Below are 288,358 nucleotides of genomic sequence, written 5' to 3' on the forward strand. Positions count from 1 at the left end.
CTGACTCTGGTTTTCCTTCAGGGTGTGAGGTTTTTCGAGTTGGCTGGGGGCAGCTGTGGGAGATGGGGTCTCTGGGTCTCTCCAGAAGCCTGGGTGTTTTGCAGGGGCAATGTGGGAGACTGGGGGAGGGCATTGCGGGACACTGTTGGGGGCACAATGCGGGTCTAGGAGCTCTGCAGAAGACAATGGTTGCCCTGTAGGGGATAAGGTTTTTGGAATTGGCTGAGGGCAGATGTGGGAGACGGGGGATGGGGGTCTCTCCAGAAGCCTTGGGGTTTTGCAGGGGCAATATGGGAGATTGGTGGGCACTGCGGGACACTGTTGGGGGCACTATGCGGGTCTAGGAGCTCTGCAGAAGACACTCGTTGCCCTGTAGGTGTTAAAGTTTTTGGAATTTGCTGAGGGCAGCTGTGGAAGACGGGGATGGGGGTCTCTCCAGATGCCTGGGGGTTTTGCAGGGGCAATATGGGAGATTGGAGGGCACTGCGGGACACTGTAGGGGCACTAAGCGGTTCTAGGGGCTCTGCAGAAGACTGGTTGCCCTGTAGGGGGATAAGGTTTTTGGAGTTGGCTGAGGACAGCTGTGTGAGATAGGGTGTCTGGTGGGGGTCTCTCCAGAAGCCTGTGGGTTTTGCAGGGGCAATATGGAAAACTGGAGGGCACTGTGGGACACTGCTGGGGGAACTATGCAGGACTAAGGGCTCTGCAAAAGACTTTGGCTGCCCTGTAGGGGATAAGGTTTTTGGAGCTGGCTGAGGGCAGCTATAGAAGACATGGTCTCTGGTGGGGGCTGGGGGTCTCTCCAGAAGCCTGGGGGTTTTGCAGGGGCAATGTTGGAGACTGGAGGGCACTGCGGAACACTGTTGGGGGCACTATGTAGGGCTACTGTCTCTGGAGAAAACTCTGGTTGTCCTTTAGGGGATAAGGTTTTTGCAGCTAAGGGCAGCTGTGGGAGAAAGGGTATCTGTTGGGGGCTGGGGGTCTCTCCAGAAGCCTGGGGATTTTGCAGGGGCAATGTTAGAGACTGGAGGGCACTGCGAGACACTGTTGGGGACACTATGCATGGCTAGAGGCTCTGCAGAAGACTCTGGTCTGGCCGGTAGGGGATAAAGTTGTTGGAGCTGGCTGAGGACACCTGTGGGAGATAGGGTGTCTGGTGGGGGTTTCTCCAGAAGCCTGGGAGTTTCGCAGGGGTAATATTGGAGACTGGAGGGCACTGTGGGACACTGTTGAGGACACTATGCGGGAGCTAGAGGCTGTGCAGCAAGCCATGGGGGTTCTTAAGGAATCTAAGGGCACTGCGATATGCTGAGGGGCACTACGGGCCCCTCTGGTAAGTTGTCTGACAGTATGGGAGCTGGGAAGCACTGTGAGGATCTGCAGCTAGCTAGAAGCCCAGGAGGAAGGGAGCCACGGTACGGTAGTAGGCCACATCCCAGTGATTGTGAACCACTGCCCTAAACTATCTATTAAGTAGGTATCCCTTGAGAATGGTACTGTAGAATATTTTATTTGAAATTCAGAGCAGATTTTGGAAGAGCAGAATAAAAAAAATCTTTATTTATTATTTCCATGAACACATTATAAATATAAGGAGGCCAGTCAGGAGAGGAACCTTTTCCAGCCACTGACAACACTTGCACTCCTACTGCCACTGTCCTCCTCCTCCTCCTCTTCCTCCTCCTCCTCCTCCTCCACTGCAGGTGTAGCTCCCAGTAACACCGTGTCCTGTACACGTCATCACTGAGCACAGCACCGACCCTGACTGGGAGGAGGCAGTCGCTGTACGTCAGTGACGGATGATGTCACGGATGCGGAAGCAGGAAAGAGGCCGGAAACTGGGCAGAGAGAACCGGCCGGGCACCGAGCGCTAAGTCTTCGGGTGCTTTCCGGAAGTGTGGGTGAGGCGGCCGGTGTACCGGGACATGTCTCTCCTGCAGTCCGCTCTGGACTTCCTGTCCGGGCCTGGCTCCCTGGGGGCCGCCGGGCGAGACCAGAATGATTTCGTAGGGCAGACCGTGGAGCTGGGAGAGCTGAAGCTTCGAGTGAAGAGGGTGATCGCTGAGGGTAAGGAGCCGATCCCAGGGTGGGTGGGGGTGTTATCCGTGGGCAGGTGTCTTTGTACACCTGCTCCTATTCTACGTGCTGTGCCGGAGGTGAGGTCATCACTGTCATCTGACCCCTGTCATTGCACACTGACCCACCTGAATTCTCTCCTTCCTGATGACAGGTGTACACAGCTCAATGGGGGGATCAATAAAGCACTCACCACTTTTCTGTCCCTGCATCAGCATTTACATCAGTTTTGGGAACATTAGTGCTTGTTCACACAGGGCTTTGTTTGCAGCTAAGTGTCACATTATGTGCTAGTATGCGATGCATACTGGCACATTATGCCTTTACTTTGCAGGTAAGAGAAAAAAGTCTTTAGGTAACTAGTGACCCCCCACCCCCTGCATAAACACAGATCAGTGCTAAGGCACATGGAAAACAATACATTTTTTTTTTTTTTTTTTTATGTGCCCAATTCACCTCTCCTGTGTGATGTGCGGTGAACTACCGTCAGATGCACTTGATGGCAACCTATGTCACCGCAGTGAAATGCACCTATGTTAACCACTTAAGCCCCGGAAGATTTTACCCCCTTCCTGACCAGGGGGTATTTTGCGATTTGGCACTGCGTGACTTTAACAGACAATTGCGCGGTCGTGCGACGCTGTACCTAAACTAATTTACGTCCTTTTTTTCCCACAAACAGAGCTTTCTTTTGGTGGTATTTGATCACCTGTGCGATTTTTTTTTTTTTTTGATCATGCGCTATAAACAAAAAAAGAGCGACAATTTTGCAAAAATAACAATATTTTTCTAATTTTTTATATGAAATTCCCCCCCCCCCAAAAATTCTAAAAATCAAAATTTTTTAACATTTTAGATTTTAGGCAATTTGTTTTCTGCTACATATGTTTGGTAAAAAAAATCCCAATAAGCGTATTTTGATTGGTTTGCGCAAACGTTATTGCGTTTAACTAAGGGAAAAATTTTTGTCTTTTTTATTGTTTTTTTTTTTTTTTTCAACGAGTAATGGTGGCGATCTGCGTGTTTTTTTTTTTTTTTTTTTTTTTTGCGAGACTGCGGCGGACAGATCGGACCCTTGACTGACATTTTTGACACTTTTGGGGTTACCAGTGACATTACTACAGTAATCAGTGCTATAAATATGCACTGTTACTGTAAAAATGACACTGGCAGAGAAGGGGTTAACTTTTTTGGAGAAGGAGGGGTTAAGTGTGTCCCTAGGGGCGTGCTTCTTACTGTTGTGGGATGTGGCTTTTCATGTAACGGCAGAGATCTACGATCCTACATAGCAGAACCGTATGATCTCTGCTGTTACACCAGGGAGAATGCCAGGCGGCTTTGTTTACATTAGCCGCCTTCCTTTCTCCCTCTGTACCGGACGATCGCGAGTGACCGACGGACATCCGGTCCGCCGGTCACATGCGCGGGGATCCCAGTGAGCAAGCGGGACCCTATTGGCTCGCAGGCGAGTGACGTACGGGTACGTCACTTTGCCTGCACGGGGCTGACCGCATATACTGCGGCGGTCGGCAAGCGGTTAACGAATGCAGTGTTACTATGTGACATTTAAAAAAAAAAAAAAATTGTTTTAAATTTTTTTTTGTGCTCATAGTTGGGGCATGGTATTCCCACTAACTACTTGCCAATCACATACTGTGGCTGTACTGCTACAGTGCGGGCCGGCTGCACAGAATTGTGTATATGTACGTGATTTTTCATTCCTGGGTAGGGGCGCACGTGCCCACCGACTGGCTCCAGCACCTACCAATCAGTGGTTCCCAGCCAATGATTAATGGCCTGGATCCGCGGATTGTCGGAGTGAGTGACAGGAGAGAGCTCTGTGTATATAAACAACACACAGCTCTCTTCTGATAGCGGTGATGTGCTGGTTTTTGTTTCCCTGCACAACAGGCAATAAAAACTGGCACACCTTTTAGGCCTGGTTCACTATGAATGTGGCTTTGAAATCATGCAACTTCACTAGAAATCCCACAATTCCAAAGCTGCTGGTCAGCGCGACTTGGCTGACATCTGTGCAACTTCATGCACAAATGTCTATGCAAGTTGCACCTAAAATCACCAAAAGTAATAAAGAAACTACTCTTTCAAATTGGTGCGGCACCGCAAAGTCGGCATTGCACTGATTTAAACAGATTAATTGCTGACAAATCGCATGACAGGTCGCACAGGTGTAAAAGCACTGCACAGTAAACACGTTACACATAGGCACTCATTTAATCCTTTGATTGCTCTAGATGTTAACCCATTTCAGCCAGTGTCAGTATAGTGACAGAGTATACTATTAGCACTAATTAGTATTATTGTTGTTTCTTAATTGGATATGTTTTATAACAAAGTTACAAATATTTTTTTTCTTTTTTTTTTTTTCCAAAATGAATGCTTTTTTCATTTATAGCACAATAAAATAGAAAACCCAGTGATGATCAAATACCACTAAATGAAAGCTCTATATGTGGAAGAAAATGATTGCGCAATTACCAGTTAAAGCGGAGTTCCACCCTGGGAATACATTTTTTAATAAAAATACCCCCGGGACAGTCAGGGCTAGTACATTCCACAATGGCTAGCCTCTGATCTGTCCCGGGTTGCACTTACCTTTTAGGAGAAATACTTACCTTGAAAATGTATTGTCCAGCGCTGCCATCTCAGATGTGGGCAGCTTGAAGCCAGCGCAGTCCTCTTCTGTGTCCTCTTCCGTCTTCTTCGGTCCCACGATGCACTGCTCCGGCCTCGCCGTCACTTCCGGTGCCGCAGCGTCATCCCTGCACAGATTCTGGGCATGCCCAGAAGCTGTTTAGCAAGGTATGACGGTGCCTGCACCGGAACTGACGTCGGGGCCGGTGCAGGCGCATTGATTCCTGGGAGCGATGACGTTCAGCTCCCAGGAATCATTGCAAGCCAGGAAGTGACGAATCGCCGTGGCCACCGAGGGGAGGAAGAGGAAGTAAGGTGAGTATATATTCTTCTATACGAGGTAAGTAAAAAAAAAAAAAAAAAAAAAAATTGTGATTATCCATTCAGGTGACCCCAGGCATGAAGATGGAGGTAAGTTTTATTTTAGGGTGGAACTCCGCTTTAAATAGCAGAGTGCTGAATAGTAAAAATTGGCCTTGTCATGAAGGAGGTAGAATCTTTCCGAGCTGAAGTGATTAAAAAACAAAACAGACATTCAAGAGGTGACGGTATCGCCTCCTGAATGCTTGACAACCACGCCCACTCTCTCTAAAAAGCAATTCACCCTTAATTGCCCTTTGGAGAGCAATGCTTTACACCCCCCCCCCCCCCAACATTTTTATATTCCTGAAATGTGCCTGCTGTACCATGTACTTGTATGAAGAAGTCTCCTGTTCTCTTTGCATTGCTTTCTTTGTGTGAAATCCTTTGTGTTCCTGCCAGTCATTCTGCTTTCCAATTACAAACTGACCACACTAAGCAGGAGAACACACTGTGGTCAGTTTCTCTAGCAATTCTAGGAACTTGGCCTGCTCTCCTCCAATGATCAGACTTGTCCTACCACTCCCCCCGCTGCACAGCCTTTCACTGGGAAGCTCAGTGTGCTGTTTCTTCCCCTCCCCCAGCTGTTATGAGAACAGAGGTAATGTGAAAACAAAAGGTAGAGAAGGTATATAAAGCATACCTCTAACACATAGGGGACTTTAAAGGAAGTGGCATTGTCACTGAGGTGAGCACAAACACATGTTTTTAAAAAGGAAGAATTTGATTTATATAAACATGGTGAAAAATAGTCAACAATTTAGACATAAAAGCACGTGTGCAGCTAGAAAGCAGCACATCTCAAACATTAGCAGTGACATCTGTAGCTACATAACGGTCCAACGCGTTTCGCAGAACACTTTCTCTGCTTCTTCAGGGAACTTTATTATGCGTCTACGTTAATATAAAGGTAGAAAGCCAAAACAACATATTATACATCACAACCACTTAGTTCACTTGAAATGTACACTTTACTGTTTGTATATACACAACAAAAAGTATCTGTGCTCACCACAACTTTCCATGGTATACTGTTAGTACCTTCAGGCGTACATGATGTAACCCCGGCTATATGATTACCAACTGACTCCTGGTGATATACCAGGGCCAAGTCTGAAGGACAATGGACTATATATGGAAGGTTTAGATGGGCCACAATTATTACCAGACCACTAGAATAGAAATGACTTCACATAGTAAGGATGGAGCAATGCCATTGTCTCTATAGTCAATTTCCATGCCTGGATGGCACTTTATATGTCCTATGACTAAACACACATCTACTACAGCCATACTAATACAACCAAACAACTCAAGCATGCCTCCACATATACACCAACACCCACCATGCAAACCAACCAAACACAAAGTCAGGTACCCAGATTCACCCCACCATCCATGCAAACACCACATTGAGTAACCACAACACCCACCATGAAAACAATCCAAACATACCGTTGGAAACCCACATACACCCCAACCATATGGGAAACTCGCATACACCACTGTCATTCCCACCAAAACCACCATCACTACAAATCTACATAAAAACCCCTTGGAAACAGAAAGCCCCCTTTTGGTTGGTTTGCATGGTGGGTGTCTGTGTATATGTGGAGGCATGCTTGGGTTGTTTGGTTGTACGGTATGTTCAGAGTGGGGCATGTCTGTGCTTGAAAGCTGTCAGTAATGTGACAGCTTACCACACAGTGCTGTATCCCCAGCCCCATTCACACATTCCCTGGCTGAAGCTGAATTGTATATAAAGTAAGGATACAGGAGATGTAATTTTCCATATAGGGAATTGTGCATATTTGGGGAATGACTTGAGTTATGGGAGAGGTGGACCTGATGGGAAACTATTCCTCATGGTTGCAGCACCTGCTGGGTGGGCAGAGCCCGATGGGCAACTATTCCTTATGGCTGCAGCACCTGCTGGGTGGGTGGAGCCTGATGGGCAACTATTCTCATGGCTGAAGCACTTGGTCGGTGGAGCCTGATGGGCAACTATTCCCCATGGCTGAAGCACCTGCTGGGCGGGTGGAGCCTAATGGGCAACTATTCCCCATGGCTGAAGCACCTGCTGGGTGGAGCCTGATGGGCAACTATTCCCCATGGCTGAAGCACCTGCTGGGCGGGTGGAGCCTGATGGGGAACTATTCCTTATGGCTGCAGCACCTGCTGGGTGGGTGGAGCCTGATGGGGAACTATTCCCCATAGCTGAAGCACCTGCTGGGCGGGTGGAGCCTGATGGGGAACTATTCCCATGGCTGAAGCACCTGCTGGGCGGGTGGAGCCTGATCGGGCAACTATTCCCCATGGCTGAAGCACCTGCTGGGCGGATGGAGCCTGATGGACAACTATTCCCCCATGGCTGAAGCACCTGCTGGGTGGGTGGAGCCTGATGGGGAACTATTCCCCATGGCTGAAGCACCTGCTGGGCGGGTGGAGCCTGATGGGGAACTATTCCCATGGCTGAAGCACCTGCTGGGCGGGTGGAGCCTGATCGGGCAACTATTCCCCATGGCTGAAGCACCTGCTGGGCGGGTGGAGCCTGATGGGCAACTATTCCCCCATGGCTGAAGCACCTGCTGGGTGGGTGGAGCCTGATGGGGAACTATTCCCCATGGCTGAAGCACCTGCTGGACGGGTGTAGCCTGATGGGGAACTATTCTCCCATGGCTGAAGCACCTGCTGGGTGGGTGGAGCCTGATGGGGAACTATTCCCCATGGCTGAAGCACCTGCTGGACGGGTGTAGCCTGATGGGGAACTATTCTCCCATGGCTGAAGCACCTGCTGGGTGGGTGGAGCCTGATGGGGAACTATTCCCCATGGCTGAAGCACCTGCTGGGTGGGTGGAGCCTGATGGGCAACTATTCCCCATGGCTGAAGCACCTGCTGGGCGGGTGGAGCCTGATGGGCAACTATTCCCCATGGCTGAAGCACCTGCTGGGTGGGTGGAGCCTGATGGGGAACTATTCCCCATGGCTGAAGCACCTGCTGGGTGGGCGGAGCCTAAAAGGGAAGTGAAAGATTAGTTCCCCATCCAGCCTGCCTTACTATTGATTGACAGTGCATGGCAGTGGGCGTAATTGAAAGCTGTTAGACTGAAGCAAGGCAACCTGGGGGGGGGGCATCCTAAAGCAAATGATTCCAGACAGCTGCACTTCCAATAATCCCAGGTATCGACTAAGCGCTAACATTGGTGTGACACACATCTACCTCTTTGTCCCCAGCTCCATCTGTTAACCGCCTGTCACATGAAGCTTGAATAAAAAAAGATTATTGGAAGTGCAGCCGTCAGCAATCCTTTGCTTTATGATACACAGCAAGCGTGCTGGGCTAGCTCCTGACTAGTGTGTGTGTGTGGGGATTAACTAGAGACTCCCTCACCTGGAGTGGCTTTCTTTGTTTCATTGACTGATGGGGAACTAGTCTTTCAGGCCTCACCCACCCCACTACAAAATTCCTCAGCCATGAGACATGCCCAGTAGCTGGGAAGGGAGTGCGCTGAGAAAGTAGTATGGACATAACCCTACCTCAGTGCTGGCCTCTGAGTAATTCATGTACTTGTCTCTGACGGGGATATTGGATCTGGCACAAGCACTGTGCTTGCTTTCCCCATTGTGTATGTGCAGGCCAGATGTGACAGATATGGTTGGTTCAGTCACTTTCTAACTGCACATATTGTTAATGGGACATTGGAAACGCAGAAAGTGCACACACAATCCACTGCAGGCTTGTATTGAAATGATAACTATTGGGTGACTTATACACACTACTGTAGAGCTCCTGATAACGTGTTCCCTAAGGCCTAGTATAGCACATTGATAATGGTTTGCATGCCTTTTTGTGCATGTTTCAGTGCGATTTTATGTGTACGTTGCCATGTGTTGATGTGCATTGTTGGGTCTGTTTTTTTTTTTTTTGTTTCCTGTTTCCTGTGTCATCACATGACTATACCTTTTTGATTTGTGTTGCATTTACATTGCAGTGCAGAATATTGCAGACCTAGTTACATAGTTAATAGTTAATCTGGTTAAAAAAAGACACAAGTTCATCCAGTCCAACCGATTAAAAGAAAAAAAAAAAATACACAATAGAAATCCTCCATATACACTATCCAATACCCACAGTTGATCCAGAGGAAGGGAAAAAACCCCAATGAAACATGATCCGTTTCACTCCAGTGAGTGGAACAATCCCCCCCCCCCCCAAGAGGCAATCAGATACTCCATGGATCAACTTTACCTATAAGTATTGGTATAAAGTTATATATTATGTACATTTAGGAAAGAATCCAGGCCTTTCTTAAAGAGGTTGTAATCCCCACATTTTTTTTTTTTCAACCTGCAAGAGAAACACATAATGAGCTAGTATCCATCGCATACTAGCTCATTATGAAATACTTACCTCAGAACGAGCTCCCGCCGTGCCGCCCGCTCACCACTGATGGGCGACATGTCCAGTCGCCCATCTTCCGATATCCCGGCATCCGGCCATCTGATTGGCCAGAGCCACGGCACGGGGCTCTGAAGGAACGGCACCAGCGGCCGTTTCTTCAGAGCGCATGCGCCAGTGACGTCACTGGCTGCATGTAAGGTAAATATCTCCTAAACGGTACATGTTTAGGAGATATTTACAGTACCTATAGGCTTACCTATAGGTACAAGTGTCAGAGGAGGGTTTACTTCTTCTTTAAGGCTCCATTCACACCTGAGCATATCGTTTACAGGCATATTTTTTTTGCTTTTATTTTTTCGAGCGTTTTTTGCAGGTGTTTGGAGGCAGGCATTGACGTCTAACAAAAACGCTGGTATTCAGCCAAAAAAGAAGCTCATGTATTATTTTGAGCTTCAGGCTTTTTGCTTCAGGAGACAAAATGCTCAGATGTGAACAGGGGCCATTGGAATCAATGGGATTTTGCTTGTTGGGTGTTTTGAGACTTTAGAGATGAGCGTTTTACGAGCTGAAATACGCTCAGATGTGATCAGGGCCTTAAACAGTCAACTGAGCTGGACAGAACCATCACTTGAGAGAATCTATTCCACATTTTCACAGCTCTTAGGCCCCTTTCACACATGCGGACCATTCAGATCCGCCTGTCAGTTTTTTAGGCAGATCTGAACGGATGCCCCATGCATCTCTATGGGGCATCGGATGTCAGCGGAGACATGTCCACTGACATCCGATCTGATCCTGTCCGTCAAATGGGTTTCCATCCGTCTGGCGGATCGAATCGGATGAGAGCGGACAGGCTGTCCGTTCTCCTCCGATTCCCCCATAGAGGAGAGCGGAGATCTGACACCTCTGTCTTTGCACACAGAGCGGACTCAGTGGGGGACCCCAGAAGAGAGGATCGGGGCTGCTCTGTATATAGAGCAGGTAAGTATAACATGTTTATTAGTTTAACAAAAAAAATAAAGCCCTAAGACTTTACAATCACTCTAATGTGCTACGTGAACACGCACAATTTTGCATACTTTCCCAAGGTGCAAAGATGTAAATGCATACTACAACGCTACTCGTTTCATACCATGTCGCTGTACAATGTGTGTTGGAAACAGCTTCTTAATTCTGTTTTTTCAGATAATTAAACTTTTAGTAAGTCGTTTCTTTTGCATCCTATAATCTGATTACTGTAATGCATTGATGGGCATGAACAATCTAATGCTGGAAAGAATAGCAGGTGATCGCTTATGACCATACATGTTTTTAGCAGCTTGCCAGAAAAATAATCTGCGTGCTTTGTCAGTATTGAATGATTGCCTTTTGCTCTGAAGTCACATCCGTTTACGCTCTAGATATACTTGTTTGTCCGGTAACACTAATGTAGAGTGATTGTTTACAATCTGAATATTTCCCTAAAGATCTTAATGGCATATTGTCAGGATGTGAACTCCAAGTTACATTAAAGTTCTCTGAGGTCTGTCAAAGTTACAAAGGCTGTGTACACTTCTGCATGTTTTCACACTGCAATGGTGAGGTCTGGTGATTGGCCAGAGAGCACTGCATTGTGGGCTGTTGGAAAGGTTAGTATCGCACCCTAAAGTAGCAGGAATTTCTTCAAGCTTTGACAGCAGGGGACAGTGGGGTGTAATGCAAAACAATAAGGCGCTCTGTGCAGTCAATTTAGGACACCAAAAGTGAAATCGCTGAATAAAATAATCAGAAACGCACACACACACAAAACTGCAGACCTGAATGAATGAACCTGGTGAGTTGGGAGGGAGGGATCCTGCTAGTCCCAGTATAGACCTAGGATAGTCTTGTGTATGGCAACATTTTTTACTGTATTGGCTGGATCTAAAGACATATACAAACTTTTTTTTTTGTGAAATAATAAAAATGATGTTCACTCATATCCATGGTGGACAGGGCTCATGAGACAGGAGTACACAGCAGCTAGACTAACAGCCATGACAGACATGGATACCAGAAAAAAATGTGCATATATGGAAGGAGTGCCAGACCAAAAGATGAGTCTAATTTAATTTTTTTGGTATTGTGCTAAAACAGGGCTTGACAAATTTGCTTAGAATTTAGGAGCCAGTGATAGGCGGCAGTAAAGGAAAGGATGGCCGATCAAACCCACAACCTCAACTCCAGCTGTCAAACTGGATAGGAGATATCTGAGGTTGGCAGGCAGTGACAGCAAGCTGCACTCATCACAGCACCACCATAGTAGGGCACCAGCTCGCACTAAGGAGCGTGTATCCCACTCCAGCAGGCTGCCTCAATTATTGGCCATCCTGACCTTAGTCTTCACTCCCGCTGCAGTAATCCAGACCGCTGCTGCGATGTTGCCCAGGCACCAGGAAACAATTTCCAGTTGCCATTGCAACCTGTCGCCCGGGTTTTGTCAAGCCCTATGCTAAAAGACAGCCAACACATTTTGAGGGTTAAAGGAACTCCCTCTTCATCAGGGCTACAACAAAATATAATAGAATGTAAATTTAATTGTGACTGATAAAAATCATTGGAGTGATGGCAGGCATGGATGACTCTCGTCCTGGGTGAGACTCAGGTTGAAGATACTGTGCAGACACACAGCCGATGACTGATCATAATACAGTCAAATCACAGCAGGTCACATGACAGTTGTACACAATGGATGGCTTCCTTTCATGCCATCCATTGTGTACAATTGTGTTGCTAGCTGTGATTAGTCAATTGGATCACATGGTACAGACGGCCAATCACAGCCCATCTGTACCATGTGATCAAATTAACCAATCGCAGCTCATCACATCAAAACAGACTGAATGATTCAGTTTCATTCTGTAAAGTGCTTACATATAGCAATGTAATTCACTGCTATAAGCAAACCATAATGTGTTTTTAAAAAAAAAAAAAATCCTGATCACTTTTACCAGAGTAGTACAATGTTACTATAACACTATATTGCTTTAGTCAGTGTATGTATGTATGTATGTATGTATGTATGTGTATATATACGTGTGTGTGTGTGTGTGTGTGTGTGTGTGTATATGTATGTGTGTGTGTGTATATATATATATATATATATATATATATATATATATAAATGTAACTTTTTTTTTTTTTTTCCTACTGTCACCAGTCAGTGTCCCTAATCGCTGCCACACCAGTTATATGATGCTGTACTGTGTACTGCACTGGTGACAGTATGTTAAAAAAAAGTGTGTGTGTGTATATATAGATAGATGGGGCTCAGATAAGTATTAGGGGGGGGCTTCTGCACACAGAATGTTTTTCTTTTTACCTTAATGCATTAAAGCGGAGTTCCGGGCACAAAAACAATATTTTTTTTTTTGTGCCCGTCCGCTAGTTCAGCCTAACCTGAAAAGGAATTGGATAGTTAGATTTTTTTTTTTTTTAAAAACTCACCTTGTAATTGACGATCGTAAATACTCACCTCAGGGTACTTCCTCCCTCGGAGCCGCGGCTCACCCCGTCACTTCCTGCGCTGCGATGATTCCTGGGAGCTAAACGTCATCGCTCCCAGGAATCAATGCGCCGGCACCGGCCCCGCTCGTCACTTCCGGGCGATGCCGCATTCCCCTGCTAAACAGCTTCTGGGCATGCCCAGAAGCTGTTTAGGAATGCGGCGCCGCGCCGGAAGTGACGAGAGGGGCCGGTGCGGCGCATTCTGGGAGAAGAAGACACGGAAGAAGACGCAGAAGAGGACCGCGCCGGCTTCAGCTGCCCACAAGAGAGATGGAAACGCTGTGGAAGAAATTTTATAAGTAAGTATTTCTTCTAAAAGGTAAGTGCGAACCGGGACAGATCAGAGGCTAGCCATTGTGGAATGTGCTAGCCCTGACTGTCCCGGGGGTATGTTCATTAAAAAATGACATCTGTGCCCGGAACTCCACTTTAAGATAAAAAAAACCTTCTCCCTTTAGAGCCACTTTAACTCCTGACCTCTGAATTCTGTGTTCTATACTCATGTCCTACTCCTGTGTTATATACTCGTGCCCCAGGATGACGTCATTTTGTGATGAAACGCATAGGACAGACGACGTGCTGATGTCATCGCTGACCTTGAGTCGAGTCTCAGGAGGGGGGGGGGTCTTTATGTGCCGGCTGGCGAGAGATGCAATTTGCTTTTAATCTTGAATGTGAGTGCAATTTCGTTCCTTTTAATGTTGCTTGGATTTTACGCTGTGTGGAGCATCCTTTTTGTCTTTGAGCTTTTAAACACGCCTACTCTATGAATACCTGCCCGTACAGTCTAGCGAAAATTCTTCAGGAATATCATCTCAAGGCCCTGGCAGGGTAATCAGCCAAAAAAGTGCCACTGGCCTACTTTAAAAAGAGGTCCAGTACTGCTGGTAAGCAGGCTTTTTTTTTTTTTTTTTTTTACACCTAAGGTGGCGGTGTTTCTGGTGGTTTGCTGCGTGAAACTCTGACTGGGAGCCATATATGATCTAGCACCTTCAAGCTCAAAAAATATATTTATTTGGAACTTTTATATTGCAACCTTTTGTAGTATATATGTATACTTTGTTTGCTTCCATTTTCAAATATTGAGCACTTTTAATCACCATCTTTAGCACGACTCTGTTCCCTTTTAATATACTCCTGACTCCCAAACTCTTCCTTACGGTTTAATAGGGTTTTGCTAGGTTCTCTGTCCATTATGGAAAAAAAAAAAAAAGTCGCATCTATAATAATACATTTGATATTGTTGGAAAATCCATAGCAGCTAAAATATCACACTGTAAAGCACCAACACATGTGGCCAATGCATATCCTTCTTTTATTTATATATATATATATATATATATATATATATATATATATATATATATAAAATAAACTGTAGCGGTTGGCAGGAGGAACTACTGAAGGTAGTTGGGGTACTTGGTGATCCACACTCCCCTCCCATAATGGTCATTTTTTGAAGACCCTAATCTGCATTTTTTTACAGCAGCTCACTGTGGCACAAACAGTTGGAGATGTAAAGATTTACTGTTTACCTTTAGGCTGCATTCACACTTGAGCGTAGCGTTTTACCGAATTTTTTTTCAGGTGTTTTTGGAGGAAGGCATTGACATCTATCAAAAACGCTGGTAATCAGCCCAAAAAGAATCTCATGTACTTTTTTCAGCTACAGGCGTTTTGAAAAACGCTCAGATGTGAATGGGGGCCATTTTTAAATGAATGGGGTTTTACTTGCTGGGCGTTTTGGAACGTTTTTTTAGCGTTTTTGGAGCTGAAAAACACTCAAAAACGCCCAGGTGTGAATGGAGCCTAACAAGATCATCTTTAATCCCTTCCCCTCCAGAAGATTTTACCCCCTTCATGACCAGGCCATTTTTTTCCGCATTGGGCTTCTCTGACAGTTGCACAGCCATGCAATGTTGTACCCAAACAAAATGTATATGATTTATTTTTTTCACACAAATAGAGCTTTCTTTTGGTGGTATTCGATCACATCTGAGTTTCATTTTTATTATATAAACAATAGAATACAGAAAATTATGTTTGGAAAAAAAAAAAAAAAAAATATATATATATATATATATATATATATATATATATATATATATATATATATATATATATATATATATATACAGGGCTTGACACATTTGTTTGGAATCTAGGAGCCAGCTAAAAAACTTAAGAGCCAGTTTTTTTTTTTTTTGTTTTTAACAACAAAGCTTTATTTTCAATGACGAAAATAACCGATCTTAAATTTAAACAGTGCAGCAAGGTTGTAACATATCCCACTTTAGGCCCCTTTCACACGGGTGCCTACGCTAAGCAGAATCTCTCTGCTGATCCCCGCTGAGCAGGCGGATGACAGGTCCTGTCCGCTCTGCTATGCAGACACAGCCCATTCTCCTCTATGGGGCAATCAGATGGAAACGGACCGTCTGTTCCCATCCAATGCCATCCAATCCGATTCACTGGACGGATGGTAAATAGAACCACCATCCGTCTGTTTTTGGTGGAAAGGATCGGATGGCGGCAGCTTGCCACTCCATAGAGACTGAAGGGTCCGATCAGGTCCGCCTGAAAAACTGAAAGGTGGACCTGATCAGAAAGCCAATGTGAAAGGGGCCATCAGCTGTGTGGCATGGCAGGGCAGGGAGATGATGAAAAATAATAATTTATTTTATTTTTTTCCATAAAAGATTCTTATTGTGAATAAGGGATTTTAATGCAAAACAAAAGATCAACACATTGCAAGGAGATTACAAAATGCAATTTTTTAAAGTAAGGCCCCTTTCACACAGTCCACATTCCGTTGCGGACTGTGCTCTGCTCAGCGGGGATCGATCCGCCAATCCCCGCTGAGCCGGCAGATGACAGCTCCGTCTCCGCACTGTGTGCGGAGAGGGAGGTGTCAGAGCCCCGCTGCTCTTTATGGGGAATCGGATGAAAGCGGACCGCCTGTCCGTTCTCATCTGATCCCCAGGACGAATGGAAAATAGGGTTTCCATCCGTCCGGATTTCACGGACAGGATCGGATGCGGATGGCAGCGGGTGTCAGGGCTGAATGGGGCATCCGATCAGATCCGCCTAAAAAACTGACAGGTGGATCTGATCGGAACGCCCGTGTGAAAGAGCCCTAACGCTCTTTTGCAGAAGTGCATAAATATGTAAAACACATTATCCTTGAACTTCCAGGAGAGAGCGGTGTAAAATGGGATTTAAAAATCAAATCAAATACCCACACTCCCTGCACACTTACCTTTAACAAAAGGGCACCAGATGAAGACTGCAAAAACATCCGTCTCTCCACCGCTTGGGAAGGAGAAAGGCGGGCATTGAAAACAAACAGTAGAAATTTCTTGCATTGCTAGCTAGTTACTGCGTGTTGTAATACTCCCGGCCACCACAAGAGGCCGCCAGTTCCCCATTGGCAGCATCTCCGTGAAGAAGGCCCAAAAGCCGGGGCCTCAATTTTTGGATGATGCCGTAGTTCGAGCGCTCGGGGGAGGGGCGCAAAGCGACAGGACATCTCCTGCAGTGCACCCCAGGCGCCAGGTCGCTAATTCTAGTCTCAAATACGACCTGGCGCCCGGGGATTGTCGAACCCTGTGTATGTATGTATGTATGTGTATGTGTGTGTATATATATATATATATATATATATATATATATATATATATATATATATATATATATATATATATATATATATATATATTATACAGGGCTTGACAAATTTGCCTGAAATCTAGGAGCCAGCTAAAAAAGTTAGGAGCCAGTTTTTTTTTTTAAACTAACAACCAAGCTTTATTTAATAAAACGGATACTAAATTTACACATAAATACGACTAGAACCCCACTCTCCTCTATAGCGCAATTGGATGGAAACAGACTGTCTGTCTTTTTCCATCCGATGCCATCTGATCCGATCCTCCGATTACCGCTCCATAGAGGAGAATGAGGGGTCCGATCAGGTCTGTCTGAAAAACTGACAGGCGGACCCGATCAGACAGCCCGTGTGAAAGGGGCCTTCGGCTGTATATATAATATAAACATTCTTTTTTTTTTTTTCAATTCTTATTAAAAAAAAAAATGATATATAATATATATATATATATTTTTTTTTTTTTTTAATAAGAATTGAAAAAAAAAATGTTTTATTTTTTTTTTTTAATAATTAAAAAAAAGAAAAAATGTATTATTATTTATTTATTTTTTTTAATTTAAAAAATAAATTAATGATAATAACCACACTCCCTGTCCACTTACCTTTAAGCAAAGGTAACTGGACAGAGAGATGAAGCCTGCAAAAACTTCCCATCTCCTTCCAAAGAGCAGATGAGAAGGAAGGCATTGAGAACATGCATTACTCCCGGCCACCACAAGAGGGCGCCAGTTCCCCTAGCCTCTCATCTAACAGAAGAAGGCCGAAAAGCCGGGGCCTCAATTTATGGACGGCGTGGAAGTCCGTGCACTCGGGAAAGAAGGTGGGGGTGCAAAAGGGACAGGACAGCTCCTGCAGGGCCCCCCAGGCGCCAGGTCGCTAATTCTAGTCGCAAATGCGACCTGGCGCCCGGGGTTTGTCGAGGCCTGTATATATATATATATATATATATATATATATATATACACACATGCAGTCCCCGACTTAAGAACATCCGAGTTGCGAACGACTCCTACTTACGAACGGGGGCCGCGTGACGTCACTGCCGGCTTCTTCCGGCTTCTTCCTCTCGCCCCTGTGCCAGAGACACAACGCACACTGCAGTACTACATGTACTGTATGCCCCACATACAGGACTGCCCAGAAGCATCTCACTCACATCCCACTACTGTTCTGTCTGGAACCTGTGGAACTGGTGAGATTACAGTACTACTCTGTGCCCACTACCTGTACCACTGTATTGGGAGCATGCCCTGTACTTGTACTTCTATGATACTGTAGCTGGACTGTGCTTTGAAACCTTTTTTTATTGTTATACTGAAGTTGGTCAGTACTGTATGAGGTTTGTACTGCTGTCTGTATTCTCATGAATTTTTTTGGCTGGAGTTACACTTAAAAATGTACATGTTCCGACTTGCAAACAAATTCAACTTAAGAACAAACCTACAGTCCCTATTGTGTTCGTAACCCAGGGAACGCCTATGTGTATGTACAGTGGGTACGGAAAGTATTCAGACCCCCTTAAATTTTTCACTATTGTTATATTGCAGCCATTTGCTAAAATCATTTAAGTTCATTCTTCTTCCTCATGAATGTACACATAGCACCCCATACTGACAGAAAAACACAGAATTGTTGACATTGTAGCAGATTTATTAAAAAAGAAAAACTGAAATATCACATGGTCCTAAGTATTCAGACCCTTTGCTCAGTATTTAGTAGAAGCCCCCTTTTGATCTAATACAGCCAGGAGTCTTTTTGGGAAAGATGCAACAAGTCTTTCACATCTGGATTTGGGGATCCTCTGCCATTCCTCCTTGCAGATCCTCTCCAGTTCTGTCAGGTTGGATGGTAAATGTTGGTGGACAGCCATTTTTAGGTCTCTCCAGAGATGCTCAATTGGGTTTAAGTCAGGGCTCTGGCTGGGCCATTCAAGAACAGTCACGGAGTTGTTGTGAAGCCACTCCTTCGTTATTTTAGCTGTGTGCTTAGGGTCATTGTCTTGTTGGAAGGTAAACCTTCGGCCCAGTCTGAGGTCCAGAGCACTCTGGAGAAGGTTTTTGTCCAGGATATCCCTGTACTTGGCCGCATTCATCTTTCCCTCGATTGCAACCAGTCGTCCTGTCCCTGCAGCTGAAAAACACCCCCACAGCATGATGCTGCCACCACCATGCTTCACTGTTGGGACTGTATTCGACAGGTGATGAGCAGTGCCTGGTTTTCTCCACTCATACCGCTTAGAATTAAGGCCAAAAAGTTCTATTTTGGTCTCATCACACCAGAGAATCTTATTTCTCACCATCTTGGAGTCCTTCAGGTGTTTTTTTAGCAAACTCCATGCGGGCTTTCATGTGTCTTACACTGAGGAGAGGCTTCCGTCGGGCCACTCTGCCATAAAGCCCCAACTGGTGGAGGGCTGCAGTGATGGTTGACTTTCTACAACTTTCTCCCATCTCCTGACTGCATCTCTGGAGCTCAGCCACAGTGATCTTTGGGTTCTTCTTTACCTCTCTCACCAAGGCTCTTCTCCCCCGATAGCTCGGTTTGGCCGGACGGCCAGCTCTAGGAAGGGTTCTGGTCGTCCCAAACGTCTTCCATTTGAGGATTATGGAGGCCACTGTGCTCTTAGGAACCTTAAGTGCAGCAGAAATCTTTTTGTAACCTTGGCCAGATCTGTGCCTTGCCAAAATTCTGTCTCTGAGCTCTTCAGGCAGTTCCTTTGACCTCATGATTCTCATTTGCTCTGACATGCATTGTGATCTGGAAGGTCTTACATAGACAGGTGTGTGGCTTTCCTAATCAAGTCCAATCAGTATAATCAAACACAGCTGGACTCAAATGAAGGTGTAGAACCATCTCAAGGATGATCAGAACAAATGGAAAGCAACTGAGTTAAATATATGAGTGTCACAGCAAAGGGTCTGAATACTTAGGACCATGTGATATTTCATTTTTTTCTTTTTTAATAAATCTGCAACAATGTCAACAATTCTGTGTTTTTCTGTCAGTATGGGGTGCTATGTGTACATTCATGAGGAAGAAGAATGAACTTAAATGATTTTAGCAAATGGCTGCAATATAACAAAGAGTGAAAAATTTAAGGGGGTCTGAATACTTTCCGTACCCACTGTATACACTGTATATGTGTGTGTATATGTATGTGTATATATAATATATAATGTTTAGAAAAAACCTGGAAAGTACCACCGAAAGGGGGGATCTTCCAGAAAAAACAGGGGAGAGGGGATGTTTTGATGCTTTAGTGAAAGAGAATGTAAAGCAAAAGGTATATATAAAAAAAAATACCAAACTTTATTCATACAATTGATACATAAAAGAATTCTATAATGAAAATGACACAAGGAATACAAAAAACAGATCACTGGTTGTACCAATTGGTAAAAAACCATTGAGTATTAATATATAGGTTAAAAGACCTTCAATACATCAATAATCATGAATGTATAAGTGATGGATACCACACACTGTGCGATGCAGGTGGAAATACCGAAGTGTTTGATCCCCAATAAACTCCAACGCGTTTCAACTTGAAATAAGCCTTTTTCAGGGGGTATATATTGGTCCACATTTCTTTTAACAAACATATGTGTGTGTAGTCCACCCTGACGTATAGCAAGCAGTGGTGTGCTGTAAATTTTTGTATGTATAATCCACAGGGAGAGGCCCGGGAACAGATCAGGGCGGAGACCCTCTTCTGAGGACCACAAGGACAGGGGCTGAAAAAGACAGAGGCAGACCCAAGTCCTATTTTATTGCGGTATATTTCCCAGTTAAGACTTGATAAGAAAAGTCAAGTCAAGCAGTCCCTTAGTGTGAATACAGCTCTTTTTCACCTGTCCATTGCATACCTCCCCACATTAAATGTTTACTTTCTGCATAAAACATATTCCATAAAAAATCAAATCTCTTAATAAAGTTTGCCCAGAACAGGTCCCTGAAGTCTGCAGGACCATTCACAATGCGCAGTGAGCACCCAGATGTGAAGCCGCAAGCTGTCACAGCTGGGTGCCCACAGTTGAGATGCTGGCACCAGGCAGAGCAGCGAGGGAAGGAATGGCTCAGGTGATCCCATTGCTGGATCCTGGGAGTAGCTATTTATTCAAAGACATCAGCTACAGTTTTTGTAGCTGCTGACTGTTAACACAAAATTGACTGGAGCTCCTTTTTAACCTTTAGGCTGCATTCACATGTCAGCGTTTGGATCGCGGGTAGAACCGCCGCGGTTCCGCCCGCGATCCGGAGATTATTGCAAATCGCGGGATGCCTAGCGTTGCCCGTTGATTTGCAATAGCCCCCCAAACGCCGAGCGATGTTGCCGCGATTTCCGCCTGCCGAATCGCTGCAAAATCGCGCAAACAAAATCGCGGGACGCAATACGCTCCAAAGAAGTACAAGAGCTTCTTTGGAGCGTATTGCGTCCCGCGATTTTGTTTGCGCGATGTTGCCGCGATTCGGCAGGCGGAAATCGCGGCAACATCGCTCGGCGTTTGGGGGGCTATTGCAAATCAACGGGCAACGCTAGGCGTCCCGCGATTTGCAATAATCTCCGGATCGCGGGCGGAACCGTGGCGGTTCTGCCCGCGATCCAAACGCTGACATGTGAATGCAGCCTTAGGGTGGAAAGGGGAGGTTATTGTAGGTCCATCCTAGGGTGGCAATGCTGCTTCTCCATGATACAATACTATTGGCACTTTTCCACTGCAAGTACCGACTCGGCTCTACTCGGCCCTGCTTGGCTCGGTTTTGCTTTTCCACTGCTGGTACCGCATGGTACGGTGTTGGAACGGTTCGGTACGGTACGGTATGGTTTGCTTTTCCACTAAAGTAGTACTAAAGTTAAGTGGGTGGGATAACAACTGGGTGGGTGAGATTCTCTGACCAATCAGTGGCTAGTAGTGACTGCATGCAAAGGATTGTGGGATATGGTACCTCTTGGAACCACAATCGAGGTGGTACTGTTTTTGGGAGCCGTACCATTCGGTTCCATGCATTGGAAAAGCGCCGCCGTACCATACCGAACCGTTCCTACACCATACCATGCGGTGGAAAAGCACAAAAGCGAGCCGAACCGTTCGGTTCCATGCAGTGGAAAAGCGCCATATGAGAGCCGGTTCATATTAGCGCGACTTGTCAGGCGACTTGTCAGCCTGACAAGTCGCGCTCCCTCGCGGTCCATTGACCGCTACAGGACCCGTTCTAATAGGAGAGTGACACAAGTCGCTCCGACTTAGAAAAGGGTCCTGTACTATTTCGGGGGGCGACCTCGGAGCGACTTGCATAGACTTCCATTATGTGAAGTCCCTGCAAGTCGCTCCGAAGTCGTGGTGCAATGTAATGCAGAAGTCGCCCCCGAAGTAGTAAGGAGTCGTGTCGCGCTAATGTGAACCGGCTCTTAATAAGCTTCTTGGAGTTCATAGTTTTTGTATAAAGCACATCTGTGCCTTGCACTTCAGCACCTTCTCAGATCTGTTCAGGAGTAGAACAGAGCAGTGGAGGGCTCTCCCACTGCACATCATTATTTTGTTATAGGATTACATGAACAAACGGTGCAGATAATGCACAAAACCTAGTAATGGCAGAGGGTGGGACATCTTTTCAGAACAAAGTGTGTTACTTTTAGTAACGTGGTAGTGAATGGGCCCTGCAATTTCCAATTTTCCCTGCATGTTGTCTAATGCATTGGTTTAGCATCTTTAATATTTTTTTTCTTTGTGTAAATTCTTTATTTAAGGGCAGGACTTTTATAAATCCATTAACATACGCATGACACATTGCCACAATTGTGCTTGCTGAAAAACCATCTGTATAAATGGTAAAAGCAGGCAGTATTGTGCAAGTAACCATTATTAAACCTAGCAAATAGATCTTAATCTGTTTACTGTGTTATGGACATTCCATTCATTTTTCATATTAAGCCACAAAGAAATTTTAACCTTAAAAGCACTGTGAGAAGAAACTAAAGAATAAACGGTAGAAATAAGCGATGGGTATGAAGGAGGGGACAGGGGATTGGAGGAGGGGGGAGCAATAAGGTGTATGAAAGCAGGGCTGCACGCAAAAAGTAAACACCCAGTCAGTGAAAAAGTGTAGTTCATGATACTAAGGCATTAATCACTTCATGGTCTATGTACCCGAGACAAGATGTTTATAGTCCCTGGAGTATGTTAACTCCGGCCAACAGAACCTTTAATGGCTCAATGACTTAGGTAAGCCAGAGCTACAGTGGGGAAAATAATCATTTGATCCCCTGTAGATTTTTTAAGTTTGCCCACTTACAAAGAAATAAAGGGTCTATATTTGTTATCATTGGTGTATTTTAAATGGTGGAGACAGAATATCAACCAAAAATTCCGAAAAAACACATGATACAAATGTTATAAATTGGGTTGCAGTTCAGTGAGTAAAATAAGCAAAACATGACCTAGTACTTGGTGGAGAAACCCTTGATGGCAAGCACAGAGGTAAGACTTTTCTTGTAGTTCGTGACCAGGTTTGCACACATCTCAGGAAGGATTTTGGTCCACTCTTCTTTACAGATCTTCTCTAAATCCTTAAGGTTTCTTGACTGTCACTTAGCAACCTAAAGTTTCATCTCCCTCCATACATTTTCTATAGGATTAAGGTCTAGAGACAGACTAGGCCACTCCATGACCTTAAAGAGGTTGTGAACTCGTTTGATTTTTTTTTTTTTTTTTTTTTTTAAACCCTGCAAAAGAAAGACATAATGAGCTAGTATGCATCGCATATTAGCTCATTATGCAATACTTACCTCAGAACGAGCCCCCGCCGTGCCGCTCACTCACCTCTATGACGGGCGACATGTCTAGTCGCCCGTCTTCCGGGATCGCGGCATCCGGCCATCTGATTGGCCGGAGCCGCGGTGACGTCACTCCCGCGCACGCGCGCGGGAGCTGACAGTCACGGCACGGGGCTCTGAAGGAACGGCACGATCGGCCGTTCCTTCAGAGCGCATGCGCCAGTGACGTCACTGGCGACATGTAAGGTAAATATCTCCTAAACGGTACATGTTTAGGAGATATTTACAGTACCTATAGGTAAGCCTTATCATAGGCTTGCCTATAGGTACAAGTTGTAGAGGAGGGTTTACTTCCTCTTTAATGAGCTTCTTCTTGAGCCACTCCTTTGTTGCCTCGGCGGTATGTTTTGGGTCATTGTCCTGCTGAAAGACCCATCCATGACCCATCTTTCCTCCTTGGCTGAAAGTTACAAAATCTGCAAGGGATCAAATCATTAATTTTCCCACTGTATGTAGATAGCAGTAAGTCCTGGATTTGTTCACGCTTTACCTAAGCCTATTCGCTCATTGGCAGAGTTGAATCCTATCGAAGAGATCATGGCAAGGCTGCATATCTGACTTCTATAAAGCATTAATAAAAATTGAGAAGACATCGGGTAGCCCATTTTTATTGAAATGGGAACAGGACCTAGACCGCCCTTTAACTGATCAACAACGTAAACAGATATTACAGCTAGTACATACTTCTTCTATTTCTACACAATCTTCAGAACTAAACTATAAACTGTTGTCTAGATGGCATTACTCTCCTAGAAAGTTGCGGTCAATGTTCCCAGGCTACTCGGCTCTATGTTGGAGAGGATGCTGAGAAGAAGCCTCTCATGCCCATATGTGGTGATCATGCCCAGTTCTGCGCCTCTGTGTTGCATTGGATCAACATCATCCAGGGGCATCCAGTGTTGGATGAACCCTGGGAGGTCCTGTTACATTGCTCAGGGGAACCAGTGGGCAGGTATAAGCGATCTATTACCCTTTTCTATCTATTAGATGTGGCCAAATCCCTAAACTGTGGAAAAAACCTACTATCCCTACTGTCCAAATGTGGTTGGAAGAGTCGCACATGCAGCTCGGATGGAGGATCTCTCTCTAACTTTTAAAAGATCAAAATCATATATATCTTAAAAGATGGGCTGGTTGGCTTTCCTTTACATGTTCATCGGAATATATCGAAATTCTGTCATCTAATACAAATACTTTGACTTAAGAAGTTCACGGAGGTCTCCGGATGATGCCTTCCCTCTTCTTCCCTTCCTTATCCTTTCCCTACCCTCTTTCCCTAATTTTATTTATTTTTTTCTCGTTATGATCATATAGAAGTTTAGTGTGATAGTTTGATGCAAATATGTCACATATCTTAGAAATGGCTATTTGATTTGTAATTTGAATATGTTGTAATACGTTATGCCAATACGGCAAAATGACCGAATATTTGAATAATGATATGTACTTGCACACTATACCATGTTATGCTAATATGGTCATATTTTGTATTTGTTTTGGAATCTTTTGAATTTTTCGAATTTTTTTTTTTTTTCTTCATCTTTCTTCTATTTCCACGTTTTTCTTGCTGGAAAATACTTTTTTCTTTTCAATAACAAAAAATATTAAATAGCAGTAAGAGCCTATTCAGACTAGCGCGACACGACTTTGGGGGGCGACCTGTGAAGTCGCGTGCACCACTGTACACCGCGACTTCGGCGCAACTTGCAGAGACTTCACATAATGGAAGTCTATGCAAGTCGCTCCGAGGTCGCCCCAAAGTAGTACAGGACCCTTTTTGTAAGTCGGAGAAGGGGTCCTGTGCTAATCAATGGACCGCAACATACCGCGACTTGTCAGGCTGACAAGTCGCCTGACAAGCCGCGCTAATGTGAATGGACTCTTAGTCCTATCTCCACATTATTAGGAATACAAGCATTCAGTAAATGAATGAGCACCATGAACTTTTAATATTTAGGGTGAATGCATAGTACCTTATCCCAACTGCTTTACATGTTTAATTATCTTGCATATGTTTAAACAAGATATAGTTGAAAAGTAAGACTAAATCTGGCATTTCCATTCATTTTTATGTTTTTAGGTGGATTTGCATTCGTCTACGAAGCTCAGGATGTTGTCACCTCAAAAGAGTATGCATTAAAGGTAACGCATCTGTTTTTAATCCTGCATAAGCAAAATTTTGTGGTTTGCGTAAATTAAATTTATTTTTGAAAGGGGCTCAGTACCCTTATGTAGTGGGATTACTGTGGAAAATTTCTGGCAAGTTTTAAAGTGGTTGTAAAGGTAGAAGGTGGTGTGTTGTGTGTGTTTTTTTTTTTTTTATATAATTTAAAGTGTTACTAAACCTACAACAGTAAAATCAGTCTGTAAATGCAGTATAGCATACTTGTTATACTCACTGTGGAACCTAAGGGTTCAATCCTGCTCATGTGTAAATCCAAAGGCTAATTGATCCTGTCTTCTCGGGTCCTCCCCTTCTTCCACAGTCCCTAATCCATCTCCTAATAGTACAACGCCTTGAGGGCACTCTGCACGTGCTCAGTTTGGTGTGTATTGCTAGAAAGTGGATTTTTTTTTTTATTTTTTTTTTTGGGAGAGTACATGTAATCAGCGCAGGGCCAGACAGATGGTCAGGAGTCATGCAGCCTCAAAAGACAGTCAGAGGAGAATGAAAACTCCTCCAACATGCTTTAACCATGGCTCGGCCAGACACTGATAGAAGTCACAAGACTGCTATATACTGCTGATGAGAAAAGGTATTTAGCATTTATATTTACTAAAAATAATTGCTTTTCCATGTTCTGTGGGAGACCAGATATAGTGAATGGAGGGTCCTGGGTTTCGTAATCCTTTTAATACATTCTCTGCTTTAGGGTAAAAAAAACCTTCTTTGTGCAGCTCCCTCCAGCCCTCCCTCCCCTTATACTTAACTGAGCCTGATCTCGATCCAGCAATGTGCGCAAGAGGCTCTCTCTCATCACTGGAATGGGGGCAGCAGAGGGAGCCATTGGCTTCTGCTACTGTCAGTCACAGCCAGTGTGCAGTGGGCAGGGCTGAGCTTCACTGTGTGTTTGTGTGTGTGTGTGTGTCTGGGGACACACACAGCGTGATTTGGATTAAGCTTGCACAAGTGCCCCATAGCAAGTAGCTTGCTATGGGGGCACCGGAGCTAGGAGCACCGGCGGGGGTCCCCGGAAGAGGATGATCAGGGCAGGCAAGTATGACATGTTTGGTATTTTTTAAGAATATTATGTTTCTCTTACGTCCTCCGACAGTCGCCGCCACCTCTAAGTCATCACTATTGGGTATTGACTTCCGCTCCGCAGGAGTAGCTAGGCATAAGACTTAGTCAAAAGAACAAAACATTTGCATAGACACACCCATGGGGGCTGTCCCACTGGTCAATACCCCCCCTGCAGTGATCACTCCCAACTCAGTTTGTTTCTGCCTAGCGTCAGGAGTAGTTAGGCTTTCCCTGTGCTGGGGCTACAGTCTCAGCCTTTTTAATCTTTTTTTATTTGATTTTCTTTGAAAATGTCAGTTTTTTTCTTGTTATACTAGCTGTTTATTTTGTCAGCTTTAGTTTTTAGTCGACTCTTCGGATGAAGATGGATTCTTGCAGAGCTGGGAATCGGACTGACCGCTCTGGTTCTCCGGGGCAGAGGGTCAGAGGGATCCCCAGCCCACCATCGAGTGTTCAGCCATGTGTTCGTCCTGGCATTATGAACGACCCATCCCTGCTCGCAGCAGGGATGCAGCCTGTGAGGTGGCTACCTCACTGGACACATCTGCGGTGCTGCAGTGTCCTGTCCTTGGCTAACGGCATTCCCTGTCAGATGAGGACAGCGGCTTTCCGTTCATATAGACACCCCACGCCATCTGGTACAGGTAAGTACTTCTGTGTGGGGCCTCTGTCTGGGGTGGCAGTCCTGTGTTGCTGTGTGTCCCCCATGTCTGTGCCTGTGTGGGGCTCCCTGTGGCGATCCCTGCAGGGGTCTTTTTGTACATGCACTGCGGTGCTGTGTATTGTTGGGGGCCCCTTCCCCTGTGTCACTTCGGTGTTTTTCTGGGGGTGCAGACGATGTGTGTGGCGGCCGCAGCGGGGAAAAACCACGCGGTCCGCCATTTTTAATATGGGCAAGCATGTCTGGCTTCACTGTGGGCTACATTTACATGCTGTTTTGGTGCCATCTTGCGTGTGGCTGACCGATCGTTCCGAGCACATGTTCGGCGGCCATTTTCCCGAAGCCTCCCATTCAGTTCTATAGGCAGCCATTTTCCCTGGGTTATTGCAGCTTATAGTTCAGCCTCTTATGACCTCACTTCCTTTTCCTCTGAAGCAGCGATCAATGTGGTAACACTCTGTGGGGCTCTGCAGACTGTCTCTTCCATAACTTTCTGTTTTGTCATTCCTGGCTCAGTTTCTTCTCCTTTTGGGGGTCTTTAGTCAATGTACATATAGCGGTGGGCTGCGCACTCCGCAGCTGTATTAAAGGGCCAGTACCTTTTTATTGCACTGTTGTTTTCTAACTTGGGCAATGGAATCTCAGGACAGCAAATTTCCTCCAGCTCTGGTGGGGGACCCCAGTCCTGCTGGGGCCCCTGTTATACCTGATTTGGCCACCGTAGTGGCGTCTTTAGTGTCCAAAATGGAGTACTGATGGCTGAATGTGCTGCTAGGAAAAGACCCAGATTATCTATCTCTTCTGATTCAGATGGTGATGTGGCTGCTGCGGCGGGCGTGCCCTTTTCAGGGTCTCGCTCATCCTTGGACCCTCTGGGGTCTAAAGGGGGAGGTGGAGGGGGTTGATGTTTCTCCCCCGGGTCGCCTGAAGAACGCGCCACCATGGATAAGTTGATTGTTTCTGTAAAAGAAACGCTACACTTGGAGGATGAGCCCAGTCCTCCAGGCATTGTGTCCTCTTTTGGTACACATAGGACCCGCAAGTCGGCGCAGGTTTTTCCCTGCCCCGCTGAGTTTCATTGCACTGTGAATGAACTGTGGCGCACTTTAAAACGGCCATTCATGGTTCCTAGTCGGTTTAAACTACTTTATCCCTTTGCGCCGGCTACGGAATCGCGATGGTGTGTGCCTCCACAGGTGGATCACACTGTGGCCGTGTTAAACAAGGCTACCTTGATTCCTACTGAGGAGACCCCAGTTTTTCGGGGTCCCACGGACAAAGGGTTGCAGTCTCTAGCCCGCCATTCCTACACGGTGGCGGGTTCCTTGCTCAAACCTGTTTTCGCGTCCGTTCTGGTGGCTCAGGCGGTAACTGATTGGACTAAGGTGCTTAGATGCAACCTCGCGTCTGATTCTGCCCCCCCTGCCACGCTGGCTATGGTGGATCAAATTCACCAAGGAGTCCTGTATTTGTGCGATGCGGCCTTAAATGAGGCCCCTTTGGTAGCACGCCTATCTAGTGTTGCGGTGCTTAACCGTCAACTGATCCGGCTGAAGAGCTGGTCGGCTGACCAGACATCACGGAAAACAGTTGCTGATTTTCCCTATGCTGGTTCTCGCCTTTTTGGCGAGGCGTTGGATACCTTGGTAAAAGGCATCACGGGGGGGGGGTAAGAGCACCATGCTGCCCCAGAACCCGAAGAACAAGTCCTTTCGTGGCAAGCAGGGTTCCGCCTCTCGACCCAATCAAGGGTCCTTTCGTGCCTTTCGGAATCAAACCAAGGGCAAGCCCTTCAAGGGCCAAGGTAGCCAGAAGAAGCCCTGGACGGGAAAGCAGAAGTCCGGCAATGCCGGTGCGGCGGGTCAATCCGCCTCTGCCTGAAGGGGCGCCCTCACCCATTTCTGGGGTGGGGGGACGTTTGCGCGTTTTCCTCCAACCTTGGCTGCTCCGAATTCCGGACAGGTGGGTTCAGGAAATCATTCGATCAGGGTACAAGATCGAATTCCTTTCCCGGCCGGCGGACAGATTTTTTTCCTCAAATCTTCATTTGACCCAAGGGCGCCTGCAGGAACTCCTTGCCCAGGGGGTGATTGTCCCGGTGCCTCATCGGGACAGGTTTCGGGGGTTTTATTCCAATCTGTTCACTGTGCCCAGAAAGGAGGGCAAGGTGCGTCCTATTCTGGACCTGAAAGCACTGAACCGCTTTGTGCGCGTTCGAAAGTTCCGTATGAAAACTCTCCACTCGGTGGTGGCCTCCCTGAGTCCAGGGGAATTCCTGGCCTCTATAGACCTCAAGGATGCGTACCTACACATCCCCATTTTCGAGGGTCACCAGAGGTACCTTCGGTTCGCAATAGCGGAGGACCACTATCAGTTTGTGGCGTTACCTTTCGGTCTCGCTTTGGCTCCAAGGGTCTTTACCAAAGTGTTGGCGCCTGTTCTAGGCCTGCTAAGGGCTCAGGGCATTGCAGTCTTGGGATATCTGGGCGATCTCCTGTTAAGATCGAGTGTCCGCCAGGACCTACTGCGCGATCTGTCCACCACGGTACAGACGCTCCAGGAGTTCGGATGGACCATCAAGGTACAGAAGTCGACCTTGTCTCCTTCGGTTCGTCTTCCCTATCTGGGAATGGTTCTGGACTCTGCTCAAGCAAAGGTGTTCTTGCCGGAGGACAAGCTCCGGACCTTGAAGGACGAGATCAGGTCCCTCAGGGACAAGCCATCCTCGTCACTCAGGACCTGCATGCGGTCCCTAGGGTTGATGGTATCGGCCTTCGAGGCGATACCCTTTGCTCAGTTTCACACACAGTCTCTTCAAGCGGAGATCCTGGCCAGGTGGGACAGACTACCTCAGTCCTTGGATCTGAGTGTCTCATTGAGTCGCCGGACCAGAATGGATCTTCTGTGGTGGCTTCAGTCCCCGGCTGTGTCAGAAGGAAAATCCTTCCGTCCGTTGCTGTGGACGGTGATTACCACGGATGCCAGCCTGTCAGGCTGGGGTGGAGTCCTGGGCAACCTTTCTGCCGAGGGCACTTGGTCGGGGGAGGAATCCTCCCTTCCGATCAACATATTGGGATTGAGAGCGATCAAGCTCTGTCTCTTCCAGTGGTCGGATCGACTTTGGGGCCGTCCGGTTTGGGTACAGACGGACAATGCTACCGCCTTGGCTTACATCAACCACCAAGGGGGCACCAGGAGTGCCTGGGCGGCCGGGGAGGTGACCGACATTCTGTCTTGGGCCGAGACTCCTGTCCCGGCAATCTAAGCAGTTCACATTCCGGGTGTGGAGAATTGTCAGGCCGACTATCTGAGCCGCCAGACCCTGGACCAGGGGGAATGGTCCCTGCACCCGGAGGTCTTCCAAATGCTGTGTGCGAAGTGGGGATCCCCGGACGTGGATCTGTTCGCGTCTCGGCTAAACCACAAGGTGGAAAGATTCGTGGCAAGAACGTGCGATCCGTGGCCGGACGCCTTGGATGCGTTGGTGGCCCCTTGGCATCAGTATCGCCTGATGTATGCCTTTCCTCCGATTCAGTTGTTGTCCAGGCTCCTTCGCAGGTTAGCCTCGGAACCGCACTTGGTGATTCTGGTGGCGCCGGACTGGCTGCGCCGGTCCTGGTACGCCGATTTTGTTCACCTGGCAGTGGCGCCTCCTTAGCGGCGGCCAATGCGGGAAGATCTACTGTCTCAGGGACCGATCTTCCATCCTGCTTTACAGTCGCTGACTTTAACGGCCTGGCTGTTGAGACCCAGGTCCTAAGAGACAGGGGTCTCTCCCCAGAGGTCATTCCTACTCTAATCAAGGCTAGGAAAACCTCATTTGGAAAAATCTATTACCCTAACTGGAAAGCCTATTTCACCTGGTGTGAGTCCAGGGGGTTCTCCTCTCGCTCGTACTCTGTGTCGAGAGTGTTGGCTTTTCTCCAGACTTGTGTGGACCAGCGCCTGGTGCTGGCCACGATTAAGGGCCAGGTTTCTGCACTGCCTATTCTTTTCCAACGCCCTGTGGCGTCTCATTCCTTGATTCGCACCTTTATTCAAGGTGTGCGACATTTGGCTCCTCCCCGGAGGGAGCCTTTGCCTCCATGGGACTTGAACTTAGTTCTGTCCGCGTTGCAGCGTTCTCCCTTTGAAAACATCCGGGCGATATCGTTGCCTCTACTGTCTAAGAAGGTTGCTTTTTTAGTGGCGATCACTTCGGCTCGCAGAGTGTCGGAGTTGGCGGCGTTGTCTTGCCGCTCTCCTTACCTGGTGATTCACAAGGATAAGGTGGTCTTGCGACCTCATTCGTCTTTTCTTCCTAAGGTGGTCTCTGAGTTTCACCTTAATGAGGACATTGTCCTGCCTTCGCTCTGTGCGAAGCCTAAGCATCCTAGGGAGGTTGCATTGCATTCCTTGGATGTTGTCAGGGCAATCAGGGTTTACCTGTCGTCCACTGAATCCTTTCGGAAAACGGATTCCCTCTTTGTCCTTCCTGAGGGACTTTGGAAGGGCATGGCTGCGTCTGCAGCGACTATTGCCAAATGGATCAGACAGAACATTGAACAAGCCTATGCTTTGAAGGAACGGGTTCCTCCCTTCCCTGTTAAGGCACACTCTACCAGATCTTTGAGTGCATCCTGGGCCTACTGGCATCGAGCCTCGGTGGCCCAGGTGTGCAAGGCTGCGACTTGGTCGTCGGTGCACACCTTTTCCAAATTCTATAAGGTGGATGTTCTGGCATCAGCTGATGCCTCCTTCGGCCGCAAAGTTCTCAGTGCGGCAGTGCCATAAGGGACCCTTATATTTTTGTGGGTTCCTGACTGTTGGGGTTGTTTATCCCCTGGGTTATTTGCTTTCCTGGGCTGTTGCTCCTGTTGAGCTTTTTCTGTTGCCCAGAAGGTTCTCTTACTGTGCGTGTAAGGTTCCTTTCTCTGATGTGGGTACTGCGTTGCCTTTTCTACGGTTGCGTCTCCCACCCCTCATGTCTACACTGCTTTGGGACATCCCAATAGTAATGACTTAGAGGTGGCGACGACTGTCGGAGGACGTAAGAGAAAACGGAATTTTTGTAAAATCTTACCTGTAAAATTCCTTTCTCTGAGTCCTCCGACAGTCGCCGCCCCCGCCCCTCTTTTGTGTTTTTTTTCTTGTACACTTACTGCTATGCTACCAAACTGAGTTGGGAGTGATCACTGCAGGGGGGGGGGTATTGACCAGTGGGACAGCCCCCATGGGTGTGTCTATGCAAATGATTTGTTCTTTTGACTAAGTCTTATGCCTAGCTACTCCTGCGGAAGTCAATACCCAATAGTGATAACTTGGAGGTGGCGGCGACTGTCAGAGGACTCAGAGAGAGAAATTTTACAGGTAAGATTTTACAAAAATTCAGTTTTACAGTCACTTTTAAGTATTGTAATTTGGACGGTAGAAATACCACACATTTACGATATTAAGTTTTTTATTTTCTTTATTTTAACAGGTAATGTGGTATTTCCCGGGTTACCAACAGATTTTTACAAGGGGACATTGTATGCTTGAGCCAGAATTACAAATGAAGCTGTGAAATGCACCCAGGGAACAATGATCAGGGCTTCAGTTCTTAATCTAAACATAGTTGTAGTGCATCAGACCATCAGTTATTATTCATTGATTTATATTTAGCCTGGGTGCATTATACTATTAAATTCATATGGTTCAGATTGGGCTCAAAGGTAACAAGGTTACTAGTCTTTGTGTCTGTAATAGAGTTGCAATATTTCCTGGATAGAATAATCAGTTCACTGATTGGCTTCACTCATTTCTTGAAATTGTTCTTTGTTAAAATTATACATACTGTACTAAATATTACCTGCTCTTTGTTTTACAGAATATTTTGGGAGAAACATAAAAATGCATTTAATACACTACTGTGGTTTTAAATATATTTTTGTACTACAACTTTTAGGCCTTGTTCACACATGCAATAAGAGAGGGCCTTCTGAGGCTTCCTGCGGCAAGAATATGTGCATTTCTGAGGCAGGAATCACCTGTGTGTGCGCGTGCATGTGCAGCAACGATAATGAACATGATGGCCCCTAAATGAAATTGACTGCTAGACAATACTAAAATGCTTTAGCGCTCCTTCAAAGTGGCAGAGATTGCAAAACAGGCATTCTGCAAAGGTATCAACTTTCTCTGTATAAGGGCATACACGATTGCTATATTATAGATGCTTTTTGTACCTACAGTTTTTTCTTTTCTAGGTCTTCATCTGCATTTCTGCTTCAGAAAGGGAAGCAGAGGCAGCTTACAAAGCTACTGCAATACGTTTTTTTTTTTTTGTTTTTTTTTACGTCCTGCAAATAAGTTAGGTTTGGCTTTCCACTCTGTCTAAAACCAGCAGTCCACAAAGTGCATTGAATGAGCTAGTTTCCAGTGTAGAGTGAAAATAGTTCTGCTTGGCAGGTCTAGAACGCACAATTGAAAATTGTAAATAATATGCAACCTTTAGTTTCATTGGTTGTTACATTCTAGGTTAATCACCACGTGTTCATCGTGTATTTTCCTACATTTTAAATTGCTGCTGTGTATGTAAATACTATATAAAGAATTGCAAAAATAATTGTTCTATCATTTTGCAGCGATTGCTCTCCAATGAAGAAGAAAAGAATAAGGCGATTATTCAAGAAATCTGTTTTATGGTATCCTTTTTCATTATGGGAATGAGTGTATAGTATATACAGTCATGGGCAGAAACATTGGCACCCCTACATTTCTCAGATAATGCACCCCTTTGCCCAGAAAATTGTTGCAATTACAAATGTTTAGGCATTCTCATGTTTATTTTGTTTGTATTGGTATGACACAAAAAAGTGGAGAAACAAAAGGCCATATCTGACACATTCCACACAACTCCAAAAATGGCTATTGGCATCTTCTCAAAATTGTAAGAAATATTTGCTTCCAAAAGCATGGAAAATATCAAGGTTACAAGTCCTTCTCATGAGGTCTTAGTGTTCCTGTGTCTACTGTGCGCAACATTGTCACAACGTTTACAGCCCATGGCACTGTAGCTAATCTCCCTGGATGTGGACGAAAGCGAAAAATTGACCAAAGACTGCAGTGAAGGATTTGTCGAATGGTGGATAAAGCACCTCCATCAACTTCCAGATGAATTCACTGACCTTCAGTCACAGGATAGAACTGTGTTAGCTCGCATTATACGTCGCCATCTGAATAAAAAAGGACACTATGGTAGGAGACCCAGGAGGATCCCACTGTTGACACAGAAACATGAAAAAGCCAGATTGGAGTTTGCCAAAACTTACCTGTAGAAGCTAAAATCCTTTTGGGAGAATGTGCTGTGGACAGACGAAACAAAATTACAGCTTTTTGGTAAAGCCCATCATTCTACTGTTTTCAGAAAAAGAAATGAGGCCTTTAAAGTGCTTGTAAAGCCACTGTATTATATTCGTACCATCCCATCTGTTAAATAATGATATGTGTCCCAGTGTCTGTGCAATGTAAAAAATATGCAGATTTCTGCCTTATTTCAGAGCGTCTCCTGGCACACATGACTGCTCGCCGCTGTCCTCTCCCAGGCTGACCACTATAGCGGGAGGGGCCGAGAACTCCTGCTGACGTCCGCCAGGATGAGGAGAGGAGAAGACAGACACGCAGTGATGTAAACGCCAGGAGATACTCTGATATAAGGTAGAAATCGGCATCGTTTTTATATAGCATAGACACATATCGTTCTTTAACAGATGGGATACTATGAATATAACATTGTTTGTTTTTAGAGCAACCGGAGGGGAGGGGCAAGCACCGTCACGCGCTGACAGGAAAAGGGTGGGGGGTGTGGGGAGGAGGGCAGAGGAGAGCTTGCGAAAGGACAGAGGCATTTAAACTGACCACGGCCAGGTATTTTAGGTTATACAGGAAGCCAAATTATACAGCACAAGCACTAATGTTTTGGGGTTGCTTTACTGCTTTAGGCACTGGAATGCCTGTGTGCATGGCTTTATGAAATCTGAAGACTACCAAAGAATTCTGGGGGTGCAATGTAGGTCCCAGTGTCAGAATGTTGAGTCTTTTGTCAGAGGTCATGGGTCTTTCAGCAGGACAATGACCCAAAGCACACATCAAAAAGCACCCAGAAATGGTTTAAGACAAAGCGCTGGAGAGTACTGAACTGGCCAGCAATGAGTACAAATCTAAATTGCATAGAGCACCTGTGGAGAGATCTCAAAACAGAGGTTGGGAAAAGGAACCCTTCCAATCTGAGGGACCTGGAGCAGTTGGGAAAAGAAGAGTGGTCTTTAAACCCATTGATGGCTATAGGAAGCGATTTGTGTTGTTGTGTTTTTTTTTTTCCTTTTTTTTTTTTTTTTTTTTAAATGTTCTACCAACCTGCCCTGTGCAGTGGATTTGCACAGAGCAGCCTGGATCCTCCTCTTCTTGGGTCCCTCTTAAGCTCTCCTGGCCCCTCCCTCCTGTTGAGTGCCCCCACAATAAGCAGCTTGCTATGGGGGCACTCGAGTTGAGCCACAGCTTCCTGTGTCCATTCAGACATGGAGCTGCGGCACGGCCCTGCCCCTTCTCTCCTCTTTGGCTGAATGATTTTGATTGAAAGGAGCAGCAGGAGCCAATCTTGCCGCACTGCTTTCTCAGCCAATGAGAAGGGGAGTCCCAGGCAGCTTAGACACACCTGCTACATCGCTGCATAAAGACGGGCTCAGGTAAGTATTAGGGAGGCAGAGGGAAGCTGCTGCACACAGGAGGTGTTGTTTTTTTTTTTTTTTTTTTTTTATCTTGATGCATAGAATGAAAAAACCCTGCCTTTTCAATCCTTTTAAGTGTCATTTTATATTTCAATATTTTTACTGATTTTTAAGAAAAGATCACAATGGTACAAAGGTATAATCAGGCCATGGCCATGAAACCAAGAAATAAAATTAAACTTTTCAAACAGTTGACATTGAAGTGAAAATAGTTGAACAGTAGCACAAACTTCAACAAAAGCATAGCCCCCCATGCCCACCAAGTCAACATTGGCTGGCCCCGGCCCTGCCAACCCCCCCCCCCCTCCAGCGCCCCTATGGGAACTTATGGGCGACCCCCAACCCATTACATCACAATTAACTGGGGAGGCGTCCGCCATCTGCGATTCCGCAGAAAAAGCCACCTGAGTACTTAGCACAGGCCATGGTAAACAAAAACCGTAGACCAACCGTGGTCCGTTGACACCCGAAGGAGTGTGTCTAACAGTTCAAACGTATGGAAAGAAAGAGAGAAGGAGATAGAAAGATAAGGGCGAGAAAAGGGAGGATGAAAGATGGGAGAAGACCAGTAGGAAGTAGATAGTAGAAATGAAGTAGTAGCGGTGAGAGAGGGTCGGTGCCCAGGCTCATGTCCCCGGAATCGGAGGTTCACTCACAAGTTATGCGGTCTCGTTAGGGAACGGTTCCTCCTCAATTTAAGGAGGGCCAGCTAGGTATCGCACCCAAAGGTCCCAAGTTTTCTCAGAGGTGCATTTTGTCATGAAATATCGCCACCATCCTCTCATTTATCATGATCCAGGTCAGCTTGGCATTTAGCAGTTCAATCTGCACCACCGAAGTCCGCCAAGTGCGGGCTATCGCAATTTTGGCGGCCGTAAATATAATGGCTATAGGGTGTTTAGCATGTTTTGGTACCCTCTCAAAGGGTTTGCCCAGAAGTGCATGTTGGGGAGATTTCACCAGGTTCATATGGGTTAGAGAATATAAAAAATTGTACGTGCGAATCCAGAACCGTCTGACTTTTGCCAGTCCACCATGTGTGGAAAGCAGTGCCCACTTGGCCACATCCCCTAAAGCAGTGGGGAGAGGTGTCCCGAACCACCACCGCCAATCTGATCGGGACCATGTACCACTGCAAAAATACTTTGTACTTAGCTTCTATTAAAGACATATTAAGTAGGGATTTTGAGTTAAGCTGAGCTAGAGAGTTCCATTCCGTTCTATCTAGTTCCTCACCCAAATCCGCTTCCCATCGCTACATATAAGGAAGTTTAGTCTTCTCTTCGTGTAATATGTTTTAGATCGTGGATATATAGCCCTTCTGCTTATCAATCGTGCAGCATAGGTACTCCAAAGGGGTTGAGGTGGTAATATCACTGATGCACTTGAAGGAGCCTACATAGTGGGAAATCTGGGAGTATTGCTTGTATTCTCTCACAGGAAGAGAGTGTTTCTCCCGCAACTGAGCTCTAGTAAGCAATCCCTTGTGATCACACAGATCTGCCAACCGAAACAATCCCTTATTCGTCCACCACTCAAACGCGGAGGGACAGAGGCTGGGAGGGAACAATAGGTTGCCCAAAAGGGGCGCCAATGGAGCGTGGGGGGACTTAGTTATATCTTTTTTACAATCTATCCCATGTTCCTAAGGATAGGGACAAGATGGGGCAGAGGATCCCCGGTCTATCCCTGGCCCGCAGCCACAATACGTGATGGATTGGAACATTTGGTAGGTGCACTGATTCCAGTTGCATCCAAATTGGGTGAAGGTCTTGTGAGTGATACCGGACTAGATGGGTGAGTTGAGCAGCATGGCCTCTTATCCCCCATATGAATTGTATAACCTTCCGTTGAAACATTCGAAGATCAGTCATATTAATCATTATGGGTAGGGTGCGAAACAGATATAGCCGTCTAGGATATATATTAATTTTGACTGAATTCAACCTACCGAACCATGATGAAGCATTAGCGGCCCATTTCGTGAGGTCCTCCTGTAACTTTTTGTAAAGGGGTGGATAATTGCGCGTGTAGAGGGTGTCGATGGAGGCTGTGAGGTGGATACCGAGATACGGTATCGACTGTTCCTGCCATGTGAAGAGAAAGCTGTCCTTGAGAGCGGTTACCGTTGCCCTGTCCAAGCTCAAGTTTAAAGCCTGGGATTTGGAATGGTTCACTCGCAAGCCAGAAAACGCAGTGAGCGCCTCCAGCTCCCTGAGTAGATTGGGGATGGATATCAGTGGGGTCGAGATATACATCAAGATATCGGCAAAAAGAGCGCATGTATGCACTCTATCGCCGCCGGGGATGCCCTGAATGTTTGGGTTTTGGCATATCTTAATGGCCGTTGGCTCTAAAGCCTGGATGAATAAGAGCGGGGACAGGGGGCACCCCTGGCGCATATCCCTTTCGTATTGCAAGGTAGTCAGATCCATAAACTTTTATAGACAATCTCGCTATAGGGTCGCTATATAAAGTTTTAATAATAGTGAGAAAGTTGTATCCATAGCCGTATTTCCCCAAGGTCTGTAGTAGGTATTCCCAGGAGAGGGAGTCAAACACCTTGTGTAGGTCGAGAGACAGTAACATGCCTTTCCTCTTTCCCATCTCAATTAGACTTAAGGGCAGAAATAATATTATTAGCACGTGTGGTTTGGTCAGGTGCCTGTCTACGCGGGACAAAGCCCGTTTGATCAGGGTGGATATATCCCGCTAGGAATGAGTTCATTCTGAATGCCAATATTTTAGTCATAATTTTCAAATCGACATTTATAAGGGAGATCAGGCGATAGTTGAGGCACTCGCCTTGGTCTTTTCCCCGTTTGGGTAGAACGTGTATAAAAGCGTTGTTTTTGTATTTAGCGATAGGGACACCTTCTCTGATTGAGTTGAAGTATGAGCAGAGGTGAGTAGTGAGGGTCTTTCTGAATTTTTTTATAATAGTGGCCAGAAAATCCGCCAGGAGACCCGGCACTTTAGCCGAGTTGAGGCTTTTGATGGCAGACAGTACTTGGACTCTCTGTCCATAATGTCCGCATGCGAAGATGAGTCGAGGGAGGGGGACGTAAGTGTCATTTTAGAAGTAATTTTTGTCTGTTTTATCATTTTTTTTTTTTAAAAATGTACTTTGCGTACTGCAAAAATTTGTCTGCCATATTTTATTATATATATATATATATATATATATATATATATATATATATATATATATATATATATATAAAAATAAAAAAAGGTATAGTACCACTTTAACTGAATACTTTGTTAGATTTGTGTTAATCCCACTGCACCACTGAAGGGTTAAATGCTTCTTACAGCGGAGTTCCAGCCACTTGTGGTAAATAAAGTCAGCAGCTACAAAAAGTGTAGCTGCTGACTTTTAAAAAAACAGCCACTCCTCTGTCCCACGATCCAGCCGTGAGCTTACCCCAAGCGGTCTCACCCGCTATTTTCGGTCCCTAGCGCTGGTATCTTCATTACGGGCACTCGGCTGTGACCGCTTGCAGCTTCACAGCTGGCTGCCCACTGCGCATGCTTGAATGGCGCTGCGCATTACGAGTGGTGGATGCAGTCTTCTAGGACCTGTCATTGTCCCAGAAGACTGCAGGGGGAAGCTGGTACCTGTCAAAATCGGTTACCCGCTCCTCAAGTGGCAGTTATTCAAGAGGAGCGGGGAACAAGTCCTTAAAGTGGAACGTCTCCTTTTGGGTGGCTTCTTTTTTCTTTCTTTCTTCTTCTTTTTTTTCTTCTTGTTTTTTCTTTGTGACCAGTCCCCAAAACCGCTTTCTATTAGATGCACTTTGCATTGTTTATGGGGACAATGAGTGCTGGAGCAAGGAGTTTGCGAACTGTAACAACTTATTCCTTTATCCAGAGTTAATGAGAGGGCCGCTGCAAGAATATATATTTTTTTTTTTTTAATTTCTCTAAGTTTTAAATCCCTGAGTTCTCTGCATTCTTTGTTTACTGTTAATGTTCCTTAAGCTGTTGATAACAGAAAAAACTATCTGGACATCCAAACATAGTCCAGTTTAGTTCAGCAGCTTCAATAGGGAAAGAAGAATCGGATACTGGCCAAGGCGAATTCTTGCTTCTAACAGAACTATGTAAAGGTGAGAAAACAAGTGTTTCTATTACTGCATGGTCTGGGATGGCGTTGAATGTATAATTAAAAAAACTTTGTCAAGTCTTAGAGCCTATAAAGACTTTTCGATGGAAGACAGCCAATAGTGTTAAAGAGCACATTTGTTAATGTTTATTCTCTGTCAGGCCCATTAAATATTAATATTATTTATTTACCAAGTCTTCTTAGCCCCCGTTCACACTAAGGCGACCTGGTCGCCTCACAGGTCGCCGTAGGTCGCCTCCCATAGGGAAGCTGCGGACCCGTTCTAATAGGAGTGACACAAGTCGCTCCGACTTAGAAAAAGGGTCCGGAGCTTCTTTGGGGCGACCAGGAGGCGACCGCCATAGACTTCAATGCTATGAAGTCCGTGGCGGCCGCTCCGAGGTCGCGGCGCGCTACTCGCACCGCGACCTCGGAGGTCGCGGTGCGAGGTAGCGTCGCCTGCATGTGAACGGGGGCTAACTGTAAGTCGATTATTATTATTTATCCTAACTGACATACCCCTTTTTGAGGGTGACTATAGCTGAATCAATGTCTTGGTGGGAACTGCCAATTAGACCTCTACCCATCCTGAGATCCATTGCCTTCTGGAGCGTTTTTCTATGCACTTTTTATTGACAATAAGTAACATTCACTAAAAAAATGAGGATTTGCTATGGTAAAGTGAGCATATAGCATTAATTGTGCCCAAGCAATACCCTGAAAAACACAGCTATTTTATGTACACTATAATTATAACCTAAAAATAGTTTTGCAAATGCACTATTGTCCTGTTCATGATTGTCCTTGCTGGAGGCTCTGACATGAGTAAGGTAAGCCCTGCTTCAACCAACATGGCTATCTCCACACAGAGACACAGTGCAGACTCCAACACATGGGGAAAGATCAGCTGCAGGGAGAACACATGCATTATGGGTGACTGGGCAGTTGCCCTTTGCTTTTTTTTTTTTATTTATTTTTTTTACCACAGTTTGAATTTGAAAGATCTTTGTACAATGACAAGCACTTCTGATAATGACTGGAATAATTTACGATGGCAAGAAAATATATGAGAACCCCTTGGAACCATTGGAATTAACTGGTTCCTCAGTAATTTACCATAAAATGTCTGAACCTCACCTTACAACAATAGACAAACACAGTGGGATTAAGCTAATAACCAACAATTCTAATTTCTTTTGTCTTTATCGAACAAACCCATTAAACGTTCACAGTGCTGGAGGAAAGTAAGTAAACCCCCTGAAGTTAATAGCTGGTTGATCCTCCTTTGGCAGCAGTGACTTCAAGCAAGTGCTTTTGGTAGCTCTGGATCAGACCTGCGCAACATTCAGGAGGAATACGTGTCCTCTTGTGGGTGGTAAAAACTAGCCTTAAATAAAAAGGGTCTTCCAAATATAAATATATATAAATACAAACAATGAATCTTCACTAAAAAAACAAATTAGTGCAAATACGCAATTGACTATAATAAAAGAATTGTGTGGTGAGCTTCCAGGTGTTGTAATATATTGAAATGCTGATGTGTAGTATCTGATTCGGAATAGAAAATAAAGTGCAATGTGTTGCTATTCCAGTATTATAAAACCATATAAAATCATATAAAATCTATCTGTATTTCTTATGCATATGGTTAATAAAGTGCTTATGTGAATATTTCTTAAAAAGCAAAAGTGGAAACAGTGCTTCAAAAAAGTGCTCTGTGCATAAATTGCTACTATACATATAAAGGTGTATATGTAAAATGCCCAACAAAATTGTAAATCAATCAACAGTTTTTTTTTTTTTTTTTGAAAATCTTTTTATTGGTATAAAACAGAGAAAACCAACAACACAATACAATAAAACAAAATCAACATAGGTGCATTCAGTCAATTACATGGCACAGAAAAGGTAAACGCAACACTGCCATTCACAATACTATTGCGCAGGTATACAGCGTTCACAACCAGCATATCCAAAGAAAAAGAGGGAAAAAACACACCCCCATGCGGAGGCAGCAAACCATTGAAGAGCGGGGTGGCAGGCCCGAGAGTTCAAGCTCACTCCGGGCATGCCAGCAGGGCGGCCGAGGAGCCCTCCAGCCACCGCAGCCAGACGCGGTCATGTTTTTTGGGGCAGCCCCTATGAGCATAGGTGTCCCGGTATAGAGGGATAACCCCATCCACAAGATCTCTCCAGTGCTGGAGCGTGGGGGGAGCCTGCCTACGCCAATGCAAAGCAATGTTTTTCCGGGCATAGAAAAGTAGGAGGCCCAAGAGGGTGCGGTCCGCTACCCTGGGCACCAGGTCATCCCAACAGCCCCAGGAGGCCAAGCCGGGGGGAGGGCTCCAGGTCCATCTGCAGAAGTGCAGAAGACACGGAAAAAATACGAGACCAATAGGCTGAAAGTCTCGGACAGGTCCAAAAAACGTGAAAAAAATCTCCCGGAACACCCCCACAGCGCCAACACTCCGGGGACTGTGTAGGATAGATTCGGTGCATGCGATGCGGGGTGAGGTAGGCCCTGTGCACAATTTTAAACTGTAAATCAATCAACAGTTTAACTGCAATAAAATATTCAGTCCAATCAGTGCCTTTTTAACAGTTCTCAGAAGAATCGGATTGCACCTGATCTTTTGATCTAAACCAGTATATATAAAACAACCAATCTGATGGGTAACAGTGATATAACTTCTTCCTTCACCTCGTGCTGTGATAACACTTCTAGGTGTGCTAAATTCTCACCTCAATACAGTGTATAATAAGCCTGTATTATATATTTTGTGGCTTGTGGTTCCTTCTCCTTTTAAGTTCCAGCGCAGTGTCTGATATCCACAGTGTTTTCAAAAGGGATCCTGTATTCCTCCCCGATTTGGTCCTGTCTCTGGGGGATCTTTGATAAGCCTCCTATTTGGTGTGGTCTCCTTAACGGTCTCTTTAGCTAAATATCTCCTCCTTGGGGCTCATAGGAATGAAGGGGCCATCATGGTGTAGTATTTCAAACTTTTATTTTAAACAATATAGCCAACTTGCATGTGTAAAAAAAGCTGTATCCAGTGTGTAAACCTCTCCGTGGAGCGCTGCGTCCTATTTTGCACGTCACTTCTGGGTATTGGGTTCCTCCTACGCGTTGCGTCACAAGGTCACGTGACTTCCTCAGCCTAAAGGGCATCCCTGAGGAAGTCACGTGACCTCGAGATGACGGCACCGCCGAGAGGAGAGGGAAAAGATCAAGGCTTTGTACGGCCACATCGCTGGATCGTGGGACAGGTGAGTGTGTGTTTTATTAAGTCAGCAGCTACTCTTTTTTTGAAGCTGCTGACTTTTAATAAACAACACAAAAATGAGTGGAACCCCGCTTTAAGATCTATGAATGCCAGGGTTTGTGTTTGTCTGTTGTTACTAAGATGAGGATCATATCACATTTTATGGCAAATTACTGCAGAAAAGCAGTTACAGCAATATTTTAGAATTTCTATTCAATCGGATTATTGCAGATCGAATTAAAAATTGCAGGGGTTTATCTACGTATTGCTCCCAATTCTTGTGTAAATATCTATGTGCTCTGATAATCTGAGTTATTTGACTAACTCTCCTAGTGTTTTTGCTAGTTCTATTCTTAAAACATAAGTGTAGGCAGTCTTTCTTATGGAATCCTCTCATAAACCCCAAAACATCCACGTTGGTGGAAGTTTGATAGGCAATCAACCTTTACTACATTGCACAGTGCTATCATTCTAACAAAAGAAGCTTGTGGATTAGAAGAGAGGGCATAGAAGTGAAAGATCTAATTGGTGATCTGCTGATCCTTTACTAAATAATGAAAGCTTTAGGTCAGCCATAGATGGTTCAAATCTCGGCCAGTTCAGCAGGAACCTGACAAGATTCGAACCATATATAGGCAGGCTGAATGTACCAAGTTGATCGATCAACTTGGGTACAACCCGCCTGCCAGGTTATACATACAATTATCGCCAGCTGCAATAACCACTGTCTTCCCCCACCCTTGTGTGTTCCAAGATCACCAGCTGAAAGTAGAGGGGATAAAAAATATAAACTAATGCAGCCTAAGAACTGGTGAACTACAGTATATTACATTCTTGCTCTTGGGTTTAGATAAACTACTCGGGTGTGATTCACCTGTTCTCATGGCCAGAAGTACTGAGGCCCTGCCTGGGCAAAGCATAGGTCTACTTTTTGTTTCCTGATTTTTAAAACCTATTTTTTTTTTTTTTATACTTTTCTATTATACTTTAGGTCAACTTGTGGAATTCTTGAACAGAGCTGAAAGTAAGGGACCACTGTCCTGTGATACCATATTGAAGATTTTTTATCAGACGTGTCGAGCAGTTCAGCATATGCACAAGCAGAAACCACCACTAATTCATAGGGATCTCAAGGTAAAATGTTAAATGGACCTACTGTTCAACGTATTGTTGTAAGGAAACCTTTTTAAACTTTAAAACTGATGAGCAAATTAGCTGGTTGAACGATTAAAAAAATGAACCAAATCCTCCATTCACACAAACGAGGTGGATGGAGGAATTTCCTCTCCTAGGACATTTCATCACTCTCATCATACACTGATTGGCTACAGCTGCTGATCGACAAAAGTTTTCCAGCTTGTCCATTCAACAGAAGTCTAACAATTGACTTCCATTGAAGAGGGATAGTCACACACTGATTGAAATTCAGATGGTCCCTGCTAAACTGTTAAAATTTTAATATCCAATTATGGTCACCTTTAAAGGCCCGTACACACGATAAAATCTGTAGGGAAAATTCGTCCGACGACCGATCTGCCGATTTTCGGATTGTTAGTATGGTGTTTTCGACAGCCAACTCCGACTTTTCGGCTGACAAAATCCTGATGTGCAGGCTATAAAATTTTTGTCGTCCGTAATACAACGTCCGATTTTGGTCTCATTAGTACAGATTTCGATGGAAAAAAATCTTAAGAGCAAGACTAGGCATGCTCAGAGACGAAAGAACACATACAAAACAATCCAACACATGACATCACTTCTAAAGTAGAATTCTGTTGTACGGGAAAATTTGTATGAAAATAATCTCTTCACTTTCCACATCAGACTAGCATGCCACAAAAAGCGGACGACAGATCGTTCGATAATCTGATCGTGTGTAAGGGCCTTTAGAAATGTCCTGGGTTTTTACATGATTAGGAATTTTGCTCTTTATTCAAGTCACTAGTTAATTTTAAATCTTCTTTTAATCATCTTCTGGGGGCTACTGTGCAACAGGGAGGAGGCAGAAATGGACTCTGAAGGTAAGATGCAGCTGGGAGGTTGCTTTTCTTTTTTTTTTTTTTTCTCCCTGGAAGTGTCGGAGCTTTGCCTTTTGGGATGGACTGCCATTTATCCGTGACAGGACACTCTGGATTGCTGCTGCATTGGGAATCTACCGTTTAGTCTAAATACTTGTCTTGTTCACAAGCTGTAAACTAGGCAGTAGTGCTGAATATGATTCCTATAAACCCACTTGCGCCAATGAACAGAATTAGTGAAACAAAATTATATGTAGCAAAAAAATATGTAAAACAAATATTCCTTTTAGTATATAAATCAGTTGAGCGGCTGCTGTGACAAAACCAATGGTAAATCTGTAATTAAAAAAACGCAAGAGTGGTATACTCTATGTAATACACTGCGCTAGCTCCCAAAAAAGTGAAACCAATATCACAAACCCGCACAAATCAACACTAATAATAACCAATGTGTAAAAAAACTGATCTATGTAAAATGTTAATTATTCTCATGAAGTGTTAATAATAAAGCATAAAGTGCTAGTTCAAGAAAAGAAAAAGGATAAAAGAGTGACAATTATAAACCCAGTGCACTCGGAAAGTAAAATTACAGTCCAGTGAAACCAGTCCAAAGGTTAATATATACTGAATCCTTCCTGGATTTCCATCAAAAGTGGCACAGTCTTCCTGCCCCTATGGCCAGATATATTGTGAGAATATATCCTGGGAGTAGGGATGGTGACACCCTCTGTGAGAGAGATGGAAAAAATTCCCACTCACCAGACGGCGTTGATCCTTCTAACCATATGGCAAAGGGATCAAACAGAACTTTGAAGCCTGCATCTCGATCATGGAGACCATTAAACGGTCCTCCTCAGTCAGTTTCCTTCAAAGCATGAAAAGCTCCCAGTCTAATCCTGGGGAGAGGAAACAAAAGACTGCCTCCTCATAGTGTAAAAAAGTATAAATTATCTTTATTTACCATAAACCCATTTGCAGGGCCAATAGTGAAGTAAAATAGGTTAAAAAGTATATGCAATTATACTATACAAATGCATTGTATAGTGTGGGAAACCTTATGAGAGTGTGTTTAACCCTTTTTTTCTCACTATTGGCCCTACAAACGGGTTTATAATATATAAAGATCATTTATACTTTTTACGCTATGAGGAGGCCGTTTTTTGTTTCCTCTCCCCGGGATTGCACTGGGAGCTTTTCTTTCTTCATTCATTCTCACAACGCATCTGGCCATAGGGGCAGGAAGATTACACCACTTTTGAGTGAACTGGGTTTATAGGGTTTTTTTTTTTTCCTTTTCTTTTCTCTTTTTGCACTAGCACTTTATGCTTTATTATTGGCACTTCATGATGGTAATTAACATTTTACACACATCAATTTTTTTACACATTGGTTATTATTTGTTAGTGTTGATATGTGATATTTGTTTCACTTTTTTGGAGCTAGCGCTGTGTATCGTATAGAGGTATACCACCCTTGCTTTTTTTACCCACAGTAGTGCTGCATAGTTGCTTTACTGCCCTCATGCTAATATGTAATGGTTCTAGCAGAAGCAATGTCTCCTCTTTCTTCAAACAGTTATTTTAGCCTAATTCCCTTTTAATGCTCTACTAGAGTCAATTAATGCTGAAGTATAGGCAACCATGTTTTTCACAAACGTAGATGTATGTATACCTTTACACGGTTTTTCCCCTTATGTTGTCCCAGGATCCCATGAAAAAGCTGAATAGGTTCTCATATGACAGAAAACATTTTGTCTAGGGGACCTCACAGCCTATTTCATATGTGCTGGCTCTCCTTACCCTCAAGAGTTCAGGCAGCACTTGCATCACCATATTGATGCTGTTAGAAGGGCTTACACTGTCTTTTCCTGCCTAGCACTTCGCTTTTCATATTTAAGCCCATCTCTTTGGCCTGCTGGAATGTTGAGTGTCTTTATTTGCTTGTTTCCTAGCAGAGCAGAATGTTTACATCTCTGAGCAAGGAGCAGTGGTCTTGCTTCTCACTTTCCTTACCTCTTTCTACCCATCTTTAACCTGGTATGCCTGTGATGTGGGAGTACAAAGAGAGATGGGGAGAGAGATGCATAGTAAAATAAAGAGCTGAATAAAAATGTAAATAGTAAATGAAAGAAGTCCATGTGGAGGCATACATCTTGTTGGATGTAACCCCTCATAAACAGCACATTGTTAATTTTAAGTGCTGTAAATCCTTAAGTTCTGCTTTAAGACTGAGAATGTTTGAAAGATGCAAAGAAACCACAACAGCGAGAATGGAAGGTTAAGAATATGGCCAAAAGAACCTCTGCAAAAGTGAGTATATTTGCTTTGCTGTTTTTTTTAGGCTACTCACCCATCATTTCCTTGCCACTGCCAACACTAGCAATGGTAACCCAAGCTGAGGGTTCTTGGTTGCTCTCTTGAAGACTTAAGCTGGCAAAACATGATGATACAATTTGTTCTTATTCTATTTCCTTTAGATCAGTGGTTCTTAACCTTGTTGGAGGTACTGAACCCCACCAGTTTCATATGCGCATTCACCGAATCCTTCTTAATTGGAAAAATAAAATATGATTTTTTCAAATTCAAAACATAGGTATATATTTAGGTATATATTTATACATAGGTGCACAAAATGAACAAAACCATTAAAGAACAAAACCATTAAGAACAAAGCACAAAACCATTAAAACATGGGGTGTCAGGAGGGCACACACTGGGGTGGGGGGGGCATACCATGGGGTGTCAGGAGGGCACACACTGGGGGGGAGGTGTTGGGAGGCAATACCATGGGGTATCAGCATGGCACACACTGGGGGGGTTGGGAGGACATACCATGGGGTGTCAGGAGGGAACACACTGGGGGGAGGTGTTTGGAGGGCATACCATGGGGTGTCAGGAGGGCACACACTGGGGGGGGGGTTGGGAGGGCATACCATGGGGTGTCAGGAGGGCAAACACTGGGGGGGGGGGGTGTTGGGAGGGCATACCATGGGGTATCAGGAGGGCACACACTGGGGGGGCTGGGAGGACATACCATGGGGTATCAGGAGGGCACACACTGGGGGGGGGAGGTGTTGGGAGGGCATACCATGGGGTATCAGGAGGGCACACACTGGGGGGAGGTGTTTGGAGGGCATGCCATGGGGTATCAGGAGGGCACACACTGGGGGGGTTGGGAGGACATACCATGGGGTGTCAGGAGGGCAAACACTGGGGGGGGTGTTTGGAGGGCATGCCATGGGGTATCAGGAGGGCACACACTGGGGGGGAGGTGTTGGGAGGGCATACCATGGGGTATCAGGAGGGCACACACCAGGGGGCATTCACAATGCTTTATTGAGCTAAATGAAAAGGACATGCATTTCCATTTGTCAGCTAACAGCACCTCTATGATAAGCTGCAGTAACTCAGCAGACTTAGCATAGAGGTCCTTGTAAACTAATCCACCATGTACAGCTAGCTGAGCCTACCTCTAGGAACATTCACTCGGCTCCCTCTGCTCAGCTGCTCACACTTCCCTCTTCCAGGCGGTCGCGATCTCCGTGGTCAGGTACATCCCCATCCCGCCCACTCACGCAGCAAGCAGCCTGCAGGAGATAGGCTGGAAACCTGCTGGGGGGGCGGTGTGTCAAGTGTCTATGTGTAATGGCTGTGAGTTGTCCCAACCGCAGCTCTGATTTCGCGGGGTGCGCTCGGCCTCACAATCAGTAATATTTTCTCGGGGGGAGCAATTGCCCCGTTGCCCTACCCACCGAACCCCCGAGGGGTTCGATCGAACCCAGGTTAAGAACCACTGCTTTAGATCTACCTTCAGTTATGTATGCAGGGGCCTACTTGATTGCGTACAAATTGAAAGTGTTTAGGTTTGACCCCATATTATATGGTTTTCATAAATCTAAAGGAAAATTGTACGAAAAAAAATTATATAATGTACAGTGCCTTGCGAAAGTATTCGGCCCCCTTGAACTTTTCCACCTTTTGCCACATTTCAGGCTTCAAACATAAAGATATAAAACTGTATTTTTTTGTGAAGAATCAACAACAAGTGGGACACAGTCATGAAGTGGAACGAAATTTATTGGATGTTTCAAACTTTTTTAACAAATACAAAACTGAAAAATTGGGCGTGCAAAATTATTCAGCCCCCCTTAAGTTAATACTTTGTAGCGCCACCTTTTGCTGCGATTACAGCTGTAAGTCGCTTGGGATATGTCTCTATCAGTTTTGCACATCGAGAGTCTGAATTTTTTGCCCATTCCTCCTTGCAAAACAGCTCGAGCTCAGTGAGGTTGGATGGAGAGCGTTTGTGAACAGCAGTTTTCAGTTCTTTCCACAAATTCTCGATTGGATTCAGGTCTGGACTTTGACTTGGCCATTCTAACACCTGGATATGTTTATTTGTGAACCATTCCATTGTAGATTTTTCTTTATGTTTTGGATCTTTGTCTTGTTGGAATACAAATCTCTGTCCCAGTCTCAGGTCTTTTGCAGACTCCATCAGGTTTTCTTCCAGAATGGTCCTGTATTTGGCTCCATCCATCTTCCCATCAATTTTAACCATCTTCCCTGTCCCTGCTGAAGAAAAGCAGGCCCAAACCATGATGCTGCCACCACCATGTTTGACAGTGGGGATGGTGTGTTCAGGGTGATGAGCTGTGTTGCTTTTACACCAAACATAAAGTTTTGCATTGTTGCTAAAAAGTTTGATTTTGGTTTCATCTGACCAGAGCACCTTCTTCCACATGTTTGGTGTGTCTCCCAAGTGGCTTGTGGCAAACTTTAAAACGGCACTTTTTTGGATATCTTTAAGAAATGGCTTTCTTCTTGCCACTCTTCCATAAAGGCCAGATTTGTGCAGTATACGACTGATTGTTGTCCTATGGACAGAGTCTCCCACCTCAGCTGTAGATCTCTGCAGTTCATCCAGAGTGATCATGGGCCTCTTGGCTGCATCTCTGATCAGTCTTCTCCTTGTATGAGCTGAAAGTTTAGAGGGACGGCCAGGTCTTCGTAGTTTTGCAGTGGTCTGATACTCCTTCCATTTCAATATTATCGCTTGCACAGTGCTCCTTGGGATGTTTAAAGCTTGGGAAATCTTTTTGTATCCAAATCCGGCTTTAAACTTCAACAGTATCTCGGACCTGCCTGGTGTATTCCTTGTTCTTCATGATGCTCTCTGCGCTTTAAACGGACCTCTGAGGCTATCACAGCACAGGTGCATTTATACAGAGACTTGATTACACACAGGTGGATTCTATTTATCATCATTAGTAATTTAGGTCAACATTGGATCATTCAGAGATCCTCACTGAACTTCTGGAGAGAGTTTGCTGCACTGAATGTAAAGGGGCTGAATAATTTTGCACGCCCAATTTTTCAGTTTTTTACTTGTTGAAAATAAGTTTGAAATATCCAATAAATTTCGTTCCACTTCATGATTGTGTCCCACTTGTTGTTGATTCTTCACAAAAAATTAGTTTTATATCTTTGTTTGAAGCCTGAAATGTGGCAAAAGGTCAAAGTTCAAGGGGGCCGAATACTTTTGCAAGGCACTGTATGTCCAGCCTTAACGTACAAGAAGACTTGCCGTTGCTGTTTAAGCAGAAAATGTTTGCTTGATTACATAAGGTTGGATGGGGGAGTTATATTTTATTATTTTTATATATTTCTGATGCCCAGAGTCCAGCTTTTAAGCAGGGCTAAACTGCAAAAACAAAATTTCTCTTACGTCCTCCGATAGTCGCCGCCCACTCGTACAGTCTTCACCAATGGGGTATTGACTTCATCTCCACAGGAGTAACTAGGCATAAGACTTGTTAAAAAACAAAGCATTTACATAGACACACCCATGGGGGCTGTCCCACTGGTCCAATACCCCCCTGCAATCAGCCATCCCAACTCAGTTTGTCTTCTGCCTAGTTAAGGAGTAAGATAGGCTTCCCTGTGCTGGGGCTTCATTCTCAGCCTTCTTCTATTTTATGATTTTATTTACTGCAAATATGTTTTTTTCTTTGCACTACCAGCTGTTTATTTTGTCAGCGTTAGTTAATCGGATCTTCGGATGAAGATGGCGTTTGCGGAGCTGGAAGTCAGACTGGTCGTCCTGGTTTTCCAGGACAGAGGGCCTGATGGAATCCCAGCCCACCATCGAGCGTTTAGCAGGCTATGTGTTCGCCCTGGCCTCGCAAACGACCCATCCCTGTCCTCAGGGATGCAGCCTACGAGGTGGCTACCTCGCCTGGACATCTCATCCACGGTTCTCCATGCACTGTTAGCGCCCTGCGTTTGGCTGACGGCACCCGTGCCATCTGAGGGTGGGCGGTTTCCCGTCGATGAGAGGCACCCCACGCCATCGGGTACAGGTAAGTACATTCTGTGTGGGGCCTCTATCTGGGGCTGGCAGTCCTGTGTGTCTGTGCTTTTTTGGGCTCCCTGATCCCGGACCCTGCGGGGGTTTTCTCTCACAGCCTGTGCGCTGTGTGGGTTTGTGGGGGTCCCTCTCCTGTGTCACCTTAGGGTGCTTTTGGGAGGTACAGACACGTGTGGCGACCGCTGCGGGGTTAAAAACCGCGGGTCCGCCATTTTAGGTGTAGGCAGCATGTCTGGCTTCACTATGGGCGCTTATACAGCATTGTATGTGATGTTTTTTGGCGCCCTGCGGCGCCATCTTGTGTGTGGCAAAACGTTCGTTCTGAGCACATGTCGGTGGCCATTTTACTGAAGCCTCCCATTACTTTCTATTGGCAACCATTTTTCCTTAGCCTGCAGCCTTAGTTAAGCCTCATGCGGTGACATCACTTCCTCCTTTTGCTCTGGAGAGTTCGGCTGTGGTGGTAACACTTGTGGGGGTCTGTCTGCTGTCTTTTTATTTGTGCAATCCTTCTAGCTATCAGTTATCCTGATTGAGGGTCTGTGTGTTCACAGTCTTTGTAGCGGTGTGCTGCGGGGGTCCGCGGCGCGCTTAAAGGGCCAGTACCTTATATAAAAAAAAAAAAGAGGATTTTGTTTTTAACATGGATTCTCAGGACAGCAAATTTCCCACAGCCCTGGTGGGGGGATTCAGATTCCTCTGAATCCTCTGCTCTGTCTACTTTGTCAGCTGCAGTGGCGACTTTGGTGTCCGAAGTTGAGATTCTGATGTCTGATCGTGCTGCCAGGAAAAGGCCTCGTTTGTCCTTGTCTTCTGAATCTGTTATGGTTACCATAGGTGCCATACCCCTTGAGGGGTCTCGCTCTTCTCAGTCTGAGGGGGAGGCGGAGGTTGCAGAGGTGGATGATTCCCCCCCTGGGACGGCCGAGGACCGCCTGGCTATGGATGCGCTGATTCTTGCCATTAAAGAAACACTACATTTAGAGGATGAGCCCAATCCTCCTTGCATTGTGTCCTCTTTTGGCACACACAGGACCCGCAAGGCGGCGCAGGTGTTCCCTTGCCCCGCTGAGTTTCAGGCTACTGTGAATGATCAATGGCATTATTTAAAACGCACCTTTGTGGTGCCAAAAAGGTTTCAACTCCTTTATCCCTTTGCGTCTCCTACGGATTCGTGCTGGTGTGTGGCCCCTCAGGTGGATCACATTGTGGCCAGATTGAACAAGGTCACTCTAGTACCCACCGAGGATTCTCCGGTGTTTAGGGATCCTACAGATAGGAGAATGGAATCCCTTGCCCACCATGCCTACATGGTGGCAGGTTCCCTGCTAAAGCCCATTTTCGCCTCTGTCATGGCGGCTCAGGCTGTGGCGGACTGGACCAAGGGGCTAAAACGCACCCTCGTGGCTGATTCCGCTCCTCATACCGTGGCGATGGTGGACCAGATCCATCAAGGAGTCATGTATTTGTGTGATGCGGCCTTGAATGAGGCCCCATTAGCTGCGTGCCTGTCCAGTGTCGCGGTGATTAGCCGTCGCCTGATGTGGTTAAAGAGCTGGTCGGCTGACCAGACTTCGAGAAAAACGGTGGCTGACATCCCCTACGCGGGGTCTCGCCTGTTTGGGGAATCCCTGTATTAATTGGTTAAAGGGGTCACTGGGGGCAAGAGCACTCTGCTGCCCCAGAATCCTAAAGGCAAGTTTTTCCGCAATAAGCGGGGCCCCTCCTTTAAACTAAATCAGGGGTCCGAGTGCCAGCCAGAGCCTGCTGCGCGATCTGTCCACTACGGTGCAGACGCTTCAGGAGTTCGGATGGACCATCAACGTACAGAAGTCGACTTTGTCTCCTTCGGTTCGTGTCCCATATTTGGGAATGGTTCTGGACTCTGCTCAAGCGAAGGTGTTTCTGCCAGAGGACAAGCTCCGGACCCTACAGAACGAGGTCAGAGCCCTCCAAAACAACAAATCCTCATCACTCAGGACCTGTATGCGGGCCCTGGGGTTGATCGTGTCAGCCTTCGAGGCGATACCGTTCGCACAGTTTCACACAAGGTCTCTCCAATCGAAGATCCTGAACAGATGGGACAGACTCCCGCAATCCTTGGATCTGAGAGTGTCTCTGTGTCACCAAACCAGAGTGGATCTTCTGTGGTGGCTTCAGTCCCCAGCGGTGGCGGACGAAAAATCATTCCGGCCGTTGCTGTGGACAGTACTTACCACGGATGCCAGCCTGTCGGGCTGGGGTGGAGTCCTGGGCAACCTGTCTGCCCAGGGCACTTGGTCGGTGGAGGAATCCTCCCTACCCATAAACATATTGGAATTGAGAGCGATCAGGCTGTGCCTACTCCATTGGTCGGACTGTCTTCAGGGCCGCCCTGTGTGGGTGCAGACGGACAATGCCACTGCGGTGGCCTACATCAATCACCAAGGGGGCACCAAGAGTGCCCAGGCGGCCCAGGAAGTGACCAGTATTCTGTCTTGGGCCGAGACTCATGTCCAGGCACTATCGGCAGTTCACATTCCAGGTGTAGAGAATTGGAAGGCTTACCTGGGCCGCCAGACCCTGGACCAGGGGGAATGGTCCCTGCACCCGGAGGTGTTTTCAAATGCTGTGTGCGAAATGGGGATCCCCAGATGTGGATCCGTTCGCGTCTTGGCTAAACCACAAGGTGGAAAGGTTGTGGCAAGAACGCGCGATCCTCTGGCAGTCGCCTCGGATGCGTTGGTAGTGCCTTGGCATCAGTATCATCTGATGTATGCCCTTCCTCGGATTCAGTTGTTGTCCAGGTTCCCTCGCAGGTTGGCCTCAGAATCCTGGTGGCGCTGGACTGGCCGCGCCGATCCTGGTACGTGGACATCGTTCACCTGGCCGTCGAGCCTCCATGGCGGCTGCCAATGCAAGAAGATCTACTGTCTCAGGGACCTATCTTCCATCCTGCTTTACAGTCGCTGGCTTTAACGGCATGGCTGTTGAAAGCCAGGTCCTGAGGGACAGGGGTCTCTCCTCAGAGGTCATTCCTACCTTAATTAAGGCTAGAAAAGCATCATCTGGTAAGATTTATTACCGTACATGGAAAGCTTATTTTGCCTGGTGTGAGTCCGGGGGCTTCTCTCCTCGTTCATACTCGGCGAGAGTGCTGGGTTTCCTTCAGACTGATGTGGACCAGCGCCTTGCGTTGGCCATGATTAAGGGCCAGGTATCTGCACTGGCAGTCCTTTTCCAGCGCCCCGTGGCATCTGATTCTTTGATTCGCACCTTCATTCAAGGTGTGCGTCACTTGGTCCCTCCTCGTAGGGAGCCCTTACCTTCATGGGACTTGAACTTGGTCCTGTCCGTATTGCAACTTTCCCCGTTTGAAAACATCAGGGAAATCTCGTTACCTCTGCTGTCTAGAAAGGTTGCCTTTCTTGTGGCAATCACTTCTGCTCGCAGAGTGTCGGAGTTGGCGACCTTGTCTTGCCGCTCCCCTTACCTGGTGGTTCATAGGGATAAGGTGGTCTTGCGACCTAACCCGTCCTTTCTTCCAAAGGTGGTTTCTGATTTTCGTTGCAACAAATAAATGGGTGTGTTTGGCGCTCCCAAGAACAGTGACAATGAGCTCAAGTCGGTTATCTTGAATAAAAATGACATTTATTGAAAGGCTAAAAATGCTGATTAATCTAATAAGATGCCAGCAGATGTCCGACAGAGAGGCTGTACCTTAGAAGAGGACCCAGGAGTTAGGTGGAGACGCCTGTGGAGTGTAGAGAAACTTGATAGTAGAAACACTCAGGGGCTGGATGTGGAGCGGGAGAAGCAGAGGAGAGAGGGGGGGGGGATATAATTCGCCCACTCCACCCCATCCTTTGAGCCCTGGATATCTGTCCAACAGTGCCAGGTTTTTTTTGTAGTACGTTTCTGATTTTCACCTTAATGAGGACATTGTTTTGCCTTCGCCCTGTGCAAAGCCTAAGCATCCTAAGGAGGAGGTTGCTTTGCATTCCTTGGATGTTGTCAGGGCGATCAGGGTTTACCTGTCGTCAACTGAATCCTTTCGAAAATCGGATTCTCTTTGTCCTTCCTGAGGGACCTCGGAAGGGTATGGCTGCGTCTGCGGCGGCCATTTCAAAATGGATCAGACAGACAATTGTACAGGCCTATTCGTTGAAGGAACGGGTACCTCCGCTCCCTGTCAAGGCGCACTCTACTAGAGCGGTGAGTGCGTCCTGGGCTTTCCGACATCAGGCTTCGATGGCCCAGGTGTGTAAGGCTGCGACTTGGTTGTCAGTACACACCTTTTCAAAATTTTACATAATTGATGTTCTGGCATCGGCGGATGCCTCCTTTGGCCGCAAAGTTCTCTGTGCGGCTGTACCATAAGGGAACCCTGGTTTTATTTCGGGTCCCTGGCTGTTGGGGTTGTTTACCCCCTTGGTTATTTGCTTTCCTGGGTTGTTGCTCCTGTTGAGCCTTTTGTTGTTACCCAGAGGGTTACCTTTCTGTTCACGTAAGGTTCCTTTCTCTGTTGTGGGTACTGCGTTGCCTTTCTGACGGTTGCGTTGCCCACCCCTCATGTCTACACTGCTTTGGGACATCCCCATTGGTGAAGACTGTATGAGTGGTCGGTGACTGTCGGAGGACGTAAGAGAAAACTGAATTTTTGTAAAATCTTACCGTAAAATTCCTTTCTCGGAGTCCTCCGACAGCCGCCGCCCCCGTCCCTCTATTGGGGTTCTTATACACCTAACTGCTTGCTACCAAACGAGTTGGGATGGCTAATTGAAGGGGGGTATTGGACCAGTGGGACAGCCCCCATGGGTGTGTCTATGTAAATGCTTTGTTTTTTAACAAGTCTTATGCCTAGTTACTCCTGTGGAGATGAAGTCAATACCCCATTGGTGAAGACTGTATGAGTGGGCGGCGACTGTCGGAGGACTCAGAGAAAGGAATTTTACGGTAAGATTTTACAAAAATTCAGTTTTTATATATTGCAGCTTACCAGTTCACATGAGTTGGCTGCATTAGTTTTCTTTTGCTGTCTTTTTTTTTTTTTTTCTCTTTATTTTCACCAGACAATCCTGCAAATAACATACTTCCTTACATAGATGGCTATGCTCGCTGTATCTGTAGTGGAAGCCATGGTTTTTATCCAGCTGGACTTTAAATGACTGTCATGGGACAAGTATGGAGGCTGCCATTGCGCATTTCTTGAAAATGATAGATGCTTTGTTGTGTCTGACTTCAGTACTTTTTATTAACAGGCCCAGAACAAGCATGCTGTAAACAAGTGTCAGAGAATGCAGTAATTGTGTAGCTTTAGCCTTGTTTGACAGCAAAATGGACCTCCTTTAAGGGCTCATTCACATTGGTGCTCAGCCCTGTACAGCGTGACGGGATGTTTGTCAATCTTTTTGTACGAACGCCAGACTGCATGCAGGCAGTCAATGTAAGTGAATGGATACGGTCCAGCTGTATGGATTCACGTGCATAGCCAAGTTTTACAGGCACACAGAGATGGGTGCACAGCTCTCTATGCACAGGCTCTGTGTACATGTCCAACTCTGCTATGCGGGTGAATCCAGACAGCCAAAGAATATCTATTCACTTAAATAGGCTGCCTGCATGCAGCTTAACGCTAGTACAAAAAGATAAATCCCTTTTTATGCTGTAAGGGGGCTGAGCACCCATGTGAATGAGCCATTAAAGTCAAAGCAACAGAATGACAACTAGGGAAGTGATTTTTCTCCATTAATCTGATTAATTCCCATTCAAAAATTTGAGCACTGATCCGTTTTTTTTTTTCTTTTAGTTTTTGGTTAGAAGCTTACAGGGGAAAGATAACCCTTCAGCCTCATGCACACTGGACGTTTTTTGCAGCTGCTTCTAGGGGCATCTGTCGTTTTTTATATTATCTTGCCCCTTAACTCCCCTGCATGTCCCTATGCATCCATGCACACACAGGCTTTAGCAGCTTTTAGAGGCAGAAACAAAAAGCCATTGTCAGTGCGTCTAGGAGGAACAGCATTTTGGAAGGAAAAAAAACACTGAAGCTTGGTAACGCGTATAAACGTGTTAGTGCTAGGTACGTTATTTTATTTCAGTGGCCAGAATAAATTGTTATTCTGTCCAATTAAATGAATTAACGCCCAAGCGCTTGACACCGGTAAACGCACCTTAATGCATTACACACTTTTAGAAGTGTTAGGCGTTTTTTCTGCCAAAACGCTGTTGCCAGGAGGAAAAGCTTTTATAAAAGTTTGCAAAACGTCCTTATTTTATTTGCATTTGTAACTTCTAATGAACTGCAGCTCCCTCTTTTTTTCTTTGGAAACTAAGAAGTCTATAAAACTGCTGATCAAGGGGCCCAGAATTGCTTAAGCTGGCCATAGATGGTTCAAATCTCAGCTGATTCAGTAGGGACCGACCGAGATTCGAACCATCTATGGGCAGGCTGATTGTACCTCAGTCAATCCATTGATCGACTTGGGTACAACCAGCATGCCTGACTTTTGTAAGCAATATGTGACAATAGCTGCTAGAAATTATCAGTGTTCTCACAGCTGGGACGGCTCTCTGCGGGACGCATTCCCCCATGAACACTGACTGATGGGGGAATCAAGTGATTTTCTTGCAGGAAAGAAAATGGCACTATCTGTGGCCTGCCTAAAGCCCCGTACACACGCGTCGATAGTTGGCTGTGAATTTTCTGCCAACGTCCGATCGGCCGATTTTCGGCTTGTTAGTATGATGCTTCCGACAACCGACTCCGACTTTTCGGCCGAAAAAAAAATCTGGTGTGCAGGCTATAAAATTTTTGTTGGCCGTCAACACAACGGCCGATTTTCTGTCAGTCAGTACAGATTTCGGCAGACAAAAATCTGATGAGCAAGACTGGGCATGCTCAGAGATGAAAAAACACACAGAAAGTAAACCATCACATGACATCACTTCTGAAGTAGATTTTTGTTGGCCGAGAAAATTTGTGTGCAGTCTAGGCACATTTCAACTAACACAACAACACTGGACAAAAGTCGGCCGATCGGTCGACCGATAATCGTTGCGCGTGTACGAGGCATAAGTATGGAAATTCATGAGCACCGAAAGGAATATTTTGAACATGCCTTGTCTACTGTATGTATTGGAGTTTTAAGTTAAGACAAAATTACTATGGGTTAGTCAAATGTGTGGCTACTTTTTAAAAACAGTCTAGTGTCTAGAAATGAGCAAATTATTCAGCTTTTAACATTTAATTTAAATTGACATGTCATAAATTAGGCATCATTAGTTTAAAGATGTTTTGTTTTCATGCAGGTAGAAAATTTACTAGTGAGTAACCAAGGAACAATAAAATTGTGTGACTTTGGAAGTTCTACTAGCATTGCCCATTACCCAGACTACAGCTGGACTGCACAGAGAAGATCAATTGTTGAAGATGAAGTAAGTGGTTGGCGTGGACAACAGAAGTCTGTTTATGTTGGTTTGCTGTGTTGCTTTTGGAAATGAAGGTTAATACATCTGCGTGTAGTTCCCCATTCTTCTGTTGGTTCTGTTAGTTGCTGTGTTGCCCACCCCTAAGTAGGACTGCTTTTTTATGTCCCAACAGTATTTGAATTCCTGTGATCCTCCATAAATAGGAACACAATAAGTATTTTTGTTCTAGCCCTAAAAATCTTTTTCTTGGAGTCCTTAGAGGAACATATGATGTGGGGGTGAAAAAGTTGGAAACGGCGCTACCTAACGCATGTGCAAAGATGCGGGTGAGAAAGAGGAGAAAGTGCTCAGTGCGTAAAAAATAGTGCAAGTATAACATGTGCAAATATTGTGCCTGTGGAAGATTTCCAATCACTGGCTAAATATAGATGATTTCAGCCGAGAAATAAATAAATAGTGGGTGTGAGGTATGGTAATTAAAATAATGAATAAGTATGGTAATGATAAATAGTGAGGTAGAATGGTTCCCAATAAATGGTTAATAAAGACAGTGCTGGATAAAATGATTATAAAAAAGCCGTGAGGGTGCTAATGCATACCTTTTGTATAATGTTCCTCCAATCTTACCACTAGAGGTCGCACTTACCCTATAGCCACAAATGGTGTATGTATAAGCCAAATAGGGTATGGGTAAATTTTCTCAAACCTGCTCCCAATCTGTCCTTACGGACCAATGGATCCCATCTTTTGTATAATGTTCCTCCAATCTGACCACTAGAGGTCGCACTTACCCTATAGCCACAAATGGTGTATGTATAAGCCAAATAGGGTATGGGTAAATTTTCTCAAACCTGCTCCCAATCTGTCCAATCTGGACCAATGGATCCCATCTGGGTGCAAAGGGAAGAAAAACGGACCTCTTAGTGTGGTATACAAAGGGAGGATTTTCAAAAGGCTAGTAGTGACTCACGCTTAGAAGATAGATGCAGCAGATCGTGTCAGACAGTTGCAGACCGCGCCGGGGAAGCTTCTGCGTTCCAAACACAGGCGAGCTGCGGACCGGAAGTGACGTTGGGTTCCGCCCTACGTACGTTTCATCATAGGACGTCTACGGGAGCGGTGCCCGTCAGTCGACCTCTCCGTCCTCATATAGCCGGACTCATCCCAGCGGCCAATCACTTGTCCATATGCAAATCTCTAGTGATGGCTCAGTTACACAGGAGGTGTACGGATTACCCCGTGTGTGCGGACTTACTATGGGATGTTTGTCAATGGCTATATTAATCATCATGCCTGATCATGCTGCCATTTTGTGGATCCAATTTAGGTTACAGATATATTTAATAGACAATTTATTAGATGTATGATTAAAACCAGTATATAAAATAAATAAATGATAAATAATACATTTTGAAAAAATGAAAATTAGAGGGGCGAAAAGTATATAGACATACGTTTTTCTGAGCATAAATTTAGTGATGAGACGATCATATATAAGTGGTGAAAGGTGTGTTGTGGAGAAAATAGTGATATATATCCCCAGAGGACAATAGTGAGTGAATCCTTGAGTGGATAAGGATATATATAAAGGGTGATAACACCAAAAAAATATATTTTGGGAAAAAAGATAGATATAATTTTATCCAAAGTGACCAAAAATAGGTATTTAACCTTTATAAAAGAAAGAAAAAGAGGCAAACAGTGGGTGCCTCAAGTGAAGTGAGGATAGATTGATTAAAGTGCGCCCGTGAGATGGTATTATATATCATTTAAATGAAGTGTGGTCGGTTGGTGGCTGCAACCTATTTACCTCATAGACCTGGTAGTTCTCATCCATAGCGCTGGTTTTCTCCCCCCCTGTACTATCCTTAGAGGAACATAGTTTCCACCCCTTGGTTATGGTCATGGTACTGCTTTGTTTCAAAACTGAGGCAGGCTTCTATTCAGAGGGGGTTATCCCCCTGGACTAGCCTACATTTTTTTTTCTTTTCCTTTTTGATTTTCTTGTTTCTGCCAGTGTCCAATCCTCCTGCAGGCAACTGTATTACCGGAAGGTTAAGACTTAGTCCCTCAGTGGGTTAGTAAATGGCTTAAACCCATTGAGATGTTTTAATTGGAGTGTCTGTCACTTTAGGGGAAACTTTTTCTTTTAACTTTCTGCCTTGGGATACAACAGGAACAAGGGAAGTTGCAGGTGATCACTCAAAAGAAAGAGGAAATCTCCTCCTCCTCCTATTGTCACTGGAACAGATTTTGCCAAGATTTATTTCCTGTTCCTTCGACAACTCAATTTCAAAATAGTTAATACAGCAAATGGAGAGGGTCTGCAGTCAAATCTTATTGTAATCTGTCCAGTAAAGGTTACCAAAATGTATGCTATACATGTCCTGGTAATATTTAGGCTGTGGGGTAAGCAGAAGAGGCACCTGGTGATGTACCATTATATTATAAGGGAGGTTAAATACAGTTATATTGGAATTAAACAAGCCTCACTTTATCTGTTATGTCACAAGATGCCATGAAGCGTTTTTAAAATACACCCCACCTACTGCTTTGTGATCTGTTGTCCTTTTTGCCTTTTAAGATAGGTTGTTGCAATGTTTGCTGTAAGAATAACATGTCTTGTTATAAAACCAGTTTATAGATCCTTTCCGTTTTTTGGAAAAAAATACTTTAGTGCTATTACTATAGTATTCCATATTTATTAGTTTATATTCCCCTTTCTACTTTTTGAGTTTTTTTAAGCTCCTAGTTTACTTCATTAATCTGCATTCTGTTTTTATATCTTTATTTTCTTTTTTTTATCGTTCTATTATATCTTATATCTATGCTATAGCTATATCTACATATGAATAATTAAGTATTTTGTGAGAAATTACTTTTTCTTTGTCAAGTCCAATTCTGTATATTAACCACTTGCCAACCGCCGCACGACTATTTACTGCGGCAGTCAGCCCCCTACAGGCAAACCGACGTAGGGCTACGTCTCTCATACCCACCGCTCTGGGGCGTGCCCCCGCCGCCGCTGATGGCCTGATTGGGTTCAGATCCGGTCAGTCATCAGGTCCAGGCCAATGATTGGTCTGGACTTGTTGATCGGTTCTGCCCAATCAGATACTGATCTGTGCCTGTGTAATGTAAACACAGGCAAAGAAAAGACCTCTCCCCTCCCATGATCCTTTTTGGATTCATCGAGAGGAGAGAGCACATCTAAACTGTGAGTTCTACATCAGCACACACACACTGAGATAGGCACAGTTAACCCCTACACCCCCTGTCACAACACACACTGTATACTGTATATAGCATTTTCCTATATACCCGTATAAGTGTGACTTGTGACCAGGTTTAGCGCTTGCGGCCCTTCCTTTTATACTTAGGATACCCGCCACCCCCCATAAAGATTTAACCCCCTGATCACCCCCAGTTAACCCCTTCCCCCTGTCACATTGCACACTAATAAACAGGTAATATAGTGTTTTACTGTATTTTGTATTAGTGTGATTGTGACTTGAGGTAGCGCTAGCGAGTTAGTTTCTGTCCCAAGGAGGTTTAGGGTCCCCGCTACCCCCCCCAATAAATATTTAAACCCCAGATCGCCCCCTGATCACCCCTACACCCCCTGTCACAACACACTGTATACAGTATATAGCATTTTCTATATACCTGTATAAGTGCGACTTGTGACCAGGTTTAGCGCTTGCGGCCCTTCCTTTTATACTTACGATACCCGCCATCCCCCCCCATAATATTTAACCCCCTGATCCCCCTGTCACATTGCACACTATACACAGGTAATATAGTGTTTTACTGTATTTTGTATTAGTGTGATTGTGACTTGAGTTAGCGCTAGCAAATTATATTCTGTCCCAAGTAGGTTTAGGGTCCCCGCCACCCCCTCCCCCCCAATAAAGATTTAACCCCCTGATCACCCCCAGTTAACCCCTTCATTGCCCTGTCAGTGTCACTTTTATAGTGTACAGTTTTTTTTTTTTCTGATCACTATTATTAGTGACACGGGACATTAGCTAGTGTTAGCGTCAGTCTAAGCGCAGATCCCCAGCGCATAGTTAGAAATAACCCCTTAATTACCACACACACACACTTCCATTACTAGTATAGTGTTTGAACAGATCAGTATCTGATCTGATCAGAACTATACTAGCGTCCCCATAGTTTAGGGTTCCCAAAAGGCGGTGTTTGCACGATCAGCACTTATTCCTGCCAGCACCTGCGTTTAACCCCTCCGTCCAGCCCACTACACCCAGGCAAGTGTAGTAATCAATAACACAACAAACAAAACTGCTGTTAGCAGAGTTAGGCTGGAAACCTTTAACGATTTTAAAATCTTTCTGGGCCTTTCCCTCAACATGGGCATAACCCCATGAATTGCGGCTATATTGGTCCACTAGCCCAATTCACCATATGCGCGTGTACTCTGCCTCCATGTCCAGGGCGAGATACGAGCAAATTCTGCGATTTATGCATTTCAACGACAGTGAAATCTGTCGTCCTCGGGGAGACCCTGAAAAAAAATTCGGCCCCTTGCAGACCACTTCAATCAGCGGTTTGCAGCCTTGTTCACCCCCGAACAAGTTGTCTGCATTGACGAGTCCCTGACTAAGTTACTGGCCGCCTTTGCTATGAAACAGTACCTCCCTAGCAAGCGTGCCAGATACGGGGTCAAACTGTACAAGCTCTGTGACAGGGCCACAGGCTATAGAGTTAGTTTCCGGGTCTACGAGGGAAAAGATAGCTCTGTGAAGCCCCCCAACTGCCCAGACTACATAGGGAGCAGCGGCAAGATAGTTTGGGACTTGTTGTCACCCTTATCCGGAAAGGGGTACCATTTGTACGTGGACAACTTTTACACAAGCGTGCCACTATTTAGTCACCTTCTTGAATTACAATTTGGCGCATGTGGCACCGTGCGACCTAATCCTTCGGGGCTTCCCCAAGCGGCTTGTAAATTCCCATCTTAGTCGGGGGGAGAGAGCCTGCTTGAAAACTGACAAATTGCTTGCAGTGAAGAGGTGGGATACACGGGATGGTTTCGTTCTGTCCTCCATTCACCCAGACACGACAATCCAAATTACTACGGCAACTGATGTTATGGAGAAACCCCTCTGTGTCGACGACTACAACCTTAACCTGTACTGCGTTTGCGCTCAGCATATATGGATACCTCTGATGGCAGCGGCTGTGGTAGGTTGATTTCACCACTGCAGTTAAATTACCTTTTAGGTATACGTGGAATATTGTCATGTATACCCACCATTAAATCAGTGGGTTTGGTTGTTGGGCGGTTAATGGTGTGTATACCACACAATATTCCGGTGGTGATTTCTGTTAGGTTCTCTTTTTTTCGTTCAGCCCACAGGCTGCATGAAAGAAAAAAAAAAAACCTACACTGTATGCCAAACAAGGACCAGCAATGTACTGGTACGTTGCTGGACTTTGAGTGTTTATACCAGGATGAAAGCCTGCAGATTTAGGCATCACCTTGGTATTGTTTTTTACAGCCAGCAGTCGGCTTACATGTAAAAGCAATCCTAGTGGATAATTGGCTGCTAGACTGCTTTCACATGCAGTGGGAGGGGACTCCCCCCCCCCCCCCCCCCCCCTCCGCCGCCTTCGGTGGTTTTTCTCGGGCTCTCCTGTCCCTCCGGTTAACCCGAGAGTGCAGCCGGTGGTTCAATTATCTAACCATAGAGCTGATTGGAGATGAGAATGGCTCCAATCATCTCTATGGCCTAAAATACGAGCATTTCATGACTTCTGAGTCGCCAGAAATAAACAGCGCCATTGGGAAATTGGGAAAGCATCTCATCACACCAATTTTGGTGTGGTCAGATGCGTTAAGGTCAGAGGAGAGATCTAGAGTCTAAAAGACCCCAATTTTTTAAAAAAAAGAGTACCTGTCACTACAGATTGCTATCATAGGGGATATTTAAATTCACTGTGAGAACAATAAAAATGATTAAAAAAAAAAATGCAAGGAAAGGTGTCAAAATGAAATAAATAAATAAAAAATCAAGCCCCCCCTGTCCCCCCGTGCTCGCGCGCAAAGGCGCACGCCAGTGTTGGTCTAGTGTCATATGTAAACGGCAATTGCAGCATGCATGTGAGGTATCGCCGTGAACGCCAGGTCGAGGGTAGTAATTCTTGCAGTAGACCTCCTCTGAAAGTCTAAAGTGGTAACCTGTAAAGACTTTTAAAAATGTACGTAGTTTGTTGCAGCTGCACAGGAATGCGCAATTTTTAAAGCATGTCATGTTTGGTATCTATGTACTCTGCATAAGTTCATCTTTTAAATTTTACCAAACAATTTGGAATTATATAGTGTATTTGTGCAGTAAATTTAAAAAAAAATTAATTTTTTTCACAGAAATTGCGTTTTGAAAATCTGTGCGCAATTACCGTGTGACAAAAAATTTGCAACATCCACCATTTTGTTCTGTAGGGCCTCTGCTTTAAAGAAATATATTATGTTTGGGGGTTCAAAGTAATTCTCTAGTAAAAAAAAAAATATTTTTTCATGTAAACAAAAAGTCACAGAAAAGGCTTGGTTTTCAAGTGGTTAGAAGAGTGGGTGATGTGTGAGCATAAAATGCCGGGACAGTTCAAACACCCCCCAAATTATACCCCTTTTTGAAAAGTAGACACCCAAAGCTATTTGTTGCGAGGCATATTGAGTCCATGGAGTATTTTATATTTTGCCCTGAGTTTCGGGAAGGTGACAAATTTTTTTTTTTTTTTTACACAAAGTAGACACTAAATGATATATTGCTCACGCATGCCATTTGTATATGTGAAATGACACCCCAAAATACATTCTGCTGCTTCTCCTGAGTACAGGGATACCACATGTGTGAGACTTTTTGGGAGCCCGAAAACCAATCCCCAGCTTCAGGTTTTCTAATGGCGTAAATTGTGTATTTTACCTCCGCACTACCCGTCACAGTTTCAGAGGCCCTGAAATTTCAAGATAGCACAAAACCACCCCAAATGACCCAATTTTGCAAAGTAAACACTCCAAGCTATTAGCTGAGAGGCATTGTAAGTCCATGGAATAGTTTTATATTTTGCCACAAGTTTCGGGAAAATTTAAATTATTATTTTTTTTGTTTTTTTTTTTTTTTACACAAAGTTGTCACTTAATGATATATTGCTCACACATGCCATGGGTATATGTGGAATGCAACCCCAAAATACATTCTGCTGCTTCTCCTTAGTACAGGGATACCCCATGTGTGAGACTTTTTGGCAGTCTAGCCGCGTACAGGACCCCAAAACCAATCCGCACCTTCAGGCTTTCTAAGGGCGTAAATTGTTGATTTCACTCCTTACTACTACATATCACACTTTTGAAGGCCATGAAATTCCAAGATGGCACAACCCCCCCCCCCCCCCCAAATGACCCCATTTTGCAAAGTAGACACTCCAGGCTATTTGCTGAGAGGCATGGTGAGTATTTTGCAGCTCTCATTTTTCTTGGAAAATGAAGAAAAATTCATTATTTTTCCTCTTTTTTTCAATTTCGAAAACTTTGTGACAAAACGTGAGATCTGCAAAACACTCAACATGCCTCTCTGCAAATAGCTTAGGGTGTCTACTTTCCGAAAAGGGGTCATTTTGGGGGGGGGGGGGGGGCGGGGGGTTTGGGCTGTCTTGGTATTTCATGGCCTCTAAAACTGTGATAGGTAGTCATGATGAGGTAAGAAAAGATATAGTCCTAATTTTTTGTTCGCTTTGTCCTTATGTCCAATTGGCCTACATAGTCAATATTCTGTCCCTTTTTTTTTCCTTTAAAATAAAGGAATATAATTTAGGATGCTGATTCTTTGGCTCTGCATTAATGAGAGCTTTGGCAGAATGTAAGATGGCAACCCATAATGTGAGTCAGAGAATTTTGATTGTTGGAGAATACCACATACCATACAAATTGAGAAATAGAGAATTTACTTTATCACACTGCAGTTTTTTTTTTTTTTTTCTTTTGGAAATTCTGTGTATTACAAAACATGACAAATGCAGTAAACAACCACAAACATTGTTCTGCAACAGCACAAGTGGTCCACACAGCTCTGATGGGAATAAAGAGTAATTCCAAGACCAGAACAAGCATCATATCCACATAAAAGGAAATTTTAGATGCCAGTTATCGTGTATTTGGCTAAAACACCTAAAAAAAAAAAAAATAATAATGTACAGACATATCTTATATTCACATTGTTATAATCACATACTTATCCCCATAAGATTGCAAGAGGAACATATACATAAGGCACTTTGATGCTATAGGCCAGTGATGGCGAACCTTGGCACCCCAGATGTTTTGGAACTACATTTCCCATGATGCTCCACTACATGGCAGAATACATGAACATCATGGGAAATATAGTTCCAAAACATCTGGGGTGCCAAGGTTCGCCATCACTGCTATAGGCTATTTACCTACCCAAAGAGATTTAGCTCTCTCTCTAATAGAGCAGACATATCATTCACCCAGTCTTCCCATACTTTATCAAATTAAGCTGGCACCCCTTTACTGGCATATGTGGCCTTATAAATAGGCAAGGCTTTATGAATCCATGCCTTCCAGGTTGTAATAGTCGTGGCAGTTGAATTTTTTTCCATGAAAGAATAATCAGTTTCCTAGCAAAGTAAAACAATAGAGTTAGGCGAGTTCGGATCACCTTTGTAAGGGCCAAGGGGTTTACCAATCCCAACAAGCACATCTCCACATAAGGCTGAATACTTATCGTCGTAACTGATTTTTCAAATTGCTCTACAGTTAGCTTCAGCTACCCACAGTTAAAATGGCTGCAGCCAGACTTAGTAGTGGAGGGAGATTTCTGCAGCATATTTGGCAAATACAGGATCACAGTATATATAAAATAATATGCAAAATGGTTGATGGGAAGCTTCAGAATGGCAAAGATATTTGTATTACAAATGATGTGAGTATAATGTTTATACCATTATATTGCCATTGGGAAAGGAGCCGCAGTTGTCGTTTCTTAAGTACATTCGAACTACGTTAAACTATACATTTGTGAATAATACAAAATATTATTGTGTTTTTGCTTTCAGGTGACTCGAAATACCACTCCAATGTATAGAACTCCAGAAATTATAGACTTGTATTCAAACTTTCCAATTGGAGAAAAGCAAGACATATGGGTAAGTATAGCTTTGCTGCCTTTTTACACTTGGTAATGCAACCTAATATGACAAGTTTAAAGTTTTTTGAAATGATGAATTATCGAAGGAAGGGGCTAGCAATACACAAATATGAAACCTAAATTAAGTTTACCAACAACAAACAATACAGTATGAAACCTATCTGAAAAAGTACCCCAGCAAAGAACTGCAGCCCTCAAAAACCTTCCTATAGTTTGTAAAACAAATCTGTGATTTGCCTAGCCTCTCTTCTTAGCAGCACATGGCTACCTTTCCCTCCCTCCCTTGACAGTCTGTTCACAAGATCAAGAAAAGGAAGCCCTCTGTACCCCAAGTCGTTCTAGCAGTGACTTACACAGGACAGGGGAAGCGGATATTAAAGCAGATATTTGGTTCCCAGCAAGCCACATTCCCACACTACAAAGACCCACAAGGCGGGGTACTTGCTACCTCACTATGTCCATATATACATGTTGGTCATTAAGCACTTAATGTGAATTCTTTTTCACATTCCCTTTTCTTTCATCATCAATGCTAAACACCTCCTGTCATTCTTCACGCAATCTGTATGCGGGCCAGAAAATCGTCTCTACAGTCTACAATGACAATGGCATTCTCAATGGCATTCTTTGCAAAGTTAATTGAATAGTCCATAGTGTAAACTCATTTAGTAAAGTCCAACTGCATACCTTTATAACTCCTCTCTTAGGATCATTTCAAACAAAAGAACAATGGGCAAATTCTTGCTCATGTATATAGAGAAGTTTGCTCATAATTTTCCCCTTTTGAAACTCTTGTAAAATTCTGTTATGATAGTAACACCAGCTACTAACTTTTTACCATTTTAGTTATGAATGAAGTTGTTCATAACAAAGCAGGATGTAAACGCAGAGCCAGACCAATGTGCTGAAAACAGGCTTGTTTGCAAGTGACCCATCATATTAGTATAAATGTGCAATTCCAAGGGCTGTTCTGCTTTAAGCTGTAATCTAACTCTTTATGTCCAACAAATATGTCCAACAAATATTATTCTTAGATTGTAAGTTCGAATGAGCAGGGTTCGCTGATTCCTACAGTATTAAATTGTATTGTAATTGTACTTTCTGCCCTTGCGTTGTAAAGAGCTGTATAAACTGTTGGTGCTATATAAATCCTGTAAAATAATAATCTTATGCTTCCCCCTTTCAAATACTCTAACCTATATACTTTAGAAACAGCTTTTACACCTGTGAATCACCAAACACACAAAAAAAATAAATCTCTATTTCTCTTATGTCCTCCGACAGTCGCTGCCCACGCATACAGTCTTCACCAATGGGGTATTGACTTCCTCTCCTTAGGAGTAGCTAGGCAAAAGACTTGTTAAAACAAAAGCATTACCATAGACACACCCATGGGGGCTGTCCCACTGGTCCAATACCCCTCCTGCAATAGCCATCCCAACTCAGTTTGTCTTCTACCTAGTTCAGGAGTAGTCAGGCTTCCCTGTGCTGGGGCTACAGTCTCAGCCGCCTTCTTCTATTTTACATGGCGCCTTCCAATACGGGAAGATCTTCTGTCTCAGTGACCGATCTTCCATCCTGCTTTACAGTCGCTGGCTTTAACGGCATGGCTGTTGAAAGCCAGGTCCTGAGAAACAGGGGTCTCTCCTCAGAGGTCATTCCTACCTTAATCAAGGCTAGAAAATCCTTGTCTGGTAAGATTTAATAACGAACTTGGAAAGCTTATTTTGCCTGGTGTGAGTCCAGGGGCTTCGCTCCTCGTTCATACTCGGTGGCGAGAGTGTTGGCTTTCCTCCAATCGTGTGTAGACCAGCGCCTTGCGTTGGCTACGATTAAGGGCCAGGTTTCTGCACTGGCTGTTCTTTTTCAGCGCCCCGTGGCGTCTAATTCTTTGGTTCGCACCTTCATTCAAGGTGTGCGTCACTTGGCCCCTCCTAGAAGTGAGCCTCTGCCTCCATGGGACTTGAACTTGGTTCTGTCCGTGTTACAACATTCCCCGTTTGAAAACATCAGGGAAATTTCCTTATCTCTGCTATCTAAAAAGGTTGCCTTTCTGGTGGCGATTACTTCTGCTCGCAGAGTGTCGGAGTTGGCGGCCTTGTCCTGCCGCTCCCCTTACCTGGTGGTTCATAGGGATAAGGTGGTCTTGCGACCAAACCCGTCCTTTCTTCCAAAGGTGGATTTTCACCTCAATGAGAACATTGTCTTACCTTCGCTCTGTGCGAATCCTAAGCATCCTAAGGAGATTGCTTTGCATTCTTTGGATGTTGTCAGGGCGATCAGGGTTTACCTGTCGTGACTGAATCCTTTCGGAACTCAGATTCCCTCTTTGTCCTTCCTGAGGGACCTCGGAAGGTTATGGCTGCGTCTGCGGCGACCATTGAAAAATGGATCAGACAGACAATTGTTCAGGCCTATTCGTTGAGGGGAAGGGTACCACCCTTCCCTGTCAAGGCGCATTCTACTAGGTCGGTAAGTGCGTCCTGGGCTTTCCGGCATCAGGCCTCGGTGGCCCAGGTGTGCAAGGCGTCAGTGCACACCTTATCAAAATTCTACCAAAAAAATGTATGTTCTGGCATCAGCTGATGCCTCCTTTGGCCGCAAAGTTCTCTGTGCGGCAGTCCAGTAGGGGACCCAGATTTTATTGCGGGTCCCTGGCTGTTGGGGTTGTTTTACCCCTTGGTTATTTGCTTTCCTGGGTTATTTGCTCCTGTTGAGCCTTTTTTGTTACCCAGAAGGTTCCCTTGCTGCTCTTGTAAGGTTCCTTTCTCTGATATGGGTACTGCGTTGCCTTTTCTGATGGTTGCGTTTCCCACCCCTCATGTCTACACTGCTTTGGGACATCCCCATTGGTGAAGACTGTATGAATAGGCGGTGACTGTCGGAGGACGTAAGAGAAAACGGAATTTTTGTAAAATCTTACCGTAAAATTCCTTTCTCTGAGTCCTCCGACAGTCACCGCCCCTGCCCCTCTTTTGGGGTTTTTATACTTTATACTGCTTTGATATCAAACTGAGTTGGGATGGCTATTGCAGGAGGGGGTATTGGACCAGTGGGACAGCCCCCATGGGTGTGTCTATGGTAATGCTTTTGTTTTAACAAGTCTTTTGCCTAGCTACTCCTAAGGAGAGGAAGTCAATACCCCATTGGTGAAGACTGTATGAGTGGGCGGCGACTGTCGGAGGACTCAGAGAAAGGAATTTTACAGTAAGATTTTACAAAAATTCAGTTTTTAACGCAGCCCTCCTCAAAACATTTGCAAAAATTCAGTTTTTAACGCAGCCCTCCTCAAAACATTTGCATATGTACAATGTATGTGAATCAAATATAATTGCCAACCATATATTGTTAAAGTAATTATTCATATTTAAAGTGCATATACAAAGAAAACCAATAGAAGTAAAATATATTTTCCAGCCAGTGTTAATTATCTTTAATTCACGTATACACTATACTGTCAAAAGTATTGGGATGCCTGCCTTTACACGCACATGAACTTTAATGACATCCCAGTCTTAGTCCGTAGTGTTCAATATTAAGTTGGCCCATCCTTTGCAGCTATAACAGCTTTAACTCTTTGGGAAGGCTGTCCACAAGGTTTAGGAGTGTGTCCATGGGAATGTTTGACCATTCTTCCATGGAAATGTTTGACCATTCTTCCAGAAGTGCATTTGTGAGGTCAGGCACTGATGTTGGACAAGAAGCCCTGGTTTACTGTCTCCGCCCTAATGCATTCTGAATGTGTTCTTTTGGGTTGAGTTCAGAACTCTGTGCAGGCCAGTCAAGTTCCTTCTCCCCAAACATGCTCATCCATGTCTTTATGAACCTTGCTTTGTGCACTGGTGCGCAGTCAAGTTGGAACAGGAAGGGACTATTCCCAAACTGTTTCCTCAAAATTGGGAGCAAGAAATTGTCCTAAATGTCTTGGTATGCTGACTCTTTAAGAGATACCGTCACTGGAACTAAGGGGCCAAGCACAATCCCTGAAAAACAACCCCACACCATTATCCCCACTCTACCAAATGCTTTGGAGCAGTGCACAAATCAAGGTCGATAAAGACATGGATGAGCGAGTTTGTGGTGGAGAAATTTGACTGGCCTGCACAGAGGCCTGACCTCAACCCAATAGAACACCTTTGGGATGAATTAAAGCGGAGACTGTGAGCCAGGCCTTCCCGTACAACATCAGTGCCTGACCTCACAAACATTCCCATAGACACACTCCTAAACCTTGTGGACAGGCTTCCCAGAAGATTTGAAGCTGTTCTGGCTGCAAAGGGTGGGCCAACTCAATATTGAATCCTATGGACTAAGACTGGGATTCAATTAAGGTTCATGTGCGTGCAAAAGCAGGCATCAATACTTGACAATATAGTATATGTATGCAAATGTTTTGTAGAGAGATAATTCTACATGTACCTGTCTTCTAATTCTTTAGACCTCTTGGCATTTCACTTATTGTAAAATAATCACACTTATTTGGAGCAACTACAGCGGTTAGTAGGTTTCCTTTTCGAGTAGAATTGACAAAAAGCACATTTTCTGAAGTTACAGGAATGTGCTTAAAGTGGCTGTTAACCCACTCTGCTTATTGTATACAATCCTTTGTGTCTCGTTATGCTAGGTTCTCCTGTCTCCCTGTGATTTATAAAAAAAACAAAAACCCTTTTATACCTCTTTTCAGAGCGCAAATCGGCGATCACTTGACCTGCTGCCTCTCTCCTCTCCCCCTCTGACAGTTGCAGCCAGTGGGGCAGAGATTCCCCCGCTGAAGTCAGTCAGGACGAGAGGAGGAGAGAGCCAGCTGGTCACGTGAGTGCCAATCTGTACTCAGAAAACAGGTATAAACAGCATTTTTTTTTATAAAACTTAGACAGGAGAACCTAGCATAATGAGAAACCGAAGATTATGGAAGATTTTCAAAGTTATTCCAGCAGCAGGAGGGGAGAGGCGGGCACTGTCGCTAGCTGACAGGCAGGGAGGAGAGGGGGGAGAGACGGGAGAGCAGCGGATGACGGGAGCATGTAAACCAACCACTGTGTCGGTGCCCAGCAGCCATGATAAATCGTGGTCAGTTTACAGAGGGGAGGGCAGAAACTGTCAGGATCAGCCAGGTATTTCAAGTGATACGGAGTGCCAAATTACACAGCACAAGCACTGTGCTGTATAACCTGCTTTAACCTCCCTGGTGGTGATCCCGAGTGTGGCTTGGGTTAATTTTCAGTATCAAAAGCGGTAACCCCGAGCCACACTTGGGGTTACCCTGTAGTTAAACTTACCTTGTCCCTACAAACCCCTGATGTCCTCCCGCTGTGTCATTTGGCCGATGCCGGCATCCGTCTTCCGGGTTCCCTTCCCTGCCAGCGCCGCGATGCAGGGGAGCGGAACCGGGCGGGTAATTCAAAAAAGTGCACAAAACATGACATGATACCTTGTAATCTTTTAGGATTACATTACTGTATCAAACCATTTCACCTCAGTTTTGTCCCTAGTGCTTTGTCCAGTGCCCTGCCTGCACTTTTACTGTTTTATTCCTTTTATTTTTAGCTAATTTATTAAAACATTTTTTTCCTAAGAATTACAGGCCTACAATATAAAACAGATTTCCATGCAAAACAATGTACCGCTTTGACATTCAAAAATACTGACATAATCAGACCGCCAGGGAGGTTAAAGAAACAGGATCTTTATTTATTTTTGGATAACAATCACTTTAAGGTAGCCATTATTCTTAGTATTTCCTTACTGATGTCCTGTCATTGTTGGTGTCATTTTTGCATGCAAGCAAGCAAAATCTGAACTGAAATCTGAATTTTTTGTTCTCTCTTCCCCTTTAGGCACTTGGTTGTATTTTATACCTGCTTTGCTTTAAACAACATCCTTTTGAAGATGGATCAAAGCTGCGTATCGTTAATGGGAAATATTCAATACCATTGAATGACATAAGATACACGGTCTTTCATGGACTTATTAGTGAGTGAACTATTAAACCGCTATAGTACGCCCGTGTGAACGAGGCCTTAAAGGTTTATGTAGGAAGGTGAAGGGAGAGGTGGATATGCTGGGCCAGCACAGAAGATAATTGGACAGTCCCATAAGTAAAGAATCTTATGATGTGCAAGGAGGTGAGGGTACTGTGCTAGGGAATTGACTTTCCTGGAATAGGCATATTTTCTAGCAAATTCAAAAGCCCATTTCAAGTCAATTAAAAATGATTTATGGAAAGGAAAAACACTGCAAGTAAGCAATACTTGATTTTTCTGTACTTGTACCTGCAGTTTTTCAAGTTAGTGACTGAGTCTTTTTAAAGAACATGTAAATTCTTGTTTTTACAAGTGAAAAGAAATGTTTTATGTTCATCTATTTCCCCAAGGAAAACTCACTTCTTACAGGTGTCTTCATAAAATGTATAGGAAAGGCAAAGTAGTCCTATTCCTAGGAAAAAGTATTTCCTAGTTACCTATAGTAACCTGTATGATCACAAGTGTCTTTTTGAGGGAAGGCAAGAAAAAAGAAAACAACCCATTTGGTATAGACAACAACTCCCTTACCTTCAGTTTTATAGAACAACCACATGATCAAATTGTTTCATAATATAGAATAGTTTATGAAAATGCAGAAAAGTTTTAATGTTACATTTGATTTATGGACAAATAAAATGTAATCTGTCATTTCTCTTTCATTCATTGACAGACACCGCTCCTGATTCTTCCTAACCACTTGGTTATACTGCCTTATAATACCTACAGGAGTAGGACACTAGGCAGGAAAAAGCTTGACTACTCCTATGGGCAGTCCCGGGGGGGAATGCACCCACTCTCCGCTATAGGCACTCAGTTTTTTCATGTTACCCTCGCACCTCTCCTGCAATTGTGGCATCCCCTTCATCTCCGCCCCCACCTTGTCTCAGCAGTTGGCAGTAGAAAAGAGGACAGAACTCCTCTGCCAGATCCTTTATTTTTCTGTGCAGCCACGTAGAGGGTCCTCTCTGCCCCTGTCTCAGCAGTTGGCAGCAGAAAGGACAGAACTCCTCTTACAGATCCTACACCTCTCTGTGCAGCCACAGACCCCCTTGAATCCTCCTCCCCTGATCTTAGTATTCAGCAGACTCAGGCAGTTGACTCCCGCCTTCCTCCAGACCTAAACTTTTGCTTCCCAGCTCCTACCCCCGCTTCTTCCAGGCAGCAGGTAAGTGGGTTGCATTGTGATGTAAGGGAGGTTTGGGGACTCTTGAAATCTGATGTGGGGGGGGGGTTTGCTGCTCTGGACATCTTGTCTTTTAGACACATCCGGCCCTTTGAGCGCAACCATAATGCTGATGTGGCCCGCAATAAAATGGAGTTTGACACCCCTGATCTAGATCCAGAAGGTCCCCCCAGTCTGGCCATCGATTGCGTGCAGAACGCAGCTCTGCGCTAGGTCGGCTCCGACATAGCCCCACTGGACGAAGGCTAACTTGCGAGTTAAACGTCTAGCAAGGACGCATACGACCTGGCACCAATGTTACAATGGAGCAGTGGTCTGTCTGGCGTGGTGCCCACCCTGTTCCTGGTATGGTAAGTAGCTGTCCTCCCTCTACCCCTGGGGGTTTTTGGGGTGGACGTGGGCCCCTCTCTGGGACGGTGGGAACCCTGGGTCCCCCTACTTCCCTGCAGCCCCTCTAATATTTTGGTGGTCACTGTGGGTCTCTCGTCCCCCCCCCCCCCCCCCAGGTGAGGTTATGAGCTGCCTTTTGCTGTTGCAGAAGGGCTGGTTGGAGTTGCTGCTGACCGGGTTTTTCCTGGTGCGTAACAGGGGATGGAGCAGGGTTTCAGTGCCACCCTGGGGTGACTAGGGCATGGATGTCCTCTGGGCTCCCTGTGGCGGTTGATGGGCTGTGGGAGCAGATAGTTTAGCTCTGCACGGGTACGCACCTCATGCGGCCCGATCCGGACAACATTTTAGCCCGCGCCTTTGCGGCCTATTAGTCGGAAGCTACGTGAGGCGGCCCTTGTGAGGGAGGCTGAAGCCGCTGCCTCCTGTTTAGGCATCTGCCCTCCCCTCCGCTGCCCCTGGGTGGTCGGCTGCTCTGGGGCTCGCGTCCAAGCAGCTGGTCACCCACAAAAGTCTAGGCCACGACTTGTGGCCTACTAGGCCGTGCGACCAAGTCAAATGCCTCCGTTGAGGGGCATCTGCCCTCCCCTCCGCTGCCCCTGGGTGGTCAGCTGCTCTGGGGCTCGGGTCCAAGCGGCTGGGCGCCCACAAAAATCTAGGCCGCGTGGCCGAGTCGAAGCCTTCGTTAAGGGGTGGCCCCAGTGTGTAAAGCAGAAGCCCCCACTCTTTCTTTTGGCATCTTCTGGGCTGGGATCCGTGCACTTGTGGCTGGGCCTCCGCACAAATTTAGGCCGCGGCCTGCTAGGCCATGTGGACAGCTTGGCGCCTCCATTGGAAGCAATGGCGCTGTATGGGCGCTTCATTTTTTAATGACAGTCTTAACACCATTATTGTGTGGGGCACCAGCCCTTTTTAGCTCTGCGGGACCATCCGGGTACCCGGCCTGCGCGTCTGCATCACGGCGGGCGGCCCCCTTTTAAGGGGACTATTTCCTATTATGCCCTCTATGGAGGGCGACCCCCCCCCCCCCTTGTTTTTTTACGGGGTCCAGTAGGTGGTCCATTCGTGGGCCCTTTGTGGGCGTCCCCTTTGCAGGATCGCAGTTGGCGGCCTCCCCTGATTATGTTTTCCGGGTGAGCTTAGTGTATTACGACCATACTTGGTCTGCATCCACGCACCTTGAGTGCTCAGATAGTGAGGATGATTTCTCTGCTCCTCTAGCCGTGCATGAAAAGGCTCTGGTGGATGCATGGTTTGTTCCAGTGCATGACACTTTAAAAATGGAGGTTGCGGCTGATGCTACATTGGAGGTGCTGGTCCCTTTTGGCACCCACAGGCCCTCCAAAGCGGAGAGGGTGTTCCCTTTTCCACTTATTTTTACTTTACATTGTCACAAAGCAGTGAGTTGTCAATACGCAGTGGTTACTAAGCGCTTTTTGCTTGCAGTGTCCTTTCGAGGAATAATAAAGGTGGACGGTCACACCTGTAGTGGACTCGTTTGTTTCCAGGTCACATAAAGCTACCTTTTATTCCGGTTGAGGAGTCCCCGGCCTTTAAATATCCAGCTGATAGGAGGGCGAAAGGCTCTGGCCCGCCATATGTTCGCTGTGGCTGGTTCAGCACTTAGGCCGGTGTTTACTATTGCCCTGGTGTCGCAAGCTCTGACGGAGTGGGCTAAACTTTTACGCCGGGACCTGGAGGGGGAACAGCTCCCCCCTGTCTTTGCGGAGCTGGCAGATCAGTTGGTCCAGGGGCTACAGTTTATCTGCAATGCCTCTTTGTTTCTGGCTCTTTTGATTTCTAGGCTGTCTGCATCAGCAGTGGTCCTTCAGTGTATTATCTGGCTGAAATACTGGTCTGCGTACCAGACTTCTAAAAAGGCCTTATCTGATCTCCCCCTTGTAGGGGATTGCCTGTTTGGAGCTTCCTTGGATGATATCGTTAAGGGTCTCACAGGGGGGAAAAGTACTTTTTCTTCTGCAGGCTACTAAGGGCAAGGAGCCCCGTCGTAGATGTGGGCCATTGTTCTCAGCTCATGAGAGGTTTTTTTGTCCCTCAGGTTCTCAAGACAAGGGATCAAAAGTCAGGGCCTCCACCGGAGGTTTCAAGAGGATCTGGTCTAACAAGCCACAAGCAGGCTTTTTCAGACCTGCGGACAAGGCTGCCACTGCATGAAGGGCTGCCCTCACCCGTATCTGGGGTGGGGGAAAGTCTTTGCTGGTTTCCGGATCCATGGACCTCCCTGGTAAAGGACACGTGGTTCCACAAAGTTATTTGGTCAGGCTATGGGATCGAGTTCGTTCTTATCCTCTGGAAAGGTTCTTCCCTTTCAACCTGCACTTGTCCTCAGATCACTTACGGGGTCTCGTTGGGGTAGTGCAAGAATTGTTACTTTAAGGGGTGATTGTTCTCGTCCTAAATTTCGGAACAATTTCTCAAACCTCTTTACAGTCCCTAGGAATGAAGGCAAGGTACGTCTGATTCTGGACCGCAAGGCACTAAACTGTGTGAGTACAGAAGTTTTGCATGGAGTCCATTCACATGGTAGTGGCGTCCCTACATCAGTGTTTTTTTTCTCGCTTCTATCGACATCAGGACGCCTACCTGCACATTCTAATTTGTGCCAGTCACCAACGCTTCCTCCGTTTTGAGGTGGGCAAAAAGTATTATCGGTTTGTGGCGTGGACCTTTGGTCTCGCCTCGGGTCTTCACAAAAGTGTTGACCCCAGTGCTAGCATTGTTTTGAGTCAGCGGGGGATCGCAGTACTGGGGTACCCGAACGATCTTCTATGAGCGGAGTCTCCCAACTTCTCTGATGGACAATTGGAGATTGCTCTGCGAGCTCTGAGGGAATTTGGTTGGATGCTGAACCTTCAGGAGTCTGCTCTGGTTCCTTCCACAAAACTGGACTATCTGGGTCTAACTATGGACTCGGCTCTAGCCAGAGTGTTACTTCCTATGGACAAGCTGCAGAAGTTGCATGCTGCGATTCATCTCTTGCTAATCCAGCAGATGGTTTCTTCTTCTGGAAAAACTCCAGACATTGCAGAAGGCAATTCCGCCTCTGTTGTTCAGCAGACAGTCATCTCTCCAGGCTTGCATGCGCTTGCAGGGCCTGATGGTGTCCACCCTCGAGGCGGTCTGTTTGCACAGTTCCGCACAAGATCTCTGCTAAAGAGATTCTGCTGAAATGAGGCAAGGATCTATGGTCTCTAGAGGTGGCTTCGTTCTCTGGCACTTCGACAGGGAATATCCTTTCTTCCCCTGTATAAGACGGTTATCACCACAGATGCCAGCCTGTCCGGGTAGGGAGGCATTTTCAGCACAGATGTGCTCAGGGGGTCTGGACTTTGGTAGAATCCAGACTGACGATTTAATGTTCTGGAACTCCGAGCGATTAGCCTTTGTCTGGCTCATTGGACAATTGGTCTTCAGGGTTGTCTGGTACAAATTTATTTGGACAATGCCACGGCTGTGGTCTATGTCAATCACCAAGGGGGCACAAGTAGTGTCCTGGTGGCTCGGTAAGTAGCCGGCGTTCTAATGTGGGATGACGGATTCGTTCCAGCCCTCTCAAATTTCTGCCACACCATCTGTGCAGGACCAAAGCAGAAGGGATTCCGTCCAGACTGACCTCGCCGGTCTTGGTACGCCGATCTGGTATGGCTGGTTGTTGATGTTCCTTGTGGACTTCCTCTCATGGAGGATCTTCTGTCCCAAGGACAGATCTTCCATCCTGTTTTACAGTTGCTGGCTTTGACTGCTTGGCTGTTGAATGCCAGGTGCTGAAGGATAGAGGTTTGTCTGAATCCGTGATTCCTACGCTGTTGAAAGCTAGGAAATCTACTTCTAAGAAGATCTACTATCGTACGTGGAAAACGTACATTGCGTGGTGTGAGTCTCTTGGGGTTCATCCTTGCTCCTTCTTGGTGGATCAGCTCTTAACCTTACTTCAACAGGGGGTTGAACTGAAATTTGGCCTTGAGTACCATCAAGGGCCAGGTATCTGTTTTGGCAGTCTTTTTCCAACAACTTTTGGCCTCACACTCCCTGGTGCTTACCTTTCTTCAGGGTGTCCGACGTTTGGTTCCTTCAGTGTGGGCTCCGTTGCCGCCCTGGGATCTTAATGTGGTGCTTTCAGCTCTATAGAAGCCTCCCTTTGAAAATATTCGGGAGGTTTCCCTGCTTGCGCTACCACAGAAGGTGACCTTTTTTTGGTGGCTATCACCTCTATGTGCAGGGTGTCTGAACTGGTGGCGTTATCCTGTCGTTCACCTTTATAGTGATTCACAATAAGGTGGTGCTTCGCCCCTGTCCGTCATTTCTTCCTAAGGTGATCTCTGACTGTCATTTCAATGAATGAATGAAGACATTGTGTTGCCTTCCCTGTGCTACAGGCTAAACATCTGAAGGAAATTGCCTTGCATGCCTTGGCGGTGGTCCGGCCAATTAGGGTGTACCTGGCAGCTACGGAGTCTTTTAGGAAGTCAGACTATCTATTTGTGCTCATGAACAGACCACACAAAGGGTTGTCCGCTTCTTCTGCGACCATTTCCAGATGGATCAGACAGACGGTGATTCAGGCCCTATTGCATCAGGGGTCAGGTTCCTCCTTTCCCTGTCAAGGAGCACTCTACTAAGGCGCTTAGTGTCTCCTGGGCTTTCCGTCATCAAGCAGCAGTGACGCAGGTTTGAAAGGCGGCCACCTGGATGTGTTGTCATCTGCGGATGCTTCTTTTGGTTACCAGGTATATTCAGGCTGCTGTTTAGAGGACCAGGTCCTCTTTGAGGGTGTTTTTTTTTTTTTTTTTTTTTCAGGTGAGCTTCATTTGTGTATGGTTGAGCTCCATGTTTCCTGGTTGACTATGGTTAGCCTTGGGAATTTTTTCAGCTTTTTTCCCTCCCCTCCTGTTTAACACTGCTTTGGGACGTCCCAATGGTTAAGAAGAATAAGGAGCTGTGTCCGTCAATGAATGAAAGAGAAAATTGAGTTTTTTGACTTGCCGTAAAATCAATTTCTCTGATGTTCGTTGATGGACACAGCACCCACCCCTCTTTGGCGTTGGTTTTCTTCTGACACTGCTTGTAACACAACTAAGTGCCTATAGCTGAGAGTGGGGGTAAACCCCCTGGGACTGCCCATAGGCGTAGTCCAGCTTTTTCCCACATAGTGTCCTCCTGTAGGGGGCAGTATAACCCCATGGTTAAGAATCGGGAGCGGTGTCTTTCAATGAACATCAGAGAAATGGATTTTACGGTAATTCAAAAATTCAATTTTTTTCATCCATTTCAATTTCTTTTTTTTTTTTTTTTTATTAAATGTTCTAAAAAAAAGTTTGTTTTCCTAATTGTCTTTGAGTTACTGACTAATGTCAGTATTTGGTAAGCTCATTGGAGCTTTAGGCCTCATGTACACAATATTTATACAGCTGCTGTTTTTTACTTTAGGTGTTTTTCTGGAGCCATTAAACTCCCCAACATGTTATCCTATGTGACTATTCACACAGATTCTTTTATCAGCATTTTTTGGCAGGGGCGTTTTCTGGCTGTAAAAAAAACCCTGAACTAGTGGGTTTTCAGAGGAGTTTTATTTTAGGCTGTAAAAACACTCTAACTTTAACAAAAAAAATGTTGAAAAACGTGGCTATTCTGCATTTATGAGCCCATAAGCTTTTGTGGGGGTATAGTTTTGCTTAAAATGCTAATACAAAAAATGCGGCAAAACTTGCATTTTTTTTTTTAAACGTGGCATTCTACAGCTAAAGCTCCTGGCATTTTTTACAACGTCCAGTGTGCATGAGTCATTAAGCTTTGATACTCTGGCTCAACTTCTTTATAGCCATTAGAAGTATACAAAGTGAACCACTTTCCTGTTTAAATCTTGGTAAGCTAGCTTTTCTTCCAGTGATCATTCCTTTTTTTTTTTTTTTATCACAGAATCTATGTTAAAGGTGAATCCAGAGGAACGATTGTCTATAACCGAAGTAGTTGGTCAACTCCAAGAAATTGCTACAGAGCGAAACATAAACCCCAAATCGCCTATTACTGAGGTAACTGGACATTCTATTCTATAAAGTATTTTTATATGCTGTAAACATGCTTTTATGTTCTCCAGCAATTCAGTATAATTTAATTTGTTTTCTGGCAAGGTAATATTAAAGCTTACTGCAGAAATACTGTATATAGCTTTAGATAACATTTAATGGAAAGTAAACATCCAAGCATCAGTAGAGCTATATTGTATGATGTGTAAATCACAGTTGTTGCCTAACCTATTTAGCTCTCATTTTGTCTAGACCAGTGCTCCCCAACCTTTTTATCGCCGCGGACCGGTAAATGTTTGATCATTTTTCCGTGGCCCGCTTGTTTTTATTTTAATAATTTTAATGTTCATCATCAATTTTAATCATCGTGCCTCTTTCAATGCAGAGATGCCAGCGTTCCCCCTTTCAATGCAGAGATGCCAGCGTGCCCCTTTCAATACAGAGATGCCAGCAATCCCCCTTTCAATACAGAGATCATCGTGCCCCTTTCAATACAGAGATCATCGTGCCCCTTTCAATACAGAGATCATCGTGCCCCTTTCAATACAGAGATCATCGTGCCCCTTTCAATACAGAGATCATCGTGCCCCTTTCAATACAGAGATCATCGTGCCCCTTTCAATACAGAGATCATCGTGCCCCTTTCAATACAGAGATGCCAGCGTTCCCCCTTTCAATACAGAGATCATCGTGCCCCTTTCAATACAGAGATCATCGTGCCCCTTTCAATACAGAGATCATCGTGCCCCTTTCAATACAGAGATGCCAGCGTTCCCCCTTTCAATACAGAGATGCCAGCGTTCCCCCTTTATACAGAGATCATCGTGCCACTTTCAATACAGAGATCATCGTGCCCCTTTCAATACAGAGATGCCAGCGTTCCCCCTTTCAATACAGAGATCATCGTGCATCGTTTAATGAAGAAGGCAGAAACAAGAGAACATTTTTAGTGTACGCTGCTCCCTTTGATCCAATGCTGTCATTATGGGCCCAAAGTAAAGTCAGCCTATAAAAGAAGAAGAAAAATAAGTTTTCCAAGGGCCCAAAAGTTGTTACATCTCTGGTCACTGTAGGTATCTCACAATTCTGGGTCTATGCTGATGTAAGATTCTGGTACCCTTGGTACCCTTATTTCCCATTTCTACCTTTAATATTGCGTCCCACCTTGCTAACTAGGTGGAACGCATACACCTTTAAGAACGATGACATCATCGCCGAGCGCCGCTATGAGCGGCTATTTCAATCGCCGGTTTTCTCTCACTCATTGCTCGTTCAAACCGCATGCTTGACCAGTCTTGTCCTTTGCTGCCGGAGCTTCTAGCTATTCCTTTGCCTGAACAAAACTGGAACCTCGCTACCGATCCCGTATCTCGCTACCGGATCACTCTCTTGCTACTGGACCTTGCTACTACTAACCCAACTAGTGATAAGTACCCCACAGGGGATTTCTTCCTAACTAACTTACACTATCTACCTCTGCATACTAAAGGACTGTTACTATGTAAGCACTATTTCTATCATCTGCATAACTTCATAGATTGCTAGCTCTTGAGCCTACCATCATCTACATCATTGCACTAGGTTACTCTCTCTTGTATACTTCATCTGCTGTCCCCTACCACCTGTTACTATACACGATTGCTAAACCTATCTGCATACTACCTATCATCACCTACCACTCTCCTGAATATTACTACTGAGTGCTCACCATTTCTAACGCCTGTCTCTCACCTCTATACTATCATATACATCCTATCACTCCAGGAACATCATATTGAGTGTATGTATATTTGCATAATGCAGGCTGAGCACGGTGATGAGTCCTGAGAGTTGGATATGTTTGTTCAACACATCTCTACATGACTACTGAGTGTAATAATTCTGCAGCTGCAAATCCATTCACTAACAAAAAACGCAAGAGCGTTACAGCTGACGGGTCACTTTAAAGTAAATGTAAACCCTAAAGTTGGCCATACACTGTTAGTTTTTTTTTTAACTTACACTTTTATTGAATTCACCCATGGAGTTCCACAATGCAAAGATACCACCTGCCCACACAAAAGTACAAACTGCGAAACACAGGGAAACCCTACGCTACTAAAGATGGTGAAAGCATAAGATTGGGGAAGAAAAAAAAGAGGGGGGGTCACGCCGTGCGTTATCTCTAGTGAGATGCCTGAACCCGCACAAACACATTTGACCCAGGAGTTGTTGACCTAAATAAGTGCAATAGGCCTGGGTGAATAAGAGGGCATTCTAATAAAACCACTGCTGCTCCTCTTTCCGTTTGATAGTGCGGAGTCTCCTCGATAGCAGAGAACCCCCCCCCCTCCAGGAGGAGGATCAGTGTAACAATAGCAAATTTTCATTCGCTATTGTCACACAATGGGCGAGCTCGGGAGGGCGCAATGCTCTGCGCCTCGGCCGCCGCCACAGTGAAATTATTTGAAGTTCTTTGGGTGGCCCGGTACCAATTGATCCACGGACCGGTACCAGTCCGCGGCCCGGGGGTTGGGGAACACTGGTCTAGACAATACAAACCGATTATGTGATTGGCTGCAAACAAAAGCCTAAAAAGAAAGTTAATCCATCATCACATGTAAGGACCGGTAGTCTGCACTGTATTACCTTCTTGATTTTGAGTTTAGATATGCTTACATTTAGATCTGTTGCCACCCCAGTAATGTTATCCCCTTTTTTTCTAAAGCCTAGTTTGGATGTGAAAGGTTTATTACCTGTGACTTACAAGGCTTTGTATAAAAAATAAAGTGTGAAAACAGGTGCGCTGCTGGGATGGCTACTATCCACACCTATAAATGAACTGCAGCATTCACCAACACAAGTACTCATTAGCTGGCAAAAAAATTTAAAAGCAAAGGGTAGTGCGCTATTCAGATGTGTGATGAAGCTAAAATAGTATAGATAATGCAAGAAGTGTAAAAGATGAAAATACTCAATCTGATAAACCTTAAAAAATGAATACATATATAAATATAAAAAGAACACAAAAATATATCAAATACTGAATGAATAGAAGGCACAAGTGTATAAATAATAATCCCAATTACTGTGAATAGCTAAACCTGCAGATAATCTTTCTGAATCTCTCTCCACATGAAGGATTGTAATGCCACTGTGCAACCACACAGTTTGGGGCGGAACTAGTTCCTAAATAGACATTACAGCTAGTTAAAGGTATAGAATTAGGTTTATACGGGACATTTTAATCTGTGCCCTGTGCAGGGCAGTCTTTATCCGCATGGGGATGCAAAGGCGTTGAGTGCATCCCTGTGCAGACATTCTTGTAGCTGTCACTTAGGATTCAGCGGCTGCAAGCGGCACAGTCGCTGCTCCCAATGCCACATGCATGCGGATGCATGGCCCCAAATGCACCCACACGGATATCACATTGGGAGAAGTGGTTGTGTCCCAATAGACAGCAGTGGGACCGGTGGCACAGAGTTGCACACAACACCTGTGCATCTCCACGCTAGTAAAACGCAGCCCTGCATGGGGCACAGAGTAAAATGTCCTGTGTGAATGAGGCCTTAACCTGCAGATAACATTTTCCCCCTTCATCTTCCAGGGAAGATACTTGGACAGATGATTGCCTCTGCCCTCTACAAGAAACACAAATCAGATAAAATTTAAAAAGCCCCTCCCTTTCCTCTGACCCTCAGTTGTTTTGTGTTTCCAGACCCTCAAGGTTACACACACCATCCTGTTTTGTTATTTTGTTTGGTCTGGTAATTGTGATTATCGGACCCCCCCCCCCCCCCCTTATAGGTAGGCTGCCGCTATGTCTGTTGACTATTGTATTCAAGGGGTTTCCCCTTTTTTGTTGGTGGGTACTTGCCCTATTGTTTAAGAGGGCAACTCTCGATGCTCAGAGGCAACTTTGCGCCAAAGTTTACTGCCTGTGGTGACCGGGGTGCATTCGGGAGGCTGCAGGGGTGTTTTCTGCTTCTTTCTCCGCCTCAGCTGGACCAAGAAGGCATCGGATGATGCACTTCCTGTGACATTATAAGATGGCACTGAAACCGGAAACAAAGCAGCATGCTTCCAGATGCCAGATTACTTTTTACTGGCTGGTTAAGTGGCACGGAGGCTGGGTTTTTTCGTTGTTTTCTTTAACGCCAGCTGGGTTGTGGACAGCTTCTCCTCTCCAGTGCGGTGGCTCACTCGGAGGACTGGGAACTCTAGAAGGACAGCTGACCCTAACTCGGCCCTGCAAACGTTCGTTTCCACAATGGATTGTGAAGAATTCCTTAAGTCCTGGGATATTGATCTGGCCAGTTAAGTAGCAGAGGGGGGGTTGTTAATCAGTTTCAGCTGCTTTGGTGTTAATGAAATTAACAGGTGCACTTGATGGGCAACAATAAGATGACATCCAAAACAGGAATGGTTTTACAGGTGGACGCCACTGACTTTTTTTCCATCTACTCATCTTTTCTGAGTGTTTTTCACTAGTGTTGCATTTGGCTAGGGTCAGTGTCACTACTGTTAGCATGAGACAATACCTGGACCCTATGGAGGTTGTACAGGCAGTCCAACTCCTCCAGGATGGCACATCAATACGTGCCATTGCCAGAAGGTTTTCTATGTCTCCCAACACAGTCTCAAGCGCATGGAGGAGATTCCAGGAGACAGGCAGTTACTCTAGGAGAGCTGGACAGGGCCGTGAAAGGTCTTCACCCATCAGCAGGACTGGTATCTGCTCCTTTGTGCAAGGAGGAACAGGATGAAACTTGACAGAGCCCTACAAAATGACCTCCCATAAGCCACTGGTGTGAATGCCTCTGACCAAACAATCAGAAACTGACTTCATAAGGGGGGCCTGAGAGCCCGACATCCTCTAGTGGGCTCTGTACTCACTGCCCGGCATCGAGTAGCTCAATTGGCATTTGCCATTAAACACCAGAATTGGCAGGTCCACCAATGGCGCCCTGTTTTTTTTTTTTTCACAGATGAAAGCAGGTTCACCATGAGCACAAATGACAGATGTGAAAGTGTCTGGAGAAGCCGCGGAGAACGTTGTGCTGCCTGTAACGTTGTTCAGCATTACCTGTTTGGTGGTGGGTCAGTGAAGTACACCTCTGGGACATTGTTTCAATCCATCCAATGCCGCTAGGTCCCACATCAGTCTGTTCAGGAGCTCAGTGATGCCCTGGTCCAAATCTGGGAGAAAAAACCCCAGGACACCATCCGTCGTCTCCTACATGCATACAAGCACGTGGGGGCCATACAAATTACTGAGTATCATTTTGAGTTGCTGCAATGAAATTTCAGCAAATTAGACTAGCTTTGAATACAGCCCTCTGTAGGTTGATGATGATTTTCATTTCCTTCAAACGATGTGGCATTCTTTTATTTCTAACATATTACCCATTATGTAATATTATTACATATTGTTCACAGTGCCCAGAAAGGAGAGCAAGGGGGACTTCAAGGCCCTGAACCGCTTTGTGCGGGTACAGAAGTTTGGTATGACATTTATCTGCTCGGTAGTGGCGTCACTACACCAGGGAGATTTTTTTTTTTGACTCAATGGATTTTAAAGACGCATATCTACACAATTCTATTTATCTATGCTGGACACCAGCGCTTTCTTCGCTTTGCAGTAGCAGAAGAGCATTATCAATTTGTGGCGTTACCATTTTTGGTATCGCCTCCGCCCCCAGGGTTTTTACCAAGGTAATAGCCCCGGTGTTGGCATTGCTGTGCCAAGGGGGGAATTGCAGTACTGGGGTATTTAGACAATCTCCTTTTGAGAGCGGACTCTCTTTCAGCCCTGCTGGGCGACCTAACGATCACTGTCCAAACCCTGCAGGAGTTTGCGTGGACCATAAATTTCAAGAAATCCACCCTGATACCTTCCTCGAGATGGCATTATCTGGGCCTGTCTCTGGACTCTACCTTGGTGAGGGTTTTTCTCCCCCCCCCCCCCCCCAGACAAGCTGCAAAATTGCAGGAGGCGATTTGGTTGCTGTTGGGAACCCATCTACCCTCTCTGAGAACATGCATGCGGGTATTGGGTCTGATGGTATAAACCTTTTAGGCAGTTCTGTTTGCTCAGTTCCATACAAGACCTTTGCAAAAGGAGATTCTTGTCAATTGGAGCAAGGATCCAAAGTCCTTTGGACACTGTGATTTGGTTGAGCCACAACAGTCTGCTCTGTTGTGGTGGCTTCAGTCGCCAGCACTATGCCAGGGCTAGTCCTTTCTCCCGTTGTTTTGGACGGTGGTAACCACGGACACCAGCCTGTCAGGCTGGGGTGGGGTGCTGGGTAAGCTCTGTGCCCAGAGAACCTGGACAGCAGAGGAGTCCAAACTGTCGATAAATGTTTTGGAGCTCAGAGCGATAAAGCTTTGTCTGTGACAATGGACGACTCGTCTGCAAGATTGGTTCGGATTCAATCGGACTATGCCACAGCTGTGGCTTGCATCAATCACCAGGGGAGCATCAAGAGTGTCTTGGTGGATGAGATTCCGACCTGAGTGGCCCCAGACTGGTCTCGCTGGTCTTGGTATGCAGACCTGATAAGGTTGGTCGCTGATGCTCCTTGGTGACTTCCTCTCAGGGAAGATCTGCTGTCTCAAGGCCCGATCTTCCATCCTGCTTTACAGTCGCTGGCTTTAACGGCATGGCTGTTGAAAGCCAGGTGTTGAGAGAGAGAGAGAGAGACCTCTTTCTGACTCTGTGATTCCTACGCTATTGAAGGTCAGGAAGGCGACTTCCAGGAAGTTATATCATCGTACGTGGAAATCGTATATTTTATGGTGTGAATCATTGAAGGTGCACCCTCGCTTCTTTTCCATTGCTAGGGTTTTGGCCTTTCTACAGAAAGGGGTTGAACAGCAGTTGGCATTCGGTACTATCAAAAATCTTCAGAATGTTATCATCTGGGCACTCTTACAGCTTTTTACTTTCTATGGAAACATCTATCAGCGTGTCAACCTTTTTATATACAAACAGAGCAAGTTCAGAGTCTTTGTAAACGCTGAAGCTTTTTATAGCTGAAGTTTAATTTTAAAGCTGATGTATGGCCACATCCCTGGTGATTGATCGGGTGAGCTGTGGTGTCTCACCGGAGAGTCCTGGACCCGAATGCTGGTACATCACATGTCCGGAGCAAGTGAGCATCCTGATCCCCACTCTTATGATTATGATGTGCTTTGCATATTTATATCCCATGTACATGCATATTAGTGGATTTTAAATGGAATAAACTAGTTCATACGTTATTGCACTAGTTGGCTTTCCTCTTTCTTTTATGGTATATGTGGAGCGGCATCTTGAGAATCACCAAGGATCCATTATTTCCTATAACCTATGCAGTGGTGCATATTCCACAGCCCTATCCATGAGAGTGGAGGGCAAAAAGTGGGGGTGAGTGTTCTAGCTGAGGGGAGTGGAGTACAAAGGTGGCGGACACTTTGTTGGTGTGTTTCTGTTCAGCTTACACTGGAATCTCACTGGATCATCACATATCATTATTCTCCTATTATTGGACTTTTAGTTATACATTGATTTATTCATGTGTGTTTCACTGGAATTTTTTCACTGATTTTCACTTGATTCATTGTTCAATTAATTTTGGGATTGGGTTCTCGGTGATTATTTGAACACATATATTGATTCATTTGTTTGTTTATTTTGCTCACATATATTGTGTGCACTTTTCTGAGTTGAGCTCTGCTAGGTGGGATTATTTTTATTTTTCACTTTTTTCGTATATATATGTGTGTGTGTATGTATATGTATATGTATATGTATATATATATATATATATATATATATATATATATATATATATATATATATATATATATATATATATATATAAAAAACAATTTCTCTTCTAAATTGTTGGTCTTTTTTAGTTTACAACGCAAAAAATAAAAATGCAGTGGTGATCAAATACCACAAAAAAAGCTTATTTGTGTAAAAATTGTGTAATGCAGTACCGTATTGCAAAAAATGGTTATGAAAGAGGGTAAATCTTCCGGAGGTCAAGTGGCTAATTCCCCTTTGACCATCGGCATGCTAGTAAGAATTTTACAAAAAAACATTTTCTGTTTTTAATTTCTTGTCTTATTTTAGACCAAGTGATGTCATCACGGGGTCTCTGTACCTCCCTATGAATTGCAGACAGATCATAGTTAATGGGAGGGGTGGTTATGACGAGTAAGCGAGTGTAAACTCGGGAAACGCGTCAACCTTTTGTCCTTGTCCATGATGTTTTGATGTCCAGTTATGGATCTACAGTGGTGAATAAACTTCACATGTTCACTTACATTGGTGTGCGGTCATCACTTTGTGTTTGAAGATAATGGGAGGGGCAAATAGGATGTTGTACATAGCTTCCTGAAAACATCAAGGCATCCTCCTTCAGCACACTTCTCAAAAGTCCCAAGCCCTGATGCAAGCAGTCTGCTGGCTCTTTGGAAGAGTTGCACAAATATCAAAATGCCTTGATTGGTAAATTCCAGTCTGAAGGAGTGGGTGTTCTAGGCAGACTGCATTTGCATGCAGACTGTCCTAGGTAATGCCAACATGTGATGCTGTGCCTCCATGGTTGAAAGAACTGAAATCCAATGAATAAAAGGAGTGAGCCAGACAGAGGGTAAGAATTTTCTCCCACCAGTAAATGAAGCGGACTCTAGTTGACTTGCTTCAACAGAGTAAACCATATCAATACAGAAAAGGAACCTGTGCAACTGTGCAAGACTGAAGGTGAGGCTGGTGGCAGGTGTTCAACTTAAAAAAAAATTATGATAAATTGTAAGAAAACAATAATTTCCTATGTTCAAAATATTCATGCAATTTAAAGCTGTTTCTCTATCATCCACTGAGGGACACACATCCTTACGAATAATAGGCAACCAAGGATTATACTGCTGTCTACAAGAGAAATGGACACTTGTCACATAGGAACTGAAAGCTAGCCCCTTAAAGGCTATAACCCATCACACCTGTTCAGTTATGTTTGGTGTCCTTTGGAGAATGTCTTTCTTTCCTGTTATAATCTCATAAATTGTAAGACTTTCCACAATCGGCAGCTAATGATACATTCTTGCTGGATATTGAAAACCCTGGATGTCTCTCCAGTTAGCAGTTGAGTGACAGATTTCCCAGTTCATTTTGTAAATTGGTGATCTTTCTACAGTGGTCCTGCGGTCAAAAGTGGCATCCCATCTGTGATGCAGTTAGTGAAGCACTCCACTATTGAAGGCTCCCAGTAATTCTGGGTATTCCTTGCTGAGTTTTTGGGACCAGAGCTGCTGCAGTGGTGTGCTCTGCTCCAATTGTGTCTTCAGTTAAGCACATAATATAAACTGCAAAAAAATGTCCAAATGAGCTTCAAAAATAAATTCATCCACTTATGTCCATAACACTTGTGCTCCCGAGACGTGCATGGACTCACCATATATTATTTACCACCACAGCTAATGATCAAATAGAGCTTGATGGAATCAGTTCACAAGTTTTCCTAATGGAGACAGAACCTCTGCACACTGTAAAATCCACACAGCCCCCTCCTTTCGTATAATCTTTCTCACTGGACAGCTTTCTTCTTCAACTGAGCAGGTGTGTGAGGTTATTGCTTACAGGGGGCTTCAATTATGTGCCTAGTGTACATTTCTTCTGTAGGTGGCAGTATAACCCATGGTTGCTTATTATCCATAAAACTGTGTCCCACAATGAACTCTGAGAAAAATATTTTTTTGGTGAAAATCCTATTTTACTTGTATGTCTATGTTCAGTTGTCAATTTTGTGTGTGTTTTTACAGCTGCTGGAGCAAAATGGTGGATATGGCAATACTGTGAATCAGAAAGTGTTGTTACCCTCTAAACCTGTTGGGCAGCCAGGTATGTATGTATTATTAAGTATGTGTGTGTGTGTGTGTGTATATAATTATTTTTTTATTTTACTTTTGTTTTTCGTTACCCACTTTTATAGTTTTGCCAGTTAACCTCCCTGGTGGTATGATTATATCAGGAATTATGTACCGAAAGCGGTACAATTTTTTGCATGGAAATTTGGCGTTCTGTATTAAAGGCCTACAATTCTTAGTAATTACTGACTTAAAACTTACCAAAACAAGACTCTAGTAGACATCCCAGATGTGATAAATTTGAAACACAAACACATGAATTATAATCTAATCAATAATATAATTTTATTCAATAATGCAATGAAAAATAATGAAATTTTATCAAACAAAGAAATTCAATACACATCCTGAGTGTGAAACAGTTAGAAGCATGGAACTAGACAAAGTCTGACGTTGCAATCTGGACAATAGTACCTTGTTTCCTTTTCGGACTTTTCTTCCATTGCCATCCTTCTTAGAACAGCAAACGACGCACATCCTGGTAGGCGCTAACTTTCTTGGTGTGGGCGGTACAAAGTCCACAAAATGACGACCTGTCAGGCGTTCTGGATTGCCAACGTCAACAGCGCGTCGTCCGGGTCTGTTAGCAGATACTGATGATGGCGTCGGGTGGTTGATGAAAATCTGCTCAGCCACCTTCCAGATAAAGTCCGAATGAACAAGAGGTATGGTAGTGTTGGCTTTGTAAAGGATATAGGCGTTCCAAAGGCACTGTTCAAGGAGATGCCTGAAAATCTTTTTGTAGTACTTTTTTTGTTGCTTCCGCATCGCCGTGTAAAATATCATTGCCTCGGTCGACAACTCCCATTGCGTGATTATAGTCGATCACGACTTGCGGCTTCAGCACATCTGTTCCGTGTTTTGTGCGGACCATGGCAGTGGAGGTGCTGTGCACGGTGCTCATGAGACACACATCCTTTTTGTCTCGCCACCGCATTGCCATCATTTTACCCTTTTGAAAGGCAACATCTCTCCTTTTTTTAGCTTTTTCCTGCTAAACATTGATGGCATGTCACGCCGGTTTGGCCTAACAGTACCATACCCATCTGTTTTGTTTAGGAGCAAAACCTCATAAAGTTCCGGAGAGGTGTAAAAATTGTCCGTTGTCACGCAATATCCCTGGTTGAGCAGTGAAAGGACAGGGGATGTGGCCATCCCATAGCTGCTGTACCTGGGATTGAACTTGGTACCTTTCCCGGTGTAAATGATAGCATTCCAGATATATCCGGTGGATGATTCACAGAGCATATAAAATTTGATCCCGAACTGCGCTCTTTTGGATGCAATAAATTGTATCCAGCTCAGGCGTCCCTTGTAGGCCATCAGACTTTCGTCCACACTGACACCCCTGTCTGGCACATAGGTCCGCTGGAAGTTGATGACAATCATTTGGCACACCTCCCAGATTTTTTTGAGTTTGGGCGCAGGATGCGTGGCCTCATCAAACTCTTCGTTGTTGGCAAAATGCAAATTTTTCATGATCAGTGAAAAACGGTATTCGGATATCACTGTGCCAAAAAATGGAGTGGCCAGCATCTTATTGGTGGTCCAATACCATTTCTGGAGCGGTTTCCCCACCACCCCCTGAAGGATGATGAGTCCCAGAAACTGCCAGATGTCCTCTTTACTGACCGGTTGCCATTTTCTGGATCGGGAAAATCTGGCACGCAGCGTAGCGGATTGCTGCTCATGGTAGCGGTTGGTTTCAGTGACTATTTTTAGAATTACCTCCTCAGTTAGAAATAACTTCAGGTACGCCAGAGGGTTGTCACTCTCCACATCAACCTTCATCCCAGGAGATCCAGTGAATCAGAATCTCGGGGGCGCTGCCTGGTCCGCATCGCAGTTTAGAGGGCACAAAGTGCGCACATCACTTAGGTCAGGTGCGGGATCATCGGCGTCACTTTCTGGATCAGTGTCGGTGTCAGAGTCAGATGACAAATCTCCCCACGACTCACTGTCACTCTGTTCTGCGAGCAGCTCCGTGTTCCCCACGACTCACTGTCACTCTGTTCTGCGAGCAGCTCCGTGTCGCTGCCGCTGTTGCAGTCGCTCATCTCATCCAAAAGCGCATATGTAGGACAGCGCTTTTTTGAAGCCATTTTCAAATGATTTTATTTCTCACAAATGACAATGGCAAGGGGCACTGAAAGGGCACTGTGTCTTTTACCAAAGTGATACAGTGTAATCCTCTCATTGAATTTCCCTCCCTAGTTCCGCTCCCATGCAGCATTGCTGCTGCAGGGAACGGAACCAGGAAGTCATCAGAGCGACGGACGGCGCGGCGGGGATCTCGGCTGGCGATCACAGCAATGGGAGATCATCGCTGGATCGTCAGGAGAAGGTATGTGATACCGCTGCTCGCTCTGCACATCCACCCTGAGCGTGACTCGGGGATACCGATAATAGCAGGGAAAATCCACCCCGAGTCACGCTCGGGGTTACCGCTAAGCTGGTTAAGCAGCCAAACTCCCAGCCCGACCGCATTGTGGATGTAGAAGGGGGCATGGCCTGCGAAGGAGAGATGCCTTAGGCTGTTTTATATCTGCATCTAGCGGGAGGGTTGCTTCTTAACTTCTTGTATGTTATATACAAAAAGGAATGTGTAACACCTAGGAAGTATGGTGTACACAAGAAAAAGTGGGTTAATAGATGGACACACGGAGCATTAAAACAGACCTTTATTGAAACCTTGATTGAATAATAAAAGACATAACCACAGCATGTCAAAGTGAACCAGGAAAATGAAAAAAAGACAACGTTGTCTATTAGGGATAAGGGAAAGACCAGCAGCTGCTCATATGTTACCCAAGTCCATACATGAACCAATCACCACAACATCGGCCCCTTGTAGGTTGCCTTAAGCTGGCCATACACTGATAACACGGATAGAATATCTACAGTGCCAGTGCCGGCATTTGTATTTTGACAGCCAGCACCAGCAATTGTTGCAAAACCCAAACAGTGGCTGCATCAGATGGGTTTCAGCCTCCGTTCAGCCAGCTGTTTATGAAATTAATTTGGGACAGTTCAACAGGAACTGGCCAAAATTTGCTCAGTTTATAACCAGCTTCAGACACAACAGGATGAGGGGTGTCTGATCCAGTCGTCATTTTTGAGGCAAACCTTTTCCTAGAATAAATTAGTAAGATAAAAATACTGGTAAAGTAATAGAATTTGCTTTCTATTGTATTTATATTTGTAGTGGCTAGAATTGCTCAACAGGTGATCAGGACAAATATCAACATATACAAATTGTTGTTCTTCTTGAATGTAATTAAAAAAGCCTATTCACATAGCAGACATTTAAAAGTCATGTTAGTCTAGTAATAGTCAGAGATCTTTAAAATGTTTCTTACCCCAAAATTTCAAATTCCTGACATGGGTCTGTTGTATAATGTACTTGTGTCAAAAAAGTATCCTGGTCTCTTTTGTATTTCTTTTTTGTGTGAATTTTCCAATAGTCCCCTTGTTTTCCTATTTAAAACTGACTATGCTAAGCATGAGAACACATCTATCCAAATGTGGTCCGTTTTTCTGGCTTTCACTGGAAAAAGTTAGTGTACTGCTTTTTCACTCTCTCTCAAAGCCCCTATAAAAGCTGAGAAGAGAGATTATATTATCGCTTATAAACAAAAAAAGAAAAAAGTGTGTATGTATGTATGTATGTATATATGTATGTGTGTGTTAGGGATGTAACGATATCAAAATCTCACGGTACGATACAATTTCGATATTGACCACACGGTACGATATTTATTGCGATATTGTGGAAAAGCTCACGGTATTGTTAAATAGCTCACGATAGTTTTTGTGATGATAATAGCGAAAAAATACCGACATTTATTCTGCTTTTGCCAGTCAACAGGCAATTTATTGTTGTATTTATGGATCCATGACAACATAAAACACTGATCACATACACATAGTGCTTTTAAAGTGCAAGTTGTAGTCAGGAACATCAATAAGTGTATAGTAATATAATATTTGGTTGCATAACTTATTCTTCTGTGCAATGTTCAAGTTAAGAAGCAGCTAGAACAATTGTAAATAAACAATAGGCAATTCCCTTTAAGTGCAAACAAAGATCAAGTTAAGTCAGGTTTAAATGTGCAAGGCAAATAAAGGCAGCCTTTTAAAACTGGTATTTAGGAACATAACTTAAATAAAATAGTCAGTCAAAAAGCCTTTAAAAAAACACTGACCTATCATTTAGCTTATGTTCACGTTTTTCATCAGAAAGATCAAAATATCTACACTGCAAGAAAAAAAAAAAAAAACAGTAAAAAAAATCCTTAAACTGTCTGGCAAAAAGCCTTCTGAAAAACACTGAACTATACTTTAGCTAATGTTCAAGTTTTTCTTTAGAAAAATCAAAAGATCTACATTGCAAGGGAGAAGAAGAGACCTCTGGGCATTTACAATATCCCCTGCTGTTGAAAATACCCTTTCACTGGGCACTGAGATAGCGGTTATACACAGGTAGGTCTTTGCTAATGAAGACAGAATAGGATACCGCCCTGCATTGTCTCTCCACCACTTAAGAGGGCAAGCAGACAGAGAAACTAATGCTTCTTTGCAGTAAGAGTCAATTTCTGCCTGAATTCCACCTGTGACTTGATTACTGCTAAAAGAAGAGCCAAGGAGGTCCTCAAGGGCATGCTTCTTCTTAAGTGGAGGCACAAAGCTTGCGCTGCTGTCGTCCAGATCTGCTGGATGTGGGCTTCTGGGCAGCACATCATCTTGGTCCTGGTTCATAAATGATAAAAAGACATTATATCAGCATTTTGTTACATTTTATTGTATTTCCCTCAATTTTCTCTATGGCACAGCGTTAACATTTTTTACCTGTTGTTGCATCTGTGATGCTTTGAAATGTATTCTTTCAAAGACGTCCTCTCTCTCTCCACTGCCTAGATGTTGCAGGGTCCGAAAGCGTGGATCCAAAGCACTGCTCTCCTGCATGAACTTTTCATCCTCTCCTTGGTATCTGTCAGTAAGATCCTTCAGAATGGCTACCTTCATCTGAGCAATGGCATTTGAGTCATGATTATCTGTGGCCATGCTGTTTTGAATCATTTGTTTTAGTGGTGAAATGAGAGATATTGTTGGTTGCAACTCATCACAGAGAACAGTTGTGGCCTTTTTTATTGGTAAAAGAATCTTCACAAGATCCTCTGCATTTGCAATGTCAGATGTGTCCAAAGTGTCAATTTCACGTGATTTGTGTCTCAGTTCATCACTCAGTAGGGCTGCAGCAACAGCTTGTTGCTGTTCAAAATAGCGCTCCACCATGTCCAGAGAGCTATTCCATCTTGTCACTACATCAATAATGAGTTTATGTACAGGGAGATTGAGTAGTTTTTGTTTGGTGGTCAGCACGGCAGTGGCTGTAGAACTGCGGTGAAAAAAACTTGCTACACGTCTGACTCTACCGAGGAGGCGGCTCACTGCGTTGACCTTTAAACCTGCTTGGGAGGCCAGGTTTAGTGTGAGCGCAAAGCACCGTATGTGAGGGGACAGTTCGGCTTCCTTTACTGCTACTCACATGTTGCTTGCGTTGTCAGTAACAACAGCAATCCTTGTTCCAATCTTGTCCACCCCCCACTCTTTGACTGCAGATTTAAGGACTTCAGCTATGTTTACGCCAGTGTGTGATTCGCTAAGCTGTCTAGTTTGTAAAAGGTAACTCTGCATTTCCCATTCACTCGTCAAAACATGTGCCTTAATAGTGATGTAACTGAGTCGCTCTGGAAGTCCACCCATCAGTGGTAATAGCAATGCACTCAGACTGTTTAAGGTTCAACATGACACGTTCTTTTGTCTCACGGTAAAGAGCAGGGAACACAGTTTGACTAAAATGAGCCCGCGAAGGCATTTGATACTTCGGCTCAAGCTTGGCCACTAACCTTTTAAATCCTCTGCCATCTACTGCAGAAAAGGGACGTAAATCACATGCTATGTATTCCGCGATGTACCTCGTGATTTCTTGAGCCCTTGCGCTGTTGTGTGGCATAGTTGTTGAAAATGCCTCCTTCAGGGTTTTTTGACCGGACAGGACTTTTTTTGTGAGAGAATCTGCAAACTTTTCGGGATGATGGGTCGTCAGATGACTTCGCATGTTGCTTGTGTTTCCTGTGTTGTATCGCAGTTTACTGTGGCAGTGCTTGCACATAGTCCATTGTCTGTCCACCACCTTCTCTCCTTTTGCGTTTTTTGACACGGCGAAATCAAAATGTTTCCAGACATCTGATTTAAAAGCTGCAGGGGCTGGCACAATCTCAAATTCGGGGTTGTTGTTTTCATCCTTATAAGTATCGCTGTCGGCCATGCTGGCTTGCTGTGAGCTTGTGTGGACACTAGTGGACACTGGGCAGTGACACAGCGTGCAGCGTGCAATCCTATTGGCTTAACAACGGTTGTTGTGACGACACAGCGCAAAGGATCATGGTCTATGTAGTTAACAATGATATGTTCCGCGGGACTGTGTTGAGAGAGCAGACAGGAGTAAAGATGCAGCATAAAAAAAGGGCAGCGCTGTCAGGTGCAAAAAATTGCTCTACCTGAAAACTATTGTACAAATGATGCTTATATAAATTAATATATAAACACTGAACACTTTATTATTAATGACTAACAGTTGCTCTTTAGCTCTTGGAAGCAAAGCCTTTTATTATTCCTCTTGCTTTTTGACGGACACCTGTCCTTTTAATATTGTAACCCAACCACGACGATATCGAGACACGATAGCGCGATACCGTCAATATCGTTACATCCCTAGTGTGTGTGTGTGTATATGTATATACGTATGTGTGTATATATGTGTGTGTGTGTGTGTGTGTATATATATATATATATATATATATATATATATATATATATATAATATATATATATACATATACATACATACAAAGGGTGGTAATAAACAGCGCATACTCAGACTGGGCTGAGGTAGTAAGCGGGGTGCCCCAGGGCTCAGTCCTGGGACCAACCTTGTTCAATTTATTCATAAACAGCATTGAGGACGGGATCAGTAGTTCGTTATCAATTTTTGCAGATGACACAAAATTGGCCAGGGCAATAACAGCACAGCATGAAGCAGATATCCTACAGAATGACCTGGACAAAATTACGGAGTGGGCAACGACATGGCAAATGAGGTTTAACGTGGAGAAGTGTAAGGTTTTGCACTTGGGGACCAAAAACATAAAAACACAATACATGTTAGGAGGGGAACCCTTGGGGGACTCAAAAATGGAGAAAGATCTGGGAGTCTTGGTTGATGATAGATTAGGCAACAGCATGCAATGCCAAGCGGCAGCTTCCAAAGCCAACAGAATATTAGCATGCATAAAGAAAGGGATGTATTCCAGAGATAAGACTATAATCCTTCCACTTTATAAAACTCTGGTCCGACCGCATCTGGAGTATTCTGTCCAGTTCTGGTCGCCAGTCCTCAGGAGGGATGTGTTGGAGCTGGAGAGAGTCCAGAGAAGGGCAACTAAACTAATTAGGGGATTGGAGGACCTTACCTATGAAGAGCGGCTGCAATCGCTCGATTTATTTTCCCTGGAGAAGAGACGTCTGAGAGGGGACATGATAGCAATTTATAAATATCTTAATGGGGATCTCAGCTTAGAAAAAAAGCTGTTCATTCGAAGGAATTGCATGAGGACTCGAGGACATACAATGCGATTAGAGGAGAAGCGTTTTAACCTCAGGCAACGTGGGGGGTTCTTTACTGTTAGGGCTACAAGATTGTGGAATTGTCTACCACAAGAGGTGGTTTCTGCGGGTAGTATGGTGACTTTCAAAAGACTCTTAGACTTACATCTCAAGGATCAGGAGATAAAGGGCTATGTAAGATGATTACAGTCACACACACCTACACAGGTTGAACTGGATGGACTATTGTCTTTATTCAACCTCACCTACTATGTAACTATGTAACTATGTAAATACATACAGTAAAACCTTGGTTTGAGAGTATCTTGGTTTAAGAGAGCTTTGCAAGACAAGCAAAATTTTCAAATAAATTTTGACTTGATATACAAGCGATGTCTGTCTTGATATACAAGTAGCCTCAAGTCACAGCTGAGTATAAAAGAAAAGAGAGGCGCCTTTAACTGTAGCAATATGGTTACATTTAATGAAGGTACAACATTTAGCAACTCACATGGTTGATGATTGGAACAAGCACATCTAAGGATGCAGGCATCCAGGCTAAAGCTGTCCACATAGACCATCCTCCGTACCGCCATTTACGTCATCCTTTCCATGCTTCCCCTCGCTTTACTGCAGGGTGGTCTTCCCTGTCAGGATTACAGACTGGCAGCCGGCGGTGCAGAAGATGGTCTATGTGGACAGCTTTACCCCAGATGCCTGCATACTTAGATGTGCCTGTTTTATTCATCAACCATGTGAGTTGCTAAATGTTGTACCTTCATTAAATGGAACCATATTGCTACACTTAGAGGCACCTCTCTTCTCTTTGATACTCTGTAGCTCCTGCTGGATTTTGCTTCTAATCCCCTTGTGGAAGCGGCTATTTGTGAATGGACATTTTATGGTTATATAACCTATCGCAATGCTATAATCTTTTTATATGGACTATAAACTGAAGGATTTATGAATAAATGGTTGTGGAACGAATCATCTGAGTTTCCATTATTTCTTATGGGGAAATTCGCTTTGATATACGAGTGCTTTGGATTACAAGCATGTTTCCGGAACGAATTATGCTTGCAATCCAAGGTTTTACTGTGTGTGTGTGTGTGTGTGTGTGTGTGTATATATATATATATATATATATATATATATATATATATATATATAATATATATTATTTTTTTTTTTTTTTTTTCCTCTCAATTGTTAATTGACAGACGCAGCTCCATATCTTCTTAGACCATTGGGTTATGCTTATGTTCCTCCAATCAGGAATAAGCACTAGGCAGGAAAAAGCTTTACTACGCCTATGGGGGCTGTCCCTGCAGGCATAGCCCCACACATTCTGCTACAGCAGCCAGTTTGTTTCTGCCTAGTTTAGGAATAGAACCTAGTTCCCTGCTGGGACAAAACTGGCTGCTGTAGCAGAGTGTGTGGGGTTATGCCTGCAGGGACAGCCCCCATAGGGGTGGTAAAGCTTTTTCCTGCCTAATGCCTATTCCTCATTGGAGGAGCATAACCCAACTGTCTAAGAAGATATGGAGCTGCGTCTGTCAATGAACTTCAGAGAAAAGCATTTTACGGTAAGTACAAAAATCCAGTTCTATGTGTGTGTATGTCTGTGTATGTCTGTATGTGTATATATATATATGTGTGTGTGTGTGTGTGTGTGTGTGTGTGTGTGTGTGTGTGTGTGTGTGTATATATATATATATACACGTGCACGCACACACAATAGTTTTGTTTTGCCTTTCATTTCTGCTTTGCCCTGAATGGGTTGCTTTACAAGGTAAAGGGTTCACATTCTTTAAAGAAGAAATAGTCTGGAAATTTGTTTTTCTTTCTGGTTACCTGCAACGCATACTAGCACATTATGTGACACTTAACCTGCAAACAAAGCCCACGTCCCCCCCGCTGGAGACCGCAATTAACTTCGCCCGTATTTCTTCTGGGTCTGTGGGCTCCAGCTGTGCTACTGGTCATAGCCGCGTGATTTCACTACAATGCATGCGCGTGGGAGCCGCCGGTCGCGGCACAGGGCTCTGAAGAAACGGCACGGGCAGCTGTTCCTTCAGAGCCCATGCACCAATGACATCATCGGCTGCATGCAATGTAAATATCTCCTAAACAGTGCAAGCTTTGGAAATACAGTGCCTAGCGAAAGTATTCGGCCCCCTTGAACTTTGCGACCTTTTGCCACATTTCAGGCTTCAAACATAAAGATACAAACTGTATTTTTTTGTGAAGAATCAACAAAAAGTGGGACACAATCATGAAGTGGAACGAAATTTATTGGATATTTCAAACTTTGTTAACAAATAAAAAACTGAAAAATTGGGCGTGCAAAATTATTCAGCCCCTTTACTTTCAATGCAGCAAACTCTCTCCAGAAGTTCAGTGAGGATCTCTGAATGATCCAATGTTGAGCTAAATGACAAATGATGATAAATAGAATCCACCTGTGTGTGTAATCAAGTCTCCGTATAAATGCACCTGCACTGTGATAGTCTCAGAGGTCCGTTTAAAGCGCAGAGAGCATCATGAAGAACAAGGAACACACCAGGCAGGTCCGAGATACTGTTGTGGAGAAGTTTAAAGCCGGATTTGGATACAAAAAGATTTCCCAAGCTTTAAACATCCCAAGGAGCACTGTGCAAGCGATAATATTGAAATGGAAGGAGTATCAGACCACTGCAAATCTACGAAGACCTGGCCGTCCCTCTAAACTTTCAGCTCATACAAGGAGAAAACTGATCAAAGATGCAGCCAAGAGGCCCATGATCACTCTGGATGAACTGCAGAGATCTACAGCTGAGGTGGGAGACTCTGTCCATAGGACAACAATCAGTCGTATACTGCACAAATCTGGCCTTTATGGAAGAGTGACAAGAAGAAAGCCATTTCTTAAAGATATCCAAAAAAAGTGCCGTTTTAAAGTTTGCCACAAGCCACCTGGGAGACACACCAAACATGTGGAAGAAGGTGCTCTGGTCAGATTAAAACCAAAATCGAACTTTTTGACAACAATGCAAAATGTTCTGTTTGGCGTAAAAGCAACACAGCTCATCACCCTGAACACACCATCCCCACTGTCAAACATGGTGGTGGCAGCATCATGGTTTGGGCCTGCTTTTCTTCAGCAGGGACAGGGAAGATGGTTAAAATTGATGGGAAGATGGGCAAAAATTTCAGTCTCTTGATGTGCAAAACTGATAGAGACATACCCCAAGCGACTTACAGCTGTAATCGCAGCAAAAGGTGGCGCTACAAAGTATTAACTTAAGGGGGCTGAATAATTTTGCACGCCCAATTTTTCATTTTTTTATTTGTTAAAAAAGTTTGAAATATCCAATAAATTTAGTTCCACTTCATGATTGTGTCCCACTTGTTGTTGATTCTTCACAAAAAGTTACAGTTTTATATCTTTGTTTGAAGCCTGAAATGTGGCAAAAGGTCAAAAAGTTCAAGGGGGCCGAATACTTTCGCAAGGCACTGTATGTACAGTACCTCTAGGTAAGCCTTATTATAGGCTTACCTATAGGTACAAACATTTACAGGGGGGTTTTAGTTTTTTTTACCTTAATGTATTTTGTGCATTAATGTACAAAGCCTTCTGTGCGGAATGTGTTCCCCCTAACCCCCCTTATACTTACCTGAGCCCAATCCAGCAATGTGCATGATAGCAGCGGCCCTCCTGACTCTGTCCCACCTCATTGCGCAGATTCATAGCAGCCATTGGCTCCCACTGCTGTCAATTAAATTCTGTGACGGGGGTTGGGGCCTAGCTGCTCAGTCTCTGTCATTGGACTCAGATAATGCGGCATGGGAGCTAGCCTGCATTAGTGCCCCCATAAGAAGTGACTTGTGGGGGTACCTGCCAAAGAACAGGAGCCTGGACCCCAGAAGAAGGGAATCGGGTCTGCTCTGCGCAAAACCATTGCACAAAGCAAGTGAGCATGACCTGTTTACTAATTTAAAGGAAAAAAAAGCAAACCTTTTAATGTTAGTTTAATTCAGATCTTCAAGCACAGGTAGGTTTTATGGCAGAAGAGTGTATATTTCTGGCTAAATCAACAAGTAATGCAATTATGTTTTGGGTGGGAGGTTTAGCAAAAGAAAAACTGCTTTGTTAATGCTTGTCATGAATATTATTATAATAATGTGTATTTTTATCTTGCATGTAAAACCACCTAAATATATTTTTGTAATTTACTACAGGTGTTACTCTTGGAGATGATGACCAAAATTCAGGAGGTTTTTTTGACATCTTGAAAGGGGGCACAGAGCGATTTTTCACTAATATTAAAGATACGTCTTCGAAGGTTATCCAGTCAGTCACCAAGTAAGAAAGTCAAATGATTTCAATTTCTTCATATTGTTTTTAATGTGTGTTGAAGTTCCTGCAAAACAGCATCATTTTGTACATCGGTTTTTGGTTTACAAAATTAGGAGCAGTAAATTAGGGACACACAGACCTCTACAGGCTAGACAATGGCACCCTGACTGCCATTAGGTATCAGGATGAAATCCTTGGACCCATTGGCATACCCTACGCTGGTCGAGTGGGTCCTGGGTTCCTCCTGGTGCACGACAATGCCATGCCTTATTTGACAAGAGTATGCCGCCATTTCCTGGAGGATGACAAAATCGATACCATTGAATTGCCCTCATGCTCACCTGACCTAAAGTCAATAGAACACCTCTGGTACATTATGTTTCCGCCCATCCAACGCCACCAGGTTGCACCTCAGTCTGTTCAGGAACTCAGTGGTGCCCTGGTCCAGATATGGGAGGAAATGCCCAAGGAAACCTTTGGTCGTCTCGTTAGGAGCATGCCCCGACATTGTCAGGCATGCATACAAGCACATGGGGGCCATACAAACCATTTGAGTACCATTTTGAGTTGCTGCAATGAAATTTTAGCAAAATGGACTAGCCTGCTGCATAATCTTTTCACTTTGATTTTCGGGGTGTCTTTGAATTCAGCTCTCCTCTAGGTTGATAATTTTCTTTTTCATCAAAAGATATGGCATCCTAACTCCTTACCCAGTCCATATCCGTATAGATATCCAGCATGATATTTTTCCTAATAAGATCTCATGTGTTTTCAAAGTGTACCCTTTAATTTTTTTGAAGTGTAAGTGTGTGTGTATGTATGTATGTGTATATATGTGTGTATATATATATATATATATATGTATATATGTGTGTGTATATATATATATATATATATATATATATATATATACACACACACACAGTATCTCACAAAAGTGATTCCACCCTTAACATTTTTGTAATTATTTTATAATATCTTTTATTTGACAACACTGGAGAAATGACAATGCTACAATGTAAAGTAGTGAGTGTACAGCTTGTACAACAGTGTAAATTTGCTGTCCCCTCAAAATAACTCAATACACAGCCAATAATGTCTAAACCACTGGCAACAAAAGTGAGTACACCCCTAAGTGAAAATGTGCAAATTAAGCAAAATTAGCTATTTCACCACCCTGATGTCATGTGACTCGTTAGTGTTACAAGGTCTCAGGTGTGAATGGGGAACAGGTGTGTTAAATTTGGTTATCGCTCTCTCGCTCAAACTGGTCACTTGAAGTTCAACATGACACTTCATGGAAAAGAGCTCTGAGGATCTGAAAAAAAGGATTGTTGCACTTCATAAAGATGAACTAGGCTATAAGAAGATTGCCAAGACCCTGAATCTGAGCTGCAGCATGGTGGCCAAGACCATACAGTGGTTTAACAGGACAGGTTCCACTCCAAACAGGCCTCGCCATGGTCGACCAAAGAAGTTGAGTGCTCGTGCTCAGCGCCATATCCAGAGATTGCCTTTGGGAAATACAGGTAGGAGTGCTGCCAGCATTGCTGCAGAGGTTGAGGGGGGGGGGGGGGGGGTAACACCATACGCCGCATACTGCATCATATTGGTCATCATGGCTGTTGTCCCAGAAGGAAGCCTCTTCTAAAGATGATGCACAAGAAAGCCCACAAATAGTTTGCTGAAGACAAGCAGACTAAGGACAGGATTACTGGAACCATATCCTGTGGTCTGATGAGACCAAGATAAACTTATTTGGTTCAGATGGTGTCAAGTGTGTGTGGCGGCAACCAGGTGAGGAGTACAAAGACAAGGTTGTCTTTTCTACAGTCAAGCATGGTGGTCGGAGTGTCATGGTCTGGGGCTGCATGAGTGCTGCCGGCACTGGGGAGCTACAGTTCATTGGGGGAATGAATGCCAACATGTACTGTGACCTACTGAAGCAGAGCATGATCCCCTCCCTTGGGAGACTGGGCCACAGGGCAGTATTCCAACATAACGACCCCAAACACACCTCCAAGACGACCACTGGCTTGCTAAAGAAGCTGAGGGTAAAGATGATGGACTGGCCAAGCATGTCTCCAGACCTAAACCCTATTGCGCATCTGTGGGGCATCCTGAAATGGAAGGTGGAGGAGCGCAAGGTCTCTAACATCCACCAGCTCCGAGATGTCATGATGGAGGAGTGGAAGGGCACTCCAGTGGCAACCTGTGAAGCTCTGGTGAACTTCCATGCCCAAGAGGGTTAAGGCAGTGCTTGAAAAATATGGTGGGCACACAAAATATTGACACTTTGGGCCCAATTTGGACATTTTGACTTAGGGGTGTACTCACTGTTGTTGCCAGCGGTTTAGACATTAATGGCTGTGTGTTGTTATTTTGAGGGGACAGCAAATTTACACTGTTATGCAAGGTGTACACTCACTACTTTACATTGTAGCAGAAGTTTAATTTCTTCAGTGTTGTCACATGAAAAGATATAATAAAATATTTACAAAAATGTGATGGGTGTACTCACTTTTGGGAAATACTGTATGTGTGTGTCTGTGTATATGTTGTATATGTATATGTATATGTATGTGTATATATATATATATATATATATATATATATATATATATTATTTTCAAAGCGCTTGAGGCAGGGATCTCCAAACTACGGCCCTCCAGCTGTTGCGGAACTACACATCTCATGACTCATTGTAAAACTCTGACATTCACAGGTACGACTAGTTATGATGGGAATTGTAGTTCCTAAATAACTGGAAGGCCATAGTTTGGAGACCCCTGACTTAAGGTAACCATTATTTTTTTTTTCTTTTTTAAGTTATGCTATGTTAATGGGAACATGTAACAAATATAAACTAGGTGTTCTCCAAATTTGGCTGCAAAAGCGGAAATGCACTTTAAAATAATTATTCAGTGTTACAGGAATTTATGGCCAAAACCCTGAATACTTATTCTTTTACTTTCTGGACTTGGACTTGTGTGGTGTAGTACCCTAAAGTGACTGTTGGCTCTATACTAAAACAAAAAAATACTTACCTATCCCAGTGCCCACATCATTGTTCTTTGTATTCCTGAGATACCGCTGAATCCAACATTTAATTTGATGCCTGGTTTTTGCTGCCGGCTTTTACCTCACTATAGGGAAAACAGGCATCCAACACACTTAAGGGTGAACCAGATGCTAAAGAGATTTTAAGTCTCGGTATCTATCTAGTTGAAAACAAAGGAGAACAGGCGGAGTCTTCAAGCACAGACATGTCTGGCTGATGCTCCACTCCTAGGGGACAGAAAACCACATACAGCAGCAGCTGCCCGCCGAATATTCACTCAGTTTTTACAGCATTAGTATAGGAAACTGTGCTGTACATAAAGGTATGGTTTTCAGCGGGTCTCTGACTAAATTTAAGTCTAAAAGTGGCAAGGAAGTGCTGTCCAGAGCCTCAATTAAAATGGCGTCAACTCCCTCTCCCTCAGCCGCCTCAGAATCACCTCACAGCACTGACACAGCAGTGAAACTATTCCCTCCTCTCCTCACATATCAAACTGAAACAGTCCGCAATACCTCAGTTTCACAGGATGAAAAGGACATTGAGTCAGTCTCTCCCAATATATTATCACATATTGAACGTATGTTTCAAAAGGCACTTAACCACTTGCCGACTGCCTAACGCCGATCTACGTCGGCAGTCAGCCCCTCACAGGCAAAGTGACGTAGGGCTACGTCACTAGCTTGTGAGGGTCTAGGGAGCGAGCGCGCGCCCCCGGAGGCGCGCTCCCGCGTTGTCACGGACCCCCCCCCCGCGCGTGTGACCAGCGGACCCGATGTCCGCCGGTCACTCTGCGATCGGCGGGGGAGAGGGAGAATGTCAGGCAGCTTGTGTAAACAAGCTGCCTGTCATTCTCCTCGCTGTAAAGACACTGATAAAACGGATCTAGTATGTAGATCCGTTGATCAGTGTCCTTACAGCTCAAGCCACAGCCAATCACAGTAGAAAGCACGCCCCTAGGGATACACACAGCCCCTCCCTTCCAAATAAAGTTAACCCCTTCACAACCAGTGTATTTTTACAGTAACAGTGCAAATGTATAGCACTGATTACTGTAGAAATGTCACTGGTAACCCCAAAAGTGTCACAAATGTCAGTCAAGGGTCCGATCTGTCCGCCCCAATGTCGCAGTACCGCAAAAAAAATCGCAGATCGCCGCCATTACGCGTTAAAAAAAAGAAACAACAAAAATCTTTCCCTTTGTTAGTAAACGCGATAACTTTTGCGCAAACCAATCAAAATACGCTTTTTGCGATTTTTTTTTTTTTTACCAAACATATGTAGCATAAAACAAATTGGCCGAAAATTTTAAAAAATTTTGATTTTTACTTTTTTTTTTTTGGGGCAATTTCATATAAAAAAATGTGAAAAATATTGTTATTTTTGCAAAATTGACGCACTTTTTTTGTTTATAGCGCGTGATCAAAAAATCGCACAGGTGATCAAATACCACCAAAAGAAAGCTCTGTTTGTGGGAAAAAAAGGACGTCAAATTCGTTTAGGTACAGCGTCGCACGACCGCGCAATTGTCCGTTAAAGTCACGCAGTGCTGAATCGCAAAATACCCCCTGGTCAGGAAGGGGGTAAAATCTTCCGGGGCTTAAGTGGTTAAACAGACTTCTGGCCATAATACTAATAGCCTGACTAAAGAGATAAGGGAGCTGGGTACTCGCATAGCTAATCTTTAAACAAGGATAGAGGATATTGAGAATTTTACACAGAAAATACAGAAATTGAGAATCTTAAAGAGGAAAACTTAGTACTTCAGTCTTGTCTAGAAGATTTTGAAAACAGGGCAAGACGCTCCAATTTGCGCATAAGAGGCATTCCTGAATCCATAACTGACTTACAAGCGACAATGTTAGCCTTGTTTCAGGAATTACAACCTGCTATTCCAGTCGAACGCCTGGAAATGGACAGAGTCCATCGCGCCTTATCTCCTAAAAAATCAAAGGGTCCACCCAGAGACATCATCATTAAATTCCATTATTACCGTACAAAGGAACAGCTCTTATCAGCTGCTAGAGAGAAAGGATCCTTAAATTTTCAGGGTCACGAATACCAAATCTTCGCGGATCGGTCTGCTATCACCATAAATAAAAGAAGAGCTCTTAAACCATTATTACAAATATTACAGCAAAAACATATCCCCTACCAGTGGGGGTTTCCTTTTTCGGTGCGTTTTTACTTTTCAAGGTACTAAATACAAATGTCATTCATCTGAAGATTTTCAAAACACCCTTCAAGACCTTCACCTAACTGAACACCAGAACTTGCAAGGCTCAGAAAATGCTTGACGCAGATCTGCCTCTGGCTCAACACGCACTTTCTCAAAATCCTCTGGAAAACAAAATCGTCGTGATTCACATAAACGTGGTAGGTTCATTTCTCCTTCTCCATCTGCCAGGGTTCATACGGTCCTGGAAAACCTGGAAAAGTTTTGGAATTTGAAGATGACACTTTCCAGGCCTGGAAAGGTCATGGAAACTTAGGATTCCACTAAGGTTTTGGAAAAGTCATGGAAATATATACTGGGGAGGAGCGGGGAGCGGCGGGGGGAGCAGATGCTTAAAGTGTAATTTATTATTTTATTCAGTAATGTTTAATAAATTGCCAGTGCCACATACTATTTGCCTTCCGGGTCCGTGGTACGCTGTCACTGGCCAGCAGCAGCCGAGGAGATGATCGTGAACCAATCACTGGCAGCGGGGAGGGCCGGCCGCGGTTTGCCTGGATGTGACTGGCCAGCAGCAGCAAACCAATCACAGGCAGCGGAAGCGACACTGGAGGGCGGGCCGGCCGCATGAACGTGATGACGTGGAAGGGGGCGGTAACCGTTCCGGTTACCGAACCCCTGCGTCATCACGTTCATGCGGCTGGCCCTCCCCGCTGCCAGTGATTGGTTCACGATCATCTCCTCGGCTGCTGCTGGCCAGTGACAGCGCATGGGCATACCGCGGACCCGGAAGGACACCTACTGTACCAGTCATATACGGGGAATGTAAAAAAATAAATGTCAATAAATTATTAAGCATCCAATCCTGAGTCGCCTTTCTGTGAACTCTTTTCTGCCTTTTTGTGGGACTGTTAGCTTCGGCCTAAGAGTAGTAAGCGCCGCATTTTGTGCATTTAACTGTGCCATCCATATCACAGTGTCCAGCTGCACATTCATGACTGCCTGTACTGCTTTATTCCGGCAAGCAGGAGCACCCATTACTGTTCTTTCTCCAAGAGTAAGTGCCGCATTTGTGCATTATCAGATCTGTGCCATCCATACCAGTCCGCCTGCACCTCATGACTGTGGCTTGGGCCTAAAAGATTACTGTGCTGCATTTTGTGCATCTGGCTTTCAGAAATGAAAAATTAAATGGTGTTGATTGTTTTTTGGCAATGTTTAAGTTAACTTGTTAACCCACTTGCCTTCTGTGCACTTAAACCTCCTTCCCATCCGGACCAATTTTTAGCTTTTAGCACTCTCACACTTTGAATGACTTGGTCATGCAACACTGAACCCATATGAATTTTTCGTCCTTTTTTCACACAAATAGAGCTTTCTTTTGGTGGTATTTAATCATCTCTGGGTTTTTTATTTTTTACAAAAAAAAAAGTTTTTCTTATTTTCTGTGAGTAAATTTTGAAAATAAATACATTTTTCTCCTTCACTGATGTGCGCTGATGAGGTGGCACTGATAGGCTGCACTGATGGGCACTGATGAGGAGGTACTAATATGCTGCACTGATAGGCGGCACTGAGAGGTGGCACTGCTGGACACTGGCGGGTGGCACTGATGAGCAGCACCATCACTGCCCACACTCAGTGCCCATAGTGCTGCCAGTCAGTGCTTATCAGTGCCTAGATGAGCAGGCACTGACTGGCAGCACTATGGGCACTGATTGTGGGCACTGATGGCGGACACTGTGGGCACTGATTGTGGGCAGTTAGTGTGTTTAATGTACCTTGTGTAATCAGTGCACTGATGATCAGTGCCCTGATTACATTCCTCTGTGTCCCCTTACTGCTGATTGGCTCTCCTCCTTCCTCACACTGCAGTCTGTGTGAGGAAGGAGCGCTGGCGATAAGAGGTGATCTCATATGTTTACATTTGAGATCATCTCTCATTGCATGGGCCGATCACGTGGTAAATGGCTGCTGTGATTGGCCATTTACCACGATCTGTGATTGGCTGTGTCCAAGGGACACGGCCGACACAGATTTTCCCCAATGCGCGCTTGCGGGAGCGCGCGGGGAGCCTGTCTCTGGGATGCCGTTTAAAGACGGCCTCCTGGAAATGTGAGTCCGCGCTGCAGCGGTACTTCGGCTATAGCACGGATGGGAAGAAGTTAAAGACTGTTATCGGGTCAATTTATGGCACTTTAAGTTCAGAACAGTGTTGCTGGACACTTTTTTATTTATTTTTTTAGTTGCTTCTCCTTGATTTATGTTATATCTCCTGTGGATTACGTTAATCCATTTCTAAGCGGTTCTCAGGGTTTATGTTATGAAACGTCGTTACTGTGCAAGCGTTATTTAAATAAATATTTCATATTCCACTGTACACTACAAAGCTTGTAATTTATATTAGTAAAAATATGCTGGGTGTGACATAGATTTTCTTCTTATTTAACACGTATACATAGACATTTCATGAAACATTAGGTCATGAATATTTACGTGAAGTCATGGAAAAGTCATGGAATTTCATTGGTGAAAATGTGTATGAACCCTGATCTGCTGAAGATTCCATGGACTGATGGACCAGATCATTATTTTATCTCCTCTGTCTTATGCCTATGTGTCCCATGTTGGCCATCCAATTTATTTTTCCTAGAAAAGACTTCAGTTTTTTTTTTTTATCTTGCCAGTATAATATTTCATGGATCTAATCCCTTTTTGCCACATACTTCTAATTTGTTTTTTGAGCTAAATGCTCAAGCTCATACATGTTATAGCAAACTACACTGTGGCACAGAATTCCATTTAGCTCTACTTATTGTAGATTAATCCCTGTTGCTTGGTTCAAATCAATCTTCTTTTTTTTTTTTTTTTTTTTGAATATGGTTATTATTCAGTTTCACAGTGCTACATCCTTTCCTATCTATAATATGTGTTAGAAGACATGGATAACTTTCTTTAGAGCTCTATAAAGTTCTTTATAGTGGATACTTATTCCTATGAAATGAATTCTTAGTAATAAAAACGGTATTATAAGTAGTAATCAGCATGGATTCATGAAAAATCGTTCTTGCCAAACCAATCTATTAACCTTCTACGATGAAGTGTGCAGCCACCTAGATAAAGGTAAGCCTGTGGATGTGGTGTATCTGGACTTTGCAAAGGCCTTTGACACCGTTCCCCACAAACGATTACTGTACAAACTAAGGAAGGTAGGTATGGACCATAAGGTGAGTACCTGGATAGAGAACTGGCTCCAGGGGAGAGTACAGAGGGTGGTGATTAATGGGGAGTACTCGGATTGGGTGGGTGTGGAAAGTGGGGTCCCCCAGGGTTCTGTCCTGGGACCAATCCTGTTTAATTTGTTCATAAATGATCTAGAGGAGGGGATATCAAGTACAATCTCAGTATTTGCAGATGATACTAAACTAGGCATGCCAATATCTTCTATGCAGGATGTGGAAACCTTGCAAGCAGACCTGAACAAAATAACGGGGTGGGCAATTACATGGCAGATGAGGTTTAATGTTGAAAAATGTAAAGTAATGCACTTGGGGGCCAGAAACCAGAAAGCAAGCTACTCACTAGGGGGGGAACCTCTGGGTGAGTCTAGGATGGAAAAGGACTTGGGGGTACTGGTAGACAACAAGCTTGGCAGTGGCATGCAATGCCAAGCCGCCGCAAGCAAAGCCAACAGAATACTGGGTTGTATAAAAAAGGGGATTCACTCCAGAAATAAAGAGATTATTCTCCCACTCTACAAGACTCTGGTCCGGCCACAACTGGAGTATGCTGTCCAGTTCTGGGCACCGGTCCTCAGGAAGGATGTGCTGGAATTGGAGAAAGTTCAGAGAAGGGCAACAAAAATAATTAGGGGAATGGAGGACATCAGCTATGAGGAAAGACTACAAGCACTGAACCTTTTCTCTCTGGAGAAAAGACGATTGAGGGGGGATATGATATCAATGTACAAATACTGTACTGGTGACCCGAGCATAAGGAACAAACTATTCAGAGAAAGGAGATACAATAAGACACGTGGCCACTCACTAAAACTAGAGGAAAGGCGGTTTAACCTTAAAGTGCGTAAGGGGTTCTTCACTGTAAGAGCAGTAAGGATGTGGAATTCTCTTCCACAAGCAGTCGTATCAGCAGGGAGCATCGATAGTTTCAAAAAACTATTAGATGGACACCTTAAAGACCACAACATACAGGGGTATACAATGTACGGTTAAAAGCAAACACACACACGCATCATAGGTTGAACTGGATGGACTGATGTCTTTTTTCAACCTTACTAACTATGTAACTATGCAGTATCTTGCACAGCTACTACTGGCAGGAGTACTGTTTCTGCTCGTTATAGCATAAGTCGCTTATACTACTGTATATTTTTTAGTGATTATTAACTTGTGGTTTTCTGTATCTTCCTAGGTGGTTCCGTGCGTCCTCAATTTGTTACCCTCGGTGGCCTCTCCCTTTCAGAGACTACTGACGGTAGCTATTTAGCCTTTGTTGGGGGATTTCCATCTCCCATCAACGGCATACGTTTCTATTGGTTGTGCCTTAACTATTTGTTTTATATATTACCTTCTATGCTAAGCACACAATTGTCCCTTCTGTTTAGTTCTTCCCTTTTTTCTACACATTTCCTCCCCCTTACCACATCGAGTATGAAACAATCGACAAATTCCACAATGGTAGGGTATGCTAGACATCGTTTATATACAATCTTATGGCCCCCCTAAACATAATAATGTCCTTGAATGTTCAGGGACTAAATAACCCAAACAAATGTACTAAAGCTTTTCGCAACTTTGCATCATTAAAAGCACACATTTTGTGTCTGCAAGAGACACACTTCACCTTACAATCCACTCCCAAATATTTTAGTCCTAAATATCCTCAAATTTTCACTGCCTCTGCCTCTTCAAAACAACGAGGTGTGCTAGTGGCCTTTCATCGGTCTACTCCATTTACTCTTGTACATGAAATCAAGGACCCTGAGGGCAGGTATCTGATTCTCACTGGATACCTTATTGACTCCGCTATCACTATAGTGTCATATTATGCTCCCAACAAAAATCCTATTCCATTTCTTTCGCATCTTTTTCAGGTTGTGGATTCTCATAGAATGGGTGCAGTTATGATTTCTGGTGATTCAAATCAAGTTATTTTCCCATTTCTGGATAAATCCCCTATATCTTCTTCGAGCAGCCCTAATAAACTCTCATTCTCACAACTGCTTGTAAAACATAATATGGTAGATTCTTGGAGAGAGATGAATCCAAACAAGCGTAGATACACATATTATTCGCACCCTCATAAAACTTTCTCCCGCATAGACCATATATTTCTCAGTATAGGTCTCATACCTGAAACGATTGCATCTATGGTCATACCAATCACATGGTCTGACCATAATGCAGTATGCACAGTTATTGCTTCAACTATTCCTAAAGCACATGACACTACGTGGTGCCCTAATGACTCTTTATTAAAAAATACATCTCACTGTCTGGATATTAAAAATGCTCTCTGAATATCTACTACATAATTCAACGCCAGATGTGTCTCCCCTTACTTTATGGGAGGCACACAAACCAGTTATTCGTGGTATTTGTTTGAGACAGGCTGCACTCTTTAGACGTGAACGTAAAACACTTAGCCAGAAATTAGAAACAAACTTTAATACATGCTACACAGTATATCAAAATAATCCTACTTCTTCTAATAAAACCAATATTGATAAAGCTAGGCTTGAATTTGATCTGTTTCTTACAGAATCTGCAGATAAGACACTTCGGAGATCGCGTCACAATTTTTACATTAAAGCAAATAAACCAGATTCACCCATGGCCCGCATGCTCTCTTCACTCCATAAACCATTTAAGCCCATACGTCTTAAAATCTCGAGAGAGAAATTTTCCAGAATTTTTCCTATAAAAATTCTTAAGAAATTTAAAACACACCTAGCTACTCTATATTCATCTGAAAACAATTTGAATTTTTCTGCGGCAAATGAATTTTTTGCTCAACTATCACTACCGACTCTTTCTCAGTCTCAGATGGAATTTATGGAAAAATCAATAACACCAGATGGAAGTGTCCCAAGTTATAAAATCACTAAAATTAAATAAAAGACCAGGCCCTGATGGTTTTTCGGCATTATACTACCGGGTTTTTTCCGTTTCCCTTTCGCCTATCCTAGCTAATGCTTTCAATACACTTCTTAATGGCCAATCCTTTAAACAGGAAACTTTAACAGCAATCATCTGTATGCTCCCGAAGCCTCAAACTGATGACACGATTTGGTCGAACTATCGACCCATTTCCTTATTAAATTTAGATATTAAAATTTTAGCCAAAATTATAGCTTCCAGACTAAATAACTTCATAGGACAACTCATTCATAGGGATCAAGTAGGTTTCATACCTATTCGCCAAGCTACTGACAACATCAGACGTGCAACTCTGTTATCTCATATAGCTAAAACACGCCGCATCCCCTCGTGCTTCCTATCACTAGACATTAAAAAAGCCTTTGATACCATATCCTGGCCATATATGCAATATACTCTTAGTAAATGGGGTTTTGGCCCAAATTTTTTAAAATGGATCTCTGCGCTTTATAACAAACCTAAAGCATATATTAAATACGCAGGCTATAAATCAGACTTGTTTAACATAGAGAGAGGCACGCGTCAGGGGTGCCCTCTCTCTCCCCTCTCTTATTTGCCCTTCTCATAGAACCTCTAGCACACCGTATTAGAAGTAATCCCTCAATTTCTGGTATAGAACTAGGTGGTCACCATCATAAGTTGTTTATTTGCAGATGACATTCTTCTTTTTCTATCATCTCCCCATATATCAGCCCCTAATCTCATTGCTACCCTTAATAAATTCGCTGCTATTTCAGGACTAAACATAAATTTTCAAAAATCCACGGCCTTTAATATCTCATTGAGTGAATCTGAGTTAAATTTAGCGCAGAATGCGTTACCATTTTCATGGTCTTTGAAGCACATTCCATATTTGGGTATAACATTTGCTCCCAACCATTCTGATCTTTATGCAGCCAACTTTACTCCATTATTGAAAAAAGTTACTGAACTACTGACGAAATGGGCATCACTTCCATTGTTGTGGTTTGGGAAGATAAACGCAATCAAAATGGTTATTCTACCCAAATCTTTATATTTATTTAGGGTCCTGCCAATTCATATACCTGCACATTTTCTTTGAATCTTACAACGTAAAATAATTAAATTCACCTGGGGTTCAATCAAACCTAGATTGCCCGAATCCACATTGATTCTCCCCAAAACAAGGGGTGGACTGGGTCTCCCCAATTTTGCCACATATTACAAAGCTGCGCAATTGGCACAATTAACTAAGTATCATGCCACTACTGAAATTCCCTTATGGGTTACGATAGAATCTATCGAATATGACCCCCATCTCAATTTCCAATCTCTTAAGGTTACAACCATCAGATCGAAAACATATTACTAATCCAATTACCAAGCATTCTCTCTCTTTATAGGATAGACTAAAGACTAATTATAATTTACAGTCTACACACAATCCACTACAATCTTTTCTGAGAAATCCAGCCTTTTATCCGGCTTGGGAATTCCCAAATTAATTTCGGGCAAGGTCTAGGTCAGGCCTGTCAAGGCAATTTAATCTGGTCTCTAGCTCTTCTATCTTAAGTTTTCCTGAACTTTGTGAATCACATAATTTACCACATTCAGAACTTTTTCGATATCTCCAAATTAAAAATTTCTATACCCCATTTATAACAAATGGTACCATTCTGAATCGGCTCTCTCAATTTGAGAGTATCTGTATCAACAACCCACACTCCAGAGGTCTAATTTCTAGCCTATATTCTCAATTGCTTAACATTCCAGACGTAGATACACCAAGCTATATCAGGAAATGGGAAACAGACCTTGACCGTACACTTAACCAATCAGAATGGTCTGAAATCTGGTCTGTAACGAAATCTTCTTCTTCAAATATTATCGCAATTGAATCATCATACAAGGTTCTTTCACGATGGTACTTGGTACCAGCTAGAATCGCCAAGTTCACACCAAACTTTCCGGCCTGGTGTTTTAGAGGTTGTACGGAAATAGGTACACATGTTCATATATGGTGGAATTGCTCAATTGCTACAGTTTTTTGGAAAGAAATATTCTCTTTAGCATCTAAAATGTTTGAAATAGATATTACTCCAGATCCGGTGATTGCCATTTTAAATTTAAAACCTGCATGCCTGACACGAAAACAATTCAAATTATTCCTTCAGCTTCTTAATGCCGCTAAACAAACCATAGCCAAAGCTTGGAAGACTACAACTTTGAATCTTGTAGAAGTTAAACATAGGATGAATAATGCATTATTACATGCAAAAATGGAAGCCATGGATTGCGATAAATTTTAATAATTTTATAAGCATTTGGGACCCTTGGATTAAACTTGGCCTATCACCCGGTTTTGAGGAACAGGTTCTGAATGCTTGGTAATTGAGACTTATATTTTATTTACTTTGTATTAACCTTTGTGGTACAAGTTCTATTCTCGATGCCCTCTCCTTTACCCACTTTACCCTACCCACACCCTGCTGACTCCTTCCTTTTCCCTTTTTCCCCCACAGCCATGTTCTGAATACCTTCTCAAAATCTTAATATCTCAGAATATCATATTAATAATTCTATTTTTTCTTTTGTTCCTTCCTTTTGTGTAAACTTCACTATACAGTATAACATTTATAATACTTCTGTAACAATACAGTATTTCTACTTCTGTTTTTGTTTTGTAACTTGCTTTATGGCTGTTTTATAAAACTCAATAAAAGTATTGAACGAGAAAACAAAGGAGAATAGCGGCTAAGTTAGCGATACAGATTAAGTATTAAAACACTTCTCTGTAGGAAACCTGTTCTTTCTTATATTATCATATCAAGGCAACACTGTCCTTTTTTAGTCAGTGATGTTTACGAACATTAATCATTGTAAGTTATTATTTTGTTTTACCAGTAAAAGGTAAGTTAACCCCTTCCTGTTCCCTCACATTCCTCCTCATCCCAGCAAGCCCTATGTGGCAAGAGGGCGTTAAAGTCTTGTTTCTCTTTCGTTCATTAATGGACACAGCTCCTATGATTCTTGACCATTTGTTATAATGCCCCCTACAGTAGTAAGACACTAGGCACAAAAAAAATTCTGGTTACACCCATGGGCAGTCTCAGGGGGTATACTCCCTCTCCCTGCTATAGTCACTAATTTTTTTTCTGCCTAGTCAGGATTAAGAGCCTAGTTCCGTGCTGGGATCTTTGGTCCTGGCAAAATCTTTTCCCTCCTGGATTTTTCCTGTGAGATCAACTATCAACTGCCAGACTGGGCGACGGGCTGGATAATCTAGATCCAGTGGTCACCCCAGTCTGTCCAGGGAGCACGCGCAGGCCTCAGCTCTGCACTAGATCAGCCGCGGCATAGCCCCACTGGACGAGAGCAGGCCCTGCTAGTTAAACTTCTCACGATTCACTGTGCGGGGGGGGTTTGTACCTGGTGGGGGCTTCTGCCTGGATCTGTCCTTGAGGCCTTGTCTCCCAATTCTGGGTCCTTGTATACCTCGCGGTGCCGCCATTTTGCATTATTCCTATACACGGTGGCCATGTTTGTGTAGTCCCGCGGCCATTTTCTTGTGGTTTGCCATTGCAAATAGCGGCGGCCATAACAGTGGAGCCCTATGGGTGGTGATTTCGGCAGTGGGAGCTCCTCTTTATCTCTGGTGCGGATTCCTGTTTCCTTCAGCTTTCTCATCGCTGCATGTGCAGATTCTCCTGGTGGTTGCAGATGCTTGTGTCGAAAGGTGGGGAGCCTGGTGGGGTCCTCTCCCTCTCTGAGAGTTGCTCTGTGCCTTGTGCTTGGTGACCGGGTGGTGCTGCCAGAGCAGTGGGGGTTGTCCCTTAGCAGTGTTTTAAACTTTTTTTGTGGGGTCCCCCTAGTGACTCATGGAGTCTTTGGAGCACATTTCCCCACCTGATCCCCCTCTCTTTTCCCTTGTGTCCCGGGTGGAGGCGGCTTGCGGGCGGCGGGCTAGCAAAAAACGCCTCTTGCCTTCCTCTGCCTTATCTGTCTCATCAGATCCTGAATCTGATTTGGCCGCTGCGGATGTGGGTCACTCTTCTGGGTCTGCGACCACAAGCCTGCAATCCTCCTGATAGTGAGGATGATTCCTCCACGTCTGCAACCATGCATGAAAAGGCGCTGGTAGATGCACTAAAGTATCTGTGCGTAAGACCCTGAAGTTTGAGGATGCAGCTGAAGCTGTGACGGAGGCGCAGGTACCCTTTGGCACTCACAAGACATCCAGACTGACAAAGGTGTTTTCCTTTCCCTGCTTGTTTTGACAGAATTGTCGCTAGAGAGTGGGGACGACTAAATCGTCCCCATGGGGTTCCTAAGCGCTATACTAGGCGTTACCCATTTGCGGAGTCCCTTATTAAGAAGTGGACTGTTTTACTGGTGTTGCACCCTCCTGTTTCCAGATTAAACAAGGCAACCATGATTCCGGTTAAAGAGTCCCCGGCCTTTAAGGACCTGGAAGGCGTTCACCTTAGCTGGTTCAGCAATGAGGCGGGTATTTACCATTGCCCTGGTGTGGCACACTATGCCTGAGTGGGCTAAGCTCCTACGCCGTGACCTGGAGAATGAACAACTCTCTCTTCTGCTTTAACGGCCTTAACTGATCTTCCCTTTCAAGGAGATCGCCTGTTTGGAGCTACCCTGGATGACATCAAAGGTTCGAATGGACTCCTATGCAGGATCGAGGCAGAAGGGATTCTGGTCATCTTAGTGGCCCCGGACATGCCTCCCTGGTCTTGGTACGTTGATCCAGTGCGGCTGGTCGCTGACGTTCCTTTCCTCAGGGAGGATCTGCTGTCCCAAGGACCGATCTTCCATCCTGCTTTACAGTCGCTGGCTTTGACGTCTTGGCTGTTGAATGCTAGGTGCTAAAGGTTAGAGTATTATCTGAGTCAGTGATCTCTATGTTGTTAAAAGCTAGGAAATCTACTTCTAGGAAGATCTACCATCGTACATTTCGTGGTGTAAGTCTCCTTGGGTTCATCCTCGCTCCTTCTCGGGGGCTTTGATCTTACCTTCCTTCAACAGGAGGGGTTGAACAGAAATTGACTTTGAGCTCCATCAAGGGCCAGGTATCGGCCTTGGCGGTCTTTTTCCATCAACCTTTGGCCACACACTCCCTGGTGCGTACTTTTCTTCAGGCTGTCCGACATTTGGTTCCTCCAGTGCGGGCTCCGTCGCCGCCTTGGGATCTTAATTTGGTGCTTTCAGCTCTGCAGAAGCATCCCTTAAAATTATTCGGGAGATTTCCCTAATTACGCTGTCCCAGAAGGTGGCCTTTTTGGTGGGTATAGCCTCTGCGCGCAGGGTGTCGGAACTGGCGGCGTTATCCTGTTTTTCACCTTGTCTAGTGTTTCACAAGGATAAGGTGGTTCTTGGCCCCTGTCTGTCATTCCATCCTAAGGTGGTCTCTGACTTTCATTTGAATGAAGACATTGTGTTGTCTTCCCTGTGTGCTAGGCCTAAACATCCGAAGGAAATTGCCTTGCATGCCTTGGATGTGGTTAGGGTGTACCTGGCAGCTACGGAGTCTTTCAGGAAGTCAGACTCTGTATTTGTGTTCACGAATGGACCTCGCAAAGGGTTGTCCGCTTCCTCTGCGACTATTTCCAGATGGATCAGACAGACGGGGGTTCAGGCCTATTCTATCAGGGGTCAGGTTCCTCCTTTCCTGGTCAAGGCACACTCTACTAGGGCGCTTAGTGCCTCCTGGGTGTCCCATCATCAAGCGTCAGTGACCCAGGTTTGCAAGGCAGCCACCTAGCCATCGGTGCACTCTTATACTAAGTTTTATAAAGTGGATGTGTTTGCATCTGTATATGGTCCCTTTTGGCCGCAAGGTTTTGCAGGCTACTGTTTGAGAGGACCGGATCTTCTGAGGGTGTATTGTATTGTTCTGGTGGGCTGCAGTTTTGGTTGAGCCCCTGTTGTCTGGCCAGCTAATGTTCAGCCTTGGGAATTTTTTGCCGTTTAACACTGCTTTAGGACATCCCAATGGTCAAGAATCACAGGAGCTGTGTCCGTCAATGAACGAAATAGAAAATGTGATTTTTGACTTGCCATAAAACCCATTTCTTTGATGTTCATTGACGGACACAGCACCCACCCCTCTGTGGAGTTATAATTCTCCTGACACTGCTTGTAACAAAACTGAGTGACTATAGCAGGGAGAGGGAGTATACCCCCTGGGGACTGCCTATGGGTGTAGCCAGAAGTTTTTTTTCTGCCTAGTGTCCTACTCCTGTAGGGGCAGACAACCAATGGTCAAGAATGACAGGAGCCATGTCTGCCAGTGAACATCAGAGAAATGGATTTTACGCTAAGTCAAAAATCCCATTTTATTTTTTCGTGGCTTTATTCGTTTCTAGAGACCATTCTGATCACCAGGAGATGCCGGTAAACTGATGTGGGGTAGGGAAAGATTTGGACAATTATGGACAGGCTTAACCATTTCACTGCCATAATTGTCTAAGAAGTTGGGCAGTGAAAGAATGGCAGCAAACCCTCTCAACTTCTATATGTGAATAGGTGCTGGCCAGCTTGGCACCTCTTGGTCTCCAGGCTCACCTTGCTCCTCCATGAGCCAGAGGCATCTATGGAGACCTTTAGGATCACCAAGGGTAGAGGTAGCTGAGGGAACATGATTTTACTAAATCCCATATGTGTTAAAAAATAAACTGTGATTTAAAACCCGAGTAAACTGCTGCATACCAATAATACAGGGTTTGGTCTGGTGATGAAGGTTTTGTTTACCCCAGGATTTAAAAGGATTAAAAGTGAACCTAAAGAACCATTATTTCTGTTTATCCCACATCTGTCTGTAGTTTCTTAAATAAAGAATAAGTTATTTTTTTCTTTGAGTGCAATAGTAGATGGTATAATGGATTTTTTATTTTCTGTTTATTCTGTCTTTCAGCTATGCAAAGGGAGATTTGGATTTGTCTTACATCACTTCCAGAATTGCTGGTATGTTCAGTGTGGACTTAATAATCTTTTTAGTTAGTTTTATAAAAAAATAAAGGCTTCAAAATATTGGGTACATTTAGCTGAGCCTGCTAAATGGTGTAGCTTATGTCCATGTCTGAAGTATTGAGATCACAGAGATCTTTTTATTTCCATGGTGGGATGTAAATCAGAACGAAAAAAAAAAGTGCTATATTCAGCTGCTTTGCAAATGCTTTAGTTGCTTACTTCGTGAACACTTTAATACTTTTCACTGGGATCCATAGTCCGTCAAGTAGGTGCAACCCTCCATTACCCAGTTGTTTGAAATCTTAGGTTTCCTATAAAATATTTGATTAGAAGGGCACTCACAGAACTTGGCACAAACTATATCAATGAGAAAAAAAAAACAAATACAGTTCATATTTCCTGAGATGCAGCCCACCTTTTGGAAAGAATGTTTTTCTGAAACATGTCTATTAAAACTTTTTTTTTTTTTTTTTTTCATTCATTGAGGAACACAACAAGTCTTTCACTTATTAGGTTACACTGCCGTCTTCAGGCAGATTAGACACTGGCAAAAAGAAAAAATTTAGGAAAGCTCAGGATAACCCTTCCTACTACCAGCATGCTTCAGTTTTTGCTACTGTCCTAGAAGTATGGGCAACCTTTTCTTCAGCTCTGCTGATAAAAGGCTAACCTAGTTTTTTGCTAGTATTTTTTCTTCACTTTTATTCAATCACATTTTTGTGTTTACTGCTTTGCTAGGTTTACTGGTGGTCCTAGGCTGGCCTACAGTTTGCCAGTGTCCATTCTTCCTTTTTGGTTGCATTTTCTCATCAATTCTCATTGTGCTATAATGGCCATCTTGGCAGAGGCAGGGTTCTGCTTCACCATGTCAATGCCTTCAGCTAAGAGAACAGTGAGCAGTAGAGTAGTAAAAAATATCACTCTAAATTTAGTGAGACTAACAGTTAGCGGCAGCAGTGATTTTTATCTCGCACTGCAGATATACAGCTATGAGCGTGTGGACACAGGATAGCTTAAGAGAGATCTATGGACTTATAAAAAAAAAAAAAAAAAAAACCTAGGTGGATTTAGCATCAATCCAATGCTGCATCTGTCCCTTATCGGCTCTGCAGTGATCAAACACAGCGGATTGCTCAGTTCCCCTCTCCAATCTGAGCAAAGAGCCATGGCCGTCAGTCACTGGCTCTCTACTCTCCCCTCCCCTCACTGGAGCGCTGGGCTGTGGAGGGGCCAGGAGTGGCTGGCTCAGGCTCTTAGCGGCTCGCTGAGAGGCTGAGCCAGGTGCTAGTCCAGGTATCTGGGTGGACCCCAACCATATGGTCAGGATCTTTCCTGAGCCTGGATTTGCTGAGTGATATCAGTAGACAGCGGACTTTAGCCTGTTGAATGAAAATGGTTCACAGGCGTGCAGAACCAGCTGCACTCCTGGGACCTACAAAAGAAGTATAGCCAAACTAGTTTTGGCCATACGTCTTCTTTTAAGTATTCTAAAACGCAATGCTCTACTATTTAGGGTATACTTTTCAGGGTAATGCTTTGTAAATGTTTCCTATATCATTGCAGATGGTATTTTTTTGGGTTCAGATCCTCAAAGTGATATAGATGTGCACCAAGTTCATCTACTGTACATTTAGAAATGCTTAAAAATCGCATCTTTTTGTGATGGCTTCATGTTTTAGTGCACTATAAAATCTAAAATTTCTGTTTAAAATATTATTTTTTGTATGCTTTTAATAGTGACTTATTTCTTTGTTTATATCCTAGTCATGTCCTTTCCTGCAGAAGGTGTTGAATCTGCCATCAAAAATAACATTGAAGATGTGCGCTTGTATCTGGATGCTAAGCATCCTGGGAGTTATGCAGTTTATAACCTAACTTTAAGGAAGTACAGACCTGCCAGGTTCCATAACAGAGTAAGAATAATTGAGCTCTAAGCACTGTTAATGCTAGAATGTGTACCAATGGGCATTCTACTAAACACTATATTTAAATTTTTAGTAAATAGTAGCAAGTTGGAATACCCTTTTTATGGTTGCCAATTGTGCTTCCTTCCTTTTTTCCTAGAGTCTTCCCGCTTCCCAAATCCTGCTGCTGTTTTCTTTGTATAGTGGGTGGTGTCCCAACATAGAACATGATTGTTTTGGTTTGCTATTTTTTAATTTGTGGATATCTCTTTAGTGTCTTATGTGGTAATGTCGCTTTTCTTAACAAGATCATCTATTGGTGAAAAACTTTGAAAGATATAAAACCTGTATATTGAGAAAAGGGGGCTATAGTTAACTAATGTCTGCTGGAGATAATCGGGACAGATTGATTTTTGTACTCTTAAAATCAAAGTCCAGGTTTACTTTTACTTTTAAATAGTTTGGTTGGGCCAAACTATTTCCTTTTGCCAAGTGGTGTGTCTTCTGTCAGCGCTGCATCAAACTGTAGTAGCATCAGCTACATACAGTATTCAGCAGGTGGTTGAGATTCCAACCAATGACCTCACTTTTGCCAGGCAAAAGTGGTAACCACTTAGCCACTGTGCTGCCACATACATGTAGACTGCATCTGTGGTGTGAACCAGCCCTAAGTTCAGGGGGTGACACCACCATTCCAAAGTTACACAAGAAAAGAAAAAACAAAGCAGGGATTCACTGTTTTCACCTCTGCTCCACCATGTACATTAAAGTGATTTGTAAAGTCTTGTTTTTTTTTTTTTTCCTCATAAAAATAACAAACGTGTTATACTTACCTGCTCTGTGTAGTGGTTTTGCAAAGAGCAGCCCACATCCTCCTCCTTCTCTGGTCCCTCTTCTATGATCCTGGCCCCTCTCTCCTTTTCAATGCCTCCACATTAAGCAGCTTGCTATGGGGGTACCCAAGCCGAGTCACAGCTCCCTGTGTCCATTCAGGCACTGAGCCCCCTCTCCACTGATTGGATAGCTTACTTTAATTAATGGAAGCCAATGGCGCCACTGCTGTGTCTCAGCCTATCAGGAGGGAGAATCTCGGGCGGCTGAGACACTCGTGAACATCGCTGAACAGAGAGGGATCTCGGTTAAGTGTTAGGGGGCTGCTACACACCTTCTGCCTTTACAACTGCTTTAAGCCATGTGATTTATCCTTGTACTTGTGAGTAGATGCATGTATTTATTACACAAAATCTGCAGGTTGCATTGTGGAATGTATGGAATGCTTGCTTATCCCTTACATGCCCTAATGTACATGGCAGAGTGGAGATGCAAACAGTGAATTCCTGCTCATGTGCCCTGGAGTTCCTGTGAGCACTTCATGCTTCTCTCTGCTGACTAGCTTTATGGAGATGCTGGTTTCATTTTCCAGCAAGACTTGGCACCTGTCCACACTGCCAAAAGTACCAATACCTGGTTTAATGATCATGGTATCACTGTGCTTGATTGGCCAGCAAACTTGCCTGACCTAAACGCCATAGAGAATCTGTGGAGTATTGTCAAGAGGAAGATGAGACACCAGACCCAACAATGCAGGTGAGCTAAAGGCCGCTATCAAAGCAACCTGGGCTTCTATAACGCCTCCGCAGTGCCGCAGGCTGATAGCCTCCATACCACGCTGCATTAATGCAGTAATTCAAAAGGAGCCCTAGCCAAGTATTGAGTGCATACTATACTGCACATGGACATACTTTTCGGTAAGCCGAAATTTCTGTATTAAAAATCCTTTTTTTTTTTTTTTATTGGTCTTGTGTAATATTCAAATTTTCTGAGATACTGAATTTTGGGTTTTCACTAGCTGTAAGCCATAATCATCAAAATTCCTAAAAAGATATGCTTGAAATATATCATTCTGTAATGCATCTATATTAAATATGAGTTTAATTTTTTGAATTGAGTTACTGAAATAAACTTTTTGATGATATTCTAATTTTATGAGATACACCTGTAAAAGCATTGAATTTAGTAACACAGCGCAAAATTTGTGTTCCTTTTAAAAAAAATATTAAAACACGGTACTAGCATTATTTAAAAAAAAAAACGAGAAAAGATAAATATAGTTTTAAGAAGCAAAAAAACATAGCTAAATAAAATTACAAAGGAAATTAAAAAGTTCTTAGAATATCCACATTATTTTGGTGTTTCTGTTCATAGTAACAGTTCTATAGTTCCAAGTTTTGATGTATTATAATAAATGTTAGCCTGTTTATTAATCGGGCTTTCATAAAAACAGGTTCCCACATTTCAAATAATTCCAGCCTTGTGAACAAATGTATTTATTATAGCACTTAAAAACCGAGGGAAGGCATGGGCATGATCAGTTATGTCACTACTGAGATGTTTGAACTAGGACAAGTCAATGCCTGTTTGGATTTTTTGAAATATATAACTTTATACAGACCAATTTAGAAATTTTAACACAGTTATTCTTTTAAAATGTTCAAAGTATAGGAAGTATAAATTGGCTGAGATCATGTTTTGAACAAGATTTTTTTGTCTACTGTGCACCTGGTTCTAGGAGGGGAACTTAGACGGTCGCTAAGTTTTGTGACTATTAGTAAATTTGCAGTCTTGACTATTTGTTAACGGAGTGAGCCCAATTGCCGACAAGGTGCTTTAGTAAATCAACCCCCATTTGTCTCCAGTTTGATACAGTCCCCCAAACTACACCCATGCACCACTCCGCTTCCATAGTGGGAATGGTCCCTTCTAGGCTCAAGCGCATGCACAGATTTGAGTGTAGGTACCATTTCTTGATGCAGAGAGAAACATAATGTAGATGGGGGAGGGGAATGCTTTCAAAGACCATCTACAGAAAATAACGTGGACAATGAATGTCAGTAAAAGTAGTGTGGAATGAGCTGCAGCAGAAGGTAGTTGCAGATGTTGGAGAAAGGGATGTGAAGAGTGTATTGCAGTTGGTGAGTAGACTCTGATAATGAATCTCTTTACCAGAGTGAACTTGTGTAATAATGTGTGCTAGGGACCTGTCAGCTTTGCAAGAAAGAGAGAGGAGGCTAATTTAGAGCCGGTTCACACTACTCCGACTTGTCAGGCGACTTGGTTGCCTGACAAGTAGCGCTCCATTCTGTGCAATGGAACCGTTCTAATCAGAGTGACTCATGTCGCTCCGACTTAGAAAAAGGTTCCTGCACTATTTTTGGGCGCAGTTGGAGCGACTTGCATTGACTTCTATTATGAGAAGTTGTTTGCAAGCCACGATGAAGTCGTGCTGCACGGGCGACTTCAAAGTCGGGGCGACTTTGAGTCGGAGTAGTGTGAACCGGCTCTTAATGCTTTATTTATTCCTAAAGTTGTAAAGGGAAAGTTACAATTCCTTTAATCTTCTTGTGCTGTGAACAGCTTTTTCAGGCTGATCACTGGGATCTAAATTCTGCACTATTCTCTGAAAGTTTGCAGGAAATGCTGGCAGAATATCAGCTTTTAATATTTATAGGACTGTAATTTCCTCACAGGTGTCTGAATGTGGTTGGTCTGGAAGACGTTCTCCAAATCTCGTTAACCTTTACAGCATCTGTAAAAATATGCATTTATGGCTGAAACAGGATCAGAAGAATGTTTGCATTGTACACTGCCTTGTAAGTAAAGTTCACAAGGTGACATTTTCTCAAGTTCCTGTTAGATCTGTTTTCCTTTATTTGTTGTTGTTTTAATAACTTTTCCCTCAGTTTACAACCCTTTTTTAAAATGCAACAATACTTTTTTGAGGGAGTAAAATCTTCAGGGCATTTATGTACATTGCAAGGGTTTAAAAAGTTAAGCCGGCCGTATACGGTTCGAATCTCAGCTGGTTCAGCAGAGAATGGCCGAAATTCGAACCCATGTATGGGCAGGTTAAATGTACCCAAGTTGATCGGTCAACTTGGGCACAATCAGCCTGCCGGACTTTATATGCGATTATTTCTAGTGACTAACAAGCAAGTAGGTACACTGTCAGTGCTCTGCACCTATTCCCTGTGCTCAAAGTGGTGCAATCCTCTATCCAACTTGACTTGTAGATGAGAACAAATCATGCGGCAACCTTCTAATGCTTCAGCCTTGCAGCCCCTCACTAGACCAGGGTGGTCCGGAAACACTGTGAAACGACAAACGAACACAAGGGCGCACCGGCCTAGTGCATTATCCTTAAAACAGATTTATTAAAATGATGAATTAAAAATACTCACAAACGAGTTCTTGATAAAAGGCACATCAAACAAGCATAAAATCCTCAGCATCGAGATCGGGATTCCATCGTCCCCCGAAGCTGTACAGGCTTACCGGTTTCGAGGCTGCGCCTCTTCTTCAGAGCCTCTTCATTTCTAGTGACTATTATAGCAACTAGCAGTAATCATGGTGTTCTCCTGGCGGGGATGGCGTCCCCTGCCAGGAGAACACAATGGCTCCATGCGAAGGATTCCCCCATCAACATGGTTCCGTCTATGGATGACTTACATTCACCACTTATAAAAAGGTGAACTTTACACATTTCCCACCCCCTGTCCCTGCTGAACTTACCTCCATGAATGTCAGTACCTACACAGCCAGTGAAGCGGTCCAGGGATTTTAAATTCCCACTCTTGTTCCCCTTGGACTGCGTTAAAGCGATTCTGATTTTGAATTTACACTTTAAGCAAAATATATTGCAGATTTTTATTTATTTCTTTATCTGTACTGAAAAATAAAAACTTAAAATTCCTTAAGCTCTCAGCTTAGTCAGAGAGCCTTCCTAATATAATCACTTGACTAGTCCCACTGTATTTGTGAAAAGACTTTACATCCCCAGCACATTTTTATATGAATAGGCTTGAATAAGTTATCACCAATACAAAAGGCTTATTAAATTACTTTTTTTATAGCACTTTTAATTCATATAATATATATATATATATATATATATTATAATAATTTCATGTAGTTTATCTCCTAAATGTGCTTAAAAAAACCTGTTACTTTGTATAGTTTGCAATGGTGTTTAAATGACTGTGTTTATTTTACTGCTTGTTAATATCATCAGACTATGTAGCAATGATTTTATTCTGACAATGATTGTAAATGTTGATAGTTGATGCTTAGTTTTTATGAAGTATGCTAATTTAACATGCGCTTACATTGAAGGATGGAAGAGCTGCATCAGCTGTGGTGGTATGTTCTTTCCTGTGCTTCTGCCGCCTGTTTGCCACTGCTGAAGCTGCTGTGTATATGTTTAGTATGAAGAGATGTCCACCTGGCATATGGCCTTCTCATAAAAGGTACATTATCATTCTGATGTCTTGCATAACATATATAACTATTGGTTATTTGAGTACCATGTAGACATTTAGGGCCAGTTCACACTAGTAATCGTACAGGAACGCTATGCATGCACTACTTTTGTAGGGTATGCACTGCTTTTGGAAACTTACTGCAGCCAGCTCCCATGGTACTTCTATACCATGCGATCTGGTGCAGGCAAACACACTGCGTTTGTGACCTGTGTTTGGGGTGTCGTTAAAGTGTCACTAAACCACAACAGTAAAATCGGTGAGTATGTGCTGGTTATACTCACTGTGGAACCTAAGGGGTTAATCTCCTGCATTGTGTATAAAGGCTGTGTTATTCTGTCTTTTCTGATCCTCCTCCTCTTTAACTGACTCCAACCCATCTCTTGTTAGAACTGAGCATTAGGAGTCAGGCTGCACATGCTCAGTTTGGTGTGTGTTGCTAGAGCATGTTTTTTTTTCTTGGAGAGTGCATGTGATCAGCACTGGGCCAATCAGCATTGTCCATACAGAGGGTCAGGGGAAAATGAAAACTCCTCCTACAAGCTTAAGCAGACACTGATACAAGAAAAGACTGCTATATAATGCCGATGAAAAAAAGTTATTTAACAGTTTATATTTACTAAAACTACTGCAATTACATGTTCTTTGTACTGTGGGAGACCAGATCTAGTGAATGCAGGGTCCTGGGTTTAGTAACCCTTTTAATTAACAATGATCCCTACTGCCGATTGCAACTGCAGTGTGTTTTGAACGTGGTGTGGGAAACTGGCATGGAACGCTGGTTTCCCGCACCTTGTTCTGGTGTGAACGGGGCTTTGAAAAGACTTTGTTGCCCAAGCAGTAGTAATACTGTTGAATAAAATTGTATACTTTATATTTACAGTTACCCTATTTTATTTCCCTAATACGTCAGAAAATATGTAAAATGTACAAAAGAGTTTAATAAAACCAATCTGTTTCCTCAGATTAGAGTAGTTAGAATAACTTTTGCTTTTTCGTTACTATAGTAAACTGCACTTTTGTGGATTAAATAATTGATGAGAAATTTTACTGACTTCTGCCTTAATCCATTATAGTGAAGTTTCTCTGCCAGATGATTCAGATGTTCAGATCAATCATTGTTTTAGCATATTCTGGTTGGCCGAAACGTAAAGTCTTCTATGTTTCAGGTATATAGAATACATGTGTGACATGATGGCGGAGGAGCCAATCATTCCCCACAGTAAACCAATTCTTATCAAGTCTATAAATATGACTCCAGTGCCACTGTTCAGCAAACTGCGCAGTGGTTGCCGGCCTTTCTGTGAAGTGTATGTTGGAGATGAGAGAGTAGCTACTACCTCCCAGGAATATGATAAAATGAGGTAAGTGCGCATTTCAAACATATTGTTATGAATCTGACATGCAACTCTCTACTTCTGTAGATGGGTTAATTGCTCTGTAGATGGGTTAATTGTTCAGTGCTTATTTAACAAAATTTGTAAAATTGGCTTATTATTTTCTGAAATTACTTTTACTTTATGTAATTGTTGCTGAAGGATTTAATTGGAAATAGGATGCATTTGTTCTTTTCAATTTTTTTATTTTATTTTTTTCTTTTTGTTTACAGGGATTTCAGAACTGAAGATGGGAAAGCTGAAATTCCATTAGATGTTACAGTACAGGGTGATGTCTTAATAGTCATTTATCATGCCAGATCTACACTGGGTGGTAGATTGCAAGCCAAGGTAATTCATTTTATTATGTTTACCTGGGGACAAGAATACATTGGCTATAGCGCCTAGTTTATTGTTATCCATCTAGTGAATCTTGAGTTATATCTTGAGAACATATTTTCCTATTGCTTATTTAGTACCAATAACATTTTCTGCTTTGTTAGCAAAATAATAAGGTATTCATTTTTATTTAAAGTTCTGATTTTTTTTTTCTTAATTTACAGGTTAGGTTTAAAACCCCAGTCAGTTTTTTCTTTCTTTTTTTTTTATTGTTTGTGTCCTATTAGGGAGATTCTTGTTCTTTTTCTGTACAGGAGTCGCTGCAGGAAGTGATCAGAAATCTCTATGACGGAGGTGAATTCCACTTGGATCCCTCTCTATTCTATTATTCTAAACTAAAAAGAAAAAGTTTTGCTTATACATACAATATGTTTTGTCTGGTTTCACGCCTGTCTGCTCCAGTGTGTTGGTTTAATGTACGTTACACTGGGTGTCGGAGTGTGTTCCATTAAGACGAGACCGTTTGTTTAATTGGGCTAACATGGCAACTGAGCAGATGAAAAAATGTACCTGCACCATTTTTCACCCAATTAAATCCATTACGAGTTACCTTGAGTTGTGCTATGCCTCAACGCTTTTGCATGGTTGGTATTTGTTTGGGTACTCTTCAACATTAATTGCACTGTAACACACCAACACACTTATAGGAGAGGTTCTCCACTCCTATTAACCAATTTCAGCTGACAGCAGGCTAAAGCCCACTGTTGGTTGACGTCACTTAGCCAGTCCAGGCTGGGTAAAAATCTCAACTTTACAGTTGAGATCCACCTACGTGCCTGAATGGTCAGCTGCGCTGCTGGGGGACTGAGCAAACCGCTTCCTCCCCTCCACAATCCTGCACTCCAGTGAGCACTGGATGGATGAGCAGAGAGACCTTGACTGACAGTCACAGCTCTCTGCTCAGAGCCGAGGGGAGAACTGTGTGATCAGCTGTATTTGAATTTTCAGTTCTCACTAAAAACTTGGGTTTTTTGAGCACTGGGCTCACTTTTCATCGGGTTGCAACCTATATGCTAAAGATGGCTTTCACCTAAATGGAAGGGGTCTTTTGTGCTAGGGGAGAGGTTTATGGGAAGGCTGGAGGAGTTTTTAAATTAGGATTGAGGTGGGAGAGTGAATTAGATTATGATGGGGCAGACAGGATAGACAGGGGTCAGCCCCTATTGGTGGGTGGAATGGGGAAAGATTGGGGGAGAGTTATGTCAGAGGATAAGAAGGTTCCCATGTAACAAATAACCATTAGAAATTGTACTATCTGTACCATAATTAAAAATATGCAAAGTAAGTGTGCAAATGTGACAATGAATTAAAGTGCTTGTTCACCAATCCCAGAAGTCTGCCAAGCAAAATAGGTGAGTTGGAAGCTCTGGTGCACCAGGAGAACTATGACTTAATTGGTATTGCTGAATCTTGGCTTCATTCTTTACATGACTGGGCTATTAATATTCCTGGCTATGCTCTCTTTTGGAATGACCGGGTAAAATGGAGGGTGGTGGTGTCTGTCTCTATGTGAGAAGTGATCTCAAAGTGAGTGTGAAAGAGGACCTAGTTGATGGAGAGTGTGCTGAATCTGAAGCAGTATGGGTTGAAATGTACATCGGTGTGTGTAATACAAAGATTATCATTGGAGTTTGTTATAGACCTCCCAGTATTAATGAGGAGGTGGAGACACAGCTCCTGGCACAGATGGAAAGAGCTGCAAGGGCTGGGACAGTGTTAATAATGGGGGATTTTAACTACCCAGACATTGGCTAGAGTAATGACACTGCTGGAACAGTTAAAGGGCAAAAATGTATAAACCTATTACAAGACAATTTTATGGTGCGGTTTGAGGCCCCCACTAGAAATGATGCTCTGTTGGATCTGGTAATCTCAAACCATGCAGAGCTTATTAATAATGTTCATATAAAAGAACATCTGGGCAGCAGTGACCATAATATGATTTCATTTAATGTTAGCTGTAAGCAAAAAACGCATATTAGGAAAAACAAAAACACTTAACTTTAAGGGAGCAAATATTCCAAGGATGAGGGCTGCTCTCCAGGATTTAGACTGGGAGGGAATATTGGAATCGATAAGCACAGAACAGAAATTGGAATCTTTCAAAAAGACTTTATGCAAACTCACTGCAAATTATATTCCCATGGGTAATAAATTAAAAGGCTAAAAATAAAACCTATGTGGCTCACGGCCAAAGTTAAAAAAAGCTATAAATAATAAGAAAAAAATATAAAAATTAAGGAACACTATCATTGTTTAATTGTTACAAAGAATATAACAGAATATGTAAAAAGGAAATCAAGGACGCAAAGATTCCAAATGAACGACAGATTGCAAAAGATAGGACAAACCCCAAAAAATTCTTCAAATATATTAACAGTAAAAAGGTTAGGTCTGAGCATGTAGGCCCTTTACAAAAAAATCAGGAGTGGGTGACTGGGGACAAAGAGAAGGCAAATTTATTAAATTTAAATGTATGGGGCCAGCACTTAGGATTTTTTTTTAAATTCTTACAATATATAATAAGCTGCTGCTGATAAAAGGAAGGTGCCTTTAAATAATACAATTGGTGAAGTATCAGCGCTGCTTACTCAGGTATAGCGCTGCTATATCCTGTACAAGCACCCAGCACTTTTTGGATTTGCTGATTTGCACAGAGACTGTCACTTAGCATAAATATAATCCATTGAAGAATTTATGAACTTTTTTACATTAATTTATTTGGAGATATTTATTTATATTTATTTCTCTATCGCTCATTGACAGACGTAGTCTTCTTGATTCTCAAGAGCTGGGTTATGTTGTCTCCGCAGGAGTAGGACTAGGCAGAAAGACAAAACGTTCTGGCTCCACCTTAGGGGCAGTCCCTGAGGGTATATCCTCCCTCTCTCTGCTACAGGGAATCAGTTTTTTTCTGTCTAGTCAGGAGTAAGGACCTAAGTTCCTTGCTGGGATCTTTTGGTCCTGGCAAGACTTTTTTTCTTTAAGAAAAAGACATTTTTTAGGTAGTTTTCTCCAGTGTTTTTTTCCTGTGAGATCTTCAAGCAAAAATGCCGGACTGGGCGACACTTGTGGTCACCCCAGCCGGCCTACGAGCGCGCGCAGACCATGGCATTGCGCTTGGTCGGCCGCGACATATTCAAGTAAGTATGCGGGGCCGGGCGACGGGCTGGATGTTGAGATCCAGTGGTCACCCCGGTTTCTGCCTACGAGCGCGTGCAGACCAGAGCTCCGCGCTGGGTCGGCCGCGACGGAGTCCCAGTGAAGGGACTAACTTTGCGAGTTAAAAGTCTCGCTTGGACGCCAGGTACCAGAGAGTCGAGGCGTCCACAAACCCCCACCCCGGTGGAGAGGGTATTGTGAAGAGAGGGTGCCTGTCGGTTCGGAGCCACGCCTTCTACCCGGGAAAAAGCAAACAGCTCCTTCCAGTCTGTGTAAGACAGACGCTGACTGCAGTTGGTTGGAAACTGCACTGCATCGGTTGGTGAGCCTTGGGGGTCCCTCTCTCTCTCTCTGGGATCGAGAAGCAGGTACTCTGAGGGGCGCTATTGCGCTAGGGGGAGACACACAAAAAAAAAAAAAAAGAAAAGAGAAAAAGTTTTTTTGTTTTGCTGGCAAAGGTGTCCTGTATTAACATGGACCCTGCCACTCATGTATCTCCTCCGGATCCCCTCGAGGGGTCTGCGGGATCCTCCAGCACCCCATTGACAATTGAATCATTGTCAGCTATTATGGAAACTTTTGTGTCCCGGGTGGAAGTGGCTTGTCAGGGACAGGGCGCAAGAAAGCGACCCCCGCCTAACCCCTTATTATCTGAAACCTCGGATTCAGACTCTGAGCCTATTTCTGCAGTTGCAGGTACTTCATCTGGTATTGGTGTCTCGGGTCCTGTCTCTTCAGACAGTGAGGAGGATGTTTCGGCATCCGCCATAGCCCGAGAGGAAGCGTTGGTAAACGCACTCATTGTATCTGTTCAAGAGACCTTAAGGTTACAGGGTATTCCATCGGAAATAGCGGAAACTGAAATCCCTTTTGGGACTAAAAAACGCATCAAAGTGGCGAAGGTTTTTCCATTGCCCAAATGTTTTGGCAATCCAATCGAAGAAGAATGGCGTCTGCCAAAACGCACTTTTACTATTTCTAAACGCATTGACAGGCGTTATCCGTTTGAGGAAACCCTTATTAAGAAATGGTGGATTCACCAATTGCTAGATTGAATAAAGCCACGGTTATTCCTTTAGAAGACGCTCCGTCTTTTAAAGATCCAGTGGATCGCAAGATAGAAGCTATGTCTCGCACCATGTTTTCCTTGATTGGATCAGCTTTCAGACCTATAATAGCTATTGGTCTGGGTTCGCAGGCTGTAACTGAATGGACCAAGTGGTTATGCCGGGACTTAGAGGTCCCTCAGGCGGTATCAGATTTGTTGGAACAAATGATACAGGGGTTACAGTTTGTGTGTGATGCGGCGTTAGACGCCACTCCATTAATGGCGCGAGCATCAGTCTCAGCAGTGGTTCTCAGGCGTACACTGTGGCTAAAAGGTTGGTTAGCCGACCAAGGTTCCAAAAAAGCATTGGCTAATATCCCCTTTTCAGGAGAGCGTCTATTTGGAGCCAACTTAGATGAGATCATTAAGGATCTCACCGGTGGAAAGAGCACCTTTTTACCGCAAAATTTTAAAGGTAGAGGAACTCGTCAAAGACGAGGGCCTTCTTTTTCTGCTCACAAGAGGTTTTTTCGTCCAGCAGGTGAAAAAACTAAGTCCTCCAAAGCTCCTGCAGGAGGCGTCAGGGGTCGTTGGTCGGGCAAGCAAAAGCCCGCCCCCTCCAGACCTGAAGATAAACCATCCAAAGCCTGAAGGTGCGCCCCCACCCATAACTGGGGTGGGGGGACGTCTTCGCCGGTTCCCGGATCCATGGCTTTCCAGAATCCCGGACAAATGGGTTTGCGAAGTCATAAGGTCAGGGTACAAGATCGAGTTTCGATCTCTCCCACCGGCGCGATTCTTCCCTTCCAATATCCGACTATCCTCAGATCGTTTAAAAGATCTGCGGAGAGCAGTCACAGATCTACTACAACAAGGAGTGGTAGTCCACGTTCCTTGGACAGAACGGTTTCAAGGGTTTTATTCAAACCTGTTTACAATACCCAGGAAAGAGGGCAAAGTGCGTCCAATTCTGGACTTAAGAGCACTCAATTCTTTCGTCAACATAAGAAGATTCAGAATGGAGTCCATTCGCACGGTAGCAGCCTTCCTGCATCCAGGGGATGTCCTAGCGTCCATAGACATCAAGGACGCCTATCTTCACATTCCCATTTTCGCAGGACATCAGCGGTTTCTTCGCTTTTCCGTAGAGGAGAACCACTATCAGTTTGTGGCGTTACCTTTCGGTCTCGCCACGGCTCCGCGGGTCTTCACAAAGGTGTTGGCCCCAATGTTGGCACTTCTGCGCCAAAGAGGTATATCGATTCTTGGTTACCTAGACGATCTTCTGCTTCATGCAGAGTCTCCTCAGATCTTGCTACAAAACATAGAAATTACTATGATTTCTTTACAGGAATTCGGGTGGCTGGTGAACCAGCAAAAGTCATTTCTGGTTCCCACCCAGAGGCTCGAATATCTGGGTCTAATCCTAGACACAGTCAGGACAAGAGTTTTTCTTCCGGTAGGGAAACTCCGAAAGATTCAATCAGCAGTCCAGTTGTTACTGTCCAACAACTGGTCTTCCCTTCGAACTTGCATGAGGGTTCTGGGGTTGATGGTGGCTTCATTCGAAGCAGTCCCATTTGCCCAGTCCCATACCCGAATTCTTCAGCAAGAGATTCTTCTCAGATGGAATCGGAATCCGGAATCCCTGGACAATCAGATACGATTGAGCAAACAGACCAGAGAGTCTCTGGTTTGGTGGCTTCGGTCTCCGATGCTCAGCCAGGGAAAGTCATTTCTGCCAATATATTGGACGATAGTGACCACGGATGCCAGTCTATCAGGATGGGGAGGAATTCTCGGTCAGTTATCTGTCCAGGGACTTTGGTCCCCGGAAGAATCCAAGTTACCGATTAAATGTATTGGAACTGAGAGCGATCAGACTTTGTCTGATTCACTGGACCGAGCAGCTCCAGGGCAGCCCGGTTCAAGTCCAGTCGGACAATGCCACGGCCGTGGCTTATGTCAATCACCAGGGGGGCACCAAGAGTGTCCGAGCGGCCAAAGAAGTGGCTTGCATTTTCGCTGGGCGGAACGATTTGTTCCAGCAATCTCTGCGGTGTTCATTCCGGGGGTGGAGAATTGGCAGGCAGATTATCTCAGCCGTCAGACCCTGGATCAGGGGGAATGGTCCCTCCATCCAGACGTTTTCCACCAGTTGTGTCTACGGTGGGGCACCCCGGATGTGGATCTGTTGGCATCACGATTCAACAGGAAAGTTCAGAGATTCGTGGCTCGCTCCCGCGATCCTCTAGCAGAAACCGCAGACGCACTGATCGCCCCGTGGGGGCAATACCAGCTAATATATGCCTTCCCTCCTCTCGCGTTACTGCCAAGACTTCTTCGCAGGATAGAGGAGGAAGGAATTCCAGTAATCCTGGTAGCTCCGGACTGGCCTCGTCGAGCTTGGTACGCCGACATGGTCAGACTGGTGGCGGACGTCCCGTGGAGACTTCCTCTCAGGGAGGATCTACTGTCTCAGGGACCGATCTTCCATCCTGCTTTACGATCGCTGGCTTTAACGTCCTGGCTATTGAGACCCAGGTGCAGAAGGACAAAGGTTTGTCAGCTTCAGTTATTCCTACTCTAGTTGAAGCAAGGAAAGCGACTTCCAGAAAGATTTATCATCGCACATGGAAGTCCTACATTGCATGGTGTGAACCTTTGGGGTTCCGTCCTCGGTCTTATTCGATTAGTCGAATATTGGCTTTTCTGCAACAAGGGGTTGAGCAGAAACTGGCCTTGAGTACTATCAAGGGTCAGGTCTCAGCATTAGCCATCTTCTTTCAGAAGCCTTTGGCTACTCATTCCTTGGTGCGGAATTTCATCCAGGGGGTGCGACATCTGGCTCCGCCAGTGCACGCGCCGTTACCCCCCTGGGATCTTAATTTAGTGTTGTCGGTTCTTCAGAAACCTCCCTTTGAAGATATTAGGGAGATTCCTCTACCCACGTTGTCCCAGAAGGTGGCCTTCTTGGTGGCTATTACTTCTGCACGCAGGGTGTCAGAACTGGCCGCATTATCTTGTCGTTCACCATATCTGGTGGTTCATAGAGATAAGGTGGTTCTTCGTCCGAATCCATCCTTCCTACCAAAAGTGGTTTCAGAATTTCATCTGAATGAAGAAATTGTATTACCTTCCCTGTGTCCTAAGCCCAGTCATCCTCGGGAGTTTGCTTTACACTCCTTGGATGTGGTCCGGGCGATCAGGGTATACTTGAAAACGACAGACTCGTTTCGCAAGACGGATTCACTTTTTGTGATCCCAGATGGACCCAAAAAGGGGTTGCCTGCATCTGCCGCGACCATTTCCAGATGGATCAGACAGACGGTAGTGCAGGCTTATTCTATTAAGGGTCGGGAGCCCCCGTTCCCTGTTAAGGCGCACTCCACTCGGGCACTTAGTGCGTCATGGGCCTTTCGCCATCAGGCGTCAGTGGTCCAGGTGTGCAAGGCGGCTACCTGGTCGTCGGTGCATACCTTTTCTAAACATTATAAAGTTGATGTAATGGCATCGTCTGATGCCTCGTTTGGCCGCAAGGTTTTGCAGGCCGCAATTTGAGGAGACCAGTGGTCTACCTCGGGGGTTTTTTTCCGTTGGAAAATTTTTTCTTTAGTCTCATTCTTTGTTTATAATGAGCCTTTAAAACTTCTAGTTTGGCACCGGTTGGGCCTTCTAGATTGGATTTGATTTTGTCAATCCCACCCCTCTTGTGGCACTGCTTCTGGATGTCCCAGCTCTTGAGAATCAAGAAGACTACGTCTGTCAATGAGCGATAGAGAAAAATGGATTTTTTGTAAGATCTTACCGTAAAATCCTTTTCTCTTAAGCTCATTGACAGACGTAGTACCCGCCCCTCTATCATTGAGTTGGGTTGGGTTAAATTCTCTGTACTGCTTTAAACAGAACTGATTCCCTGTAGCAGAGAGAGGGAGGATATACCCTCAGGGACTGCCCCTAAGGTGGAGCCAGAACGTTTTGTCTTTCTGCCTAGTCCTACTCCTGCGGAGACAACATAACCCAGCTCTTGAGAATCAAGAAGACTACGTCTGTCAATGAGCTTAAGAGAAAAGGATTTTACGGTAAGATCTTACAAAAAATCCATTTTTATATATATTTATTGAGCACTATCACTTTGATATTTTGTATTTATGTGCACAATTTTATCAGTATTTATGATCCCGATTGTATATTGGAAAGTTTTATGTATTATACATTTCATATAGCTTAGCACTGGCACTTTGGCTTAACACCATTTATTATCAGTTATAACCCGTTTATTATCAGTCATAATTATTTGGGTATGTGAATACACAAAAACACACACTGAGTAAGCAGCGCTGATACTTCACCAATTTTATTATTAAATACTTTCTTCAGCTCTGTGTATACAAAGAAGCATGGGGGGGCTCATGACCATAATGATGATGATATTGACACAGCCCCAAATGATCCACAATGGCTCAAAAGTGATATGGTCCAGAAATATTTAGACACAATAAAGGTGGATAAAGCACCTGGACCAGGTGGCATCCACCCACGCTTCCTAAAAGAATTGAGTGCTGTAATTTCAAAGCCTTTGTTTCTAATTTTTAGGGACTCGTTAAGGACTGGAATAGTACCACTGGATTGGCATAGGGCCAATGTAGTGCCTATATTTAAAAAGGAATCAAAGTCTTCGGCAAGTAACTATAGACCTCTTAGTTTAACTTCTATAGTCGGAAAGATAAACTAAACTAAGAGGTCTATAGTTACTTGGCAAAGACTTTGATCCCTTTTTAAATATAGGCACCACATTGGCCCTATGCCATATGCCAATCCACTGGTACTATTCCAGTCCTTAACGAGTCCCTAAAAATTAGAAACAAAGGCTTTGAAATTACAGCGCTCAATTCTTTTCAATTTCAAACTGGAGAGTTTAATAAAAGACCACATAAATTAGTTCTTGCTGGGAAAAAAATATTTTAAGAAACCAACAGCATGGATTCAGGAAAGACAGAAGTTGTCAAACAAACCTGATTTCTTTTTATGAGGAGGTAAGTAAAACCTTGTACAGAGGGGTGGCTGTGGATGTAGTATGCTTGGATTTTGCAAAAGCGGTTGACACAGTTCCCCACACACGGCTAATGTGTAAGGTAAAGTCTACTGGCTTGGAAAGATCGGTTTGTAATTGGATAGAAAATTGGCTAAAAGATAGAATTCAGAGAGTAGTGGTTAATGATTCTTACTCTGAATGGTCTAAGGTTATCAGTGGTGTACCCCAAGGTTCAGTGTTCACCCTTACTTTTTAATATCTTTATAAATGGTATAGGGTCTGGGATTAAAAGTACCATTTCAGTCTTTGCAGATGACACCAAGCTTTGCAGTAGAATAACTTCTATACAGGATGTCTCCAACTTACAAGCTGACCTCAATGCACTGTTTCATTGGGCAACTATGTCGCAAATGAGGTTTAATGTTGATAAATGTAAAGTTATTCCCTTGGGAGCTAAGAATATGCATGCATCATACATACTAGGGGGAGTGGAATTGGGGGAATCCATAGCGGAGAAGGATCTGGGTGTTCTGGTAGATCATAAGCTTCATAATAGCATGCAATGCCAAGCTGCAATTTCCAAAGCAAGCGAAGACCTTTCTTGTATTAACAGAGGCATGGACTCCAGAGAGAGAGAGATATAATTTTGCCCCTGTACAAATCATTAGTAATACCTCATCTGGAATATGCAGTTCAGTTTTGGGCACCAGCTCTTAACCACTTGCAGACCGGTCACGTTGACCGTACTGCGGCAAAGTGGCTCGATATCGTCCAGCGACGTAGACCTGCGTCGCTGGACTCCTCCCCATGTTGGCGGGCCAGGGGATGAGCATTGGGGATCGAGTGTGGAGATCCGCCCGCTTGTGTAAACTCCTAAGTGACAAACAGTGACAGATTGCAGGATTCAGCATAGCTGAACCTGCGATCTGTGCCTTGTGTCACACAGTCCCCTCCCCCCACACACTTTAGTAAGCACCAGGCTTACATTAACCCCTCCCTCTCCAATAAAGTTAACCCCTTCCCTGCCAGTGTCCTTTTTACAGTAACAGTGCATATTTATAGAACGGATTACTGTAGTAATGTCACTGGTACCCCCAAAAGTGTAAAAAATGTCAGCCAAGGGTCCGATCTGTCCGCCGCAATGTCGCAGTCCCGCAAAAAAAATCGCAGATCGCCGCCATTACTAGTTAAAAAAAAAACAATAAAAATGACATAAATTTCCCGTAGTTAGTAGCTGCGATAACTTTTGTGCAAACCAATCAAAACACGCTTATTGCGATTTTTTTTTTTTTTTTACCAAAAATATGTAGCAAAAAACAAATTGGCCTAAAATGTTAAAAAATGTTGATTTTTACATTTTTTTGGGGAGATTAAGGGGGGATATGATCAACATGTATAAATACACTAGGGTCCTTTCACATGGTGCGCCGTCCGACGAGGTCCGTTCTGCTCAGCGGGGGATCGATCCACCGAACCCCGCTGAGCAGGCGGATGCCAGCTCCGTCTCCGCTCTGTGTGCGCAGACTGAGCTGTCAGATCCCCGCTGTCCTCTATGGGGAGATCAGATGAGAACGGACCGCCTGTCCGTTCTCATCTGATCCCATCTGAACCGATCCGCCAGACGGTTTCCATCCGTCCGGATTTCACGTACAGGATCGGATCGGAGAGCAGCGGGTGTCAGCAGACATGTCTCCGCTGACATCATAGGGATGCATGGAGCATCCGATCAGGTTCGCCTGAAAAACTGACAGGCTGAATGGATCGGATCACCCATGTGAAAGGACCCTAAAGCCCCGTACACACGTACCGATCGTCGGCCGACCGATTGGCCGTCTTTTGTCCCCGGGCTGTCCTGTCCGCTGAAAAGTGCAAAAGACTGCACACGAAATTTTTCCGCCGACTGCAGAAGTGATGTCATGTGATGGTTAACTTTCCCTGTGTTTTTTCTTTTCTGAGCATGCCCAGTCTTGCAAATCTGCTGTCTGTCGGCCGAATTCTGTACTGACTAGCAAACAATCGGCCGTTCTGGTGTCGGCATACAAAAATTTTAATGCTTGCACGACAGATTCTGTTCGGCCGAAAGTGCGCTGTCGGAAGCATCATACTAACAAGCCGAAAATCGGCCGATCGTTCGGCGGCCGAACTTTTTCGGCCGACAATCGGTACGTGTGTACGGGCCTTAAGGGGTCCATATAGGGAACTTGGGTTTGAGTTGTTCACTTTAAGGTCAACACAGAGGACAAGGGGGCACTCTTTTCGTCTCCAAATACGGAAAGGTTTCTTCACCGTAAGAGCTGTGAAATTGTGGAATAGAGTCCCTCCAGAGGTGGTTCTGGCTAGCTCACTAGATTGCTTTAAAAAAAGGCCTGGATTCTTTCCTGGGTGTACGTAATATAAGTGGGTACTAAAAATTTTTTAGGTAAGGTTGATCCAGGGAATATCCAATTGCCTCCCTGGGGGTCAGGAAGGATTTTTTTCCCCTGCTGTAGCAAATTGGATAATGCTTTGCTGTTTTTTTTTTTTCACCTTCTCTGGATCAACTGCGGGTATAGGATTGTGTATATGGGATTGTATGGTTGGGTTTTCAATACCGTTTGTTTTTTTTTTGTTGGTTGAACCAGATGGACTTGTCTCTTTTTTCAACCTGACTAACTATGTAACTATGCAGAGCCGGCGGGGGACAGTGATAGCTTCTTTGAAGGAAGGAGAGTTTTTGGCATCCGTAGATATGAAAGATGCATACCTGCATGTGCAATTTTCGGGCCCCATCAAACGTTTCTGCGTTTCGCAGTGGGGCAGTGGCATTTTCAGGTTGTGGCCTAGCAATGGTTGTTTACAAAGGTCTTCGCCCCAGTGTTGGCATTCTTAAGGTCTCAAGGGATCTCAATAGTGGGATATCTAGACGATCTATTATTCAAGAATCAATCAGGCCCAGGGCTAACACGGAACGTGACCCTGACAGTCCAGTTCTTGGAAGACCTGGGTTGGATTCTAAACATAGAAAAATCAGCATTGCGGCCAGTTCAGGTTCTAGAATATCTGGGCCTGATTCTGGACACAGCTCAGGCAAGAGTTTTTGGCCTCCAGCAAAAAGAGGAAATATCCCTCTATACAGCTGTGCATGAGATTGCTGAGCAAGATTGTCTCCTTGTTCAAAGCAATCACTAATGTGCAGTTTCATTTCAGGCCATTCCAGAACAGCATTCAAGCTCTAAATGTTGGAATTATCCAATGATTCTGTCCCCAAAGGTGAGGCAGGATCTCACGTGGTGGTTGATACCCAACAATTTAGAGAAGGGTACGTTTTTTCTGCCAATCTGGAAGATCGTGACCAGGGACGCCAGCCGATTGGGCTAGGGGGCTAGTCTGGTGGAAGCATCTGTCCACGGAAAGTGGTCTCTGGTGGAAAAGCTCTTACTCATCAACATTTTGGAGATCCAGGCAGCTCGGTTGGCACTTGTATTTTAGACTGCCAGGTTGCAGTATTGTCCTGTCAGGATTCAGTCTGACAATGCCACTGTAGTGGCTTATATCAACCACCAGGGGGGCACCAGGAGCCAGGCAGCCCAGAAAGAGGTAAACTACATTCTAGCATGGGCAGAGAATCACATATTGTTTATGTCGACAGTATTCATCCCGGTGGTGGAAAATTGGCAGGCGGACTTTCTATGGCGCCAGCAGTTTCCAGGGGAATGGTCCCTACATCCCCATGTGTTTCAAATGAATTGCCAACATTGGGGTACCCCAGACGTAGAACTATTGGCATCCAGGTTGACCAACCAGCTGGTCAAGTTTGTATCCAGAACCAGGGATCCAATCGCTATCGGAACAGAAGCGTTAGTGATTTCTTGGCATCGGTTCTCCCTGATCTATGCCTTTCCTCTGGTCCAACTTCTGCCATGGCTGCTGCCCAGAATGCATGTGGAGGGGAGACTGGTGGCTATGCCCTGGCCCAGGACACCTTGGTATGCAGAGATTGTAAAATTGGCAGTAGGGAAACCATGGTCACTTGCATGCCGTCCAGACCTACTTTCCCAAGATCCCATACGCCATCCTGCTTTATGGTCGCTGAATTTGACGGTCTGGCTATTGAGAATCTTGAAGAATCGAGGAATTTTGCGTCCAGCTCTAGCTACATTGATAAACGCTAGGAAGCCTGTGTCTAGTAAAATCTACTATAGAGTCTGGAAATCTTGCATCTCTTGGTGTGAATCCAAAAGATGGCATCCTCGCAAGTATGTTATTGGAAGAATTCTTTCTTTTCTGCAATTAGGAGTGGAATTGAAGCTGGCATTCGGAACTATCAAGGGGCACATCTCGGCCTTATCTATTTTCTTTCAGAGACCGATAGCAACACACTCATTGGTGCGAGCATTTCTGCAAGGTGTGAGGTGCATGGTTCCACCAGTCAAGCCGCCCTTATGCCCCACCGCCCTTATGCCCCTGGGACCTAAATCTTGTGCTCTCGTTGTTGCAGAAGCAACCGTTTGAGCCTATCTGGCATATTCTCTTAATTCTCTTGATAAGGAATTTGGCTTTTTTGGTCATCGTAATCTTGACTAGAAGGGTTGTCAGAATTAGCGGCCCTTTTTTGCAAGGAGCCATTTGCCTTCCTTTTTTCCGAATCCTTCGACCACAGAAGAAAAATGATTACCTTTTCTCGATGTAGTATGGGCAGTCAAGGTCTGTTTGAAAATGTCAGCAATAATTCAGAGCACTGATGCTTTTTTTGTCCTGCCGGAAGGGCCTTGGAGAGGCCAGGCAGCGACAAGTTTGACTATTTCTAAATGGATTCGCCAGGACATTGTTCAGGCGTATGGTTTTAAAGCAGGGGTGTCAGACTTAACTTTATCGTGGGCCGCATCAGCATTATAATTGCCCTCAAAGGGCCGGTTGTATTTATAATACTAGATGTCCAGAGTGTCCCCCCCCCCCCCCACATCAGATGTCAAGAGTCCCCCGTACCCCCCCACCCTCCCCTCCCTTACATCAAAGTGCACCCTCTTACCTTGTGTTGCTTCTGGAGGAGGAGTTGGGAAGCAGAAAGTGCAGGGTCTGGAGGAGGCCCAAAGGAGGGCTGGAGCTCTACTGCAGCTCTAGGAGAGGTGCGAGGGGCCACATGAAATGGCTTGGAGGGCCGAATTTGGCCTGCGGGCCTTGTGTTTGACGTGTGGTATAACGGGTAAGGTCCCACCCTTTAGGTTAAAGGTTCACTCAAACAAGAGAGTGCTTCATGGGCAGTGCATCATCAAGTGTCTGGCTCAGGTTTGCAAGGCTGCTACTTGGTCTTCAGTACATACATTTACTAGGTTCCACCAGGTGGATGTTAGCGCTCAATTTGGATGTAGCGTGCTATAATCAGAAGTATAGATCCTTTTTTTGCCTGAGGGCGGTCTTGGGATTACTGTGTTCCCTCCCCTCACGGGCCTTGCCTTAGGACATCCTAGATCGTCCTTATGGGCTGCTCTGTGTCCTGTGATGTACAAAAAGAAAATTGGATTTTTCCTACAACTTAACCATAAAATACTTTTCTTGGAGTACACAGAGGTCCCGCCCCTCTTTTCTGGGATCTTCATTGCTTGCTCCAAAAACTGAGCTTCTATCTGTGTGGGAGGGGTCTGTCTATTGGTTTGCCAGTGTCTATTCACCTATAGGTGACGTATAACCCATATCGTCATTATTAAGGCCTGCTCTGTGCCCTGTGATGTACTCAAAGAAAAGGATTTTATAGATAAGTTGTAGGAAGTCCAATTTTTTTTTTTCCTCCCGTGCTTCTTTTAACATGCACTACTCTAATGCATTGGTGTGAAGGGACTCTGTATGAACAGTAAAGTGGTAGTAGGGGACCTGACCACCAAAATTGTATTATTGTATTTTACATTTCAGCGCCCATGTATGCAATAATCTATCGTATTGCTTTTTATAATGCGTGTTTGTATAATGATTTAACTATGTATTGAAAATGTTTGTTTATGTTCCAGATGACTTCAATGAAGATGTTCCAGATTCAGTTTCACACTGGCTTTGTTCCAAGAAATGCCACTACTGTGAAGTTTGCAAAGTATGTAGATATGTGTTATTTCTGGGTTTTAGAACTGGGTACCATTTGTTTTGTATTTAGACTTCCATGAAGCACAAACTTTTCCTGAATGCAGTTATTTTCTTTATGTCACCTGCCTTGCCAATGCGGTCACCGACAAAGCCCAAAAAAAACATTTTTTCCCCCCCCCTTTTAAATAGATTCCATGTATATTACTCCAGAATCTGGCAAAAAATTCACTTGGAGTCATATGATCATTAATCCTGTGGTTTAAATATTTCCTACTTTAACTTTTTCCGTGTACTGCTGACTTTGCACTTCCCGAACATTTTTTTATTTCCTGTTTTTTCCTTCAGTGTACCAGTAACAGTTGGAATCTGCTGTGTTTTTTTTTTTTTCTTTATTCTTGAATGCTCTTACTTTTATATGCATTAAACTTCAAAAGTTATGACTGCATAAAGAACAGGAGGAAGGCAGGACAGAAGACTGGTACCTTACATTTCTATCTGGGATGTGATCTGTCCAATTATGGTTTTATTTCTATTTTAGGTACCAGGATATTTTTTTTCTGCTTTACAATAGTTTATTGTCTCAAAGTATTTCTGAAGTGTATTTTTTCTGTTTGACAACGACATGTTTAATTCCATTTTGGGTTTTACTTTAGGTATGATCTGGATGCCTGTGATATACAAGAAAAATATCCGGACTTATTTCAAGTAAATCTGGAAGTTGAAGTGTCTCCTAAGGACAGACCGGCAAGTGTCACTCCACCATGGGAAAACCTCAACACCAAGAGATTGACTCCTAAAATACTGTTTTCAAGCCGGGAAGAGCAACAAGAAATCCTGTCAAAATTTGGTAAAGGGACATGGAAATAGAGGGTTCTTTAAAACCCATATATTTAATTTTTCTGAAACCTAAAACCTTCCTGAACTCTGCTTTCTCAGTGTGACTTCTTTGTTACTGAGAAACTCTTAAAGTTTGTATAGCTAAACCTTCTATATAACTTTAGAAACTGTAGAAAAGGGTTAAACCCCTGTCAGTTTATTTTTTGCTGTCCTGATTGATTTCCTTCACTTGCTTGCTCAGATATGCAACCGGAAGTGGGAGAGAAATGAGGGGAATTCCTCTTAGACAGGTCCCATCCAAATGGGTGTCCTCATCTTACCTTTCATCCTGGTGACAGCTGTATTATTTTGGATTTCCCATCACTTTCTGTTTTGATGACCGAACAGTGAGTGTATGAATCAACAGAGACCCTGGTCACTATGAAGACCTGACAAGATTTTAATTCTTCCCCCACTATATCTAAAATGAGTAAAAATACACTTTAAAATTTATAGTCTTTTTTTGACAAGTTGAGGATTAGTGAATTTGATAACTAATTTCTAATACTTTCTCTGCAAGAAGTAGACCATGCATAAATATTACTGATTGCAAACAAAATAACTTGCTCTTTTAGGAAAACCTGAATTACCCAGACAGCCAGGATCAACTGCACAGTATGAAGCTGACACGTGCCCAGCAGAACATTCTCCAGAGCCACCAAACTCTGATGCGCTAAAGAAGAACTTCTTCCAAACACTTGACTGGCAAGGTAACTAAACAACATTTCAAAAAATGTCAGGGTTTTACTATATGAAGCATGTTGTTTTGAAGCAGTTTCCCATGTATTCATTAAGAAATATCAGAAACTAGGCCGAAGGAAGAAATAACATAAAGAAGAATAACCGTAAAGCAGAAAAGGGGAAAGGGGAGAATGCAATAATATTTGCACAGTGCTTCGTTTGCCTTGCATTATCTTAGACCAGTGTTTATAAACCTTTAACCCTTTAAGATTATGCACAACATCGAGGCACCCCATCCTAAAATGTAAAAACAAAATTGATAGTTTTACATAATGCAGCAACAAACATCCACACACGTGGGTCACCCAACCTTAGAAGCCATTATTCCTCCACCTTTGCACACTGCTACTGATTTGTATTCTAGCATTTCTCTTTTCCCTTAATTTCTCTTCCTTTCTCTGCTAACATAACCACAGTGCTGACAGGGGGCAAACAAGGATACTGTGCTGGTGCCTGGCATCGCCCTTATCAACTGATGACATCATTGGTTGTTAGGAGGCTAGTGGCTGGCCTGTGTGGTGCCCAGAATTGAATAGCTGCACTACAAAAACCTTTGGCTTTGTGTAACAAATTCTGGTTTGATCCACTTGCTGGCTTGTTGACAATTTTTGGGCAATTTGTGGTAATTTTTTAGGCATTTTACCAAGGTACCCCTGAAGAACCCAGAAGACATCCTGGTTGAAAGAAGCTGTCAGGCAAATGTATGTGCCTGTGCCTAGTATTTTATATAGATTAACAAGCTCTCTTTTTAGATAATTTGAGTACCTATAATCCACAAAGCTGGCTATGTTTGTGTAAAGGCGTCAACCTTTCCAATATCTTCACTAGGGATGCACCTATATCGGTACCGAGTATTTTTTACTTGTGATAAATGCTCTCAAAACCGATACTTTGCAGTAAGATTTGCATCCATACAAAATGGCGCAAATCGCACTGCATGTAATTTGAACAGAAATGCAGTTTGATTCCTGTCTGAATCGCATGCGATTTCCTCCACCGTTTGTGTGTGTGTGTACCCAGTTAAGAAAGCGAAGCGCCATGTAGTGCGGCGATAGGCAGTTTATTAAAATGTTATAACAACATACAAAGTAACTATCTAGTTAAATAAATTTCCCCATCCCGCCAATGATGGCAAACCACGGGTGCTGAAGGAGATGTAATGGCTGTCCGCCTCCAAGCTGACTTCACTTCCACTTTACATCCACGGGAGTCCCAGAACTTCTCCATCCCTGTGAGCACCTCCAGCGGCCATGGTTTGCTATCAACAGCAGGACGGGGACACTGCAGATATGGCTTTGACTAGATGTTTATTTTGTAAGTTGTTATAACATTTTAATAAACTGCCTATTGCGGCACTACATGGTGTTTCGCTTTCTTTACTGGGTTCGCACACACACAGGAGCCTTGGGGGAAATCACATGCAATATGGACAGGAATCGCACTGCATACCTGTTCAAATCGCATTCGATTCTTTGAAGTGCGATTTGCACCTCTTCATTTTGTATGAACGCAAATCACACCGCAAAGTATTGGTACTCTGTAACAGCGAGTACTTGACAAAAAGTATCGGTACTCGTACTCACCGATAAAAAATCCAGTATCTGTGCATCCTTAATCTTCAGATATAATAAAATACTTTCAATTGTATATTTACCTTCCCAAAAGGGAGCCTATAAGAGAAATGTATTGTTAGAACTTACATACACTTGAATGCAATCAATAATTTCATCCTCTGAATGAGTCGGCCCTCAGCAGTGCCTCGGTGAGCAGTACTCACCCACCCTCAGTGCAGCTGTTCAGCATGTGCAGTTAGCTGCAGACTGTGGTACAGTTCCGCTAGAATCCTGGTAGTTCCAGTTCCTAAAGACCCTTTCCATGAATCAAAGGGTATGCCCTGAAGCAGGGACTTCCCTCACCCCCTTTTCTGCCTCGCAGCAACAGATTCTGCTCTGATTAAGGTTGAGAACACTTCAGGGGATCCTCTCACCCTCATGGCAGACATCAGATAGAGAGGATATGGGGTGAGGGGAAGGCCAGCACACGCAGTGCACAGGGCCGTGATGAGGTTATTCAGGGTTCCTCCTAAAACTCTGCACTTGGGTTTTGGGACCTTAGTCTCCACACCTCAAAATTGTCCCTGATTTCCTCAGGTACTTCCAATTCCTTATTTATAACTAGATAAGAGTTTCTAGCCTCTATGGCAGACCTGTAGAAAGTCTCTGCCTCAATGGAGGCAGTGGGACGCAGCAAGGCATAAGCACAACAAGTTGGCATCCCTTGTTTTTTTTTTTTTTTTTGTTTTTTTTTTTTATAAATTGTGTTTTTATTGAATGAAAAAGAAGAGAAAATCATAACATACAAACAAGGGGGGGGGGGGGTGCCCCCATAAAATAAACAGAAGACCGTCCGTCCAATTACAATATAGCAAGTGCAACAATATATGTCAACCAAACATGAGAGTAAAGCAGGAAAATAAGGGGGAGATGAAGGAAGAAGCAGAAAAATATAAAGTCCTCGGCTATAAGAATCCCAAACAATTGTGACATTTCAAGAGCATACAAGTCCCAATCAGCCCAGATAACATTAAACCGTGATATCATCATGGACTGTGGCCGTTAAAAATTCCTTCCTCCGCATCTCCATCACCAAGCGCTGAAAAAGAGCTCTATCAGGGGGTCCCCGCTGAAGCCAATGAAGCGGGATAGCCCTCCTGGCCGCCAGAAGGAGGTAGGAAATCAATCGCTTGGTAGGCTTGGAGACACCAGGGAACTGAAGTCCCAGGGCAGACCAGTAACAGATTGTATCATTGACCTAACCATGTCCCAAAAGGGCTGTATATGAGGGCATTGCCAAAAAATGTGATGCAGTGTACCCAGGCCCGTGCCACACCGCCAACAGTTGGCGGAGCAGGACGGATCAATTCTGTGCAGCCTAGCAGGGGTTCTATACCAAAATAACAACATTTTTAGAGTAGTCTCTCGGCACCACACATTGGGAAGACTTGAAGGCAGAGGTCCAAATCTTATCCCACATTTACAGGGTTATAGGTCTCTGCAGCAACTCTGACCATTTCCGCATGTAAAGGTGCGAGTCATTAGCTAACAGGAGGGTATCATGAAGGATGTTATTAATAGAGGACACCAAATGGCTCTAGTGAGGGCCTTGAGCGCATAGATACTCAAAGGTAGTAGGTCTCTCCAGGGACAGCGAAACTGACAGACTGAAAAAGGTGGCGTATTTGCAAATAAAAATAAAAAGTGTGTTTCGGGATGGCAAACTTTTCTCGCAAGGTCTCAAATGAATAAAGGTTGCGCGAGACCGGGTGGACCAGGTTACGAAGCTGGAAAAGAGGTGCCTGGGACCAGCACCACACTCGGCTAACTTGCAGGCCATCTGGTAATAAAGGGTTAAACAAAACATTAGTGAGTGGCGGGCATGGTCTACACCAAACTTGCAAGGTAGAATGCATAGAAGCAAGGCACATACATTTCAGAACCCGGTCAGCATGCAATGACTGTGACCAGAGCAATGAGCAAGGATGGACCGGGAAAATCGCACCCCTCTCTATTTCCGACCACCGATTGGGGGCCACCAGGGAGGACCAGGAGGCCGCCACTCAGAGATGAGAGGCATAATAATACTTAATAACGTCAGGGGCCCCGAGACCCCACGTGTCCTCGGATGAAAACACTACCGAGCTAGCCACTCTATGAGCCTTACCCTGCTGGTTTATTGTGTGATTCGTTAGAAGTGAAAGTGCCTGTAGTGAATCAGGCTTTTTGCAACCGTAACAAACTGTGGATAACAGGTTTGAGGCACTCCTTAAAGCCATATTAACCACAGAAGGATTTGCCCCCTTAATAAGCAGGCCATATTTTGCGATTCGGCACTGCGTTACTTTAACAGAAATATGCGCAGTCGTGCGACACTACTGAAATAAAATTCACTGTGCGATTATTTTATTTTTTTGCGCTATAAACAAATAGAGCAACAATTCTGATTCTGCTATATAATCACATTCTGCTATATAACATTCCCAAAAACAAATTTTTAATCAACATTTTTCATTTTATGCCAACTTATAGTCTGCTACATATTTTTGGTAAAAAAAATCACAATAAGTGTATTTTGATTGGTTTGTGCAAAACTTATTGCGTCTACAAACTAGGGGAAAGATTTGTCATTATTATATATATATATATATATTTTTTTTTTTTTTTTTTTCTTTGCTAGTAATGGCGGCGATCTGCAATTTTTAGTGGGACTGCGACATTGCCATGGACAGATTGGACCCCTAACTGACATTTTTGACACTTCTGGTGGGGACCAGTGACATTACTACAGTAATCAGCGCTAAAAGTATGCACTGTTACTGTAATAATGACATTGGTAGGGAAGGGGTTAACCTAGGGGTGATCAAAGGGATAAGTGTGAGCCTAGGAGAGTGTTTTCTAACTGTGGGTGTGGGGGGTGGACTTGTGAAATGACTACAGAGACTTGTGATCCTATATAGGAGGATCACAGGTGCTCTGTGATCATTTCAGAGAGAAGAATGGTCAGCTGTTTACAACGGCTGACCGTCCTCTCAGCGGGGAAAGATTGTGGCCGCCGGCCCCGTGAATTGGCATCCCTGCTGCCTAGTGGGGCACGCACTCGCCCCCCAGCACCATGCGCTTGACTGACGTAGGGCTACGTCGGTTCGTGCAGGAGAGCGAGCCTGCTGCAGTAAATGTGCGGCGGGCGGTCGAGAAGCTGTTAAACCAATAATGTAATATATTGCATCTTACCAATCGTTGGATATGGTGGCTGCATTCGTGTTTTTTTTCCTTTTTGTTTTCACCTGGTGACCTGACTAGTAACATATGTGTTAGCGTGCCCCCCCCCCCCGCTCTGGATGCTGGATGGAGGAGAACATGGGGTACAACAGACAGCAGTTTTGTCAGTCTGGGGGGTAGTGTTAAATGTACTAGCAGATTTGGGTATGCTAACCAATTGAAGCCAAACTCCAGCTAACACTTTGTAATCGATTACAGCAACAATTTCTTTTTCTCTTGGGATAAAAGGTTTTATCTCATGTCCGCAAGATGGGGCTCAGAACTGGCAGTCTCATCTTGTAAAAAAAAAAAAAAAACCCTTCCTTGGGCCCCCTTTCTCCCTAAAATGATTTCCTCCTTCCACTTTAACCACTTAAGCCCCGGAGGATTTGGCTGCTAAAAGACCAGGGGTTTTTTTGCGATTTTTTTACTGCATGACTTTAACGGACAATTGCGCGGTCGTGCGACGCTGTACCTAAACGAATTTGACGTCCTTTTTTTCCCACAAACAGAGCTTTCTTTTGGTGGTATTTGATCACCTCTGCGATTTTTTGATCATGCGCTATAAACAAAAAAAGAGCGTAAATTTTGCAAAAATAACAATATTTTTCACATTTTTTTATATGAAATTCCCCCAAAAAAAAAATGTAAAAATCAAAATTTTTTAACATTTTCAGCCAATTTGTTTTATGCTACATATGTTTGGTAAAAAAAATTGCAAAAAGCGTATTTTGATTGGTTTGCGCAAAAGTTATCGCGTTTACTAACAAAGGGAAAGATTTTTGTCATTTTTGGTGTTTTTTTTTTTAACGTGTAATGGCGGCGATCTGCGATTTTTTTTTTTCGATACTGCGACATTGCGGTGGACAGATTGGACCCTTGACTGACATTTTTCACACTTTTGGGGGTACCAGTGACATTACTGCAGTAATCAGTGCTATTCATATGCACTGTTACTGCAAAAATGACACTGGCAGGGAAGGGGTTAACTTTATTGGACAGGGAGGGGTTAAGTGTGTCCTAGGGGCATGTTTCTAACTGTGCAGGGACATTGCTATTGGTGTAAAAGCAAAGATCCACGGTTCTACATAGTAGAACGGACAGATCTTCACTTTTACACAGGGAGAACTGACAGGCAGCTTGTTTACATAAGCCGCTCTGTCTTTCTCCCTTCACAGGAGCGATCGCAGTGTGACTGGCGGACATCGAGTCCGCTGGTCACACGCACTGACTTGTCTGTGAACGAGCCGCGGCGGGCGTGCGCCTCGGCGGGCGCGCGCCCGCCCGCAATTGGCTCGCAAGTCAGTGAAAGGCGAGTGACGTACCGATACGTCACTCTGCCTGGCCGGGGCTGACCGCCGCAGTATATAGTCGTGCGGCGGTCGGCAACCGGTTAATCATGCCATATTCCTGCCTTTTCTTGTCTTGTTCCAAAGCAACCCACAAGGATCTCTCTACATTGTTTAGATGTAGTGTGCACAGTACAAGTATATCTCTCGGCCACGGCCATCTGAACTTCAAATTCATTGCTCATCTTGCCTGTGGACTCTGTGCTGTGCTGCTTCTTGTTCCACTATCTCTAGGTGGATTAGGCAGGTTATCACGAAGACTTCCACCTTGAAGGATAGGAACCCTCTTTTCCCTTTTTAAGGCCCACTTGACTTGTTCAGTTGGTTCCTCTTGGGGTTTTCAGCACCAGGTATCCGTTTCCCAGATTTGCAAACTGGTCTTCTGTTAACACATTTGTTAAGTTTTACCCGATGGATGTTCAGGCCTTTGCAGACATCCAGTTTCAGCCGTACGGTGCTTCTAGCTGCTGTTCTATAGATTAAAAACAAAGGACTGGTATATTTACAGATACTGTATAAACCCTAGAATTCCTAAAAGACCAACTGTTGGGTGACCTTTTTATATCCCGGCAAGAAAGTTGGTAATTTAATGAATTTTGTAGCAATTCAACTCTGTTCTACTGGGTATGCATACTTCCAGAGAGTGTAATTTGGCTTTTATAATTGAAGTATTGCGTATGTATATTTTGCTGTAAGTCTTACACAAACTTTTTTTTATTTGGATTATTGTTTCAGATCAAATGGAAGGACAGGATGTTCACATTGAAGCCCAAGAGTATTCTTCTAGAGAGGAGCTTGAAGAAGGCACAAGTGATAACAAAAGTGAACCCTCTGATGAGGAGTTTTTTGACTTTTCCCAAGTGCACAGTGCATTGGAAAGTGAAGAACGAGGATTAGATAATGTAGTAAATGAAGAAAACACTAAGTATATTTTGGAAGCTGACATTAATATACAGCTTCCAGAGCCAAAAGAAGAAGAAGCAGATTTGTTGGGACTTCATTCAGCTCCTGTAACTGCAGAAACAAGTACTATACCTGGAGAAATGAAGGGTTCATCTAGCAATGCTGCTTTACTAGACAATCTCTTCTGTGACAATTTGTTCAAGGATGATTTAAAAACAGACATCCAAACTGATAACTTACTAGGATCTGGAGAGGACTATTTCTTCAGCAAACAATCCTCAGCAGAGTCAGGTTCCTTATTCAACGCCTCAAATTCTGCTTCTGGTATGCAGCAGTGTATTTATAGTCTTTTTAATGTGTTGTTTTTGATGTGCATGTGAAAGATCAGTTAGATACAATTCCATACACTCCATGTTAAACAACCACCTCCCCATCTACTCCTGGTCATAGGAGCTATTTATGTATAAGAAAAATGACTTCTGGAATTCTGGTTTTTTTAATCTTCTCCTTTCCTGGCCTACTGATTGCTCAATAAAAGAGCAGCAGCACACTGATCGGTTGCACCCCAAGCATTCTCTTCTTGAAGCATCTTTATAATGTAAACCTGAGAGCACTGCAGAGTACCATATTTTCCGGCGTATAAGACTAATTTTTAACCTCAAAAAAATCCCCCAAAAATTGGGGGGGGGGTAGTCTTATACGCCGACTTTAAATATCCCAAAGGTTATTAAGTGTAATCTATGAAAGCCCTGGCTATCTGTGCCATATTCATCAGCAAGTTACCGTAAGTACCGTAAATGTATTCTCTTATAAATCTCCAAGGTATTGCAAGTAAAAGTATTACGGGTAGATGTATAATCTTCTCAAGGCGCTGGCTGTGCTGGAATCCTGTACTGGTATACTGTACCATAGCTTCGGCTACGTAGTATTCCGTGCTGAGCCAGTAACGGTGAGCGATGTATTCTATTATTGATTTCAAAACCACTGCTATTACATCAGATTATGGTACTTAAACTTGTAGCATTTTTCTTTCTTATATCTGCCTGGAGTTCAAACTAAAATAACATTGAAAATGAACAATCTGTCAAGTTCATTTTTAAATATACTTGACCTGAAATCATTACATTTCCTGTAAAAGGCATTGGAAACTTTTAATGCCTTCTTTTGTGTCCTTTCTCAAAGACTAAACATGTTTGGGGAATTGTTTTCTACAGCCCTGCTGCTACATGACTGGTATAAATTAACTGCACTACGATTTGCAGTAATTTTTATTAAACCAGCAAATTTAAAAAAATCTAGCTTTGCAACAAAACGTAAAGGAAATCATTTTATTCATTTTGAATGTTATCTGTTTCTAGATAATAATTTTACATTCATGTTTTTTTTTTGGGTTCTGTATGAAATGTAGATGCATTATGCTTTTTGTTAACAGATCTATTTGACCCATTTGGCATAAATACATCAGAAAACAAGTCAGGAGGTCCTGAGCTATTTGATTGTTTCTTGAGCCCACACTCTGCTTCCACTCCCAATGTATATCCTTCTGAAAAAAATGCTCCAATCTCTACCTCCAATGTGGACTTCTTAAACCTAGGTAAGAGTCAAAGACAGTGAGTCCTATGAGCCCTGTACATTTAGGCCTCATGCACACTGGACGTTTTTACAACTGCTCCTAGAGGCATTTGGGGGTTTTTCTTTTCCTGCCTTGACAAATTTGCTTTGAGTCTAGGAGCCAGCTAAAAAACTTAGGACACTTTTTTTTTTTTTTAACGAACAAATCTTACAGGTGTAACATGTTCCCGAAGGTGAACTTATCTTTGAATCCTTTCACAGCCAGAGCCATTTTTGCGCTTTTTGCACACGTTTTAAAAAATGGGGAATGAGGAATACTATATATTTTCTAAAAGCAGACATCCTAGACCTAGAGAATAAAATATTGGTAGTTCCAATTTTTCATGTCACACGATATTACTGAAAAGGTCTAGGAAACACAAAATACAAGTTAAAAAAAAACATATTAAACGGTAATTTTAGGGGGTGAAATGCAATAAATCATCCAATTTTTTGGTAAAATATAAAAGCCGAGGTTGCACCGAGTAAATAGATATCCAACATGTCATACCTTAAACATGTTGTTACCCAATATTTCTCTTTCGTTCATTTACAGACACAGCTCTTCATCCTCTTGACCGTAGGGTTATTCTTCCCCCTACAGGAGTAGGATACTAGACAGAGAAAAAGATTGAGCACGCCTATGGGACAGTCCCTGGGGGTATACTCCCACTTCTTGCTATAGGTATTCAGTTTTTTCCTGCCTAGTCAGGAGTAAGGACCTAGTTCCTTGCTGGGACCTCTGGTCCTGGCAATTTTTTTCTTTTTAAAATAGAATTTTTATCCTCTCTTTATTGTTTTGTTCTTGTGAGAATATACAATCAAGTGCCGGACTGGGCGATGCATTGGATAATCTAGATCCTTAGGGTCTAACCAGTCCAGCTAGCGAGCACGTGCAGACTGCAGATCCTTGCTAGTTACTTTGGGGTTTGCGTCCATACATCCTGTGTGCTCAGATAGTATAGATGATTCCTCTAGCCGCACATGAAAAAGCGCTAGTGGACGCACTGATTGTGACGCTGCTGGAAACCTTGCATATGGAAGATGCAACTAACGCAGCATCAGAGGTGCGGGTCAGCTTTTGCGGAGCTGCCAGATCAGTTGGTCTTAGGGCTATATTTTGTCTGTGACACTGCTTTGTATGCTGCTCCCCTGATTTCTAGACTGTCTGTCTCAGTAGTGGTCCTGCGGCACATTATCTGGCTGAAATGCTGGTCTGCGGAACAGGCTTCTAAGAAGGCCTTGTCTAATCTTCCATTCGTGGGGCATCGCCTGTTTGGAGTTTCCTTGGATGACATCATCGAAGGCCTCACAGGGGGAAAGAGTACTCTTCCCCTTGGAAGCCTGAGGAAGAAGGAGTCCCGTCGCAGATGGGGACCCTTCTTTTCGGCTCACAAGCGGCCTTTTCGTCCCTCAGAGTGTCAAGACAAGGGATCCAAGCCCTTTCAGGCTTCCACTGGGCATTCCAAAAAGTCTTGGTCGGGCAAGCCACTAGCATATCCTGCCAGACCCATGGACAAAAATTCCTCTGCATGAAGGGACGCCCTCACCCATATCTGGGGGGGGGGGGGCTTCTTTGCTGCTTTCCGGATCCATGGACCTCCCTGATCCAGGACAAGTGGGTCCACGAAGTCATTCGCTCCGGCTACAAGATTGAGTTTTGATCATATCCTCCGGAAAGGTTCTTCCCTTCCAACCTGCACTCATCCCCAGATCGCTTAAAGAATCTCTATGCGGCGATGCAAGATTTGTTACTTCAAGGAGTGATTGTTCCGTTTCCAACATCGGATCATTTTCAAGGTCTTACTCAAACCTGTTTACAGTTCTCAGGAAAGAGGGCAAGGTGCGCCCAATACTGGACCTCAAGGTGTTAACCACTTGCCGACCGCCGCACGACTATCTACGGCGGCGGTCAGCCCCTCACAGGCAAAGTGACGTAGGTCTACGTCGCTCGCCTGTGAGGGTTTAGGGAGCGAGCGCGCACCGCCGGAGGCGCGCTCCCGCTCCCGCGTGGTCACGGACCCCCCCGCGCGTGTGACCGGCGGACCCGATCGCCGCCGGCCACTCTGCGATCGGCGGGGGAGAGGGAGAAAGTCAGGCAGCTTGTGTAAACAAGCTGCCTGTCATTCTCCTCTCTGTATGAGAGCTGATCACATGGATCTACTATGTAGATCCATTGATCACTCTGCATACAGTTGAAGCCACAGCCAATCACAGTTAGAATCACGCCCCTAGGGACACACACAGCCCCTCCCTCTCAAATAAAGTTAACCCCTTCACTACCAGTGTATTTTTACAGTAACAGTGCATATATATAGCACTGATTACTGTAGAAATGTCACTGGTAACCCCAAAAGTGTCAAAAATGTCAGTCAAGGGTCCGATCTTTCCGCCGCAATGTCGCAGTACCGCAAAAAAAATCGCAGATCGCCGCCATTACGCGTTAAAAAAAAAAACAACAAAAATGACAAAAATCTTTCCCTTTGTTAGTAAACGCAATAACTTTTGCGCAAACCAATCAAAATACGCTTTTTGCGATTTTTTTTTTACCAAACATAGGTAGCGTAAAACAAATTGGCCGAAAATATTAAAAAATTTTGATTTTTACATTTTTTTTTGGGGGAATTTCATATAAAAAAAAGGGAAAAATATTGCTATTTTTGCAAAATTTACGCTCTTTTTTTGTTTATAGCGCGTGATCAAAAAATCGCACAGGTGATCAAATACCGCCAAAAGAAAGCTCTGTTTGTGGGAAAAAAAGGACGCCAAATTCGTTTAGGTACAGCGTCGCACGACCGTGCAATTGTCCGTTAAAGTCACGCAGTGCCGAATCGCAAAATACCCTCTGGTCGTTTAGCAGCCAAATCCTCCGGGGCTTAAGTGGTTAAACCGCTTTGTGTGGGTACAAAAGTTCCCCATAGAGTCCATTTGCATGGTGGTGGTGTTCCTACATCAGGGGGATTTCCTCACCTCCATCGACATCAAGGATGCCTACCTTCACATCCCAATATATGTCGCCCATCAGCGCTTCCTCCGCTTTTCCGTGTGCGAGGAGCATTATCAATTCGTGGCGTTACCCTTTGGCCTTGCTTCCGCTCCTCGGGTCCTCACGAAAGTGTTGGCCCTGGTTCTAGCATTACTGCCTCAGCGGGGGATCATGGTACTGGGGTACCTGGACGATCTGCTTTTGCGAGCAGAGTCTTCAAATGCCTTGTTGGACAACTTTGAGATTAATCTGCAAATGCTAAGGGTTCCGTCCACAAGCCTAGTCTAGGCTTTTCGCTTTTGCTGACCAGTAGACGGTCGTTTCTTCGGACCTGCATGCGGGTGCTAGGCCTGATTGTGTCTACCTTCCAGGGGGTTCTGTTTCCACAGTTCCACATGAGATCTCTGCAAAAGGAGATTCTGGTAAAATGGAACAAGGATCCTCTTTTACTGGACAATCTGATCCTGTTTAGCCGGAGTACGAGGGGGTCCCTGGTTTGGTGGCTTCATTCTCCGGCACTTCGTCAGGGAAAATCCTGTCTTCCCCTGTACTTGACTGTCATCACCACGGATGCCAGCCTGTCCGGGTTGGGAGGCATCCTCAGCACAGATTGTGCTCAGGGGGTCTGGACTCAGGAAGACTGTACTGGAGCTCCGAGTGATCAGACTTTGTCTGGATCATTGGACAAGTCGTCTCCAGGGGTGTCCGGTGCAATTTCAATCAAACAATGGCACGGCTGTGGCCTATGTCAATCACCAAGGGGGCAGAAGGAGTTTCCTGGCGGCTCGGGAAGTAGCCGGCATTCTAAGGTTGGCAGAACGATTCGTTCCAGCCCCCTCTGTTGTGCACATTCCAGCGGTGGAAAATTGGCAAGCGGACTATCTGTCGTCAGGCGCTAGACCAGGGAGAATAGTCTCTTCATCCGGAGGTTTTTTCATCAGTTGTGTCTCTCTGGTGGAGTACACCCCGAGGTGGATCTGTTGGCCTCTCCCCTCAACAGGAAGGTTCAGAGGTTTGTGGCACGGTCTCGGGATCCTCTAGCCAGTGCTACAGACACTTTAGTGACTCCTTGTATTCATTATTGTCTGATTTACACCTTGCCTCCTCTCAAGCTTCTGCCAAGACTCTTAAGCAGGATCGAGGCAGAAGGGATTCCCATCATCCTAGTGGCTCCAGACTGGCCTCGCTGGTCTTGGTATGCTGATCAGGTATGACTGGTCGCTGAGGCTCCTTGGAGACTCCCTCTCAGGGAAGATCTGCTGTCCCAAGAGCAAATCTTCCATCCTGCTTTACAGTTGCTGGCTTTGATGGCTTGGCTGTTGAAAGCCAGGTGCTGAAGGATAGAGGGTTGTTTTGACTTGTTAGTGATTCCTACGCTGTTAAAAGCTAGAAAATCTACTTCTAGGAAGAGTTACCATCCTATGTGGAAGATGTACATTGCATGGTGTGACTCCCTCCGGGTTCACCCTCATTCCTTTTCAGGTGACTCGGATCTTGGCTTTCCTCCAACAAGGGGTTGAGGAGAGCCTGGCCTTAAGTATCATCAAGGGGCAGGTCTCGGCCTTGGCTGTATTGTTTCAACGCCCGTTGGCCACACACTCCTTGGTGCGTACCTTTCTCCAGGGCGTGAGGCACTTGGTTCCTCCAGTACAGTCTCTATTGCCGCTGTCGGACTTCAATTTGGTGTCGTCAGTTCTCCAGAAACCTTGGGTTATTCTCCTGCTTACATTGTCTCAGAAGGTGGCCATTGTGCGCGAAGGGTGTCTGAACTGGCGGCGCTGTCTTGTCCACCTTACCTGGTGGTTCACAGGGATAAGGTGGTTCTTCGTCCATGTTCGTCGTTCCTTCCAAAGGTCGTCTCTGATTTGAATGAAGACATTGTGTTGCCTTCCGTGTGTCCCAAGCCTAAGCATCCTAAGGGAGTTGCTTTGAACTCCCTGGATGTTGTTGGGGCAATAAGGGTGTATCTGGCAGCTACAGAGTCTTTTAGGAAGTCAGACTCACTATTTGTCCTCACGGATGAACCTCGCAAGGGGCTGGCTGTTTCTGCTGCGGCCATTTCCAGATGGATCAGACAAACTGTGGTTCAGGCTTATTCTAATAAGGGTCACGTTCCTCCTTTCCCTGTCAAGGTGCACTTGGGCGTTTAGTGCCTCCTGGGTTTTCCCTCATCAGGCATCAGTGATGCAGGTTTGGAATGCAGCCATCTGGTCGTCTGTATGAACATTCACAAAGTTTTAAAGTGGATGTGTTGGCATCTGCGGATTCTTCTTTGGGCCGCAAAGTTTTTACAGGCTGCCGTTTTAGAGTACTTGTCCTCTTGAGGGTGTTTTTATTTTCAGGTCAGGTGAGCTCCAGTTGTTGACAGTTATGCTCCAAGTTACCTGGTTGGCTATGTTTAGCCTTGGAAGTTTGGTTTATCTGCTCTTCCCACCCCTCATGTTTGACACTGCTTTGGAACGTCCCTATGGTCAAAAAGTTAAAGAGCTGTGTCCATCAATGAACGAAAGAGAAAATGGGATTTTTGACTTAAAATCCATTTATCTAATGTTCATTGACGGACAAAGCACCTGCCCCTCTATGGAGTTGGGTTTTTTCCTTCTGGCACTGCTTGTTGCAAAACTGAATACCTATAGCAGGAATTGGGAGTATACCCCCAGGGACTGCCTCATAGACGTGCTCAAGCTTTTTCTCTGCCTAGTGTCCTACTCCTGTAGGGGGCAGTATATAACCCTATGGTCAAGAAGATGAGGAGCTGTGTCCGCCAATGAACCTCAGAGAAATGGATTTTACGGTAAGTCAAAAATCCAATTTTTCCATAGGCGATGCGTGCAGGGAGGAGGGAGAGGGGGTGGAGCTTTCGGGCGGCAGCACAAAACTTCTTGTGGCGTTGGCGACCTGGCGCATGGGGTTTGTTGAGCCTTGCTCTAAACTCCCTTGTATGTTATCCTATGTGTCTATGCACACATAGGCTTTTAGCAGCGTTGAGAGGCAGGAACAAACCCCACTGCAAGTGTGTCTAGGAGCAGCAATGCTCAGGCAGAAAAAAACGCTTTACACCTGTAAACGCGTCTAAATGCTTGTTAACCCTAGGTGCGTTTAGCGCTTAAGTGTTAATTCATTTCAGTGGCCAGATCAAATCATTTTTGCACACTGGACATTTTTACAACTGCTCCTAGAGGTATTCTGGCCAGTGAAATTTTTTAATGCCCAAAAGCTTGATGTGGCGTTACACACTTTTACAAGCGGCAGGTGTTTTTGTTTTTTTGCCAAAATGCTGCTGCCAAGAGGAAGGCTTCTAGGAGAGTTTAGAAACGTCCTGTATATGTATTTAACTCTTTTTTGAGGTTCTAGCCAGTAAACAAAAAATCTAAAAGCTTTTTCTCTTTTGTCCACCGACGGATGTAGCTGCTGCTTTAAATCATAGATGGATGGGTAATAAGCCCCTCCCACTAGGAGTGACCAGGTAGAGCCAAAGGCTTTGACACGCCCAGGGGGGCGGGGTCACTGGGTTATTACCCCTGGCCTCACCATTGCATCTTCAGTTTTAGCTGCCTGGTCTTTGGAGCAGTCACTGGGGGAAAGAGCACACTCCTTCCTCACTCAACTAAGGGTAAGTCTCCCTCGCGTAAGCGAGGTCCTTCCTTTACAGCCCAGAAGCGTCTTTTTCGTGTGACCGTGTGGCTGAAAACTGAACAGACTTCGGGTGGAAAATGATCCGGGAACCGGATGGCTGGTAAGCCAAAATCCTCTGCCCCCCGCACCTCCAAGCAGATGCCTTCTGCCTGAAGGGGCGCCCCACCCACTTCAGGGGTGGGGGGACATCTCCGTTTCTTCCCGGATCCTTGGACCTCACTGTTGCACGACAGGTGGGTCCAAGTGGTAATTCAGCCGGGTACAAGATAGTTTTGTTCCCGCTCGCCAGACAGATTTTTCCCTCCAATCTTCAGCTGTCCCCAGACCACCTTTGCGGGGCTGCATGAAGCAATTCGGGATATGCTGTCACAAGGCGTGGTTGTACCAGTTCCTCATCAGGAACGCTTTCGAGGGTTCTATTCAAGCCTGAACAAAAACAAATTTATGCAGCGCTAGCAACAAATTAGTGACAAAAATTATTTAAAATGAAACCAATCTATATCATGTAAATTCAATATATAATGATAAAATATATCAATCTCATTAAAGTGCATAAATTCCTATAATAATAAATTAAAGTGCATAATTAAACTAAAAAATATATTTTCAAAGTGTAAGATTTAAAGTGCATAAATGGTGGAATAAAGTCCTTATTGATGATCCAAAAGGTGCCAAAGTGCCAAGTAAATAAAGGTGCTTGTGAAGTGAAGGTGCCCTCTTGGTTCCCCACTCACCGGAATTAGATTGTATTAAAGCCCTTGATTTTATTGCACATTTGCCCAGGATCAGATGTGGGATTCCTCCGATGTGTCCTCCGTGTTAAAATCGTTCCCGATAACACCATTAAAAGAAGAGAGGGCCATACATCGTGAAGTACGTAAGGTATAATTTTATTCCCCAAAAAGCGATTGAATACTTACAAAATCAGAACGTTAAAATGGCATATAGCAAACAAAGCAAGTGCTATGAGCAGGATCCTGACCTTTCTACAGAAAGGGCTTGAGCAACGTTTGGCATTGGGCACTCTTAAGTGTCATCTCGGCCTTGGCTGTGTACTTCCAACGCCCTTTGGCTATGCACTCTTTGATTCGTACGTTTCTTCTTCTCCGTTACCTCCTTGGGACCTTAATTTGGTTCTTTCGGTTCTTCAGACCTCTCCTTTCGAGAACACAAGACGCATTTCCTTGCTCGCCTTGTCGCACCGTTGCCTTTTTGGTGGCTATCACAGGGATAAGGTAGTGTTACGGCCCAATCCGTTGTTTCTTCCTAAGGTGGTTTCAGACTTCCATCTGAACTAAGATATAGTGCTTCCGTCACTCTGTCTGAAACCTTCACATCCTAAGAAAATTGCCTTGTATTGCTTGGATGTGGGTCGGGCGATACGGGTGTATCTGGAGACTACTGAGTCCTTTCGTAAGACGGATGTAGCTCCCACCCCTCTCTTCTCTGAAGGGTTGGGTTTTGGTTATTATTCACTGCTTGCAACTAAACTGAAGATGCAACGGTGAGACCAGGGGTAATAACCCAGGGACCCCGCCCACCCGGGCGTGTCAAAGCCTTTGGCTCTACCTGGCCACTCCTAGTGGGAGGGGCTTATTACCCATCCGTCTATGATTTAAAGCAGCAGCTACGTCTCTGGGTAGACTCGGAGAAATGGATTTTACGGTAAGTAAAAAAAATCACATTATTTCAGTAATTATGGATATACATAAGCAGGTGTGTATGCTAAATAGTTTAAACAAATTTTATAGTTCAGAGCAATCTGGTTAAAATGCCAGAAATATACACTAAACAAATTAATGTAAATAATTGATCCATATTATAGAAAAAAAATCTATTGTATATGAGGCTTGGAAAAAATATCCCCCGAGGACATGTTGCCCATAAGCTTTCCTGTTCATACCTACATGTCAAATGATAAACCGCGTTGGCTTAAGGCCTGACCTGGTTTACCTTCATTCTGCATAGGCTGCTATACAAGTGGGAAAAGTAAGCAGCTCGGTTTTTCTTTTGTTTGTTGGGGGGGATTGTGGGTTAATAAATATGGCTGATGCAAAGGGAGGTGAGAACTGTACTTATTGTAAAGGGTGAGAGTTAGGTTGTTGCTCTTACATTTTTTGTGCTGGCTCCTACATTTTGAAAGTTTCCTAGGCCTATAGTTAGTCAACCATTTCGTTTTTTTTATTTTTTTGCCTTCAGATCATTTACCAACACCTTCGTTAAAAATGGTTTCATCTGCAAGCAATCCAGATCTTCTGGGAGGATGGAATTCATGGGAAGAGCCTTCTAAAACCAACAATCCCTTTCCTACAAAACTTAGTAGACCAGCATTTGAAGGTGCAACTTTTTATCCTAAACTTGGTCTACTGTGTATTAGAGCTTAATGTCTAAGTCTGGACAAATTAACAAAAATATATTCATTACATCCCTGCAAGGCATGCACATATTTATGTTTTTGCTTCTTTAAAAAAAAAAAAAAAAAAAACACTAAAAGAAAATGCCTTTTGACCCTGCCAGAAAGCTACTTGCTCTTAACTTCTTGTAGTGCTCGGACAATCCCTCATCTGTTGCATTGAAATATCAAGCAGCATTCTCAGCTCTGCCTGAGTTCTTCTCTGATCGACTACAAAGCACCCCCCCTCTTCATCTGCATAACATAAGAGGTGGAGGTATTTTGCCTATGTGAGGAGAACTGGGCAAAGCTAATGACACTGCTTGGGACTTCAGAGGAATTGTTTTGGCTCACTACAGCAATTTTGGGGCTCACAGCTTTTCTGGTAGGCTCAACCAGGTATTTTACTGTACTACACAGCCCTATAAAATTCTTTAATAGGAGGCGGTATCAAAAAGTTTTCATCTTTGCTTACAAGAAAGTACTTAATCTACGTTTACACACTATCACCTTCATAATAGTCCCCTTGCACAGCAATACAGCACTTCCAGCGTTCCTGCCATTTCTGGAATGTGTCCTGGAAGTTTTCTTTTCGAAGCACGTAAAGCATTTTCTGCTATTTGCGCTGGATCTCCGCCATTGTATCATAATGGCGACCTTTGAGCTGGCTCTTCATCATCAGGAAGAGGGAAAAGGTCTGCAGGAGCCAAATCTGACAAGTAGGGTGGGTGCGGAAGTGAGATCTTGTGGTTCCTATCGAGAAACTGACGTTTGTTCTAACTTGCTGTCCATGATGAAATAGCAGACCTGGTAGCCCATGTAGTCAGAATAGCACCAGTTGCACAGCTCCCGATGCACACAGGACAATGTCATTTGGCACACTGACTTATGCAGGTCGGTGCTTCCTGTGACTGTGTGCGCAGCCTAGTGCTGGCATCTCTACAAAACTCAACACATTTTGATACCACCTCGTATGTTTCAGATTTGCATTAGGAAGCATCAAAAATGCAAGTGAACTTTTTTTCTTTTTTTTCTTTTTTACTGATCTTCTCTCAATTATGACTTTTTTTTCTTTTTTTTTTTTGTATATATGTAGGTCCTGTCTTGACACCAGCCAGTCAAATGAGTACATCTTCAAGCTCATCCTTTAATCAGGCGAAAACCTCAAGTTTGGATCCATTTGCTGATCTTGACAATCTTGGTTCTTTCCAGACTAAAGGTAACAATATGGATTAGGTTTCAGAAAACCTTTTGGTTACACCATTTATTTGCTTTACAGAGAAAGCTGGTTTGGCACTAAATGGTAATTAGGTGCCTTTTGGCACCTGAGATCTACTGATTACTGCATGGTTTAGAAAACCGGGACAACTTACAACATTGTAAATTCAAGTTGTACTTTAGGTAGATATAAAAGACACAAATTAATGCAGCTTTGTATTCATTATTACACCATTAAAGCTGAACTGCAGGCAAAATATATATTTGATATTTAGTTAGAGCTTTGCATACTGTCACACATGATGTCTTCTTTTTTCATCTGTTTCTTTTCTTCAAAATGTGTACATTGGTAGCCTTTTTTCTCCTAAGAGGCCCAATTTCTTGTGAAGCAACCCTCTTCCTTTCATGGTGACTGGTCCTGAAAGTTAGAAAGTGCTCAAATCACTTTGTCTGTCATAGAGAGCAGTAGTATAAGGCAGCTTCTTCCCACCCAGCAGCGATGTGGTGCCTACCCTGTTCCTGGTGCGGTAAGTAGCTCTTCCCACTCTACCCCTGGAGGGTTTTGGGGTGGATGTGGGCCCCTCCCTGGGATGGTCGGACCCCCGGGGTTCCCTCCCTCCCAGCCAGCATCCCCCCCCCCCCCAATCTCAGTGGTCATTTGCAGGCCTTTGCCGTCTGCCACACACACACACACACACACACACACACACACACAGTGGACATACCTTCTTAGGTCGGCCTAGGGTGTTGAGCTGGCGATGTGGGTGGGGAGCATGCCGCCGGTGACCAAATGATCAAGCCTTGGGCGGGGGATGGGCTTGGTGGGGCGCCTGCCAGGGCCCCCTTCCTATTGGGATTGTTTTCGAGCTTCTGGGGTCTCCGGGAGCTGTACGGGTCTGCCATTTTCTTGTAGCCTTTTATGCTACAGATCGGCGGCCATGTTTGTGTAGCCTCGGCGGCTATTTTCTTGTGGTTTCCCATTAAAAATGGCAGCAACCATGTTTCTGGAGCCGGACGGACAGTGATGCCATGGGAGCCCCTCCTGGACCTCTAGCGCTGATCCCTGGATATTCCTCTTCCTGATCGCTGCATAGTATGCAGTTCGGTGCTGTGAGTACCTGACCAGTGGTGGTGAGTCTGTTTGTGGGGTTCTTGCTCCCTCTCTCTGCTGTTGCAGCAGTAGTGCTCTGTGCTGGGCCTTGTGGTGCTGCTGGTGAGGTAGGGTGTCCCTTGCAGTGTTCTACACTTTTTTTTTTTTTCTTTGCGTGGGTTCCCCTCTCCATTCATGGAGTCCATGGAGCACATCACCCCACCTGATCCCCTCTCAGAGGGTGTTGGGCCCTCCATGCAGTCAGTTATTGGGACCCGGAACGGTGGTCTTTGAGTCCTTGGTGTCCAAGGTAGATTTGGTCCTGGGCAAACGGGCTAGCAAAAAGCACCCCATGCCTTCACCTGCTTCCTCTGTCACATCAGATCTAGAATCTGATTCGGCTGCTGCAGATGCAAGTTAACCTTCAGGGTCTGCGTCCACGCACCCTGCGTGCTCAGATAGTGAGGATGATCTCTGCTCCTCTAGCCATGCATGAAAGGGCGCTAGTGGATGCGCTGATTGTATCAGTGCGGGAAACCTTTACAATCCCTAAGGGTTTTGCAATGCAATACCCCTATAAGGTTTCCCTCCTTTAAAAAAATGAACGGTTCCTCCTGTAGTGGACTCCCCCGTTTCTAGGTTGAATAAAGCCACCGTATTACCGGTCTTCTCAAGAGTCCCTGGTCTTTTCAGATCCGGCTGATAGGAGGTCGGAGGCCCTGACCCGCTATATGTTCACTGTGGCTGGTTCGGCAGTTCAGGCAAGTATTTACTATTGCCCTGGTGTCGCAAGCTATGTAAGAGTGGGCAAAACTTCCAACCAGGGACCTGGAGGGAGAACAGCTCCCCCCCTGCCTTTGCGGAGCTGGCGGATCAGTTGGTTCAAGGGGTACAGTTTGTCTGCGATACCTTTTTGGATGCGGCTACCTTGATTTCTAGACTGTCTGTCTCAGTGGTTGTCCTGCGGCGTATTATCTGGCAGAAATGCTGGTCTGCGGACTAGGCTTCTAAGGCCTTATCCGATCTTCCATTTGTGGGGGATCGCTTGTTTGGAGCTTCCTTGGTTGACATCATCAAAGGCCTCACAGGGGGGGAAGAGTACTCTTCTTCCTCAGGCCTCCAAGTGTAAGGAGTCCCGTCGCAGACAGGGGCCTTTCTTTTCGGCTCACAAGAGGCCTTTTCGTCCCTCAGGGTCTCAAGACAAGGGATCTAAGCCCTTCAGAGCATCTGCCGGGGGGTTCTAAGAGGACCTGGTCCGGCAAGCCACGAGCAGGTTCTGCCAGACCTGTGGACAAGGCTTCCTCTGCATGAAGGGGCTCCCTCACCCATATCTGGCATGGGGAGGACGTCTTCGCTGGTTTCCAGATCCGTGGACCTCCCTGATTCAAGACAAGTGGGTCCATGAAGTCATTCCCTCCAGCTTCAAGTTTGAGTTTTGATCATATCCTCCAGGCAGGTTCTTCCCGTCCAACCTGCACTTGTCCCCAGATCGCTTAGAGGATCTCTCTGGGGCAGTGCAAGACTTGTTACTTCAAGGGGTGATGGGTACTGTTTCCGACTGCGGAACGTTTTCAAGGATTTTACAGTTCCAAGAAAGAAAGGCGAGGTGCGTCCAATTCTGGACCTCAAGGCACTAAACTGCTTTATGTGGGTACAGAAGTTCCGAATGGTATCCATTCGCATGGTGGTGGTGTCGCCTCCATCAACATCAAGGATGCCTACCCACACATCCCAAAATGTGTCGCCCACTAGCACTTCCTCCACTTTTGCCGGTGGCAAGGAGCATAATCAGTTTGTGGCGTTACTCTTTGATCTCGCCTCTGCTCCTCGGGTCTTCACAAAAGTATTGGCCCCGGTGCTAGTATGTAAACAAAGGGGGGGGTGAAGTGATGGCGCTGCCCAGAATGGTGTCTAATACACTGATATGGTAAAGATGCGGTGTCAATCATTCAATAGATGGCAATCCGTGTCCTCTGGCTATGTGTAGTATACCAGTGGCCTCAGGCTAATGCTTTCCTATTTCTCATAGGCATAAAAATAAAATTCCAGGTGCAAATAAAATGACCCTAAATTAAGGGAAAAAACTACACGTCTTGCATATAAATATCACTAGTGCAAATAAGGTGGTCATATATTCTAAGGACTCTCTTGAAATATATCACATATGCGTAGAATATATAATGTGCAATAGGTGCAAATATACAACAAGTGATAAGAAATGAATATAAATATAAAATATGGTATATTAAAAATCTAGGTGCTCTAAAGTGCTGAGTGGTAGTGAAAAAGTATAAATTGATTTGGATCAACCCTGGATAAATTGACCGATATTTAATAAAGTGAAGGGTCAGTATGCACAGATCTCGACATATAAAGTGCAAAAAACTGGTACATAAAACTTATGGTGATAGTGGCAATGTGCAGCAAAAATGGTGGTCGGGATTCCCAAAGCTGTGCTAGACTCACAGACTAATGATTCCAATATAAAGTGCAAAATCAGTGATTGATGTGATAGCTACTAAAGAATTGCTGTAAAGAGCTCCTTAAAAAGATGCAAAAAATGCAAAATATAAATAATAAAATAGTAAAAATGTATATAAAAAATATGTGCAAAAGAGTCCAAAGGCAGTACAAGTGCAAAGTCCACAAAATTTATAGAGTGCTCCCTTGAAGTGATTCAGAGTGGGTGTGCGGGTCAGAATCCTGTGCTCCCCTTTCAATGTAGCCCGCGCTTACCAGAGCTAGATACACCTACAGGGGTAAACCGCTTTCCGATATTGGGGATCGCTCCCATGTAGCAGGGGTCCGGGACCCTGTTTACCCTGGCCGAGGGCCTCCTCTCCAATCACTTCCTGGGGATCTGAGTATGGGCTCATGTACATCAAGCAGGCATCAATATTCCCAAGGTGAAAGAAGCAATCCCAGGACATGTATAAAGGAATAATCCTCATATAGTGAAGTATTGTTTGAAAAATTGTTCATTTATTATAATAAAATCAAGTACTCACATTATCAATCGTTCACATTCGTGTATGTCTGTCATAGGTACCGCAACTTCCTCGTTAGCGGTCAATATCCGGGACGCCGTGCGTTCCACACGCCGGATATGTGTTCCAGATCGACAGACCAACAAGCGGAAATGACGTAGTTACGCTCTCTAGCATTGCTGCGCCAGGGGGGGATAGCGGTACTGGGCGATCTATATTTGTGAGCAGAGTCTTCAAACTGCTCTGTTGGACAACTAGGAGATTACTTTGCAAACTCTGAGGGAGTTCAGTTGGATTCTGAATCTTCATAAGTCTGCTCTGGTCCCGTCCACAAGCCTGGATTATCTGGGTCTGACTCTAGACTCGGCCTCAGCCAAAGTGTTTCTTCCTCTGGAAAAACTTCAGAAATTGCAGGAGGCAATTCAGCTTCTGTTGTCCAACAGTCGGTCATCTCTTCAGTCTTGCATGCGGGTACTGGGCCTGATGGTGTCTACTTTCGAGGTGGTTCCATTTGCACAGTTCCACACGAGATCTCTGCAAAAGGAGATTCTGGGGAAATGGAACAAGAATCCTCAGTCTCTAGGCAATCTGATCCTGTTGAGCCGGAGTACAAGGGGGGTCACTGGTTTGGTGGCTTCCTTCTTCGGCACTTTGTTTCTTCCCCTGTACTGGATGGTCGTCACCACAGATGCCAGCCTGTCTGAGTGTGGAGGCGTCCTCGGCAAGGAGTGTGCTCAGGGGGTCTGGACTATGGGAGAGTCCAGGCTACTGATCAATGTACTGGAACTCCGAATGATCAGACTCCTTTATGGATCATTGGACTTGTCTCCAGTGGTGTCCGGTATGGCTTCAATTGCACAATGCCACGGCCGTGGCCTATGTCAATCACCAAGGGGGCGCAAGAAGTGTCCTGGCGGCTCGGGAAGTAGCCGGCATTCTGAGGTGGGCAAAACTTGTTGTTTCAGCCCTCTCTGCTGTACACATCCAGGGGTGGAAAAATTGGCAGGCAGATCACCTCAGTTGACAGGCGTTGGACCAGGGGGAATGGTCACTTCATCCGGAGGTGTTTCATCAGTTGTGTCTCCGGTGTGGTACTTCCGAGGTAGATCTGTTGGCCTCTAGCCTCAACAAGAAAGTGCAGAGGTTTGTGGCACAATCCCAGCATCCTCTAGCCGACGCCACAGATACATTAGTGTCTCCTTGGAGTCGGTATCGTCTGATTTACGTTCTTCCTCCTCTCAAGACTCCTGCGCAGGATCGAGGCAGAAGGGATTCCGGTCATCCTAGTGGCTCCAGACTGGCCTCGCCAGTCTTGGTACGCCAATCTGGTATGGCTGGTCGCCGAGGCTCCTTGGAGACTTCCTCTCAGGGAAGATCTGTTGTCGCAAGGGCCAATCTTCCATCTTGCTTTACGGTCACTGGCTTTGACGGCTTGGCTGTTGAAAGCTAGGTGCTGAAGGATAGAGGGTTGTCTGACTCAGTGATTCCTATGCTGTTAAAAGCTAGAAAGATACCATCGTACTTGGAAGATGTACATTGCGTAGTGTGAATCCCTCAGGGTTCACCCTCGCTCCTTTTCGGTTACTCAGATCGTGGCCTTCCTCCGAGGGTTTGAGCAGCGCCTGGCTTTGAGTACCATCAAGGGCCAGGTTTTGGCTTTGGCGGTTTTCGTTCAATGTTCATTGGCCACACACTTCTTGAGGCGTATCTTTTTCCAGGGCGTGAGACACTTGGTTCCTCCAGTGCGGTCCCCATTGCCGCGGTGGGACCTCAATTTGGTGTTGTCAGTTCTCCAGAAGCCTCCCTTTGAAAACATTCGGGAGGTTCCCCTGCTTACATTGTCCCAGAAGGTGGCCTTTATGGTGGCCATTACTTCTACGTGCAGGGTGTCGGAGCTGGCAGCGCTGTCTTGTCATTTGCCTTACCTGGTGGTTCACAGGGATAAAGTGGTTCTTTGTCCATGTCAGTCGTTCCTTCCAAAGGTCCTCTTGGAGTTTCATTTGATAGAAGACATTGTGTTGCCCTCCCTGTGTCCCAGGCCTCAGCATCCTAAGAAAATGACCTTGCATTTCCTGGATGTGGTTCGGGCAATAAGGGTGTACCTGGCAGCTAGGGAGTCTTTTAGGAAGTCAGACTCCCTATTTGTCCTCATGAATGGACCTCTCAAAGGGTTGGCTGCTTCTGCTGTGACCATTTCCAGATGGATCAGACAGACAGTGGTTCAGGCTTATTCCATTAAGGATCAGGTTCCTCTTTCCTTGTTAAGGCGTAATCTACTCGGGAGCTTAGTGCCTCCTAGGCCTTCCGTCATCAGGTGTCGGTTATGCAGGTTTGCAAGGCGGTAACCTGGTCGTCTGTGCACACATTCACAAAGTTTTGTAAGGTGGATGTGTTGGCATCTGCGGATGTTTCCTTCGGCCGCAAGGTTTTGCAGGCTGCTGTTTAGAGGACTTGGTCCTCTTATAGGGGGTTTTTAATTTTTTTCAGGTGAGCTCCAGTTCTTTTATGGTTGATCTTCATGTGACCTGGTTGGCTATGTTTAACCTTGAAGTATTTTTTTACTTGCTGTTCTCACCCCTCATGTTTGACATTGTTTTGGGACGTCCCACATACTCAGGAAGATGAAGAGCTGTGTCCATCAATGAACGAAAGAGAAAATGGGATTTTTGACTTGCCGTAAAATTAATTTCTCTGATGTTCATTGACAGACACAGCACCCACCCCTCTATGGAGTTGGGTTTTTCTTTTCTGACACTGTTTGTAACAAAACTGAGTACCTATAGCAGAGAGTGGGAGTATACCCCCTGGGACTGCACAAAAGGAGTAGTAAAGTTATTTTCTGCCTAGTGTCCTACTCCTGTAGGGGGCAGTATAATACACATAATCAAGAAGATGAGGAGCTGTGTCCGTCAATGAACATCAGAGAAAGGGATTTTACGGTAAGTCAAAAATCTCATTTTTTGCCATGCCAGATAGGGCTATCCTGTGTGGCAGGACACTGTATATCTCGGTAGTGGAGAGACAAAAATACAGATCCTTTAGCAGGTATAACCATTCCAATATATGTGTTTGGCTGTCTGCCTGGAGTTCTGCTTTAAGTAGGAGTCTAATTTGGTATTACTAAGTATATAAGCTGTTTTTTTTACCCTAGTAAATGTTACCTTTTATGCAAGTATAACTAATTTTCTTGTTATCAGGATCATCGTCCCAATCTTCTTCACAATCCAGTGAAAAACCTTTCCAAAAAAGCATTTCCAGGCCGTCTCCAAAGCCTCAAACCACAAGTAACTCTTGGCAGTCCCAACCTAAAACTGTCATCAACAGCAAGCCTAACTACATTCCAAATTTCAGTGTTATTGGAGGCAGAGAAGAAAGGGGCATCAGGGCTCCAGGTTTTGGTAAGTTATATGCTGTTCAAGAGGGAGAGGAGGGTTAATGTATGTGCGCATATTTTTATTCCTACATAATCATGTATTTCATTTCAGGGCCAAAACCTAAAGTTTCAGAGAGTGATTTTGGGGACCTGCTTTCTACCCAAGGGTTTTCAACTAAAACTGACAAGAAGGGTCCCAGAACTATTGCTGAAATGAGAAGACAAGAAATGACGCGTGAAATCGATCCACTGAAACTCAAAGTAGGCATGGAACATTATAATGTGTTTTTTCTTTTAATCTTGAGGAACACGGCAGATAGTTCTGACAAACCTATTTATCTGTTTATAAAGGGATATCGTTTTTTAAGTCTTCGATAAAGTGAAATTAAAGCCTAACATGAACTGTTCCTAAATATGTTCCCACCTCCTACCTATCCTCTCTACCCTGTGTAAAAAAAAAAGATCTGTATACATACTTGCTTTTTTGAGTCTGGTTATCCCGCAGCTCTGACTCCTCTCTGTCATGGAGCGCCTGACACAGGGAAGCAAGAGCTGCAGGATCACCTGAATGGAGCAGAGCAGACTAAAAAGGGTAAGTATACAGATCTTTAATTACAAGCGTAGGCAGGATAGGTGTGTGTGTGGGTACATTTTTAGCCCCTTCCTGTCCAGCCTTCACTGCTGTTTGATAGGGTCTGTACGACCAGGAGGCAGGCTTGATTGGCTGCTGCAGTGGTCGCATGATTGGGAGCCTGTCCAGCCAGCCACCCACCAATCATCAGGGGAGACCAAGAGCTGTCCTCTACAGCTTGGTCTCTGTTTCTGGGAGCACACAGTGATGCATATGTCCTGCATGTAGTCGTTAAAGCCCACCCTTTTTCTGCCCCACATTTGTGTTACACAGGCAGAAACAGGTTAAGAATAGTAAGTGTTAGGCTTTAATTCCACTTTAAGTGTGAAGAGAGCAGAGATTTGATTTTTTTTTTTAATTTCAATTTCTCTTGAAATCCGTTTATTTTGACACCTATTTAAGCTCCTTTTATCAAAGAAAAAAAATCTGTTCAATTACTCTTTTGTGTGTGTTGGATCATTCCTATTTTTTTATTAACCTCGTTGACTGTATCTGCCAGAGCAAATGCATTGCAATTATTTTTCATCTCAAAAGCTGGAATACTTTCTCTCCATTCCTTGCATATTGTCTTATGCATGGATACTAGCATAACTGGTAAAATGATTATGGTTGAGTTACAGAGTAGGCTATTGACTTTGTACCATTTTTCCTAAGCATATCCCCCTGCACAGTCCGTCCCAGTTTAGCTTAGTATACGAAGGAGGCGAGGACATCTTTCCTAGCTCTCTTGGTTCAAGTTTGCAGATTTCATGCTCCTGGTGGTGTCACATTTTCTGATTTTGGAGATTTCTTGCTTTGTGGCTTGCTAAGTGTAATTTCCTGGTTCCCAAACCTTGGAGATTCACTGCAGCCCTCTCCACACCACATTACACCAGGGTCACCAAGCCCCAAAAATTCAGTACAGCCTGTGTTGTTTTAATTGTCCGATGAGGAGTTCTGCAGTTCAGCGGATACACCTTGCTCCACAAACCTTGGGGGTTTCTTGCTGCTCGGGCACCTCCAGTAAGTAAGGCTGTTCCTGGTTGGTGCTGTTATTTTCCAGTGAGGGAGGCCTGAAGTTTCTCTAGTTCTTTTTATAATAGCTAGCTGGGCTTTATTTACTTGTTTTAATAAATGATTCTATATACAGCAATCACCCTAAAAACAATGTACTCTGGCAGCTTATTGTTTTTAAGACTCTGTTATCAGAACCATCTGAGCTCCAATAGTTAGTATAGACCAGGAGAAACATTAGCATATTTGTTTTATACCAGGGGGACACATTTCTAAATTTGTCCTGGTCAGGAATTTAATAGAGCTTGTTTCTTTTTTAGCTGCATGAGCATTGCTGTTAACCCCTTCAATTCATATATTGTTTTTGTGATTTTAAATTGCTTTCAGGCCTCCCTCGGGCCGTGCACCTAGGATACTTTAAAGGGACACTGTCAACTTGCCCTTAGCAGAGACACTGTCACTTTGCCCTGCAAACATCCCCACAACTCCACCTTATCTGTGCTTCACCACACCTCCTTGTCCTAGTTTCTGTTCAACCTTGGGAATCTTTTAAAAAGTTTGATTTAAACCGGTTTACTGTCCCCCAAATGAGATAATACAGTTCAGCCCATCCTGGACCTCAAGGCCTTTTATGTTTTTTTGACTTTGGAAGTTCTGCTTGGAGACAATCTAGTCTGGTCCAGTTGTAACAGGGAGAGTTTCTGAGCTCTGTTTCCATGTCCACAAAAATTCCTCTGCACCTGATCATTCAGTACTTCACAGCTGGAGAACTTTTCTTGGAGGCCTTAGTTTTTTTGCTTGCCCTTTGTCCTTACCACAGCATGACCCTGGCCTTCTGTACTGGCTTTACTTGGGTAATCTCACTAATTTAATATTTCTATAAGCTCGTCATCGCGGTTCTGCCCTGTAATAGAATGCAGATCAGCATACAGGTCACCCTGAAGACTTCTGATTTTCAGCTGGCTTGTATATAACCATGAGTCCTGTCTGACTTAATTACAAAACCTAGAATACCTGGGTATGCTGCTAGACAGCATAGGAGGAGAAGATCTTGCTTTCTCTTGCAAAGGTGAGAGTATTTAGGCAGCAGATCCCCTTCCTTCAAACTCGACTTTGCTTGCCTTTCTTATTCTGCACGTGAGGGGGCTAATGTTCTTTTTCCTTCAAAAACATTCCCTATGCCCAGTATAATGCCAGTTTACATGAATTCCCCAATGCATTATTCTTTACAAATGGCACAAGGTCTTACCTTATTTCCCCTGTGTGTTTAAACTAAGGTAGAACAACTGTGGTTAGGTCACCAATGGTTTCATAGGGGTTGGTCCTTCCTGTATGTTGCAAGTACATCACCATGGATGCAATCCACAGCTGCGGTAGAATGCCCAAAACCTTGATGTACTTTGAGGTATTGGGTCATTGAACGTAGGAAGGAACCGGTCTGCACATCAAGGTCAGGGGAGTCTCTTCTACACTGGACCGCTATCTTCAGTTGGCTTTCAATCTGACAGTGCCCCTGCAGTGACACACCTAAGTCATCCAGGAGACACACAGCAGGAAAGGAGAAGAGTCACAACCTTGCTTGAGCTGAACATCATATTCCAGTGCTGTACGCAGGCCATACTCTGTGATTGAAAAATAGATGGTCGACTTTCTAAGCCACCAAAAGTTTGACCTGGGTGAATGGACTCTGCATAATTATTTCAAATCTGCTTCTAGTGGGGAAGGTCCAAAAACGGTCTTGCAAATGCAACATTTTCTCTCAATTTGATTTTGAACCTTCTCAACTCAAAGGCATCCCAACAGTCTGGTAGCCCCTAGTCTTTCACAGCACATTCCACTACAGCAATTTTGGACTGCTTCACATCAGACTGCATCCTCTCACGTGTACCGAGATGCCACCCAGAGTTTGGTTCACTCTTTCATTCATGTTCTATCAAGTGCCCAGAATGTCTGGCGGCTGTGTGATCAGCTGGACCTTAGCACTGTAAGGTATGAAATATTTCCAATCCCTATGTGGGATTGTTTTTGGATGTCCTAGTAGTCTCCTTTTACTCCAGTGAACGCTCTTGGAAAAATGTTTCCCTGCAGACAGGCTGGAAAAGATCTAGGTTATGTAAAAGCTGTATATCGATTATGCAAAAGGTACTATTTTTTTTTTTTTTTTATCACAGTGCCATCATCCACATACAGAAATAGACGGGACAATGTTAATTAAACAGTGTGTGTTTAGTACCACTTGAAAGTAAGGATTTTGCAGTAAGTGCAAAATCACTTTGATTTTGATATTCACATGGCAGTGATTGTTTAAAACCTCATACTTTGTTTTAAGAGATGGCATCGTCCTTTGCTAAAAGGTGGATGAGCCCCAAAGGGTTTATGCCAAGCTACTAATGAACAGGGGAATGTTGCATAGGAATGACTGGCAAAGACTGTACAGTACATGGTGCCGTGTACAACCCAAAAAAAATAAGAATGCACAAAACCAGTTAAAGGACTTGTAGGATCTGACCTGATTTGGAGTGCAACAACTTTCACTTCTTTAACCTCAAACTTTCATATATTTGTTTTGACACTCCTAGCATGAATTTAAATATTGCTTTTAGTTTAAAACCATTTTATTGTGAAATTTCATGCAAAAGGAAGAGCAGAGCATACTAGTCTGGTATAATATATAAAAGGGATTTATCAAATTATTTAAAACCAGTTGTCAGTAGGTAGTAATAGCCTTTTTGCTCATTGTTAAGGCTGCCTACCATGGCTGGTCGTGATGCTTGCATCCAATTTTTTTTAATTCCTTTTGTAATCTCTATACTCTGTGAACTGATTGTCATATGATAATAGCAATGTTTTACAGTATAAGTACTTTTTTCAAGCATCCACTGCCAACAAAATATATTTGCAAGTTGCAGTGAGGAAATTGTATATTTATTCTACTATGAGAGAAAATGTTTTAATTGCATTTGGAGAGAAATTAGTTGCCTAGTGATTTTTTTTTTTTTTTGGCTGTGTAGAAATTAAAACACTTGTTTACTTTGTAGATTTTAGACTGGATAGAAGGTAAAGAAAGGAATATAAGAGCTTTGATATCTACCCTGCACACTGTACTTTGGGAAGGAGAAACAAAGTGGAAGCCTGTTAACATGGCTGAGCTGGTAACCCCTGATCAAGTGAAAAAATATTATAGGAAAGCAGTGCTTGTGGTTCATCCTGATAAGGTAAGACCTTTAACTGTTGTAATAATTGTCATTAAAGAGCGGTCTACCTCAAAATAATTAAATCTGCTTTTTTGGTAACATCTTTAGCCCCAGAGGTGACCCTGCTTCCTAGTGCAGCAGATAAATAATATAAAATTATACACATGATTGCCAGAACTGTGTTTTAACATAAAAGGTCTGGTCATGACTTTTCCACACAGGTCAAATTGCCAGATAAAAAAAAAAATGTTAAAAACCGTTGCCAATTCCATGGCCATGCCACTGTTTTTAATTGTTGAAGAGCTAAGCTGACTGAAAAATGTGCATCCAACACTGGGTGTGTTTGCTGTCTGGCCCCCAACTGGGTACTATGGTTCTGTTTGACACCGAAGTGACTATAGTGGTTGGCAGTTGTATACACTGAACAAAATTATAAGCGCAACACACTTGTTTTTGCCCCTATTTTTCATGAGCTGGACTCAGATCTAAGAGCCCATTCAGACTAGCGCGACACGACTTTCAGGGGCGACCTGTGAAGTCGCGCGCACCGCGACTTCGGCACGACTTGCAGAGACTTCACATAATGGAAGTCTATGCAAGTCGCCTCCAGGTCGCCCCAAAGTAATACAGGACCCTTTTTCTAAGTCGGAGCGACTTGTGTCGCTCCTATTAGAACGGGTCCTGTGCTAATCAATGGACCGCGACCGAGCGCGACTTGTCAGGCTGACAAGTCGCCTGACAAGTTGCGCTAATGTGAATGGGCTCTAAGACTTTTTCTATGTACATAAAAGGCCTATTTCTCTCAAATATTGTTCACAAATCTGTCTAAATCTGTGTTAGTGAGCACTTCTTCTTTGCCGAGATAATCCATCCACCTCACAGTTGTGGCATATCAAGATGATGATTGGACAGCATGATTATTGCACAGGTGTGCCTTAGGCTGGCCACAATAAAGGGCACTCTAAAATGTGCAGTTTTACTGTATTGGGGGGGGTCTGAAAACCAGTCAATATCTGGTGTGATCACCATTTGCCTCACGCAGTGCAACACATCTCCTTCGCATAGAGTTGATCAGGTTGTTGATTGTGGCCTGTGGAATGTTGGTCCACTCCTCTTCAATGGCTGTGCGAAGTTGCTGGATATTGGCAGGACCTGGAACAAGCGGTCATATACGCCAATCTAGACCCATCCCAAACACGCTCAATGGGTGACATGTACAGGGAGTATGCTGGCCAAGCAAGAACTGGGATGTAAAGCTTTAAGGAATTGTGTACAGATCCTTGCAACATGGGGCCCTGCATTATCATTCTACAACATGAGGTAATGGTCGTGGATGAATGGCACAACAATGGGCCTCAGGATCTCGTCACGATATCTTGTCATTCAAAATGCCATCAATAAAATGCACCTGTGTTTGTTGTCCATAACATACGCCTGCCCATACCATAACCCCACCGCCACCATGGGCCACTCGATCCACAACATTGACATCAGCAAACCGCTCACCCACACAACGCCATACACACTATCTGCCATCTGCCCTGTACAGTGAAAACTGGGATTCATCCGTGAAGAGAACACCTCTCCAAAGTGACAGACGCCATCGAATGTGGGCATTTGCCCACTCAAGTTGGTTATGACAACGAACTGCAGTCAGGTTGAGACCCCAATGAGCACCACGAGCATGCAGATGAGCTTCCCTGAGACAGTTTCTGACGGTTTGTCCAGAAATTCTTTGGTTATGCAAACCGATTGTTGCAGCAGCTGTCCGAGTGGCTGGTCTCAGACGATCTTGGAGGTGAAGATGCTGGATGTGGAGATCCTGGGCTTGTGTAGTCACATGCGGTCTGCAGTTGTGAGGCCGGTTGGATGTACTGCCAAATTCTCTGAAATGCCATTTGGAGACGGCTTATGGTAGGGAAATGAACATTCAATTCACGGGCAACAGCTCTGGTGGACATTCCTGCAGTCAGCATGCCAATTGCACGCTCCCTTAAACCTTGCTACATCTGTGGCATTGTGCTGTGTGATTAAACTGCACATGTTAGAGTGGCCTTTTATTGTGGTCAGCCTAAGGCACACCTGTGCAAAAATCATGCTGTCTAATCAGCATCCTGAAATGGCACACCTGTGAGGTGGATGGATTATCTCGGCAAAGGAGAAGTGCTCACTAACACAGATTTAGACAGATTTGTGAACAATATTTGAGAGAAATAGGCCCTTTGTGTACATAGAAAAAGTCTTAGATCTTTGAGTTAAGCTCATGAAAAATGGGGGCAAAAACAAGTGTGTTGTGTTTATAATTTTGTTAAGTGTATATATGGACAGGTAGATGTTAACTCTTTTCTTTACAGGAATTCAGATATTGTCAGGTTTTACTGCCACCTACAGGATGATTGGACACTGGCAACCAAACGACCAAAAAAAAAAATGTAGCCTAGCTCCAGGATAATCCTTTTGCTATCCAGTATGCCTTAGTTTAAAGTAGCAGTAAGAGCATAAAAAGAGGTGGGACCGTTGTTTCTCAATGGACTCCAAGAAAAGGATTTTGTTGTGGGCACTAAATTTTTTTTTTCTCTTGTTCATTGAGGAACACAGGAATTCAGATATTGTCTGGACATCCAAAAGTAGTCCGCAACAATCGCTAACAGGCCTGATGAGAGAACTGGGAACTGCCTGCAGCCCAAGAGCTGTCTGAAGGACTAAGACCCAAATCTGAGCTTGAGGAGTTTGAGCCCTATACAAACAGGAGAACCTGCCAATATGACCAAAGGGGGGCACAGAGCATTAAACTGATCTCAGGACCCAGAGAGAGGTCATCTCCACACACCTAAGAAAACTTTTGACCTCCTAAATTTAGCAAAGCATTACTTTCCGGGGAGCAAGGGACAGGAATGTTTGCATTAACACTTAGAGTGTGTGCCTGATAGACCAAGCGAAGAAGACATCTGTAAGGAGGCTGCAGATCTGCCAAGGAAGGAGAACCCATCCCCAAGCGGACAGGTCCCATAAAGTCATCAAGACATACTGGGGGAGATTTACTAAAATTAGTGCACACAGAATATGGTGCAGCTGTGCATAGAAACCAATCCGCGTTAAGGTTTTATTGTCAAAGCTTAACTGAACAAGCTGAAGTTTGACACTGACTGGTTACTATGCAAAGTTGCAACATATTTTGTGTGCATCTTTGGCAAAGGTTATCTGCTTGCTGGCAATGCAGGGAGGCACAGGGCCCTGCAGCTTTGATCTCTGCCTGCCACACAGGATCCGAGGTGCACTTCTCTGTGCAAAGGCTGCCTGTTAAAAATAACCTGTCTCCATTGTCCGTTAATATGAGCTTCATCTTCCACCCAATCATTTTTTTTTTTTTTCTTCACCTCTTGCCTAGGACCCCTTGCACATGGGGCGCTCCGTTTGTTTTTCATCCATCAGTTGACAGATGAAAATAGACAGCAATGCATTTCTATAGGCAAACAGATTATCACCAATTTACACCTGTATCTGTTCAGGTCCACTATTTTAAACAGGAAAAGTCTCTGTCCTGTTCCGTTTAAACTGACCTGAATGGAGGTAAACTAATGTAAATGAACAACATCCGTTTTTGCAGTGGTTGTTGCAGGAGACCCCAAAAGAGGGGGATCGGTGCTTGCACAGAGCATATAATATGTATGTATTTAAAAAAAAAAAAAAATCCAACATTTACAATCACTTTTAAGGGTTTTGTGTAGGGAGGATTAGCATCTGAACCTAGAGAAGCTGAAGGCTAATAGACTTGAGATAAATTAAGGCATTACAAATAAATTCAAAGTAAAAGTTTACCAATAATGTGCATTATATTAATTTATTCTCCCCTGTCTATCATGTTTGACTCCCAGTCAAAATACCCTGTATATCCTGTTTCTGGGTATATTTAATATTATATATATGACATGAGATGGATAGATATATAAACATATATTTTACAGTCCTGTCTGAAAATTTGCAAAATAGTGTTTTTGGGGGGTTTTTTTTACATTTTCATTTCATATTGCTGGTTATTTATATTTACCACTGCATATAAGTATTTAAAAATATTTTAGCTTTTTTTTTTAAAACTTTACTTATTAACTTAACCTGTTATGGACCGCCCAACGCAGATATATTGAGGCAGGGCGGCCCTCCTGCACGAAATCACGGACCTGCACGTGATTTTGTGCACTGGATCTGGTAACCCGCTCGACAATCGCAGTGGGAGCCAATCAGCGGGTCCGGCGAACACAATGTTGGCCGGGACACGCTGATCGTTCTTAGGAGAGGCAGAACGCCAGTCTGCCTATGTAAACAAGGCAGACCGCTGTTCGATGAGGGGAAGATGGAGATCTTGTGTTCCTGCTAATCAGGAACGCGGTTCTCGGTCTTCCCCCAGTCATAGCATCCCCCAAACAGTTACAAAGCACTCCCTAAGAGCACACTTAACCCTTTGGTCGCCCCTAATTTTAACCATTTCCCTGCCAGTGTCATAAGTACAGTGACTGTGCTTTTTTTTTTTTTTTTTAGCACTAATCACTGTTTTAGTGTCACTGGTCCCCAAAAAGTGTCACTTAGTCAGATTTGTCCACCGCATTATCTCAGTCCTGCTAAAAATCCGCTGATCGCCGCCATTACTAGTAATAAATGAATAAATAAAAATTCAATAAATATATGCTAATGTTTTGATGACGCTATAACTCTTCCACAAACCAATCAATATACGCTTGTTGGAATTTTTTTACCAAAAATATGTAGCAGAATACGTATTGGCTTAAATTGATGAAGAAATTTAGATTTTTTTTTTTTTACATTTTTAAATTTTTTTTTATTGGTTGTGTGTTATAGCATAAAGTAAAAAATATCTTTTTTTTTTTCTTTTTTTTCTTCTTTTTTTAAATCTTCGGTCTTTTTTTGTTTTTAGCGCAAAAAATAAATACCACAGAGGTGATCAAATACCACCAAAAGAATGCTCTATTTGTGGGAGAAAAAGGACATCAATTTTTATTTTGGTACAGCATTGCACAGCCGCGCAATTGTCAGTTGAATTAACTCAGTGCCGTATCGTAACCTTCCGGGGCTGACGTAGTTAATTGCACACCACACTTTTTTTATCCGATTTAATCAAAACTTTAATTGGCTAACTAAATGATTAATAAAATAATAGTTGCAGCCCTAGTCTCAACTGTTCGATCTATTTTTAGATCCTGGTCTCAACTGGTGTGATCTATTTTTAGATCATGGATCTATTTTTAGATCCTGGTCTCAACTGTTCGATCTATTTTTAGATCATGGATCTATTTTTAGATCCTGGTCTCAACTGTTCGATCTATTTTTAGATCATGGATCTATTTTTAGATCCTGGTCTCAACTGGTGTGATCTATTTTTAGATCATGGATCTATTTTTAGATCCTGGTCTCAACTGTTCGAACTATTTTTAGATCATGGATCTATTTTTAGATCCTGGTCTCAACTGTTCGATCTATTTTTAGATCCTGGTCTCAACTGGTGTGATCTATTTTTAGATCATGGATCTATTTTTAGATCCTGGTCTCAACTGTTCGATCTATTTTTAGATCATGGATCTATTTTTAGATCCTGGTCTCAACCGTTCGATCTATTTTTAGATCCTGGTCTCAACTGGTGTGATCTATTTTTAGATCATGGATCTATTTTTAGATCCTGGTCTCAACTGTTCGATCTATTTTTAGATCATGGATCTATTTTTAGATCCTGGTCTCAACTGTTCGATCTATTTTTAGATCCTGGTCTCAACTGGTGTGATCTATTTTTAGATCATGGATCTATTTTTAGATCCTGGTCTCAACTGTTCGATCTATTTTTAGATCATGGATCTATTTTTAGATCCTGGTCTCAACTGTTCGATCTATTTTTAGATCATGGATCTATTTTTAGATCCTGGTCTCAACTGTTCGATCTATTTTTAGATCATGGATCTATTTTTAGATCCTGGTCTCAACTGGTGTGATCTATTTTTAGATCATGGATCTATTTTTAGATCCTGGTCTCAACTGTTCGAACTATTTTTAGATCATGGATCTATTTTTAGATCCTGGTCTCAACTGTTCGATCTATTTTTAGATCCTGGTCTCAACTGGTGTGATCTATTTTTAGATCATGGATCTATTTTTAGATCCTGGTCTCAACTGTTCGATCTATTTTTAGATCATGGATCTATTTTTAGATCCTGGTCTCAACTGTTCGATCTATTTTTAGATCATGGATCTATTTTTAGATCCTGGTCTCAACTGTTCGATCTATTTTTAGATCCTGGTCTCAACTGTTCGATCTATTTTTAGATCATGGATCTATTTTTAGATCCTGGTCTCAACTGTTCGATCTATTTTTAGATCATGGATCTATTTTTAGATCCTGGTCTCAACTGTTCGATCTATTTTTAGATCCTGGTCTCAACTTCGGGCTGAAACAGCTAATCGACATAATCGATTATGATCGATCATAAAAATAGTTGTCAACAATTTTCATTATCAAATAGTTGGTCAGGCGATTAGTTGGCCTTCATATAGAATTCTTTATTTACTGTATGAACATCTGTACATGTCAGTAAGTGCCTGAGAACTTGTGAATGTGTGAGGAGCTATGTCTCATGGGACATCTAGTCCTGAGCAGGAAAAGAAAGTGATTTATAGTGATTCTAAAGGCAAAAGGTATTTTTCTCACCTTTATGTATTGAGGTAAAAAACTCTGTGACCAGCTCCCCTGTATACTTATCTGATCCCAATCTCAAACCAGCACTGTGGCTGTGTCCGAGAGCAGCAGCACTGCTCTCTCTCTCTCTTCACATAGCTCAGTTGCTGTCAATCACAGTCAGTGAAGAGCAGGGGGTAGGGCCAAATACACAGTGCAGATAAGGATCGAGCCTGCACGGGTCTCCCATAGCAAGAGGCTTAAAATAGGGGCACTCTGAAGGCAGGAAGGAGCCAGGAGCACCAGCTGGGGACCCCATAAGAGGAGGATTGGGGCTGCTCTGTGCAAAACCATTGTACAGAGCAGGTAAGTATGAAATGTTTATAAAAAAAATAAAAATAAAAAATAAAGTCAACATTCACAATAATGGTAAGGATTTTTGGTAGGGAAGATCAGCATCTGAACCCAGAGAAGCTGAAGGCTAATAGACTTGGAGGATTTAAATATCTTCCCCCACACACACTCTTCATGTAGTTATGTGTCTGACTCCCAGTCAAAATACCCCACATATCCCACTTCTAGGTGTGTATTTATATACCGTATATACTCGAGTATAAGCCGACCCGAGTATAAGCCGAGACCCCTACTTTTACCACAAAAAGATGGGAAAAATCATTGACTCGAGTATAAGCCTAGGGTGAGAATGCAGGGCGGCGGGCATGGTGCAGGAGAATGCAGGGTGACTGGCATGGTGCAGGAGAATGCAGGGTACTGGCATAGTGCAGGAGAATGCAGGGTACTGGCATGGTGCAGGAGAATGCAGGGTACTGGCATGGTGCAGGAGATTGCAGGGTACTGGCATGGTGCAGGAGATTGCAGGGTACTGGCATGGTGCAGGAGATTGCAGGGTACTGGCATGGTGCAGGAGATTGCAGGGTACTGGCATGGTGCAGGAGAATGCAGGGTACTGGCATGGTGCAGGAGAATGCAGGGTACTGGCATGGTGCAGGAGAATGCAGGGTACTGGCATGGTGCAGGAGAATGCAGGGTACTGGCATGGTGCAGGAGAATGCAGGGTACTGGCATGGTGCAGGAGAATGCAGGGTACTGGCATGGTGCAGGAGATTGCAGGGTACTGGCATGGTGCAGGAGATTGCAGGGTACTGGCATGGTGCAGGAGAATGCAGGGTACTGGCATGGTGCAGGAGAATGCAGGGTACTGGCATGGTGCAGGAGATTGCAGGGTACTGGCATGGTGCAGGAGATTGCAGGGTACTGGCATGGTGCAGGAGATTGCAGGGTACTGGCATGGTGCAGGAGATTGCAGGGTACTGGCATGGTGCAGGAGAATGCAGGGTACTGGCATGGTGCAGGAGAATGCAGGGTACTGGCATGGTGCAGGAGATTGCAGGGTACTGGCATGGTGCAGGAGATTGCAGGGTACTGGCATGGTGCAGGAGATTGCAGGGTACTGGCATGGTGCAGGAGATTGCAGGGTACTGGCATGGTGCAGGAGATTGCAGGGTACTGGCATGGTGCAGGAGATTGCAGGGTACTGGCATGGTGCAGGAGAATGCAGGGTACTGGCATGGTGCAGGAGAATGCAGGGTACTGGCATGGTGCAGGAGAATGCAGGGTACTGGCATGGTGCAGGAGAATGCAGGAGATTGCAGGGTACTGGCATGGTGCAGGAGATTGCAGGGTACTGGCATGGTACTAGAGGATCCGGGGGTTGTGGGCATACTACAGGAGATGCAGTGCTGTGGGCATGGTACATGTGGACCATGCCCGCAGCACTGCATCCCTCGTAGTGTGCCCGCAGCCCATGGCAGGTAGTGAAGCTGTTTCACTTACCTGTTCCAGAGGCGCCTTCATTTTAAAAATGGCGCCGCCCGGAGCCGACACGCCATTGCGCACGCGCCGCCGCCGCTCGTATACTTTCGGCTATTCCCGGCCTCTCCCGAGCGGCGCCGGGAATAGCCGAAATTACACGAGCGGCGGCGGCGCGTGCGCGGTAACATGTATGCGACGGGCGGCGCCATTTTTAAACCTTAAACCCGTCGGAGAGGACATTTTTTTCCTTGACTCGAGTATAAGCCGAGGGGGACGTTTTCAGCACAAAAAAATGTGCTGAAAAACTCGGCTTATACTCTAGTATATACGGTACATATATAAATAAAATAACAGTCTTGTCTGAAAATCTGCAAAACAGTGGTTTAGGTCTTTTTATACATTTTTTATTATTTCTTTCCTTAGCTGTTTATTTATACTTATTATATTTACCACCGCATACAGATATGAAAGAAGAGTTAATTTTTTTTAAACTTTACATATTGATAACAAAGTTGCACACTACACCCCTTTTCTTTTTTTTCTCTTGAGGTTTTTTTCTCAGATTTATCGAAACAAATCATTGATTACAAAAACAATAGTTGCAGCCTTTTTTGTTTGCACACATTTGCAAATATATGTGTAAGCAAAATGACCTTCATATAACACAGAATAGCACTGATAGTTCTTAAAGTGGAACTTCACCATCCACTGGAAGTTCTCCCCCCTGCTCCCCTCCCCATGGTCCACAAGCTTCTAGGACACATTACAGGTCTTAGAAGGTTGTGGGACCTTTCACAAAGTGCAGCGCAGCTCATGCATGCGCATTGAGTAGTTTGCTCTGGAGCCATAAGGAACTGCAGCTGTCTGCCCACAATAAACATTTATTTTTTGAAAATGTTATTGATTGCGTTTTGTTTTATAAAACAATACAAAAAAAAAAACAGATGCAGGAAAACCTAGCCCCCATAGACTACCCCTCCCCTTTTCCTCCTCTCCAGGAGTTCAGGAGATTGTAGATTCCCCCCACCTCTCAACATTTTAAACACATAGGGAAACATAACATACAGTGCAAAGATGTTCAGGACAGTAATATAGAAAATTAATTTTGGTCCCACATAGGCTCAGCCCCCCCAACCAGGAAAAACTGGTACCTTCATATTATTATTATTATTTTTTCAGGTACTTGTATAGCGCTGTCAATTTACGCAGCGCTTTACATATACATTGTACATTCACATCAGTCCCTGCCCTCAAGGAGCTTACAATCTAAGGTATTATCAGAGGTCTTAAGAGTAGTTGGCCAATTACCTGCTTAAAACCTATATGTGGGGTTGGTTTCTGTGCGCCTGAACAAGCCCACATATACGTGAACTGTGGCTCCATTGAAAGCCAGTCTGGTTCATGTAATGTGAATCGAATGCAGTTTAAAACCCATCCGATTTGCATATTTGTCAACTGAGCCTAAAGGACAGCCAGCTCCACCCTTTCCACACCCAGCCCCTTCAGACACCCACGATGGGCTAAGCATTCGTCTCCAATGAAGAGGTCCAGCTGCCCAAAGTAAACATGCCGGCACAGGGTGTCCTTTTATTAAAGGTCCGCATCTACAGTAATTGTAGCTGGTGACTTTTAGTTTCTTCAAATCTTCAAACGGGGCAAAGAACAACTTTAAGAACCTTTTTTACTGTGACAAAAAAAAAAATTATATATATAATCTGGACAACTATGTACTTTCTGGTGTGATATGTCTTTTTTTTTTTTTTTACCCACACAAGTTAAGTATTCAGAGAACCTTGGGAAAAGGCATCCCCTGTGCACCATCAAGCTGTCTCAATGCAAATGTATGCTATTAAACCTGGTACCTATAATGTTAATGCAAGTTGTTGAGTTTGACGCACATTTAACGCATGTTAAAAATGCTCCCCAAATGCCTTATACGCATTAAAGACGTGTTATAATGCACCCCATATGTTGTGTTTTTTTGCCTGTTGTGAACAAGGCTTAACGCACTGCAAACGCATGCCTTTTTGATAGAATTAAATGGAAGGAATTGAGATGCTTCAACTCATTCCAAACTCCATAGGAAGCTTCATTCTTGAAGCATAGCAACAAGACATGATGCAAATGCTTCAGGATTTGATATTGTAAACAGCACTGCTGTCCATATTATCAATTGCAGACTGCTTTACTAGGAGTTTGAGAGTTAAAAACGCTCCTCAAACACCTGCTTTTAAAGAAGTTGTAAACCCATGACACTTTTTTTTTTTTTTTGCTGCAACCTGAAAGGGAAACCCATAATGAGCTAGTATGCATCGCATACTAGCTCATTATGAAATACTTACCTAAGAACGAGCCCCCGCCGTGCCGCCCGCTCACCTGTATGACGGGCGACATGGCCAGTCGCCCGTCTTCCAGGATCGCGGCATCCTTCCATCTGATTGGCCGGAGCCGCGGTGACGTCACTCCCGCGCACACGCGCAGGAGCCGACAGTCATGGCATGGGGCTCTGAAGAAACGGCACCAGCGGCCGTTCCTTTAGAGCGCATGCGCCAGTGATGTCACTGGCTGCATGTAAGGTAAATATCTCCTAAACAGTACATGTTTAGGAGATATTTACAGTACCTATAGGTAAGCCTTAATATAGGCTAACCTATAGGTACAAGTGTCAGAGGAGGGTTTACTTCCTCTTTAAGACCTGTGTGGACAGGGCCCAAACTGTGAAGGTTTTTATTGCTCTCTGACTCTTAGAATTTTCCTCTCACTACCTGTCTTGTGGGAGGGAGTCTCCCAAACCATGACACAGGATTTTAAGTCTGAAAAGAGTCTTAGGTGGACTTGCCCGCTCCTACTCTAAATTCCTCAAAATATGGGAACCTTGGCTATCTTACGCTTTTCCCACACTACACCCAGACAGTTTTAGCACCTTGTAACCCACCAGCGGACTAATACCAAGGCCTGCAGGATCTCACCTCCCCACTTCCCCTCTTGTTTCTCTTTTATTCTCCTCTTTTTCTTACTCTGTATCCCTCTCTTCCCTATCTCCCTTCCTGGCTTCTTCCTAATATTCTACTGACACACTTTTGACCCAGCTAGTTGTTTTGGCTGATGGCCCTGCTTTGTGCTCTTATTGTTCAATCTTTAAAACATTACTGTTTGAAGATGTAAACTATTCTCATTCATGTGTAATTCTCACTAACATGGCAGCAGAGTGGCCAAGTGGTTAGCACTTCCGCCTAGCAGCACTATGGTCATCGGTTCAAAGCCCAGCTACGACATTACCTGCCTGGAGTCTGCATGTTCTCCCTGTGACGCTTTCCTCCCACACTCTGAACACATGCTGCTAGGATATTTGGCTCCTGACTAAATTCTCCTTCTTATGTGTATGTATGAATGTGAACTAGGAACCTGTAAGCTCCTTGAGGGCAGGGACTTGTGTGAATGTATAATATATATGTAAAGCGCTGCGTTAATTAATGGGTGACTCCTGCATTCTATTTCCTTTGAGTTTCAGTAAAAATGCTTGTACCAGAAAAGAGAATTTTAATCTTCTGTGCACTATTCAAAGCTTAAAAAAGATACATAGAAAACTGACATGTGATTTAACTACTTTACCACCGGAGGATTTTGCGGTCTTACGTCCAGGCCACTTTTTGCGATTCGGCACTGTGCGACTTTAACTGACAATTGCGCGGTCGTGCGACGCCGTACCCAAACAAAATTTATGTCCTTTTTTTCCCCACAAACAAAGCTTTCTTTTGGTGGTATTTGATCACCTGTGCAACTTTTACTTTTTGCGCTATAAACAAAAAAAAAAGAGCGTAAATTTAGAAAAAATAACAATATTTTTCACATTTTTTAATATGAAATTCCCCCCCAAAAAATGTAAAAATCTAATTTTTTTTTACAATTTTTGGCCAATTTGTTTTCTGCTACCTATGTTTGGTAAAAAAAAATCACAATAAGCGTATATTGATTGGTTTGCGCAAAAGTTATTGCGTTTACTAAGGGAAAGATTTCTGTCAATTTTTGGTGTTTTTTTTTTTTTTTTAACGAGTAATGGCGGCGATCTGCAATTTTTTTTTTTGCGGGACTGCGACATTGCGGCGGACAGATCGGACCCTTGACTGACATTTTTGACACTTTTGGGGGTACCAGTGACATTACTACAGTAATCAGTGCTATACATATGCACTGTTACTGTAAAAATGACACTGGCAGGGAAGGGGTTAATTTTATTTCAGAGGGAGGGGTTAATGTATGCCTGGTGCTTACTAACGTTTGTTGGGGGGAGGTGACTGAGTGACACAAGGACAGATCGCATGTTCAGCTATGCTGAACCCTGCAATCTGTCACTGTCTGTCACTTAGGAGATCCGCCCGCTTTGTTTACACAAGTGGGCGGATCTCCAAACTCGATTCTCTGACGATTGGGGATTGTGACTGAATACAGCGGGAGCGAGCCTCCGGCGGCGCGCGTGCGCCGCCCACAAAGGGAGGAGTCCAGCGACGTAGGTCTACGTCGCTGGACGGGAACGAGCCACTTTGCCGCAGTAGAGCTCGAGTGAGCGGTTGGCAAGTGGTTAAAACTGCAGTAACGTAGCTGGTCATTACTTTAGTAGTAACAAAAGTGAGATATGTTGTTCAGTATTTATTCACATTTGTTCTTTCTTTTTAGGCCACTGGAAAACCCTATGAGCAGTACGCTAAAATGATTTTCATGGAATTAAACGATGCCTGGTCAGAATTTGAAGATCAAGGATCAAGAGCTCTTTTTTAAACTACAGACTTAGTGGAAACTGATTTGTTTTAGTCTCTTCTATTATGGTTTTAAACTGTTCTTCTAAATACAGCATAATTGTACATAGGAGTGTAGAATTAGGAGAGCCACCAAGTTAATTATTTTTGTTGACATGCACCTTTCTCTGTCATGTAAGTGCATTCCATGGACATCATGTGTTTAGGGCATTACCCATACTGTCATTGAGACCAAACCAGTGGACTTGCCTGGCGGTGAGTAGTAACGTTACTGTTTACAATCAAAACAAGGAACTCGGACAAATTTATTGATGGATTTACTTCACACATTTTGTTTTTCTAAGACTTACCAGATGTAAATGTTTCAGTTCCAGTAAATATGTAATCATTACTGTTGCATTGTGTACATAATTAAAACACTTTTCTTCCAAGTATTGTTGTGTTTGTTATATATGACAGATTTTTAACACCTTTCCACCCACCCTATAGCAAAATGACGACCAGGCGGGAGCAGAAGCAGCGCGACCTGTCACCGGCGGTGTCCATGGACACCGCTGATAACTGTACCTGCCCAATCACCACAGATCACATGTCAGTTGTAAACAATGGATTGCTTCTTTTCATGCCTTCCACTGTATACAACTATGTTGCTAGCTATGACTGGTCACAGTGATCACATGGTACAGGCAGGGCCAATCATAGCCCATCTGTATCATGTGATTTAGCTTTGGCCAATCACAGCTAATCATAGTCTGGTTGATAAAAATGCACAAGTCCATCTAGTTTAACCAATTAACAAGACACTTGAATAAACCATTTTCATTCAGTAAAAATGGTTGCTTATACTAATAAAATTCACTGGTATGAGCAATCCTAATTTGTACAAAAACAAATCCTGATCACTTCCCCAGAGTAGTAGTGCTACTATGGTAACACTATTGCTCTAGTCACAGTGTGTTAGAAGAAAATGTAACCAAAAAGAACATTACTCAATGTCCCTGATCACCGCCACAACAGTTACATAATAACACAGTACTGCACTGGTGACACTATGTAAAAGAAAAAAAATTGTGACAAAATGACAACTTCAAAAAACTCGCCATGCCTCTTACTAAATACCTTGAACTGTCTGTTTTCCAAAAAGGGGTTATTTGGTGGGTATTTCTCATGTCCTGGTGTTTTTTGGCCTCAAGAAATGAGATCGGCCATCAGTACATCAGGACTGATTAATTTTCAGATATATACCATAGCTTGTAGACTCGAACTTTCCTAAAGACTAAATAATATACACGGATTTGGGTTTTTTTCACCAAAGAAATGTAGCAGTATGTGAAGAATTTATGTAGATAGATTATTTGCAAAATTGTGTAACCGCAACAAAGAAAAATGCATTTTTTATTTTTTTCAAAATTTCCAGTCTTTTTTTTTTTTTTTTTTTTGTAAAGAAAAAAACCCAGTGGTGATAAAATACCACCAGAAGAAAGCTGTTCAATATTTCTTATGGGTACAGTGTTGCATGACCGCACAATTGTCATTCAAAGTGCAACAGTGCTGAAAGCTGAAAATTCACCTGGGCAGGAAGGGGGTAAAAGTGCCCCTTATTGAAATGGTTAAAGATGAGTTCCAGGAAATATATTTTCTCTGTCGCTCATTGACAGACGCAGACTTCTTGATTAATATCAGTAGGGATATACTGCCCCCTACAGGAGTAGGACACTAGGCAGGAAAAAGTTCTGGCCACACCTATGGGCAGTCCCACGGGGTATATCCTCTCTCTCCCTGCATAGGATGTCAGTTTTTTTCTGCCTAGTCAGGAGTAAGGACCTAAGTTCCTTGCTGGGATCTCTGGTCCTGGCTAGCTTTTTTAGATAAATCTTTTTTTAGTTAGCTTTTTTTCTCCAGTTGTTCCTGTGAGATCTTCAAGCAATTATGCCGGATCTGGGCGACGGGCTGGATGTTGAGATCCAGTGGTCACCCCAGCCGGCCTAAGAGCACGTGCAGGATCTAGCTCTACGCTGGGTCGGCCGCGACATAGTCCCGCTGGACGGGGACTGGCCCCGCGAGTTAAACGTCTCGCCAGGTCGCCTACGACCAGTCTGAATCTGAGTCGCGGCGTCCGTGTTGGCCGACAGCCCCCCCACCTCGGTGGAGAGGGGTTCTGTCAGGAGTTGGCGCCCGCCTGTTCCGGTATGGTGAGTAGAATGTTCCTCCTCTCCCCCTGACGGGTTTTGGGGTGGACGCGGGCCCCTCCCTGGGATGGTCGGACCCTCATGATCCCGGGTTCCCCTCTGTCCTGTTATGCACCCCCCCACCTATCTGCCCCCTCCTTCAATCTGGGTTACAGAGCACATATGGGGGCGGTGGGGTGCGCCGCCGGTGTTGCCCTAAACGATCGTGCGGGGGGTTACTACCTGTGCCTTCAGGTCCATCCACCGATCGATCCGTGGGTAGGCACGCGGGGGTCCCCTTTTTGGCACTGCGGACCGCACGGGGCCGCCATTTTTCCGCGGACCGTGCGGGGCTGCCATTTTGTTGTAGCCTACATGTGCTCTGCATGGAGGCGGCCATCTTGGTACACCCAGCTCATCTTGCTTGAGAGCTGAGCAGCTGTGGGAGTTACTGAGGGCGTGTAAGGGGGCGGAACCCCTCCCTAGACCCGGGAAAAATCACTCCACAGGACTTCCTGTCATGTAAGACAGCGCTGAGAGCAGTCCTGCTTTGAACTCTGGTGCATCGTGTGGTGAGCCTTTTGGGGTCTCTCTTCTCTCTCTGCGGGGGTCTCGAGGCACGTGACCACCAAGGGGCGCTGTAGCGCTGGGGGATTCTTTAAAAAAAAAAAAAAAGGTTTTTCGTGTTTTTTTAAATTTTGTAATTTTTTGCTGACAGGTTCCCCTGGTGTTGCCATGGACCCTGCTGCACATGTGTCCCCATCTGATCCCCTCGAGGTGGCCGCAGGGCCCTCCAATTCTCCGCTCACCATTGATGCGCTTTCGACGGTCCTGGAGTCATTTGTGTCCCGGGTGGAGGTGGCCTGTCAGGGACGGGGGGCTAAAAAACAACCCCCGCCTACCCCTGTCTTGTCTGATGCCTCAGACTCTGATTCTGAGCCGGTCGCTGCTGCTGCAGGTTCCTCCTTTAGGGTTGATGTCCCGCGCCCCGTCTCCTCTGACAGTGAGGATGACCTCCCTGCCTCTGCCATAGCACAGCACAGGACAAGGCACTGGTGGACGCACTGATTATGTCAGTCCGGGAGACCCTAAAACTGGAGGTTGCATTAGTGGATGCAGTTCAGACGGAAGTTGCCTTTGGCACTCGCAAGCCCTCCAAGGTGGAAAAGGTGTTTCCCTTTCCTAAATGCTTTGATGATATTATTAAAGATGAGTGGGCCCATCCAAAACGACCCCCTGGGATGCCTAAACGGATTGCTAGGCGCTACCCGTTTGAAGAGTCCCTCCTTAAAAAATTGGACGGTGCCACCTGCGGTGGATCCGCCGGTTTCCAGACTAAATAAGGCCACGGTTATCCCGGTGGAGGATTTCCCGTCCTTTTGGGATCCAGTTGACTGTAGGGCGGAATCTGTGTCCCGTTCCATATTCTCCATATAGGGGGATCGCCTGTTTGGTGCTACCTTGGATGAGATTATTAAGGATCTCACTGGGGGCAAGAGCACCTTTCTACCACAGGCTAATAAGGGTAAGGAACCTCGTCGCAGACAGGGACCTTCCTTTACAGCTCACAAGAAATTTTTTCGCTCCTCCGGGGCGGGTGATAAGGCAAAGTCCTCCAAAGCCCCCCACGGGGGGGGTTTCAAGAGACCTTGGTCTGGTAAGCAAAAATCCGGTCCTTCCAGACCTGAGGATAAGACCGCTTCAGCCTGAAGGTGCGCCCCCACCCAGATCAAGGGTGGGGGGATGTCTTTGCCGGTTCCCGGACCCGTGGCTCTACAGTATTCAAGACAAATGGGTTCACGAGGCCATACGGTCGGAACACAAGATCGAGTTGCGATCGCTTCTACTCCCCTTCCCTTCCAATATGCGACTGTCCCCGAATCGCCTAATGGCTCTGTTGGGGGCAGTGCAGCACTGGATGCAAAGGGCGCCCATAGAGGGTGCCTATCTTCACGTTCCCATTTACGCAGGACACCAGCGGTATCTGAGCTTTGCGGTGGGAGCAGACCATTATCAGTTTGTGGCGTTACCCTTTGGTCTCGCCTCTGCTTTCCTGGTCTTCACAAAAGTTTGGGCCCCAGTCCTCGCGTTGTTGCGGCAGCGGGGCATATCGGTCCTGGGCTACCTGGACGACCTCCTCTTCTGTGCGGAGTCTCCGCAGGCTCAGTGTCATATGCGGACTCTCCAAAAGGAGATTCTTCTCAAATGGAACTGGAATTCCGATTCCCTGGACAATCAGATCCGGCTGAGCGAGCGGACCAGGTAGTTTCTGGTTTGGGGGCCTCGGTCTCCGATGCTCAGTCAGGGGAAGCCCTTTTTTCCGAAAGTATCCAGGCTATCGATAAATGTGTTGGAACTGAAAGCGATCAGGTTTTGCCTGGTTCACCGGACCGAGCATCTTCAGGGCTGCTCGGTTCGGATTCAGTCGGACAATGCCACGGCCATGGCCTATGTCAATCATCAAGGGGACACCAAGAGTGTTCTGGCGGCCGTGGAAGTGGCTGGCAGGTTTTGGGCGGAACAGTTTGTTCCGGCTCTTTCTGCAGTTTACGTTCTGGGTGTGGAAAATTGACAGGCGGGCTTTCTCAGCCGTCAGACCCTGGATCAAGGGGAATGGCCTCTTCAGACAAAGGTGTTTCACGAGTTGTGCCTTCATTGGGGCACCCCGGACGTGGATCTGTTGGCATCTCGGCGCAACAGGTGCAGAGGGTTGTAGCCCGCCCCGCGATCCTCTGGCGGACACCGCAGACGCACTGAATACTCTGTGGGGGCAGTACCAGCTGCTGTATGCCTTTCCTCCTCTCAAGTTGTCACCGAAACTTCTTCACAGGATAGAGGCGGAGGGAATTCCAGTCATCCTTGTGACTCCGGATTGGCCTCATCAGGCCTGATATGCCGTCGTGGTCAGGCTAGTCGCAGACGCTCCTTGGCGACTTCCTCTCAGGGAGGATCTGCCGTCTCAGGGACCGATTGTCCATCTTGCTTTACGATCGATGGCTTTGACGGCTTGGCTGTTGAGAGCCAGGTGCTGAAGGAGGTTTGTCTGCTTCAGTTATCCCTACTCTGATTAAAGCGAGGAAAGCGACTTCCAGAAAGGTCTATCATCGCACATGGAAGTCTTATATCGCGTGGTGTGAATCCCTTGGGTTTCCTCCACGTTCTTACTCTGTGGCTCGGATATTGGCTTTTCTGCAACGGGGGGTTGAGCAGAAACTGGCCTTGAGCACTATCAAGGGTCAGGTCTCAGCATTGGCAATCTTCTTCCAGAGGCCACTGGCTACTCATTCCTTGGTGCGGCGTTTCATCCAGGGGGTGCGGCACCTGGCTCCTCCGCTGCGCGCGCCCTTGCCGCCCTGGGATCTTAATTTGGTGTTGTCGGTTCTCCGGAAACCTCCCTTTGAAAATATTAGGGAGATTCCCTTGCTTACCTTATCCCAAAAGGTGGCCTTTTTGGTGGCCATCACTTCGGCACGCAGGGTGTCGGAACTGGCCGCGTTGTCCTGTCGTTCCCCCATATCTGGTGGTTCATAGGGATAAGGTGGTTCTTCGTCCGAATCCATCCTTCCTTCCTAAGGTGGTTTCCGATTTTCATTTGAATGAGGATATTGTATTGCCTTCAATTTGTCCTAAGCCCAGTCATCCTCGGGAGTTTGCATTACACTCCTTGGATGTGGTTCGGGCGATCAGGGTGTACTTGGCTACTACTGACTCTTTTCGTAAGGCTGATTCACTTTTTGTGATCACGAAAGGCCCTAGAAAGGGGTTGCCTGCGTCTGCTGCGACTATCTCCAGATGGATCAGACAGACGGTGGTACAGGCTTATTCTATTAAAGGTCAGGTTCCTCCGTTCCCTGTTAAGGCGCACTCCACTCGGGCGCTTAGTGCTTCCTGGGCCTTCCGCCATCAGGCGTCGGTGCTTCAGGTTTGCAAGGCGGCTACCTGGTCGTCGTTTCATACCTTTACAAAATTTTATAAAGTTGATGTGCTGGCATCAGCGGATGCCTCTTTTGGCCGCAAGGTTTTGCAGGCCGCTGTTTGAGAGGACCGTTGTTCTACCTCAGGGGTTTTTGTTTCTTTTTCAGTTAGGTCTCATCCCTTTGTTCGATGAATCCTCGATGCTTCTGGTTGGCTCCGGTTGGGCCTTCTGGATTGGATTTTTATTTCTGTTATCCCACCCCTCATTTGTGGCACTGCTTTGGGACGTCCCTACTGATATTAATCAAGAAGTCTGCGTCTGTCAATGAGCGACAGAGAAAACTGGATTTTTGACTTACCGTAAAATCCTTTTCTCTTAAGCTCATTGACAGACGCAGGACCCGCCCCTCTATTTTGAGTTGGGTTGGGTTGAATTCTCTGACACTGCTTTGTTACATAACTGACATCCTATGCAGGGAGAGAGAGGATATACCCCCTGGGACTGCCCATAGGTGTGGCCAGAACGTTTTTCCTGCCTAGTGTCCTACTCCTGTAGGGGGCAGTATATCGCTACTGATATTAATCAAGAAGTCTGCGTCTGTCAATGAGCTTAAGAGAAAAGGATTTTACGGTAAGTCAAAAATCCAGTTTTTTGGGAATAGCCCCACTACATGGGTTCACTGCTTTTTTTATCTAGGGGTGAGGGGAGCAGAGATCTACTTGACTAATATGCTGATCCTCCAAGCACATGACTGGTCCCTGCCGCTTCTGTCCCCAAAAATAAAAATGTGTTCTGCCCTAACTGTTTCAATACATGATCCTATAGCATTGTTTCTTTGCTGGCCAAATTGCTGCAGAAGATTGCTTGCCAGTGAGCGGGTAGCGACTTAGGACATCATGTACCCACTACTCATTGTCCTTCCTAAAGTAGCTGCATCCTGTCCCTGGCAAACCTGCAACACACTCACATGTGAGAGCAGCAGACTGCATGATTGCTGCTGGAATCTGACTGTGTGCAATCATCTCCAACATGATTCATAACTTTTATTTGTGCAAGTACAAATTCCTCTGGCACCCAGTGAAGAAATGCCAAAGTAAGGTACTGGTTAAACTGGTGTTATTTAGTCATGAGTATGGAGAAGCAGAGCTATGTTTTCATAAACATTTGTGCTTTCATTTAGAAACTAAATTCTAAGTCTGCTTTTTTTTTCTAAATTCCAGCTCCCCTACTAATATGCCATTAACCACTTAAAGCGGAGTTCCGGGCACAAAATCAATATTTTTTTTTTGTGCCCGTCCGCTTCTTCCCCTTAACCTGAAACAGAATTGGATAGTTAGATTTTTTTTTTTATTCACTCACCTTGTAATTGAAGATCGAAGATACTCACCTAGTCTTCACTTCCTCCCTTTGCGCCGCGGCTCACCCGTCACTTCCTGGCTTGCACTGATTCCTGGGAGCTGAACGTCATCACTCCCAGGAATCAATGCGACGGCACCGGCCCCGCTCGTCACTTCCGGGCGACGCCGCATTCCCCTGCTAAACAGCTTCTGGGCATGCCCAGAAGCTGTGGAGGAATGCGGCGCCGCACCGGAAGTGACGAGAGGGGCCGGTGCAGGCGCTTTCTGGGACAAGAAGACGCGGAAGAAGACACAGAAGAGGACCGCGCCGGCTTCAGCTGCCCACAAGAGAGATGGAAACGCTGTGGAAGAAATTTTATAAGTAAGTATTTCTTCTAAAAGGTAAGTGCGAACCGGGACAGATCAGAGGCTAGCCATTGTGGAATGTGCTAGCCCTGACTGTCCCGGGGGTATGTTCAGTGAAAAATGACTTCTGTGCCCGGAACTCCGCTTTAAGCCCCAGCCCTATTTCGGACACTTTTTTAAGTTAAAATCGGTATTTCTCTTACGTCCTCCGACAGTCGCCGCCTCCTCCAAGTCATCACTATTGGGTATTGACTTCCGCTCCGCAGGAGTAGCTAGGCATAAGACTTAGTCAAAAGAACAAAAGCATTTAGCATAGACACAGTGTTTCGGGGGAGCAGACTGTGTGTGCGGCGGCCGCAGCGGGTAAAAACCACGTGGTCTGCCATTTTATGTATGGGCAAGTATGTCTGGCTTCACTGTGGGCTTAACTGCATGCTGTTTTGGCGCCATCCTTGTGTGTGGCAGAAACGATCGTTCCGAGCACATGTTCGGCGGCCATCTTGCCGAAGCCTCCCATTCAGTTCTATGGGCAGCCATTTTCCCTGGGTCTTGCAGCTTATAGTTCAGCCTCTGACCTCACTTCCTTTTCCTCTGAAGCAGCGATTGGTGTGGTAACACTCTGTGGGGGCTCTGCAGACTGTCTCTTCCATAACTCTCTGTTTTGTCCTTCCTGACTCAGTTTTGTCTCCTTTTGGGGGTCTGTGTTCACTGTGCATATAGCGGTGGGCTGCGCACTCCGCAGCGATCTTAAAGGGCCAGTACTTTTTATTGCACTTTTTTGTGTAACTTGGGCAATGGAATCTCAGGACAGCAAATTCCCTCCAGCCCTGGTGGGGGACCCCAATCCTATTGTACCCCCTGTTATGATGAAAAAAAGTGATCACAGTAGTGATAACTATAGCGCTTGCAGTGTCCCCTAATGGGAGAATTTTATATATTTCACAATAGTGCTTAATATGAATAAATGGTGATATTATCAAATAAATAATTAATTAAATACACTGAAAAATAGACAATTAATAAATAAGTGGATAAATAAATAAACCACTGGTGATTATAGTCCTTCACAGTGTGCAGTGAAAAAACTTTCAAATTGGTAAAAAATAAATAAATCATGCAGTCCTAAACACAATTCATATAATAATAAAGTGCTGGTGCTCCTTGCTGGATTCCTTAGTGCTTCCTTCACCGTGAGTAAATGAATGAAATGCCCACTCACCGAAAGCTGTGGGTTTTATATGTCATATGACACTAAAACCGTCTGTGCTTGTTAAGAGATCCTGCCCGGATCGAATGGATCTCCCTGGGTCTTTACAGCCACTACGGGTGTTTCTTCTACCTCGGGTAGTCTCCTTCAGCCACGATCCCAGCCTTGGAATGTGCCCTTCCTGCAAAGTCCCCTCCAATCACAGCCGTGATGAGGAAATAAAAAGCGGATAGTGTCGTATTGTTTCCAATATATTTATTCACACACCCCATGCATAGCAAAGGTAAAATCCATAAAACTTCCAGCAGGTGATAAAGGTGCTCATCCAAAGTTCAAAAAAATGTAACAGCAAATGTGAGGTAACCGTGTTCAAAACCAAACAGACAGGCAAACAGATAGGACCGTCATATGTTCGGCACAAAGAGTGGAGAGCGGTAGTTCCGGTATGCGTTCCACTCGAGTGCGTATGACGTCACCACGTGCGTTCCACCTAACGCGTTTCGTCATTGGCTAGACGTCTTCAGAGGTGGAGTCACACGTCTAGCGTGGGTCTTATATACCAGAGATGCCGCTCAGCACTCCGCCCAACTCCGCTCTGAGAAAACTCTATCCGGAAACCGGAAATGCCTCCATGTCCCCGTATAGTAAATAACATTTATGGCGTGCAATCCATATTTCGGAGCTCAATATTATATAACCATATTCCTTTATCATTTAGCCAGTACCATTCTAATATCATGTGTAAACATATGATTAAGTTAGTTTGTGCTACATTATAGAAAACATTCCATACAAAAGGGCACACATATAAATAAATCATATTAATAAAAATATTACATTTTAATTCATAAATTATTAAAAACATATTAAATATATAATCAATATTATTGTGATGGGGGTTAATATCATAAAAATACTGTATTTATGTAATTATTATTAAAATTATCAGAGGTCTAAAATGTATAAATATTATAGTTAAGTGGATTACAAAATTGCTAATATGATATTATATATATAATTTTATTTATAAAATTTTATTATCACGATCTAAAATTATTTATTAAATTACTTAATTAAAATTAATTATTTATGGCTGAACAAAGACATTAATATTTTATAGAATTTATAAATTATCATATTTTATCAAAACTCTATAAAAACTATGGATTTGAAATAAAACAATTAATGTCCATGTCAATATTCATACCCTTGGGTTGTAGGGTAGAGAGCTCATAAATCCAACGGGACTCATTTTGGGAGACGGCAATTCGCATATTATTGCCCCTCCAATTCTGTTCAATCTTGTCAATGCCCAAGATGGTAAGAAAGGTGGGGTCCCTATTGTGCACCATTCTAAAATGTAGGGAAACACTATGATTCCTGAAACCTTTCTTGACCCCCATCACAATAATATTGATTATATATTTAATATGTTTTTAATAATTTATGAATTAAAATGTAATATTTTTATTAATATGATTTATTTATATGTGTGCCCTTTTGTATGGAATGTTTTCTATAATGTAGCACAAACTAACTTAATCATATGTTTACACATGATATTAGAATGGTACTGGCTAAATGATAAAGGAATATGGTTATATAATATTGAGCTCCGAAATATGGATTGCACGCCATAAATGTTATTTACTATACGGGGACATGGAGGCATTTCCGGTTTCCGGATAGAGTTTTCTCAGAGCGGAGTTGGGCGGAGTGCTGAGCGGCATCTCTGGTATATAAGACCCACGCTAGACGTGTGACTCCACCTCTGAAGACGTCTAGCCAATGACGAAACGCGTTAGGTGGAACGCACGTGGTGACGTCATACGCACTCGAGTGGAACGCATACCGGAACTACCGCTCTCCACTCTTTGTGCCGAACATATGACGGTCCTATCTGTTTGCCTGTCTGTTTGGTTTTGAACACGGTTACCTCACATTTGCTGTTACATTTTTGAACTTTGGATGAGCACCTTTATCACCTGCTGGAAGTTTTATGGATTTTACCTTTGCTATGCATGGGGTGTGTGAATAAATATATTGGAAACAATACCACACTATCCGCTTTTTATTTCCTCATCACGGCTGTGATTGGAGGGGACTTTGCAGGAAGGGCACATTCCAAGGCTGGGATCGTGGCTGAAGGAGACTACCCGAGGTAGAAGAAACACCCGTAGTGGCTGTAAAGACCCAGGGAGATCCATTCGATCCGGGCAGGATCTCTTAACAAGCACAGACGGTTTTAGTGTCATATGACATATAAAACCCACAGCTTTCGGTGAGTGGGCATTTCATTCATTTACTCACGGTGAAGGAAGCACTAAGGAATCCAGCAAGGAGCACCAGCACTTTATTATTATATGAATTGTGTTTAGGACTGCATGATTTATTTATTTTTTACCAATTTGAAAGTTTTTTCACTGCACACTGTGAAGGACTATAATCACCAGTGGTTTATTTATTTATCCACTTATTTATTAATTGTCTATTTTTCAGTGTATTTAATTAATTATTTATTTGATAATATCACCATTTATTCATATTAAGCACTATTGTGAAATATATAAAATTCTCCCATTAGGGGACACTGCAAGCGCTATAGTTATCACTACTGTGATCACTTTTTTTCATCACCAGCACCCGCACTTTACATAGCAGCTGCAACATATTAATTAAATTAATTTAAATTATTTTATTTATTGATTTAAATCACTAATCACTTTATTTAATCCACTTATTATCATACAATTAGTAAACCAGGTCCTGTTAATTATCTCCCTGGCGCGCTAATATATACAATTCGTATATATTTTTTGTACAACTACCCCCTGTTATACCTGATTTGGCCGCCGTAGTGGCGTCTTTAGTGTCCAAAATGGAGGTGCTGATGGCTGAACGTGCTGCTAGGAAAAGGCCTAGATTATCTATCTCCTCTGATTCAGATGGTGATGTGGCGGGCGTGCCCTTTTCAGGGTCTCGCTCCTCCCTGGACCCACTGGGGTCTGAGGGGGAGGTGGAGGTGGAGGGGGTTGATGATTCTCCCCCAGGGTCGCCTGAAGAACGCGCGACTATGGATGAGTTGATTTCTTCTGTGAAAGAAACACTACATTTGGAGGATGAGCGCACTCCTCCAGGCATTGTGTCTTCATTTGGTACACACCCTCAAGTCGGCGCAAGTTTTTCCCTGCCCCGCTGAATTTCATTACACTGTGAATGAACTGTGGCGCAATTTAAAACGTCCATTCACGGTACCTAGTCGGTTTAAACTGCTTTATCCCTTTGCGCCGGCTACGGACTCGCGCTGGTATGTGCCTCCACAGGTGGATCACACTGTGGCCGTCTTAAACAAGGCTACCTTGATTCCCACTGAGGACACCCCGGTGTTCTGGGATCCCACGGACAGGAGGTTGGAGTCTCTTGCCCGCCATTCCTACACGGTAGCGGGTTCCTTGCTCAAACCTATTTTCGCGTCCGTTCTGGTGGCTCAGGCGGTGGCGGATTGGACTAAGGTGCTGATTCTGCCCCGCCTGCCACGCTGGCTATGGTGGATCTGGATCAAATTCACCAAGGAGTCATATATTTGTGCGATGCGGCCTTGAATGAGGCCCCTTTGGCCGCACGCCTGTCGAGTGTCGCGGTGCTTAACCGTCGACTGGTCTGGCTGAAGAGCTGGTCGGCTGACCAGACATCACGGAAAACAGTTGCTGATTTTCCCTATGAAGGTTCTCACCTTTTTGACGAGGCGTTGGATACCTTTGGTAAAAGGCGTCACGGGGGGCAAGAGCATGATGCTGCCCCAGAACCTGAAGAACAAGTCCTTTCGTGGCAAGCGGGGTTCCGCCTCTCGACCCAATCAAGGGTCCTTTCGTGCCTTTAGGAATCAAACCAAGGGCAAGCCCTTCAAGGGACAAGGTAGTCAGAAGAAGCCCTGGGCGGGCAAGCAGAAGTCCGGCAATGCCGGTGTGGAGGGTCAATCCGCCTCTGCCTGAAGGGGCGCCTTCACTCATTTCAGGGGTGGGGGGACGTTTGCATGGTTTCCTCCAACCTTGGCTGCTCCGAATTCCGGACAGGTGGGTTCAGGAGATCATTTGATCAGGGTACAAGATCGAATTCCTTTCCCGGCCGGCGGACAGATTCTTTCCCTCAAATCTTCATTTGACCCCAGGGTGCCTGCAGGACCTGCATCAAGCGGTGCAGGACCTCCTTGCCCAGGGGGTGATTGTCCCGGTGCCTCATCGAAACAGGTTTCGGGGGTTTTATTCCAATCTGTTCACTGTGCCCAGAAAGGAGGGCAAGGTACGTCCTATTCTGGACCTGAAAGCGCTGAACCGCTTTGTGGGCGTTCGGAAGTTCCGTATGGAATCTCTCCGCTCGGTTGTGGCCTCCCTGAGCCCAGGGGAATTCCTAGCCTCTATAGACCTGAAGGATACCTACCTACACATCTCCATTTTCGAGGGTCACCAGAGGTACCTTCGGTTCGCAATAGCGGAGGACCACTATCAGTTTGTGGCGTTACCTTTTGGTCTCGCTTCGGCTCCAAAAGTCTTTACCAAAGTGCTGGTGCCTGTTCTGGGCCTGCTAAGGGCACAGGGCATTGCGGTCTTGGGATATCTGGACGATCTCCTCTTAAGATCCAGTGCCAGCCAGAACCTACTGCGCGATCTGTCCACCACGGTACAGACGCTCCAGGAGTTCGGATAGACCATCAATGTACAGAAGTCGACCTTGTCTCCTTCGGTTCGTCTTCCCTATCTGGGAATGATCCTGGACTCTGCTCAGGCAAAGGTGTTCTTGCCGGAGGACAAGCTCCGGACCTTACAGGACGAGATCAGGTCCCTCAGGGACATGCCATCCTCGTCCCTACGGACCTGCATGCGGTCCCTAGGGTTGATGGTATCGGCTTTCGAGGCGATACTCTTTGCTCAGTTTCACACACGGTCTCTTCAAGCGGAGATCCTGGCCAGGTGGGACAGACTACCTCAGTCTTTGGATCTGAGTGTCTCATTGAGTCGCTGGACCAGAATGGATCTTCTGTGGTGGCTCCAGTGTCAGAAGGAAAATCCTTCCGTCCGTTACTGTGGACGGTGATTACCACAGATGCCAGCCTGTCGGGCTGGGGTGGAGTCCTGGGCAACCTGTCTGCCCTGGGCACTTGGTCGTGGGAGGAATCCTCCCTTCCAATCAACATATTGGAATTACGAGCGATCAAGCTCTGTCTCTTCCAGTGGTCGGATCGACTTCGGGGCTGTCCTGTTCGGGTACAGACAGACAAAGCTACCACGGTGGCTTACATCAACCACCAAGGGGGCACCAGGAGTGCCAGGGCGGCCCGGGAGGTGACCGACATTCTGTCTTGGGCCGAGACTCATGTCCCGGCGATTTCAGCAGTTCACATTCCGGGTGTGGAGAATTGGCAGGCCGACTATCTGAGCCGCCAGACCCTGGACCAGGGGGAATGGTCCCTGCACCCGGAGGTCTTCCAAATGCTGTGTGTGAAGTGAGGATCCCCGGATGTAAATCTGTTCGCATCTCGGCTAAATCGCAAGGTGGAAAGATTCGTTGCAAGAACGCGCGATCCTCTGGCAGACGCCTCGAATGCTTGGTGGCCCCTTGGCATCAGTATCGTCTGATGTATGCCTTTCCTCCGATTCAGTTGTTGTCCAGGTTCCTTCGCAGGTTAGCCTCGGAACCGTATTTGGTGATTCTGGTAGCACCGGACTGGCCACGCCGGTCCTGGTACGCCGACTTTGTTCACCTGGCAGTAGCACCTCCGTGGCGGCTGCCAATGCGAGAAGATCTACTGTCTCAGGGACCGATCTTCCATCCTGCTTTAGAGTCGCTGGCTTTAACGGCCTGGCTGTTGAAAGCCAGGTCCTGTGAGACAGGGGTCTCTCCCCAGAGGTCATTCCTACTCAAGGCTAGGAAAGCCTCATCTGGTAAAATCTATTACCGTACCTGGAAAGCTTATTTCGCCTGGTGTGTGTCCAGGGGGTTCTCCCCTCGCTCGTACTCGGTGTCGAGAGTGTTGGCTTTTCTCCAGTCTGGTGTGGACCAGCGCCTGGCGCTGTGGACGAAAGGGGGGAGGGGAAGCCGCTCAGGTGCAAGCCCAACCTGGTGCTGGCTTGATCCGCCATCCGGAAACATGCATAGTAGATTTTGAAGCCGCACACAGGTAGATGAAATAAAAGGTGTCTTTATTCTTCAAAAATCATCAAGGACAAACAGACAGTGCGGGAACAGATGAGTCCAAGGTAGACGCGTTTCACAGCACAAACGGCCGCTTACTCATTACCACGGTGAAGGATAACGGAAATCGGTCATTATTTAAGGATGAGCCAGCCAAAAAGTTAATTAGTGCGATTGCTCGCAGCTGTGTATCATCAACTAATTGGTCACGTAAAGAATCCGATGTTTCCTTGATCCGACACCTGGACATATCAGAACACACATGAAACAACTTAAAAAGTGCAAAAACAAATACATGTGTAAAATGAATACATTCAAAAGATCTGCAAGTGAATGTATGAAATAAAAACAAGTAAAGTTAGCGCAGAAAAGGTTGGAGCACACACACACATGCCGATTCAAAGTGGAAGGGAAGCACAAGATTTAAAGCACAAAATAAGACCGTCAATATTGGTATATTATCTATTAGTATATTGTGCCTCAACTAGTGCAATATGTAAACTGGAGAAAACTTCAATTTTAGAAAGAACTAATATGTACACATATATACATGAATATACGTTGTATTGGAATGTACATGAGTACTGTAATCAAAAAATTGAAGGGACCGTGAATAGGATAAAAATATATAACGTGAAGAATTATGTGTAGTGAATGAAAATCTGTTATGTGTGTAAAAGTGTGTAGTGTATAAATATATGTGTGTAATATAAACGTGCAGTGAGGTACGTATGTAAAATACGTATGTGAAATGTGTAATGTGACAAAAACAAAAACAAAAAAACATCAAAAATAAAAATGGTGAAAAAATGAAATATGGAAAAATAAATGGATGTATAAAATGTGATATATGTATAAAAGAAAGTGTGAAGAAAAATTATATATGTAAAATTGTAAATTAAAGAAAAATTCTAAAATGACGTGATGAATAATAAGATATAATAGTGAGAGAATGTATATTAGTGGCAAAAGGTGAAACTGATAGTGAATGACCATCAAATATATAAATAGGATTTCAGTATATCCAAATAATATGTAAAAAGTGGATGGCCACATTATCGTTGAGTACATATTGTAAATGTGTCTATATCAGGATACAAATGTCTGTTAATGTAACCATAGATTTAACTATATGGAAACGTATATATGATGGTTTACAGACATAAATATAAAAGGAAAGACACTCTCAAAGCATGTATCGGCATGTGTATGTTCCAAATGCGCAATGTGTGCATACTCGTTACGGAAGAGTCCCGGATCCGATCAGATCAAAAAAAGCGCCTGGCGCTGGCCACGATAAAGGGCCAGGTATCTGCACTGTCTATTCTTTTCCAACGTCCTGTGGCATCTCATTCCTTGATTCACACCTTTATTCAAGGTGTGCGACATTTAGCCCCTCCCCGGAAGGCGCCTTTACCTCCATGGGACTTGAACTTGGTTCTGTCCGTGTTACAGCGTTTTTCCTTTGAAAACATCCGGGAAATATCGTTGCCTCTGCTGTCTAAGAAGGTTGCTTTTTTAGTGGCGATCACTTCGGCTCGCAGGGTGTCGGAGTTGGCGGCGTTGTCTTGCCGCTCTCCTTACTTGGTGGTTCATAAGGATAAGGTGGTCTTGCGACCTAACTCTTCCTTTCTTCCTAAAGTGGTGTCTGATTTCCACCTGAATGGGGACATTGTGTTGCCTTCGCTCTGTGCGAAGCCCAAACATCCCAAAAAGGTTGCATTGCATTCCTTGGATGTTGTCAGGGCGATCAGGGTTTACCTATCATCCACTGAATCCTTTCGGAAATCGGATTCCCTCTTTGTCCTTCCTGAGGGACCTCGGAAGGGCATGGCTGCGTCTGCGGCGACCATTGCCAAATGGATCAGACAGACGATTGTACAGGCCTATGCTTTGAAGGAACGGGTTCCGCCCTTCCCTGTTAAGGCGCACTTTACCAGATCGATGAGTACGTCCTGGGCCTACCGGCATCAGGCTTCTGTGGCCCAGGTGTGCAAGGCTGCGATCGTCGGTGCACACCTTTTCCAAATTCTATAAGATTGATGTTCTGGCATCAGCTGATGCCTCCTTTGGCCGCAAAGTTCTCAGTGCGGCAGTGCCAAAGGGGACCCTTGTGTTTTTGTGGGTCCCTGGCTTTTGGGGTGTTTATCCCCTGGATATTTGTTTTTCTGGGCTCCTGTTGAGCCTTTTCTATTGCCCAGAAGGTTCTCTTACTGTGTGTGGTAAGGTTCCTTTCTCTGATGTGGGTACTGCGTTGCCTTTTCTACGGTTGTGTCTCCCACCCCTCATGTCTACACTGCCTTGGGACATCCCAATAGTGATGACTTAGAGGAGGCGGCGACTGTCGGAGGACGTAAGAGAAAACTGAATTTTTGTAAAATCTTACCGTAAAATTGCTTTCTCTGAATCCTCAGACAGTCGCCGCCCCCGCCACTCTTTTGGGGTTTTTTCTTGTACACCTACTGCTATTCTACCAAACTGAGTTGGGAGGGATCACTGCAGGGGGGTATTAACCAGTGCGACAGCTCCCATGGGTGTGTCTATGTTAAATGCTTTTGTTCTTTTGACTAAGTCTTATGCCTAGCTACTCCTGCGGAGCGGAAGTCAATACCCAATAGTGATGACTTAGAGGAGGCGGCGACTGTCGGAGGACTCAGAGAAAGGAATTTTACGGTAAGATTTTTTTCCTAGAAAACTACTTGGAACCCCCAAACATTATATATATTTTTTTAGCAAAGACTCTGGAGAATAAAATATCGGTCATTGCAATATTTTTTGTCAGGCGGTATTTGCGCAGCGGTCTTTAAAACGCAATTTTTTTGGAAAAAGTTAGCCCATTTTTTTATATATTGTGAAAGATGATGTCACGCCGAGTAAATAGATACCCAACATGTTAAGGTTTAAAATTGCGCACACCCGTGGGATGGCGACAAACTACGGTCAATAGAGATCTCAATAGGCGATGCTTTAAATTTTTTTAACGGTTACCAGTTTAGAGTTAGAGTGTAGCTCTTTTTTTTTTAAATTATTGCTCACGCTCTAGCGATCGCGGCGATGCCTCACGTGTGGTTTGAACAGCGATTTAATTCGCGGCTCGACTTTCGTAATACGTTTTTTTCCGTGCGCGAGCTAACGGTGACGGGGGCGGCTAAATTTTTTTTTTTTTTCCTATTTATTTTATTTTTTTTAACTTTCTTACAGGTTTTTAAAAAAAAATCTGATCACTTTTATTGCTGTCACAAGCAATGTAAACATCCCTTGTGACTGGTACTCTTTATGGAGACCCTAGACCCCTCCACTACACTTTCATGTATGCAAAACGCTGAAAACTGCGTTTTTGCATATAGCCGTTTTTTTAAATCTGCCGCCTTTTGCAGCAGAGTAACCCGGAAGTGACGTCATGGACGCCGCCTCCGGGTTACGTCATCGGAGACCCGATCAAAGCCGTTTCCGGCTTTGATCGGGACTCCATTCAGGCGGCGGACGCACCAGCTGGGTGCTCGGGTCTCCCAGTGGGACGGGAGGCCCATTCAAAGTCACGGAATGCGGCGGGAGGGGGTGGGGGCGTCCCTTCCCGCTCACCCAGGTAACGATCGAGTGGCTCCCGAGCCGCATCGGTCATTACTGACGGAAAGCTGTAAACCACAGTACCGGGATTGTGCCTCTAGCTGGAGGCATCATCCCGGTATAACCCCGCAAAGTTTGCCGACTTAGCCATACGTCACTTTGCGGTAAGTGGTTAATGTACCTCTTTTGCAGAAAAGAAAACGCTTTCTATCTCTTTCGTTCTTTGACGGACACAGCTCTTTATCTTTGTGACTGTAGGGTTATGCTGCCCCCTACAGGAGTAGGACACTAGGCAGAAGCATGCCTATGGGGCAGTCCCTGGGGGATGCTCCCACTTCCTGCTATAGGTATCCATTTATTCCTGACTAGGCATAAAAAAAGGACCTTGTTCCTTGCTGGGATCTCTGGTCCTAGCTATTTCTTTCCTTTTTTAAATTGATTTTTTTTTTTAACCACTTAAGCCCCGGAAGATTTTACCCCCTTCCTGACCAGACCCCTTTTTTCAACTTGGCACTTCGTGACTTTAACTGACAATTGCGCAGTCATGCAATGCTGTACCCAAACAAAATTTACGTCTTTTTTTCCCCACAAACAGAGCTTCCTTTTGGTGGTATTTGATCACCTCTGCGCTTTTTATTTTTTGCTATATTAATAAAATAATAGCGAAAATTTTGAGAAAAAATGACATTTTCAACTTTGTCTTTTAAAAAATATCCAATATGCTCAATGTATGTCATATTTTTTTCCCAAAATGTATTTAGCTACACGTCTTTGACAAAAAAAATTTCAATGAGCGTATTTTTATTGGTTTGCGCAAAAGTTATAGCGTCTACAAACTATGGTGTAAATACTGAAATTTACGCAGCTTTAATTTCTGACTGCCTATCTAATTTCATGAAGTGCTAAAATGGCAGGGCAGTACAAAACCCCCCCAAACTACCACTTTTTGGAAAGTAGACATCCTAAGGAATGTCCCGAGAGGCATGTTGAGCTCATTGAATATTTAATTTTTTGTCACAGGTGTTTAAAAATGACTAAAAAAAAACATTTTTTTTTTTTTACACAGTTGTCATTTAAATGATATATTGCTCACACATGCCATGGGCATATGTGTAATTACACCCCAAAATATATTCTGCTGCTTCTCCTGAGTACAGGGATACCACATATGTGCGAATTTTTGGGAGCCTAGCTGTGTACTGGAGCCCGAAAACCAATCCCCACCATCAGAATTTCAAAGGGCGTACATTTTTCATTGCATTTTCTCACTACCTATAATGGTTTAGGAGGCCCTGAAATGTCAAGATACCACAAACCCCCCCACCAAATGACCCCATTTTGGAAAGTAGACACCCTAAGCTGTTTGCTGAGAGGCATGGTGAGTCCATGGAATATTTTATATTTTGCCACAAGTTTTGGGAAACGTACAATTTTTTTTTTAATTTTTTTTTTTTAACACAAAGTTGTCACTAAATGAGGAATTGCTCACACATGCCATGGTTATATGTGGAATGACACCCCAAAATACATTCTACTGCTTCCCCTTAATAAACAGGGATACCACATGTGTGAGACTTTTTGGGAGCCTAGCTGTGTACAGGACCGCGAAAGCCAATCAACACTCTCAGGTTTTCTAATGACGTAAATTGTGCATTTCACCTCTGCACTACCTGTCACAATTTCGGAGGCCCTAAAATCCCAAGATAGCACCAAACCCCCCCCAAATTACCCCATTTTGGAAAGTAGACACCCCAAGCTATTTGCTGAGAGGCATGGTGAGTCCATGGAATATTTTATATTTTGCCACAAGTTTCGGGAAATATATATATTTTTTTTTTTTACACAAAGTTGTCACTAAATGATATATTGCTCACACATGCCATGGGTATATGTGAAATGACACCCCAAAATACATTCTGCTGCTTCTCCTGAGTACAGGGATACCCCATGTGTGAGACTTTTTTGCAGTCTAGCCGAGTACAGGACCCCGAAAACCAATCCCCACTTTCAGGCTTTCCAAGGGCGTAAATTGTTGATTTCACTCCTGACTACCTATCACATTTTCGGAGGCCATAAAATTCAAGACAGCACAAACCTCCCCCAAATTACCCCTTTTCGGAAAGTATACACCCTAATCTATTTGCAGAGAGGCATGTTGAGTGTTTTGCAGATCTCACTTTTTGTCACAAAGTTTTGGAATTTGAAAAAGAGGGAAAAAAAATTCATTTTCCTGTTTTTTCTTCATTTTCCCCAAAAAAATGAGCTGCAAAATACTCACCATGCCTCTCAGCAAATAGATTGGAGTGTCTACTTTGCAAAATGGGGTCTTTGGGGGGGGGGGGGGGTTGTGCCATCTTGGCATTTCATGGCCTTCAAAAGTGTGATAGGTAGTAAGGAGTGAGATCAACAATGTACGCCCTTAGAAAGCCAGAAGGTGCGGATTGGTTTTCCGGGTCCTGTATGCGGCTAGACTGCCAAAAAGTCTCACACATGGGGTATCCCTGTACTCAGGAGCATTTTGGGGTGTCATTTCACATATACCCATGGCATGTGTGAGCATTATATCATTTACTGACAACTTTCTGTAAAAGAAAACAAAAAAATAAAATATTAATAATATTCCCGAAACTTGTGGCAAAATATAAACAATTCCATGGACTCACCATGCCTCTCAGCTAATAGCTTGGAGTGTCTACTTTGCAAAATGGGGTCATTTGGGGGGGGGGGGGGTTTGTGCTATCTTGAAATTTCAGGGCCTCTGAAACTGTGACAGGTAGTGCAGAGGTAAAATAGGCATTTTACGCCATTAGAAAACTTGAAGATGGGGATTGGTTTTCGGGGTCCCATACACAGCTAGGCTCCCAAAAAGTCTCACACATGTGGTATCCCTGTACTCAGGAGAAGCAACAGAATGTATTTTGGGGTGTCATTTCACATATACCCATGGCATGCGTGAGCAATATATCATTTAGTGACAACTTTCTGTAAAAGAGAACAAAAAAAACAAACTGTCATCTTTCCGAAACTTAGGGCAAAATATAAAATATTCCATGGACTCAATATGCCTCTCAGCAAATAGCTTTGGGTGTCTACTTTTCAAAAAGGGGTCATTTGGGGGGTGTTTGAACTGTCCTGGCATTTTATGCTTAATCTTAGCCACACATCACCCACTCTTCTAACCACTTGAAAACCAAGCCTTTTCTGTGACTTTTTGTTTACATGAAAAAATATTTTTTTTTTTTACTAGAAAATTACTTTAAACCCCCAAACATATTTCTTTAAAGCAGAGGCCCTATAGAACAAAATGGGGGATGTTGCAAATTTTTTTGTCACACGATATTTGCGCACAGATTTTCCAAACGCAATTTCTGCGAAAAAAATATATTTTTTTAAATTTATTGCACAAATACACTATATAATTCAAAATTGTTTGTTAAAATTTAAAAGATGATCTTATGCCGAGAACATAGATACCAAACATGACATGCTTTAAAAATTGCGCACGCCTGTGCAGCGGCAACAAACTACGTACATTTTTAAAAGCCTTTAAAAGTCTTTACAGGTTACCACTTTAGACTTACAGAGGAGGTCTACTGCAAGAATTACTGCACTGGACCTGGCGTTTGCGGTGATACCTCACATGCATGCTGCAATTGCGGTTTACATATGACACTAAACCAACGCCTGCGTGCGCCATTGCGTGCAAGCACGAGGGGACAGAGGGGACTTGATTTTTTTTTTTTTTGCTTTTTTATGTTATTTTGACCCCTTTCCCTTCATTTTTTTTTAATCATTTTTATTGTTATCACAGTGAATTTAAATATCCCCTATGATAGCAATCTGTAGAGACAGGTACTCTTTTTTAAAAAAAAAATTGGGGTCTTTTAGACTCTAGATCTCTCCTCTGACCTTAATGCATCTGACCACACCAAAATTGGTGTGATAAAATACTTTCCCAATTTCCCAATGACGCTGTTTATTTCTGGCGAAACAGAAGTCATGAAATGCTCGTAGCTTCCGGTATCTTAGGCCATAGAGATGATTGGAGCCATTCTCATCTCCAATTAGCTCTATGGTTAGATAATTGAACCACCGGCTGCACTTTCGGTTAACTGGTGGGACAGGAGAGCCCGAGAAAAACCACGGAAGGCGGCGGTGAGGGAGGGGGGTAGTCCCCTCCCACTGTATGTACAAGCAGTCTAGCGGCCAATTATCCGCTAGGATTGCTTTTACATGTAAGCCGACCGCTGGCTGTAAAAAACGATACCAAGATGATGCCTAAATCTGCAGGCATCATCCTGGTATAACCACTCAAAGTCCAGCAACGTACCCGTACATTGCTGGTCCTTGTTTGGCATATAGTGTAGGTTTTTTCTTTTTTTCATGCAGCATGTGGGCTGAACGAAAAAAAAGAGAACCTAACAGAAATAAGCACAGGTATATTATGTAGTATTACACACCATTAACCGCCCAAACAACCACCCACTGAATTTAATGACGGGTATACATGACAATATTCCACGTATACCTAAAAGGTATTTTAACTGCAGTGTTGAAATCAGCCTATCACCACAGCTGCTGCCAGCAAAGGTATCTATATATGCTGAGCGCAAACACTGTTTGTGTCAGAATGTATAAAATCAATGTGGCAGCCGACGAGTACCTGCAAGAGAAACAGGTTAACAAAAGAATGAAAAACAAACAAAGTACAGTAGGAAGAGTAGAAGAACATATAAAATGACTGACATGACAACTGTTTTTGGATTTTTTTATTTTCTTTTCTAACTGTTTTTTCTGTGAACTGTGATTTTCCAGCTTGGGTCTCTCAAAATGTAGATAGCCATCAAACATCTTTCGAGACCCTGTGTTTGTGTGCCCTACACTATGTCATGCTGTACCCTACATTAAAACTCCACTAGTGTATGGTAGCGCTCTAAACATTCCCCGATGCAGAGACCAGGTTGGTCAGGACAGGTAGGACAATAATAACGGGTGTCACGACTAAATCCACGCCTGCTACAGACACGACATCTTCTTTGGGGTCGTCTTTGGGTAGGGGTACTCGGGAGGACATGTGGAAAATGTCTCTCATGCAGCCGGCTCACTGCATCTGGAAGGGGAAGTTGGGCAGGCATGCCTCCTGGGTACAGGTAGGCAAGGATAATCGCTTCCTGGAATTCCCGGAAGGATCCAGTTCGTCCTGACGCCCTGTATAGGATAAAGGCGTTCAGCATAGCCAATTGGAATAAATAAACAGACACTTTTTTGTACCAGCGTCTGGCTTTACGGGCAACTAAATATGGCGCCAAAAGCTTGTTGTTAAGGTCCACCCCTCCCATGTTCTATTCGTGGACACAGGGGTTTCTCCATAACGCCAGTTGCCGTAGGAATTTGGATCGTCGTGTCTGCGTGAATGGAGGACAGAACGAAAACATACCGTGTAAAGCCCTGTACACACGATAAGATTATTGAACGATCTGTCGTCCGTTTTTTGTGGCATGCTGGTCTGATGTGGAAAGTGAAGAATACGAATTTTCCCGTATGACAGAATTCGACTTCAGAAGTGATGTCATGTGTTGGATTGCTTTGTATGTGTTCTTTCCTCTCTGAGCATGCCTAGTCTTGCTCTTAAGATTTTTTTCCGTCGAAATCTGTACTAATGAGACCAAAATCGGACGTTGTATTACGGACGACAAAAATTTTATAGCCTGCACATCAGGATTTTTTCAGCCGAAAAGTCGGAGTCGGCTGTCGAAAGCACCATACTAACAATCCGAAAATCGGCAGATCAGTCGTCGGACGAATTTTCCCTTCAGATTTTCTTATCGTGTGTACGGGCCTTTAGATGATGATCAGATCACATTTTATGACCAATCTGTGCAGAAATCCATATCATTCCAAAGAGTTCACATACTTTTTCTTGCAGCTGTATGCCACAAGAGCACTGAGCACTTTGGATTTCTGTGGAGGAGATCCTTGTGGGACTATTGAGTTATAACATATTAATTGTCACTATGTATTGGTTATTTCACATTGCACTTTATATATTGTGATATTTGGCACTTTATATTATTTGGATTTATTAGAATACTAAGCGCAAATTACTTGTTTTTATTATATCAGTATATTATTGCATATATATTTATTTATTGAATATTGAACTTTGATCCGTTAAGATATATTCTATTGCACTTTGGACACTTAGTAATTGAGCAGCGCTGATACATCTACACACATATCTTCTAAAAGGAACCCCCCATTTTCTCAGCAGCAGCTTATCTTGACACACAGTGTGCAATATATTTCCTGAGTGCAGGTACCTTAACCCAATAAACCATACCTCGGTGCGGGCCCGTCCTGAGTTTTCGAGTAAATCCCGGGGTCCTGCTTCCACAAGAAGATCCTGTGGTCCCAAGTAGATCCCAGGGCCCTGCTCCCACCAGAACACGCTCCCACATGCCTGCCATATTTTGCCGTATAGCCACATCTGTGTAGCTGCTGTGCCTGCATTCGCTTCTGTAGGCCGCCTGAAGATGCTGGCATAAACCATACCTCCCACCTGTCCCGGAATGTACAGGACCATCCTGGGATTTCGAGTAAATCCTGGAGTCCCGCTTCCACAAGGGGATCCTGGGGTCCCAAGGAGATACTGGGGTCCTGCTCCCACCAGGACCCGCTCCCACATGCCTGTCATTTTGCCATGCAGACACATCCCTGCAATTGCTGCGCCTGCATTTGCTTCCATAGGCTGCCTGTAGATGCAGGTGTAAACTATACCTCCCAACCGTCCCGGAATGTGCAGGACCGTCCTGAGATTTCCAGTAAATCCTGTGGTCCTGGAAATCCAGGCTGGTATGCCAGGTCCCAGTGCCAGAGTGGGAATATCATTGATGGATACAATGTGTGCTCTCACACTAAAGTTGCCCCCTCTACCCTTTAAAACTGAACACATAATAATTACACAGGTTCTGTGGCTGATTAAGGTGGTAATTAAACTCACTTCTGCAAGTTAGCCTCGGAACCTGTGTAAGGGGGCTGGAAAGAATTTCCGGGTCATGTTACTAGCTAGTCAAGGGAGAGTTTGGTTTGTATTTTATATTATAAAGATATATAAATATGACATATATATATATATATATATGTTTTTTTTTTTGCCCAGAAGAGAACAGTAAGGGGGGGGCAGGAGAAAACCGTAATGGGGGGCCATGAGAGAACAGTATAGTACAGGGGGGCAAGGAGAGAACAGTAACAGGGGGGGGGGCAGGAGGGAACAGTATTTGGGGGCCAGGAGAGAACAGTAAGGGGGGGGCAGGAGAGAACAGTATAGTACAGGGGGGGCAAGGAGAGAACAGTAACGGGGGGGGCAGGAGGGAACAGTATGCAACCCTGGTTGAGAACCACTGATGTAATCATTTCAGACTCAAACCAGACCCCCATTCCTAATATTTGGCGTAATTTTAACTCCGTCCATTTTTCGTCTTTCATTCCATTTTCTCACTGCTGCTAGGTTACGCCCACAAATAAATGCCCCACTCCTAATTAAAATATTACTCTGCCTACACACAAAAAAGTGTCCCTAAATTTTTTTTGAGAATGTTGGCAACTATGGGTGCTCTGCATTGACTCCTGAGAGAACAACGCTCTGCTGTGTTTACAACAGCAGACCACCGTTCTCTCTTCACGGGGAGCGATCGCGGGTGGTCTGCGGCAATGACGCCCCCCCCCCCCGGATTGCTCCCGCGAACTGCCGTACAGGTACAGCGATTTGCGGGAATTTGCCGCCATATGTAGGCTGCGGCAAGTGGGTAATGTAATTGTTAATGTATGGCTTTGACACTTACGAAATGCTTATAATTATATTTCAGTATGCCCAGACTTGTATAAAGTACTCGAAATTTCTACTTGAGTAAAAGTACAAGTGCTCGATCAATAAATTACTTGAGTAGAAGTGGAAGTGCTCGCAGAAAAAGTTACTTAAGTAGAAGTACTAAAGTATTCAACATTTTTTTTACTTAAGTATTGCAAGTAGTTTTTTCAAAAAATTTGCTACTTAAGTACTAAAAGTAAAAAGTACCAGTAGTTTTGAAAAAAAAATTCTACTCAAGTACTGAAAGTAGAAGTACAAGTACTGTGTTATGTAGTTATTAAAGAAAGAAGTCAAAAGTTTGAACATCATATTGTTTTTATTATTTCAAATGATTTATTTAAATGATTAACCTGTGTTTGTTAGTAGTTTCTTGATGCACTTTAAGCGCTGTAGCACCATTTATTTGTTTGTTTCATATTTTCTTTTTATTGGAAAGATTTGGTATAGCAGCTTTTATTATACACAGCCTTTATTTTCGTATGCGCTGATTTACAAATGACATTATACACATTTTTTTTAGCTTTATGCAACCTGCCATCTACTGTTCTGGCAGTGGTAATTTTTTTAAAAGTAACGAGTAACGATGCAGCACAAAAAAAAAATACTTGAGTAGAAGTATCGAAATCATCGAAAAAATGTAGTGAAGTAAAAGTAGAAGTAGGAGAAAAAAATTCTACTCTAGGAAAGTACAGATACCGCCTTTCGGTACTTAAGTAGTTCTACTTCGTTACTATACATCTCTGAGTATGCCATAGTAACATCTGACAAAAAGATCAAAATGAATTAAGATTTGTGTCATTCTCAACATTTTTGGCCAGGGCTGTATTAAAAAAAAAAAACGAGAGCGGCTTACGTCAGTGGAAAGCAGATGAACAAAGCATTACATCACTCCTACCACTCTGTGACTAAACAGGTGTACATTATTCTCTTCCATTCTATACAACTCCCGCCCACAAATCCCCCTCCCTCCCTCCGCCACTCTCCCAGTCACGTGCTCTGTTAACCTTGGTACATAGGAAGGGCTTTGCAGACACTTCCGGTGACGTCAGGCTCCTTCCTGTTCTCCCCGGTGTGCTGTGTGAGCGGTGTTATTGGAGGAGAGAAGATGGTTCCTCCCGTGCAAGTGTCCCCGCTCATCAAGGTGAGTGTGGAGGGCGGTATGGGCTCTCCTCCCGGCGGTGTGCAGTGTTGGTAGGACTCGGAGGTAGCCCGTGTCCCCTTACTTATGGGTGAAGGTGACACCAAGGCCGCTGCCTGCAGGCAGGAGAGGGTCAGGTCATGGTCTACTGTGGGATAGCAGGCTTCGAGTAATGGAGAGAGGCAATGTCATTGTATTCTGAATGACAGCAGTGCAATATTTCTATCCCCACCCCTCAGCCTGCCATTATGCTGTGCACCCATGTACATGGAAACATACACCTCTATAGGTTTAGAGGTCCAGCCTAGCTTTACCTCCCCACAGGGTGCCTGCACAACCATAGTTATAGGCATCTTCCTTCCTTAATCTGTCCTAGCGTCAACTATAACCTTTCCTGACAATGAATCACACCTGGCACACACGGAATATGACTGATATGCACCTTGGATCTGTCATTGTTCTTCATTACACCGTTCAATGTACACTTACATGTGGCATACTACGTATTATTTTTCCTAGTACCTAGTTTTGATAGGTACCGGATCCTACTTTTGCTCGAGCCGACTTGAAGGCTCAAGCGGAAGTTTTCCTCTCCCCCCTCCGCTGCAATATTCTGGGACACGTCAGAGGTCCCAGAAGATTCCCGACCATTCCAGACATGCAGCGTGACTCACGCATGCGCAGTGCATACCCGGCTGTGAAGCCGCAAGCTGTCGTAGCCGGGTGCCAGCACTGATGAGGAACAAAGGTTCGGGCAGCCACATCGCTGGATCATGGGACAGGTGAGTGTGTGTATATTAACCTCTTTATGACCTCCCGCGGCCGCTCCTGTGCGAATCGCCGTAACTGTACGGAGGTCGTGAGCAGGGAGCAAGGGGCGAGCGCGCCCTGCTGGCAGTGTGCTCCCCCCTCCAGTCCGCAGCAGGGAAGCCGATGCACGGGTCAGGCGGCTCCGATTGCTGCCTGACACCCACGATCGTTCCCCGCTGATGGACGGTCGGCTGTTGTAAACACAGCTGACCGTTGTTCTCTCTGGAATGATCAAGGAGCCCATGTGATCCTTCTATATAGGATCACAGGTCTCTATGATCATTTCAGAAGCCATGCCTCCCCACAGTTAGAATCACTCCCCTAGGCTCACATTTAACCCATTGATCATAGGGTTAACCCCTTCACTGCCAGTGTCATTATTATAGTAACAGTGCATATTTCTAGCACTGATTACTGTAGTAATATCACTGGTCCCCCCAAAAATGTCAGGGGTCTGATCTGTCTGCTGTAATGTCGCAGTCCTGAAAAAAATTGCAGATTACCGCAATTGCTAGTAAAAACAATTAAAAATGACATAAATCTTTCCCGTAGTTTGTAGACGCGATAACTTTTGCACAAACCAATCAAAATACCCTTATTGCTAATTTTTTTTCCAAAAATATGTAGCAGAAAACAAATTGGCCCAAAATGTAAAAAAAAATTTGATTTTTAAATTTTTATTTTTGGGAATGTTATATAGCAGAATGTGAAAATTATTTTATTTATTTTTTTTTTTTTCAGAATCGTCGCTTTTTTTTTTTTTTTGTGTATAGCGCAAAAAATAAAAATCGCACAGGTGATCAAATACCACCAGAAGAAAGCTCTATTTGTGGGGAAAAGGATGTAAATTTCGTTTGGGTACAGCGTTGCATGACCGCGCAATTGTCAGTTAAAGTCACGCAGTGCCAAGTTGAAAAAAGTGGCCTGGTCATTAAGGGGGCAAATCCTTCCGGTCTTAAAGTGGTTAAAAGTCAGCAGCTACACTTTATGTAGCTGCTGACTTTTAATGAACACAAAAATTTTGTGAAACTCCGCTTTAAAGTGAATAACTCAGCACCAAGTTCACTATATGGACCCCTTATGTATTTATACATGTTGATCATATCCCCCCTTTATTTCCTCTTCTCAAGAGAGAATAAATTCAGTTCTTCCAATCTTTTCTCATAGCTGAGCTCCTCCATGCCTCTTATCAGTTTGGTTGCTCTTCTCTGCACTTTCTCCAGTTCCCCGATATCCTTTTTAAGAACTGGTGCCCAAAACTAAACTGCATATTCCAGATGGATTGAATAAACCATATTGGTGATATGAAAATGACCGGAGGCTGTTTGGATTTACCCCCTTTTCCAGGCAGTGCTTTACTTTAACGGACAATTGCGCGGTCGTGTGACACTTTACCCAACTAAAATGTGCCCCCCCCCCACAAATAGAGCTTTCTTTTGGTAGTATTTGATCACCTCTGTGGTTTTTTGTATTTTTATTTTTTTTTTGCTTTATAAATAAAAGTTTAACAATTTAGAGTTTTATAGCTTTCTGCTATAAAACATATCCAATAAAAAATGCAATAATTTAAATGTATTCATACATTTAGGCCAGTATGTATTCTGCTACAAGTGTTTGGTAAAAAAAATCCAGATAAGTGTATATTGATTGGTTTACACGAACATTATAGCGTCTACAAACTATGGGACATATACTGGAATTTTGTATTTATTTCTTATACTAGTAATGTCCGCCATCAGAGACTTAAGAGTGGGACTGCGATATTGAGGCGTAAATTCTGACACTTTGCAGAAATCTGTGACACTAAAACAGTTATAAATGCTATATTTATGCACACTGGCTGGGAAGGGGTTAAACCTCTAGGGCGACTAAAGGGTAAAATGTGTGCCTAGCCAGTGTTTTTGTGTATACAGTATGCTGCTTTCACTAGGGGAAGTGATCGGGACTAGATAGAACCTAATTTCTCTTCCCCCCCCCCCCCCTTTCCAAAGGTAGGCCTTCAAATCGCTGTTCTGGAAACATTACAGGGTTTAGCTTTACAGTCGCATGTTGGTGGTGGTTTCGGTCTCCTTTGTCTCAGGTCCCAGTGTTAATGAAGCTTCAAATGATTGCCATAGCAATGGTGTGGTACCTGTGTATAACATGGATGCCGATTTGGCTCACTTATGCCTCGTTTCCACTGAGCGGATCGGTTCGGTACGCTAATTTGAGTGTTTTATTTATGAAAGTGGCCCATACAACCGAACCAAACCGCACCATTCCTGGTCCTGCTTCAGATGTAGGGCCATAGGAAATGGTACGGTTAGGGCGGAGCTACTGGCGTCACACGATAGATTCCACTGATTGGTGGACAGGAAAACTTCAATGCTCACGTCAAATGAAAGAGCAAAACAAACACCTCATTTGGTGTAAACCCCGCATGGTCCCTGGTGGCCCGACTTGCAGTGGAAACGCTCACCTGAATAGACCGGACCATTCTAACCCTTCCAAACTGTACTGACCCGAACCGTTCCACTCAGTGGAAACGAGGCATTAGAACCAATTACTAGCACCTTTTACACACATAAGAGCCTGTGCAACTGTCTACTGCTGACCTGGAGCTGAAAGGAGCCCGAGGCTTCTATCCAGTAAGGGTGGCTTCATGCACACTGGTTTATTGTAAATGCTGTTTCTTCTGACTGAAAAACTGTGGCTTACTTGTGTTTTTAATGCTGATTTTTTATAACATGTGAAGACCCATTCAGGCATTTATTTCATTGGCCAGAATTGTAATTTTATTCTGGCCATTAAAATAAATGCTAAACAAGCCTAGCTCTTAGGCATGGGCTCTAAGGCATGTTTTGGTGTTTTTTAGGTCCAACAGCTCCCCTTGTGGACAAGATTGTTCTGCATTCAGAAGGTGCTTTGACTGTCTCTAAACTCTAAGGCCCCTTTCACACGGGGAGTCCATTCAGATCTGCCTCTAAACGGATGCCCCATGCATCTCTATGGGGCATTGGATGTCAGCGGAGACATGTCCGCTGACATCCCATCCGATCCGTCAAAACCAGACGGATGGAAACCCTATTTTCCATCTGCCTGGCGGATCGGATGAGAACTGACAGACAGTCCGTTCCCATCCGATTCCCCCATTGAGAAGAATGGGGACCTGACAGCTCTGTCTCCGCACAGCACACAAACACAGCTGTCATCTGTCTGCTCAGCGGGGGATCGGCGTATCCCGCATGATGGACTCGTGTGTGAAAGGGGCCTAATGCTCCTAAATGCCTATGTGTGCATAGACACATAGGCCCCTTTCACACATACGGACCATTCATTTCATTCGTTCAGTCACGTCAAAATGGATGAAGTATTCATCCATTTTTCATCAGTGCTAATCAGTTTTTCATTTTTTTTTTTTTTTTTACTTCCACTACCAATGCAAAAATGGATGAAAAACTGACCATTTGTCAGTTTCCATCTGGTTTTTTTTTTTTTTTTTTTGTCCGATCCGTTTTTATGGAAGAAAAATAAAGCTTTGATCAGTTAAAAAAACGGATGATGACGGATACGGATGTAAACGGATGATCATCCATTTACATCTGTTTTTCCACGGAGATGAATTGATGTCTGTTTTTCATCTGTCAACAGATGGATGAAAAACTGACAGACAGCATGTGTGAAAGGGGCCAGTATGGGAGATTTACCAAAACTGGAGCACTCAGAATCCGGTGCAGCTGTGCATGGTAGCCAATCAGCTTCTTCAATTAAGCTTTGACTATAAGGGCTCTTTCACACATAGGAGTCCGTCGGCGGACTCAGTTTTTCTCAGCGGGGGGATCAATCCGCTGATTTCCCCCCCCCCCCCCCCCCCCTGCTGAGCAGAAGGACAGCTGTGTCTCCGCGCTGTTGTGCGGAGACACAGCTGTCAGGTCCCCATGCATCTCTATGGGGGAATCAGATGGGAATGGACCATCGGTTTCCATCTGTCCAAATTTGACGGATCGCATGTCAGCGGACATGTCTTTGCTGACATCCGATGCCCCATAGGGATGCTTGGGGGGACAGTTCAGATCCGCCAAATAAACTGACAGGCGGATCTGAACTGTCCGCTTGTGTGAAAGGGGCCTTAGGCCTCATGCACACTGGACATTATCAAAACTTCAGTAGAAAGCTGTAAATAGAAGGAGAAGTTTTCAGCTTTTTTGCAGTAAAGTTTTTCAGCTGTAGCTTTTTTTTAGCTTTTTTTTTTTTTTTTTTTTTTTAGGAAAACTATACTCCCACAAAAGCTTATGGCTCAAACGAAAAGTCGAATAGTTGTGTGGTTTTTTTTTTTTTTTTTTTTTTTTTTTTGAGCTTTTATCTGAGTTAGTGTTTTTACAGCCGAAAAACGCCTCTCAAAACCCACTGGTTCTGGGTTTTTTTCCAGCCAGAAAACTCCTATGCTAAAAACAGCCTGTGTGTGCATAGACACATAGAATAACATGCCAAAAATATCAGCTGTAAAAACGTCCAGTGTGCGTGAGGCCTAATACCTGGAAGTGGATTGGTTTCCATGCACAACTGCACCAGAATGTGCACTCTCCAGTTTTAGTAAATAACCCCCCATAGGATTTTGGTGAGAGGAGCTCAGTGGCAAAAGCAAAGCCAAAAAAAAAACCACCCTGAAACATCAGTTTAGGAGCACCAGTGTGCATGAACCCTAAGAAGAGATGATTTGTGCGTATAAGTTCAGAAATGTGGGAAGGAGGGAAATAGGCTATGGTTGGTTTAAATTCTTAGATTTGAGTTGTATTTTGCTGGGGTGAAAATTGCTTTGCAGTCTAGTGTTTGCCAAAGAAATGCTGAAACAGTTCTGTTTTGCCACCTGTCTGTCTCTGTCCTTCTTGCACATGTAATACAATAGTACTCTAACTTTGTTTTATATTTTAGTTTGCCAGATATTCTGCATTACTGCTTGGGATTGGCTATGGCAGTACAAGATATGGTAAGTTTTATTCAATACATTTTTAATATGGCAAAGCTTGCTCTTCCTGTTCTTTTACCCTACTGAGCTTCTGATAGTTCTTGCTAAGGCCTCATGCACGCTGTATGGGTTTACAGCTGCTCCTAGGGGCATCTGAAAGATTTGTATTTTTCCTGCCTCTAAACTCCCACACGTTAGCCTATGTGTCCATGCAAACATAGGCTTTTAGCAGCGTTTGACCTACTGCCAGTGCATCCAGGAGCCGCAGAGCTTTGGCGGAAAAAAAAATGCTTGAAGAGCCTAAACGCTAGGCACATTTAGCACTTCAGTGTTTGTTCATTTCAGTAGCAGTTTAACACTCGCCTGCAGTCTGCGGGCTGGGTTCAGGAATTGCACCTTTTCCTGCTTCCGCAGTCAAATCGCACTGCTCTTACGAGATGCGCTGGGCTTTCATCCATTTGCAGGTGCGGGAACAGCAAGAAAATGGCATGGTCAAAAAGACCATTTGGTTTCCCCGGAGCCGCGTTTTTAAAAAGGTGTATGCGCCTTTTTCCTGCAGCAAAACATAGGCACAGCAGCCCATTCAAATGAATGAGCTGCGATGTCCGAGCATACGCAGGCCATAATAGTGTGAACCTAGCCTAAATGGCTAGTTCAATGCCTGGCACATAGCAGTATCACTGGTCACATGTCACGCTTTAGAATTGTGCACACTCGTGGAATGATGCCAAACTTTGGTACTTAAAAAGCTCTAAAGGCAATGCTTTAAAACTTTTTACAGAGTCATAGAATCTGTCGGGGACCATCTAATCCTCGACAGTCTCTATGGTGTACTCCCGCTTGCGGCAGATTCCTTCTCTGGCTCGCTGATTGCACAGATGAGCCGGTAGAAGCACCGGGAGGGGGGGGATGTCCCCTCCCGTTACCTGTAAGAGCAATAAAGCGACTGAATAGCCACTATGATTGTTCTTATGATGAAGACAATCGCCGGCTGAAAAAAGATATCTGAATGATAGCTGCAGCATCATTCAGTTCTCCCCACGTAAAGCCCTGGACGTAATATAATGTCAAGTGGTAAGGAAGTGGTTAAGGGGATTCCTCTTTTCTGTCCTGCAGTTACAACTCAAAGTGAGGGGAATTCTTTACATAGTAAGGGGAATGGTTTTTCTTAGCAATATTTTCAAAAATAAAGGTATACGTATGTACTAAATGTACACGTATGTACTAAATGCAGAACACTCAAGAGATGCATCTACATATAGACTATGACATAGACTGCTATGCATGAATTTAAGAGTTTTTTTTTTTTTTTTTTTTATCTTTTTTTTTTTTTTTTTTTTTTTTTGCTCCCATTCTGGCTGCTCTGGTCAGATCTGCAGTGGAGATAGTTGCAGCAACTTCTTCCTGGTACAGTGATGCAATATATCCATTGGGGATCGGGCAACCTACAGCAAAGGTTTTCCATCCTAACTTGGGATAGGACACAAGTTTCACATCATGACTCTAAAATGTTATATCAGTAAATTCTAGTTGTTGTGAGCATTTACAAGTCAGTGGTTTGCATAAACAATGGAATGTGCACGTGTTTCTGCTGCTTGGGTCCGCATGTAATCTGGAGAACTGGTCTTTGAGTGGCTATAAACTACAAGATGGCCTCCGCCACTGTGCTGAAGAGGTCTTTTACCATAAGTAAATGTATATAAATCTAAACTCTCCATGTATTGGTTTCCTTAATCTGGAGGTTTGGGAAAAGATTCACTAAAAGTTTTTTTGAGATTTCTTACAAATCTCTCTCATTTACAGCATATTTAAAGCCAAAAGCTGAAGAAGACAGAAGGATTGAGGCAGAGGAGAAAAAGAAACAAGAAGAAGCTGCACGTATTGCAAAGGAGTTAGCAGGTTGGTTGTGTGTAAGAGATACTTGCACAGAAATTGTAATACAAATCTAACTGGGCAACCAGCTAGAGATTTTTACTGGAGACTTAAAGCGGTAGTATCCCGCTTTTTGACACTTTTACCTACAGGTAAGCCTATAATAAGGCTTACCTGTAGGTACAAATAATATCTCCTAAACCGGCATGGTTTAGGAGATATTTACAGTGCATGCAGCTGCTCTGAAGGTCCGGGGGGACCTTCAATTTATTTGCCGGGAGCTTGCCGGAAAATCACTCCCGCGCGCACGCGCGGGAGTGACGTCATCGCGCCAATCATCGCGCCAGAGCCGTCTCTTCCGGCCAGTCACCGCGCCGGAGCCGCCGAACCCGGAAGAGACGGCGAGGGATCATGGCAGCGCCCGCAGCGATATCCGGGGGTCAGTGTCGGGGCTTCGTTCTAAGGTAAGTTACACATAACGGGCTAGTATGCGATGCATACTAGCTCATTATGCCTTTGTCTTGCAGGTTTTTTTTTTTTATTTTTTAGGGTTTACAACCGCTTTAAAATATGGGAGCTGCCATTGCCGATTCAGACTCCTGGATATTGTGCCCATCCTGGTTTCTCTATATGGCAAGTTAATGATCTGAGACAATCATGCAGCAAAGGAGTGCAGACTTTTCCATACTCCACTACTGTGCTTGGCCAGGTTATTAGTAGATAGTGAAGCAAAAATGAAGAAGACAACCCCAGAACATGTAGCCTTGAAACTAGACCATAGCATTGGCTCCCATAAGTGCCGGTTCACACTAATACGACTTGTCGGGCGACTTGGTCAGCCTGGCAAGTCGTGCACCGTCGCGGTCATTGAGTAGTACAGGACCGGTTCTAATAGGAGCGACACAAGTCGCTCCAACTTAGAAAAAGGGTCTTGTACTACTTTGGGGCGACCTGGAGGCGATTTGCATTGACATTCATATTATGAAGTCTGTGCAAGTCGCGCTGCACGCAACTTCACAGGTCGTCCCCTAAGTCGGAGCGACCTAGTGTGAACCGGCACTAATACTGTTCTTACATGTTCATTTTTTTACTTCTATTTAGTGTTTTGATTTTTCAGTTCTCCAAGGAGAAATGGCAAGTTAATTGTCTGCTCCTCCTCTTCCCCTTCCTGCATTTAGGCTTTTAGACCTTGCTGTTATTTAGCACTAAATCATACTCCAATATATTGCATTATGAGGGTTAGATTCTTCCAGAATCACAAATGGTGTTTTGTTTCACAAAATGATAAACAGTGAAGACAATTATTAAAATGAACCAAAAAAGACAAGACAGAGAAGGGTAAGATACAATGGTTGCACATTTTTGGCAGAAACCTTGGCCATCATAACTGCTGAGAGTTCAGGTTTATGCATTTATGGTGCCAATCATATCTCAGAGGAACAAAAGCGATCATCCAGGAAAATCAATTTTGGATTAGTAATCCAAAATCTGGGCTACAGACAGAGAATTGGTATAAATATTCTCACTTTTGAGCTACATACCTGTTCCAGAGCAATGACTCAAAGTAATCCAGTGAGGGCAACATATTGGCTTCCGTATATCCTTTTGAAACCGTTCACTTCATGCAGCTAAGAGGAGACGTATCTCTGGGAAAGGTAGTATCTTGCATCTAATTGTGGTAGGAGAAAAGGACACCACTTGCAGTTGGGTGTTTAAAGAGGTTGTAAACTCAGTTAATTTTTTTTTTTTTTTTTTTACAAGCTGAAAGAGAAACGCATAATGAGCTAGTATGCATCGCATACTAGCTCATTATTAAATACTTACCTTAGAACGAGCCCTTGCCGTCCGCTCACCTCTATGATGGGCGACATGTCCAGTCGCCCGTCTTCCGGGATCGCGGCATCCGGCCATCTGATTGCCTGGAGCCGCGGTGACGTCACTCCCGCGCACGGGAGCCGACAGTCATGGCACGGGTCTCTGAAGAAACGGCACCAGCAGCCTTCAGAGAGCATGTGCCAGTGACATCACTGGCTGCATGTAAGGTAAATATCTCCTAAATGGTACATGTTTAGGAGATATTTACAGTATCTATAGGCAAGCCTATGATAAGGCTTACCTATAGGTAAAAGTGTCAGAGGAGGGTTTACTTCCTCTTTAATGACTAACGTGTCTAAATGTTTTTTGGAGTTCAGCTTTGAAAGAAAAACAAAACATGCCTTCCTGCTTTTTTGTTTTTGATTGGCAAGTAAATTATGCTTTATTGTATTTAGCACCCATTTTCTGTTTAAGCAACATTGAAACCAAAATGTCATCTGGTAATTTTGTTTTTTGTTTTTTTTTGCAGATCAAGAGGATACCATCTTGAAATGAGTTTTTTTATGTGATCATAAAATTAGTCCACTGGGGATTTTTCAGTGTATAGCCATTCTGACCATCATCCAAAATCATTTAAAATGTATTTGTGGACTGGTTTGTACATTTTAAATATATGTACGTTAACTGTATATTTAACAACCCAAAACAATAAAAGCCGAAACTTTTCATGACTGTTTGAGCATTTGAAGACTTGTTTTTGTAATTTGTTTTACAAACCTAAAAATGTATAGCTAAACAATAGTTTTCAAAAATATATCTACATCCCTTATTGGCTATGAAAATCAGACCTGTTTTTGTGCTTGAACATATTGGTGCCAGGTACTGGCACCTCGCAGCAGGGCCTGCCTGTAATGATTGAGATGAAGATATTCCAAGTGCTATGGTGCCCCCTTCATCCTGCTTGGGACTTTTCCTACTTTCTCTTGTTTCTATCTTTGGCAGATGCATGCCTATTGGCTGTGCTTGGGTACCTGGGTAACCTCTAGCAAGTGTCAGGGCCAGCAATGGCATCTGCAAGTACTTACATGCAAATGTTTAAAAAATATCAGTTTATTCAACACAATAATAAAGCTATAAAAGAACCAGTTGTTACAGCATTGTAATCATGAGGTAAGTTATTCACCCATGTACTATCAGTGCTGTATTTTGGCCTAGGCCGACAAGGCCCAGGCCTAGGGCGGCACTTTGCAGGGTGCAGCAAAAAAGCCGCCCCCCACATGAAGAAAAAAAAAACCCTATGAATCCCGGCTCCCATGTCTGCCTCCTGCACACATGCAGTCCCTGCCGGCTTGCTATACAGTGGCACTTCGGCAGTAAGTATGGGGCATACTTTGCCAGGGAGGGAGGGACTGGTGCCCCCATAGATCGGCCGGTGACTGCCCAGACCGCTGAACGTAATTCAATGGGTGGGGCGGAGCCTAATGCTCTGCCTACCCTCATCTGCACGTCATCGTTACACACTAACTTCTCCCTGGGGGCAGGGTCTGTCTATGTTGAGGAGGAGGAGGACAAGGAAACCCCCAGGCCAGGACAGCAGGTAGGAATCATGATTTTAGGTTATCGTTACGATTACTCTCTCCAATCACATTTAAACTTTGCAGTAGATACATTTTCAACAAATATGGCCTGTTTAATGCCTTTGCATTGATTTCAGCATGCATGGAGCACTTTGCAGTAAATGAACTTTCACTGAATGTGAACTGTTAAATGAGTTTGCATTGGTTTCAGCATTTGCACAGTGCTCCATGGATGCTGAAATCAATGCAAACTCATTAAACACTTCACACCATTCAGTGAAAGCTAATGTACTGCAAACTGCTCCATGCTTTAACCACTTCTGGACTGGAAGGTTTTACCCCTTAATGACCAGGCCATTTTTTAGTTCAATCTCAGTTTATTGAGGAAAAATTTACATTACAGGAAAAAATAAACAATTAGAAGAGCAAACGTAGGAACTAACCAGGTATAGTATCACAAGAGTCGTAGAATGTATGCAAGGTCATGTGGCACAACATTATAGTACGAATGAACAGTTTGAGGGTGTAAGCAGATAACAAATTAAAACATCATATAGCATTGCGGCAGTGGGAGCTTAAGTGACATCACAGAAACAAATACATTATCCTAAAAGCGCTAAGGAAATGGCTAGTAGATGTCTTTTGCACTGAGCATCTAGTAAGACAATATTGAGCTGTAAACATGAGGTCATGGAACATTGGCACCATTTCAGGAAACAAGGGTTGGTAAGCCAGAAAGAACAGCCAGAAGGAGAGTCCAGAGATGGCATGAAAGACAGAGAAGGAACAGATGTGGGTAGGGGAGCATGCCCCCCCCCTCCCACTACAGCCCACTTGCACCCAAGACCCCGGGCCCCCCAATCCAGGACTTAAAGCCTTCCCCGCAACAGAGCACATCCCATGGGGACCATGTGGTGGAAAACTGTTCCTCGCTGACCCCCCCCCCCCCCCCCACCTGGGCCAACAGATTTTGCAGGTCCCTGAGCCTGTCCAACTCCAGGGCCCACTCAAGTTTAGAAGGTACGATCAGAGTCTTCTGCTGTCTCGGGATCACTGCCCTTGCAGCTGCCAAAAAAATACCGAAGGACATCTGTCTTGATTGACTGGAAGGAGCCAGGAATCGGAGACAGCAGGGCCAATTCCAGGGGGGCAGTAACAGTGACTGCCTGGAGCCTGCAGTACAGAGCGATAATGAAGTCCCAGAATTTTTGGATCGAGGGGCATTCCCACCAAATATGAAGTAGCATACCCCTAGACGACAAGCACCTCCAACAAGTGTCTGACAGGAGCGGGTCAACATGTTTGGCCATGGAGGGGCACCTGTACCATCTGGTCAGAAGCTTGAACCCCTTCTCTTGTACATTGGTGGCGGGAGATAGAGCATGGGTCAAGGCAAAACACTTACGCCAGTCAATAGGGGAAATGTTGTGTCCCAACTCCTTGCCCCAGGCAGCAGTGTATAGGGGCAGATCAGGGAGAAGGACCCCAAGGAGTAAAGAGTACAACTGAGACACAGTGTGCGTAGGGGGTTCGTCCTGGATTAAGAGAGCATCAAAAGCCGAGGGATCCCCACGGACATCCAAGAGGGAGGGTGCGCAGATAAGAGAGAACCTGTTGCCGCTGTAACCAACCCGTAAGGTCACCTGAGGGGTATCCAGGATCCCTAGCGTGTATCGGGGATTGATCTGCCTGCAAAAGTTGGGCCACTCGCCAATGGTCCCATTCCAGGGTCCAAACCTTGAGGCTGTCGGGGGGGGGGGGGGAGAGTGACAAAGAAGGGCGTCATGGGGCCCTGGGGATTGTAGAGGCGCCCTGAAATATTTAAGCGATTCCACATGCAGCATCTGGAGGGTTAGGCCACTCGGGGGAGACGCATATCTACGGAGGTCTGCCGGAGTTCATGGCAGGGCACATAAATTGCAGTGGGTGAGATGGTGTTCTATTTGAACCCACAGTTTAGTGGAATGATTATGAAACCAGTCCACTATGCACGTTAGCGTCTGTTCTGGGCACCGATCCTCAGGAAGGGTGTGCTGGAACTGGAGAGTCCAGAGAAGGGCAACAAAAATAATTAGGGGAATGGAGGGCATCGGCTATGAGGAAAGACTACAAGCATTGAACTTATTCTCTCTGGAGAAGAGACGCCTGAGGGGGGGATATGATATCTATGTACAAATACTGTACTGGTGAGGACCCTAGCATAAGGAACAAACTTTTTAGAGAAAGGGAATACAATAAGACGTGGCCACTCACTAAAACTAGAGGAAAAATTGTTTAACCTTAACCACTTGCCGACCGCCGCATGACTATTTACTGCGGTGGTCAGCCCCTCACAGGCAAAATGATGTAGGACTACGTCGCTAGCCTGTAAGGCTCTAGGGGGTGAGCGCGCGCCGCCGGAGGCGCGCTCCCACGCGTGTGACCGGCGGACCCGATGTCCGCCGGTCACTCGCGATCGTCCGGTGCAGAGGGAGAAAGGCAGACGGCTAATGTAAACAAATCCGCCTGTCATTCTCCACTGTGTAAGAACAGAGATCATACAGTCCTGCTATGTAGGATCGTATGTCGCTGTTGTTACACCACTAGCCACGCCCCTATACAGTTAGCAGCACGCCCCTAGGGACACACTTAACCCCTTCATCACCAATAAAGTTAACCCCTTCCCTGCCAGTATCATTTTTACAGTAACAATGCATATGTAAAGCACTGATTACTGTAGTAATGTCACTGGTACCCCCAAAATTGTCAAAAATGTCAGTCAAGGGTCCGATCTGTCCGCCGCAATGTCGCAGTCCCACAAAAAAAATCGCAGATTGCCGCCATTAAAAAAAACAACAAAAATTACAAAAATCTTTCCCTTAGTTAACGCAATAAATTTTGCGCAAACCAATCAAAATACGCTTATTGCGTTTTTTTTTTTTTTTTCTTTTACCAAACATATGTAGCAGAAAACAAATTGGCCTAAAATGTTAGATTTTGATTTTTACATTTTTTGGGGGGAAATTTCATATAAAAAAAAATGTGAAAAATATTATTTTTGCAAAATTTACGCTCTTTTTTTGTTTATAGCGCAAAAAGTAAAAATCGTACACGTGATCAAATACCACTAAAAGAAAGCTCTGTTTGTTGGGAAAAAATGGAATGTCAATTTCGTTTAGGTAAAGCATCGCACAACTGCGCAATTGTCCGTTAAAGTCACGCAGTGCCGAATCGCAAAATAGGGCCTGGTCAGGAAATGGGGTAAAAATCTTCCGGGGCTTAAGTGGTAAAATACGTAAGGGGTTCTTCACTGTCAGAGCAGTAAGGATGTGGAATTCGCTTCCACAAGCAGTCGTATCAGCAGGGAGCATTGATAGTTTAAAAAACAATTAGATGGGCACCTTAAAGACCACAACACACAGGGGTATACAATGTACTAACACACACACATCATAGGTTGAACTAGATGGACTGAATTTAGGTAGCACCTTCATTTTAATCAGGTTGATCCGTATACAGGCCGTCCCCAGGTTCCCCCCCCCCCCATCCGGTTTCCTTTTTCTTTTTGCGGGGGATGCTGGGGTTTGGCAGGATAGGCACTCTGTGCCTGGGTGTTATTTTTGGTACTGTATGTTCCATTGTGTGCTTCATGTTGTTCACTGTTATTGAGTTATGTGTGCGGTGCTTGGGCTTGACTGGACTTGTTTCTCCCCTGATGCTGAGGCTGTCCCTAGCGGGATCCCCTCTAATATACACCCTCTGTGGTTATCATGGCCCCACGTGACCCTCAGTCGTTCTCCATTGTCTCATGGAATGTCCGTGGCCTTAATTCTAAATTTAAAAGAGCACTAATGTTCCAATATCTGTCCTCCTACAACCCCTCCATAGTAATTCTCCAGGAAACGCATCTGGTGGGGAGCAAGTTACGGTCCCTCAAGAAACCGTGGATTCATAAATCATTCCATGCCTCTTACTCTGTTTACGCCAGGGGGGTCTCGATATTGATCCGCAACTCTCTGTCTTGTGAGGTGGAGGCGGTCCATACAGACCCCCAGGACCAATATGTTATCTTGGTCCTCACCCTTTGGCAGCGCAGGTATGTGTTGGTGGGTTTGTACGTCCCCCCCCCCCCCCCCAGTTTAAGTCTGAAGTCCTTTATTCTGCATTGGATAAGGTGGCCCCCTACTGCCCGGCAAAGCTGCTGTTTTTGGGGGATTTTAACGCCATCCTCTTCCCCCACCTTGGACAAGCCTGCTCCCCCTAAATCCTTTTCAGCGGATTTGTTGCAATCGGTGGAGGCTGCCGGGGTGCGGGAGGTCTGGCGATGGAAACACCCGGACCAGAGGGGTTACTCCTGCTTCTCCTCTTCGTATAAAACTTCCTCCAGGATTGACCTGGCGTTTGCCAACGCACTGGCGTTGTCTGACGTGGTGACGGCGCGGTACTTACCGGCTGGATTGTCGGACCACTGCCCATTGGAGCTCACCTTACGCTCTCACGTGGCTCGTTCGGGCTCCATGTGGCGTCTGGGCCCTCAATGGGTGGAACACCCCGAAGTCGCCTCTCAGACTCCACCGGTTCTGGAGGAATTCTGGAAACACAATGCTGACTCGGCATCGCTTGGAATGGTATGGGACGCCTTCAAGGCGTTCACCAGGGGCCATTATATGTCCACCATTGGGGCGGTGAAGCGGCAACAGGCCTCTGAGCTGACCCGGCTGGAGAGGGAGGTGGAGGGTGCCTCGTCTACTTATGGCGTGGACCCCTCGGTCTTCAACTTCGAAGCGTTGCAGGCGGTGAAGCGAGACCTCCATTTACACATGTCAGAGGTCACGAGACTGTCCATGCATAGCGCTCGCCAGACCGTGTTCGAACAAGGGGATAGGAATGGTCGGTTTTTAGCTCTTATATCCCAACGTGACGCGCCCTTGACGGTGATCCCCGAGCTTACTTCGCCCACGGGGGGGGGGCCCTGACGGACCCAGAGGACATCTTGGAGGCCTTCCGCTCTTACTACAGCTCCCTGTACTCTACTACCCTCCCCCCGGACTTTCGACCAACTGACTTGTACCCCCTTCTGGATCCGGTGGCCCTGGGCTTGCTCTCCGACAGTGAGCGGCAATGGCTGGTGAGACCCATCACCTCCGAGGAGGTTTTAGCAATACTCTCGACCATCCCGGGTGGCAGGGCCCCGGGTCCAGACGGTCTTCCTGTGGACCCACTCCGGACTCCTGGCTCCTCTGCTGGCCGTGACATTTACTAGATGTCTCGCGGAGGGAACCCTCCCCCCTTCGATGGCAGAAGCGCATGTCATCCTCATTTATAAGCCCCCTAAGGACCCAAAACTGTGCGCCTCCTACAGACCTATTGCGACTCCAGCCCATGCTACCCTCGGTGGTCGACCAAGACCAGACCGGTTTTATGCCCCACAGGTCCACGGACGTGAATCTGCGTAGACTTTACACTAACCTTCAGGCACGCCATCTCAATGTGGGCACGAGAGTGGTGGCCTCCTTGGATATCGAAAAAGCCTTTGATTCGGTCGAGTGGCCCTTCCTGTGGGAGACTCTTCGGAGGATGGGGTTCCCCCTGCTCTGTATTGAATGGTTGAAAATCATTTACAGTTCGCCAAGGGCGGCTATCCGTTTGGGTGGACAGGTGTCGTCCTGGTTTGCCCTATCCAGGGGCACGCGGCAGGGCTGCCCTCTCTCTCCGGCCCTGTTTGCCATCGCTATGGAACCGGTGGCGGAGGCACTTCGTATTTTCCCGCTGGTTCGGGGTCTGCGGATTGCCCGGCTGGAGGAGAGAGTAGCCTTGTACGCCGACGACCTCCTGTTATTCCTTAACGACGCCGACTCTTCGCTCAAGGGGGCGCTGCAGGTTTTGGAGGAATTCGCACGGGTGACGGGGTTGAGGGTCAACTGGACCAAATCGCAACTGTTGGCGATTGACCAGGGGGCCCGCTCCTCGGCGCCGGCTGACATTCCGCTGGAGTGTGTGGAGGAACTGGTCTATTTGGGGGTGCGGATCTCTAGGGATGTGGCGAATTTTATTGCTCTCAATCTGGACCCGGTAGTGGTGGCGGTCAGGGCTAAATTGAGGGCATGGGAGAATCTGCCCCTTTCCCTCCTGGGACGGATCAACCTGATTAAAATGAAGGTGCTACCTAAATTCACTTACCTCTTCCGCCACTCCCCCCAGGTGGATACCGAAGTCCTTCTTTCATTCCCTAAACAAATTGTTCTCCTCTTTCTTATGGGGGCCTCGCCCCCCGAGATATAAACTTTCCACCCTAATGCGTCCTCTCTCCCAGGGAGGACTCGCGTTCCCTGACTGCCACAAGTATTTCCTGGCGTCCCAACTGGTCTCGGCTGCTTGGTGCCTTAACCCGGACCTCCATAACTCGGCGACTGCGATGGAGGCGGCGGTGCTCGGATCCGTGGAAGCGCTCTCACATTTGCCATTTAGGGGACCTAAATCCCCACATGAGCCCACGTCTTCCATGACCGCGGTTTTGCGGGCCTGGAGAACTGGTTTGCAGTTCGAGGGCTATCCGTACACTGCCGTCTCCCCAAACGCGCCGTTGTGGCACAATCCCACCCTGCCTCATCTTTACTCCCTCCCGGACCCGGTGGTTTGGACGAAGCATAATGTTAAAAGGATTTCGGATATCTCCTCGGACCTCTCCTTCCCCCCCTTTAGTTTCTTTACTGATACGTTCCAGGTCCCTTCGTCTTTGGTCTTCAGATACCTACAATTCTCCCATGCCTTCAGGTCCCAGTTTCCGTCCGGGGGCTCTCAGATGGACCAATCAGACCTAGAGAGGGTTTTGAGGTACGATTGCTCGGAGAGGGCGGTGTCGACCCTCTACGCGCATCTCCTTCGGGTCCACTCTCGGAACTCACTGGTCTCCTTGTTCACTGGACCAGGGATGTCCCGGACTTGGACCAGGAGGACTTGATTAAAATGTGGGAACAACCATTTCAAGTGTTAGTTTCTCTTCGTTACAGACTTATCCAATTCAAGATTGCCCACAGGGCCTATCTCACCCCGCACTGGATGCACAAGATCCACGCTTCCCACTCTCCGGAGTGCTGGCGGTGTGGCCAGGTCCCGGGGGATTTCCTCCACATTTTCTGGACCTGCCCCCACCTTTCTGCATGTCTGGGGTCTGGGGTGCTCCATATGATCAGCCGGCTCTCCTCCGTTTCGCTGGATCCTTCCCCGAGGATCTGTCTCTTGGGACTGCTCGATGACTTGGTGACCCGGGTGGCGGACCGGACGTTGCTTGGCCTTTTACTTTTTTATGCCAGGAAATCTATCGTACTTCACTGGCGACGACGCTCCCCACCCACGGTGCACCAGTGGCGGGTCTTGGTGAACTCTGTTCTTCCCCTATACAAAGACACGTATGCCCACAGGGGGTGCCCCAGAAAGTTTGACAAAGTATGGTCCAGATGGTTGGCTGACTCATCCACAGCTGGCAGCGATTGAGGGGGGCCTCGCCCTACGGTCCTGCACGGTCTGATGTTCCTTATCCAAGTGCACTGTTGTACCCCGGGGTGATGGGGGATTTTTCAGGGCTACTATAATGCCACCTGGGTGGGTCTCGTGGGGCCCTTTGCACTAGCTACATGATCTGTTGTTTGCTCTTATGTGTCTTCTTCTCAGAGCCCGTGCATCATTATATCTACTGTACTCTATATTGGACCCCTGCGTGGGTACTATGCCTTACATGCCTACATGACTGGTAGATTCGGCTCCTGTCTGAGCCTTTGCACCGTTGTTTGTTTAATTTGTTTTGTTTTTTTTTATGTTTATATTTCAATAAAAAGATTTTCAAAAAAAAAAAAAAGAGAGAGACAAAAGTTTTGTAAAATTTAGGAGTGAAGCCGTCCGTACCGGGACTCTTGCCAGAGGGGGTTGAGTCAATAGCCTCCACCACCTCATCTTCCGAGAACGGTAACTCCAAGTCCGAGATCGTGCCAGGCGTTGGGCAGGACGGTCTTCGCGATGTACAAAGCTCTGTCAGCACGTGAAGCAGCGGTAGGCCTGGGGGGCGAGGAGGCAGAGATGTGGTATATTAACTGGTAGAAGTCAGTAAAGACTGGCCAATCTGTGACGGAGTCGATACGAGGTCTCCGGCGGGATCACGGACCTGGGTGATGAAAGCAGAGGGGGCTTTCGGGTGAAGAGTACGGGCCAGTGGGTGGCCACATTTGTCCTGAAATTTATACCGGTGTAAAGCCAGTTTCTGTTTGTACGTACGGGCAGAGGCCACGTAGAGATCCCTAAGTTGGGATCGAGCTGCAGACAAGTTGGCAAGGGCAGCCTCAGAAGGGGTTTTCTTATGAGCCGTCTCTAGGGTGCGGAGTCTATGAACTGCTTCCATTAGAGTAGCAGATCGGTCCTTCTTAAGGCGGGTACCAAGCTGAAAGAAGGCACCTTGCATTACTGCCTTAAGGGCCTCTCATTTCATGGGGAGCGAAGTAGGGTCATTGACATGGTCCAAAAGGAAGTTAGTGATGGTTTCGGAGATCGTGGTAATGCAGTCAGGGTTCGCCAGTAATGAGTTGTTGAGGCACCAAGTCCATTCCCTGATTGGAGTAGTCGGGGGGGAGGAGTGTGAGAAAGATCGGGGAGTGGTCAGACCAAACCGACATCCCAATGTCGCCATCGGGGAACTAGTCCAGGCAGCTATGGTCCATGAAAAAATAGTCTATCCTGCTGTAGGACTGGTGGACCGAGGAGAAGTGGGTATAGTTCCTGGATGTCGGGGTTCAAAAACCTCCAGACATCGACTAGGTGCAAGTCATGTAGGGAACGTTTAAGGGCCCTCAATTTGGGGTAAGAGATAGAGGATCGGGAGAAGGAGGTGTCCAACAGAGGGTCCAAAGTAAGATTAAAATCCCCTCCTAGGATAACCTTCCCCTCTGCGAACCCCACAAGGAGCTCCAAGTACTGCAAAGCCGAGGCAACCTGATTAGTATTTGGAAGGTAAAAATTGGCAACTGTGTACTTTGTTCTCCAGAGAGAAAACTTCACAAACACGTAGCTGCCCTGTGGGTCCACGACGTGGTCTATCAGGATGATACCGAGAGTTTTGTGGAATGCGATGGGTGCCCCCTTAGATTTCTGCATAGGGTTAGTACTGTGTATCCACCTGTTAAAGCATCTGTTGGAGCAGGAAGGAACAGAGTTGGACCAGAAATGGGTCTCCTGCAGAAGCTTGACATTTGTGCATTTGATACCGAACCTGACCTCTCTTAGAGGCACTATTGACCCCCTGAACATCGTAAGATCCAAGTTTCAGCTTGGTGGCGATTACTTACCGTGTGGGCCATAGCGATGCGTGCGCAACCCCAGGTAGAGAGGAAAAAGAACAGACCAGAGGTAAGAATGGAGAGGAGAGGGTCAGGAGGCAAGGGGAGGAAGAAAAAGCAAGAGACGAGTGACACAAAGATATAGAGCAAAGGCGTAGTAAGGAAAGGCTGGTAACAAACGGAGGGACTCCAAGAGAAGGAGCCCAATATGGCGCCTGAGAACAGGACACAGCGTAGTATACACGAAGCAAGCACAAACTGCTTAACCTATCGGGGGTAGAGATGAGTAGGTAGGTGAGAACTAAGGGATGAGTCTGGCCACACAGCAGACTATAGAAATAAATATGAGTACACCTTGAGACAGATATTAGGTTCAGAGCTTAAGTGCCCTCCACATAGCAATGGAGGAACCCCAATTCGGGGAGGCAAGAGGGGAGAGAACATCGAAGGTAGAAATAACACAAGAACACACAACAGCATATCATTTTTAGAGACCTGTTGTCTCAGTGCATCTAACTCTGTATGTAGGGACCGCCGCTTCTGTTTTGAGGGTCCCCCCGGTGGAATGGTGTCCATTCCCCACGGCTGAGGTAGAGGTACAGGCCGGTGTGGGGGTGAAGAGCACTGCCCTGGGAGAGGTGGCCTGCCCACCGTGTCCCGAGTCCTCGCCTGACTGAGAAGGCAGCGTAGTTGGGGGAGGAGGCTTGCCTTAACCTGTTGCGCGGTCGGGCGCCATCTTGCCCGGCCTAGGAAAGTGGCGTTCTGGGGGTGCTGTGCGGAGCAGGTAGCGCTGAGTGGAGCTCTGCTGGAGTTCCGTAGAGTCAGCGGGGTGTGAGCTCTCCACCGACATGCGGGTTGTAGGTGTAGCTGACCGGGAAAAGTCTGCTGGCGCAGGACGATCACAGAGCACAGCACCACATGTCCCCCTCGGTGCGTCGACGACCATGCCCCCCCAACCAGGCCATTTTTTGCGATTCGGTACTGCATTATTTTAACGGAAAATTGCATGGTCGTGCGATGCTGTACCCAAATAAAATTGATGTCCTTTTTTCCCCCACAAATAGAGCTTTCTTTTGGTGGTATTTGATCACCTGTGCGCTTTTTATTTATTGCGCTATAAACAAAAAAAAGAGCGACAATTCTGAAAAAAAAAAACATTGTTTTTCACATTCTGCTATATAACATTCCCCCAAAAAAATTTAAAAATCAAAATTTTTCATTCTTTTAGGCCAATTTCTATTCTGCTACATATTTATATTAAAAAAAGTCCCAATAAGCATATTTTGATTGGTTTGCGCAAAAGTTATTGTGTCTACAAACTAGGGGAAATATTTGTCTTTTTTTAACTAGTAATGGTGGCGATCTGCGATTTTTTTGCGGGACTGCGACATTGCAGCGGACAGATCGGATCCCTAACTGCCATTTTTGACACTTTTGGGGGGACCAGTGACATTACTACAGTAATCAGTACTAAAAATATGCACTGTTACTGTAATAATGACACCGGCAGGGAAGGGGCTAACACTGGGTGATCAAGGGGTTAAATGTGAGCCTAGGGGAGTGATTCTAACTGTGGGGGGGGGGGGGGCGTGGCTTCTGAGATGACCATAGAGACATGTGATCCTATATAGAAGGATTACATGAGCTCTGTGATCATTCCAGGGAGAAGGACGGTCAGCTGTGTTTACAACAGCCGACCGTTCTTCTCTCTCAGCGGGGAGCGATCGCGGGTGTCAGGCAGCAATCGAAGCCGCCTGCCCGCTGCATCAGCTTCCCCGCTGATGTGGGAGCGCGGCGGCACGTGCTCGCCCCCTAGCTGCCTGAGAGCTACCGACGTATAGCTACGGCGGTTTGCCCAGGAGCGGCTGCCTGTCGCACTATAACTGTGGCAGGTGGTGTTTAATCTGACAAGGAACATTTTGAACTATGGGGAAAATATGTGCACTTTATATTGCTGGTCTGTAGATGTCCCAATTTCCACTTATTACATATATTATTTCTCCATCCATATATCCTATACTCCATACAAGATGTATATATATATATATATATATATATATATATATATGTATATTATTTCTATACTCCATACAAGATGTATATGTATATGTATACTATCTCCTGTTTCTGTTATGATATAGAAGATTGCACCTGGTTTATGAAATCCTGAACGGAGCATTCTCACTACTACAGGACACATGCGTGCCAGAGAGTAAAAGGAAAGAGTAATAAGCGATCAGTGATTCCGACTGCCCTATAGCACGTTTTCTTCTAGAAGGTGACTGTGCTGTGCAGGATCTCATATACTCAGGGGCGGACTGACCATTAGCGCCCTCAGGCGGAGCCGCTAGGGGGCCTCATCAGGGTTATCAACTTCAATAAGTTCAGGGGCAGCAAAAATACCACAAAGCTACAGCTGCTCCGCCTCTGAACTGGCTGTTCAGCCAATGGGAACGCAGTGTACCCGCCCCCTTCCCCAGCGCGGCTCTTTTGCTTTTAGAAGAGGGGATGCCAGCAGCTTGAGGACAGGAGAGAGAGGAGAAGGACAGCCTGCACTGTGGGAGGATTGAAGCCTGCTTGAAGGTAAGCTGGGGTGAGATAAATGTAGTGTATGAAGAGGAGAGGAGCTGTGTTCCCTCTAGCAGGGCTTCTGTCTGAGGCTGTGAGATCTATTTTCTGTGTGAGAAGTGCACTGCTTCTGGAGGGGGGACATGTTCAATCTCTTCTACACCTCCCACCTCATAACCTGCCCACCAGTACACAGTCCCCTCCTCTCCTTCATTACCACCTAATGTGTCTGTCACATGCTGGAGCACTACAAGTCACAGCATGCCAGGAGTGTGTTAGATCAGGCTGATGTTTACATGAAATGTGTATCTGCATGTAGAATACTGTGTAAGGGTCATTTCACATGGGCCATCCGATTAGATCCGCCTGTCAGTTTTTCAGGCAGACCTGATTGGATGCTTCATGCATCCCTATGGGGCAGCAGATGTCAGCGGTGACATGTCCGCTGACACCCACTGCTCTCCGATCCGATCCTGTCCGTGAAATGCGGGCGGATGGAAACCCTATTTTCCATCTGTCTGGAGGATTGGATTGGATGGGATGAGAATGGACAGGCGGTCCCGTTCTTATCCATTCTTACCATAGAGGAGAGCGGGGATCTGACTGCTCCTTCTCCTCACACAGAGCGAAGACAGAGCTGTCATCCACCTGCTCAGCGGGGATCTGACAGCTCCATCCCTGCAAAAAAAGCAGAGACAGAGCTGTCATCCGCCTGTTTAGCTGGGATCAGCGGATCAATCCCCGCTGAGCAGAGAACAGACCCAAAGTGTGTGTCTGTGTGTATGTATAATACTGTGTGTGTGTGTGTGTGTGTGTGTATATGTATGTGAGTATATGTATAATACTGGGCATGTGTGTGTATGTGAGTATATGTATAATACTGGGCATGTGTGTGTATGTGAGTATATGTATAATACTGGGCATGTATGTGCATGTGAGTATATGTATAATACTGGGCATGTGTGTGTATGTGAGTATATGTATAATACTGGGCATGTGTGTGTATGTGAGTATATGTATAATACTGTGTGAGTATATGTATAATACTGGGCATGTGTGTGTATATGAGTATATGTATAATACTGGGCATGTGTGTGTATGTGAGTATATGTATAATACTGGGCATGTGTGTGTATGTGAGTATATGTATAATACTGTGTGTGTGTATATGTATAATACTGGGCATGTGTGTGTATATGAGTATATGTATAATACTGGGCATGTGTGTGTATGTGAGTATATGTATAATACTGGGCATGTGTGTGTATGTGAGTATATGTATAATACTGTGTGTGTATATGTATAATACTGGGCATGTGTGTGTATGTGAGTATATGTATAATACTGGGCATGTGTGTGTATGTGAGTATATGTATAATACTGGGCATGTGTGTGTATGTGAGTATATGTATAATACTGTGTGTGTATATGTATAATACTGGGCATGTGTGTGTATGTGAGTATATGTATAATACTGGGCATGTGTGTGTATGTGAGTATATGTATAATACTGTGTGTGTATATGTATAATACTGGGCATGTGTGTGTATGTGAGTATATGTATAATACTGGGCATGTGTGTGTATGTGAGTATATGTATAATACTGTGTGTGTATATGTATAATACTGGGCATGTGTGTGTATGTGAGTATATGTATAATACTGGGCATGTGTGTGTATGTGAGTATATGTATAATACTGGGCATGTGTGTGTATGTGAGTATATGTATAATACTGTGTGTGTATATGTATAATACTGGGCATGTGTGTGTATGTGAGTATATGTATAATACTGGGCATGTGTGTGTATGTGAGTATATGTATAATACTGTGTGTGTATATGTATAATACTGGGCATGTGTGTGTATGTGAGTATATGTATAATACTGGGCATGTGTGTGTATGTGAGTATATGTATAATACTGGGCATGTGTGTGTGTATGTGAGTATATGTATAATACTGGGCATGTGTGTGTATGTGAGTATATGTATAATACTGGGCATGTGTGTGTATGTGAGTATATGTATAATACTGTGTGAGTATATGTATAATGTGTGTGTGTGTGTATATGTATAATACTGGGCATGTGTGTGTATGTGAGTATATGTATAATACTGGGCATGTGTGTGTATGTGAGTATATGTATAATACTGGGCATGTATGTGCATGTGAGTATATGTATAATACTGGGCATGTGTGTGTATGTGAGTATATGTATAATACTGGGCATGTGTGTGTATGTGAGTATATGTATAATACTGTGTGAGTATATGTATAATACTGGGCATGTGTGTGTATATGAGTATATGTATAATACTGGGCATGTGTGTGTATGTGAGTATATGTATAATACTGGGCATGTGTGTGTATGTGAGTATATGTATAATACTGTGTGTGTGTATATGTATAATACTGGGCATGTGTGTGTATATGAGTATATGTATAATACTGGGCATGTGTGTGTATGTGAGTATATGTATAATACTAGGCATGTGTGTGTATGTGAGTATATGTATAATACTGTGTGTGTATATGTATAATACTGGGCATGTGTGTGTATGTGAGTATATGTATAATACTGTGTGTGTATATGTATAATACTGGGCATGTGTGTGTATGTGAGTATATGTATAATACTGGGCATGTGTGTGTATGTGAGTATATGTATAATACTGGGCATGTGTGTGTATGTGAGTATATGTATAATACTGTGTGTGTATATGTATAATACTGGGCATGTGTGTGTATGTGAGTATATGTATAATACTGGGCATGTGTGTGTATGTGAGTATATGTATAATACTGTGTGTGTATATGTATAATACTGGGCATGTGTGTGTATGTGAGTATATGTATAATACTGGGCATGTGTGTGTATGTGAGTATATGTATAATACTGGGCATGTATGTGCATGTGAGTATATGTATAATACTGGGCATGTGTGTGTATGTGAGTATATGTATAATACTGGGCATGTGTGTGTATGTGAGTATATGTATAATACTGTGTGAGTATATGTATAATACTGGGCATGTGTGTGTATATGAGTATATGTATAATACTGGGCATGTGTGTGTATGTGAGTATATGTATAATACTGGGCATGTGTGTGTATGTGAGTATATGTATAATACTGTGTGTGTGTATATGTATAATACTGGGCATGTGTGTGTATATGAGTATATGTATAATACTGGGCATGTGTGTGTATGTGAGTATATGTATAATACTGGGCATGTGTGTGTATGTGAGTATATGTATAATACTGTGTGTGTATATGTATAATACTGGGCATGTGTGTGTATGTGAGTATATGTATAATACTGGGCATGTGTGTGTATGTGAGTATATGTATAATACTGGGCATGTGTGTGTATGTGAGTATATGTATAATACTGTGTGTGTATATGTATAATACTGGGCATGTGTGTGTATGTGAGTATATGTATAATACTGGGCATGTGTGTGTATGTGAGTATATGTATAATACTGTGTGTGTATATGTATAATACTGGGCATGTGTGTGTATGTGAGTATATGTATAATACTGGGCATGTGTGTGTATGTGAGTATATGTATAATACTGGGCATGTGTGTGTGTATGTGAGTATATGTATAATACTGGGCATGTGTGTGTATGTGAGTATATGTATAATACTGGGCATGTGTGTGTATGTGAGTATATGTATAATACTGTGTGAGTATATGTATAATGTGTGTGTGTGTGTATATGTATAATACTGGGCATGTGTGTGTATGTGAGTATATGTATAATACTGGGCATGTGTGTGTATGTGAGTATATGTATAATACTGGGCATGTATGTGCATGTGAGTATATGTATAATACTGGGCATGTGTGTGTATGTGAGTATATGTATAATACTGGGCATGTGTGTGTATGTGAGTATATGTATAATACTGTGTGAGTATATGTATAATACTGGGCATGTGTGTGTATATGAGTATATGTATAATACTGGGCATGTGTGTGTATGTGAGTATATGTATAATACTGGGCATGTGTGTGTATGTGAGTATATGTATAATACTGTGTGTGTGTATATGTATAATACTGGGCATGTGTGTGTATATGAGTATATGTATAATACTGGGCATGTGTGTGTATGTGAGTATATGTATAATACTAGGCATGTGTGTGTATGTGAGTATATGTATAATACTGTGTGTGTATATGTATAATACTGGGCATGTGTGTGTATGTGAGTATATGTATAATACTGGGCATGTGTGTGTATGTGAGTATATGTATAATACTGGGCATGTGTGTGTATGTGAGTATATGTATAATACTGTGTGTGTATATGTATAATACTGGGCATGTGTGTGTATGTGAGTATATGTATAATACTGGGCATGTGTGTGTATGTGAGTATATGTATAATACTGTGTGTGTATATGTATAATACTGGGCATGTGTGTGTATGTGAGTATATGTATAATACTGGGCATGTGTGTGTATGTGAGTATATGTATAATACTGGGCATGTGTGTGTGTATGTGAGTATATGTATAATACTGGGCATGTGTGTGTATGTGAGTATATGTATAATACTGGGCATGTGTGTGTATGTGAGTATATGTATAATACTGTGTGAGTATATGTATAATGTGTGTGTGTGTGTATATGTATAATACTGGGCATGTGTGTGTATGTGAGTATATGTATAATACTGGGCATGTGTGTGTATGTGAGTATATGTATAATACTGTGTGTGTATATGTATAATACTGGGCATGTGTGTGTGTATGTGAGTATATGTATAATACTGGGCATGTGTGTGTATGTGAGTATATGTATAATACTGGGCATGTGTGTGTATGTATGTGAGTATATGTATAATACTGGGCATGTGTGTGTATGTGAGTATATGTATAATACTGGGCATGTATGTGCATGTGAGTATATGTATAATACTGGGCATGTGTGTGTATGTGAGTATATGTATAATACTGGGCATGTGTGTGTATGTGAGTATATGTATAATACTGTGTGAGTATATGTATAATACTGGGCATGTGTGTGTATGTGAGTATATGTATAATACTGGGCATGTGTGTGTATGTGAGTATATGTATAATACTGTGTGTGTATATGTATAATACTGGGCATGTGTGTGTATGTGAGTATATGTATAATACTGGGCATGTGTGTGTATGTGAGTATATGTATAATACTGTGTGTGTATATGTATAATACTGGGCATGTGTGTGTATGTGAGTATATGTATAATACTGGGCATGTGTGTGTATGTGAGTATATGTATAATACTGTGTGTGTATATGTATAATACTGGGCATGTGTGTGTATGTGAGTATATGTATAATACTGGGCATGTGTGTGTATGTGAGTATATGTATAATACTGGGCATGTGTGTGTATGTGAGTATATGTATAATACTGGGCATGTGTGTGTATGTGAGTATATGTATAATACTGGGCATGTGTGTGTATGTGAGTATATGTATAATACTGTGTGTGTATATGTATAATACTGGGCATGTGTGTGTATGTGAGTATATGTATAATACTGGGCATGTGTGTGTATGTGAGTATATGTATAATACTGGGCATGTGTGTGTATGTGAGTATATGTATAATACTGTGTGTGTATATGTATAATACTGGGCATGTGTGTGTATGTGAGTATATGTATAATACTGGGCATGTGTGTGTATGTGAGTATATGTATAATACTGTGTGTGTATATGTATAATACTGGGCATGTGTGTGTATGTGAGTATATGTATAATACTGGGCATGTGTGTGTATGTGAGTATATGTATAATACTGGGCATGTGTGTGTATGTGAGTATATGTATAATACTGGGCATGTGTGTGTATGTGAGTATATGTATAATACTGGGCATGTGTGTGTATGTGAGTATATGTATAATACTGTGTGTGTATATGTATAATACTGGGCATGTGTGTGTATGTGAGTATATGTATAATACTGGGCATGTGTGTGTATGTGAGTATATGTATAATACTGGGCATGTGTGTGTATATGAGTATATGTATAATACTGGGCATGTGTGTGTATGTGAGTATAAGTATAATACTGTATGAGTATATGTATAATGTGTGTGTATATGTGTAATACTGTATGAGTATATGTATAATGTGTGTGTATATGTATAATACTGTATGAGTATATGTATTATGTGTGTATGTGAGTATATGTGTAATACTGTATGAGTATATGTATAATGTGTGTGTATGTATAATGCTGTATGAGTATATGTATAATGTGTGTGTGTATATGTATAATACTGTATGAGTATATGTATAATGTGTGTGTATATGTATAATACTGTATGAGTATATGTATTATGTGAGTATGTGAGTATATGTGTAATACTGTATGAGTATCTGTATTGTGTGTATGTGAGTATATGTGTAATACTGTATGAGTATATGTATAATGTGTGTATATGCATAATACTGTATGAGTATATGTATGATGTATCATGTATGTGAGTATATGTGTAATACTATGAGTATATGTATAATGTGTGTATATGTATAATACTGTATGAGTATATGTATTATGTGTGTATGTGAGTATATGTGTAATACTGTATGAGTATATGTATTATGTGTGTATGTGAGTATATGTGTAATACTGTATGAGTATATGTATTGTGTGTATGTGAGTATATGTGTAATACTGTATGAGTATATGTATAATGTGTGTATATGCATAATACTGTATGAGTATATGTATGATGTATGTATGTGAGTATATGTGTAATACTGTATGATTATATGTATTATGTGTGTATGTGAGTATATGTGTAATACTGTATGAGTATATGTATTATGTGTGTATGTGAGTATATGTGTAATACTGTATGAGTATATGTATTGTGTGTATGTGAGTATATGTGTAATACTGTATGAGTATATGTATAATGTGTGTATATGCATAATACTGTATGATGTATGTATGTGAGTATATGTGTAATACTGTATGAGTATATGTATAATGTGTGTATGGGTGTATATGTATAATACTGTATGAGTATATGTATAATGTGTGTATATGTATAATACTGTATGAGTATATGTATAATGTGTGTGTATATGTATAATACTGTATGAGTATATGTATTATGTGTGTATGTGAGTATATGTATAATACTGTATGAGTATATGTATTATGTGTGTATGTGAGTATATGTGTAATACTGTATGAGTATATGTATAATGTGTGTATGTGAGTATATGTGTAATACTGTATGAGTATATGTATAATGTGTGTATGTGAGTATATGTGTAATACTGTATGAGTATATGTATAATGTGTGTATGTGAGTATATGTGTAATACTGTATGAGTATATGTATAATGTGTGTGTATATGTGTAATACTGTATGAGTATATGTATAATGTGTGTATATGTATAATACTGTATGAGTATATGTATAATGTGTGTGTATATGTATAATACTGTATGAGTATATGTATAATGTGTGTGTATATGTATAATACTGTATGAGTATATGTATAATGTGTGTGTGTGTATATGTATAATACTGTATGAGTATATGTATTATGTGTGTATGTGAGTATATGTGTAATACTGTATGAGTATATGTATTGTGTGTATGTGAGTATATGTGTAATACTGTATGAGTATATGTATAATGTGTGTATATGCATAATACTGTATGAGTATATGTATGATGTATGTATGTGAGTATATGTGTAATACTGTATGATTATATGTATTATGTGTGTATGTGAGTATATGTGTAATACTGTATGAGTATATGTATTGTGTGTATGTGAGTATATGTGTAATACTGTATGAGTATATGTATAATGTGTGTATATGCATAATACTGTATGAGTATATGTATGATGTATCATGTATGTGAGTATATGTGTAATACTATGAGTATATGTATAATGTGTGTATATGTGTAATACTGTATGAGTATATGTATTATGTGTGTATGTGAGTATATGTGTAATACTGTATGAGTATATGTATTGTGTGTATGTGAGTATATGTGTAATACTGTATGAGTATATGTATAATGTGTGTATATGCATAATACTGTATGAGTATATGTATGATGTATGTATGTGAGTATATGTGTAATACTGTATGATTATATGTATTATGTGTGTATGTGAGTATATGTGTAATACTGTATGAGTATATGTATTATGTGTGTATGTGAGTATATGTGTAATACTGTATGAGTATATGTATTATGTGTGTATGTGAGTATATGTGTAATACTGTATGAGTATATGTATTGTGTGTATGTGAGTATATGTGTAATACTGTATGAGTATATGTATAATGTGTGTATATGCATAATACTGTATGAGTATATGTATGATGTATGTATGTGAGTATATGTGTAATACTGTATGAGTATATGTATAATGTGTGTATGGGTGTATATGTATAATACTGTATGAGTATATGTATAATGTGTGTATATGTATAATACTGTATGAGTATATGTATAATGTGTGTGTATATGTATAATACTGTATGAGTATATGTATTATGTGTGTATGTGAGTATATGTATAATACTGTATGAGTATATGTATTATGTGTGTATGTGAGTATATGTGTAATACTGTATGAGTATATGTATAATGTGTGTATATGTATAATACTGTATGAGTATATGTATAATGTGTGTGTATATGTATAATACTGTATGAGTATATGTATAATGTGTGTGTATATGTATAATACTGTATGAGTATATGTATAATGTGTGTGTGTATATGTATAATACTGTATGAGTATATGTATTATGTGTGTATGTGAGTATATGTGTAATACTGTATGAGTATATGTATTATGTGTGTATGTGAGTATATGTGTAATACTGTATGAGTATATGTATTATGTGTGTATGGGTGTATATGTATAATACTGTATGAGTATATGTATAATGTGTGTATATGTATAATACTGTATGAGTATATGTATAATGTGTGTGTATATGTGTAATACTGTATGAGTATATGTATTATGTGTGTATGTGAGTATATGTGTAATACTGTATGAGTATATGTATAATGCAGGGCTCGACAATCCCCGGGCGCCAGGTCGCATTTGCGACTAGAATTAGCGACCTGGCGCCTGGGGGTGCCCTGCAGAAGGTGTCCTATCATTTTTGCCCGGACTTCCGCGCACGGAGTGCACGGACTTCCGGGTCGTCCGAAAATTGAGGCCCCGGCTTTTCGGCCTACTTGAGATGACTGGCTTCCAATGGGGAACTGGCGCCCTCTTGTGGAGGCCGGGAGTAATGACTGTTGTAATGACTGTTTCCACTGCCTTTTTGTTCTCAATTCATTACCATCTCCCTGTCCAGTTAATTACCTTTGACAGGGAGTGTGGTTATTATTATTTATTTAATTTATTTTTTAAATGTAAAAAAAAAAATATATATATTTTTTTTTTTTTTTTTAATTATTAAAAAAAAAAAAAAAAAAATATTTTTCCAATTATTAAAAAAAAAAATATATAAATATATATCTATATATATCTATCTATATATATATATATATATATATATATATATACACTTTTTTTTTTCCCCCCTCATCGCCATGCCACAGCCGAAGGCCCCTTTCACACGGGCTGTCTGATCAGGTCCGCCTGTCAGTTTTTCAGGCAGACTTGATCGGACCCTTCATTCTCCTCTATGAAGCAGTAATCTGCCGCCATCTGATCCTGTCCACCAAAAGCAGACGGATGGTGGTTCTATTTTCTATCCATCCCGTGGATCGGATCAGATGGCATCGGATGGAAAGAGACAGACAGTCTGTTTTCATCCAATTGTGCTATAGAGGAGAGTGGGGTTCTAGTCGTATTTATCTGTAAATTTAGTATCCGTTTTATTAAATAAAGATTGGTTGTTAGTTTAAAAAAAAAAAAAAACTGGCTCCTAACTTTTTTAGCTGGCTCCTAGATTTCAGGCAAATTTGTCAAGCCCTGGTATAATGTGTGTATATGCATAATACTGTATGAGTATATGTATGATGTATCATGTATGTGAGTATATGTGTAATACTGTATGAGTATATGTATTATGTGTGTATATGTGTAATACTGTATGAGTATATGTATTATGTGTGTATGTGAGTATATGTATAATACTGTATGAGTATATGTATAATGTGTGTATGTGAGTATATGTGTAATACTGTATGAGTATATGTATAATGTGTGTGTGTATATGTATAATACTGTATGAGTATATGTATAATGTGTGTGTATATGTATAATACTGTATGAGTATATGTATAATGTGTGTATATGTATAATACTGTATGAGTATATGTATTATGTGTGTATGTGAGTGTATGAGTATATGTATTATGTGTGTATATGTATAATACTGTATGAGTATATGTATTATGTGTGTATATGTATAATACTGTATGAGTATATGTATAATGTGTGTATGTGAGTATATGTGTAATACTGTATGAGTATATGTATAATGTGTGTGTATATGTGTAATACTGTATGAATATATGTATAATGTGTGTGTATATGTATAATACTGTATGAGTATATGTATTATGTGTGTATGTGAGTATATGTGTAATACTGTATGAGTGTATGTATTATGTGTGTATGTGAGTATATGTGTAATACTGTATGAGTATATGTATAATGTGTGTATGTGAGTATATGTGTAATACTGTATGAGTATATGTGTAACCACTTGCCGACCGCCGCACGACTATCTACGGCGGCGGTCAGCCCCTCACAGGCAAAGTGACGTAGGTCTACGTCGCTCGCCCGTGAGGGTTTAGGGAGCGAGCGCGCGCCGCCGGAGGCGCGCTCCCGCGTGGTCACGGACCCCCCCCCGCGCGTGTGACCGGCGGACCCGATCGCCGCCGGCCACTCTGCGATCGGCGGGGGAGAGGGAGAATGTCAGGCAGCTTGTGTAAACAAGCTGCCTGTCATTCTCCTCTCTGTATGAGAGATGATCACATGGATCTACTATGTAGATCCATTGATCACTCTGCATACAGTTGAAGCCACAGCCAATCACAGTTAGAATCACGCCCCTAGGGACACACACAGCCCCTCCCTCTCAAATAAAGTTAACCCCTTCACTACCAGTGTATTTTTACAGTAACAGTGCATATATATAGCACTGATTACTGTAGAAATGTCACTGGTAACCCCAAAAGTGTCAAAAATGTCAGTCAAGGGTCCGATCTGTCCGCCGCAATGTCGCAGTACCGCAAAAAAAATCGCAGATCGCCGCCATTACGCGTTAAAAAAAAAAACAACAAAAATGACAAAAATCTTTCCCTTTGTTAGTAAACGCAATAACTTTTGCGCAAACCAATCAAAATACGCTTTTTGCGATTTTTTTTTTTTTACCAAACATAGGTAGCATAAAACAAATTGGCCGAAAATATTAAAAAATTTTGATTTTTACATTTTTTTTGGGGGGAATTTCATATAAAAAAAAGGGAAAAATATTGCTATTTTTGCAAAATTTACGCTCTTTTTTTGTTTATAGCGCGTGATCAAAAAATCGCACAGGTGATCAAATACCGCCAAAAGAAAGCTCTGTTTGTGGGAAAAAAAGGACGCCAAATTTGTTTAGGTACAGCGTCGCACGACCGCGCAATTGTCCGTTAAAGTCACGCAGTGCCGAATCGCAAAATACCCTCTGGTCGTTTAGCAGCCAAATCCTCCGGGGCTTAAGTGGATAATGTGTGTATATGTATAATACTGTATGAGTATATGTATAATGTGTGTGTATATGTATAATACTGTATGAGTATATGTATAATGTGTGTGTATATGTGTAATACTGTATGAGTATATGTATAATGTGTGTATGTGAGTATATGTATAATACTGTATGAGTATATGTATAATGTGTGTATGTGAGTATATGTATAATACTGTATGAGTATATGTATAATGTGTGTGTATATGTATAATACTGTATGAGTATATGTATAATGTGTGTGTATATGTGTAATACTGTATGAGTATATGTATAATGTGTGTATATGTATAATACTGTATGAGTATATGTATAATGTGTGTATATGTATAATACTGTATGAGTATATGTATAATGTGTGTATATGTGTAATACTGTATGAGTATATGTATAATGTGTGTGTATATGTATAATACTGTATGAGTATATGTATAATGTGTGTGTATATGTGTAATACTGTATGAGTATATGTATAATGTGTGTGTATATGACTGTGTAATACTGTATTACACAGTATTACACAGATTAAGGCTAGGAAATCCTCCTCTGGTAAGATCTATTACCATACCTGGAAAGCTTATTTCGCCTGGTGTGAGTCCAGGGGATTCTCCCCTCGTTCTTACTCGGTGTCGAGAGTGTTGGCTTTCCTCCAGTCTGGGGTGGACCAGCGCCTGGCGCTGGCCACGATAAAGGGCCAGGTGTCTGCACTGGCTGTCCTTTTCCAACGCCCTGTGGCATCTCATTCCTTGGTGTGCACCTTCATTCAAGGTGTGCGACATTTGCATCCTCCCAGAAAGGAGCCCTTACCTCCAAGGGACTTGAACTTGGTTGTGCCCATGTTGCAGCGTGCTCCCTTTGAAAACATCAGGGAGATATCGTTGCCTCTGCTGTCGAAAAAGGTTGCTTTTCTAGAGGCGATCACTTCGGCTCGCAGGGTGTCGGAGCTGGCGGCGTTGTCTTGCCGCTCCCCTTACTTGGTAATTCACAAGGATAAGGTGGTTTTGCGACCACCCCCATCCTTCCTTCCCAAGGTGATCTCGGAGTTCCACCTTAATGAGGACATTGTCCTGCCTTCGCTTTGTACGAAGCCTAAATATCCAAAGGAGATTGCCTTGCATTCCTTGGATGTTGTCAGGGCGATCAGGGTTTACCTGTCGTCTACGGAGTCTTTTCGGAAGACGGATTCCCTCTTTGTCCTTCCTGAGGGACCTCGGAAGGGCATAGCTGCGTCCGCAGCAACTATTGCCAAATGGATCAGACAGACCATTGAGCAGGCTTATGCCTTGAAGGAACGGGTTCCGCCCTTCCCTGTTAAGGCGCACTCTACCAGGTCTTTGAGTACTTCCTGGGCCTATTGGCATCGGGCCTCGGTGGCCCAGGTGTGCAAGGCGGTGCACACCTTTTCCAAATTCTACAAAGTAGATGTTCTGGCATCAGCTGATGCTTCTTTTGGCAGCAAAGTTCTCAGTGCGGCAGTGCCATGATGGACCCTTGACTTTTTTCGGGGTCCCTGGCTGTTGGCATTTGCTTTCTTGGGCTGTTGCTCCTGTTGAGCATTGTTTTTTCTGTTGCCCAGTTGGTTCTCTTACAGTGCATGTAAGATTCCTTTCTCTGATGTGGGTACTGCGTTGCCTTTTCTACGGTTGCGTCTCCCACCCCTCATGTCTACACTGCTTTGGGACATCCCAACAGTGATGACTTAGAGGAGGCGGCGACTGTCGGAGGACGTAAGAGAAAACTGAATTTTTGTAAAATCTTACTTGTAAAATTCCTTTCTCTGAATCCTCCGACAGTCCCCGCCCCTCTTTTGGGGTTCTTATTACCTACTGCTATGCTACCAAACTGAGTTGGGAGTGGTGATGCAGGGCGGTATTGACCAGATGGGACAGCCCCCATGGGTGTGTATATGCTAATGCCTTTTGTCTTTGGACTAAGTCTATATGCCTAGCTATTCCTGCGGATGGGAAGACAATACCCAACAGTGATGACTTAGAGGAGGCGGCGACTGTCGGAGGACTCAGAGAAAGGAATTTTACAGGTAAGATTTTACAAAAATTCCGTTTTTTTTTTTTGGTGGTATTTGATCACCTCTGCTACATATTTTTGGTAAAAATAAATTCCCAAAAAGCGTATTTTAATTGGTTTGCGCAAAAGTTATAGCATTTACAAACTACGGGATAGATTTTTGGACTTTTTATTTATTTTTTGTTTTTATTAGTATTTGCGGCGATCAGCGTTTTTTTTCTTGTTAGTGGGACTGCAACATTGCGGCGGACAGGTCGGACCCCTAACTGACATTTTTGACACTTTTTGGGGACCAGTGACACTAATACAGCTAAATAATATGCACTGTTACTGTATAAATGACACTGGCAGGGAAGGGGTTAACACTGGGGGTGATCAAAGGGGTTAATGTATGCCTAACAATGCTTACTGACTGTGAGGGAAAGGGTTCTGTGACAGGCACAGAGAGATCGGGGGTTTCAGCTTATCTGAAACTCCTGATCTCTCCCTGCCTGTGTGACAGAAGACTTATGTAAACAAAGCAGGCGGGTCTTCTTTCAGTCTCTCTGACGTAGATCTACATGATTTTTGTGCTCGCTGTCTCAGCTGCGCTCCTCCCACGGCCCGCCTCCTGCTGTGTCTAAACATAGCAGGAGCGTGGCTTCGGTGGCGCACGCGCGCAGCTGAGACAGCGTGCACAAAATCATGTAGATCTACGTGATTGTGAGCAGCCGAGCCGCGCTGCCGCAGTATATTTGCATGGGGCAGTCGGTAAGCGGTTAATGGGGACCTGCTGCCAAAATCCTGATGCGTCTAATCACAGCGGGGGTCAGCAGGCAGGGGCAAATATATATAGAGCACAAAAACAATCAATACAAGTAATACAGTGGGTACAGTCTAAAATACATGGTACAAGTGTGAAATAACAAAATATACATGCAGTTACCAACAGGATGAATGAGTACCGTGTCCTATACCTGTTATGTTTTACCCTAAGAAAAAAGAGGCGAAACAGCATAAAAACTGCCTATACAGTACTTACCTATTCTGAAGTCGCTCAAGTTCATTGGCAGCTCCAATGTAGAGGAGGGACAGCTGACAACGGATGTCCCATAGTAAGCCTAAGAATGACGTCATCGCCCAGGCTCAGCAGGCGTTGTCAGCGATCTCTCCTGTACACTGAAGGGGGGTGCTGGAGAGATCATGTGACCAGACTGGAGCGACTTCAGAATAGATAGGTATAGGCATCTTTGATTTTACAGGATAGATAGAATAGGCTAAAAAAAGGGGGGTGGGAGTAAACCTAAAGAGTAACTCCACTTTTGTTGAGAAAAAAAACATTTCCCTCTGGGTGATCTATGTACATTGCAAGGATTTTTAACAAACTTTCTTGCAGATTCCTATTACCTTTTTGTTATTCTGAAGAAATAGCTGTTTGTCTGTCGTTGTCCATTGGCTCAGTGAATCTGTATGGGAGTGGTTTTATAATTATCAATCAGCTGCTGCATTTGCAGGGCTCTAATGAGGAAAACTGCAGGGTCTGCATCCCTTTAGTTGTGATTTTCCTTTAAATATCTCACCAAAAATGAAATTTTTGTTGCAGAGGATGCCAAAAACCAAACTGGTATCTTAGTGCAGACTTCTGGGAAAATCAGTGAGCCAATCACCATCTGTGTACAGAAAGCCTCCAGGTAGCCATATTGCATTGTATTTTAAAGAAAATGAGTGCTGCAGATTGAAAAGGAAAGGTCATTTTTTATAACAATATGACTTGAGTTGCAATTGTACATGCTATATATACTTTATTTGCTATTTTATTTCCCCACAAAAGTGGAGTTACCCTTAAGCTTAGTTAGGATTGGACTTCCACTTTTCTTCCAAGATGTTATGCATGATGAATAATTAAAGTGGTTGTATATCCCCCTTTAACCACTTCCCGCCCGCCCTATAGGCGATTGACGGCGGGAAAGTGGTTGCATTATCCTGACCGGACGTCATATGACGCGCAGAGCGGCGATCGGTGATGCGGCATGTCACTCTGACACACCGCATCTCCGATCTCAGTAAAGAACCTACTGATGTAGACTCTTTACCATGTGACCAGCTGTGTCCAATCACAGCTGGTCACATAGTACACAGGAAGTGCCGTTGATCGGTTTTCCTTAGTTCGTGCCTGACAGGCACAAGTAGAGGAGAGCCGATCTGTGGCTCGCCTGATGGGGGGGGGGGGTCTGCACTGGTAATCAGATCATTGATTACCAGTGCAAACCCTCGGGGGGGGGGGTACTAGAACCACCAGGGATGCCCACCCATGACCCCAGGGATGCCCACCAGGGATGGCAATTAGGGCTCTGGGAGCCTGCCAGTGCCCTCCACATCAGTGCTGTCCATCATTGCCATCTATCAGTGCCCATTATTGCCCACCAGTGCCACCTATCAGTGCTGCCTATCAGTGCCCACCAATGCTGCATATCAGTGCTGCCGATCAGTGTCTCCTCATCAGTGCCTGTCAGTGCTCATCAGTGCAGGAAAAATGCATCTATTCACAAAATTGTATAACAAACAAAAAAACTTTTTTTTTTTTAACTTTTCGTTTGTTTTTTATTTGTGTAGCAAAAAAGAAAAAACCTTGCGGTGATCGAATACCACCAAAAGAAAGCTCTATTTGTGAGGGGAAAATTACATAAATTTGGTTTAGGTACAGTGTTGCATGACCGCGCAATTGTCATTCAAAATGCAACAGCGGTAAAGCTGAAAATTGGCCTGGGCAGGAAGGGGGTGAAAGTGCCCGGTATTGAAGTGGTTAATGTTTTTACCTATAGGTAAGCTTAAAATAAGGCTTACCTATAGGTACTGTATATGTCTTCTAAACTTGCACTGTTTAGGAGATATTTACATTGCATGCAGCCGATGATGCCATCAGCGCATGCGCTCTGAAGGAACGGCCGCCTGTGCCTTTTATTCAGAGCCCTATGCCGTGACCGGCGGCTCCCGCGCGCATGCGTGAGAGTGACGTCACACAGCCCTGGCCAGTAGCATAGCCGGAGTCCGCAGATCCTGAAGGAAGATGGCTGAAAATGGATGCAGCCTCCAGCGGGGACGACGTGGGCTTCATTTGCAGGTAAGTGCCGCACAATGTGCTACTATGCGTTGCATACTAGCACATTATGCATTTACTTTGCAGGTAACCAAATAGAAAAACTTTTTTTCCAGGCTTTACCTACTCTTTAACAAATTGTATTCATTATTTTATACTTTTATGCAAATTGCATCATTATTTTATACTTGCATAACAATTTTCTTGGAGTAGTAATGATGAGCACAGGGTGATCACTGGTCTAAGGTTTGCATAAGCATTAAAGAAAATGTAAGAAAGAAAAAAAATAAACGAATACATTTCTGCCTAGTATCTTATGCATGGCATCCAACATTTTCATTTCCTTCTCTTCCTTCCCACTTCTAACGTCATCATATGCGGTATGGTGTTCTCACGCATGCTATGACAGTCATCTCCCAATATGCATGTATTGCTGAGAAGAGGCGGGCTGTGATCTCACGCTTGCTTTTGCCAGCCAGCACTAATAATATTTAAAGAAATCTTCCTGCCAGCAACATTGTAAGCCAGATAAATTCTGTCACTCTGAATTGCAGGCACTTTTAACCACTTCATATCTTAAAGCTTTCTGCTTCGTTGGGCTTATTTATTCTTCCATTTTAGAGATGCATGGGTTTCAGACGAAATTAATGATTTTACGCTTTTGTAATTTATTCTAAAAAGGTGGATTTTTGCACAGACAGCACCAAGTTTTATTAATTACAGTTTTGTTTTTAGGTGCTAATTGGGAACAAAATTAAGAAAAATAAAAAAAATGTCATGCAGTTCTACTGCAAGCTTTGTGGTCAATGATAGCTAGCAAGTGCAGCTTCAAATCGTGCCAGCCTGTTTGATACATATGTTTTTTAAATCCTGTAGGCTTAAAGTATAACTAAAGGCAACACTTTTTTTTTTTAGTTTTGGGTGGATTGGAGAGGAATTAGACCCCCTGTCAGTTTTTATTGCTGTCTGTGTCCCCATTAAGGTAAGGTGACCAGATTTTTAAAATTAAATCTGGGGACATATTTTTATTTTATTTTTTTATTGGCAAATGGCACAGGACTGCATAATACACAGGGCACTGGGCACAGGACTACATAGTACACAGAACACTGGGTACAGGACTGCATAATACACAGAGCACTGGGTACAGGACTACATAATACACAGAGCACTGGGTACAGGACTATATAATACACAGAACACTGGGCACAGGACTACATAATACACAGAGCGCTGGGCACAGAATTGATTATACACAGAGCACTGGGTACAGGACTATATAATACACAGAACACTGGGCACAGGACTACATAATACACAGAGCGCTGGGCACAGAATTGCATTATACACAGAGCACTGGGCATAGACCAGATTTTTTAAATGAAATCCGGGACATATTTTTATTTTATTTTTTTATTGGCAAATGGCACAGGACTGCATAATACACAGGGCACTGGGCACAGGACTACATAGTACACAGAACACTGGGTACAGGACTACATAATACACAGAGCACTGGGTACAGGACTACATAATACACAGAGCACTGGGTACAGGACTACATAATACACAGAACACTGGGCACAGGACTACATAATACACAGAGCGCTGGGCACAGAATTGCATTATACACAGAGCACTGGGCATAGACCAGATTTTTTAAATGAAATCCGGGACATATTTTTATTTTATTTTTTTATTGGCAAATGGCACAGGACTGCATAATACACAGGGCACTGAGCACAGGACTGCATAATACACAGAGCACTGGGTACAGGACTACATAATACACAGAACACTGGGCACAGGACTACATAATGCACATAGCACTGGGCACAGGATTGCATTATACACAGAGCACTGGGCATAGGACTGCATAATACACAGAGCCCTGGGTATGGGACTGCATAATACACAGAGCGGTGAGCACAGGACTGCATAATACACAGAGCGCTGGGCACAGGACCGCATAATACACAGAGTGCTGGGTACAGGACTGCATAATACACAGAGGGCTGGGCACATGACTGCATAATACACAGAGCACTGGGTACAGGACTACATAATACACAGGGCACTGTGCACAGGACTGCATAATACACAGAGCACTGGGTACAGGACTACATAATACACAGAACACTGGGCACAGGACTACATAATACACAGAGCACTGGGCACCAGATTGCATTATACACAGAGCGCTGGGCATAGACCAGATTTTTAAAATGAAATATTTTTATTTTATTTTTTTATTGGCAAATAGCACAGGAGTACATAATACACAGGGCACGATGCACAGGACTGCATAATACACAGAGCACTGGGCACAGGACTACATAATACACAGAGCCCTGGGCACAGGATTGCATTATACAGAGCGCTGGGCATAGACCAGATTTTTAAAATGAAATATTTTTATTTTATTTTTTTATTGGCAAATAGCACAGGAGTGCATAATACACAGGGCACTGGGCACAGGACTACATAATACACAGAGCACTGGGCACAGGATTGCATTATACACAGAGCGCTGGGCATAGGACTGCATAATACACAGAGCGCTGGGCATGGGACTGCATAATACACAGAGCGCTGGGTACGGGACTGCATAATACACAGCGCTGGGCACGGGAATGCATAATACACAGAGCGCTGGGCACAGGGCTGCATAATGCACAGAGCGCTGGGTACAGGACTGTATATTACACAGAGCTCCAGAAACAGGACTACATAATACACAGAGCGCTGGGTACAGGACTGCATAATACACAGAGCGCTGGGCACAGGAATGCATAATACAAAGAGGGCTGGGCACAGGACTACATAATATACAGAAGGGTGTTAGGCATAAACTGTTCTGTTCTTCTTTACTGTTAGGGCAACAAGATTGTGGAATTCTCTACCACAAGAGGTGGTTTCTGCGGGTAGTATGGTGGCTTTCAAAAGACTCTTAGACTTACATCTCAAGGATCAGAACATTCAGGGGTATGGGAGATGATTACAGCCACACATGCCTACACAGGTTGAACTGGATGGACTATTGTCTTTATTCAACCTCACCTACTATGTAACTATGTAACTATGTAACTATATAAAGTGCAGGGTTCAGAGGTTTGCTAAGCACAGAGGACACTTCTGCCCCCACATCCATAGCTCACCTCTGCACCCTTCTCTCACAGAAGATCTCTGCAGCCACCTCTGCAGCTGCATCAGCTCTGACCTCCGCTCCCCCACTGCCCTCACCTGTGTACAAACAGACCCCCCCCCCCCTCCATCTGCTCAACTCCTGGTCTCAGCACTCCACACAGTAAATTTTTGGCTCTGCCTCTCCTCCACTGAACAGAAGCTGCAGTGAGATCGTCCAGCAGGGGGCGTCTGCATCTGAGCCACCAGGCTGTCTTTCAGCCAGCATGGGATGCCCTGTCTATGTTAATCCGACCCTGAATCTGGGACAAAACTGGGAACAGACTTGGACCGGGGACTGTCCTCAATCCGGGGACTGTCCCCGGAAACTGCAAACGTCTGGTCACCATACATTAAGGAGATTCCCCCTCTTTATTTGCCCTGTTTACCATTATTGAAAGTGAAAGTAAAGAAAATCCCAAATTTTGGGTTGTCCCCAGAAAAGTAATATAGGGGAAATCTGCCAATGGGGACACTAGTTCTGGTGACCTGAGGGTCCCCAAGGAATTCCTTTAATTTGCATTTTCCCCTCACTTCCTGTTTGGCTATGAGACAGGAAGTAACGAGAAATCTCAACAATGGGACACAGATGGCAAGAAAAACTTTAACCACTTGCCGACCGCCGCAGGACTATTTACTGTGGCAGTCAGCCGCTCCTGGGCAAACCAACGTAGGGCTACGTTGCTCGCCAAGGAGCCTGTAGGGGGCGAACGCGCGCCGCCCGGGCGCGCTCCTGAACCCGCTCGTGCAGACATCCCCGCGCGTGTGACCGGCGGCTCCGATGTCCCCCGGCCACTTGCGATCTCCCGCTGGAGAGGGAGAAGGACGGGCGGCTGATGTAAACAGAGCCATCTGTCATTCTCCCTGATGTAAGTTCAGAGACTATACGATCCTATGTAGGATCGTATGTCTCTGTGGTTACATCACAAGCCACCCCCCACACTTAGAATCACGCCCCTAGGGATACATTTAACCCACTGATCACCAATAAAGTGTAATTTCTCTTACGTCCTCCGACAGTTGCCGCCCACTCATACAGTCTTCACCAATGGGGTATTGACTTCATCTCCACAGGAGTAACAAGGCATAAGACTTGTTAAAAAACAAAGCATTTACATAGACACACCCATGGGGGCTGTCCCACTGGTCCAATACCCCCTTGCAATCAGCCATCCCAACTCAGTTTGTCTTCTGCCTAGTTAAGGAGTAGATAGGTTTCCCTGTGCTGGGGCTACAGTCTCAGCCTTCTTCTTCTATTTTATGATTTTTATTTTCTGCGAATGTCATTTTTTCTTTGCATTACTAGCTGTTTGTTTTGTCAGCGTTAGTTAGTCAGATCTTCGGATGAAGACGGCGTTTTCGGAGCGGGGAGTCGGACTGGTCGTCCTGGTTCTCCAGGACAGAGGGTCAGATGAAATCCCAACCCGCCATCGAGCATTTAGCAGGCTATGTGTTCGCCCTGGCCTCGCAAACGACCCATCCCTGTCCTCAGGGATGCAGCCTGTGAAGTGGCTACCTCACCCGAACGCCTCATCCACGGTTATCCGTGCACTATTTGGTGTCCTGCGTTTTTGGCTGAGGGCTCCCCTGCCACCTGAGGGTGGGCAGTTTCCCGTTGATTTTTAACCTTGCTATATACAGTGCCTTGCGAAAGTATTGAACTTTCGACTTGAACTTTTCGACCTTTTGCCACATTTCAGGCTTCAAACAAAAATATATAAAACTGTAATTTTTTGTGAAGAATCAACAAGTGGGACACAATCATGAAGTGGAACGAAATTTATTGGATATTTCAAACTTTTTTAACAAATAAAAAATTGGGCGTGCAAAATTATTCAGCCCCCTTAAGTTAATACTTTGTAGTGCCACCTTTTGCTGCGATTACAGCTGTAGGTCTCTTGGGGTAGGTCTATATCAGTTTTGCACATCGAAAGACTGAAATTTCCGCCCATTCCTCCTTGCAAAACAGCTTGAGCTCAGTGAGGTTGGATGGAGAGCGTTTGTGAACAGCAGTTTTCAGTTCTTTCCACAGATTCTCGATTGGATTCAGGTGTGGACTTGGACTTGGCCATTCTAACACCTGGATATGTTTATTTGTGAACCATTCCATTGTAGATTTTGCTTTATGTTTTGGATCATTGTCTTGTTGGAAGACAAATCTCTGTCCCAGTCTCTGATGGAGTCTTTTGCAGACTCCATCAGGTTTTCTTCCAGAATGATCCTGTATTTGGCTCCATCCATCTTCCCATCAATTTTAACCATCGTCGGCAGTTAGCCCCCACCAGCCTGTGAGGGGCTAACTGCCGACGTAAATAGTCGTGCGGCAGTCGGCAAGTGGTTAAAATATCCTGCATTTCCGACTTCTTGGCATATTTTTTTTTATATACATACACGATACAAGATATAAATACTTTCACTGTTTCACAGTAGAAATTATAATTGTATCACAGTAGCGATTTATCTGCTTTTTTTTTTTTTTTTTTTTTTACTATAAAGGGCTATTTTTTTTTTTTTAACCCCATCATGACAGGTGATTAAAAAAAGCATGCTGCTGCTACTAAATGTCTTCTGCTGCCCATACATGTATTGGATTTTTGGACAAGAATATTTGCATCTATATTTATACAAAAATTATTTGTCTATTTGTTGAATGGACGAGTGTTTTAAAATTCCACTTGCTTTTTCTTTTAACATTCAATTTTAAAATGAATATAACTTTTGAGAAAAAAACACATACACTATTTGAAGTTTTGTTTGATCGAGAAGTTTTCTATTCTGCTCCTTCGTCACTGTGGTTGACAACAAACACCAAATGGACCCCACTAATGGTTAGAAAATCGGATGAATGTTTTTTAAATTTTCTAAAAAGATTTAGTTTGTGTATGGCATCAGTGACAGCAAGTGCCTATTAATAAGGGAGTCTGTCATGAATATTATATACCAATCCGGCCTGAAAATTTGCAAAAGTGTTGCTTTTCAAATTTAAAAAATTTTGGTCTGAGTCTATGTATCACATTTAAACCTCTAATAATACATATATGGGTCTCAGAGTGGATTAAATATCCAACTATATAGCTGGATATTTATATTTACCACTGCATATGGATATTCAAGAATATTAACTAAATTATACACCAACCTTTTATGGGTTTAGGTTTTTATCCGGTTAGTCGATTTAATCGAAACAATAATCGGCCAACTAATCGATTATGAAAATAATCGCTAGTTGCAGCCCTAGAGCACATGTCGGCAGCCATTTTACCAAAGCTTCCCATTACGTTCTATTGGCAACCATTTTTCCTTAGCCTAAAGTCTCAGTTCAGTCTATTGCGGTGACATCACTTCCTCCTTTCTCTCAGAAGAACTCGGCTGCGGTGGTAACACTCCTGTGGGGTCTGTCTGCTGTCCTTTTTTCCTTGTGCAATCCTTCTGGCTATCAGTTTATCCTGCTTAGGGGTCTGTGTTCACAGTTAGTGTAGCGGTGCGCTGTGGGGGTCCACAGGGTGCTTAAAGGGCCAGTACTTTTAAAAAAAAAAAAGGAAACTTTTTCTTTTAACATGGAATCTCAGGACAGCAAATTCCCTCCAGCCTTGGTGGGTGATTCAGGTTCCTCTGAATCTTCTACCCTGACTACTTTGTCTGCTGCAGTGGCGTCTTTGGTGTCAAAGGTGGATATTCTGATGACTGAACGAGCGGATAGAAAAAGGCCAAGGATTTCCTTTTCTTCTGATTCTGAATCTGACTTGGTTGCCGTGGGTGGTGTGCCCCTTTCAGGGTCTCGCTCATCTCTGTCTGAGGGGGAGGCAGAGGTTGCAGGGGTGGATGATTCCCCCCCTGGGATGCCCGAGGAACGCGCAGCTATGGATGCGCTGATTTCTGCCATTAAAGAAACACTCCATTTGGAGGATGAGACCAATCCTCCTGGCATTGTCCTCTTTTGGTACACACAGGACCCGCAAGGCGGCGCAGGTCTTCCCTTGCCCCGCTGAGTTCCATGCTACAGTGAATGAGCAATGGCGCAGTTTAAAATGCACTTTTGTGGTGCCAAAGATGTTTCAACTTCTTTACCCTTTCGCGTCTCCTATGGATTCGCGCTGGTGTGTGGCTCCTCAAGTGGATCACACTGTGGCCAGATTGAACAAGGCTACTCTGGTTCCCACCGAAGATCACCCGGTATTTAGGGATCCTACGGATAGGAGGATGGAATCACTTGCCCGCCATGCTTACATGGTGGCCTGTTCCATTTTCGCCTCTGTCATGGCAGCTCAGGCTGTGGCAGATTGGACGAAGATGCTTAGACGCACTCTCGTGGCTGATTCTGCCCCCCCTGCTACCGTGGAGATGGTGGACCAGATTTATCAGGGGGTCATGTATTTGTGCGATGCGGCCTTGAATGAGGCCCCATTAGCTGCGCGCCTGTCTAGTTTTGCGGTGCTTAACCGTCGCCTGATATAGTTGAAAAGCTGGTCGGCTGACCAGACTTCAAGGAAAACGGTGGCTGACATCCTCTATGCGGGGTCTCGCCTTTTTGGTGAATCCCTGGATGAATTGGTGAAAGGGGTCACTGGGGGCAAAAGCACTCTGTTGCCCCAGAACCCTAAGGGTAAGTTTTTCCGCGGTAAGCGGGGCCCTTCCTTTAAACCAAATCAGGGGTCCTTTCGTGCCTTCAAGACACAGAACAAGGGGAGACCTTTCAAGGGCCAAAGTGGCCAGAGAAAGCCCTGGGCGGGCAAACCAAAATCCGGCCACGCCGGTGCGGCGGCTCAGTCCGCCTCTGCCTGAAGGGACGCCCTCACCCATTTCAGGGGTGGGGAGACGTTTGCACGGTTTCCTCCAACCTTGGCTGCTCCAAATTCCGGACAGGTGGGTTCAGGAAATCATTCGATTGGGGTACAAGATCGAATTCCTTTCACGGCCGGCGGACAGATTCTTTCCCTCAAATCGTCATTTGACCCCAGGGCGGTTACAAGACCTGCATCGAGCGATACAGGATCTTCTCGCCCAGGGGGTAATCGTCCCGGTGCCTCATCGGGACAGGTTTCGGCGGTTTTACTCGAATCTGTTCCCTGTGCCCAGAAAGGAGGGCAAGGTGCGTCCGATTCTAGACTCTCTCTGAACCGCTTTGTGCGTGTTCGAAAGTTCCGCATGGAATCGCTTCGCTCGGTGGTGGCCTCCCTGAGTCCAGGAGTATTCCTGGCCTCTATCGATCTGAAGGATGTGTATTTACACATCCCCATTTTCGAGGGTCATCAGAGGTACCTCCGACTCGCTATCGCGGAGGACCATTATCAGTTTGTGGCGTTACCTTTCGGTCTTGCTTCGGCTCCAAAGTGCTGGCTCCTGTTCTGGGCCTGTTGAGGGCACAGGGCATTGCGGTCTTGGGATATCTGGACGATCTCCTGTTAAGATCGAGTGCCAGTCAGAGCCTGCTGCATGATCTGTCCACTACAGTTCAGACGCTCCAGGAGTTCGGATGGACCATCAACTTTCAGAAGTCGACCTTGTCTCCTTCGGTTCGCCTCCCATATTTGGGAATGGTTCTGGACTCTGCTCAGGCAAAGGTGTTTCTGCTGGAGGACAAACTCCGGACCCTGCAGAACGAGGTCAGGTCCCTCAGGGACAACGAATCCTCGTCACTCAGGACCTGTATGCGGTCCCTGGGATTGATGGTGTTGGCCTTCGAGGCGATACCATTTGCACAGTTTCACACGCTGTCTCTCCAGGCGGAGATCCTGGCTAGGTGGGACAGGCTGCCTCAGTCCTTGGACCTGAGCGTGTCTCTGAGTCGCCAAACAAGATTGGATCTGTTGTGGTGGCTCCAGTCCCCGGCGGTGGCGGAGGGAAAATCCTTCCGTCCGTTGCTGTGGACAGTCATTACCACGGATGCCAGCCTTTCAGGCTGGGGTGGCGTCCTGGGCAACCTGGCTGCCCAGGGCACTTGGTCAGTGGAGGAATCTTCCCTCCCCATTAACATACTGGAATTGAGAGCGTTCAGGCTGTGCCTGCTCCAGTGGTCAGATCGTCTTCAGGGTCGTCCTGTGCGGGTGCAGACGGACAATGCAGTGGCTTACATCAATCACCAAGGGGGCACCAGGAGTGCCCGGGCTGCCCAGGAATTGACCGAAATTCTGCTTTTGGCCGAGACTCGCAGTTTCGGCAGTTCACATTCCGGGTGTGGAGAATTAGCAGGCCGATTATCTGAGCCGCCAGACCCTGGACCAGGGGGAATGGTCCCTGCACCCGGAGGTGTTTCGAATGCTGTGTGCGAAATGGGGATCCCCAGATGTGGATCTGTTCGCGTCACGACTAAACAACAAGGTGGAAAGGTTTGTGGCAAGAACGCGCGATCCTCGGGCAGACGCCTCGGATGCGCTAGTGGTACCTTGGCATCAGTATCATCTGATATATGCCTTTCCTCCGATTCAGCTGTTGTCCAGGTTCCTTCGCAGGTTGGCCTCGGAACCGAACTTGGTGATTCTGGTGGCACCGGACTTGCCATGCCTGTCCTGGTATGCGGACACCGTTCACCTAGAAGTCGAACCTCCTGGTGTGGACCAGCGCCTTGCGTTGGCTACGATTAAGGGCCAGGTATTTGCCCTGGCTGTTCTTTTCCAGCGCCCTGTGGCGTCTAATTTCTTGATTCGCACCTTCATTCAAGGTGTGCGTCATTTGGCCCCTCCTCGGAGAGAGCCTTTACCTCCATGGGACTTGAACTTGGTTCTGTCCGTGTTACAACGTTCCCCGTTTGAGAATATTAGGGAAATCTCGTAGACTGCTGTCTAAAAAGGTTGCCTTTTTAGTGACGATCACTTCTGCTAGCAGAGTGTCGGAGTTGGCGGCTTTGTCTTGCCGCTCCCCTTACCTGGTGGTTCATAGGGATAAGGTGGTCTTGCGACCTAACCCATCCTTTCTCCCTAAGGTGGTTTCTGAATTTCACCTTAATGAGGACATTGTTTTGCCTTCGCTCTGTGCGAAGCCTAAACATCCTAAGGAGGTTGCTTTGCATTCTTTAGATGTTGTCAGGGCGATCAGGGTTTACCTGCCATCGACTGAATCCTTTTGAAAATCGGATTCTCTTTTAGTCCTTCCTGAGGGACCTCGGAAGGGTATGGCTGCGTCTGCGGCGACCATTTCAAAATGGATCAGACAGACCATTGTACAGGCCTATTCGATTAGGGAACGGGTTCCGCCATTCCCTGTCAAGGCGCATTCTACTAGAGCGGTGAGTGCGTCCTGGGCCTTCCGGCATCAGGCTTCGGTGGCCCAGGTGTGCAAGGCTGCGATTTGGTCGTCAGTGCACACCTTTTCAAAATTCTACAAAATTGATGTTCTGGCATCAGCTGATGCCTCCTTTGGCCGCAAAGTTTTCTGTGCGGCAGTACCGTAAAGGGACCCTGGTTTTCATGCGGGTCCTTGGCTGTTGGGGTTGTTTATCCCCTTGGTTATTTGCTTTTCTGGGTTGTTGCTCCTGTTGAGCTTTTTTGCTACCCAGAGGATCACCTTGTGGTTCTCGTAAGGTTCTTTTCTCTGTTGTGGGTACTGCATTGCCTTTCTGACTGTTGCATTTCCCACCCCTCATGTCTACACTGCTTTGGGACATCCCCATTGGTGAAGACTGTATGAGTGGGCGGCGGCTGTCGGACGTAAGAGAAAACGGAATTTTTGTAAAATCTTACCGTAAAATTCCTTTCTCTGAGTCCTCCGACAGTCGTCGCCCCTGCCCCTCTTTTGGGGTTCTTATACAATTAACTGCTTGCTACCAAACTGAGTTGGGATGGCTGATTGCAGGGGGATATTGGACCAGTGGGACAGCCCCAATGGGTGTCTATGTAAATGCTTTGTTTTTTAACAAGTCTTATGCCTAGTTACTCCTGTGGAGATGAAGTCAATACCCCATTGGTGAAGACTGTATGAGTGGGCGGCGACTGTCGGAGGACTCAGAGAAAGGAATTTTACGGTAAGATTTTACATAAATTCAGTTTTTTACAGTAACAGTGCATATGTATAGCACTGATTACTGCAGTAATGTCACTGGTACCCCCAAAAGTGTCAAAAATGTCAGTCAAGGGTCCGATCTGTCCGCTGCAATGTCGCAGTCCCGCAAAAAAAATCGCAGATCGCCGTCATTACTAGTTAAAAAAAAAAACAATAAAAATGACATAAATCTTTCCCGTAGTTAGTAAACGCAATAACTTTTGCGCAAACCAATCAAAATACACTTATTACGATTTTTTTTTTTTTTACCAAACATATGTAGCAGAAAACAAATTTTCCTAAAATGTTAAAAAATTTAGATTTTTACTTTTTTTTTCTGAGAATTTCATATAAAAAATGTGAAAAATATAATTTTTTTCAAAATTGTCGCTCTTTTTTTGTTTATAGCGCAAAAAATAAAAATCGCACAGGTGATCAAATACCGTTGCCGAATCGCAAAATAGGGCCTGGTCTTTGAGCAGCCAAATCCTCCGGGGTTTAAGTGGTTAAGCAGAACTTTACCCATAACAACTTGATAAAAAAATAATGTTCTTTAGCAAGAAATATACATTTCACATGAATTATTATGCTACTAAAATTAGTGTGTGCTGTAAATTGCTTCCAGCATTGCTCTTGTTGCTTCTTGCTGAAGGCTGCCATTTTACTGAAGCCCAGAGCCCCTCAGCAGCAGTATATTTTTTGGCTGTCAGCAGATCGGCCTCTACAAGGTTAGCAGTGCCTAAAAATAGAGAACAACTGTGAGAAAATCTGCATGTGCAGAGCAGGGTGAGACTTTACACAGTATAGACACTTCTTTGTAATGTTTACATAGCTATAACTGCAAAAGAGACCAGTCTGAAGTAATCTAGCAGGACTTCATTTTCTGACTAAAGCTCCACTTCAACCAGTTGCCGACCAGCCGCCGTGTATTTACTGTGGCAAAGTGGCGCTATCACGTGAAACGACGTATCTGTACGTCCTTTCGTTCAACAGCCGCTAGATGGAGCCATTACGCCGCCGAGGGTGTGACTGCTAGTGGGGATATCAATCAATGGGTCTCGATGTCCGCCAGCCACCCGTGATCATCCCCGGGAGAAGCAGAACGGCGATCTTCCTATGTAAACATGGCAGATGGCTGTTGTGCAAGGGGACAAGATGGAGATCGTGTGTTCCTGCTAAACGGGAACCAGGATGTCTGTCTTTCCCCAGTTAGTGTAACCCCCCACAGTTAGTAAGCACCCCTTAGGGACACACTTAACTCTTTGATCGCCCCTAATGTTAACTGCTTCCCTGCCAGTGTCATTATCACAGTAACAGTGCATATTTTTTAGCACTGATCATTGTTAGTTTCACTGATCCCCAAAAAGTGTCAGGTGTCCAAGTTGTCTGCTAAAAATCAATGATCGCTGCCATTACTAGTAAAAAAAAAATAAAGAAATAAAAATTCCATAAAAATATTGCATCTTTTGTAGACGCTATACATTTTGCGTGAGGTGATCAAATACCGCCAAAAGAAAACTCTATTTGTGGGGAAAAAAAGGACACAAATTTTATTTGGGTACAGCGTCGCACGATCGGGCAATTGTCAGTTAAAGTAACACAATGCTGAATCGCAAAAAATGGCCTGGTTGTAAAGGGGGTAAAACCTTCTGGTGCAGGAGTGGTTAAAGCGCAATTGAAGGTAAATCTGCTAAATATACTCAAATGAAAGGAGAACTACACTCAAGAATAAAAGATGTATTATGTTGCAGTTTACATTCCTTAGATGGGGTGGCTGCATTAGTTTTCTTTTTTTCAAGCTAAAAAACATTTTTAGCAAATACTGAAAATACCCCTTGATCCTGCCAGAAATGCAGTGTCCTTGTCACTTCCTGTGACATAGAAGAATATCTTCCTTCCAAGGTATCTTCTGTATACTACCAATTGTCCTGCCCTTCTCCCATGTAGTGGAGAGGAAGAGATATGGACATGTTTGTAATCTATATCTAGAGAACAGCCTAGGGTGACAACCATGGCTCGCTCCCTCCTAAAACCAGTAGAAGAGTAACATCTAGCCACCCAGGTACAGAAAGTGTTATATATGCAGGATTAGCAGGTAAAAATAAAGCTTGGAAAATATAAAACCAATGCAGCCACCACACTAGGGACTTTATGGGGTTTAGAAACATTTTAAAGCTTAACGAAATCCATCGATTTAACTGATTCCCAAAACCGTTACATTCAAGGCATGCCGTGATTAATATCTTTTCATAGTTGCTTGTGCTCTCAACTGAACTGTCAAGGTTTCAAATACTGGTGTCATAACCGATCACATGTACAGCGCCAAGGCAACTGCAGATCAAACAGAGGCTAAGATGGCAGCTTTCATAGCTGTAAAGGAGGGTTTAGTTCTGCTTTAAATCTTAATAAATACAAAAGGTGTGCAAAGCTTTACTGTTCATTATCGTTATAGAGCACCCACAGTTGTCTGTCCCCGGTCATCTCTTCATGTGGAAACAGTGGTCTTTCTGCAGAAGTCTGACACAACCCTTGGTGACTCTCTATACCTCTGTACCTCTATACTTCTGTACCTCTATACTTCTGTACCTCAGTACTTCTGTACCTCTATACTTCTGTACCTCTATACTTCTGTACCTCTATACTTCTGTACCTCAGTACTTCTGTACCTCTATACTTCTGTACCTCTATACTTCTGTACCTCAGTACTTCTGTACCTCAGTACTTCTGTACCTCTATACTTCTGTACCTCTATACTTCTGTACCTCAGTACTTCTGTACCTCTATACTTCTGTACCTCTATACTTCTGTACCTCAGTACTTCTGTACCTCAGTACTTCTGTACCTCTATACTTCTGTAACTCTATACTTCTGTACCTCAGTACTTCTGTACCTCAGTACTTCTGTACCTCTATACTTCTGTACCTCTATACTTCTGTACCTCTATACTTCTGTACCTCAGTACTTCTGTACCTCTATACTTCTGTACCTCTATACTTCTGTACCTCAGTACTTCTGTACCTCTATACTTCTGTACCTCTATACTTCTGTACCTCAGTACCTCTGTACCTCAGTACTTCTGTACCTCAGTACTTCTGTACCTCTATACTTCTGTACCTCAGTACTTCTGTACCTCTATACTTCTGTACCTCTATACTTCTGTACCTCAGTACCTCTGTACCTCTATACTTCTGTACCTCAGTACCTCTGTACCACAGTACCTCTGTACCTCTACTTCTGTACCTCTATACTTCTGTACTTCTGTACCTGTATTCTTCTATACCTCTATACTTCTGTACCTGTATTCTTCTATACCTCTGTACCTCTATACTTCTGTACCTCTATACCTTAGTACCTCTATACCACAGTACCTCTATACTTCTGTACCTCTATACTTCTGTACCTCAGTACTTCTGTACCTCTATACTTCTGTACCTCTATACGTATGTACCTCTATACGTATGTACCTCTATACTTCTGTACCTCAGTACTTCTGTACCTCTATACTTCTGTACCTCAGTACCTCTGTACCTCTATACTTCTGTACCACAGTACCTCTGTACCTCTACTTCTGTACCTCTATACTTCTGTACCTGTATTCTTCTATACCTCTATACTTCTGTACCTGTATTCTTCTATACTTCTGTACCTCTATACTTCTGTACCTCTATACCTTAGTACCTCTATACCACAGTACCTCTATACTTCTGTACCTCTATACTTCTGTACCTGTATTCTTCTATACCTCTATACTTCTGTACCTGTATTCTTCTATACTTCTGTACCTCTATACCTCAGTACCTCTATACTTCTGTACCTCTATACCTTAGTACCTCTATACCACAGTACCTCTATACTTCTGTACCTCTATACTTCTGTACCTCTATACCACAGTACCTCTATACTTCTGTACCTCTATACTTCTGTACCTCTATACTTCTGTACCTCTGTACCACAGTACCTCTGTACCTCTACTTCTGTACCTCTATACTTCTGTACCTGTATTCTTCTATACCTCTATACTTCTGTACCTCTATACTTCTGTACCTCTATACCTTAGTACCTCTATACCACAGTACCTCTGTACTACTGTACCTCTATACTTCTGTACCTCAGTACCTCTGTACTACTGTACCTCTACTTCTGTACCTCTACTTCTGTACTTCTATACTTCTGTACCTCTATTCTTCTGTACCTCTATACTTCTGTACCTCTGTACCTCTGTACTTATGTACCTCAATACTTCTGTACCTCTATTCTTATGTACCTCTATACTTCTGTACCTCTATACTTATGTACCTCTGTACATCTATACTTCTGTACCACAGTACCTCTATACTTATGTACCTCTATACTTCTGTACCTCTGTACTTCTGTACCTTTGTACCTCTACTTCTGTACCTCTATACTTCTGTACCTCTATACCTCTATACTTCTGTACCTCAGTACCTCTGTACCACAGTACCTCTGTACCACAGTACCTCTGTACCTCTACTTCTGTACCTCTATACTTCTGTACCTCTATACCTCTATACTTCTGTACCTCTATACCTCTATACTTCTGTACCTCAGTACCTCTGTACCACAGTACCTCTATACCTCTGTACCTCTATACCTCTGTACCTCTATACCTCTATACTTCTGTACCTGTGTACCTCTATTCTTCTGTACCTCTGTACATCTATATTCTGTACCTCTATACCTCTGTACCACAGTACCTCTATACCTCTGTACCTCTATAATTCTGTACCTCAGTACTTCTGTACCTCAGTACTTCTGTACCTCTATACTTCTGTACCTCTATACTTCTGTACCTCAGTACCTCTGTACCTCTATACTTCTGTACCTCTATACTTCTGTACCTCAGTACCTCTGTACCACAGTACCTCTGTACCTCTATACTTCTGTACCTCTATACCACAGTACCTCTATACCACAGTACCTCTATACTTCTGTACCTCTATACTTCTGTACCTGTATTCTTCTATACCTCTATACTTCTGTACCTGTATTCTTCTATACTTCTGTACCTCTGTACCTCTATACCTTAGTACCTCTATACCACAGTACCTCTATACTTCTGTACCTCTATACTTCTGTACCTCTATACATAGTTACATAGTAGGTGAGGTTGAATAAAGACAATAGTCCATCCAGTTCAACCTGTGTAGGTATGTGTGGCTGTAATCATCTCACATACCCCTGAATGTTCTGATCCTTGAGATGCAAGTCTAAGAGTCTTTTGAAAGCCACCATACTACCCGCAGAAACCACCTCTTGTGGTAGAGAATTCCACAATCTTGTAGCCCTAACAGTAAAGAACCCCCCACGTTGCCTGAGGTTAAAACGCTTCTCCTCTAATCGCATTGTATGCCCTCGAGTCCTCATGCAATCCCTTCGAATGAACAGCTCTTTTTCTAAGCTGGGATCCCCATTAAGATATTTATAAATTGCTATCATGTCCCCCCTCAGACGTCTCTTCTCCAGGGAGAATAAATCGAGCGATTGTAGACGCTCTTCATATTCAAGGTCCTCCAATCCCCTAATTAGTTTAGTTGCCCTTCTCTGGACTCTCTCCAGCTCCAACACATCCCTCCTGAGGACTGGCGACCAGAACTGGACAGAATACTCCAGATGCGGTCGGACCAGAGTTTTATAAAGTGGAAGGATTATAGACTTTTCTCTGGAATACATCCCTTTCTTTATGCATGCTAATGTTCTGCTGGCTTTGGCAGCTGCCGCTTGACATTGCATGCTGTTGCCTAATCTATCATCAACCAATTCTCCATTTTTGATTCCCCCAAGGGTTCCCCTCCTAACGTGTATTGTGCTTTTATGTTTTTAGTCCCCAAGTGCAAAACCTTACACTTCTCCACGTTAAACCTCATTTGCCATGTCGTTGCCCATTCTGTAATTTTGTCCAGGTCATTCTGTAGGATATCTGCTTCATGCTGTGCAGTTATTGCCCTGGCCAATTTTGTGTCATCTGCAAAAACTGATATCGAACTACTGATCCCGACCTCAATGTTGTTTATGAATAAATTGAACAAGGTTGGTCCCAGGACTGAGCCCTGGGGCACCCCGCTTACTACCTCAGACCAGTCTGAGTATGCGCTGTTTGTTACCACTCTTTGGACACACCCTTTAAGCCAATTCCGTATCCAAGAGCAAACCCTGCTGTCGATACCTGCAGACCTTATTTTATAAATTAAGCGCTTGTGGGGAACTGTATCAAATGCCTTAGCGAAATCCAAGTACACCACATCCACTGGTCTCCCCCCTATCTAGCTCACAGCTCACCTCCTCGTAGAATGTTAAGAGATTGGTTTGACAAGAACGCCCATTTGTAAACCCGTGTTGGTTACTACTGATGATGTTGTTGTCTTCAGCAAACTCTACGATATAGTCCCTTATCATCCCCTCCAGAAGTTTACATACTATTGATGTCAGACTGACAGGCCTATAATTTCCCGGGATATGCCTCTGGCCCTTTTTGAATATCGGAATCACGTTAGCTTTCTTCCAATCTCCTGGTACATCTCCTGTCCTAATACTGTCAGCAAAGATCAGGAACAGTGGTCTAGATATAACCTTACTGAGTTCCTTGAGTACTCTCGGATGTACGCCATCCGGGCCTGGTGATACGTATGTACCTCTATACTTCTGTACCTCTATACCTCTATACTTCTGTACCTCTGTACCACAGTACCTCTGTACCTCTATACCTCTATACTTCTGTACCTCTATACCTCTATACTTCTGTACCTGTGTACCTCTATTCTTCTGTACCTCTGTACATCTATATTCTGTACCTCTGTACCACAGTACCTCTATACCTCTGTACCTCTATAATTCTGTACCTCTATACTTCTGTACCTCTATACTTCTGTACCTCTGTACTTCTGTACCTCTTTACATCTGTACCTCTATACTTCTGTACCTCTATACTTCTGTACCACAGTACCTCTGTACCTCTATACTTCTGTACCTCTGTACCTCTATACCTCTATACTTCTGTACCTCTATACTTCTGTACCTCAGTACCTCTGTACCACAGTACCTCTATACCTCTGTACCTCTATACCTCTATACTTCTGTACCTCTATACCTCTATACTTCTGTACCTGTGTACCTCTATTCTTCTGTACCTCTGTACATCTATATTCTGTACCTCTATACCTCTGTACCACAGTACCTCTGTACCTCTATAATTCTGTACCTCAGTACTTCTGTACCTCAGTACTTCTGTACCTCTATACTTCTGTACCTCTATACTTCTGTACCTCAGTACCTCTATACTTCTGTACCTCAGTACCTCTGTACCACAGTACCTCTGTACCTCTATACTTCTGTACTTCTGTACCTGTATTCTTCTATACCTCTATACTTCTGTACCTGTATTCTTCTATACCTCTGTACCTCTATAATTCTGTACCTCTATACCTTAGTACCTCTATACCACAGTACCTCTATACTTCTGTACCTCAGTACTTCTGTACCTCTATACGTATGTACCTCTATACGTATGTACCTCTATACTTCTGTACCTCTATACTTCTGTACCTCTATACTTCTGTACCTCAGTACCTCTGTACCTCAGTACCTCTGTACCTCTATACTTCTGTACCTCTGTACAACAGTACCTCTGTACCTCTACTTCTGTACCTCTATACTTCTGTACCTGTATTCTTCTATACCTCTATACTTCTGTACCTGTATTCTTCTATACTTCTGTACCTCTATACCTCTGTACCTCTATACTTCTGTACCTCTATACCTTAGTACCTCTATACCACAGTACCTCTATACTTCTGTACCTCTATACTTCTGTACCTGTATTCTTATATACCTCTATACTTCTGTACCTGTATTCTTCTATACTTCTGTACCTCTATACCTCAGTACCTCTATACTTCTGTACCTCTATACCTTAGTACCTCTATACCACAGTACCTCTATACTTCTGTACCTCTGTACCACAGTACCTCTGTACCTCTATACTTCTGTACCTGTATTCTTCTATACCTCTATACTTCTGTACCTCTATACTTCTGTACCTCTATACCTTAGTACCTCTATACCACAGTACCTCTATACTTCTGTACCTCTATACTTCTGTACCTCTGTACCTCTACTTCTGTACCTCTACTTCTGTACTTCTATACTTCTGTACCTCTATACTTCTGTACCTCTGTACTTCTGTACCTCTATACTTATGTACCTCAATACTTATGTACCTCAATACTTCTGTACCTCTATTCTTATGTACCTCTATACTTCTGTACCTCTATACTTATGTACCTCTGTACATCTATACTTCTGTACCACAGTACCTCTATACTTATGTACCTCTATACTTCTGTACCTCTGTACCTCTGTACTTCTGTACCTTTGTACCTCTACTTCTGTACCTCTATACTTCTGTACCTCTATACCTCTATACTTCTGTACCTCAGTACCTCTGTACCACAGTACCTCTGTACCTCTACTTCTGTACCTCTATACTTCTGTACCTCTATACCTCTATACCTCTATACTTCTGTACCTCAGTACCTCTGTACCACAGTACCTCTATACCTCTGTACCTCTATACTTCTGTACCTCTATACCTCTATACTTCTGTACCTGTGTACCTCTATTCTTCTGTACCTCTGTACATCTATATTCTGTACCTCTATACCTCTGTACCACAGTACCTCTATACCTCTGTACCTCTATACCTCTGTACCTCTGTACTTCTGTACCTCTTTACATCTGTACCTCTATACTTCTGTACCTCTATACTTCTGTACCTCAGTACCTCTGTACCACAGTACCTCTGTACCTCTATACTTCTGTACCTCTATACCACAGTACCTCTATACCACAGTACCTCTATACTTCTGTACCTCTATACTTCTGTACCTGTATTCTTCTATACCTCTATACTTCTGTACCTGTATTCTTCTATACTTCTGTACCTCTATACCTCTGTACCTCTATACTTCTGTACCTCTATACCTTAGTACCTCTATACCACAGTACCTCTATACTTCTGTACCTCTATACTTCTGTACCTCTATACATAGTTACATAGTAGGTGAGGTTGAATAAAGACAATAGTCCATCCAGTTCAACCTGTGTAGGTATGTGTGGCTGTAATCATCTCACATACCCCTGAATGTTCTGATCCTTGAGATGCAAGTCTAAGAGTCTTTTGAAAGCCACCATACTACCCGCAGAAACCACCTCTTGTGGTAGAGAATTCCACAATCTTGTAGCCCTAACAGTAAAGAACCCCCCACGTTGCCTGAGGATAAAACGCTTCTCCTCTAATCGCATTGTATGCCCTCGAGTCCTCATGCAATCCCTTCGAATGAACAGCTCTTTTTCTAAGCTGGGATCCCCATTAAGATATTTATAAATTGCTATCATGTCCCCCCTCAGACGTCTCTTCTCCAGGGAGAATAAATCGAGCGATTGTAGACGCTCTTCATAGTCAAGGTCCTCCAATCCCCTAATTAGTTTAGTTGCCCTTCTCTGGACTCTCTCCAGCTCCAACACATCCCTCCTGAGGACTGGCGACCAGAACTGGACAGAATACTCCAGATGCGGTCGGACCAGAGTTTTATAAAGTGGAAGGATTATAGACTTTTCTCTGGAATACATCCCTTTCTTTATGCATGCTAATGTTCTGCGGGCTTTGGCAGCTGCCGCTTGACATTGCATGCTGTTGCCTAATCTATCATCAACCAATTCTCCATTTTTGATTCCCCCAAGGGTTCCCTTCCTAACGTGTATTGTGCTTTTATGTTTTTAGTCCCCAAGTGCAAAACCTTACACTTCTCCACGTTAAACCTCATTTGCCATGTCGTTGCCCATTCTGTAATTTTGTCCAGGTCATTCTGTAGGATATCTGCTTCATGCTGTGCAGTTATTGCCCTGGCCAATATTGTGTCATCTGCAAAAACTGATATCGAACTACTGATCCCGACCTCAATGTTGTTTATGAATAAATTGAACAAGGTTGGTCCCAGGACTGAGCCCTGGGGCACCCCGCTTACTACCTCAGACCAGTCTGAGTATGCGCTGTTTGTTACCACTCTTTGGACACGCCCTTTAAGCCAATTCCGTATCCAAGAGCAAACCCTGCTGTCGATACCTGCAGACCTTATTTTATAAATTAAGCGCTTGTGGGGAACTGTATCAAATGCCTTAGCGAAATCCAAGTACACCACATCCACTGGTCTCCCCCTATCTAGCTCACAGCTCACTTCCTCGTAGAATGTTAAGAGATTGGTTTGACAAGAACGCCCATTTGTAAACCCGTGCTGATTACTGCTGATGATGTTGTTGTCTTTAGCAAACTCTACGATATAGTCCCTTATCATCCCCTCCAGAAGTTTACATACTATTGATGTCAGACTGACAGGCCTATAATTTCCCGGGATATGCCTCTGGCCCTTTTTGAATATCGGAATCACGTTAGCTTTCTTCCAATCTCCTGGTACATCTCCTGTCCTAATACTGTCAGCAAAGATCAGGAACAGTGGTCTAGATATAACCTTACTGAGTTCCTTGAGTACTCTCGGATGTACGCCATCCGGGCCTGGTGATACGTATGTACCTCTATACTTCTGTACCTCTATACCTCTATACTTCTGTACCTCTGTACCACAGTACCTCTGTACCTCTATACCTCTATACTTCTGTACCTCTATACCTCTATACTTCTGTACCTGTGTACCTCTATTCTTCTGTACCTCTGTACATCTATATTCTGTACCTCTGTACCACAGTACCTCTGTACCTCTATAATTCTGTACCTCTATACTTCTGTACCTCTATACTTCTGTACCTCTGTACTTCTGTACCTCTTTACATCTGTACCTCTATACTTCTGTACCTCTATACTTCTGTACCTCAGTACCTCTGTACCACAGTACCTCTGTACCTCTATACTTCTGTACCTCTATACCTCTGTACCTCTATACCTCTATACTTCTGTACCTCAGTACCTCTGTACCACAGTACCTCTGTGCCTCTACTTCTGTACCTCTATACTTCTGTACCTCTATACTTCTGTACCTCTATTCTTCTGTACCTCTATACCTCTATACTTATGTACCTCTGTACATCTATACTTCTGTACCTCTATACCTCTGTACCACAGTACCTCTATACTTCTGTACCTCTATACTTCTGTACCTCTATACTTCTGTACCTCTATACTTCTGTACCTCTATACTTCTGTACCTCTATACTTCTGTACCTCTATACTTATGTACCTCTATACTTCTGTACCTCTATACCTATGTACCTCTATACCTCTATACTTCTGTACCTCTGTACCACAGTACCTCTGTACCTCTACTTCTGTACCTCTACTTCTGTACCTCTATACTTCTGTACCTCTATACTTCTGTACCTCTATACTTCTGTACCTCTATACTTATGTACCTCTATACTTATGTACCTCTGTATCTCTATACTTATGTACCTCTGTACCTCTATACTTCTGTACCTCTATACTTCTGTACCTCAGTACCTCTGTACCTCTATACCTCTGTACCTCTATACTTCTATACCTCTATACTTCTGTACCTCTGTACCTCTATACTTATGTACCTCTGTACCACAGTACCTCTGTACCTCTATACTTCTGTACCTCTATACTTATGTACCTCTGTACCTCTATACTTATGTACCTCTGTACCACAGTACCTCTGTACAAGGTGTTGGAAACATTCCTCAGAGATTTTGGTCCATATTGACATGATAGCATCACACAGTTGCTGCAGATTTGTCAGCTGCACGTTCATGATGGGAATCTCCCGTTCCACCACATCCCAAAAATGCTCTATTGGATTGAGATCTGGTGACTGGAGGCCATTGGAGTACAGTGAACTCTTTGTCATGATCAAATAACTAGTTTGAGATGATTTGAGCTTTGTGACATGGTGCATTATCCTGCTGGAAGTAGCCATCAGAAGATGGGTATACTGTAGTCAAAAAGGATGGACATGGTCAGCAACAATACTCAGGTAGGCTGTAGCGTTTAAATGATGCTCATTTGGTAGTGTGCCAAGAAAAGAAAATATCCCCCACACCATTACACCACCAGCCTAAACCGTTGATACAAGGCAGGATGGATCACTGCTTTCATGTTGTTTACGCCAAATTCTGACCCTACCATCTCAATGTTGCAGCCGAAATTAAGACTCATCAGTTCAGGCAAGGTTTTTCCAATCTTCTATTGTCCAATTTTGGTGAATCTGTGTGAATTGTAGCTTCAGTTTTCTGTTCTTATCTGACAGGAGTGGCACCCGATTTGGTCTTCTGCTGCTGTAGCCCATCTGCTTCAAAGTACAATGTGTTTTGCATTCAGAGATTGTATTCTGAATACCTTGGTTGTAACAAGTGGTTATTTGAGTTACTGTTGCATTTCGATCATCTCAAACCAGTCTGCCCATTCTCCTCTGACCTCTGACATCAACAAGGCATTTTCCTCCACACAACAGCTGCTCACTGGATATTTTCTCTTTTTCAGACCATTCTCTGTAATTTCTAGAGATGATTGTGTGTGAAAATCCCAGTAGATCAGCAGTTTTAAATACTCAGACCAGCCGTTTGTCACAAACAATCATCCCACTTTCAAAGTCCCTAAGATCCCCTTCCTTCCCCATTCTGATGCTCGGTTTGAACTTCAGCAAGTTGTCTTCACCACGTCTATATGCCTAAATGCAATGACTTGCTGCCATGTGATTGGCTGATTAGCAATTTGTGTTATCAAGCAATTAAAAAGGTGTACCTAATAAAGTGGCCAGTGAGTATATATGCACTTTCATGTCCATATCCTTCAAGCACAGACATCTAGCCCCTGAGTAGACAAGCATTTACTTTTCTAACACTGGATGATCAATGCTTTTGCAGTAGTCAATAACCACCAGATGGCACATAGCAACATGGAAGTTTTTCTGCAACACTTTATTTTACCTCCAGGTGGCACAAACACTTACATAATGAGTTGTCATATGTTCAGTCATTAAATTGGCATGATACTTGAATCATTTGTACAGCAGCAAAAAAATGTTTCATAATTCCTATATTTCGAAGACGATTGATTTTGTAACCCTTTGTTTATGATTGCCGAATGTATTACAATGTAAATGAAAGAGGAACTAAACCCAATAATTTAATTGTTTCCCAAAACAGTTGCATTCAAGGCATACCGTGAATGATCACTCATAACTGTCACATTGCTTGTTCTTTCAGCTGAACTGTCAAACTATCAAATTGCTGGTATCCTAAATGATCACATGTGCAGATCAAACAGTCTACAATAGCAGCTTCCTTGGCTAGAAATGATAAGGAGGGTTTAGATCAACTTTAAGCATTTTTCTAAGTCGTTTAAATGATGGTGTGTGTGAATAAATATATATATATATATACTGTATGTATATATAGTGCATTCCTAGAATATTTAGACCCATTCACTTTTTTTAAATTTTATGTTGCCTGATACAGTTGTTTAAATCTTAGTTTTTTCAATATTCTACACTCCCCATAATATCAAAGTGAAAAAATAATTTTAGAATTGTCTGTGAATTTATTAAATTGAAAAAACTGAAATATCTCAGATACTTAACCACTTGCCAACCAGTCACGTTGACTGTACTGCGGCAAAGTGGCTCGTTATCGTCTGGCGACGTAGACCTACGTCACCAGACATTCCCCTCTCTCGGCGGCGCGCTCCCGCTGTATTCAGTCACAGAGGGAGTCGGGCCAGGGGAAGAGAGGCGGTGATCACCGCCGCTCTTCCCCGATCGTCGGGGATCGAGTGTGGGGATCCGCCCGTTTGTGTAAACAGAGCGGGCGGATCTCCTAAGTGACAGGCAGGGTCAGATTGCAGGGTTCAGCATAGCTGAACCTGCGATCTGTCCCTGTGTCACACAGTCCCTTCCCCCCACACACGTTAGTAAGCACCAGGCATACATTAACCCCTCCCTCTCCAATAAAAGTTAACCCCTTCCCTGCCAGTGTCATTTTTACAGTAACAGTGCATATGTATAGCACTGATTACTGTAGTAATGTCACTGGTACCCCCAAAAGTGTCAAAAATGTCAGTCAAGGGTCCGATCTGTCCACCGCAATGTCACAGTCCCGCAAAAAAAATCGCAGATCGCCACCATTACTCTTTAAAAAAAAAAACACCAAAAATGACAGAAATCTTTCCCTTAGTTCGTAAACGCAATAACTTTTGCGCAAACCAATCAAAATACGCTTATTGCGATTTTTTTTTTTACCAAAAATAGGTAGCAGAAAACAAATTGGCCTAAAATGATAAATTTTAATTTTTACATTTTTTTGGGGGGAATTTCATATAAAAAAATTTGAAAAATATTGTTATTTTTTCAAAATTGTCGCTCTTTTTTTGTTTATAGCGCAAAAAGTAAAAATCGCACAGGTGATCAAATACCACCAAAAGAAAGCTCTGTTTGTGGGGAAAAAGGACATAAATTTAATTTGGGTACAGCGTTGCACGACTGCGCAATTGTCCGTTTAAAGTAACGCAGTGCCGAATCGCAAAATATGGCCTGGTCAGGAATGGGGTAAAACCTTCCGGTCATAAATCGGTTAAAAATACGCTCATTGAGAATTTTTTTGTCAAAGACATGTAGCTAAATACATTCTGGCCTAAATATATGACAAAAATTGAATATATTGGATATTTTTTAACTGTCAAAGTAGAAAAATATTGTTATTTTTTCAAAATTGTCGCTTTTTTAAATTAATATCGCAAAAAATGAAAATCGCACAGGTGATCAAAAGAAAGCTCTATTTGTGGGTAAAAAGGACGTAAATTTCGTTTGGGTACGGCGTTGCATGACCGCGCAATTGTCCGTTAAAGTCGCACAGTGCCGAATCGCAAATAGTGGCCTGAACATAAGACAGCAAAATCCTCCGGTGGTAAAGTGGTTAAGTATCTTTGGCAGCAATTACAGCCTCAAGTCTTTTTCATAGTTACATCGTTAGTCAGGTTGAAAAAAGACACAAGTCCATCTGGCTCAACCAATAAAAAACAAAAAAGAAAACCCAACCATACAATCCCATATACACAATCCTATACCCAAAATTGATCCAGAGGAAGGCCAAAAACCTCAGCAAAGCATTATCCAATTTACTACAGCAGGGGGAAAAAATCCTTCCTGATCCCCGAGAGGCAATCTGATATTCCCTGGATCAACTTTATCTATAAATTTTAGTACCCATTTATATTATTTACACCTAGGAAAGAATCCAGGCCTTTTTTAAAGCAATCTAGTGAGCTAGCCAGAACCACCTCTGGAGGGAGTCTATTCCATATTTTCACAGCTCTTACGGTGAAGAAACCTTTCTGTATTTTTAGACAAAATCTGTTTTCCTCTAGACGTAAAGAGTGCCCCCTTGTCCTCTGTGATGACCTTAAAGTGAACAACTCAACACCAAGTTTACTATATGGACCCCTTATGTATTTATACATGTTAATCATATCCCCCCTTAATCTCCTCTTCTCAAGAGAGAATAAATTCAGTTCCTCCATCTTTCCTCATAGCTGAGCTCCTCCATGCCTCTTAATCAGCTTGGTTGCTCTTCTCTGCACTTTCTCCAGTTCCCCGATATCTTTTTTGAGAACTGGTGCCCAAAACTGAACTGCATATTCCAGATGAGGTCTTACTAATGATTTGTACACGGGCAAAATTATATCTCTTTCTCTGGAGTCCATGCCTCTGTCAATACAAGAAAGGACTTCTTGCTTTGGAAAGCGCAGCTTGGCATTGTATGCTATTATTAAGCTTATGATCTACCAGAACACCCAGATCCTTCTCCGCTATGGATGAGCCACAGTGGATAGCCATTTTAACCGCTTGCCGACCGCCGCAAGTACATATACAGCCCCGGCCAGGCAAAGTGACGTATATATACGTCACTAGCATGTGACCGGCTTGTGAGCCAACAGCGGGCGAGCGCGCACCCGCTGAGGCGCGCGCCCGCCGCGGCTCGTTCACTGAGGAGTCCGTGCGTGTGACCGGCGGTAGAGAGGGAGAAAGGCAGGCGGCTAATGTAAACAAGCCGCCTGTCATTCTCCCCTGTGTAAAAATGGAGATCAGACGGTTCTACTATGTAGGACCGTTGATCTCTGTTTTTACAATAGGAGATATGTCCCATCACAGTTAGAAGCACGCCCCTAGGACACACTTAACCCCTCCCTCTCCAATACAGTTAACCCCTTCCCTGCCAGTGTCATTTTTACAATAACAGTGCATATGTATAGCACTGATTACTGCAGTAATGTCACTGGTAACCCCAAAGTGCAAAAGTGTCAAAAATGTCAGTCAAGGGTCCGATCTGTCCGCAGTCCCGCAAAAAAAATCGCAGATCGCCGCCATTACTCGTTAAAAAAAAAAACCACCAAAAATGACAAAAATCTTTCCCTTTGTTAGTAAACGCGATAACTTTTGCGCAAACCAATCAAAATACGCTTTTTGCGATTTTTTTTTTTTTTTTACCAAACATATGTAGCATAAAACAAATTGGCCGAAAATGTTAAATTTAGATTTTTACATTTTTTTTTTTGGGGAATTTCATATAAAAAAATGTGAAAAATATTGTTATTTTTGCAAAATTTACGCTCTTTTTTTTGTTTATAGCGCATGATCAAAAAATCGCACAGGTGATCAAATACCACCAAAAGAAAGCTCTGTTTGTGGGAAAAAAGGACGTCAAATTCGTTTAGGTACAGCGTCGCACGACCGCGCAATTGTCCGTTAAAGTCACGCAGTAAAAAATCGCAAAAAACCCCCTGGTCAGGAAGGGGGTAAAATCTTCCGGGGCTTAAGTGGTTAAGGTCTCTCCAGAGATTATTAATAGGGTTCAAGTCAGGGCTCTGGCTGGGC

The 288,358-nt window shown here is 44.0% G+C and overlaps 2 protein-coding genes across 3 annotated transcripts; both read left to right on the forward strand.

Annotated features, from left to right (window-relative positions):
- The first annotated feature begins 1,786 nt into the window (after nucleotides 1-1,786).
- On the forward strand, nucleotides 1,787-192,877 carry GAK (cyclin G associated kinase). 2 transcript variants are annotated; one of them, XM_082248016.1, is made up of 28 exons: nucleotides 1,788-2,067; nucleotides 25,601-25,662; nucleotides 34,028-34,087; nucleotides 40,167-40,281; nucleotides 44,532-44,674; nucleotides 59,218-59,343; nucleotides 68,434-68,523; nucleotides 74,363-74,498; nucleotides 82,056-82,168; nucleotides 91,958-92,036; nucleotides 103,952-104,075; nucleotides 122,372-122,421; nucleotides 124,192-124,340; nucleotides 127,859-127,981; nucleotides 129,501-129,634; nucleotides 130,816-131,010; nucleotides 131,256-131,373; nucleotides 146,648-146,727; nucleotides 147,371-147,564; nucleotides 148,169-148,303; nucleotides 155,233-155,724; nucleotides 156,833-156,994; nucleotides 165,833-165,970; nucleotides 167,122-167,244; nucleotides 174,518-174,718; nucleotides 174,806-174,954; nucleotides 179,356-179,532; nucleotides 192,695-192,877. In XM_082248016.1, exons 1-28 carry the CDS (start codon nucleotides 1,926-1,928, stop codon nucleotides 192,794-192,796), a joined length of 3,912 nt encoding a protein of 1,303 aa, XP_082104142.1. In that variant the 5' UTR covers nucleotides 1,788-1,925; the 3' UTR covers nucleotides 192,797-192,877. The 2 variants fall into 2 exon arrangements, with proteins under 2 accessions (XP_082104143.1, XP_082104142.1); XM_082248017.1 differs by lacking the exon at nucleotides 156,833-156,994 and having other exon boundaries at nucleotides 1,787-2,067.
- Nucleotides 192,878-220,379: 27,502 nt separating this feature from the next.
- ATP5ME (ATP synthase membrane subunit e) lies at nucleotides 220,380-230,539 on the forward strand. The gene is made up of 4 exons (XM_082271378.1): nucleotides 220,380-220,532; nucleotides 226,251-226,305; nucleotides 228,088-228,183; nucleotides 230,501-230,539. The coding sequence occupies exons 1-4, from the start codon at nucleotides 220,497-220,499 to the stop codon at nucleotides 230,524-230,526; spliced, it is 213 nt and encodes a 70-aa protein (XP_082127504.1). The 5' UTR covers nucleotides 220,380-220,496; the 3' UTR covers nucleotides 230,527-230,539.
- The last annotated feature ends 57,819 nt before the right edge of the window (nucleotides 230,540-288,358 follow it).

Source organism: Pelophylax lessonae (genome assembly GCF_965119305.1).
Source record: "Pelophylax lessonae genome assembly, chromosome: 1".
NCBI lineage: Eukaryota > Metazoa > Chordata > Amphibia > Anura > Ranidae > Pelophylax > Pelophylax lessonae.

Excerpts from the sequence above, each read along its gene's own strand:
- GAK (XM_082248016.1), top strand. The coding sequence starts at position 1,926 with ATGTCTCTCCTGCAGTCCGCTCTGGACTTCCTGTCCGGGCCTGGCTCC. Across the intron at positions 25,663-34,027 it reads CAAAAGAGTATGCATTAAAG|CGATTGCTCTCCAATGAAGA; the intron begins GTAACGCATCTG and ends ATCATTTTGCAG. Across the intron at positions 34,088-40,166 it reads TTCAAGAAATCTGTTTTATG|AAAAAACTATCTGGACATCC; the intron begins GTATCCTTTTTC and ends TGTTGATAACAG.
- ATP5ME (XM_082271378.1), top strand. The coding sequence starts at position 220,497 with ATGGTTCCTCCCGTGCAAGTGTCCCCGCTCATCAAG. Across the intron at positions 220,533-226,250 it reads AAGTGTCCCCGCTCATCAAG|TTTGCCAGATATTCTGCATT; the intron begins GTGAGTGTGGAG and ends TTTATATTTTAG. Across the intron at positions 226,306-228,087 it reads CTATGGCAGTACAAGATATG|CATATTTAAAGCCAAAAGCT; the intron begins GTAAGTTTTATT and ends TCTCATTTACAG.